The following is a 288,358-nucleotide window of genomic DNA, read 5'->3' as shown; positions in this document are numbered from 1 at the left end:
TAAATTTGCTTCATATACAGTCTAGTTTTGTACTAGATTTTTTTTTTTACTTTTATAGTGACTAATGTACTGGAATAACAAGATTTCTGTTTCAGGTCATATAATTAAAGCATCCTGGTCATAGCTACCTAATTTACTGAAGATGACCTGGTTGGGCAGCTGAAGCTCTGAGAAAACAGAAGTAAGCCAAACTGATAGCCTTCTATCACATAAATCGTATTCACGTTTTTCATCATGTCCAAAACCTTACAGTAAATCTATTCAACAGCCTAAACAGAGTGACAAGTGCTATAGGGTGAAAAAGGATCAGAGGATTTCCCAGTAAACACAACAGGAGAGGGTGTAACATACCCACCACAAGTGGGAGGAGACATGCCACCAACAGGAAGGCATGGAAAGATTTTGACACATCAACAGGCACTTCTTGCTATCACCAGGTTTTGGGATCCAGGTTGGAGTAGTTTCCTTGAATTTTGAATAGTTTGTTAAGCTCAAATTTCTTTTAGGTGAAACAAACACACTGTCCTAGACATCTAATCAAGGAATTACTGATAGTCCAGTTACCATGCTTTTAACATTTAGAGTCTAAGTTGTATAGCTAAAATGACATGCAGAAACCTCTTGTGTTCGGACCTTCCTTTGGTCTTCTATTCATACTTCCACAAACCCTCTGAGACTGAAAGCTGATGGCTTCAGTTTGGGTAATGGGAGAGAGGCTGCTATCATCTTTTCACCTATGCATCTTGGAAAGGGACATTGTAAAGGGAGGCAGGAGAACAGCCTATGAACCTATCTGCTACTAGGCATCACCTCTCAATAGCTAAGGATCAGCTGAAGAGTGGCTTAGTCAAATTTCCCCATAAACACCCTGAATTCTCCAGGTGGCAATTTCAGCACTGGCACATTGAGACTTGAGAAATTTCAGGAGGCCTGAGTGGGCAAAAATCATGTCCAGCCTCAGAGACAGTTTTGGAGGAATCAATGACTGTGTAAGGAGTAGCAGTTTTTTTGAGAGACCAGGTAGCATAACCCCTAACCTGATCTCAGGGAGCAACACGGGCCAGTGGCTGTGTCAGGGACTAGGAGCCAAGAGCAAAGGGCTTCTCCCCTGTCCTCCTCTGAAGCCCCAGGCTGCAGGCAGAAGGGCAGAATTGTGGGTGCAGACCCCATGGGAAGCTCCTCAAGGCCTCACACCCCAAGTGCCTCAGGGCGTGTCACCACAGGGAAGTCAAAATCTCCGGAGTGATGGTGGGTGTATTAAAAGTGAGAGAACAATGTTTTCCACTTTGCATCGGAAACACAGGGTGGACTTCTGCAACCTGTCATAAGAAAAAGGATAGCAAAGATAATAGAAGCTGTTACTGAGGGCAAGCAATTGATCAGTGGTTGAGGCTTGGAGACAATACAGATCCATCACTGTTAGACTTATGAACATGATGGAAGCACATTCATGACTGGTTTTGTCAGGCAGCACTTTGCTGTGCAGTTTCTGTGGAGCCAGGCACTGAAGGCATCAACACCTCAGGCAGTGGGACCTGGGCATGGTGCAGCTCCCAGGGCAAGTGGGGACAGCCCCTCACCAAAGTTCTCCCAGCTCCTGCTCATGCAGCTCTGCTACCTGATCCCTAACCCAGGGCAGCGCAACTGCACCATGTCAGAGCTTGCACAAGCACAGCCGTGAAAACCTGAAGGAGAGACAGATGGGAGGAAAGAGTCTGGAGCACTGGAGGTCCTGGTTGAGCTGATTAAGGAAGAATTCACATTATGAATATTTGTTCTAATTTTCTTGAACTACATCACATCAAATAGCACCAGCTCTGCATCTCTCCCATCTGTTATTTCTTTAATTACTACTGTGTGGTTTTCTTCTTTTGTTCCACACCCTTCTTTAGATGGAAATGGCAGACAGCTGGGGGCACAAACAATTTTTAAATTGTGTTAATATCCTATTATTTTACCTAATACCTATTAATAGGAAGCTATTAGTAATCTTATTTGAACCTTAGATAGTCTTTTTCTTGTTCCAAGCATGCAACTCACATCCATGAAGATGCAGAAGGCTTAAGTAGTTCTCAAAATTCATTCTGACCTTAGAAATTTTTCAGAATACTAGATCACAGCCAAGAAGAAAGCGTAAAATTGATTCCACTTAGAATATATTCTCTTTGGAAGAATGCTAAACATCTAAAGAAAACTGAGTAGGAATTGAACAGATTGGAAAGCGTTCTAAATAAATGAAGACCAGCAAGTAATCCAAGACATAGATGTTGCAACCCAAGTAGAAAGGAACAAAACTGAGCTTGTTAAAATATAACAGCGCGAAGTGCTTTATAGAGACAAGAAATCAGGAATTTTCTAGCAAATCTTGTGCCATCTTAACTTCTCATTGCTAAGATTCCACTGGTTTTATATCAGCTGCTAATGTTAGCTGTCAAAATTACAAGTTATGCTAACATATGCCCCAGCTGACCTTTTAGGGTGAAATTGATTCTCCATTCAAATATGCCAGAAGAAGCTATTCCACTGACTATTTTAAAAGCCTGATGTAAAATAATCAGAATAAAGACCTGACACTGTCAAGGCTGAAGACATCCTGATATTTACATCCTTGAGAAAGAATATTTTTCCCCTTGGTTATAACCATTTCATATGCTTTATCCATCCTAATAATAGCCCTGGCATCAATGGGACACCTGTGTGATTAGGAACACTACAATGTGTATTCAGCATCAAGAATGTATGAACTCTCAATAACTGCAGTATTCCTCCATAAATGTAAATGAAACTGTTTAGGAAATATTTTTTAGAGGATGTAAAGGGTCACTATCCACTGATATTGAAAAAAATTCCCCTGTGCCACTAGTAGTAGAAGATGTGAGTGAGGAACAAATTCTATAAATGGAAACAGAAAAGTTGGTAATTTTCAGGGTTTAAGTTTAAGCCAAGTAAAATACAATAAAATATCATATAATAGAAATGTATGTAAGTATAAACTATGACAAAATATAAAGTAATATGCAGTTATTAAAATTAATATAAAACTATGTATCTTAAAATAGACTCCTGTTTGTATGGGATTTTAAAAAATGGATTCTGGGTATTTTTTGAAACTTATTATAGCACTTATTTTTCAGGGGCAGCATTACAGTAAACTGTATTACATGGGAAATATTTTAAAATTCAATTCATAAATACTGTCTACCCATTTTGTATGTTGTGTAGCAATATGTAAATTGTAATCTTACACATTTAATGTTTAAGCCATAATCTTTAAGCTAAATCTCCAACTCTAAAGCCAGCAATACAGTAAATGTTTGAAACGCTTGTGAGACAATATGAACTAATTAACTGGCAGTTGTGAAAGAAAAACTTCTACCCACTCAGTCACCACACAGGTTTAATACTAACATCTAGTCTGAATAAAATTTGAAGGCAGTGATCATCCATGCATCATCCTTATGCCAAAGTCATTCCACAGAGACCCAGGCTCTGTTTCAGAACCAAATAAAGCATTCCAAACTTCTGGTTTTAACCTTCAGAAATAAACTGAACAGTGAAATCTATAAAACATAGGCTCTGTTTCAGAACCAGATTAAGCATTCCAAAATTCTGGCCTTGACCTTCAGAAATAATTTGATCTGTTGAGTCTATGAGACACAGACTCTGCTGTAAATATGTGGAGAGGCTGAAGAAGCAGTCAGGAGGAAAAAGAAGCTATTTTTAAGGAAGAGATTATTCATTTCCTTGTCATATATTTGTACTACTCTTAACTTTCTCAATTCATCCTTTATGTTGAAGAAAGGGCCAGCCACCTTTATCTGTTAAATACTTTAATGTCTTAAAATATATGTTATTTACATAATTCACGTAACATTTTCCTTCAATTCAAATGTTGTAGCAATAAGCTTTTATCTTCAATTAATAAATACATCAATAAAATTGTGATATCTATGAAACATTTTTAAGTGTGAGAAAGATATCTGCTGTTTTTCCAATCTCATTTTCTTCAAAAAATGAATAGATTCATATTAATATTTATAGAGTAACAATTTAAGAAATATTACTTAGTAGAATGTCTCAAGCTGCCAAAGTAATACAACTGTTGTATGTCTGACTATTTGAGATAGAAGAGCTGATAAAAATAATGTGACTCACATTAAGTGAATAAAACTGAAGAAACAGACTGATTCTGTGAGGTAGGAGTGCCTGCACAAGTTCTCAAATGTACAAAGTTAAATGAAATTTCACTTGGCCCTATACTTGGAAGTTCCAGGAGAGGGCTCCAAATTGGACTGCTGAGAAAAACAAACTGAACCAAAATATTTTGCCAGGGTTTATTGTCATTTCCATATTCTGTGTGATAGGATGAATTCACATTTCAAAGTAACTTGTTGATCTCAGTACTATTTTGTTTAGCTTTGTTGTTTACAAACGTTGGTACACTCTGGAAATACCTAACTTGCTGCCGCTTCTATGGTCTTCATCTGCTTGCAAACCAGTACCTGATTAGCCAGTTTAAGTCGAGTTAGATATCAACATATTTCTTAACAATGTATTTAGGAAAACGTTTATTTATTTAATAAAACAAGTACCTTAGAATCTATGTTTTGCTTTTTTCCAATTTTGTTTATTTGGGAGTATTTGTTTTCAATAACAAAATTGAAAGTGTGTTTTGCCTTACAAAAAAAGAAAGGAGTTCAGTGAATAAGATGCCTTTCAGTTATCTATTAGAATGTAATTTCTAGCTTTTAAATGCCTAAGAACACCTAATTGTTAAAGGTGAGTGGTGCATTCCATTATAACAGTGGTTATTAGCCCATGATTTCATCATAAATTGAAAACGCAGGCATCAGGTTTAATCTGTGCTATGAGTCAGTAGGGCTTAGATCAATATCCATGTTTCAGCCAGCTGGAAAACAACTGCCCTGTTATACCTGCAGTGGTGTGTTAAGAACTTACCTGTGCCCCAGAAATCTGACTGATATGATCAACAGGATAAACAGGTTTTTTAGTGCAAGTCTCTAAAGACAATTTCACCACAGCTTCAAAAAATTTGATACAGCAGGAAGAGATAGCAACCGAGGGTATGTTCTCTAGTACATGCCAGTGACAGCAGTTTGGGAGGTTCTGTTCTAATGCACACACTGAGGGAAAGTTTGAGGATGTTGCTGTATCATGTCACTGTAGGAGGACAGAGTAAACAACTGTGTTTGCATGTTAGTATAGGAATTAAATCAAAAATTGGTTGGACAAAAATCAAAATTGCTGTTAATGGTATTAGAACATACCTTTAGTCATAGTTTTTTTTAAAAAAGGAATGTAATAAACAATGGATGTGACAAAATTTATATATCTGTGGCCAAATAACTGAAGAGGGAACTACGTATCACATTCTCATGGAATCACAGAATCAAAGACTGGTTAGAAGTAGAAAGGTCCTTAAAGACCATCTAGTTCCAACCCCCTTGCCATGGCAGGGACAGGTTTCACTAGACCAGGTTGCTCAGAGCTTCATCCAATCTGGCCTTGAACGCTTCCAGGGACTGGGCATCCACAGCTTCTCTGGGCAACCTGTGCCAGGGCCTCAGCACCCTCACAATAAAGAATTTTTTCCTAATATCTGATCTAAAACGATTCTATTCTAAGCCTATTTCAGTAGGCCATTCCTCCTTGTCCTATCATGCTCCTGTAAAAAGTTCCTCTCCATCTTTCTTGTGGGCTCCCTTCAGGTACCAAAGGCTGCAACTAGGTCATCCAGAAACCTTCTCTTCTGGAAACTGAACAATCCCAGTTCTCTCAGCCTTTCCTCTTAGGAGATGTGCTCCCTCCCTCTGATCACCTTGGTGTCCCTCATCTGGACTCACTCCAACAGCTCCAGCTTCCTCTGCTGGGAGTCCAGAGCTGGAGGCAGGTCTGCAGGTGGGGTCTCACCAGAGCAGGGCAGAGGGGCAGAATTCCCTCCCTCCCCTGCTGCCCATGGGGCTTTGGATGCAGCCACATAAAAAAAAACCCCACTTTTATTAGGACATAAAGGAATGAAATTTATTCTTTCTTCTTCCTCAGTATTTAAAGCAATATACACAGTAGATGTAAGTTCCAATAATGTCCTGCTTCAGCAAGCATTGCCCCTCATCTGTGGAACATCAGGGTCTGCTAGACACAGTGATAATTTGTTTTATGGTAATTCTTTTATAACTGTGTTTCATAATTGGTGTCTACAATGAATTCAGTCATATATTTTTCTGTCCTAATGGAAACTTACCTTAATGCTAAAAGTTCAGAATTATTCATTGTTGATTTGGGGTTTGGGTTTGGGGTGGTTTTTTGTGAGGGATGTGAATTATGTTTCAACTGGCTATAAGAATGCCACTTTAAAATTCATTATGTCTAGAATTTGAAATCAGTAGTATGACTGAAATCTCTTGCGTAACAGAATACCTTCAAAATTCCTATATTCATCTTGTTCAAATGAAACTCATAGGTCTTCATGCTCAGCTGCATTTTGGGAGAGCACAGAGGAACTCTTTCTCAGGAAACACAAAGGAATTCCTTGACAAGAAAGAATGTTTTTCTTCTAAATTATGTCTTTCTAGCATTATCTCTTTCTGACAAGGTTTCATTCATCGGGTTAACTGTGCCTCTGTGACAGGATTCATGCTGCAGAAAAAGCAGACATCCACCGCTGCTCATAATTCTTGAAATGGATGATCTGATTGGCTACTGCAAACACAGAGAAGAAGCTGTGAGACTCTGAGTCACCTCCGCTGCAGTTGATTTTACAGTCATTTATATATATTGAACTAGCCCATTTGTTTGCCCAGGGTTGGGCCATTACTGTAAATAAACTATTGCACTGTCTGTTTGGGCACTGCATGAATATTTCAAAAGGTGTGTTTGTGCTTGTTAACAGATATGGAAAAGCAGAAACTGGTTCTTTAGCTATCATTGCACAGTGTTCTAAAAGCTTAAACCAGTGATACATCAGTCAGGGACTCATTGGGCAAGTCCACAACACCTGTTTTCCCTCTAGCTTCTCCTACCTCTCATTTCTTCTTCCAGAGCTTGGCAGAATCTTTATCTCTGTAGATGCAGTAAATCAACTTTTAATAGCTGATAAAAGGTTAAATGCAGGAAAAGAAGAGTTGATCAGCACACTGTCCATGACTGCTTTATCAAAGCAAAGTCTTCAAAGGGCAGGCTGGCTGCAGTTTTTGCTGCCAAGAAGGAAGTTGAGATGTCAAGCATGGCAACTATTTAATGAGCACCAGATCCTCCATCAGCAGCAGACGTGGCATCATGACCCACACCTGCTTACTGGCCTGACTCTTCAAGGCTTTTCATCTCTGCACTGCCAGTTCCCTGACTCTGTACTCTTCTAATCTTTGCATCAGTAAAGTTTTGAGCTCAATCTTGTTAACGCTTGCTAACGCATACAGAAATATTGATTTTATTCCTTCTGTTGGATTCTCTTTTTAAGTGTGTACAAGCAATAATGTCAGTAAAATATTGTAGATAACAAACCTTATGTTTTTACTTGAATAAAAATTACTCTTTTTAACCAATACTAAAAAACAATCATTACAAATTTCTACAAAGTCTTCAACAGTGTTTTTTAAACACTATTCTTGCCTCTGTCTTTGGATTTCCCAAATTAGGAATAGTGCTGCATTTAGCTTAATTTCTTCCTTTGCACCAGTATTGGGTCAGCTAAATATTTAACCACAAGGAAGTAATTTTCTCCTATTTCAACATTCCATGTCTGCTGTGAGAAATCTCTTCAGGTTTCACTTGGCTTGAAACTGGAGGTGAGATGGAGTAGTTTTGTTCCAAATTAGTCAGTGCAATTTCACAAGAGTTCCTTGGGCAGCCGCCAGAAGTGGAGAATGTAAATATGAAAAGATCAATGCCACTGCTTGAAACGTTTTTTTTTAGAACTAAGATATTATGTTTATGACCAGTTAAAAAAATCCTGAAGATTTAAAGTCAGTAAACAATAGTAAAGCTAGAGTAAATCAATGGAGTATGTCAATGTCACTATCTTAATTTATATGGCTTGACTCTCTGGCTAATGGCATCTTCAAGACAGATAATAAGCTGACTCAAATTCAAAACAGGAGAAACTTCGTGTAGATGTATAATTTACATATTTTATGTATTCTTTTAGAATGAATTGGGGTTGCTGGACTGTTGCTACATAATTTTTTAGTGAGTTTAAGTTACTTATACTCTGAGTTCAAAAAACAGACTTTGTTTGTTTTACCAAGAATTCATCATTAGCAAAGATAAGGTTCTAAACAAACACACGTGGAAGTCTGAGTTTGGCTAAGTTTCTGAAATAATTTATGCTTTGGATCCTAAAGCAGATCAGTTAAAGCTCATGTTCAGGTCCAGTGTGCTTTAAGCATTATGTTCACTTAATAGAATTAAAAGATTACCTATAAAAATACTGCCTTTGGGGAAGATTCCTGTTCAATTTGAAAGTTCCCAGGACAGGCATTATAATGATACCAGCAATAGTTTTCTCCTCAGTACCCATGCAATATATTTATTAAAACACTTTTCTGCTACTCCATGGCAAATTAAACCTGTAGAAAGTTTTGTTCAGATGTTTGATATAGACTGTTCAGCAAAACAAATATTTTACATTTATTATTGCCCATTATTTCGTTTGATATTTTGCATCCATTATTGTAATTCTTTCAATTGACAGGTGTTACTTCACTACTAACATGTATTTTGCAAACATATAAACATCTGATATCAAGTGCCCTGGGGGCAAGGAAAACCTTGCTTTTTTATGTTGGCACTTGCATCGAGGGAAATTAATTTTCTGAGTGTAATACTGTCTATTCACAAACAGAATTTCTACACTCAGTCATTTCAGTAGCAAATGAGGAAAAGTATGAAAAAATGGAAAACATAAATACTAGAAGTTATAAAAGTTTCCCAGATTTCACAACTTAGAATCTTCCACCCACCTGTTATTTTTTCTTCTTTCTATTTTTTCTTCTTTCTTTTCTATCTTTCTAAGATATCAATGTTTTGTTAAGCAGTAGTTCATTTAGAAGCCTTTATTTCCATCATAAATTACTTCTTGTTGCTGGCATTTAATTCACTGGAAGATAGGTTACTTTTTGGATAAAAGGAAACTGTAAATGATGTATTGCTAAATTGCTTGCACATTAAACAGTATTTCAGTCCAGAACTAGGCAACTATATTCTTGCACTTCATTTTGTTTCTCCAAATACACCACCGTCCTGTATGTCTGCGCTGCATGGACTAAAGCAAATTCCCTATCTTTTCTATAAAATCCTCTCTGCTCCCATTCCAAGCTATGTTGTCATTCTTACTTTCATCCAAAACTGCAAGGTAAAGGTCATTTATTCATCTTCTATCCTTATGTTTATGTGTCTATTGACTCTGGTCAGAAGGAACTGTTGTTAACAAGATCATTTTGTGGCCTGTCAGATTGTCATCTTTATTTGAACAACTACACTTGATTCTTCTTCTCTTCATGACCAAATGGAAAAAAGATTCCTTTTTAATATAATTAATATTTTTAAAGTAGATAAATGGTGTATATTCCTTCTATCTTAAGAAAAGTAGGACATCAGTAAATTTTGTAAGCAATTTGTGAAGTTTCTAAAACAATGCCTATGCATTTTTCTCAGTCCTCACATAACTAAATGGTAGAATTCGGTAACAGAGTAAAAAAAGGGGCTAGAATAGTCTGCTTAAAGAGATACAGAGAATTCTGTTTGCATTCCATATGTCTAGATTTGAGATCTCAGAAGACTGCAAATATCACACTTTGAATATTGGTGAGCTAATAAAAAATGTACCAAGTAGAACACACTGTAATACTAGGTTTATATTTACAATATTCTTTCTTGGAAAACAACAAAAATTGATTTGCTAAGAGTACTACTCATTGAAAAAAGGAATGTCTGTTGTTAACATGAATTTCATTATTTTAGGACTGAAGTGTAAAATATATTTACATACAGATTAATGTTAATTCTATTCTTCCTTTTATGTGAATGAACTCCTGCAAATAGAAGCAGAAGAAGAGGTCCCACAGATACCAGTAGAATGTACCAAAACCAGGGCCATTTTTAAGAGAATAGTAAGGTGAATATTTCAGAATATACACCTTGCAGTATTGTAACAGAAGCTAACTTAATATTTATGAATCTCAAAGAAATAAATACTTTAATTTTTAGACTTAAATAACAATTTTTCAAATTTAAGATAAAATTAGAGAGAGCAGTGAATCAAGTATGAAATGATGGGCATGGTAGTGAAGAAGCTGCAGCTACAATGATCTATTGTAGGAATCCAGCTCTTAGAGGGAGTAATTCAATAACTGAAGCACTAAGAATCACTCATTCCTTCAGAACATGATATTATAAAGAGACAGACTTTAATGCTAGGAATAAATTCTAAGTGATACATTTAGACAATGCAAATATAATACTGGAAAGGTCTGTGTACATTGCAGTTTGACCTTCTGCAGAGTTCAGGAACTGTTTGTCTGCCTTGTAAAGATCAGCATATGGGAGGGTGGTATCACACGTAGAAAAACGACCTCTTCTTTCTCTAGACATCTTTCCCACCTGCCTATCTACTTGAAATCTTCCACTTTATTCATTTGATTGCAATGTGATGAAGTCAGGCTGGAGATCTCTAGCCACACACTTGCTCTAGTTTCCTGCCTGGGTGCCTTGATCTGTGTAAGGAAGTAAAGTCTCGTATCACAGTCATTTACATCTATCTGTTGGCTATTTAGTAGTCATCATGAGATTTTAGTGTCCTAGCTAATCCTGGGAGAATATGCTCCTTTTCCAAGAGCACTGGCAAAGCATATTAGTAGGCAGTTACACCTTCAGTATTCCACAAGACTCCATCTTGTAATTCTTATTATTCTTATTTAATAAATTAAATAACAATTTAATTTGTTAAAAGCCATTTGGACAGACATTTTGATACTCTTGGGTGATAATGTTCAGCTCTACATCGTTATGTATCAGCTTTTTCCCCTCAGCATTGTCTAGCAAAAACTAATGCTTGGAGACCTCAGTCCAGACAGGTGGTGAGTAAATGAGCTGAATCACGGCAGAAGCAGCATCCTCTTACTGAGGAAGAATACACACAAGATGTTTTTCATCTTTGTATTTGACTCTTGTCACATAGAAAAATTATTTGCAGGTAGCTGCCACAGATGGGAATATACAGTGAAAAAAGATGCTTTTTGCCTTACTTTAGGAAAAAAAATTCACTGAAGTTGTCAATGTCATCATTATCTAAGGTAAAAATTAAAGACCCAGATGATACATGCAGCATGCAACAAATATGTAAGAACAATTAGCTTTTTTTATCATATGATTGTTCACATCACTTGTTCTGGATTTGTCATTAAAACAGAGATAGTAACAACCAATGCTTTGGCCATTTTTGAACAGTGAAGAGTGACAAGGATTTCTCTTTTTTCCACTCTGCACTCCCATCACTCAATGAGCAGGCTGGGAGAGGGCAAGAGACTGGGAGGGGACACAGCCAGGATAGCTGATGCCAGGTGGCCAAAAGGATGTTTAATGCCCCATTAATGTCAGGCTCACCAACAAACACTGGAGGTAGAAGAAAGAAGGGGATGGTTTTGACTTCCAGGGTGTCCATCACTCAAAGACTGGCAATGAGCATCCGTCTGCTTGTGGGAGGTGGCAAGGGTTTGCCATTCTGTCACGCCTTTTTTATCTTTCTCTTCCCTTCACCTCTCAGATAACTTTTATCTTGATCCATCTAGTTTTCTTGCTTTTGTTCTTCCTATTCCCTTTCCTGTCTCACTAGGCAAGAGAAGGAGGGAGTGAGTAGCTGTGTGGCTGCCTGTCTTCTGGCTGAGGTTAAACCACCACGTCAAGAAAAATTTGGGAGCTTTTTGTGAAGTAAAAAGAACAGGTCACATTACTTTTCTGGTATTACTTTTAGCAGTTAGTCTTTCTTCTTTGCTTTAGTTTCAATCCAGATTTCTTTCAGATTCTAGGGAAGAAAAAAAGAAAAATCCCTAATAGAAATTCGCTTTTTAGGACAAAATTTATTTAAAGATATCTTAGCAAAAATGAGTATTTGTTACAACAACAAAAAAATTAATTACAGTTTTATATTTCCATTAAAAGAGTTTTGGTAGGAAAACGTAGCTAGTTGTCGATTCACTACTGACTTCAATGGGGACTTTTTTTTTACTTCATGACTGCTTTGCATTCTATTAATTTTTCCTTTTCATACTATTAATGTTCGGTCTATCAGTATGCATATGCTTTAAAGTAGAAAACAAAAAGATGACTTAAAATGATAGCGCAAATAGGAAAAGTTTTTGTTAAATTGAGTGTTTGTATTTTATACTGAAATGATCAATTATAGTGCATAATCCATGCCAATTTCATTTTTCTTATTGCTTATTTTATGCCATAGGCTATATTATATAAGATTTCATAATACTTACAGAACATTATCTTAGCATTTGATAAAATCACATTCTGCATTGTCTACCAAGAACGTTTGTGTCAGCCATCATTTGACCTTCAAATTTCCTGCTTTTGTTCCACAAGGTACTGTGTGGACCAGGACATGAACGGGATCAGTAATGAACATTATTTACTGTCTTTATTGACTATGTTTGTAAAGTTAGAATGACAAAAGGAACACGATTGTAAAATGGGAGGGAATGATCTTTTCCTATTGAATACTAACAGATTATCACTTCCAGAAGATTGAAGTGACTTACTCTTCAATATAGTATCTCATTGTCTGCAGATGCAGAACAAATGTGATCCACTCTTCCGTGAGGGAGATCTTTTGTCTTACAGGAAACAATACTATTGTTCTGGCATCATCCAAAATTCATTGTTTCCTGACTTATTGTCAGCAAGCTACTACATTAGTCCACAATTTTTATTTTGTTTTGCATTTTGTTTAATACTATACCTTTAGATGTGTGTTACCTAATGCTTAATTTAGAAATATATCACACTTAATATATTTCTGCTATTATCTAAAAACCTCTAAGAAGTTTTCAGGGTGTCCTCAGATTATTTTTGTACATAGAGAATATTTGCTATTTTAAACCTAATTTTTCCTCTATGTGACCTCCTCTAAATATGAATGCCACTAAAACAAGGCTGACACATTGGTCTTGACACATCAGTTTTCTTTGGTAAAATTTAAAGGTGTACCCCACACTTAAATTTTTCAGAGGTTGCCCAGTTTGGTAATACCAAACCCTGATAGAGGAAACATGAGGGAATAATGAAACTGGTCTCTTGCAAATATACTTGTAGCACAGCACAAACTTCCTGCACCCCACTAACAGCACAGTATCCCATTTTCAGGTCATACGAAACAAATTCAGAGATTCTCAGCATCATTAAAGTGAAACCTGGAAGTGCAAAGAATACCCCATTTGTGGAAGCCAAAGACAGCTTAGAGAGTCTCTTCTTGCTCTCGCTAACAAGCAGGTTTAGTTATGAGTAGGAAAGGAAGGAAGTTCTGTACATTTGTACATGGAGACTCCTCTAAATTGAGGGTTCCTTTTTCAGCACCAAAAATACTGGGAAAAAAATTGGTCATTCTCAAATACAATGTATTTCAGTTTTCTTCTAACTTACTGAAAATACTCTGTGCTCTTTTTGTTTTTAATTATATGTAACAGAGCTGGAATCTAGACTTTCTAGTACACAGGGTAACTGTGTGAGAATGCGAGAATCTTACATACTGGAAGAAATTTGGAGGAAAAAAAAGGATGACATTTCGAAGGAGCTACAAATCCTGTAGTGCCAAATCTACTAGCCTGTGTGTAGGCTGAAATTGGCAGCTGCACAAATGCAGAATGTGAGCCAATCATGTGGGTAAGAGTTTCTTAGAACCCCATGTGAGTTCATAGTGGTTTGCAAAGCTGACCACGTGAATCATGCAATATAATTAAAAAAAAAAAGAACACAGGTTCAACAGAAAGGAACAGAAGATTTCAGAACAATAAATGATGTTTTCTTTGTATACTGCAGTAGCGAGGTATTTGGGTATTCACAGTGTATTTTTGCACCATGCTTCAGCGTACGTATGGATCAATAAGGATGAGAGATACAGAGATGTTCAGAGGCCAAGACAGTGTGATCTACAGGGGAAGCTTGAGCAGGAAAAGAAAAATGAAGGGGGATAAAATTTGTAAAGGCTCTTCTTAAAAGGAAATGGAAAAACTGTTCTACCTGTCCAAGCTGGATAGCACATTTGCTGCAGGGAAGATTTGGGTTAAACAGTGGGATAAATGGGTCAACAATGATTATTGTAAGGAACCAGAACAGATTTGCTGGTAGTGTTGTAGTGTTCCCATCACTGGAGGTCCTTCAGACTAAGTTAAACAATTAGTTAGACATATTGAAGGTATAATTAACATGATTTGAGCACAGAGTTAGATCAGGTGACATGCTACTCAAGGTGAGTACAAAGTTTTATGGTTCTATGAAAGGATGACTAATTTTTAATGAAAAATACTGCTTGGAATTAAAAATTGAAGGGTTTACAAAGAAACTTTCAGAACAAGTAAACCTCACATCTTCATAATTTTACACTTGATACACTGATCATCATTTCATGACTATTTTCAACCATTTTAGGCATGAGATTTTTCTTTTCAGCATAGACAAAGGAAGGCAAAACTATTCAGTATGGCTGCATATTTGATCCTGAATTCAAAAAACCTACTGAAAAATATATTCTTTCCTTCCCCATGGTGACTGTAGTACCACTAGGCAGATACTCCAGGTATTAAGTTTTCATTATTCAGTTTCCATTTACACAATTTAGATATTGAGACTAACATGTAAATTTAGAGTAGAATATCCATATTCTAGGAACGAAAGGAACACTGGGTGTTCAGATCCATTTCAGCAGTCTAATGGTCTAACAGAACCTGCTTTAAAATTCCTGGAGGTAAGATGGGATAATACAATATGTTTTGAAGTGTAGGGACCTGATTAGAAAATCACCCATTGACATTCTCTGTATTATAATGACATATAACCATCTATGTAGGAAGCGTTTATGCAGTTCAGTGAAAACAAAGACCTGAAATAGTCTTCGAATTAGCTGTTGTGTGTTTCATGGAATTTCAGGTCATATGTTTACATTGTGCTGGTTCTTTTTCCAGAGAAGGAAAACCAAGAAGAGCAGTGATTTTCACAAAGATGGAGTGGTCCACAGAATTTCAGAAAGGAGAGGCCTTGTGCCTTATGGAGCCTTGTGAAAGAGACATAAAGTGTGTTGATCTTGGCAGAGAAGTAGGATCTGACCAGAGGAAATATGAAAATGTCGCTCCCCCTTGCCCCTGCCCTGTACTCTTGGCTGAATTAATGTTTTTACTGATTTTCTTTGGAAAGTTGCTGGTGTTAGCAAAATGTTGATAGGGCTCAGAGGGACTATATATTGACCCCATCCCACAACATTCCCCCAGGATTTTTTAAAAGAATGAACATAATGCAGGGCTTGTCTGTTCTACTACTGCTCTGGAATAACAGGCACATTTTTAAAGGGATTTCCTGGAAACAGCTAGGGGATGATACCTTATTGATTAAAGAAGGACCGACAAGATTAAAAAGATGGAAATGCATAGACAAAGAGGGTCACAAATCTGCCCCCAGAAGGGCCAGGCTTTCTATACTCCTCTTGCAATTATTCCATAGGTAATCTTCCATATGATATTCTTCCATAGATTTAGTATCGAAAAAAATACTCTACTCTAGGATAAGGTATCTCTGAGTCTCATAGGCTCCCAGACACTCCTTAAAGGAAGTATACATTATTTGACTACCCATTCTTTTGCTAGGTACCTTATTATTGCAGGAATATATCTAAAATCATAGACAATAAAAGCATCAGGGAGGAATTTTGACAATGTGATGACACAGTGGGACATACATTCTATTTTGGGATGTCTGTGAATCACATATGGAAGGTAAATTTCATTACGTACTAGAAATGTTTTGAATAATTTCATGATGACAATTAGGTAGCACTGCAAATTGCAGTCGTCAAACCATGCCACAGAGGAGATGACCAATCTGACATGAAACTTTCTGAGGAAAAAATTTACCAAATTAATTCTGATATGAAATTGTACTTCAAAGAGCACTAGAAATTCCAGTTAATAGCAAAGACAAGAAGTGCCACTGAATATTGAATCTATGTCTCTGTAAGCTTTGTGTTATCACAGTGATGCCAACACCAAGCAGCCTTTCCATAATTTTTCTTTTAACTTAAAATTGTCAAAGACTAAACTTAGTTTCATAAAATTAATTGTTTCCTGGTTTAATTTGACCATAATATATATTACAAACTGGTTTTTTTTTTTCCGAAGATTTCTTAAATTATGGTTTTAAAGTAACATTTTTCAGTTGTAGAACTGAATTAGACTTTGAGCCATAACAAAATGGCATGCACATAGTGGTAGAGAAATGGCAAGAAAAGAAGGTGCACAAAAAAATTTGGTGCAAAATTATACAAGATGTGACAAAGAACGTGGTTGATCGTTTTTGCATTTTCTTTAAGTGCCACAAGATGGCATCAATTAGTTTTCAATGGACAGAGACTCAGCTAAGTAATTACTTTTGTAGTCCGCAGGTTTGGGAAGAGCATTAAAAGGGGTAAGCTGTATGGTTTTTTTCTAATAAAATGCAAAAGCTTTCAAAATACATTCTATATTTAACAATGTAATAGGAAGAAAATTATTAGTTAAACAAAATATTTGCAGAGCTCTGTAAGTAAACTGTTTCTAAAAATGTGAGCAGAGAAACCTGATGTTGGAATTTATCAGACTTATACTGCTTCAAGCATATGTACTGCCCTAACAGATAAGTTGCTGGATATGGCTAAACATTCAAAGGAAACTGTGGAGCAGAAAGTATTGTCATAACATAGCATTCTGCTCCACAGAAAGTTCATCACAATTTTCAAAAAGTAGCTTCAGCTAAGGAGTTTGAATTTGGTTCCAGATTTTCTAAAGCTGTGTATTTGGACTCTGAATTTTATACTAAAAAAAAGTTTCTCTGGTTTAACTTCAGTGTGGTTTTCCTTCACAATTTCTTTAAATGGGTCTTTTTTATTGGGTCTCAAAGACCAGGAGCAATAGATATAAAGGAAAGCTTTTGAGAGTAACATCTGTCACAATGGTAATTTCTCTGAAGGATATATTAGCAAAGCAAGAATCTTGCTGTAAGCATGTGAGTAAGAAATAGCAAGAAAACAGTTGAGGAAGAGGGAAGTAAATGCAAATGAAGAAAGGAGGAGTGAAAGGAGTCTTGGAGTAACAGAAACTATTTCAGTTGATTTAAATAATTGTATTGATATTTCAGAGTTTATCCAAACCTTGGGACTTGGGATTTCCCCCCTCATAACACCCAAATTATACTTTCCAAACTGTTGCAAAATGTTTCCAGGAACTGACCATCCATGGCAGGTCATTACTCAGCCTACAAAGATATAACAGAGACAGAGAAGCTATCATCTGTAACTGAGAAGCAAGACGCAGAATCATTGCTCGCATTCTAAAAGGGAAACCCTCTAGAAATATCTGTATAAACTTTAAGGAGCATATTTTTGGGGTATGGGAAGGATTGTTATTGCTAATAAATCAGGTACATGAAAGCAGACACCTGATGCCTGTTTTCAGAACAGTCTATGCCATCTCATTAATACCTGTTACAATTGCTAGGGCTTTTACAATGACATCATACTGGGATGCTCTGCTTCTCCTTATCTGTGTGGGAAAGTGACTCTGGCCTTTTCATCCTGTCAACTGCATTAATGAAAACTGAGCATATCTCATATAATAGTCAGTATTCCTTTGATGGTATAGAAGTGAAAGGAGTTCTTGGACTCTTACCAGGTATCTGAGAGATCTTAATTGTCTTACGTCTTCTTAGACAAAACGAGGAATTATCAAGAATTGCACCATGCTTCTTTTAGATGTTTTTACTGTTTACAGATATAATTTTTCATAATCATTATCATCATCATTGTTGTTGTTGTAATTGATGTAGTTCTTGTTGTTATTGCAAAAATTATTCTATACCTTTGCTTAATCTCAGGTTATGCCTCAGACAGCATTAATGACTGCAAGCTGGCTCCAGTTTGAGAAGCCTGTAGTTCTGAAATCCAGCACCACCCCTTGCATTGGATATTACAGATTAAACACAGGAGAGACTTCAAATAACAGATCTATCTGCTGCACAGTATCTCAGTAGAAGCCCTCAAAATCAGTATGCTAGATAAGAGGATAAAATAGCTCATGCTGCAAAAAGGGAGTATTTATGGCTGATTCTTTGGTTATCTACTGAGGAAAAAAAGGCTCAGCATGAGAAGCAGGAGAAAAGAACTAAACCCAGGAGACAGACAGAAGATTCAGAAGGCTTTTGATGCCAGTGACTAACATAACTGTGTTGTTTTCAGTCGAACTAATGGACATATCTTCTATATATAGACAACCTTATATACAAAATGAAAACACAGAATTACATTTATTTACTGAGTATTCAAGCACTTAAAAGTATCTCTGCATGAGTAAGAAAATTTATCTCTTAAAAATATTTATCTTTGCAAATGTAATTGCAGCATTTCACCACTAGAATTTATGTTCCTTTCAGCAAGTAACAAGGGATTCTAAGCAAGAAACAGAGACAGAAAAAGAGATGGAAATCGATGGCTGATGATGTCCTGGATTCATCCGGGAGAGAGCTAATTTCTTGTTAGTATCTGGTTGCGTGCTGTGTTTGGGATTCAATATGAGAATAATGTTAATTACACACGGATGTTTTGGCTGTTGCTAAGTAGCACTAAGGACTTGTCCATGTCTCATTCTCTGCCAGTGAGGAGCTGCACATGAAGCCAGCAGGGAGGATAGGCAGGACAGGTAACCTGAACTGGCCAAAGGGATATTCCAATCATAAAATATCGTGCCCAGTATACAAACTGGGGGAGTTACCCAGACAGGGGTCATGTAAGGATTTAAAGAGCAGAGTTCCCTGTCTCAAAAGGCCACAAAAGACACTTTCCATAAGATAAGCCACCACAGCAGGAACTTGAGATAAGGAATTTGCAAGAATAAGGTGCTAATTCCAGGTGTGGCAGAGGTGAGGTCTGGTTAGCACATCCTGGTTAATGCATCCAGACAAAAATTCCCACTGTGGCAAGTTGTGGGAAAGGGAGCAACTGCTCATATATCTATCACCACAAGTTATAGGAACAGCATGTACCACTACCCTGTAGATAACCAGAGCATGCACTGTATAAGGTGGAACCCACAGAAGAACAACTCTAGGACTCCCCAACACCAAGAAGCCTGGGATGAAGAGGGACCAACAGGATGCAGCTGGATCCACAGCTGATTATCTTTTGCTGATCTCTCTCTCTCTCTCTCTCTCTTCCCTGCACCAGTCTTTTCTATATTTTCTATCTCTCTACCTCAAATTTGCTGTTAGTTAAGTCAGTAATACAGACTTCAGCACATGGTCTCATTTGCACCTTAATTCAGGTAGAGCCATCTTTTACTAATCCATTCATAACACACTGATGGAGATTCAGAGGTAGGCTGGACATCAGCCAGAGGGTGATGTGCAATTGTATTGTGCATTGCTTGGGGTTTTTTTAAATTATCATTACTATTACATTTTACTTAGTTTCAATTTTTAAACCATTCTTATCTCAACTTACATGTTTTCTTTTGATTTTCCTTCCATTTCACTGTGTGCTTCTAAGCTGCCAGCTGGGCTTATACCACAACAGACATTTATACCTAATTTTTGAATGGAAAACATCTCCTTGACCTGTGCAACTATTCTGAAATAAATCAGTGTTAAAGATTGTGTAAATGATATTTCTCTTTGGAAATATTTTTCCTTGATCTTGAATGGAAACACATTGTATAACTAGCATTAGATTTAGAACAAGTAGAATTATTTCTATTACAAATAAAGCTATTTTTGACTAGTGGGTCAGACCAAATCATGTAGTTACTTAGATCATGTGATCTCCCATACCACCAAATCTGCAATAATTATTGTGTTAGCTGGTTTAACATGACATGACTGTCAGTTTCAGTCCCAGTGGAAACACAAAAGCTAATTGTATGTCTTTTATCAGATACTTGGCAGAATGCAATGCTTTTGTTCTGTATAGGTGAGTGAGATTGAGAGATTGCTATTCTGGCAAAATATGCTGTACTATCTAAAGTAGTATGAAAATGAAAAACAAGTACAAAACATAGTCACTCTATTTGGACAACCAATTCAGTTCCTCTCAGTTGGATTTTGTTCTTGTCGTTGTGAAGTTGGCAAAAGTATTTCCAGTGCTTTAAGTAAAACAAGAATTGGATCCACCATGATAGTGAAGTGTGACACAGATAGTGGTTTTGATGTACAGAGGCTGCTGCCTTGAATTACAGGGTCACTCATGCAGTTCAGCTTGAAAATGGGACAGATACAACATTTACCTTTGGAGTCCATGCAATATTTTAATTAAGGGATAATGTAATTATCATACATTTCTGTCCCAGGATAACAGTCTCCTGCTGCTGGATGAAAGCCAAGAAAGCCAGACAGTTAATGCACATCAACACTGAGATGCAAATGTTTCCAAAGAGTGGACATTTGTCCTTGGGATATAATTTCATTTCGACTGTTTCTGTGGGAGAAGGTGGTTAAAAAATGAAATAAATCATTGAACAGGGATACATCACAGTGACAATTTTTTACTGCTAACCAGACTATGCCTAGAAGAAGGAAACTCATACTATTGGTTGCAAAGAGAGGCTTCTCTACTTAAAATAGAAGTAAAAGCTTTGGATACTTGACCTGAAGATATCCTGAATGCTGCCTTTCTTTGCCAAAGATTTTGTCATTTTCCTAGTGTTATCAGCTCTGATCTTCAGCTTTGCAGCATAGCTGCATACAGCTTCTCCCCATCTGCTTTAACTGTTTCAAATTATTCACATGCATCTGCTTTATTATTTATGGAGGTCCAATGCTTAAGAGGCTTCAACGTAAATACGGACCCAATTGTGTTATAGATACATCCTAGTAAGATTTCAGAGTCTGTTCTCTATGGAATTTAACAGTTTGCTAAGTATTTGTGTGTTTCCATATGATTTACAAATGTTTGTATTGCAATGTCTCTACTGAAACAAATATCTTCATTTTATTCGTAGATAAGCCTGGTATTCAAGAATCTGGGTGTTAGTTATAGATAATATTACTAAATCATCTTGTCTGAATAATAAAGTTTTACAACTGCCATAAAAGAAAACAATAGAGAAGACAACAAATAGCTCTTTGTAGGCATACAAAGAACTGGGACAAAGAAGCCAGAAGTAGATTGGTCTGCTGATCTGTTCCTACCAATCAATTTTTTCTCCTAAAGTATATGAATTAAAAATGGGTATCAACCTCTCTAAAGTTTTCTACAAAAATCACTGAGTCTTCATATTTTCTGTAAATGTCAGTAACAATATCCTGGCATTAAGCAATCCTTTAAAAGGACTGAAACAGAAAGACTTTGACATGGCTGTAAGGGAAACACACGCTGTCTCACTGAGAAAAAATTTCCTGACCAGAGGGTTTGCAAGACTGTGGAACAATCTCCCTATTAAAAAGATGTTGCATTATTTACCTTAGATGTTGCCAATTAAACTGAACAGATCTCTGATAAAAATGTGAAAATCTATGTGAAGCTAGCTTTTTGGAAAAAGTGCTTGTCATCTGGTTATGAATTCCATGTGAATTCTTCAGTCTGTGATGGGCCCAGGTTCACATCTTTAGTGTGTAAGACTTATCAATCACAATTTTAAGGGTAAAGGTAGATCTTATAACCTGAAAATGGGACTTTCCTGATTTTTACCCACTTGCATGTTATTAACTGTTCCTACTGCCAGAAATTCATGTGTAACACGAGTAAAACTTCATTTTGAAATTTTTACTTCAAATAAAGGGATGCTTATTAATGCATGCCATTCAATTTGAAAGTACTGAAACTGTTTCTAATAGCTTTCAAAATACTTTTGCAGCCTTCTTCTTCTAGAAGTCTTATAAATTAAGAAAATGTCAGTATTTGGAATGAAAAAAAATAACTTGAGGTATTTTTTTTTCTCTTCTTATTGATGATCACCTTAAAAGACACATTTCCAGGAACCTCACTAACCTTGATTTTTCACTTGCACTCTGACCTTTTCCATCATACTGACAGTACGAAAGCCCTTTAAAATGGAAGTAACCCAGTGGCTCAAGAGGTTCTTAATATAAATGAAAATCAGGTTCACTGAGTACAAAGGAAGTTGAGGAAAATTAACCCTGTAGTTAAACATATTCTCCTGAAATAAATGCTAATTACATAAGGGAGAGAAAGTAAAAATGGGACCCTGAATCTCAATGCACAGGAAGTCAAACATGAACACAGGAAAGGTATCGCTGCAACACACACATTACTCTAAAACAGACAAGGAGTCCCCCGCCTCCTGCCTACATCTATTGATTTTACAGCTGCAGACTTTTTTTCTTTTAGTTCCATACATTATATGGTGATTTTTTCATTTCAGAGAAGATCAAAATCTTGTTCTGAATCACGTGTGAAAGAACTTGGACTACCATCCTAAGAGTATTCAACTCATAGAGGCATTAAATGCATTTCTGACTGCACTGCTCACAAAGTTTTTGCTATACCAGACAAAATAACCAAGGAAATTCATAGTAAATTCAGGATGACACTTCTTTTTTCTTTCCAGTCAGAAAAAGTCAGAAAAAATTGAACCATAAAACAAGCAGCAAGTTATTATTTGTCTCTGTGTTCACTGACTTTTGGGGTAAAAATACAGTTCAGGATTAAGAAGAATGTATCATGAACTTTGTCAAGAGACTAAAGATTAATCAACAAATGTCCAAGAAAGATCAGTGTGAAAACAAACAAAAATTTCAATAATTTCTTAAGGAACTGTTACAGTCAGGCAGACTACTCTATTTGTTGCAAATAAATTGGTTGTCTTACATCTGAATTTGAATTGTCCTTTTTACTTTAGCTGATATGCTTCAAATATCAGAAGGAAGAAATACTAGGCAGTAATTAAAACATTATCAATGACTGTTGCAGAAACTAGGAATACTACAGAACTCAGTAACCTTGACCTAAGGCAAAACCATCAGTATTTATTATCATGCTTGATTTGTTATGTTTTTTTGTTTTTTTCTTTTGTAAGAGCATGAGAATATAACATCGACCTCTATAACGTCCCTGGAAACTGACATAAAAGCCTCACTGAACTATGGTTTGACAAATCTTGGCTTTTCAGATAAGTGGAAATTATTCGTGGAAGTTTGATTTCTGCTATGTATTTTAGCTCCTTACATTCAAATATACATGGTTATCTAGGGCAATAGCAAAGACATTCAGAAAGGTCTACTTAGGAAATTTTGCCAACCATTTAAAAAAGTATACCTACAATATATTCCTAGCAATAGCATTCTGTATATCTGGAAGAGCCTTGAACTCTACTTTCTGCTTGTGAAAAGAAATCATAAAAAGAATTCTTCTGAAGGCATATGGTATGCATTTTCTAACAGGCAACATATTTTATTACTAATTTGTTTTTATTGTCTCCTTGGTGAAATTAAGTATGTAATAAGCTACTCACTATCTGCCAGGAGTTACGTAAATCATCCTTGCTCTTTAAAAGGAAATTTGGCTGTATGAAAATAATAATTTAGTAAAACAAGATCTGTAATAAAAGGACTGTTTCAGTATTACAGTCTGCCCATCTTATAGAAATACCACCTGTATTAAAATGCCTTAGGGTATATTACCGTGTCCCACAGCCGTAGGTAGAAGAGAACATCCAGCAGGCAGGAATTGTGCAGCAAGATTGATTGATTTACTTAATTATTTTACAAACTCTTTTATAGACTTTTTTCTTCATAGTCTAATTGGGCAAGGATCAGCCACCCCTTGGGGGTGGTTGGCTACAATCCTAAAACATCCATGGTCAAAATATTTTTCTACTGTACTATAAACAAGACTTTTCAAGGTTGCAGGTATTTGGTTGTTTACAGAACTCTGCTGCCTCTTCTGTGAGAGAGAAAAGTCTCTCACGGACTTAGAAAATAGCAAGAAAATCCTTGCTAGCAGCATTTTTGTATCCACACCACCTGTATGTCCACTTGTAACAGACAGATAACTTAAGGTTAATAAGCAGTTTAAAGAAAAATACCAGCTTAATCACCTGAAAGATCCCTGATCCAACAGGTGTTTGAAAAAGTAATGCAACGTAAGAAAAAATATTAGGTGATATGGTGTTTTGAGGGAGTTTGTAAATCCTTACTGCAAGACCTGGTTGATACTAAAGAACTGGTTCTCTCACCAAGGAGAGACCAGCAAACTAAGTTCATCAATTGAGCAATGAGGTGTCAGTGGTGATCTTGAAAATAAGGCTCTGTGCTATGCAATACATTTATTGATGTGATACTTAAATGCACATTTGTGTAAGAACACACCCTTTTGATTCTATATCTTTACTGTCAACTCTATGATACTTACTGCTCACTGAACTGGAAAGAAAACCTCTCTCAGTAATTCAGGAATGAGAAGATTGTATTTCACTTCCAGTTTGAATCAAGCGGACTACAAAATGAAGTCATTTACAAGACTGTAATTGTCCCATCAGTGACAGATGAGAGTAGTGATCTGAGTCTTTCTGCTTTCAAGCTCATTAGAGAGGATTTAACACAGTGAATGACAGCACACTCATTAAGAAACAGGTGTTTGGAAGATTTAATCCGAATGAGGAGAGTTTGCAACCATTAACATTTTTGTAGGAAATGCAGCAACCCAAATCCCCACATGAACCTTAGATTGAGATTTGCTCTCTCTGCTGGGTTATTAATGAATATGTGAGGCTGGTGCAAATGAGTCATGCAGAGCTGCAGCAGATTTCTGTTTTCTTAAGTGTCTCATTACAGTATGTGTCAATATGGCAATGTTACAACTGCTGGGCACATTGAGACACAACTAGACATTAACATCTGAATTTCAGCAGTAATTTTTAAAGCCCTAAATGTTAATCAGTGTTTTCCACACAGAAATTAAAGAGAATCTGAAAAACATGTTTTATTGTAGCATAAAATGTTTCTTTATGTGAAACTCAGTATCTAGAAGACAATTGTTCAAACAGAACCATGTCCTTTATTTCAGTATCTCCAGGATAAATAGTAAAAAATTAGGTTTTGATTGCCTACAAAACACTCACTTTACTCAAACTGAATTTTCTTTGAGATGCCTGTATTTTCAGAAAGGATGGTATTTTGTTCATACAATTTATAAAAATGTTAGATAGTCTTTTCAACATAAAATAAAACTGACACACAACTCTTTCAGAGAAATATTTCTCTGAGAAGTGGACTGTACTGTAGAAAACATAAGGAATGAAATATGTAACACCTACCTGTATCAGGAAGGTTAAACCACAGAATTTTCTTAAAATGTCAATGTTATGCAAACCAGAGTCATTGAGAGTCTCCTGCACTGAGGAATCTTACATGATATTTTACATCAAGAGCCTTTTTTTTTTTCTAGAGGATAGATTAGGCTGTGACTAATTTTACAAATATCAAGTGGAAAAATAATTTTGTTATTCCTGCTGGAACAATAGTCTGTCTCTTACCACATGCATTTAGTATCTCTTCTTAATCCACTTTAGAACCATGAGAATCTCAAGGGATCAAGAAATGACTCTCTCTGATTCTTTTTAATATATACATAGCTGTGTTTTATAGATTTTTCTCATAAAGCATATTAGGATAAAATTACATATAAAACATTAGTTAGCATTCTTTGTGGAAGCATGACAATATTGCAAAAAGAATCAGGAAATTAGAGGAAATCCTAAATACTAACAGTTTACTTGTCAGTTCAACATGCATATTTGAAAGCACTGGAACTATAACTGAAAACACAAGAATTCAAATGTAAAGAATGGTTAAAGTGTGTCAGTTTTAATATTTGAAAACTATGGTTCCACAAGAAATGGAGGAAAAATTTTTCCATACATTTATTATTTATTAAGATCAATTTATTGAATGCTGCAAGTAAAACTAATAACTAACTGAGAATTATTGCATTTTAAATTCTCTTTCCAGTATAGTTATTTTTTACGATAGATCTAAGGAAAAGAAAGATACTATGACTTTAAATTAATTTATGTTGAGCACAGTGGGTACCAGAGTCAATTCTTGTTGCCATGACAACAGACACTGAAAATTTAAACATCCAGTGACAGGCTGAACTCCCTGTAAAGAAGCTACTCTGCATTAAAATTATATACCAGTGAAACATTAAACAGATCTCCATGCAACCTATTTATATTAAGCAGAAAGCTTGAGTATAGCTTTTAAAGAATATAAATTTTCAGATACTAAGTTTATTATTTCAGTTTATATTTCTCTAAGATTTAAAGAGCAACCTGAAGACCAGTAAGTAAAAAGATGAAGTAGCCGATTAAGACAGACTCTTGAAAAAAGATACCTTTTTATTTCTTTTTAGGAATGCAATTGCATTATCTTTCTGTCATATATATTTGATTAATTTGCCTCTGCAAAATATATCATCTCATACACAAAATGAATCCTGTATATACAGTAGGTTGTCCTTTGCATATTCATTACAAGCAAGCATTTGAAAGCCTCATAATGCATAAGTATTTCTCAGAAGGTTCTTTAACAACTTACAGAATTACTGACTTCGAGAATAAATATGTTATGCTTGTACTCAGTAATTTTTGTGCAAACCAGCGTCATGTATTCTAAATGCAGAAGAATTTGTTGCACCTGTGCAGAAAGTTTCAAGTCATAGACATAAGCCAAGAGGGAAAAGCATTTTATTGTCTACCAGTTAAACTATCCAATAAAAGGATACAGAAGATGTAGGCAAGAAGTGAAACCACCACGATGATTTTTACTCTGAATAATCACCATTTGACACTACGTGGAGCGGCAAATACTGCTTTAGATCTGGTGGGCAGAATTCCGCCCACAACAACACACCTTTAATGGCTTTGATGGCTGTCCTTTAAAAGAATCACATTCTGAAAAAGTTGTATCAATTTTTGAAAAACAAGTAATTGGCAATAATTCTAACCTAAGAGGATTTAATTAGACATTCCTACTTCATGGTGTATGTAGTGGTTTGGCCCAAAATACTCATTACTGTTTAATTTATACATTAACAACATGAAAACAATACCAAGACTTATTAATTTTAATTTCCTTCTTAGTATTCCTCAAATTGCTCTCTTTGGTTCCTGACACTCTCAGTCTTCTACCATCTGTGAAGACTGCACAGGAAATTTGGACCATTGAAAAATCCATCCTGGAGAATTCCAAACATTTACAAGAATAAAGATATTACCTTTCTCAATATCAGCTTGTTTATATGTTCGCGAATGAACCCCTTGCATACCACCTTAGTCATTGCTGAAGCGCAACATCTGGATGAACAGTGGCACTCACTGTAGGCCTCCAGTGCACTACCAGGCTCTGCAACCTCTTTCCACCCATCCATCCCCCCTCCTCAGGCTTTGTCCAGTTGTGCTCACGCCAGCTCTGACATAGCACAGTCGTGTGCCCAAGTTGCTGGGAGCACAACTGCAGGGCAGGAGCTGGGAGAAGCCCCACGGGACACTGTCCCTGCTTCTCCTGGGAGCTGCACCGTGTTCTGGATAAAGCCTCTGGCTTGAGCTATCCTGCAAGTATCCTTGTGCCTGGTCATGCATGTCCCTGCACCCAGCTGTGACCCACCCAGGACCTGCCTCATTATCCTTGTTGTAGTCGTCCTGCTGGGTGTCCCTGGCTGCTGTCACTGCTCCCTGATGTCCCGTGTCCCACAGCACTGGGGGGCTGCACCCTATCTTCCTGCCCGCTCCACTGCCACCCCCAGCCCCAGCATCACCCTCTTGGTGCTTCTTCATATCCTGCTAACTGAACTGCTGATCTGAGCTTTTACTGTGAAAGTCTTACCTTGTTTAAAGCAGGAAACACTGTTGTTTATTTACGTAGGATTCTGTTGCAGCGTACGGAAGAAATGAAACATGAACAAAAACATAGCACAGCTACTAGATGTGGTTACCCAGCTACAGCTTGCACATGCCAGAACATGCTTAGCCCAGGTGCCTTCCTAATGCCCATGAAGGACTCCAGGTGCTGTGCCCAGTAACAGCACAACTGTTACTGTGCTGTTCATGCCACCACAATGACAAACCCAGAGTAATCTGCCTTCCCAGCCATAATGGAGATTTGGAGCTTGCAACTTCTCTCACTTAGCGGTCAAATTTTTGTTTACCTTCTTCCCTGGACAATGTGGACAACATTTTTGAGGCAAGGCCTTTTCTGTTACCTTACCATGATACTGTGATATGGTGCTAATCATAGTAGTAATCAGTAGTAATCAGTCCCTACTTATGCATCAAGGACGAGTGAGTAACTGACTAAATCTTTTCAGGGCTTTCAGAAGACAGAGCTTAAAGAGAGTTTTCACACAGAGAAGCATTATGTGTTTGTGGTGACCTTTTGTGAATGCATTGAAAAGATGAGAAAATGGGAACATTTTGCCAGCAAAACAGGGCAGCTCTGTGCAGAAGCCAAAAGTAAGGCAGCAAATTGCCTGGAGTAGGAAAACATCTGGCATCCTTCAGTGCTGCTTCTGAAGGGGAGGTCAAGACTGGTGGAGTACTCCTGGGGATATGAGAGGGAAAGCAGAGCATCCCTTCTCAGACACAGATCGTCTAATTGTGTTCTAGGAAATAGACCAGGAACAGCAGTGAAAATAAACTAATTTTCCACCATTCTACTCACCAGTTCCTTCTTTGGCTTCTGTCTTTCTTGCATGACAACTGTAGATGAGCTCTGTCCACTCTGACCCATCTCCAGGAATAAAATGCTGTCTTTGGTACCACTGAAGAGCCTCCAGAAGATAAGGGGGGCAGAGGCTGTCAGTCCTGAGACTGAAATGGGGTCCTGGGCTGAGGACAGGTGACAAGAGCTTCAGGGGGGGCCAGGCAGGGACAGTCAGGGCTTTCAGTGCCCGTGGCATAAGTGACTCACACAACCTGTTATTCCAGAGGAAAATGTGCAGCCACTAAACATTGCTGTTACCTTCTTGCAAGAAAAAGCAAGGTTGTTCAATGAATTTTACATCAATTTTTGCTTATATTTAAATATAATTGTATTTAATTATAAATTAAATATTCTTGAGGAAAATTTGTGTCATTCAAGTTGTAATGTCCTCAGCAAAAAATATCCTGCTGCTCCTTCTCTAGAGGTACAACAGCTGACAAATATGAAGGATTGTTTTCATACAGGTCATGACTGAAATTTCTTTCAGGATTTACTGTGCCAAAAACTTAGTCTTCCAATGCTTTCTGGTTTTTAATTACACTACAAACATTGCTATATAACTCTCTTAATAGTAGTGGATTCAATTTTCTCTAGCAAGCTCACATTTTTCTGTGTCTTGAAAAAAAGTTTGCTAAGTCAATAAATTGACATAGAAGCTCTTCTTTCTCTTTCAGTTTATGAACAAGACTGCCTTTTGCCATGAGAATAACTTATGACATGAAATATCTCATAATAACATTAGATGGCATACAAAGAACAGCAGGGATGAGTTTTAATTAAGATAAGTCTTCTCTTACAATAAGTTCATTAACTTTTAAGACTTCAAGAGACTTTGGGGCCCTTCTGGCTGTTTTAATCACCAAATTTTTGGTCTACTTCCTGTTCCAGTTCTTCTGGCTCTGCTGAGTAAACCACAAAGTTTATATTAATAAAATTGGTGTGGGATGGGGGGTGGAGTTAGTGAAGAATTTAATATTCTTCAGCATAAATCATCCCAAACACATGAAGTCAAATCATCATAAAATTAGCTCCATTACTTTTAAGTGGAACACATCTTCTGACATCCGAAAAGAGTTTCATATTTTCTGCTGTATACCAAAGAAACCAATCCATGGGATGACTACGAGATGAAACAGCTTTGGTGATTCATCCTAGCTCAAGAATGAGCATGTACAAACATAATAAAAAAAAGTATTTACTCAGTACAGATTTGGAGATCTACTTTACAGCAACAAAAGTATAGCACTCAAGGCAGGCCTGCATCGAATAATAATAGCAGTGCCTATTTTTCCGCTTTCCTATGATTGAAAGTAATGTTCATTATTTATGAATTGCTTCTTTTCTACAGAAATGCAGACATTTCAGGGACATACCTGTAATTGAAATGTCTCTTGCAATATTTTGAGAAGTAAAAGCATTTTCAGTTGAATGAAAAGCAAACAGTGAAAAAGATTGCAATAGAGGTAGAATACATAAAGATATTTTCATAATATTTTTTCTTTTTTTTAAATAGATGGCATGTTTTTAATAGATGGCATGAACATAAAGTGAGGTATTTTCTCTAAATTAAATGTAAACTACAGTAAGGAGGATTTTTGAGAACTCAATTTTTATGGACAAAGATCAGTGTATTTCTTTATTTTACAGTTTTGCCTGATGCTATCCTGGCAATACTGCAGATGCCTAAAGAAGAATCTGAGACAGATTTCAGAAATTCTTTTATTAAGACATGGAAGAGGGCATCAAAAATTCTCTGTCAAATTTTGTGATCCTTGTACTAAAATACCTCATCAGTAGACTTCCTTTGTAGTTACATCTTATACTATGTACAGTGCTGCACTTTGACCCACGACTAAGAGCAAGTGCCTAATATAATAACATTTCTTAATCAGCCAGAAAACTTGCAATTAACCCAAGAATGACACTCCCTGCCCCACTTTTCCCAAGGTTTTATCCACTGCATCTGATGCACTCACAGTACCTGCAGCTTTTATTTTTCTAGGATATTGTTAAAACCAGCTAGTGGCATAGCCTGTTGTCACAGGATAATTGAAAGTACTTCTGAGCAGTGTTTGTTGGCTATCAAGGTGCTGATGTCTAAGTGCAGCGACTGATGGCATTACAATGTTCAGTTGAATTTTTGGATCACTAAGATGAAGCATGTATGTCATTGGTGAAATGAGCATTTAGTATAGGGAACCATGTAAAACTTAATACTCATGCTGTTGATCTAGCTTCCAAAATGACAAAAACACATTACCAGAACTTTATAACATGTTCTTGTCATTTTGTAAGCTTGCCTCTTTGTGAAAATTTGGGGGCCTTCTGATTTTCTAAAGTGTATTTCTCTTCTACTATAAATTTTGATTGGGTGCTAAGCTTGAAATAAATGGCATGAACAGATCAGCAGATATTAAATTAAATGAATAAGCAGTTCTAGTCGAACCTCATAAAATTCCTGACTTGTCCAATATGCATTTGACAATGCATGTTCATCCACTGCATTCCTCAACTTAGGCATGCAGGTATGTACTACAGAGCAGGCAGAAAAACAGTGTCCAACAGTGAGCTAAACCAACATCTATTACTTTATCAAAGAGTGACAGCATTTCAGATACAGATCTTGAAGTTCTCCTCTAAAGTGACATAGCATTATAAATGTCACTAGCATAACAAGTTTGACAACTTAAATTAGTTTATATAGAGGTAATGAGCTCCAGAGGAAAGAGTTTGGGCTGATACACTAGAGAAGTATACTGTACACTAGATAAGTATACTTAATAAAGCCAAAAGTGTCTTTGATGGTGGGGACATCGCAAGCATATTTAAAAGACATTAAGGCTTCTACCATTTGAGCTAATATGATATAGTACCATAAGAGGCTTAAGGTCCTTTTTATAGATTGAGCAGGATTTGTATTTTGAAGATGTAGTCAAGAATTTTGTGCATGAGATAGAAAATATGATATGCAAGTTTTGCATATGCAAGAGTGAGTGAATTAAACAGGACTGAGACTAGAAGGCTTCCATAATCACTGTCAATTTATTGTGACTGCATTAAATACCAACTTTATCATCTGGATTTTTTTGGTTTTTACTTGTCAGAATGGAAGGAGACACTAGCTGAAGCTACCCTCAGCATGTCATGAGTAATGGGAAGGCAGTAATTTGGAGCTGCCCACATTTTAGCTGGTCAAAAGAAGAATTAAGCAGAAAACAAGGTCTGGAATGTGAATTTTTTCATTTTTCTTCCATAGAGAGGGAAAAAATAGTGAAGGCATTCTCCTAGCTAAGGGAAAAATTTTTAAATAGCTTACCTAGAAAGCTTGAGGTGATTAAATTAAAAACAAGCTGCAAACACCATGGTAGCCTTTAGCAAGTTATATGTATTAATGCTAATTTGGATAGATCTCTAGAAGCTTCAGCTACAATTAGACATTAGAATCCAAATTCCACTGGTAGGTTCAGATCTTTTCAGATACATGTCAGAAAGACAATGTTGAGTTTGAAAACAGGAATACAAAATGCTTAAAGAAATGTGGTGGTGAAGGTAGGTACAGGCATAGAAGTCTCAAAGACTTTTTCTCATATTAGACATTCCAGTGATACCCCACAATGTATATCATCCTTGTATTGATGAACCACCTCTCCAGGCTACAAGACAATTCACTTTCCATACTGTATTTTCAACAAGGAGCTGAGGTGTTCAGTTCAGTAGAGTTAGACGTGAATAAGGTTTTAAGCTGAAGCGTAATGTCCTGGCTCAGGGCCAGATTGTGTTAGGGTTCATATTCAGAGATACAAATCTGATGAGTACTTCTCAGAAGGAATCAACTAAAAAAATTTTGAAATAATGGAAACCTCACATTATCTGCCAGTTCTGCTGCATGGTATTCCTACACTCATAACAGCACAGAGATTAAAAGCTCAGGGACAGTGCTTTGGCTTCAACTCAGCAAAACACACCAAGAACATGCTGCTTAACCCTGGCCTGATTCTGGAAATGACGTTGTGATGAAACCACCTCATTGGCTCCTCTCTCAGTCAGCCAAAATATTGCCTTGTTTTACCGAGGTTTTAGATTATGAATTACAAATAATTACCATAACAATTCATGCCATAATATTGACTGCATGTATAATATGTTTAAGAACACCTTATAAGAAAGAAAACTGAAAGAAATGTATACAGTAGAGAGCTTGTATTTTAGCTTGTAGTATAACACTGATGCCATTTTCAAAAATGCTTTGGTTTATCCCAGACTTCCTTTACAGCATATAATGGGTATTTACATTTTCTCTGCATTTGCAGCTACCATTTCACAAGAATGGATGGCACTCATGCTGTCAGATTTAAAGACTCAGCTGGATGAGAGAAAATAACAGCCCTTTGCGCCAGGAATAATCTTAGTGTATTAATGATGTGGAAATGTTAGACTAAGATCTGGAATGCATTTTTCAGTTCCTAACTTACTCAAAAACCAAAAAATGTTATAATTAATGTTTAAATTAGCTCATTATCTATTTGTGTCTTTAGTCTTGAAGATTTGTCCTTGACTGAATTTTAGTTTTACACACTGTTTAAAAGCTAGGGGTCTTGATTTACTCTTCAAGTAGTATAGAGTATTCTTAAGTTTATCCCACAAAAGGGATGAAGTATTTTTGTGTTTCACAGATGCAGTAGTGGCATAGTCTCAAGCATCACTTCTATGGAAAGTAAACAGAAAAAAAAAAATAACAGTCAGGGGACAAGAGTAAATTATATTCTCTACCACAAGAAAAAGCACTTGTGATAGCTGCATGGCGCTTTCCTCAAAGTAATACAAAGAAAAATGCTCTTGTAGTATAATTGAAAAAAAAGTATTTAAAATACATAGAAATTTAAATTTGGACTTCCATATAGAACAAATTATACTGAAAATGGAAGATTAAACACAAAGTAAAGAATTTTCATGGAAGGGAGCTGTGCTGGTTAGGAAGTGGGCAATTTAATCTCTCCAGAAGCCTGAAATTCCAGCATGAATTAATTTGCTTCATGCAGAGCCCTGCTGTTTTCTCTTCTTTCCTCAATCACTGTTTACTACATAAAGTCAACACTCCACCTATCTTCTTTGATTGTTTAATTTTAACAGGATTTTCTTTTCATGGTGCTATTCCTAGAAACAAGCGTTATTCTGCATGTAATATATAAATATATTACTTTAGCCCACAAGATCACTAAGACTATTTCAAGTTTGAAACAATATTATTCCAATATTTTATTTCCTGCAAATCATTTAATGGAATTTTAATAAGGTGTCCAAGCCATAATCCAACATTACTTTTGCAACAACTCACACTTTCTTCAGTGGATGCCTTGGATTTCTAATGAATAAATTAACTCCTAAAGAAAAACAGGCTGATCATCTCATCTCAGCAAGATTAACCTTCACTAAGCTAGTAGGGCTAATTTTAGGATGTGAATGAAGAAAACCAATAGGACCACATCATGTTTATTGGACAGAACCACAGAGAGATGACTAGAAGTCTTTGGAAAGGCTTCAGAAATGTTTGGAGAATACAAATCACTAGGGAAAAGTGATTACAAGATTATAAGCACCCAGAGACTCAGAGGTATTGGACTGTATATTCAAAATACAATAATGTTACTGTTTTGGACCACTTAAAGGAAGATCTATAAGAACAGACTATATTTTGTCAGTATAGTGACCTTTTCTACTAAACCTAAGTAGCCCAAACATGCTTACATGCAGATTTAATTATTTTAACAACTGAGCTAAGTATAGAAGCATATGTATAAACCACAATGAATTCTCAACAAATAAAGTGATAAATTACTTATGATAAATCATAAATTTAAACTAATTAATAGGTCTAGTATACTAATTATTATACTGGGTTTCATAAACAAAAATTTACTTTAAAAACTGCTGTAATGGCAGCAGTTTACGTATCAGCCCACACAGTACCACAGAATTTATTGTGTTCCTGAAACAGTAGAAGTGAGCCCTCTATATACAGAATTTTATCCTATATTACTGAAAGATGCTTGGAAATTCCCCCTTTTTGTCACTAAATAGCTTAATACAGCCCAGACTGTGGAAAGGCTGGTCATCAAACTGGTCAGATAGAAATTTGTCATCATAATGTGAGGATAATTTTTCATATAAGTCATATCTCAGAGATTTTTATGACTGCCTGGAGAGTTTGGGTATCTTTTTCTAGACCACTAGATGTAAAATTATGGTTGTCCTTATTGTACTAACTTAAATGGCATCTGACAAAATTTCCACTACCTAAAGTAGGTGTCAGTCAGTCCTGCTATTTGTAAGGTCAGAGAAAAAATATTGTGTTGGACCTTCTTAACCCCCATTTCCCCCTCACCTGTAATAGAAAAGGACCTGCTAACAAGCATTCATTTCCCTGCCTTGCAGTCTGAAATCAAGAGTTTGGAGGTGGGAGATGCTGACAATATGGGAGGTAGAGGGAAAACCACCTTCATGAACAACCAGGAAAATTGTATTAGGAACCCCCAAAAACGAAGTCATATTTCTAGCTCCAAAAATCCCTCCTCCTAATTCCTTGCAAGAGAGAGAGAGAAAACAGCAGGAAGTTTCTTGACTTATCTGATGGTCTTGGAGCTAGATAAATTTAACATGTTCAGCTAAGTCACATGGACTAGGATGTAAGTGGGTAACTTCAAATTCTGCATTTTGCTGCCTCTCAGGTAACAAATGTTCCCTTGAGAGCAACACATTGCTCATGCATTTACAGCAATCTCTGGGCTCTAGCAAAGGTTGGATTTATTATAAAGGATGACACTGATCAGAGAATTATCCTGGTGGTTTTATACATTGTCACTGAACATTACAAAAAATTTGGCCTGAAGCACTGTAGATGTGATTTGTAAGTGAATGGTAAGGTATTTTCAGACTAACTTATATGTAAAGGACAATGACTGCAGGAATAGAAGTGGAGTACAACCATTGTGGTATGTTCTGCTGTGGTATCTTATCATATTTTTCGTTTATTCCCCGAAGAGAAGCAGCAATTTCTGAGGTGAATGGGGACAAGAGATAAAACCAATATTGCCACAAAAAGGCCAGCTGTACCCTGAGGTGCATTAAGCACAATCTAGCTGACTGGTCAAAACCCATTGTCCCACTACACCCACTGCTGATGTGTCCTCACCTCAAACATTGTGTAGAGTTTTCCTCTCCACAATGTAACAAGGAGATAAAAATATCAGAACGTGTCCAAAGGAGGGCAACAAAGGTGGTGAAAGGACTACAAGGCATGCCTTTTGAAGAGCAGCTGAGAATATTAGGTTTCTTCTGCTTAAAAGAGTCTGAGGGGTGACCTCATTTCTATTTATACCTTCCTCACGAGTGGAAAGGAGATGACGATCTCTTCTCTGATGTCCAGTGAAAGAACCCATGGCAATGACTTAAAACTGCAGCAGGAGAAGTTCAGATTGAGGATTAGGAAAAGGTTCTTTACTGAGGGATTGATCAAGCCATTGAGCAAGATTCCCAGGAAAATAGTCATGGCCCCGAGCCAAGTGCTCAAGACATCTTTGGACAGCAGTTTAAATTTTAGTTTCTCTGTGTGAAGTCAGGAGTTCCATGCTCCTCACAAATCCCTTCCAACTCAGGTTATTCTGTTGTTTATGACTCTAAGAACTCTCCCACTTCTCAAAGAAAACAAAGATCCATGTAAGTGCCTGTGTTCCCACCACTGTAAGCAAACAACTTTGTTGCTTTCCAACATTTTTCCATGTGCATAAGTAGGACCAGTCATGCCAATAAAGACAATATCACAGTGAGTATACAAAAACACCCTACAACTTCAGTGATTGTAGTGAAAGCTCATTCCTGCTAAATGAAACACCTTTTTCTATACTTGGTGCAGTATAGAGGTATTTAGTATAATAGATATTAATATTTTAAATATTTTGCTGGTTTAGATGCTTGTGGAATAGAGTTTATTTTCTTTACAGTGCCTAGCGTAGGGCTCTGGTTTGTGTTTGTGCTGAAAACAGTGCTGATAATACAGAGATGTTTTAGTTACTGTTGAGCAACACTTGCATAATATGAAGACCATTTCTGCTTCTCACCCCACCCCACCAGTAAGCAGGCTGGGGGGGCAAAAGGAATTGGGAGAAAAACAGACAGGACAGCTGACACTGACCAAAAGGATATCCCAGACCATACAGAGTCATGCTCAGTACACGAAGACAGAGGAAGAGGAAGTAAAAGGGGACCATTTGGACTGATGGCGTTTGTCTTCTGTCAGTGTTACCCATGATGGAGCCCTTCCTTCTTTGGGCTAGCTGAACACCTGCCTGCCCCTGGGAAGGGGTGAATGAATTCATTTCCCTCATTTATTTGTTGGTGTGGCTTCTGCTTTACCTCTTAAACCATCTGTATATCAACCCATGAGTTTTTTTACTTTCACTTTTCTGATTCTCTCCCCAGTCCTGCATGTGGGGGAGTGAGCGAGTGGTTGCCTGGGGCTTAGTTGTCACCTGGGATTAAAGCACAATAAATATTCTTCTATTTGAGAGAAAAAAAAAATTAACTAGCTCCTTGGACAGGTTTTGATTCCCTGCAAAGTTTATTCTGAACTTCAAAATGCTTTTCCAGCAAAAAACCTATAGCAATTAGGATGGATGTCTCTGCATAACACATAAAACAAGGCTGATGAATCAAATGCCCACTCTGAAGCTATGACATTGGCCCAGAAGAATTCCTGTTCTCTCATCACCTTGTCTGTTGCACTCTTAGTATAAAAAGGGAAGGAAATAATTTGTGTGGCAACAATTTGCAGCTGCTGAAAGACATAGAGTGGGCACTCAGAAAGGATGGACAAATTCCTATAACTTATTTATCTCTGTTTGAAAAGGAGGCCTTATAGAAGAAACATGTAATGTTTCTAACTGATTGTACAGAGCAGGAGGGCATCTTCTTGCCATCTGCTGCATTTCTAAGTCAAGAGCCCTTGAGGGTATCACTAGTGCAACAGCAAGCTAGACTGCTATTAATCAAGAACAGCATGAGAAGAAATTACTTTTCACAGGTTGGTCATATGCAATCAATTCTGCAGCATCAGAATGTGAGACCTTACCTCACAACACCTTCAGTATTTTTCCAGAGAGCTTGTAGTTGCATAACTGCTCTTCTGTGTGCTTTGCAAAAGAGGAATGTGGCAGTTATGTCTCAACAGGAGATCAATGCTAAGGCCAGGGGAAAAGATGAAAGAGCACATCAGAAAGTACTTCCTCTTTTGCACTGGAATTGATGGGGAAAGGGCAGGAAGAATGAGTTTAAGTGATGCAACTGCCAGAAACTTTTCAACCGTTCCTTCATGAAATAACTGAACTTTCAAATATACTTGTCTTGGGTAAAACAGAAGCCAAGTTGCATTGTTTCTCAAGAGTGGACCTGATCAAAAGAGGGAAAGAGAACATCATGATTTTAATCCAACATGTTGCCAGGACAAACAGTTTAATGACATTCATTTGCATTGTCTGTGAAATGGACATAAATAATACTTATCTTCCAAATCCATTGAGGTATATGAAAGTATCTCTCTGAAAATCTTTTATAAAACATCATACTTCAACAGCATTTGCTTATTAGCGTGAAATTGGCTCTCAAACTGTTCTTGGCTTTTGCATGAATTTGGTTTTGTGCCAAAGAAACATATGTTTTTCTTCTGTTTAATTTATCTTTGTCTATCTACTTTAAGTCTTGCTCTTCTGGATGGTGTTTCAGCCAGGAGCTTCATGAAAATACATATGTTTTTTATTTACTGTCTGTATTACAGTTAGCTGTGCAAACTGAATGTTATGTCAGTGTGAAATTTGGCACTCAGTGTGGAAGAATGCTATGCATTTGTCTTCTCTTATTTAGTGTAGATGCTGTCTTTCTCCTTACAATTCTATTGTGTTAAAGCATAAACATAATCGATAGAAAGAAGTTTAAAGAAAAATGCAGTCAACGTTTTAGTTTTTAGTTCTGTGTAAAGTAGCATGTGCTTTTATCTATCCTACCTTTAGTTACCTTTCCATCAAGCTTCAGGAGTATGATACGTTAAGGAAATAAGAAACTTCTGCAAGCTGACCTGGCTCTCTTGAGCAAGGCATAGGGACAAAGACATTTCAAATATTGGGTTTGCACATAGGTCTGCACTATTTAAAGTTTAATTTATTCTATCAAAAGAAAATGCTACCCAGGGCAAGACTCAGCCAGAGCTGGATGAGCACTTACATGAATACATCCTGTTTAATAGCTTGGCAGGCTCCTGGCATGTATTTCTGATGGAAGCTAGAAGAGTGTAAAAGAGACTCATTTATGTATTTTGCCTAACTTGGGGACTGTTTCCAATTAATATACTAGATTTTTGAGCCCATCTGTTTCGCAAAAATTCATCAAATTGGGTCCAGAACTGATGTTTGAAAATTTTGCTCAGCCCTCTTTAACATTTTTAATAGAGCAAAAACTCTATCACTAGAGTTTTTATAGACTACCCATGCTACTGTATTTCCTGAGTCAGCAGCCATGCTCAGGAAAACGATTTTGAAATTATCATTTAAAGACTATAAAACTACACAAAACCACTTTAGAGTAATACATTTGTAAGCAAGGACAGAATTGTCCTTATCTAAGTAATTAAACTCTTAGCAGATTAGGTATCTAATACAATATACACAGTTTATGAAGGAGATCTGCTGTGCTAAAAAAAGATAGGGATGTCAAAAATTTATCCAGTGTATTATATATGCATAGCACTCAAATTCAAGTGTGTTTGGAATAATGAGATTACAGATTTAATTAAAATAATAAATTCTTAGTACATAGCCCTGCAAAACCACTTAGGCATTGAATTTGCCTTAGAATTCTGTGTAACAACCAGTTTGCTGCATAAAAAGATCCACATTGAGTTTTAAAGATAGGAAGAATATTATTTTAATTTGTAAAATGAATTATGAAATCAATGGGTTTTCCCATTTCTAATTTAAATTTTAAGAAGTGATTATACTCTAAATGTTATATCATAATTTATATTCTGTAGTGCACTAAGGGGAGAAGGTAATGAGGTTAGCTGAAGCTGATATTACACATGATCTTCCAGTTGTCTTGCAAATGCATGCCAAAACATCCTATGGATGATTTATGCTCAATGTTTCCCTAGGCTTGGAAAGGATTAGCAGCTGTGCTAGCCTGCTAGTGGTTTTCATCTCCTGAAAAGTATCCATTAAGTATTACATTTAAATGCTCATTTATTTCATTTGCTGGCCTGGGGAAGAATTCATTTGTGGTCGCAGTTACCACTGTGTCAGAGGGCAGCACAGTTCTCAGCACAGTTCTCCTTAGTAGTGTAGCCAGCCTTTTTTGTCAGGTGTGGATATAATGTAATAATTTTTTTTTTTTAACCACCAGAAAACTGTTGCAAATAAAATAATTTATAACCATGTTTTAAAAGATATCTCATTAATCATAGTGTATAAACTTGAATTTCTCAAAACACAAAAAGTCTTACAATATTTTGATAGCTTTAAAATCTGGAGCACGCAGGAGTGTGCTGAAGTGTGTTTGGGGAGGTAGATGCATTTCAGCTGCCATCACGTTTTCCTCGAACAGCTGCCTAGTCTGTATGTTTTTACCTTGGATAAGGTAAACCATCAAAACTTGTATCATTCCGAAGAAGAAATCCTAATTATATGAGGAAAACAGTTTAAATTATGTCACAAACTCTTCCTTTCTAAGCTTTCACCTTCCAGTAAAAAACCATTTCATTCAGATTGACCTACATTGTTACTGCATGAGTGTGTACCCTCAACACAGCAAGAATACTTGCATCAATGTCTGTGACTCAGTACATAAAGCACTCTCCACTAAATTTTCCTACACCTAGCCATTTTCTTTTCTTTTGGCGGGTAGAAAAATGGAGAACAGATAACAGGTGAGATAAGCATCATATTTCTTCTAGGGTGGCAAAAAGAGCTGTCTGTTGCTAGACACACATTTCAGCTCAAGGGAAGTAAACTGCCCAGCCGAAGCTTCAGGACTCCAAACTGTTCAGTGGAGCTGACTGAGAAAGCTATAAACTTGCTGCTACAAATCACCATGCAGATGAATTATCAGTTATGAGGGGGAAAAGAACCAAACCCCTCAACTTTCCTTTATCCAGGATACTCTGTCTTTCAGGAAAAACAAAACAAGAAAACCCCCACAAACAAAAAACCAAACCAAAACAAACCCCAAACAAACAAAAAAGAATGTTTTAACCAAGCTTGTGCATCACACCTTTGATCACCATTAGGCAAACAGATATGAAAATCAATTATCTGCCTCTATGCTTCATAAATAATCTCATCCTAATTAGAGATTGAATACACAAGGACAAGGAAATGTGCAATAAAAATGTACCAATTGACCTTCTTTGAATCTCTATGTTCGCATGTGGCTGGCTACCTGATTATTTACCTTCAGATAAACTTTGGGAATGTTGATTTTAATCTTTGTGAAACACACACATAATTTGGAGAGAAGAAATTACTGTCAAAGTGGTTAATGCTATCAAGACCTGCACAGGATTTGAACCAAGTTTGATTGCTTGTTTTTTTGAGCCAGATATTGGCAAAGATGCTGATCGTATGTATTTTTTAACTTCCAAGTAACAAAAATGCTCTCCAAAACTGAAAATATCAAAACCAAATCTCTTCCTGAAACTGCATATCCCCCTAAGCAGAGATCTCTTCTTACCAGGTATCTTTGTAATAATATCTGTTGGGTGAAATTATCAATCAAATGTCACTGAAACTCTACTCATTTGCACTTAGTAATTTTCCTGCTTCATTGGTTCCTGATCCCTCCATAAGCTGAGTGATTTTCTGTTTCAAATATTAGATGCTTATATTTGCACTATTGGTTTTTTTAAGTGCTAGGAAGAAGAAACAAGAGCACAGCTCTTTTGTACTTGCAGATTTACCTCAAGAAATCCACTGTGATTTCTGCTGCAGACTGCAGGTCCATTGCTGCTGGGACTGCTGTGATTTATCCTCCTATACAGGGAGCTTTTTCAGAAGCTGTAGGTGTTACAGAATGTATTTAGAGGGGGGAGAAGAATCCTGTGTCTAAGGAGAAAACTTTTATTCCTGAAGGACGTAGCTGGCTGCCAGTCTTCCATTTGTCTAATCTTCTTACATAGTCTATTCCCTGTAACTACTCTGTCTCAGCTTCCTTTATTTGATGTGACAGCCGTAATGGGATTGGAGTAGTAAATGCATGCTATCAGTGCTTAAGGAATTTTTTATCCTATTATCATCATATTTATCAATCTAAATGTGATGCCGGATATATTTGTCTTCCTAGGCAGATAACACTAGCACAGCAGCACAAATGTCACCCCCTCTGCCTCCAGGGACAGTCCTGTAGTACAGATTTGGCATTTTAAAAATTTGCTTCATATGGCTCAGTGAGTTCAAACCTGAAGCAGTAGCTTGGGTAACAACTGGGTTACATACAGCAGCAGTTTGATATTTCCACATTGAACTGAAAGAAAAAACAGCTCTTTTTCTCTGCCTCTTGCTACAAAGATGATTGTATGAACTAAACTAGACAGGTTTGTTGAGTGCAGACTGTGGGAGAAAAGAGCTTCTCTTCCCTTAGGGAACAAGAAAGGAAAATTAGAAAAGCAAATGGAAGACAGAGGAACAATTCTGTGACTTTGGAAAGAAGTTATTTTCAAAAGTTTCCTGATTTCAAACAAGAAAAATAATAATTTTTTTCTCCCTCATGCCCATTTTGATTTATGGGGTTTTTTTGGTTGTGTGGTCGGTTTGGTTTTGGGAAGTTATTTTGAGGGTTTGGTGGGGGAGGGGAGTTGTTTGCTTTCCTTTGATTTTTTTTCTTTTTTGTGGGGTAGGTGTGTTTGGCTAGGCAGGGTTTTGGGGGTTTTTCATAAAATCATCCACCCAATATTCTGAATTAATAAAAATTGCTGACCTGTGCATTGACAGTGCTATTCACAAAGCTCTGTTTCTAGTATTCCAATTTAATTATATACCTGGAAGATGCAGGACAAGTCTTGCTGGAGGAGTAAAATTCCTTCTCATGGTCACACAGACATTTTTTAGTAGAGCTAGAAATGGAAAGTTGAGTGCCTTTACCACAACACATTTCCTTCCCTAAACATATTACCTAAGTGCACCACATTACAAATTGCTGCATTGGTCATCAAGAGAAAAAGCATTTCAGAGATTGTGAATGTTTAATTTCTACAGAAGTGAAACCATCATCAGATTCCACACACTTTCATTAGTTCTGCCTTACAGTGTGGCTCATTCTTGTGGCTTCTCCCCTAAAAAGACACAAATCCACTCACACTGTTGTGTGAGCAAGCCTGGGCTGATAGTTTGTTAGGCCATTTTGGCGTATGGATGTGGGTCCCTGGTTTGGGCACCACCAAAGACCAGCACAGCCTTGCAGCAACATTTGTTCCAAACTCCACAAAACCAAAAAAACACCCAGTCGTTCTACAGATCCCCACTTTTCTCCCTTACTTCCACCTCAGTGTATAGCAATATTTTTTTATTCTACTATACCTAGTTTAACTAACTGAAGTTCTGTTTTTTATTATATAAATATTGACACTTTAGATCACTTTTCCTGGGCAGAAGAAAAGCTGTGATGATAAGCCACCAGTGAGGTCTTAGCTTCCATGTAATGGCTTTCATTCCAACACAGAAGCATTTATCAGCAGAATGTGTGCTGGAAAACAAAGTTCTGTGGAGGGCAGCCAGAACTCAGCATTGTCTGCACTGACCTGCCAGAGGGTGCCAGGAATAGCAAACAAAAGCAGTTGTTTCCAGACCAGCTGAGCTGCTGAGGGTTGTTTTCCATTATTTCTTTTAAAATATTCATTTCATTCCAATAGAAATGTGACTATGGTGTCTGGCTGATGCAGTATTATTATTTAATTTTTCATTATTTCTTTGAAAACACTTGGTAGAATACTTGAATATATCAGCAGGACACTGACAGCAATTTTATTTGCAATGCTCATTGTCTTTTCCTCCTTTTTCCTCTGTCTCAGCTCTTTAAATTCAATCCTCTGTTTCCTCTGGTAGAGTGGTTGACTTTTTCTATACTTCTTAGAGCCACCCAGATGGTGTTTTGGGCTTTCTCCTAGAAAAGATCTCATTCAGGAGTGAGTGGCTTAACAGGTCTTTATCTGTGTTACCTCATGAAAAAGACAGAAAAGCCAGATCAAATAACCCAGTTGGGCACTGCTCTTCAAGAGTCTTCAAGCTTTGCAATTTTGTCTCATTCCTTCAGATAATAATGTAACAAATCTGATAGTACATGTGCGTACACATCTGTCCATGTACACACACACACACGTGTGCCTGTCCCCATGCCTTTTCACCTGTGAATGCAATTTTAGCCTTCCTTTTATTCTACCGAGGCACAAACTCCTCTAGCCAGCTGTCATATTGCTTGCTCAGATGGAAAGTGCAGCTGAGTGAATTGTATAACAGTACATCTGACTTTTTTATTTTTTTCTGATTACTATATAAATTATGGACTACAGGTATCAACATCACATTTTCTAAGTTTTTTCCAGTATACTGGAAAATATATTTCTATATATTTTCTGGAGTATTTTCTACTATACTGTAGTGTTTTCTACCTGTGGCATAAGAGCTAGATTTCACATTTAAAATTCATACATTGGAAGAAGGTTATCAACAGAATTTTTATTAATCTGTATTTTGTAAGACCTGGTGATACTCAGTTAGCATCCAAAGATAAATTGTGCCTTAACATTAGGAGTCAGCTGTTGGCCTCCTGTTCTTACCGTAAAGGGGAAAAAAACCCCTGTTTCCCATGTAGCTTTCAGGTACAACAAACTCCTATATATTTGATAAGGACTTACAAAAATGAAGCACCAATGGAAGAGAATGTTTCCCATGCTAGTAATAACATAAAAAGTACAAAATAAACAGCTAGCCCGCCGCCAAATAAAGGGGTTTATTCTTTATACTGGGGCATAACTTGTCTTTAATAAGACATGGCTGTGAGATAGCATTTTTTGCAAGGTCAGGGAATAAGATACTGGATTCAATACCAGAATATTATGCAAGTAATTTTCCTGTATTTAACAAACATTATCTGGTGACAGAAACTGGTTCAACAGGAGTTAATTTTTTGCATTTACATGACATCTGAAGAACTGCAGCAGCAGATGAATACTTGAAGGGCTGCGAGCATACATGCCTATTTCAGTTCATCCTCCTGCAATTAGGTCTCTGAGATGAGACTGCAGAAGAAAGAGGTGGGAAAGAAATGCAAGAAAAGGAAGTAAACAAAAGAAACAGGTCATAGTAGAATATATTGATAAATTTCTGCACCTCCTTCTTAGGAGGCTTATTCAGCATCCTGAATCATGTAATTAATACACAATTATGTAACAATTTTAGTAACCCGACTGTTCTGCTGCTGTAGTCAAAGTAGTAGGACAGAGCTGGATGTCTAAAGGAGACCTCCATCTTTTATCTCGTGAGCTACCAGTTAATACCATTCAAGACAGCCACACTGGCACACACCAGCAAGAGCCATGCAGACAGTGTGAACCCATTCTGGTAATGACTGGCACAGCACAAGAAGATGGAGTAGATGTGACTGTGGAAAGATGAGGAGAGAGAAAGGGAGTGAGAGAAGTGAGCAAGGCTGAAAGCTAACACAAAAACCAGTCTTGTTAATTTTGGCCTGGTGTTTTGGTTTATCCATGTGTGTCTATGTGAGATGCCTCCACACAGAACCAATCTAGGACTGTAATAGAAGTATCAAATATGTTTCTTTTCCAGCATCCATCTTGAGTGATTTTTGGTATGGGTCTTTGTGACTGGAGTAAGTGGATGACCAAAATATCCAGTCAAATATGTCATCTTTTGTCAATCCAAAGATATGGCCTTCAGATACTTGCCTGGATAGTCTAAACCAAAGACATTCTGGAGGTGGGTGAAGCTCACATTTACCAGAGTATGTTTAAACCCATTACTGAATTCTTCATATTCCTGCTTACTTTTATCACCTCAATGAAATCTATTTGGTTTTAAATATGTTTGCTTTCTGTGTATGCAGAAGAGTTGATCATCTCTCTTATAATTTCTCCTGGTAATGTTACAGCTTCAGAAGAAAACTATCTATATTGTGTAAGTTGCCGGTCATGAAAAATTAATAATTGTCACATTGTTTTTTTCCCCTGCTGTTCTGAATCTGAACAGAACAACCAGAAAGTGAATCAAGTACTGGATAGACACAAACCAGCTTAGTGTTCCTAAGTCATTTCCCCTTCCATTTCGGTAGACCATCAAGGCATCACAACAAAATATTGATAATGCAATTGTGACAATAACATTAAAATGAGAACATAATAATAGCAAGTGTGAATGCAGACATGAAAAATCTAGCCATTTACTGGGACATGTGCTTTCCCTCATGAGTCCTTCACCTATGCCTCCAAATGCCTTTAAAATGGATGGGCTGGTTAGCTCTCTACTCTGTACCACACCTCCAGGAGGACTGTCAGACCAGCTGCAAATCTGTTGTGATTGCAGAGAGATGGGGCCTATGCCTGCAGCAGACCTCTTCACCCATGAATCCAAACATCTGCTCCTTTCTTATGCAAAGTCAGCACTAAGATTCTTAATTTTTCATTGTGTGAGTATCCTGCTCCCAAAAACTTCTTCTCCATCACTACCAGCCTAATGTCATAAACACTTGATCTCGCATACCCTATCACTTAATATGATGAGTACCAGCATAACCACTTATAAAAGGGCCAGGGGTTGGCACATCCAGTAATGGGCCGATGCTGATGCTGCGCAGATGGTGGATAACTACTTACACTGAGTAACTAGGAACTCTGAATTAAAATTCAGATTTGCTTTTTTTGATCTGCAGCCAATCATACTCACGTTCAGATACTTGACAGGAATTTTATCACATTCAAAGTAGTGTAGAAGGTTTTGAAGTTAAATTTTTCTCCATTATTTTTGATATTTTCCCCCTTCTTACCTCCTGTTTTTATTAAGGTACCCAAGACTCCCCCAAAATGAAATAAATCACTCTTAAGTTAATTCATACTGTTATGTTTTGCTTTTATTTCAAACAATTAAAATAATGATATTTGTTTCTCTAGTTTCAAAAACCCTAAACCAAATCCCAAAGCAGGAGAAAAAGACAACTACTCCTTTGCTTATTTCCTCACTTGCAACCTCTTAGGCTAACAGAATAATTTCATCAAGGTAGCATGCTTTGTCTGCATTAAGTGGATTTAAGCTTTGAAGAAGCAATTATCCAAGCTGTACATATGTATTTCACTCTCTGTCATTACTTGTAAACCAATCTCAGGCTTGAACTGATCTTCTCCATGTTCCTCTGTAAGGAGAGACACAAAGTAAGTGTTTAACAATGCTGCCGGTGTTAGAGTATTTCCTTCTTATAAACTGTCCAGTATCAATTTGAAGTGGCCCAGTGGTTTCTTTAATCCCTTGATTAAGTGTTTCCAGGATAACATTTCAAAAGCTAGCAAAAGTCATGTCATTAATATACAGGTACATGGGTTGTGCACTCACTGTTCTCACTCCAGCCCACCATGAAAAGCAGGTAGCCTCATGAATAAGCAGATGCATGCAAAATATTTTGTTCCACAGGAACTGATTGCTCTTCTCCTGCACATTGATTTTAGTGCTGTAAAAGTCTCAGACATCCATTCTGAAATACTCTGAGAGCATCTGAGAGCTGCAATAGGCAACATCCCTTTTCAAAAGCAAAAACTTTTGCTTACTGAAAACTATTCCTTCAGTTGTATGTATGAACCTAGGAAATTTTTAAAAAGAAATATCAGATTCAGTGTTAAAATTTAAACAAGCTATGACAACGTATTTTGTACTCATCATACAGAATTGTCTTACACAAATGACAGAGACCGCACAGGTATTCGGCTGACACAATCTGGTACACATATTGCACAAGGAGGCAGGGCAGAAAAAAGAAAGCATTATTAGTACCTTGGGAAAATATATTCCTGCTCGTTCTTAAATCCCTCTTGATGGTAAATATGATAGAAGAGATTCAGACTTATGTCTGTGTTTTTCCTAGAACTTCATGTAAGTGTTTTTGACCTGCGGATATCTTGGTTGTCCTGCAAAGAAATTCACAGTGATTGTAAACAGAGCTTGGAAAGAACAAAGCAAGGATCTACCAAATCTAATCATTCTAGATAAGAATCGATGCATCTTAGGAGGTAATCATAAAGTACAGAGTACCTCATCTTTTATGCCTTTGTTAGAAAAATAAGACAAATTTTCTCTGAGTTTAAATGACAAACCAAACACTAAGATATGAAAAAGTTAACATATAAATGGCATGAACAGGAGAACACATGCTGAGTAAACAAGAGGAACAAGTTGCTTTAGACACTGAATTTTCACTGATTCACATGCTTGTGAAAGAGGCTTATTTTCTTCACTTACTCATTTTAAAATGGAGTAAAATTGATCAAATTTTTCTCTTCTCTGTTAAGAAGTTTCTTTTGAACTAAAGTGAACATGTAAGAGTTTTCAATTAAAAAAAAAATCTGCTGCAAAATCTCTGAATCCCTAAGTCCTCTCCCTGAACACAGCTATTGTTCAACTTCAAAAATTGCTTGTGTTTAATTCCAGATTCTATATACTATATTTCTGGGATTGTTCTTAAAAAGGACATGCTTTATTTTCTTCTTCATCAGCCATTTTTTGCCTATTGGGACCTCAGTGTCTCAGAGGTTTCTGGGACTGTCTGCCACTGAGAAGCAAAAACCGGAATATTTCTTGCAGAATGACATTGTCAAACACATCCTGCCAAATTTCGTGCTGGTCACCAGCTTTATGTTTTGAAAGTGGCATTGTGTTGAGTGGTTTTAGAAATATGTTTTCATTTTGCAAGTGATTAATTTAATGTGTAAGTTCTACGTTTTTGCTGTGTTTTCTGTATTTTGATATGGGATTTCTAAAATATGCCAGATTTGCTTTTCACATATTGTAAAGCTGAGTTCTAATTTTTGTTTCTGTACCATACAGCAGGTTCCTTTATAAATCATGTGTTGAAATACAGGAAATATTTAACTGCATTAGAGTTTAGTAGAGTGGGCAGTATTTAATACAGTCTTACAGCCCCCTATGTGACTTCACTGAAACAACTTTTACTACATCTACAAGAAGATTCCTATGATTCACAGCTTGCATCATATTTCTGCAATGTCCTCCAGGTTCTGTGCAGGGTTATAACATACCAAAATACAGCAACAGTTAGAAGAGTGTAAGAAAAGCAGCTTTTAAGGATTCAGATTCTCTTTCTAGTCATCGGGCTTTTTCAAAGAAAATGTCTATCCTGATACAGCAGTCCAAAAATCACATGTTTAGGACAGATGTTTGAATATTTGAGAATAGGAGAAGAATAAAAGTCTTTGTGTCTGCCCACATCCTACATAACACTCAGGTTGAGAGAATTCTGAACCTGTATGAAGGGTCCTGGAAGTGAATTGTGAATCATAGAGCTGGAAGTTAGAAATTTGTCAGTTTCCAGTTGACCAGGACCTTCCCAGATGTCCAAGATGATCAAAATATCAGTAAGAAAGGCCTCACAATGACACCAGCCAGATCTCTGGGCCAGTGTTATTTCTGGCTATTGCTATTTTGCTATTAACACACATGAAAAACACTTTTTACTGTCCCCCACAGTTCTTGTCCACTTCAGCTCCAATAGACTTTCAGACACACAGATCTTCTCCCTACAGTGGTGACCAGTTATCTCTGTATGCCTCCCATGTCACATGATCTTTCCTCCACTGGCCATATGTTGCAGTGGGGATACTGCAACATACATATACCAAACCAGGAGTCCCGTGGAAAGGAAATATATATGGACAGACAGATTCTTGATAGCTGTTTCAGAGAGATGTTTATTTCTCCAGCCGCATGGCCGGAGCTCTGCCGAGGAACTGTCACAGTCACGGGACCAAGGGTCCTTCTGCCCGCGCAGGGAACACAAACCAACCAATGGGAACGAGGCTGAGCAGGGGCAGGGAAACCCCGTGTCTGTGCCCTCAGGGCCCCTCTCCCAGGGCTACACGGCCCCAACAGCCATGCACTTTGGTTTTTTCACCTTAGTTCCAGAAGGTGCCTGCTCAGCCAAGCTGGCCTTTTGCCTCACCTGCTTGACTTCTAACATTTCAGAATTGCTTGTTCCTGTGTGCTTGGGAAGCTTGAAAAGTGACTGGCACTGATGGACCCCAGTACCTTCTAAAGCATATTCTCAGGGATCTCACTAATTCCCTGAGAAGTCTGCTCTCCTCTTGTCAGGGTTGGCATTTTGCTGGCACTTTTTCTCCTGTCATCCAAGATTTTGAACGTGATTGCTTCATGGTTACTGTATCCAAGATGGCCACCAGCCACTACTTCACTCACTAGAACCTCTCTGTTAAAAAGCAACAAACCAAGAAGGGCACTTTTCATAGTTGCCTCCTTTAGTACCTGTACCATGAATCATAGAATCATACAATGCTTAGGATTGGAAGACACCTTAAAGATCATGTCATTCCAATCCTCCTGCCATGGGCAGGGACATCTTCCACTTCGCCAGGTGGCTCAAAGACCCATCCAGCCTGGCCTTGAACACTTCTATGGGTGATACATCCACAGCTTCTTTGGCCAACCTGTGGTAGCGCCTCACCACCCCCAAAGTAAAGAATTTCTTCCTGATATCTAATTTAAACCAATTATCTTTCAGGTTAAAGGCATCCTATCACTATATGCCCATGCAAAAAGTCCCTCTACCAGCTTTCTTGTAGGCCCCCATTGGGTACTAGAAGGCTGTTATCAGGACTCCCTGGAGTCTTCTCTTCTCCAGGCTGAACAATGCCAATTCTCTAAGCATTTCCTCACAGGAAAGGTGCTCCATCCCTGTAATCATCTACATGACCCTCCTCTGGACTCATTCTAACAGGTCTATGTCCTTCCAGTTAAGTTATAACACAAGTGTTTTAGGGGTGTTCTGGACCTGTTTGTACTACCTGTGTGTTATATCTGGCAAGATGGATTGTTCCATAAGGGCAAGGGTGGCTGAATTAGGTGTCTCTTAGTTCCTTAAAAAACAATTCATCAGTACTGTCATCCTGGCTCAATGGTCCATAGCAGACTCCCATGGTGATGGACTGTTTGCTTGTCCCTTCATCTTTATCCAGAGGCTCTCAACTGGGCCACTGCCACATGTGAGCTCCACACATTCCAGTCCTTCCGTTAAACACAATGCCACCCTACCACCATCACCACCATTGCCTCTTCTGCTTATCCCTCCTGAAGAGCCTATAACCTTCCAACAAGGCACTTCAGTCAGAGGACTCATCCCACCACTGATGTATCTCACGGACTCATGCTGCACATGTTGTTGTAGAAACACTGCAGATGTATCTCATTGCAGCCAACACCCCATGGAGAAGACTGAACATAGTCCCTCAACCCTTCATGTGCCTCCCCACTATTTATTAGTGGCAAGCCTCCTCTTTTTCCTTTCCCCATTCCAGTCTAGTTTAAAGTTCTGTTGATAAGCCCTTGTAACTCCTGTGCAAAAACCCTTTTTCCCCTCTGAGAAAGGTGCTTTCCATCAGGTGTCAGCAGGCCTGGCATTGTATAGATCATACCAAGACTAAAAACCCCAAAATTCTGCCAGTGACACCAGCCTTGGAGTAGCCTGTTAAACTATTGGGTCTCCCCATTCCTTTCAATATTCTTTGCTGCTGTTGAAAGCCATGAAGAAAACACTACCTGTGATCCTGATTCTTCAGCCAATCACCCCAAGGCCCTAAGATCCCTTTCCATTGCCCAACATTGCCATGGAAATACTGGAAGTGCAGTAAGTTAAATAAATAGCAGGGGTATGACGAAGGTGATACTGGATTCTCATTTCAACAAAGAAAAACCACAGCTCTGTCTGGAGTCATAACACAAAGTGGAGTTGTTACAAATAATTTCACAAGCCTTCGAGTCTGCCTCTGAAAACTCATTCAATACTACCCTCGTTTCCACATATGCCAGTGAAATGAGCTGGTTCTGGAAAATTTCTGCAAATTTAGCACTTGAGGAAAATGCTGATCAGTTTAATTTGTTGTAACTGAGTACAAGCCCCCTCTTCCCTTTCTTTTTAACTGCTCTTCCTGTTCTTTAACTCACAAGAGTGTCAAGTCAGAGATTAATTCCAACTCCAGCTAGTCCTATCAATGTCAATCTTAATGGCATCTCAGCCATACAGGGGTTCAGCTCATGTTTCAGCCTTGTGATAGCCTGAGTTTTGATACAGTTAATACATGCTAGACATAGTTTTTTTAAGAAATTAGTGTTCCAGTCTCATCTTCATTCTCTCCTCTCCCTCTTTCCCCCCCAAAATTGCAGCAGTCTGGATTGGAAATAAAAACAAATAAAGAATGTGAAACATTAGCAAGAAATGGGGCCACATACTTCATTTATGTTCATGAGGAATTATTGTACATGCTTAAGAGATGATTATTTGAACATTGAAATTATTAGTTATTGCAGTGTGGGGGTTTTTTTTCTGACAGTAGATCCCTCACTGTGGTGCAAGAAGCAGAGCTGATTTTGGGGGCCAGTGTCATGATGTTTCCTCCCCCTATCCTAATAGAAGCATTTTGGAACACTGGAAATAGGAATGGGAGTAATTCGAAGGAATAGTGAATTGATACAGTCCATAGTACATTGATAAAGTCCATAGTACCCAAACAGCTATAGATGCACCATATCCTCCAGGTTCAAACATTTTCTTATTTTTGGCAACTTGTTCAGAGATTACTGTAGAGAAACTGAGAAAGTTCTACACTTTACCCACCAGTCTTGCCCCAAACTGTATCTATTTCTTCTGTAGAAGAATGGTTTGCATTTTGACTGAAAATTATGTGGGTTTTTTTGCTATCTTGAGGAAAAGTTCATACTCTTCCTCTTCAGGGTTTTGTTTAAGCTCTTAGAAACCTTTTTATAAAGGAAGTAAATGAACGTGCACAAAGAACACTGCAAAGCTGTGTGTCCTGCAGAGACTTAAGCTCTTATTTATTGCTTCTCAACTCTGGTCTCCTGAAAAAAAACCCAACAAAAATTATTAGTTACATGTGTTTATAAGAACCCTTTAAAGCCAACACCTTAGTGTGAGTGAGGATGCAATTGCAACCAAATGACACAGTTTTATTATTTCCTAGCAGAAAACGACTATTGCATATACACTGAACAGCAACTGAATCTGGCCTCTGATGTTCCAGAAGATGCTTCTGATACACATAAGGTTCTTGGCACTGACTGATGAGCATTATACAATGCAAATTGGAAATGAGAGGATACATTGTAAAAAAAACCAAACCAGAGAACATTAATTAACATACACACCTTTTTTTTTTACCTACTATTAGTATTGTAGCAGTAAATAAGGTGCTAAAAATAATTGCCTAGCACAAAAATCTATGTGACATTAATCTACTATAAAATAATTTTGACCTTTAACAAGGTCTACCATATTGTGTTATTTTAAGTAAATGAATCCGATGAATCGAAGTAGGAGAAAATATATCCAGTCAGAAGTATCCTAGTTTACACTATAATTAACCCCAATGCTACTCTCACCAGCTACTGCTCAGAAATTCGGAATGTACTGAGATTCTATCTGGATCCTAGACAAACCTTGTGAATTTCTGGAAACAGAACTACTGGAGAGGGTGTGCATCAAAAAGTGCCATTTCAAGTATATGTCATTATCAAGACAGACATGTGGGGAATTAAATAGTATTTCCTTAATTAAACAGAAAAAAAAGGAGTAGATTATAAAGCAGAAGTCAGAGAAGAAGGAAAGATGAGACTCGGAAAACTAAATTTAGAATGGCTTCTTTAATTTGGCTTGAAGTGCTGGTAACACTGCAAGGGGAATAATATAGCTGTGATTCTATGCAGCAATATGTTATTTTTAGGTCATTCTAGCTGTGAATAAAGCAAGAACCTCTGGGGAGACTTTTCTTTTGTACTGCTGGCCTCCTGCTAAAATATCTTTTTGTTCAGATGTGATGGCATGGGCTTTCTGCTTCCCCTGTAATAGTTCATCTGGCTCTCTCAGAAGATGATTCATTTTAAATATGGATATGGGAATAGATATGGTTCTTACATCATCCCAGGGAAAAAGAAAGTAGCTGGAGCCTGAGCCAAAAACTGTCCTGTAAGTAGACAATTAAAAATATTCTAGGTCATAAAAAGGAAATATCAGTCTTATTTCTGATGTTACAGCACTTTAATGAAAACACATTGTATCTATAACCAGCATAATGTCCATCTGTATTCTCCTTAAATCTTTTTCACAAGTAGGAGTTGATGATCTAATTTATTCCTAGCTGAGGAAGGTTTAATTTAATTCAATTTTTCAAACAAATTTTTCCTATTATTATTATTACTATTATTATTATTATTATTATTATTAAAATGAAGGGGTAGCTGTAAGGTTAATTTAGCAGTTTCATCCATAGCTGTAATTTCAAGGGATGGCTGAATCAGTTTGGACAGGACAGGACTGAATACAAGGGTAGAAAATGAAGATGTTATATTTACCTGACATGGAACTCTATGGGCAAATAACACATCTCTAAAAAATACCAAAACAGCAAGTAAGATGCCCTGGGACAAAGATACTGTGAGATTTAAAAGATACAAGAAATATGGATGCTACCAGTAGTCTTAGAGCTGCATGACCTTTGGAAAGCCATTTGACCTCTCATTTCCATAGTTTGCCGTCTCCTTCTGCATGAGATTTTGTTCCTTCTGTTTAAAGTAACAGATTCCTGATACTCTATGAGCACTAAGTGGTTAGTTCTCTAACATATAATGAAATGCAACGAAAAGAAAAAAAAAGCTTAAAGATGACTCCATGGGCTACAAAAGAGTAAAGATGTCAAGTAACGTTTTTACTATGGTTCTGCCTATATTCAAAGCAAATCCTCGTCCTTTTCTCTGCTGTAATGGCAAAAAACTTCCTCTGCCCCACACAGCTTGCATGAGTAATGTAAAAGAAAAATCCTCAGCCATACATGATTGCACCATTGTCTAGGTGAAAGCGCATTATTAGGGACGACAGTTACATACATTGTTTGACAAAAAGGAAGTTTTTTGATGCCAATTTATGAAGCCTGCAGATAGATTTTCACATCGTGTTTTAACAAGATATCTCTTTTTTGAGACAGTGAAATCTACTATTGCCATATTTTGTTGGCCTCCTAGCTAGTTTTAGAGTTAATGCTCCATCTACACACAGTAGTACAATTTATTCTCTGGATGTATATTTTGCTTGCTACACCTGTCTGCATTCAAATTTGCAGGTTGTTAGGAAAAGCCTTCAACCCTAGCAGGACTGAGACAGCCATATAGGGTTTTTTAAGCTTTTCTTTAGGTAAAACTTAGTCTCACACACACACCCACACCCACACACACACACACCCCACCCATCCACACAGATATACAATGAGATGCAGAGCATCAGAAACTTCTCCGTGGAAAGACTTGTCCACCTGATTTTCTATGTCCAACAGAAGAAATAACCGTTATTCTGGAAGACCCTCAACATGCTGACATTGTCCCATCGGGATCTAAACCATGAAAAAACTAGCTTTCTCACATCCATTGCACTTAAAAGAATGGTTTTTAGGATTCTTTCTTATCTTAGGTAATTTATTTTGTAATAGGTTGAGATGAAGCAAAGAGAGAAAGAAAGAGATAAAAATATGTGTGATCTCCCTAGAACATTTTTCTCCTCTTCTGGAAGCAGTTCTGCAAGTCTAAATCCCCAGGGTAGGATCCAGGCTTGCAGTGCCTTGCCTTGCCCCATCCCCTGCGACTAGGCAGGGTCACCACCCTGGCCATATCTCCCAAGGCTGTCAGTGACACCTTTTCCTCAGCCTCCTTCTGGGGTGACACGGCTCTGCACTGCATCATCAGCCACATCAGGGACACTGCACTACAGTGTTACACATTTATGTGCATCGGGTGGAGAAAAACAAAACAGCACCAACTTCACAACCTTGAGAATAAACTCATGACATGCCTACCAGCTGACAATGAATTCTCCATTTCATTTCTGTCCTGTTATCACTCCTACCTATTTCTCATTCCTTTTATCAAAACTTCACTTGTCTTTTGTGGTTTGCGTCAATACATTTCCCATTCCTCTTATCAAAACTTCACTTCCATTCTCTGTTTCGTGTCCTTTACTTCCCCTTCTTTCTTCCCTTTTGAGTGATCTGTGCTTTGTTCCTAACAGCATGTGGTTAAGCCTGATCCCTGGAAGCAATGTACTAGTGTGAGTCTCTCTGACAGTTTCCAAAAAGGAAGAAAGATGCCTGATTACTCGATGGGGAGATATTTGCAATGCTCTTGAGGGAAAACTTTCTCATTTTGGCCAAAAGCTCTAGCTTGGTTGCCATCACAACCTTCTCCAAGAGAAAGTCTATTGGAACAATTAATTTGCTCTTCAATATTAAACTTCAGGGTGGTTTCAATGACAAGGTTGAATTTAGCTCACAATCACAGAGATAAAGAGGGTCTGATGTGCATTTGGTTTTCACAAGTATGCCATCAATGTAACAGAGACATAATTACCTAAGAAATGTTTGCAACAGAAGACACATCTCTATATTACTAAATTCATGTTCCCACTATAAAAGTCTCTTAGACAAGTAGGAAATAAAACAGAATTAAATTTTTACATAACTGGAAGTTCCATGTAGTAAATTATGTTATCTAATTACTGAACTGCTGCCTAATCTATTAAATGAACCAAAATCCTACATGAGAAGAACTATTAGGTAGTTTATATACTCCAAGGCAAATAGCCTTGTGATTGTATCATTAAATTTGAGAACACATTGCTCTTTGAATTGCTGTTAACAGAGTATTTATTAAGTTGCACTATAAATTTCCAAAGCATCAAGAATCACATTACTATGCCAGAGTCAATTTTAATCTCATCCTCATGTTCTCTTCTGCCTTGCATCAACAGGAAGCCCATGGCACACATATCAACAGCACAGACCAGTGACATCACTGTTGCTTCTGATTTGCTAAAGTCTCCTGAGCTGGTAATTGCATGCTATTATAATATCTAAGATACAAAATACATCACTGGTATAAGTAGCTATGGAAGAATTCTGTTGTTTTGTGTCAGCATGCCTAACCACATCTAGAAACAAGCTAAGAGCACTCACAGAGGTAGGAACAAAACATAGCTTTCTTATCAGCTTTCCCTGGAAAACCTGGCACAATGTAAATCAGGTAACCCTCTTCCCTCAGTTTTAACTGAGAAAAAACCCCAGGATTTGTACAAGCACTTGGCATAGGGTATCTTTGGGAATACTAAAATCTCTGAATTTTCTAGATATGTCTAAAAATTTTTCAAAAAATTGTGAAAATCACTATTGTTGATTGCAAAATTAGCATGCACTAATTTCAGCTAAACTCCCTTTGCTGAAGTGGAGGCCAAATGTAACAGTAACCCTCCCATCTGGATCAGGTGCAGGAACCTACTCTATCAAGCATCAGAGGTATACACAGGATCCCTGTTTCCTGGACTGTTATTAAACAAATTCAGATAGCCTGCTTTTAGAAACATGGAATGTGATATTCACTATGTCCTAGCCGAGGTCAAAAATGTGTAAAAAGGCTGTCTTAAGTTCCTCATTTTCTATCTCCTATGACTGAAAAAGACAAAAAATGAAAACATGCATCTAGTAATTCATATAATATTTAGGCTCCCATGCTGCAGTTCTATCCCAATATAAAATAGAGCAGTGTTCTTCCAGCCTCTGAGATATTTTTAAAATTAAAATTGAAATAAATGGAACATGTTTTAATATTGTGTGTTGGTATACTCTCAAGCAAAAGAAGTTAATTAATAATGAGTTAATTTGTATTACAGCCGTGGAAATTTACCAAAAAGTTGTTTCTTCCTAAATCACTTACTTTGAAGGAAGATGGCATTCTGATATTCTGATCATTGCTAGATGTAGGTAAGAGAAGATAAATATATGCCTTTCAAAAACAAATGCCCAAGGTTCCTAACAAATATACACACTCCAGCACAACCACTGTGAAATGAAAATCACTACAAAAGTACAAAAGCTTTTGTACCGTTATTCATCCGATGAAGCCCTGCAGAGGAGGAGTTATTTCTTGGCTAACAGAGCTGTTTATTTCTCTGAAACTGGCAGAGCCCCAAGTGCAGAAACATTCATAATTCTCAAGTCACATAGTTCATACTCCTAACTAGTTTGAATTCTAGTCTTGCTCATTAAATATATTGCTTTAATCAAGGCAGAGTATTTTCTAAAATGTCCAGTGAATCTAATCAAAGAAACTTTTGACCATGTTCATTCCAACGATTTGGTCTTCTTTTGAACTCTTCTCTTTTCTAGCAAACTTGGCCTTCCCTCCCTCCCTTACCTGCCACCCCACCCCCCCCCCAAAAAAAAAAAAGAGAAAGCTATTAGATAACCATTTAATGATTTCTAACCATGCAAACTAAATTGGAAATTGAAGTCCTTTTTGTGCAGTGGTATTTATCACTAATGTTGCTTTCATACTTTAGCTAATAGGGACAAACTTCAGAGCCTTTAGAACAAGCTCGGGGTAAGGTAGAAGGGAGATGCAGATTTGCTGTAGCTCATTTCTTTCCCCTAATAAAAGCTACTGTCCATTTCTGTCCCTGTCACTTGCAACCAAGAAATTATTTCAGTTTTTTCTCCTTTCAGGTCAAGGCTCTGAGGTCCTACACTGGAAGAACACTCTTGTTTGTCTTGAAAAGTCATATGGTTTTGAGATTTATCACCTTTTATGACATTTTTCTAGGGACTTCATCACATAATTAAACCTTTTCTCTAATCCTAACTTTTCTTTGCTGTATGTTTCTTCAACAATCCACACAGTCTGAAACAGTCTGAAATTGCTCCCCAATTTTTGATCCAGGAACTTAGCTGTACACACAACTTTCCATACATTATCTTTGTTTTTATTTAAGACTATCCACCAGTGGTACCTGTGGCACTTCAGACAGGTCTCCAGGCTAGGTGATCACAGGGGAGCCTTGGGATGCACCACAAGTCTCCCCAGTAGGTCATCTGGATGTTGCTGTTCTGCACAATTATGGATAAGACTATTTATTCAAGGAATAGCTTGCTATTTCTTTGTTTCCCCTTCAGTGAAAAGAATCCAGTATAATGAAAAGAAAGCTACATTTTCATTTGCCTAGGCCTCTGTCAGCTGCTGCTTGAAGCATTCAGATTTTATATTTTTCTTTTCTTTGTCTATGGCAGATCAAAGCATCCTCCAATAGATTGTGATGCACATCTGTTAAGATCAGTGGACTTATGCCAGCTTTAATCTGGTGAGGATTATCCTAAATCACTCCAGTTTTCTTTATTGGTTTTAGGGGTTCATGAACTTCAGAGTATTAAAGAATAATATTTGAACACTATTTACTAATGAAACTATTGTTTATAATCTTCAGAAGTATTTAAATGGAAGAGTATTCATTTAAAATACCATGATCCCCACTCAGTGGCAGTGTAATGGAACAGGTGGCTTTCTGGGCTGTTTCACTTCATGATTCTACATGACTAAAGGTTTCATAACCAGGACATTAAGATTTTACTGAGAAATTACTGTACCTGTTAATGATTTTGTTATCTTTATACTAGCTTGTGTCAAATAGGCTGTACTGACAGTTATGCGTACTGAATAGTTGTGTCTGTACAGTATGTATAACATCAGGATTATCTGCTGAGTATTACAATTAAAAATTAAAAAAAAAGAAAAGAACAGTTTAAAAAGATATCTAGAACCTGATGGATTTTCTTTCATTGACTGTGATCATTCCGTGATATCAGATGCATGCTTGAAGAAATCTGCCCACCTGATTTCCAGAGAAGTTAAAAATTATAATTTAAATTCAATGTAGAACAGCAATATAACCACATAGATTCACACAGAATTTTTAAATAGGATTCTGGAATTAAATTCTCCACTGTGGGTCATACTTATGGAGACATAGCAAAAGCTGAGTGAGGTTGGGCACATGTATTTTAGGTATGTTGTTAACCTTACAAGTTGGATCCAAGGCCTGTAATACTGAGTCCCCTTGCCTCAAAAATGTGTGCTTTCAGGGCAGTTTATTTCAGCTGAGTGGAGCAAACCTTGTGGATACTCACAGGAGTCAGAGCTGGCCTCAGTCACATTTCCACTCCTTCTGAACCTTAGGGAAACCCGGCTATTTATCCTGGAGGCTTATTAGTCTATTAATGCTATTCATAATAGAATAATAGAATCACTGAATGGGTTGGGAAAGACATTAAAGACCATCTAGTTCCAATCCCCCTGCCAAGGGCAGGGACTACTTTCTCTGTACTAGGTGGCTCAAAGCCCCTTTAGGCCTGGGTTTGAATACTTCCAGGGATGGGGCATCCACAACATCACAATTTAATTAGTTAAGTAAAAGAGTTTTCAAATTACATTATGAATGGACCTGTCTATGGGATATGAACAAATATGAGATATTCCACTTCTCTTTAACAAGAGAAGGCTTACCATGTTACAGAAGTAACTTCCATGGAGAAGCAATGCCATTGAAATGAGAAATTTGTAACAACTTTTAATTTCATAAAAGCAAATACAACAACATTTTTTTCAAAAATAGATAGAAGCTAGTACTTCAGCTTCAGCAGTACTTCAGTACTGTCAGCATTAATACAGTCTGGGAGACAAAGACATGGGAGACAAAGATATAACTGGACAGTTACGTGCAAAATCATCGCTATTCATTTGCATTCATAGTGTTGTAAGCAGTTATATTTTCAAAAACTCTTTCTCTATTCTAAGAGTCTTTACCAAGGAAAGCTTGCGGGCAGAAATAAGTCTGACTTCCAACATGGCATGCAAAATGCTTTTGGGTTTTCAGGGAGTGAGACCAGGCTTACTTCATATCTTTGTATTGTATGGAGAGAACTATTTATTTCACCTTGAGGAAAACCTGTTATAATAAAAGAAAAAGCCTAGACCCAAGTTATTCTGGAATTTTTCTCTTCCAGAACTCTAGTGCAAAAATGACTAACCAGTCATTAGGAACCATTTAGAAGTCTTCAAATATATTTTCAGAGTAATTGAGGAAATGTTAAAGCATTTCTCAGTTTTCATAGCGTTTCATCTGGTTTTGGCTTGTTTGTGTTTGTTGTGGTTTTTGGGTTTTGTTTTTAGAAACCAATGAGCTGCTTCAAAAAATTAGCATTTGCCTTCTTATTCACTGAAGCCTGCACATTGTATACCAAGGGCGACGCTTTTCTTGCAGCACTTCTCTTTCATTTCTTACATGAAGGCTATAGTAAATAGTCACACTAATCCACATTTATGACTAGAATAACCTTCTACACTGTTATTTCCCACTGATCTCTCCACTATGGTTTAAATTAAGAGTTTAATGGGAGCATGTCTGAATTATGCAACCCCACCCCTACTGTTAATAGATTTTAATGGAAATGTAGCTACTCTGTTTTATGATCTATAGTATAAAGTTCACAAAGAGACAGACTGTTAGTATTCTGTCCCTCTAACACCCCAAACAAAAGGCCCGCTACTAGAAACCGTGGTTTAATAAAACTAATATCTTCTGGCCTGAAACTGTATCTGTGGTGTGAAGGAAAATTCAAGTAAGGAAGATTGGCTGACTACAACTTGTACAAAGGCAATATTTCACATCTTTAGAACAAGACCTATCAGTTAAGTGCAGCACTACACTTAGGGGAATTACAAACTGAGGTTCAGGGTTAGCCTCCTGGGCTCCATGTGGGAAAACAGCTAGATGTCCTAAAAAACCTTAAGTGAAAGAGTGAACTGGAACACGTTCACGTTGAATATGAAATTCACTAAATTTGAGCTATAGGAAACATTAGAGCTCGAGGAAAGGAGGAAAGGAAGACAGGAATCTTGAACCTTTCAAAGGTTGATGTGCTAGAATAAGGGTGAAAGACGCATGTACACACTTAAGGATAAAGAGACTGGTGGTATCTTCTCAAAAGAATGGTGGTCTTTTTCTTTCTTCCTTTCTTTCCTTTCTTTCCTTTCTTTCCTTTCTTTCTTTCCCTTCTCTTCCTTTTCTTCTTTTTGTTCTGGTTTGGCCCAATTTAGAAATATATCCTCTGAGAGAAAGCAGGTTATAACCATCCCTCCCCCATCAGGTTCGGGAAAAAAGAAATTTTCCTTGGACGAAAGTGAAAGAGATAAAAACTACTTAACACACACATGGGAAAAGGATAATAATGCTAAATAATAAAACCCCTCGCTCTGCCGAGAGAAACCTGGGAAAATTTCAGAGTTCTTCCGTAGATCTCTCTCTCCCCCTCCTTGGAGCTGGGACGGGGTGGTGGGCCCACCGCCAGGGCCAAGGCCTTGGTGGAAAGTCCTCCCAGTGTATTCTGATGTTGAAACAGTGCAGCAGAGGAACAAAAGAAAATAACAAAGTCCCAGGAAAACAAAAGTTCAACTCTCCATTTCTCTCCAGAGAAAGAAAAAGGAGCTGAAAAACTGGCCGAAAGCAAAAGCTGGGCGCTTTCCCCACTCTCGCTCCACTGCCACAGCTGAACACAGAGCCGTCGCTATCTCTGTGTCCTTGAAAACATGAAAACAAACTGCTTAGAAAGTTCCCTCGGTATTGTCTCTCCCCCCTCTCAGGCTCAGTTTAAAGGCACAGAAAGGCAAAAAATTAATTTCTGGGCATGGGGCAGCGATAGGGGACACACATAACAAGGTCACCCCAAGACACTTTTTCTTTCTTTTCTTTCTTTCTTTTTCCTTCCTTTCCTTCTTTTCTTTAATTAAGGGACCATGACAAAAACGTCTGTCTCAAAAATACATGCTATAGGTTGCCATTTTCAGTGTAAAACAACTTTCCAAGTGATCTCCTACCTGCATATAATCACTATAGCATCACTTGAGCACAGAGAAGCTTCAGACATACCATACTTTGATAAGAAGACAGACACTGATGCTACCTAAGTGTTTTACTGAACCTCTACTTTACGATCAGCTCCTGAATGTAAGAAAAATAGTATAGTAGCAGTATTCTTCCACATGCATTTTTTCTCCCTCCACTACTTGCTTCTGTAAGATCCAACCAATCTGCTTAAGCACAAATATTTCTTCTACTGATCTACTTGCACCATTCTTCTAACTTTGCACTCAAGGCTATTGTCGTTGCTCTATCTTCTCTACTGTTTTCTGTGGGGCATCTGAACAAGTATCACTGTACCTGCTACATCCAGAGCAACCCAGAACCATCTCAGACTCACCTGTCATTGCACTTTCCAATACATCAATAGAAACACCATACAATCTGCAAAAGAGGATTGACTCGGCTGCATCTAGGTTTCTTCTAAAACAATTCATGACATGGAAGTGATCGAATAAGACTACATCAAGTATTTCTCACCAACTTTTGAAAAAAGGCAAAGTTACAAGAATTGCTGTTAGTTATTCTGATGGCCCAGGCAATTATAGCTTGTAATCAGAAGTCTACCTATATTTGCACAATTGTGATTCCTGATTGAACTTTACGTCCATAATAAGCAGCTGCCATGATGGAAGTCTTTAAAGCTCTCCTGCATGAAATTGACTGGAGATGTGTTTTTATCTGAATGAAAGCAAATACCATTTTGACACAGACTGAGTAATTTAGTACAAGTATTTATACTAACACCTGCTATGAATGCACAGAGTATTTTCATATAAAAGCACTGCTGGAATATCCTGACATTTGCGTCATTCATTCACTTTCAGGAATTTGCAACAAATGCCGAAGGTAATTCAAGTAATTGGAATAGTGCTGTACTTCAAATGTTAATTACATTTGGAGAGATGTTACAACTCTTCATTGCCATGTGATTATTCTCCTAGAATACAGCAGATTTTTTATCGGCCAATGAAGAATTGCATATAATTTTTGACTTATAAACTATCAGAATGTAGGTTGGTAGAAAATTTTACAAAAAAGGAAACCTTGCTATTTTCAAGAGGACTAGAAAAAAACCAAGGGGGCAAATATTGAAATCTACTAGACAAGGATAGGTATCTCACAAGGGAGATATCTTGATTTCATTTCAGTAGAATAGAACAAATACAACAAATAAGAAAAATACAAACCCTGATTTTTTTAAAAAACTATCCTGCATTTTTGACCATGACAGGCATTAAAAGAACTAACTGCATTTTTGCTAATATTTAGTCCAGTGTTTCCACAGGAAAATAGGCAGTTTGTAATCAGGTTTAAGTTTACATTAGAGATAAAAAAGGATTGGAGTATGGTGTTAAATCTATTTGTTTACATATTAGAGGAATCCAGATACATAATATGAACGAGTGCATCTGCCATAAGGTTAGAAATTGGATGAAAAACAACCTAGTTGGCTCTAGCAGTCTTACATTCAATTATTTCAGAATAATGTACCAAGGAAAAAATTTTGTCTTGTGTCTGCTCTGCTGTGGGATCAAAAGAAAGGATTCCATTTCTGGAAACCTGAGTCCACTGACTGTGGGGGATTGGTTACGTGAAAAGGGACATATAGATTCGGGATATACAGATTCTTTGCAGCTTACTGATCTGAGAAGCTGGCTACGTGAGAACGGGCACATAGACCCTTGCAGTTAGCTGAGCAAGGTCTCATAAGACAATGCACCACACATCCTGTGTAACAACTGAAGTTACAGAATATTACATGTATCTTGTTCAGTAACTGAACCACCATTGAGTCTTATTGCTGAACTATGGGTTTATTTGCAGAGCCAGCAAGGTTAGGTTTTGGCAGTATAACAATAGACATCTGTGGTTAGAAGGCCAGGGAAAAAGGCAGAACTGCTGACCACGAAAGGGGGTCTAAGGAGGGGTTTAGAATCAGCTTAATCGACGTGAACCACTTAGAATGCGCCTTTACGAATATGCATGAGCCTATTATTGTTAGTATGTAAGGAGCTCTGGTACAATCAATAAATTGGATTCCTGCTGATCACTCTTATTGAGCGTCTGGGTTTCCCCTCTATTGCGACAACTGACCAGAGAAATAAGCATATCACGCATGAGGGAATCTCACATAGGTTCATGTCTTGCTTATCTTTCTTCATACAAGCCAGAAGAAATTTAGTTTTGGTGGCACAGTGTTGGACTTCATATCCCTGATATATTCCAAATTCACTCAGTGGCTTGCTGTCCTTTTCCATAGGTGATAATTTTTAAGAGAGAATTACCTCTGCAAATACCTAACATATACCTAAAGGACATCTGCCAGATCTCAGCACTTTCTCCTGTTGTTTTCTTAACCTGGTTGGAGGAACTTCCAGAGGGAATCTTTTGGCACGTAAATAGCAGTAAGATATAAGGAAGTAAACTGGAAAAAGAGTAAATACATGACAAGAGAGAGAAAGATGTGTTGCTGTTTTAAGATTTTAATGCATTTCTAAGGCTTTCCATAGAGAGGATTAATTAAATCTGTCTGAAAAAAATGGTTGGATACCTTTCTTCAGAGACCACAAGCAATGCATGGACTCCTTTGTTAGATGTCAGAGTGAAAGTGGATGTCTGAACCAGCTGCGGTCTTTTCAAGAAAGAGCAATTTGCACATCATCTCCAAACATTCCTTGTTGGTGGGATCCTGTCTCCTTCTTTCTGGAAGAAGGACCGAGTTTGTGATCTCTCCTTTCTGGCATAATACCTAGTGTCTCTTTTGTTCTCTAATGGACAAGTAAATCCTGGGTTAATGAGGAGTAATGAAAATATGTTAACTAAGTCTTCAAATAATCAAATCATAGAATCAGGAGACCATAGAATGACAGAGTGGTTTGTATTGGACAGGACACTAAATACCATCTAGTTCCAATTCCTTCACCATGGGCAGGGACATATTCCACTAGACCAGGTTGCTCAGAGCCCCATCCAGCCTGGCCTTGAACACTTCCAGGGATGGGGAACCCCCTGCTTCTCTGGGCAACTACTTCCAGTGCCCCATCACCTTTTTACAGTAAAGTTCTTCCTTATGCCCAATCTATACCTATGCTCTTACAGTTTAAAACAATTGTCCTGCCACAGCAGGCCTTCACAAAAAGACCTTTCTTTGTCTCTAATTTAGAGAATATTGTGAAGGGTCATATCCAAGGATTTAGGGTACCTCAGGTACACACATCAGTATCTCTTATCTTGTCCACTTACATAGCTCCTCCATTATTAAAGGCCACTGGAGTAGTCCAGTACATTCTGCTCTTGGTAAAGCCATGATGTCTGTCTCTAATCACCTCCCTATATTCCATTCACTTCAACAACACTTACAGGAGTATCTGTTCCTTATCTTACTGGGTAATGAAGTGAAGACGACTGGTCAGTATTCCCCACTATTCCTCCTTTTTACCCTTTTTAGAAATGGGAGTATTATTCCCTTTTCTTCAGTCACTGGGTGCTTCACCTCTCTGCCATGACTTTTCAAATACAATGGGGAGCAGCTTAGTAATTATATCTTCCAGGTTCCTCAGGACCCTGGGATTCAATTTTTCTTCTCATAGACTTGTATATATTCAGATTCCTTAGGTGGTCTCTAACTTGACCTTCTCTTAAGATGGGACTTTGTTCATCCAGTCCTTGTCTTGAGGTTCAGGGACTTGAAAATGTAAGAATAACAGCCTGTGAAAAATAAGAAAAAAGAGTACATCAGCCTTCTCTTTTCAGGATACATATACCTGGACCCACTGCCTGTGCATTTCCTTCTTACACTTTATTTTGACTAGGAGGTCCTCACTCAGCCATGCTTCTATCCTTTCTTTGTTGCCTCATTTCTTACACATAGCATTTTAGTTTCAAGAAAAACATTAGTTTCCATCTCTGTTCTGCTCCTGTATCCCTGAGGGCAATTTTGCAGGGGGTCTCTTCCACTAATTCCATGAAGAACCGAAGCCTTGCTCTTCTAAAATTCAGGGTCTTATTGACTGATAGTTTGATAAAAAGTGCAGTATTATGGTGAGTTTGGCAGATTGTTAAATTTGTTCTATATCCACAACTGGGTAGCTTTATTTTTAGTCTTAGAGAAACGAAGACTTCAGCAGATTCTGTGGGACATGGTAGAAAATGGGGGCAAAATTTACACTGCTTTTGCAAAGCTCAGTTAGTATTTAAACATTCAGTAATAAACCTAAAATATTACGTAAGTATTAAATAGATCAGTTTCATTTCTTTCACTATCTCTCTTACCAGTGCCATAACTTCATTCTTTTACATTAATTTTGAATGCGTGATTGATTTTACTGAATGAAGCAATGTGAGAGCTGGCTTCTATCCCACATCCCACCACTGCTTGATATGGCACACAGTCTTGCTCACGTTATATATTTGTGCCTGAGTAATCTCCCTCAATGCTCATTTGAGGCTACGTCCTTGTCCAAAATATTAAATTTTGTGATATCTTGCACTGTGTCTAATAATTAGCTTTTAAGGAACCCACTATGAGTTATCCCATGACAAATTGAGTTACCTGGATTTTCAAAAGGTGTGGATGCATGATTCAACCCATTAAAAAATGCTTTAAGCATGGTATAACACTGGCAAGTTTACTGTAGATAAATCCCAGCTAAATGTTGACAGTTTTTCAAGCGCTTATTTTTCAGTGTTTGTTTTCTACACTTTAAAATAAGATCTGCTTATTTATATACAGCTGCCACAGCATGATTTCCTCTGGCTTGAAGAATTATCTGTTCATGTGATTCAGAATGCAGTTACCTTTAAAAACCAATGTTAGCATAGAATAAATGGATTCTAAAAGTTAAACAACTGTTGTTTGTTCAGTAGACTTTGTTAGCAGATTTTGCCTTGTTCTAGGCAAACAATCAGTTATATGTATAGTCAATTAGGCACATGTATGCAAAGGACAATTTGACTTCACTACTCTTCTCTATCTTCTTACATCTCCTATTATGGCTATTCTTCTTTCAAGGTTTTGTAACAAAGAACAACCTGATTTCCCTTCTTTTCATTGTGCCTGTGGTTCATTTTCTAAAATCTGTGAATATTTTGTAGTTTAATCTTGAACGGGAAAAGTGAAAGTACATCTTAAATGCATAAAATTTAACATCAGCACAACCCTCCAGAGCAAAAAGGACTACTCATAGACTTTCTTAAAACATTTTCATTTACTGGTACCTCTGTTTCTGTAAAAAAGTTATTTTGCAGTAAGAGAGATTAGCCTTTTGGAGTGATGTATCTCACTAGAGACCATATCTGCAGCTTAGTCATTAGGTCTTTCAGCAAAACATGTCAGAATTTAGTAGTGAGCTGGGATCTACTCTCAGTCACCGCTTAATACAATTAAATATGAACAATGAATGCAAATCCACTGTTTTCCTACACTAAATTCTTAGGAGACAATCTAAGGATGGAATGTAAGTTCTAATTCTACTCTACTTAAAACTTTTTTGGGAAGTCTTTTGTTATTACCACAGACATCTGACATCTTTTTTCTCAGAACAAACAAGCAAACAAATAAAAGGTAAGTACAGGAAAAATCCCAACCCTTCAGAGAGACCTATCTAGCTATCCCAGAGGCAAAAGGGCAAGAGCAAGATTATTTAAAGACACACAAAAAGCCATAGGAGAAATAGACACAATTTCCCAAGGACAGTTACTTGAGTTGTCACATTTGAATTAAAGACAACTGGATTACCTGCATTGAGGCACAAGTGATCACTCATACATAGGTTCAGCCATGTCAGATTTCTCTTACACTTGAAGGATAGTGTGTATCTAGGATAGCAGCGCACAAATAGATGAGATAGACACAACAATAAACATCTTCTGTTCTGAAACAATGAGAAACCACTTTCAGTGGTACACAATATATGCCTTCACTCTAGATAATGTTATGAATAATTTTTCTTCAAAACATTGACATAAATTACTGTTTTATTCATTAAGTACTGTCCTACCAGAGGTGGAGATGAACATTCTTCACACATAGGAAAGGCATTACATAAACTGCAGTGGCCCAAAAGCTTACCTCATCTGCAGTCTGCAGAGACAATCTACTGCACAAGAGTTGAAGTTGAAGCTAGTTGAAGCTAGCTTTTTGGTAAAATTAAGCCTCCAATATAAAGGTATTTGTTTTGTATAGTTTTGCTTTATACCGACATTCTACATGTTACAAGTTATACATGTTGGTTAATGTATACCTTAACAACAGCTGTGTTACATGTCTTTATAATATATATCCTTTTCACCGGGACCCTTTTTTAAATTGAAATTTGTCTTGGTGAGTGTTAGGAAAAAACGTGGGAAATAGTGATGAATGGAAGTGCAGCCTGAAGGAAATCATGGGCTGATTTCTATCCTCAAAAGAGCTCTTCAAAGGCTTTCATTCTTTTTGCTGCCAGCATGCTGCTCCATTTGCAAAGTAAAATCTCCCTGCAGCTCTCTAGTGTGTGATGCAGTCTGTAATTTTACATATGCAAGAGAATAAAGAGAAAGTTTGTATCTTGTTTTTCCTAAGAAAAAAAACCAACCAAAAATTTAACCAAAAAACCAAGGTAAAAGGAAATTAAGTATCTGTAGCAAAAATAGAGTAAATTGTGCTCAAAGCAAAGAGCTCAGAGCCTGGAATCAATTTACCTATCTAAAATACTTCATCAAGATATATGATACTGACCTTCATGATTTAATATTTATTATTGTTGCTTGCCAGTAACAATATTATTGTGTTAGGGAAGTATAAATAAGAAGACTGTATGACTCAAAAAGTTTTTGCACAAATTGAAACAGTATTTTCTCACAGATCTATAAATGGCAGGCAGTGATGGTCCAGCATGGTTCAGGCACGGATAATGAAAAATTTCAAGATAAATTTGCCACAATGCAAGAGCTTAGGACACTAATTTAAGTTTATTCCTGTATAGAAGGAAGCCCAAGTACTTAATCATGAGATTACAACCACAAACCAAACATATCTTTTTATTTAACTTTCATGTCAAAGGTCTAAAATCAATTGCTTTAGAGTGTACCTAATCTCAAAACTCTTCAAGTCCTTGCTAAATTTGGACCTAATGCAAATGAAAAGATTTGAAGCTAAAGAAACCCCCACAGTTTTATTTCCCACGAAAAACTATAATAAAAGTAGATATCCAGTCAAGCAAGATGAGAAATAATTTCTCAACTCAGTGAAGTCAGTCTTACGGGAAGTCCAGTATTTTACAGGATGTGGGGTTTACTTTGTTTATTTCTCAGTACTTCACACTAAGAGGTAACAGCATAAGTCACAGAATAAAGTCTAAAAGTTATTTTGTTTTTCTGTGTTAGAAACTTTCAAATTCAAAGGACAGGATACTCTAAGTCAAGTCTCAGATTTCAGAAGGAGGCAAAAATTAAACATCACATTTTAATGCACTCATTTTTATTGCCTTTGTGAAGCAATATGAAAACAGGACTCGAAGTAATAATGCAGTATGAGTAAATCAAGGAAAATTCAGTAGAATTATATAGACAGTCATTAAACATTAAGTCTAAGGTAGACTGCCTTAAGTTAACCATAAAGAAAACCAGGACATTTGACAGGTTCTACTCAAATTAATGACTTTGATACAAAGGTAGTCAGAAAAAGCTGAGATTTTAATATATTTTCTCTAATTTTGAAAAAAAGGCTTTTAAAATTCAGAAAGGAAACTTTAAAGACTATCCTCATAGTAGGCCCCAAGTTCAGTCTCTTTGCCAGTTTCTTTTCAAAGAGTTGATAATGTATCTTTTCAATGCTTTTCTCTTTTTCCCCCCCCCCCCCCCAAATACTTTGATTCCTTTCATTACAACCTGTAAGCCAGAAATTCTGCACTTAGAAAATGGGCTGAATTTGTAGGCCCTTGCATTGTCATAAAATAAGACCTTCCAATTCAGGAAACATTCACATCCTAAAGACTATATTGAGGTCCTCCAAATCCTTGTCCATGCTTTCTTTTGAAAAGATTGCTTTGAGAACATATTAATCTACACCAATTAAAGAATTTGCATAAGAGCAGCTAGCATGGGAAACTTCTAGAATAGGACTTAGCCCCCTGTGACAAACTGCAAAGTTGCACCCTTTGGTAATGTCACATAGAGCTTAAGGTGGGGGCAAGCCTTTGGGTTGGCCCTGCCTCGGCAACAGGTGTTGATCAGTTTGTTATTTCACAAAAGCACCGTGTGCTTTGTTCAGGGCAAATCCTGGAATCCTTAGACCAGGCCTTTGCACTTAGAGTGTTCATTTTCATGATTGAGATCAATAAGGAAGGGAAGTCTGGCAGAAACTTTGATGATGGTTTGTTATGACAAAGAGCTCTACAAAAAAAAGCTGGTGTGACTCTGCAAATCAGTTGGAGCCAATAAGTCACCATTTCTGTTCAAAGAGCTTAATATTTCTTGTCATCAAAGAATGAAAGCGCCTTTGGGACACATTAATCACTAATTTCTTGCTATGTCCTATAGCCCCATCATGGCAAATTTTCACATTCTGAAGAAGAAGGACCAGGCAACTAAGACCAAGCCAGAACTCCACTGATGTGCTTTAATTTATTAGTGTTAATAAGCTTTCAAAAATTAATTCGTGATGCATTTTCCATTTTATAAGAAAAATGCTTCATCTTGATAACACATCTACCCTTTTTAGAAATACTGAAACACCCATCAAAGACCCACTTACCCAGACTTGTTGTCATAAAGAAGTCAGTGGCTCTACTCAAAAAAAAGTATTATTTTAATCTGAAGGTGGCAGAATTATATTTTACCATATGAATTTTTTATATTTTTAAGGAGGAATAAGACAGTCCTGTTTGATAAACGAATACTTCATCACAAAGTCCCTGAAAAACAATACAGATTTGGGTCCTAATTTTTCCATTTTACCTATGCAGATAAATCTCTTGAAGGTCTCCTGCACAAACCTGTTCAGCAAGAGATGCTGATCAGGGTTCCCATGCGGTGGGTATATGTGGCTGACATACAGCTCATTGTAACATATGCCCAAGCTTCAAGTCCCTGTTTTATGTTATGAATTCCACTGAAAATATCGTCTCATTCAAGTACGCTGGAGCTCTAGACAAGTTTACAACCACAATCACGTTCGCCTTAGATTCTTCGTTACCAGGATCTGCCTTGTGCCATCCCCAGCACCCATCCCTCGGAGGATACCATACCGTGGCTCCCTTCTATCCTGAGCTGGTGTTACACCCTACACCCGGAAAAGGGCCTGCAGAGCTTTCCCCTCAATTCGCTGACCACCGCTTGCGACCCCGCAACCACAGCCTTTCCCCTCCCAGCACGAAGGGGCTTCACCCCCCGGGACTGATTGCACAGGGACCCGCCCATTCCTGCCCGAGGCCAGTCAGAGGGGCACGGGGCGCTTTGTTCCCTCCCCGCTGGGCTCTCACGGCTCGGACCCCTCCAAGCAGACCCCGAGCCCGCTCCCTGCGGACCCCAGCCCCTTCTCTGCGGACTCCAGACCCTCCCCTGTGGACCCCAGGCCCTTCACTGCGGACACCGAACCCTTCCCTGAGGACTCCAAGTCTTCCCCTGCGGACCCCAGCCCCTTCCCTGTGGCCGCCGCTCAGCTGGGCCCGGCTCCCGGCCTGGCCCGGCCCGGCCGGGCGCGGAGCACAGCAAGCTCGGACAGCGCCTCCCGGCGGCGCGGCCCCGCGCGCCTGCCGGGCCGACGTGAGCGCCGCCGCGTCCCCCGCGCCGGGCGGGGCGGAGAGGGGCGGGGCGCGGGGGGGGGCGGTCTCGGGGCGGGGCAGGAAGGGGGTCGCGGCGATAGACCCTTGTGTCGGTGTCGCCGCCGGCAGCCGGAGGGTAGGTCGGCGGGGAGTCGGCGGTGCGGCGCACCCTCCTCCCGTGAGTTCCACTTGCGCCGCGTTCGCCCGGGCTCGGGGACTGCGGGCAGGGGAGGAGCGGGAGCAGGAGCACGGGTACTTTGAGTTGCGGTGATTCCCCCGAGCCCCGCGATGGTGCCGGTGCCGGTCCCGCGCCCCGGCCCGACTCCCGCCCGGCCGCGCTCGGCGCTGCCCCTGCCTGGGCACACGTGCGGCGGCGGCGCCGCTCCCCTGCGCGCTGCCCGAGGCGCGGCGCCTCCCGCTGATGCCTCGGGGCGGGTTCCCGGACGCCCGGGGGCCGCTTAGCACCGCCGGGGGCCGCGGCCGTGTGGGTGCTGGGACCGGCTCTTGCCCTGCGGGCTGCGGACTGCGGCGGCTGCGGCGCTGGGAGGCGGGGGTAGCCCCATCCCGCCCGCTCCGTCCCTGGCTGAGCACTGCCGCCGCCGCCCGAGGGGGTGGATGCGGCGGAGCCTCTGCTCCTCCCGCCGGGACTTTGTGTCCTGTGCGAGGCCGACGGGAGGGACGAGTTTCCCCGGGACTGCCGGGGCACGGCGCGCTCCCTGCCCGCCAAAGTTTCCCGCGGCGCCTCCAGCCCGAGCCCCGGCGGACAGCGAACGGGGCCGTCCCGGGGCTGGTGCCTTCCGCCCGTCATGGGGTCCGGCTTAAAGGGCCGGGCGGCATGCCGGCGGCGGGAAGATGGCTGAAGGCGGAGAGCCAGAGCCCCTCCGGACTTTGGCACTGCCCCGCTGGCGCCGTCATTTCTTCACCTCTGGGTGTCCAGCCATGGGAAGCGGTCAAGTGCTGACATTTTGTTAGTTTCGACTTCCAGCTGTTTTGAGTTGGGTATGGTTCCCAATAGTCTCTGGGAGTGGCTTTTAAAAAAAATTTTGTTTGTTTGGTTGGGGTTTTTTTTGGTGTTTTTGTTCGGTTGGTTGTTTTGTTTTGTTTTTTTTGTTTTGTTTGGGTTTTTGTTGGTTTGGCTTTGTTGGTTTTCTTTGCCTTCACTGCTCATTCTGTTCCTTTAAAACTCACGTGTTACTTTCAGGCATTACTTTCAGAATATGTATGCTTTGTGTATCAGTCTCTTATAAATTGCTTTGCGCATGTTTTTGAACGTGCCAGATAACTATCCACTTGCCAGAGCGTGGCTGTGAGAACTATTGGAAGGGGTGAGTTCCAAAGCTCTTCAGCAATGGTAAAGCCACGGTCAGTTCTCGGACTGACTTGTGGACTGCGAACACGGAGGTGCCGTCGTTGGTAGGTTTTACCATAGACTGTTTTCACATCACCTGTTGTAGGCTTGCAGATGAGTGTTCTTATAGATTGGAGTAAAAAAAAAAGAGACAAATCACTTGCATTAATTAGAATTTTTAAGCTACTTATTAAAGAAAAAGTGTTTGGCATGGAAATGGAAGTCGTCTTACAAGACAACAGGCATTTTTAATATCACAAGTCTCTTTATGATATGTCACTTGATACAAATCAGGTGTTTTCCTTTTCAATTTGGGGTAGTCATTCTCTGTCTTTGCTGGGGTTCTCACATTAAAAACATCAGTAACAAATATATAGCTTTCAGAAAATTACAGTTTAATACCAAAATTTTAACTGAACTTAATTTTTTGAAGTACTTATGTGTTAGATTCCTATTTATATTTCTCTTCTTTGCTGCAGATCTGAAATCACATGTCTGTCTTGTACTGTAAATCTGAAATTAGGAGCTAGTTTTCAGAAATAACTTCTCTGGAAGACTGAAGCATATTTGCTGATTGCACACATTAAAAATGGAAAGTGGGTTGAATTTAGTCCTTACATACTCCGCTAGCTTCTTTGACGTGGTGATCTCACCACTGGGACAGGTGAAAATGAGAGATCTACGAGGTAATGGCTAGTAAGTAGCCAAAAGCAGATACTTCCTTAGATATATGGAGGCAGAGGTCTGCACAAGTGTGTGTGCGCAAGCAGGCTCAAAAATAATCTCAGAGATCCAATCCAAAACACAAACCCACCATTTTGATGCTTTATCTGCTTCCTTGTCAAGTGAGAGAATCTCAGGGCTACCAAGTGTCAAGTAATACAAGATAGGATTGATCTGCTTGTTGTGGAAGTTAGTTTCCCTGCATGTTGCTGATACCACGAAATGGTCAGAGAGGGTGTTTTTTTCATGATTCCTTAGAGGTGAATCCAAAGGAACTGTGTTGTAAAATGCATGCATATTGAATAGAAACTTGCTCTTACCATACTGCTTCCATATGATGTGTAGTAATGGCTCAGAAGGTGCCCAGAGATCGGGATTTGTTCCGAAGTGCTCATTTTATAGATTGACAGAAGTGTTCGTATTGAATACTCAAAAATTATGTCATGCACATTGCAATTAAGACTTAAAAATATACTTTAAAGGAATTTTGTAATTTGCCAGGTTTCCATTTAATCCTTAATTGTATCTGACCATTGCTTGTGATATTCAAGATGAATAAATCTCTGGAGATGCTTATAGTAATACTACCCAAAGTTATAATTAGTACAGAGTTTTGAAATATATCACAAATGAAGCCAAACAAGCTAGACAAAGTATTTATATATATATATATATATATATATATATATATATATGTGTGTGTGTGTATACTTCAAAACTATTACTGACAATTAGGATTAAGTACTTAAAAGAGTAGTTTATACCATATCTACCATATTCTGTATGGTAGCAATAGGCTATACCATGTTAGTTGTCTTAGTTGTCTTGTGTCTTGAGGACAAGATCTAGTGCTGGCTGATCTGAGCAATCTAGCAAATTGTTGCTAGACTGGTTTACCAGGCTGGTCTAGAATGACAATATGTATAGTCAAAATATTCTGAATGATTTTAAAGAGGTCTCTACTTAAGGCATCCAAGTTCAGTCTAATGTTAAAGTGGCAAAAAGAAACACTGGACATTCTCTGACTAGTGAGAAATGTTTTCTTCATGCTACAGAGCTTGGGTCAATCAAATGAGCTCAGGGTGTGAGTGCAGGGTGTTTTTCAAGGCACAACCAAGTATTTTTCTCTTTTTTTCTCTCTCTTTTTTTCTCTCTCTTTTTTCCTCTCCCCTCCCCTCTTTTTTCTCCACCTCCTTTCTCTTTTTTGTCCTCTTCTTCCTCTCTCCTTTTTACCTTTTTTTTTTCTTTTTCCCTCTCTCTTTCTTTCCACATCACCTTTTTGATCGCCTTCCCCCTCCTTTATTGCCTTCCCCCACTTCTGTCGCCTCCTCCCCTTCTCCCCTTTTCACCCTTCCCCCCCCTCTGTTTTGCTTTTCCTCACCACTTTTCACCTTTCCCCCCCTCCCCTTTTTCTTTCTCCTCCTTTTTGTTTTTTATCTCCTCCGGAAGGCAGTCAGGACATAAAAAATTGAAATGCATAGGGCAGCAGAAAGACAGTGAGAATTTAAAACATACTCCTTAATGAATCCCCTTCATTTCTCTGTGATAAGTGAAGGACTCTTATTTCATTTCCTGTCAATTTTACCTGTACTCAAATTCAGTTTCTTCCAATGGGCCAGGGTAAGGAGGAGAGGGTGTCATTTATGTATTGTTCAAGGATATTGAATCAACTAAAAGCATTTTCCTGCAGAAAGATGTAAAAGTTTTTCTTGAAAAGTATTTTGATTCAATAGATCTCAGATTTTATGGGTTACTTTATAATTTATGTTAAATATATCAACGTGAATTTATATTAAAAGTATCTGGGAATGAAAGTGTGGACCACTTGTATATAAATAGTGTAGTATATATGGGAAGCAAAATTCATGGTTAGTGCTGTTTTTTGAAGCACTGTTTTTCAGGTATATATCTAAAATTTTGGGCTTTATTATTACAGCTGTTGAGAAACATAAGTTGGATAGAGATTCTCTTTCATATCTAAGTGAGAATGTGAATGAAATTGAACACTAGCCTCTAAAAGGATATGCATATATTGTATATGAAGAGATGCAAGAAGAAAGCAAGCTTTTCCAATTTATTTAATAGGTGGAGGTCAGGCAGTGTGTTTCTAATGAAGACACTTAGCAGTCATTAGTTGGAAGAGCTCTGTTGCAGTAGTACTCCAATCCCTGTGTGCTCTTGCTGTGCATTTTAGAGGAAGGGGTTTTGTTGTTTTCCCCCCACCCATCAATGTATTCTGTTATTGTCAATGAAAGTACTCAGCAGAACCCACTGTTTTATGCAAAGAACAAAGTGTGTTTTGCTGAAATTGAAAGGCAGTAAATGATAACTTAGGCTATTCCTGCTGCAGTGGTGAAGTTCCTGCATTTTATGCAACAGATGTCACTTGGTGAGTGCTCTGCTTTAAGATACCAAGGCTCTGCAATAGCCAGACAGGGTGTGTTACCATATGAGGTGAGTGTTTAAAGTGCAGCAGCTCAATGGATCACTAACATGACTTCTGTTTTTGAACAAATTAATTTTCATAAACTTGTATTTGAAATCTCATAGATTTTTTTCATCCTTTCATACTCTTGCTTTTGCAGTGCTACATTTAGGAGGACCGGGACAGATTGCTGTCTCAGTATGAGTACTTGGCAGTGACAAGGGAGAAAGGGATGCTGGCTACCAAGTCCTCACTGTGTCTTTTGGTTCATTCTTGACTGGTAATGATGTTGTGTGATCTTTGCTGCATTTATCTTCCATTTGGACAAAGAATGCTGAAGGTGATGTTGACTCATATTTGCTGATCCATTAATGTGGCATGGTCTCATACTCCGCTGCTGCCTCCCAGTTCCATTCCACAGTTACCAATATTCTTTCTTGGATGTTATGGCTCCACTTGGTTGTCTCAGTCCTATTTCTAGTGTTTTAGTTGGTGATCTTGTACATTCATGGCCCTAGTGTACTAATACAAGTACTTTACTGTAGAAATCCCTACAAAACAAGGGTTTCTCAAAAGTTTGTTGTAAAATCATCTATCTCTGTGTCAGAGTCCCTAGTGTGTAGGGTTAATCAAGACTTCACTTGTTTTTTATTTTGCTTATCTTTCTTCTGACACTCCCATTGTATGTTGCAAGTGGCCTACTTGCTTTCTGAGTCTTTTGTGTTGTGTATGCCTCAGGTCTTCATACTGTAACAAAAAAGAGATTATTAGTCTTTCATAGTTGGGAACAAAAAGGAATTATGAGGAAATGTTTATATTGAACTTAAGGTTTGTGATTTTTTTTTTTTTTTTAAAGGACAGGACTAGATTAACACTAGAGGACCACTTCAAAACTATAGAAGATTTATTTTGCTTTTATCCCTTCCACCCACATATAAAAATGGGGGGTTTTTTGTTAGTTGTACATTTGCTTTCTGTTGCAGACCTCTAAGTAATGTCCTTTGATCCATAGGATAAAACAATTACTCATCTTAAAAATTAGGACCCATAGCATGCCCTTTCTGGCTTGTTTCAAAAATGTCAGTATAATTTTAACTCTAAATTATTCAGAGTCTTCGTGTATACTCATTGTTCTTGTTTAGTATCATTCAGTAGCTTAATTCTTAGTTTGTTCTCTGTATATACTTCTATTTATTTCTAGAGAACAGTTATGTTTACTTTCAGACTTCATGTTGTTGGGCTGAACAGTCCAGATTGTCTTTGTTTCATTACATACTGGGAAAACTAAGAGCTTATTGGATTCAGCTTGGAAAGGAAAAGGCTGAGTGTGACCCCATTGCAGGCTACAACTTCCTCAAGGGAAGAAGTGGAGAGGATGGTGCAAATCTGCTCTCTGTGGGGAACAGTGACAGAACACAGGGATGAAGCTGAATCGGAGGAAGTTCAGATATGCAGATGTAAGGCTATATTTATGAAACAGTTAATGAAATTATAACTTTTAATCTTGTTTCAGTTGTCTTTGTTTAACCATTTTTTTTCACATCTTCTATTCCACTTTCCTCAAATTTAATAATCCCCCATGTTGTAGTATGGATGAAAAAATAGTTAACCCCCCACCCCTGGCCAGCTCTACTGCATTTTCTTTTGTCTTGGGTAATGATATTTTGTTTCATCGAAGAAAGATGGTATAATTAGCTAAGATAATGTAAGTTCATACACAATTTTTTCTGCCACTCTGTTTCTAATTTCTCTCTGTTTCTAATTACTTTTTACTTCAAAATCTATTCCTTTTCTCTTTGATTCAGTTTTAATAAAACACCTTTATTGAAACTAAAGTGAATTAATGTACTTGTAAGTAGCAGTAGGTCCAAGGTACATTTCTAAACTACAGGATGATGGTCAGCCTTGAAGGCTTAGAAGGCTGTCTGATATTTCACTTCCCACAGTAAGTTTCTGTGGTCTACAGACTGTAACATTGACAAGTTACTGAATATTGGTGATGAAGTCTTCCAGTTGAAGGTTGAGGTGTTGTTTTGCTGTGAAGAAATAAGAGGAGTGCAAACAGAGACTAGAAGAGAATGCAAGGAGAAGTAGGTGAACTGGGGAGGAGGGGAAGGGTTGCATTGAAGGTCAGTCTGCAGGAGCGAGCCAATGAGTAGAGAAATGTGGTGTCTGTAGATACTATTGGGACTGTGACCTGGTAGGGATGCACAACCAGGAGAGGGAGAAACTCTCTGAACTCTGGGGATGGCCTGACAAGGATCTGGGTAAGGGGAAGAAAACTGGAATAAGGGATGGGCTTATATGAACTAGTGACTGAAAAAACTGAAGTGAAAGACTGTAAGGTTGAAAATCAGGCTAACGTGAAGTGAGATGGAAGAAAGAAGGACAGACTGAATGGAATGGGTCATACAACTAACCTGTGTCACAGTAAATTTATTACTTCTCATGTCTTCAACAGATATTTAAAAGTTTACATTAATAATTATTGAGAATAGTTGAATACTTGTTCTGTGAGATTCATTAACATGCATTCATATTCCAGCATAATTGGTATACAATTATGCTTATCTTCTTCATCCGCATCTTTTCAGGAAGCCATAGCTTTGTCTTTTAGAAGCACATACCCACCTATCATTTGTGATTGCTCCCTGTACCCCTTCCCAGCTGAGTTAACTCTTTGTGAAACTGCACCTTTACATCTGTTCAGGTACTGAAGGTGGTTGTACTCCAGTGTTTTATCAGTAATAACAGTGCTTACGGCTTTGTGACTGTTCCAGAGTCAGTGATTTTTTTTTGCTTTACAAGTCAGCTTCCTTTAATAGATTTCTCCCTGAATCTTGTTTGTGTGCTGTAAAGCAGAAGTGAAGAAAAGGGACTTGAAAACTGATCAAGTCAGCCTTGCCTGCTTGCAGCAGTCCACCTGAAGGGGGGAGGAAGCTAGTGTTTTGTTCTAAATCACACCCCTGTTGCAGATTTCTATGCCATATTCTTTAGTTTTCTATGGATTATTTATATTCAGATTGGTTAAGTTCAGTTGGTTTTAATTCCTTTTGCAGGCCTGTTGTACCCTGACCTCAAATTGAGATGGATTTTATGGTACTAAGAATCCCAATCTCATTATGGAAGAGATTAATGATTTATGATGGATTTTAAAGCATCCTTTTTATCCTGACTTGAAATACTTTTTGCTTTCTGCTTGTTTACTGTTGTCTGTATTGAGACAGTGTTAATGTATTTTAATCACTATTTTAAGAATGTTAATTTACTGTAGTCCTTTCAGAAGAACTTGCTGTAGTACCTGGTTTGGGAGAACCTAGCTGTTCCTATAAAAGCTGTTCATATATAACATAGTTTTTATTACATATGAGAGTTACCAGAATGCTAATTAAACAGTGATTTCCAGTTTTGTTTCTTTCTGGCAAAAAAAAAAGTGTTTGCTGATATTTTTTTTTGTCTTTTCTTTGACTGTCTCACCCAGCTTTCTCCCTGTGAGATTAATATAGGATCACAGAGTAGTTGAGGTGGCAGGGAACCTTTGGAGATGATGTAGTGTAACTCCACCCTCAGTTAAGTAGGACCAGCTATATCAGGTTGTGTATGACTCTGTTCACTCAGGTTTTGAGTAGTTCCATGGATGGAGACTCCACAGCTTCTCTTGGCAGCCTTTTCCCATGTTTGACCCCTCTTGTAATAAGCAAGTATATTCTTTTGTGCATGTAGAATTTCTTCTGATTCAGTTTATCCCTGTTGACTCTTTTCAGTCACTGCTGAGGAAAATTTGACATGCTTTCATCCCATGCTGATCAATTTTATTTACGTGTCTTGATTAGGTTTCACCTCATCCTAAGCAGGCCTTCTCTTCAGGCTGTAAACAGTCCCACTTCTCCTCATATGACAGATGCTGTAGGTCCCTCAATCAGCTGTGTATCCTGTGTTTGGTCTTGGGCTGTATGTCCGTGTCTTTCTTACACAAGGTCGGACTCCACCTTGTGTGGTGTCTACCTGCTGCTACATGGTAAGGGTCCAGCTCTGGAAATGGCTTGAGGCTGTTTTTGCTGACAGCTTTGCACACCCCAAAATGTGTTTCTTTAGGATGTGATCTCAAAATCTGAAGTAGGCTTAAATTGTTAGTAAGCTGAAGTAAGATGTAGTGATTTATGTGACATTACATTACAATTCCCATAAGAAATTTTCTATATAATTTTCTCAGGAAGGACAATTACCTTTCATATTTTCCATAAGTCACAAGCTTCACAGCTTGGTAGTTCCACTGTGGGGAACTGCAAGGAGTTCTTTTAAAACAGATGGTCTAGGATAAAATTAAGTCAAGCAAGATAGTATTGTATCTGAGAACCGTTTATTGGTAACAAAAAAAGAGGGAATTGCCCTACTAAAGGGGACTAGAAAAGACAGAAAAGGAGGAAGGAAGATGGAAAAGAATGGGGGGGGGGGGGGAAGAGAGAGGGGAGACACAGAGAAGAAGCGGGCATTGCCACCAGAAGGTGGGGGAGTGCGGTCCATGTCCAGGTGGCAGGGGGTGTGTGCGCGCTGCCTGCCGGGTGCCTGCGCAGCTCTCGGGAGGCACGGCTCCACAGGCACAGCTCCCGCCGCGACGGGCGGCCGGACACCAGGTGAGGGGGTGCGCGCTCTGGCAGGAGGCGCAGAACCCTGTACGGGACTGGATCGGCGAAGCAAGGTTAGAGGCAGGCAGGAACGCAGGGACAAAGCGGGCAGGGCGTCGGACAGGAACACAGGGAGGCAGGACAGGCGGCGGCTGGGACAGGCGAAGAGGTAGGGCAGGACACAGGCTACACACAGGGCTCCGAGGTCAGCCGGTCTCCAGCCAAGCGCCCAGTGAGTGGGAGGGAGAGTAAAGGCCAGCGAGAGCAGAAAAGCCATAAAGCAGGCTGGAGCCAGGGCAAAAAAGGACAAGGACAGGCTAGAGCCAGGGTAGAAGCAAACCTCAAGCCTGGGCAAAAAGACAAGACCAAAAAGCCCCAACTTAAAAAGCCTCAACTCAAAAAGCCTGACCCTGAGCCCTAGAGCTTGTGACTCAGTTACTTTTATGCCCCCTGGCTCCTCCCAAAGTCTGCCTGCTAACAGGAGACCATTGGCCCAGTCCAACGTTCCGCTGCAGTCCATTGGTGGAGACATTTTTCCGTCTGACTGGAGAGCCTCTCTGGAGGATACAGTGTCCTTGGTGGTCTCTTGTTGACTGCTTGTCCCATATGAGATATGAAATGATTGCCAGGCAAAGTCTCCCCAGAGACAAGGCTTTTCCCCATCTTCTCCTAGTTGCCTCCTGCAGGTGGCACATGTGCAGCCCCTCCGCCACGTGCCTCTGACAAACAGTGTTGAGACAGAATCAAAATCAAACTTCCTCTTCACATAGTGGCAGTGAGTTATTATGGTCATTCTTTCATGGATTGGAATTAATCTTATTAACTCTAGCATACCAAAGGTGTTTCAACGTTTTAGTATGTATGAAAGAAAGTTAGTAACTCCCACTGAGTATTACTTTGCTCTGTACGAGTAGTACAATAGCAAGGGCAAGGTAAAGCAAACTCTTCAAGGGTCGTCAGAGCATGGAGATCTTCCCCCACACACCCATTTTCAAGGCTCCCTTTGCTGTCATCCTTGGATGTTGATCAGCTCTAAAAACTGGCCTTTTAGTTCCCACTGAAGTGTCCTTTGTGCCCAAAACTGTGCTGGGCGGGTGTGACGGGGCACCACTGTCACTCCCAGGTTGCCAGTGGATGTTGCTGCAGGTTAAATATAACTGTGAGAATTCCCAGAGAGAATGCCACATCTGCTCTCTGTTGAAGGAATGGGAAGCATAATTTTTGCAAAATACATGTTGCAGAACATATTAAGGAATATTGGCAAAGTGTACTGAAATTAAGGATGGAGTTTCTGGCACCTGGGGTGGTGTCTTGGCAGGGATCACTGTAAACAAGATTGTCCTTCCAGTACCAAGATGCACCCCACTCTTCTGTCTCAGACAGTGTCTCGGTTTTGAAAGACAGGTGTCTGCTAAGGAAGGCAGAGGCCCCCCTTGAAGTGGCAGATATAACCCCTTTTCCCTCCAAGTTATTATATTTTGAAATCAAGAGCCTTTAGGCGAAGATGTGGGAAATAGGAATAACAGTTCTTTACTATATATATATATGTATATAACCAGTCAAACAAACAACAACAACTCTGGCAGTAACAGCAATCACAAACCCAGTGCCAGCCTTCTCGGCTGTCAGGCCCTTTCCCCTCGGGTGCAGTTCCGCTCGCAGCCGGCAGGGGCGCTGGCGGCTCCCGGTGAGCAGGGCAGGTGCGATGGTTCCCCCGCGGCTGCAGGGGGCGCTCCGGGGCGAGCTCGGGAAACCCGCGGCTCTGGTGCCCTGGGGTCCCGGGAAGGATGGAACAAAGGCTTCACAAACCCCTGGGCAGCTGATCCCGGACTCTCAGGAACAGCAGGCTGGAACGGCAGGGACGGACGCAAATCCCGGGTGGCAGGCGAGATGTATCCAGATGGGAGAACCCCACGGAGGCCCAGGCAGGCAGGGCGAGCAGGGCTACAGCGTAGCGAAAGCTCGAAGCAGCAGCGGGGCAGGACAGCCACAGCTCGGTCTCCAGCAGGGCAGGGAAAGCGGCTTTTGGGGTCCCGGCGTTGTTTCCAGCAGGAAGAAAGAACGGCCAAAAAGAAAGAAGCAGCAGCTCCTTTCTCTGCAGCTTCTCTCTCCGGACGCTCAGAGCGAACTGCCCCCACACCCAGGTGTAGACAAAGGAGTAGCCAGGCCCGCCCCACTCCCCTTTTTGTCTTTCTTAAGTACAGCTATTTGTCCCCTAGCAACATGCATATGGGAGAAAATTCCTTTAACAGGAAAAAAACTAAGACTAAACTAAAACCCCAACAGACAGGAACCTGGTGTCTGTTGCTGTGTGGTGATGACCTGACAATAGTCTGTAAGTGCTGTAACCTTGGACTCATGCCCTGCTAATTCAGAATTATTAATGCACTGTTGGCCAAATCCACCAAAGGGCAGGTAGGTGGAAGAATTCACAACTGGTTTTTGGTAAGCCTTTTAGTATGCTTTACTAAGGTTGATGGGGATATGTGATAAACTCATGTTACCTGGTGACCACCATCCCACAACTGCACCATTTCTCCTGGAAATGACAACCCTTACATGATTTAATGCAAGTGAGAATACCTACCCATTGGTTTAAAAAGTGAAGGCCTTTCATAATGACCTCGTTGGCAGGGGAGGTAGGCAATCACAGTCAGGTGATCTGCCATCACCAGTATTTACTGCAAACCCTGGCCTTTTGGAAGTGGCCCAGTATAGTGTCTGTCAGGTGTGGCCTGGGGCCACCTAGTGCTCTGTCTTTCCCTAGGGCTGTTGTGGCAGTTTTTCTTGCTTCTGTTATTTGCAGGTATTCTTAAAAGGCATCCAGTCATCTGCTTGTCATTTCCTAGAGTATGGTGTGAAACCTTTGTATACTGCCCAAGCGTCAGAAAAAAGACTTCTTAAGCTGATCATTCTTCCAGCACCATACATACAGCCATTAATTTAACATACGGCTTGCTCCTCCCTTTCCTTGATGGGTTAGGAAGGTTTGCTCAGCCATTTCAAAGGATGTTGCTTTCCATTTCTTGATGTCCAATCAGTGAAACATCCATTCTCCTCTTGGGTTTATTGCTCATACTGTGGGAACTGCTGTGCCAAAAGTAGAGGCACGCTGTTGTTACCTAGGACAATTTGTCCTGTTTTCTCCTCTTTTCTCTTTGTTTTGGCTGGGAGATGTAAGTGTAGAAATGCACCATTTCCACTTGACTTTTTTTTTCTTATTATATTGTATAATGATCTTCATAGCTGGGCCAAACATGGTATAAATTGCCTCTGAAACCATCATATACCAACAATTTTCTGTGTTTCTACTTTGCGTTTCTGCTATATAAAGTATCATTTGTTCAGCTGATTTGAGCATCATTCTGTGACGTGCCTGCCAAATTATCCTTCCAAATTTTGCTCCTGTGGCAGTTCTCTGAATTTTCTTGGAGTTCATTTCCTAGCCATTATTTTGCATTGCCTCAGTGGCGTTGCTCAGTGCTTCTCCCTCCTCTTGTTCTGTGATGTAGATAACATCATCTCCCTAACAGAGTGATTTGCAGCTTGGGGAAGTACTGATGTCTTCCAAATACCGGGCTACCAGCCCATGGCAAACTGTGGATCTGTGCAGATACTTCGGTGGCAGTACTGTGGGAGTATATTGCTGAACCTGACACGAGTGTGTGGATTTCTGCTGTGGCTCATTAGCAGCTGGAAATCCAGAGAAATCCTTCACTGCATCCCATCCCACAGCTTTGGATACAGCTCACTGGATCAGAGTGACAACAATTGGGCACTTCATCTCTGTGTGGCATGGCCTTGTTTAGCAATCAGTAACCAGCTGTCATTCTCTGGGAGCAGTCAGGCATCCTTACTGTCCAGATGGGGCTGCTGAAGTGAAGAATGGGCTTTCTGAATGACTCCAGCCTCTGACAGCTGTAATGATCTGGATGATCTTTACGTTGCCTCTGGCTAGCCTGTACCATTTTAATGCAATCCATTTTGAGGAAGTTTCCAAATCAGCAGGAACTGTAACAACTTTCCCTGCAGTGATAGCATGAACCCCAGAAGAATATTTGCCCCCCTGTTGTCTTGAAAGCTTGCCATCAAGTCATACCTAGTATTCATGTACTTAAGCTACCTGCACTTTGTCAGAAAAGACAAGTAGGAACCCAACTGTAAGAGCAAAGAGGTATAACAAGTTTCTGCCTTCTCCCCCTCCCTGTCTCTCCAAGTGACTAATTTTAATTAGTTTATTTTTTAGTTATAGGGATGGGACCCTGTGAAATACAGTGGCCTCAGGCCTATAACCATCAGAACCATTACCCAGTGACAGATGTGAATGCTCCAGTGTACTGCCAACACAATATAAGATTTGTTAACTTTCTGGGACATCTCAGCCACCCATTACACCTTGGTGGGGACGACCCAGATCTAGTTAATTGATACAGGGTTTGTATGTGAGCTACCAAATTGGAGTAGGGAATGGTCCTCTTATACCAGGAGTGCTCTTTTCCCACTGAATAGGGAAGCAGTAGGTATACCCAGTCTGTCCACTGTCCTGATTTGTTTTTGTGGTCTATATTTATCTTTTCTTTGTTTATTTTTTTCATAAATAAAGGATGGTTTCCTGTCAATTTTGTATTTTGGGATTCCAGACTGGAGTAAAACTTAAAATATTTCCTTTTGTGTAACTGTTTTCTGTTGCTGAGGATACATCTACAAGTGTGTTCACAATGTATCTTCCTCTGACAAGAAGTAGGGGATGTATCTTTCATGATACCCAGCTGCATGCAGCGCATGTTGGTATGGGGCACACTGGCAGATAATTTTGCAGCAGTGGCCTGTACTGAGAAGTTTGATACCTGCTTTTTCCTCCCATGGGATACCGAGTGCACATTGCTTCTTTTTAACTGCATTTATCTGGTGTGATCTGTTTCATCTTCAGAAGAAATAGTAAAATTAAACAAAGTAAATAGCTACCAGATCTTCTGCTTTGCTTGTGGCAAAGGAAGAAAAAAAATACTCATACATGCCTTTAGACATCCATTGCTGTTTTTATGTGGTCTTCAAAAGACATCTCTAATTTGGACTTTGGTATTCTAACAGTATCCTGTGTCTGATACTTGGCCTTTTATTCCTAAGGATGTGTGAGGATGATGCAGATAGACAATTCAATCCTACATTATCTATATTACAAGATCGATTTTTGTGCTTTTGTTTTGTCATAATACATATCAGTGGAAATTGTGGGCATGTGTAGCGAATTGGTGATCAATTCAGTCCTTCCACTTGCCTTAGCTGGCTTTTGAATCTAATCAGACTGGAAACAAAATTACGTACGTAGTCTTTTTATTTTATTTTTTGGTAGGCATTGAAGTTAGCAATGTGTTAGAGAATTGGTAATGTTTTTTTGGCCACCTACAAAAGTCTTACCAACTTGTTGCATATACTTCTACTGTTGTGATAGCCTTGTGGGTCTTGTGTGTGCACTGTAGTAATTATTTGTTTTGACACTGTTGTGTTTCTTTACCATCTTTTTGCTTGCTGGAAAATGTATTTCATAGTTAGCTAATGTAGCAAGAAGTTGTCTGTTCAGTTGATTACTTGTGACTATTACTTGCAGTAGTTGCTGGATCAGAAGTTAGTTGTAAGCATGAAGCAGTTTGTTTTGGAAAACTTGCTTTGATCTGGCATGGTTTCTCTCAAGTGTCTGTGCTTAGTCTCACACCACAACTTGATCATGGGAGAGAATCTTTGATCTGTGGAAATGTTTGTTTCTTGGGTCTTCCCCAAGTGGCTTTTACTAAGGTTTGTCCCTATCCTGTTCTTGCTGCTTAGGAGTAAATACTGAGCTTCTAGCACCAGTTCTTTCACCTTTACACAATGAAGTAGTAGAAAACTTGCTAGTATTCTCAGTGAATTCATTATATGAATGTTTTATTCTGTTTTGGAACCTTGAGCTTCAGAAATGACTAAAACATTAAACTTTTTTTGTTACTTTCCCTTAAGTGTCTCAATATAAATAAATTGTAACTAATCTTTGGTTATAATCTCATATTTTCAAAGACCGTTTCATTGTACTGCTGTTGATATAGAACTTGTAACACTTCAAGATGAGCCCGTAATTGTGCAGTTAGAGTGCACTGTAGTTGGGAGATCTGGTGGCATGTTATGAACAGGTATGTCATCCAGATTGTGTGAACTTTTCTGTAAGTTAACATGGGATTTAAATGAGTATGAGGGCTTTAAATTAAGCATGTCCCTTGAGAACTGTGTCACTCGTTCTCTAAGTTCTGTTTAAAATGTATTTTACTACAGTAGTTAAACCTTCTCAAAGGTTTACTATCCAAAGGTTATTCTATTCAAAGATTTAAGTTTTTGTTTGCTACTTTTTTTCATATTTCAGAATGGTTGCCTCACTAGCTAGTTTTGCTGTTGTCTTTGTCACGTGTTTTCCTGTCCCACTCACACTTCTTAGTTTGATTTGTTTTTCAAATGGTCTTGCTATCCATCCAGAACTCTGCCTAGGCAGGAAATGAATCTAACAGGGATGGAATAGTATCTCTCTTCTGTTTAGGGAAGTCAAGTTTCACTGAAGTACTTCCTTTATTGCCATTTCTGATACTTCAATTGCATAAAATGAAACTTGGAAAAAAATACATTACCAGTGTGAGAACAGCAGCACTGGTCTTAGAGCTCTTAGATAAAGTGGAATAAAACCTGAGCGTAATGCAGCAATAGTAACAAAGTGCTCTGGAGCCAATATTGTTGCTTAGATAATTTTGAAAATCTGCACTGCGGCTTTTCCAATTACCATATCACACCCCCAGAGAGAGGAGTGATTGCATGGGGATAGTACCTCAATGTGAACTTCCAGTGTTTTGTAGTATCTACTGTTAGAGCCTAACAATGAATTAAGAGCAGCTGACCTTGGCCAAGCATGTTCCCTTGATTTGATTTTTGGAAGACGTAACACCTAGGGCCTTAGCGTGCAAGAAAGGATTGATGATTTAATTAATGTCAAACCTATCTATATTTATTTGTATAAATGCAGTTTCCTGTCTTCTTCAGGTAATTTGCAGGTTTTGCTGCTACAAATTGTGTTCTCAATACTTAGTTACTCTATTCTCTGTACACTAATCTCTTTTATTGAGAGATCCACTATCCATTTAGAGGATGTTTGTACACGATACATTTACAAAGTAGACTGTAAATTATAATCTTGTTAGATATAAGTGCTTTTTGAAGAGTTTGTATTCACTGAAATACAATATGAAAGTTTCTTAGGGTGCATGTTTCTTGGTATGTTGGCAGTTTTGAGTAGAAGATACCATCTGTAGTTACTACAGTTTGTTGGTAATCTTGACAAATATGTGAGCTAGAAAAAGGGGTAGCTGTGGATTAAAGCCCCATTTGTCACTGTTATTTATTGTCTTTATGGCCCCAGATCCCCATCCTCTGTGTTGGCTCTTACTTAGGCTTTTACTCTATTATTCTTGTTCTGTCTCTCTGTTTAACCAGTATCAATTTTTTTATTTCTTAAACCAATTGCATTTCAATGTAGACTATATTTTTCTCAAAGTTGTTCCCATTAATTTCTCTCTTCCTTACTCTGGTCAGGCAGTCTCCAACTTGAAATTTGTGCATTTCTTCTCTATAATAGCAAAGAAGCTAAGGCAGGAAACTAAAGGAAAGACAACTTCATTGCTTTTATTCCAGATAACTGGCTCTATAACCTGACCTTGTCTAAACCATTTGTGTCTGTGAGGGGAAGGAGTGCTCTTTTGACAATACTGCCCACAAGTATTAGAATGTTAGCGTTGTTACCTTTGGTGCTTGTAGTCTTCTTGATTCCTTTTATTTTTTCAGTCAGTCACATTATTAATACTTTCTTACTAACAAATAATATTACTGGAGGATAATCTTACGTGTTTCCCATATTTCTGAAAGTGTTTTGGTTTTCCTCCTTTTTTATTTTATTTCTACCTTTCATTTTTTGGATTTTTAAAAAGGTAACTCTTACCTTCCTTAGTTATGTCTTCAAACCATTAATTCAAAATAGTTGTTTACCTGTTATTGGCTTTTCTGAATTGGTCGAGTTTTCTCTATGTTTTGTATTTCTGTTTTTTAATAGTTCATTAGTTTTGTTGCTCCCTTTACATTTTATTTATTTCTGTTGTGTGGTATATTTTTTCTTGAGAAATGAGTTGGGGAAATCAATATAGAGTTATTGTTTCACTGAATTCAGATGGCCGCTGTTGAAAACTGCAACTGAAATTTTGAATTTATGTTACCAGATTTTTTCAGGAACAAATATTTCCAAAGAATGGAATTTATTTTCTAATAGTATGTGATAGTCATTCTGTTGGTCAGTGCTAAGTACCTGTATGTTCACAAGAGGGCTTTGTCTTCTTATAGTTATTGTGGTTATCGTTAAGCACTAAATCTTTTCTTTGGATGATGTTCAAATCATGAAGATCTGCAACTGTGTCTTGTTTTGTCTTTTCACCCCTGTCAAGACAACTTGACCTACATAAAACCCGCAGTAGTTTGCTTGGGAAGAGTTTCTGGGTTATAGTATGTGTGTCTACATTATTTGAATATATAATCTCTTTTCAATTATAATAGTGTATATTCAGTTATTAGTAATGAACTGATACTTAGACCAGATGCCTTTTGAGGTAAGATCTTTGTCAAGCATCGTATCTGGTTATTACTTTTATTTGAAGTTGTGGGTGTTGGGTTTTTTGTGTTTGTTTTTTAATGAATGGGTAGTAGTTGTCAAGGGCAGCAATTATCACTTGCTGACCATGTTCTGCACTGCAAGCTGAAATTTCAGTTGAGGCTAGATTGGCATAGTCATATCTAAAAACGACTTGCCTTGTTTCACAGCTGCATTACTACTTTGGTGAAATCAGAGTCTGAATAGTTGTGTCAATCACTTACTCTAAATATGGCCTGTTTATTTTTAAATCTCTGTGGAATATGGTGTGGGTTGGCCTTGGCTGGCCTTGCCAGATCCCCACTCAGCTGCTCTTTCACTCTGCCTCCTCGATGAGCTTAGAAAGTAGAGATGGAGTGGCTCAGGGTAAGGACTGGGAGATCACTCATCAGTTACCATCATAAGCAAAGAGATCGACTTGAGGAAAATTAATTTGATTTATTGCCAATTGAAAATACAGTAGAATGGGCTCCCAGTGGGCTGCAGCTTCCTTCAGGGCATCTCTAGCTGCTCTGCCATGGGGTCTTTCACGGGTTGCAAGGTTGGTATCTGCTTCAATGTGGGGCTTTTCAGGGGCTGCAGGCCCTGCTGCCTGAAGCACCTCCTCCTCTCTTCACTGTCTCTGGTGTCTGCAGGGTTGTCCCTCGCTTGTGGTTTTCACACTCTGCCCTGCAACATTTTCACATTTCGTAAGTGTACTTCTCCAGGGGTACCACCCTCCTGACTCAGGGGCTCAGTCCCCTGCTCTGGTCATGTGGTACCACGTGTTTTTGGCACATTCTCTTGTCACAGAAGCCACCCTGCAGGCACCTCTCTGCTAGTACTTGGGCATGTAAATGAAATAAAACTATCAATGAAAAATCAAAACATGATGTTTAAGATAATATGAATAATTCTGGGGACGTTTGTTGTGTGTGTATAGTCCTATGGGATGAATGACATAGACCTAGTTAATGTTTTCTCATTGTGTTAGCACATACATCTCTTCCAGTTCAAGATACCTAGTGACAGGTAAAATAACTATTAGTTTTCTTTAGAGAATCACAGAGCAGTCAGGGTTGGCAGGGATCTCTGGAGGTCACTGTGTACACCCACCTTGCTCAAGCAGGACCACCTAAAGCAGGTTGCCCAGGACCATGTTCAGATGGATTTCGAAAATCTCTGAAGTTAGACTCTTCACAACCTCACTGGGCTCCTACTCACCCTTCACAGATGATTCCCTCAGTCCTTGAGCACTTCTCGCAGTTGCCATGATTGATGAAAGGTTATGAAGAGTAGCGTTCATGGGTGAATCTCATCAGGACCCATGGACTTAAGTATGTTCAGCTGGCTTAAGTATTCCCTGGCATGATCAAGGGTATGTCTTCCTTGCTCTAGACTTCCCCTGGGATGTGATAGCATCATGACATTGAGCATGACATTTCCTGTAATTTTCTATATATATAGAAATATATACATAGAAATATATATGTTTTCTGTATATATAAGAAGACCAAAAGATCATTTCAAGTCAGGTTCCTTATATGCCTCTGCATGATATAAGGTAGTTAATGCAGTAATTCCATGGAGTTTGTTTATTTCAGTGGTGGTCATTGCTGCTATTGACAGTTTCAGGTCCTGCTCTGGGTTAGCTTTTGTCTAGTACGTGAGAGAACAGCTGCAGTCAGCTGTCTGCCTTGAAGCACTGTTTTCTGTGTCAGTCTAGTGTTGATATATAAGCAAAGAATATGCTTTTAATGAAATTGTGATATTTCAGCCAAGGATTATAACTGTGTGTAGGTTGTGTTACTGTATTTAAAAAACAGCTAATGCACTAGAGGGATCTTTTAATAGATTTACGTGCAGATAAGCACAAAGGTGATTTGTTTGAAGATCAGTTAAAGTCCTGCTTCTCTTAGCTTCTAGCTCTTTCTAATATACTATAAAGAAAATATCTTCTCTGCTTCCATTTACTTTTTGTTTTCTGCAAACTGACAAAGCAAGCTCCATTTAAATAAAAAATCCCCATCAAAAACAATTTTCTATATGTTTTTTACTCTGGCAAGAATTTAGTAATTTCCCTTCTTTATACTTACGTAGGTTTATTAAGCATAGGGCAAAGAAATCAGTAACAAAACTGTGATGCAGTGGCATTGGTTCTGTTTTTTATATCTATGCTTTCTTGTTTATATCTGAAACCTTATTTGAGAATATACTACAGCTTTATATATTGCTCTTGATTGTTTTGCAGAGATCGTTATAACTTTTAAGGTATAACCATAACTTCCACTTTGCTATCCATGGTACAAGTCCTTTGTTTTAATTGAGTAAACAAGCATGTCTGTTGTCTTGTAATAAATTTGGCCATTTTGAGTCATCTTCAAATAAAAATAAACCTTCCACCGTAAACTGTATTTGCTCACCTGTAGGACCAGAATAAAAAAACAACCAGGAGTGTAGGTTGCTCTTTTCGCTGTGAAGTCTGTCTCAGCTGAGCTAAATTAGTAAACGTGTCTTGCCTTGCTCAGCTTTCCTTCCAGTTGTTCTGCAAGGCATTCACTTGTTCTAATTAAATATTAAGGGTTCCTTGATCAAAACTGACCTTTTATATTTCTGTGTAGAGGCTAGAGAGGAGCTGCTGGAAGACATAGAAGTAACACACTTAATCGGTACAACACCCAGTGTGGAGATGTGCTAGTTGTGAAACTGTAAATCACTTCAGAATGAAAACTAGGTCCAATATTCTAATCCTTTTTATGTGCCCCTCTGTCAGATGTTTTGTGGTTACAGGAGAGAGATAGAAGCCACGTGTCAAATTCTCTTGTTTTATTTTTTTCATTTAGGGGTTGCTTGTCTGGAAAGGTAACTCACAAAAGACCACTGTCCCAAACTTCATCTTAACAGTAGTAGAGTTTGAGGCTGGGATCATGAATGGCAAGTAATTTACTGTTGTGCCATAAGCAGGCTGAGGTATTTTCGTAACTCATTTTGCTATAAAAAAAGGCTAGAGGCATCTGAAAAGGAAAGAGGAATCTGGGGTGATTATGAAAAAGCCCTACTTCAGATAAATTTCTGATTGCAGAATTAGTTAGGTATGGACATGTCACTGAGACCTCTCTGAGATTTGAAGGCAATGTAAACTGAGCATGCTCCTTGGAATAAAAGTGTTAAAGTTACTGCAGGACAGTGGAGTGGAATGAGGAGTTTTGAAGTATGGGTATTTGGTTCTCTGAGGCATTTAGCTGACCTTTGGTGCACTTTTAGTCAGCCTTCAAACCAGCAGAGCAGTGAAGAAATGGTGGCAGTTAATGACTGAAGGCCAACCCCATTTTAGGGCAAAGCAGGAAATTTTCCTGTCAGATTTTTATAAAAAGCTCTGTTATCATTCCATTTGCAGAACTACAGAAGGCTTTTGGTCATTGAACATTCATATTGTTAAGGGCGTGGAAGAAGGTTAGTATTTGTTTCCTTTTCAGTGTCTCTGTGAGGAATAGTTGGACAGAGCATGACTAAAACTTTTAGATGATGGAAAGTTGGGATTTTGATATTTTTGCTTGAAATATAGAAATTAAAAATGAAATGAGGTTTCAACAGTAGAGACAGCAGTCTTGGCAAGTACCTCATTTTTTGCTCTCAAATCTCTACTGTTCCACCCCTACAAACATGAGAGGGTATCTCATATTTGCACTTATAAATGCCTTTTGTGTGCACTGAGAGTCCCTTTAAAAAAATGTATCAGAGCTATGAGAAGTCTTGTTTTCTACAAAAAAACCTGCTTGTGTGTTTCAGGGATCCATCATGTTACAAGGATTAATTGCAGGTGGGTATTGGGGTTCAGTCTTATGTGTAGACCTTAATCTCCAGAGTTGTACTTGAACTGTAGAAAATACCTACAGAGAAATTAGATTTTTCCAAATGTGAGCATATCAATATGAGTACCTAGGTGCAATTTGTAAATATATGACACTGTTTCTATTTTAGAAGTAAAGTCCTCTCTCTTTCTGGTGCTCATTTTTTGTAGTTTATCCCTCTGTTTTACATGAAGCAAATTTGCCCAGGCAGGAAATGTTCTTTCAAGAAGGCTAATTAAAGGGATGCATAGACTTAGAAAAATAGGATGTATTCCAGGCCTTTAAGGGGAAAAGGTTTGTGTCGCTGAGACAAACAGGGTCTCAGCCTATTGAGAACACAGTTGTGCTGCTGCTTTTGTCCCCATCCCCTGCCTTTCCTTGAAGAGATTGATGATGGTGCTGGTCATTCCAGAAGTTTTTGCACAGTGGTCCTCTCCTCCAGCATTGCAATATCAGAAAACATGTTTATTGTGAAGATATGTGCAGGAATAAACAATGTCTGTAAAAAGGAAGTGTGGTAGCATTCTGCTATTAACACTATTTCTGGGAAAGCCGCCTAAGACTGCCCAGCCCAAATGTTTGAAGTAGAACTGGTGCTGAGTAAGAGCCAGATTTGCAGAAATTTGATAGTGGAACCACATGAAGTAATTAAAATTCTTTGCTGTATACAGTTTCTGTATATTTGTGTTTATTTATAATACACATCTCTGTGTTATTTATGTGTGTTTTCTCCATGATACGACCAAGTTCAGGATCCAGTGCTACAGAGTAAGGAATTGCTGCTGGAGATTGCCTCCTTTTTGCCACTGATGTTGCTTGTAATAAGAACTGTAGCTCTGTTTTGGCAACATGTCACTGTAAAAAATTAGAGAAATCTCTCTCGTTTAGTTGCAAGTGTATGTGTATGAAATAAAACAGAATGAGTCTCCTAATTCAAAATATTTTCTAATTTAACTTGGTATTTGTTATCCCTTACATACTAACAGTATGGGTTTCTATGTGTAATACCAATTTAGTATTTCCTGTTTTGACGAATAATAATCTAATTATTTTATAATTGTTATTTTCAGCCGTATTTTAACCATGAGGTAAATGTTCATTGCTGTGTAAGCTGGTACCTCTTACAGCTTGTCCTACACCTACCTGTTTAGCAGGTAGACAGTTATTGACTTAAACGGCATATGCGCAGATTTCAATATAGAGGGGAGATTTTATAGAAACTTATAGGATTGTTTAATGGTTTTGTTTAGAAGGACCTTAAGGATAGTCTTGTTAGAACTCCTGCGCAATGGGCAGGGACACATGCTACTGGGCCAAGTTGCTCAGAGCCTCATCCAACTTGGCCTGGAACACTTCCAGGGACTAGGCGTCCACATGTTCTCTGGACAACCTGTGCCAGTGCCTTACCACTCTCATATCTTATCTAAACATTTTTCTTCATCTCATCTAAACATACTCTGTTTCAATTCGAAGCCATTTCCCTTGTACTAACAGTACATGTCCTTCTAAAAAATCCCTTTCCTAGATTTTTTGTAAACCCCTGTTAGGTACAGGAAGATGCTGTAAGGTCTCCCTGTAGCCTTTCCTGCTCCAGACTGAACAGCTCAGACTGAATTTCCTCAGCCTGGCCTCAGAGGAGAGATGTTCCAGCCCTCAGATTACTTTCTTGGGTAGAGGAAGAAATTTGTGGAAGAGTGCCAGGAAATAGATTAAAATCTCTCTTAGTAAAAGCAGGACTTCAGAATATGCTGTTGTGATTGCTTGAGCTACTCTTTGATTCTTTCTATTGCTGTAGAAATGAGAATCTTGAATGATTGTGAAGTGTTAGTGTAATAGTTGTAGGAGTTTAGGCATAAGAGGAAACCATTACATGTGGCCTCAAAAATGATGTCAAGATGGTTCTTCTACATACCATTGCATCATTATTTGCAGTCCTATTCCGTGCTGACATCCTAAGCTTGTGCCTGTTTATAGACATTCAAAAATATTGTGACTGCTTATTGTGGTTTCCTTTTTTTTTTTTTGCCCTCTTGAAACCAAACTTTATTCAGCTCAAAGAAATACTAAGAAGGATGAAAAAGTGCCATTTGGTATTTTTAATCCGCCTCTGATACCCGTCTCCCTACTTTATATCTAGCCTAAATTGGTTGTTTTTCTGTAGCAATTGCAAGAGGGATGTTTTATATACAAACCCTGAGAGTGCTAGCATTCCATACTAAATTAAGTTACTGTTCAAGGACTGGACGATGTAGCCTTTTATTTAGTTTTTAACGCAGTCAAGTGAGTTAACTATAGGTGAAGAGGAAGTTGTGGAATTGACCCAGAGAAACACTTTTACATGAGATTCTAGTTGGAAAAACCTGAGACATTTAGCTGCTAAATCAAGACAACTGAGGGATTTATTTGATTTATTATTACATCCTCTGAGAGGATGGATGTAATTTAGTAGATCTGCAGGTACTGTCTGATCTTCCCTTTCCCAAAACAGGAAGGAGATTGTGGGAAAGATATTTTGCATAAGTATCATTTTAAAAGCTCAATGTGTCATCTAGCAATTTAAAATTGTGTTTTCATTTTCATCCTTTGTAACTGTATTTTCAACTCAATAGTCAGAAGTTTAGTGCTTTAATTTTAGAACAAGCTTTTCTATTTGGCTTCAGGCTAATGTGGTTTTTTTCTTCTTTTTCCTTTTTTAAGCTATTAACTTGGAAATTAATTTGAGATGGTAAGCACCTTTACCTCTCTCATACCTTGGATTTAGAAGAAGTTTCACTGTTCATACTGCTGTGGCTCTTTTGACTTTTGGGCTTCCTAAAAGGAGCTGCCATGCTTGTAACATTAGTCTCTGAAGATGGAGTTGGAGGGAACAGAGAGGGTACAGTCTTCTGTTTTTGTTGAGCTACTGTGTTCAGCTGCTGTTTTTCTCTGTATTTATGCATGGGTGAGCGTTGTTAGTGTCCGCTGGAGACATAATACTGGTCTCAACAGAGGATCAACATAAGAAGCTTCTTGTTACGGCTTTCTGCATTGCTGCAGTTAGTGGGAGCTTAACTGAGTTGTAACTTGTGATAAAGGCAACTCTCTAGCTGTTTTTTACTTCTATTCTCTCTCTACCTTTTCCCCTAAAGTGTGCATAGCATTATATACATAAAAATACTGGGGTGGAGGACAGTACCCTTGGTTCCTTAGATCAAATGGTTTTGAAACCATGTGTGTGCAGAAAATTTCCAATGAAAAGCAGCATGTGTGTGAAGCATCTAAGGGAATTTGCACTTGTGTTTGAAAAGGGGGCCATGAAATGTGCTTTTTTAAAATAGGAGTGCAAAATTTGGTCTGTAAGACCAGATGACATCTAGCTGTGAAAGTGGTTGGCCCAGTAACGTTCTTAACCCACGCATTTCATGATGAGGACTTCCAACCTAACTGTGAAAAGCGTAACTTCTTCACAGGAGTTTGATTGACATTAAAATTGAAACAGTGGCATTGATTAAACAACCTGTTTATGGTGGCCCTTCTAGATACTCCAAACTGGGAGAATCCCAACTAACTGTGTAATTCTGATTGGATTGTTAGTCACGTGGTTATTCTTCAGTTTTGAGAAAACAAGTAAATATCTGCTGAACTATTTGTACGTAAAATGGAGAGATAGTAGTCCAGTTTTCTGGAAAACAGCCAAAATCATCTTATTCAGCTATCTTTGGGCCATATCATGTCACTGCTGGTAATATTTCCCAGAGTCTTGTCCTTGGTAAGTGGTCTACTGGCTAATAGTCATTGAAGTTGAAAGAGACAGGATACCAGGATAAATACCTTGTTTCGCAGCATGTCAGTTTATATTATACCTGAGCTTTAGTATTAGCTGGACTTCGGGTTTTGTTGTGAACACTGTTTTACCCTCTGGTGCAGAAGAACGCTCTACACTTAAAACTGTGCTGTGACTTGAAGAAGGTAATATCCCAATGTGATGGTATCAATGCATAGAGAAAACAGAAATGCTTATAAAATTGCTACCTGACAGTATTGTTTCTTGACCTGTGACTCCTGACAAATCTTGTAGATGTCAGAAGATTTCAGTAACAGATTCAAGCTATGACACTTGTCATTTAAAAAGTCACATCACAATTAACAGAATCAGGATTCAGTGGAGGTTTTTTTTCTGCGCAGTATCTCACTGCCTCTGTGACAGCCTTCATTTCTTTCTGAGCAAATGGAAACCTAGTAGCACGAGCCGCAGGAAGTTGTTGAAGCAATTAAAGGCTTCTCTCTCAGCACATTGCATGGTTACCATAGTATCCTTTGCCTCCACGTCTTTACTGATGATGTCAGTATGCATACAGGGGCTGTTCAGAGCGTCTACATGAAGATGATTCAGCCCTCACTAAAGATCTCTCCATACATTCTGTTATCCAGTGTTATTTTAGTAATTCATGAGACTGGAAGGTAAGTGTCTTTTGCTTCGTATTGAGTAATTTTTATGTATCCTCACACTGAAGTTTCAGTGTTTTTTTGTTCTTATTCCCTGTTGTTCACTAAATGCATAAAGTATGTTTTAGATGAACCACTTGCGCATAGCTTGGTGTAATTTAAATGTAATGACAAACTCTAGGTAATTTTCATAAATATAAAAAACAAAAATATAAAACCCAAAAATCCCTGAAGTAAAAAACCTGACTTATTCAATAGTTAGAAGGTTTTTACCAATTTAAATTTGCAGAGCTTTATTTTTAATCATAAGAAGATCATCCAAATAATGTAATGGGAGTACTACCGAAGAGAAAAATGTTCACTTTAAAAAAAAATTATTATTAAAACAAAACCCCCCCATCCCCCACATTAAAAAAGGGCTTTGGTGTTGCAGGAAATTCTACATTAAGGTGGTATGTATTGTACAAGTCCACCAGTGTACCTCTATTTCTTCCCCCCCCTCATGCATATCCAGTATGCAAATAACTTTTCTTAACCTCTGCCTGTTTTCTGCTTTTTGACCATAACATCTCTTGGCTTATTTACACACTTAAGTCTGCTTTGGGAAAAGGGGTCCTCTCTTGGCATTTCTTAAGCAAAATGCTTATTATGCACTGACTGATGAGACACTTAGTTTTTAGTGCTATTAATTGCAACAGATGTGGTGCATTAGAAGAATAGGAAAGATAGTCTAGTGACAATACTGTGCCTTTTGAGTATCTTTAATTCCTTGTGGACTGAGGATTTTTTGCTTTCTAGTATAAAGATGTATGTGCTCTTTTTTTCTCTCTCTTGACTGCCTAGCTATTAGTTTGGACATTAATATGGAAAAGAGTAGTATTTTAGATAAACTGAAGAAACCAACACCCCTTCCGATTCTGATACCTATTAACTTTGATATTTGACACTTAAAAAAATAAAGTCTGTTTATGTATTTAATGCAAGTTTGAATTGGTCACAGTGTCCTCCTTTATGGCTCTAAGAATGGTGCATCTTTTCTGTTTTAGCACAGGAGGTTAGACTAGGGGTTTTTTGTACATTCTTTTTTGTTTGGTTTGTTTTTCATTCAATGTTTTTTGTTTGGTTGGTTTTCAGTTTGGCATGTTAGACATAACCAGCCAGTATGTAATATGTGTGTTTCTTTAGTGAATGTGTGTCTAATGATGTAGTAGTAGTTTGTAGATGGGAGCTTCTTTTTCATGTTTATTAATGGATTTGATTTGTTTTTCCTCCCACCAGGTCTTCTGACTCTATGCTCAGATTTCACATTCAAACAGTTCATTACAGAAACAGGGTTTCTGTTTGTTTTTCCACTATAATCCTGTTAGGTCATTTATAAGGATGCATGTTTGGGTGCACTCTTGAGATCTTCCATTGCAGTGGTGTCATTAATCATTGCTGTGTTTTCTCCATTCTGAGCAGAAAACAAGCAGGATTACAGGAGAATTGAGGGGAAAGGATGAAGACTACTTTAAAGAAAGAAACATGCTTTTTTCAAATAGTACTGTAATAGTGACCTACAGAAGGACATCACAGAGTGAGTTTCAAAAAGATGAAGATGAAGAGAGAGATAATTACCTTAAATATGGGCTGAAGGAGAAGTTCTTGAAGGAAAAAAAAAGACTTGAACAGGGTAAATTGGGATTTCTTTCAGTTTATATTATCTAACGAGAACAGATCAGAACATCATCTAAGGTAAAGCTAAGAATTTTTGAGGATGTTAAGTCAATTCAATGCTGAAAAGAGTAGTCTTTCTCTAATTAATTAATTAATCTAATTAATTGCCCTGCAGAGCATTAGCTCTGAGCATATTCTGCTGTATCAACTTAGCCATTAGTACAACTGTACCCTAAAATCGTGGTGGGTTTTTTCTGGAATTTAAAATCTCTCTGTTCAAATACAACTGTGAGAAAAAATAGCTGGTTGGCACATGAGAATCTGTGGACAGTTTCTGAATATATTCCCTGATATTTGGGGAAGTTACTATTCAGATAGAAATTCTGGATACATTTTTGACCTTGTTTGAACAAGGAAATTGAGTTCAAGACCTGACACTAGGAATGTGCTGGCTTTAAATTATTATGCCCTCCTCCTCTACCTTCCTCCTTGCCCCATGGCTGGTCATGTGTACAGTTTTGTACATAATATGTATGTAAAACATATGTTTTGTATGCATGGTGGGGATATATGCTTAACCTCTCCATGGTTGGATGTGGGGACCTGGAACTGAGACCACCTTGCCTTTCTCAGTCTGCATGATATGGCCAGATTTTCTTCCAACACAAAGCTTTAAGCAATTTTACATAGTTATATCTTTAAAGCACGGAGCTTGTCTTTGTTTGCGCAGAAGTTAATTGTAATGTCTTTCAGAATCAGTAAAGTTTACTCAATTGTGTCCTATCTCTTCTGACATTATTTGTACGCATGCATGTGGAATGGGGGATGAAGGCTCTGTGGTTTGCTTGGTATTTCAGTTAATAGGAGAAAAGATGTACCCTAATCTTGCTAGGATTTGCTTACAGAAAAGTACCTAATAATTTTGTTCTGTCAAAATGTAATTAATTACCTGTAGATAAGCATTCATATATTTCTGTAAGATTGGATAATTTAATCAGGACTATTAAAAATGTAGAAAAATCCATAAGCAACTATGCAACAGCTGTGTCTTTTTTGTCTTTTCTTTCCCCCTGCATTATTCCAAAAATCATGCTTCAGCTGTGCACTAGATAGAGTTTCCCCTCTGTGGCTGTATGAAAATGAAGAACAATCTGCATAATTTTTTTGTAACTGTTTTTATTTTCCTAAGTGCTTTTCTTTTGTCTGGAACCATGTGCACATGTTTGTCTAAATCTGTGTAATAATGATAATTAAAACAGGCAGAACGGGTAGTTAGAAAGAACTGACATTCTCCTGAATGGATTTTTAAAGTTCAAGGCTTTTATAAATATTTCCATTCTGTATTGACTGGTAACTAGCGTATTGATTTCCAAAATTATATTCTCCTGTTCTAAAATTATTGTCTTCAGGTGTTGGGAATATTGTCATATACTGTGAATATGATCATTTTGTAATGATGGGTGGCTTAGATATTCTTCAAGGGGAAAAAAACTATAAAGGTAAATATACAACAAAAATAATGGTGTGCTAAGAAAAACATTTTACCATTCTCTAGAGCTTGTGTTATTCTGAATTTGCTGGTTTGTCTCTGCCATATTTATGTACAACACCTAATTCTGGAGAATTTTTTAAAAAGCAAGAGAATATCTTGACAGTATTCAGTGTCAGGAAGGTCAAGTGGGGGAAATAGGACTTCGGTGATATTTTTTTCCTTAGAATTTCATTTTGAGCTTCTTCATTTGTACATGCAAACATGTATAGAGGTTCTGTTCTGTTTTTCAGTCATCCTATTCCATATCCTCCAAGTCGTTGTATTGTTATGTGGGTTTTTTTTCCCTGAATATAGGTCAAAATTTTGAAACCACATGATTGTTTTGCCTTCTTGTTTTCAATCTTTTTAACCTAAGAATAGAAGCAATGTTGTGCATCTAGAAGAGGCATTAATTTATGGTTCAGTGGTGTTGTTCCTAAGTTATGTCATGTGTTACCTCAGAGAGGTTGTAGGTAGGGGTTTGTCTTGTTGGTTTGGGTTTTTTTTTAACAGAGCTATTTTTATATTATTTTATATGCAATAGAATGAGTATAAAAGCAAATTATTTCAGTTGGAGGTGCTGCTGAAATCTTGGCTGAAAAAAAATTATATTTACTTCAGTGAAAGCTGAACATTATAATTGGTGTGAGTCTTATTTTCACTTTTCTGGATGTAGATCTGTAAGCTCTTTATGGTGGGAAAGGGTGGGAGTCAAAAGGGAACTTTTAAGTCTTAGAACTAAGCAGTCTATCTGGATTTCTACAGAAATTAAAGTCTTGGATCTTTCTGGAAGGTTTCCATGTATGACTTCCACTACTTGCTGAGACAGTCTAGTAGTGTTTGTCTTGTTTTAGAGTTGAGTGGTAAAGCTAGGCTGGTGAATCTTGTTACTAGATGATATGTAAGGAGTGTCTTATGAACTTGTGAAGAGGGGTCAGAGTGCTACAAGAAAGCAGAACTTTACAACCGCTGTGCTACTTCTAGGGTGGGTTTTTTTTGTTTGTTTGTTTGCTTGTTTCTTCTTTAACTAAAAAATTAACATAATTTGAAGGTAGTAGTTGATTCCATACTGCTTTTTTAGAGAAATGCCTTTAGAGAAGTGGTATGTGTATTTAAAGGTAAGAAAGGAGCAAGTTCTTCAGAAAAGCACTGTAGAACTGCAGTGTTGCCACATTCTGGTGTTTAAAGGAGTCTACGTAGTCCATTAGAAGGAATGTCACAGTACAAATTTCCTTGAGGTATTCCTAGAAAAGCTAGATTAAATCTGAACCACTTCGAAGTACTCCACTAAGTATGCCATCCCTCCCTTTCTTGAAGAAACCAACCTGGAAACGGGAATGCCTCAGGGGTCCCCCTGGCTGACCGCTCTTGAGTTTAGCCTCACTGCCAGCTCACGTAATCACTGCTGGATGTGGTAACTGTTTAGTGAATGACCAGACTAGTGTGGAGTGCTTTTGCTTAGCCTTTTCGCCCATCCTGTGCCATGCAGCTGAATTCACAAAATAATCCTGGAACAATTAATCAGTTTGTCTGAGTATGAGTCAGTGCAGATTTGCAAAACTGCTAAAAATAGTAGCTGTTTCCTCTTCTAAATTGATTGGATTCTTAAGGAACAATGGCTTTACAAGGGAGATAGAAGGCTGATGCAGTTCCTTTTTTTGTGTGAAAGTCATCTGCCATCCTCAAAGGAAAACAGAGGAACCCAAACATACATGGAACCAAGCATGCCATCAATTCTACTAAAGACAAAAGGGAGAAAGACACTTGGTCCCTAACTTGTGATTTCAGGAAATCTTGGAAAGAGGACTGTCTGTTTTCATATGTTTGTCTCAAATAGCAAATTAGGCACATCCTGGGACATGAAAGAGGTAAGGCCATCATGTTTGGGGCAGTAAAAGAATTGGATCCTGTTTCTTTCATCCTAACAAGGTGATACTTGGCAATTTCTTTCATTTAGGAAAGACCTGAGCTTGTTTTAATGCAATTTTTTTTTTTCAGTTCAGGCTTGAAAAAGAAAAACCATAAAGCAATTAGGTTCTTGAGAGATAATGAGGCTTTATAAATATATTCTCCTTCAATTAGAGTAAGTATGAAAGTGTATGTTGTATCTTACTTGTTGGTTACAGAAGCTCACCCATTAATAGAGGTTACCTTGTAAGAACTACAAGTGGTAAGTATTGTATTTCTGTTTGTCTGTAACTAAAATGAGATACTGTAATAGGGAGATGTTCCACCTGACAGTCAACTCCAGGGTAAGATTTTTGAATTGTCCTATTTAATTGTGGTGTGTACTTTCTCTGGTGAGCTTTACTGAAGGCAGCAAGGGGACTTTGCAAGAACTGGTATGATGATTTGTTGCAAGCAGTGCTCTGGTATGAGTGAGCAGGATTTTAGCTCTTGGCTTGGTTACATGAGGCCTTGCATGAACTTGTGCTTTGGTTCCCAATCTGTAGTTAATCAGCTACTGCCTTGTATCATGGAAGCTCTAGGAATAGAATTCCATGGAAGCACTTGTGAATTAGTCTCTTATTATATATTTAAATTATATACAGGACACACATGATACCCACATTCATAGAGAAGTACATAAAGAGTTAGTTTTTGTATGTGTTTCATACTCTTCATCCTTGGTGTTCTTTAGGAATGATTTTCTAGTATCAGTTTTTTCTTAGTTTTATTTATGTGTCAGAGCTCTGTAATATGTGTGCTTTACTCTTCAGGTGGGATTGAATGTTGTGCAGGTCTTTGTTATGTTTAACAGATGTAGGTTACATCTTTTATCTTTCACTGTTTCATGAAGTTTTTGTGGGACAAGAGAGTATGAGATTCTTCATTGTTAACATAGCCTTAAAAGCTTTATTGGTGAATTTTGGAGAAGAATGCTTCAAAAAGGTAGATAAATACCCAACTATAATAGTATTTTTTGTACTGGAGTGTAAACTCTAGGCTTGTATTTTTATTTTATGAGTGAATGAGAGTTCATTTAAGAAGACATTTTCAACATCTACTTCTACAGAAAACTATTTTTTTCAGGAAGCTGTTAAGCTTTATCAATATTTCAGTATTTTAACCATTTCCTCTGCAAGCAGTGCACTATGACTACCATGGGTAACCTCCTTTAGTTAAAAGAGTTTTTATCTTTTAATGTTACATAATTGTGGAGCCTTTGGAGGTATAGTGGATGGTTTTGCTGTAGTAATTAAAACACAGGTGAAGCTTGTAGGTGAAGCATATCTGAGTGGCAGTCAGTATTACTTGGTGCTGAGCGTGAGCTAATTATAACCAACCAACCAACAAAAAAACCTCTTCAGTGAATTCAGCTAGGTGCTAGAAGGATGAAGATATGTCTGTTGTCTTGGGGGTACCGTACACAGCCAAGCATTTCATTGTTGTAGGGGATGTTCAACAGGGGATAGGAAAAAAATATATGATCTCTCCCTTTTAATACAAATAGTTATAGCTATCAGTGAAATGCATTTTTGAGAATGTTCTAGTGAGATTGTTTTGAACAAGAAAACAAATTGACCTTTTCTGATTACATGTTAAAAGTCATTTCTGCATCTCGTGTATAAATAGACAAACTTTTGTGTTTAGCTGGCAGATTTGCATTATAAACCTACTTTTTTTCAAAAGCAAGTTGTCAGATTTTAATTTGTTGATTTCTTTTATGGGCACTATTATTTATATTCCGATTCTTAGTTTGTGCAACATTATGACTGACAAAACTGGAGATAGGGCTGCCACTGAATACCTGGTTTCCCACGATATTTGGTAATGGATCTTTAGGATTACTTTGTTGTTTAAAACCAATCAGTGCTTAGCAGGAAAGCAAGCTTCAGATATATGCTCCATCTATTCCAAGCAGCATCTTGGAAGGGCAGTTGTAATTGATGTCTTTTTGCTTAACTGTCTTAAACTGGATGGTAGGAGAGCACATGATGGCAGAGAGTACAAATAGGCTTCAGTGTCAATCTGTTTTCTGCAGTGCATCAGCAGTAGCTGCTGAAGCCCCCTGGAAACCGGTCAGGCATTCTGTTTGGTACTGTCAGTGTCATAATGAAGGAGAGCAGTACTGGCTTCTGTTCACGTAGTGCTAAATATAGCTCGTTTTAACACAGCTCTATTTTTTGGTGGTGTTCATCATTTTTTTGTCCTTCTCCAAAGGCAGCACAATGATGATCAAATTCAGTCAGCCCTCTCTGATTTCTAAATAACTTAAAGAGAGTGAAAATGTTTATCTTTGCAGTTTAATGCCAAATCAGACTTAATTCTCTTTAGCCAAAGTACAGTGCCAAGACTGCTAAATGATAGCGCTGTTTTGTCATCTGATACAAAACACCCGTGAAAGTACAGGATAAGTAATGAGAGGTTATATAGAATTGCCTGTTTTGAGAAATGGATGAATAGGAAAATTTGAACATATGAGGAAAGCAAGAAACTGTGTTAGAATAAATTCTACCTGTTTTTACTTAAAAATGCTCTGTTCCTGTCTTCCCTTTAAAAACCTTAATGGTAATTTCATATAAAGTATTAAAATCTGTTAAAACTATTTGACAACAAATTTGAGATGTCTAGTCATGAGGTTTTGGGAAAAGTTCTCATGTAGTGAGCATGTGACAAGGAAATGAAGATCACCTTCCATCTATCAGTTATGTTAACACATGAAGAGTTCATGCATCTAAACAGCATTAGGGTTTTTTTCTGTACCACTTTTATGTGTCCTCCATGCTCTTCCTCTGCACAGTCATTCTCCTTCATTTCTGTAAAGTTAACCTGTGTGTGGAGCTGTCTCTTTATTTGAGTGCCTTTAAAAGGATCATGGAGCCAGAGTGAGGAATAAAGGAGTCTGTGGCATCTCTGAGCCATCTGGTAATAGTGACACTGGTGCCCACTGCTTCAAAATTGCTTCTTTCTACTTGCTCCAGATAGTTTGCTGTCCTTCAATCAGGTTGCCTGTAGGAAACAAAAGCTATGTGGACACATCATGAGATTTTGTTATGTATTTTGTACAGTTACACTGCTTATAAATAAAGCCCTTATCTATGATTGAAATCCCATGCAACTGTATTGCAACTGTGCAGCTCAGGTTCCTGGTAGCTTGACACAGCTGGTCTTGTGCTTGGGGAATTTGTGTGCTTGCTGCTGTGAAGTTAAAAAGCTGCTACTTCTGTTGCTTCAGGTTGCTTATGTAGAGAAGGCAAGCAGTGCATACAGCCCTAAGCTGGGAGTTAAACTTCTAGGTGTGCTATGATGTCTCTCTGTGACTACTTGAAAGCAGGTTATAGTCAGGTGCGTGTCAGGCTTTTCTCCCAAGTAACAAATGATGGGACAAGGGGAAATGATCTAATGAAGTGTGTGGTTAATTTCTATATGTGGGATCTTTACCCATGATACACCACACCATTTCTTCCGTGAAGGCTTTAGCTAGAAATGGCATTTATTCACTATATTCCTGCTCTTTGTTTTCCTCACAAACATTGTGACTTAAAGTAAATCATTACATAGCCATACAAAGGTGATTGCAAAAATGTGTTATCAAAGGACCCTTGAAGTGCTTACTAGGCTGCCATGAGTAGCTGTTAGGAAAGCTGTTTCCTCAGCTTTGAGGAAAGAAAATTGACATTGAGTTTTCAAGCCTTATTTTCAGAAGAACTCATATATCTTAAAATCAAAACTCTTACTTTTAGAGTATTTTTGCAAACTGTTGGCTGACAGTTTGCAATGTCCTAATCACTGGATTCGAAGTGCAGTTTAGACTATGGAGCTTCAGTGGTGAAGTTTCCCCCCCACCATATCCCAGTTTCCAACCTCACCTCTAGTAACTTCCCCTCTGGTATCTCTGGCACGTATTTGTATTTCGTCATCACAGAGCAATTCCCGCTTTCTTTTTCTTACCTTAAAACATCCAAAATTTAAGTTTGCTGTGGCATTAGTGAGTCCTTTATTCAGAAGACAAGAATGCTGACCCTCTGTCCTCACATTGCTGTGCCTGCCGCCCTCTTCAGCAGGCATGTTGCCAGCAAGCGTTGGCACTTCTATGGATTGCCATACCGGATTGTGTCTTGATACAAAGACAGATGTTGCTACAAAAAATTTTGCTGAGCAGATAATTTGAAAGGCAGTCTGAAAGCCAGGTTTGTCATCTGGTTTTTTTTGTGACAGTAAGTTTTTATGGGTTTTGCTTAAAAACTAGAAGAAATAATTCTGCTTATGATGCAATTTATAAAATATAACATGTTTACAGAGGCTACTCAAACCCCACCAAAAGTGTGCTGAGTAACAGTCGTATTGATATTATCCCTTCTTGCTGCTGAAGTCTGATTCAAAAGTTAGAAGTCTACTTCTAGAGGATAAAGGAAGACAGAAATCCCAACATTTGAGTCACTGAGGCTGTCACCTTTGATAAGAGCAAACAGCCATGTTTGGAAAAGAGCTGTACTTCACCAGGCCTACAGCCCTATCTTGTAAAAGAGTTTGAAGATACCCCTTGAATAAAAAAAGGGAAGGGAAGCATAGGATGTGATTTGAACCTGAGAAGAAGACAAATTTCTTCTTGCTGGTGTGGAGGTTCTCCTATGTAAGTTGTACCCTTGTTTCTAACACTTAAAATGTCTTGATTGCAGCTGAAAAATGCCATGCCAATTACACTGTTTAATACAGAATTACTGTCCTTTGGTCACCTGGCTTCTGTCTTTGACTTTAGCCTTGATCTTTGCCTCACTATGCCATGTCCTTTAGTACGTTGATTTCAAGCCTGAATTGCTGGAAGGCAGTTAAGGTGAAAATGATGGAATTATGGTGTGTTTGTGGAACTTACACGCTTAATCTGAAAGTGTTAGGGGAGGTAAGCGCTGTGCTCCAAGGTGAGTTTGGAGTATGTATTATGTTTCTTGCCAAGGGATCACACCCTAATGCTTCCATACACACCTAAGAGTATCAGAAATGGAAGTAATGTGTAATACTAAACTCTTTCTCCCCTTTCCATCATGGTTGGATTTTTTAGAACTCCTTTGTTGTAGTACTGCCTTATTTTTATTTTACGTTGATTTGTACTGTTAACTAGTGAAATAACTTGTCTCATACTAAACTGTCAGTGTAATCCATTGGAAAAACAAGTGTTTCCCCATTTGAGATAGTAATAGCGTTAAAAATATGTAACTGTTCTCAACAACTGAAGTAGGTACTGACTTTCTGACGGTGTGTTTAGTCTGCTGATAGCTGACCTGCTTCTTTATTATCATAAACTGGGCAAATTTTGTTGTACAAAATTCTTTTCATATTTTACACCAAAATGCATTTTAAAGTGCTTTCTTTCTGTATTTTATCAATGGCTAAGGAGGACTTATAATGTGACAATGAAACATTTATGTGAATGAAAAAATACTTATCTTTGGATTTTTTTTTGCTTTAGTCTCAGATGTCTTCCTGATTGCTTTCAACTACTGCATTTCTGGAATCGTTTGGGATTCAGTGTTTGGGACTCAGCTTGAATAATTTATTACGTCTTGCTGCAGACACATTTTTACTTATAACTTAAGCTAAGTCTGTGTAATGTTTTGCGTAGCATTTCAAACTGAGCATTTTTGGAAAATTCTCTACTGATCTTTTTTCTTTTCCTGCAAAAATGCATGTTCTTGACCCAGAAAGAAGAAAATTCAGGAAAAGGTATTTATAGAATAAAAAAAAAAAATTTACAGAGTAGTAGACTCCATCCAGAAGTCCTATTCAGAATATTGTTTACTATTTCTATATAGCATGTGAATGACTTCTGTATTTTTCTCTCCTCAGCCCACACCCCTCACTTCTTGGTAGCTTTCACCTTATGTCAGAAAAATCAGTTTTTTTGAGTGGGGAACTGGGAATGGGAGATTTGGGACTTCTTGCTAAAAAACAGATGATGTCATCTAGGAGGAGCTAAAATGCTACTTTGACAAGTTATTGCATGACTGTAGGTGAGTGGGTGTTGCATTTGGAAAAACTTCTAATAAGCACTGTAATACATAAGAAATCTTTTAATCAACTGTTCTTACATTATCAAAAAAAGTCACTGGTGTACCCTTAGTGTGTTAATTTAATGGTGTACCATTAGTGTGTTAATTTAAAAATGTTTCCTTTTACTAGTCTAAAACTTCACTTTTACAGGTTTATAAAGTTCAATAATGTGAAAGTTTTGTAGTTGAACTAGACAAAATATGAACATGTAAAATGAGTTTCTTCACAAATCTGATTCTGGACGGACAGTCTCTTATCTCTAGTTTGTAGATGTTTCATGCTACTGCATTAAGGAGAAACATTAAAATGTATTCTTAATTAAGAATTACAATTTTGTACAAATTTTTGATAGCAAAGTAGTTTTCTTAGCTTGTAATTGAACTAGTGTCAAAATAGTTTATGGGAACTTGATTGTTAAAATAAAAACAAGCAAAAGAGTGTATGTTATACTAAAAATAAAAATCATTGCCACATTTTCTTGCAAACACACCTGTGTGCTTATGAGTTGGTGATTAGGTAGTTTTGCTCATAACCAGGTTTCCAATTCATATGCTCATGGGTGAATCTTTTCATGAATGTTGCAGCTGAGTTCATGAGATTAGACTTGCACTCATGTGAACAAATATCTCTGCTGATAGGCTGTATTTTTAAGAGTATTCATTATTCAGTATGATGATTGCCTTGGAGAATCTGGCATAAAAGAATTGTGACCTTTTCTGAAACTTGGCTTGCTGGTATTTTGCAATCAGCTTGGATTTGCTTCTGCATGCTATTTAGTTTGAATAGCTGGCTGTTGGTTTTCCGTACTTCCTTAACCAGATAAATGAAAATCTTGCTCCAAAACTTTATCTTATCTATGAATAAGAAATATTTGTGTCAAGCATCGTATTTTTTTTGTATGTCAAATGTATGAGCCCATGGGCTTGCAGTAACTATGATATCCTTTCATAGATTGTGATAATGACTTTATTTTTTTAAAAGGCACCCCATTGCCCTTAATCTTGATAAGATTTGTTCCTGTCCTCTTTTGACATGCTCAGAAACATGGTGGATCTTACTGCTTCTTCTGTAGAAGAAGTGCTTGATTTGTTCCCTATATTCTATTTTGGCTAGGAATTCATGTACTGGTCGAGTACTAAAGCTTTTTATTACTACGTACAGCATTTGTTGGAGTAGCAAAATAATGTGTCACTGGGTACAATAAACAGTTTTTAAAATCCGGGACTCAAGGTGGGTATTTTGGTTGGTTTTTTTTCTTTAATCATTGCTGTTATTGCAAGAATCACAGAATATTAGGTTGGAACCTTAAGGATTATCTGATCCAGCTTTCCTGGCAAAAGCATGGTCCAGTCAAGATCACCAGCACCTTCTCTGGATGGATCTTAAACGAGCCCAGCATTGGGAAATCCACCACATTCCAGGGGTGATTATTTCAAGGGCTGATTGTTCTCATTATGAAAAATGTTCCTTTGATGTCCAACAGAATCTTCCCAGGAGTAATTTATACCCATTACCCCTTGTCTTTTCCTTGTGATTCCTTGTGAAAGGTAGTCTCTTTCTTTGTAGTCCCCAATGATACTCCCACAAACATTCTTCTTTCAAGGCTGAACAAGCCTGGTCCCTGTTTGCCAACCCTGGTCCCTGCAGTTGCTTCCCGGGGCTGTTTCAATCCCCTGCAGATGCTCCTGCATTTCCCCTGGCCCCCTGCATGCCCCACCCTGCTGGGTGAGCACTGTGCCAGGTATTGTGAGGGTTTCCCTTTGTCTCCTGTTCCAGCAAAGGCCAATCTTTGAAAAAACACCTCATTCTCTTTCTCTGTTGGATGTCAGTTTGTGGTTTATCTGGTTGTATTAAGTTGTTATTGTTAAATAAGTAGTTGACTATTGTTAAACAAAATAGCAGAAAAATCGTTAGAAGGTCCTGTAAGTATAGGTTTCTCTCTTTACTACTTGTATTCTATATTTGCTTAGTGCTAAAGGAGTGTCGTGTATGTCCAGTCAGAAGAGTGGGCTGTTCTGGAGGAAGGTGGAATAGACAAATGAAGGTGCATCACAAAAATTCACTGCAGCCTGTAAACTGCTTTGTTTAGGTTGCTTTTAGCTCTGTTCCATAACATGTACTCTTAAGTAGAGTATTAGGGGAAAAGTGGTAGGGTTTTTGAGCTGACCTGTAGTTAAAATGGTCTTTGAAATTGTGATGTTCAGTTTGTTGCTGTTGTCTGTGAAACTGTCCCATCCCTTCCTCCAAAAGTGAGTTAATTCCCAATAAATTCTGTATTTTCAAGGACTTCCTGGCTCACTTTCCTCTTTCATAGGAGGTGTTACTTAAAAAACACTTCCTAGAGAAGTGTACTGCCAGGCTGGCATGCACAAGGTGCTTAACAAGAGACAAGTCACCAAGGAAAACAGCCTTTTTATTGCTGGCTTTTAAGCTAATCAAAATAATCACTTGACAGATGGAATAGCATAGGAAGGAGATTGCATTCTGAAGCAAAAGGCAAAACACATAAAATAATTACTTAATAATTTTTTTGTTTTCCAGATTTAAAAAAAAGTGATTAAACTTGGCATTTAAATATGTACCTACATATTTACCATTGTTGTATTGGTGGGGGGGTGGGGTAACTCACTTGCAACACCAATATAGAGTCTCTAGGAGTTGGCATAAGCAATAAGACAAATACTGAGTCAAACAACACTGAGTCCTTTGCCAGCTGGGATTAAAACACAACAAAATTGAAGAGATTTCATTACAACTCTTGAATTGTCTTCCATTTCATTCCCTGTAATGGCATTCAAGAGTCCAGACATCAGTAGGATTCACAGGTACTCAAGTTAGGAAAAGTAAACAAATTTTTTTCTGTTTCCTAATGGAAGTTTCTGATACATCTTAAATTTCCTTTTAATTTTCAGTGAGCAGTGGTTATACATTGAAAGCTGAAAAATACAGATAGGGTTCTAGCATGTTCCAGTTTCTCTTGCCAGGTGTCTGCAGATCTCAGCAAGGCAACCTCTGTAGTAAAATGCAGAGCTTAAATTCTTTGCTTTCTGATACACAGGCTCAGAAATCATTAAACCAGACTTCTTAGTTCTGTTCAAATGATGTATTGCAGAAATTCTTTTCAGATGAATTCAACAAATTAGCTAAGTACAAGCTAAGTCTTAAGATTCTTCCTCAACCTGAAATCATGGCCATTATGCAAGAGTCAGAAAACATAAAGCCTGAGGATTTTGTAGAGTGGTTTTGGAAGGGCAGTATGCTGATTAATCTTATACCCACATCTGTCAGAGTTTTGTGGAAAACAGTAATAAATCAGTATCAAGTGAAGACATTGCTTCCTGTATTATGAGTCTCATCCATTCTGTGCAAGATTCTATTTAAAACCCCAGAAGAGCCTTACTGGACACAAATAATTGTAAAAATGGCAAATAAACTCTGTATGTATATATGTGTGTCTATGTGTATATATATATACACATAAAATGTTATATCCCAAGTAAGATGTAGGAGCTACTTGCCTGAAAAGATGTGGGTGGAGTGTGCTGGTCTGGTAAGAATGAGAACAGATGATCTTCCAAATCTTTCTGACCTCATCTGGCAGCTCCATACAAGATGCATGTTTTTTATGTAGCTTTAAATTATATTATAAAGATCGAAACCAAATCAAGCTGACATGAAATCTGGTTCTACCCAGTTCTGAGGAATGTTTGTTTACAGCAAAACTTCTAAAAACTTTCTTGTTAGTTTCTTCTTGTTTCATTGCTTTTACTAATGGAATGAACTTTTGTGTGTGTGTGTGTATATAAAAACTGAATTGTAAGTATGTGAAATCTATTTAGTTTTCAACATTGTTGAATGGGAATGCACAGTCCTGTGTGTGTGTGATGTGGTTTTGTTCTTTCCACTTGCTGCAGTTCTTTACTCTCAAAGGTCATCTGTGTACAGTTGTCTGTCACACAACAAGATCTTGTTTTTAAACGTTTATACATTAAGATTTGAAATTACTCATAATTTTTGATGGTTCATAATTTAAATGAATTAATGTGTGGCTGTGAACAGATTTGTCATAAATTTTTTTTTCTTTATTTTTGCTTGAAGGAAACTAGTACTGTTTTAAAGTTTGGAGTACTTGACAAAATCTTCCACAGTTCTGTCTAATTGGTGTCAGATCTTTAAGAGGCAAAGTATATATTTAATTTCTGGCACTTCTAAGGATTTCCTCTTGTAGCATGAAAGATTTCCTTCAGTAGTAGCGTCACTTTCCTCCTTTTGTGTTCAAAGGTATCTGATTTCTCTTCATATCATTCAAGGATAGGTCTGCTTTTAAACTGTGCTGTGAGTAATGCTGACAGTAATGTACTTCCTTTAGCTGAGGCAATCTAAAATTAAGATAACTTTAAATTTTTGAAATTACTGAACACACTCTCGGAGAGAGAAAATGTGTATGACTCATGGCTGTTGACAATTTTTTTTTCTTTTTTTTTTTTTTTTAAATGCCAGGCAAGATTTTCAGAATGAATAAAGCCTAGTGTTACTGAGAAATGGGAGTAACCAGTATGTCAGTAAGCTTTTAAAATTGCACTTGCCATTGATCTCACAAGTATGCGAAAACTAATTGCTTAAATAGTCTGACTGCTTTAATAGTTTTTGTTTTGCTGAGGGAGAATTACTGTAGATTTTACATACATTTTCCTGTCTCTCATACATACTTTTGACTGAACAATTAAAGGAAGTAAAAGAAATGTGAAATAAAGATGTTCTTCCTCATAAGTCAAACACTGATGTTGCATGAGAGAAAATAAACAATAGAATTACTGAAAAATCTTGGATTTAAAGATTTTTCTGCCCCTGCAGTTTGTTGAAAAGGGGGGTTAAACATCATTTGAATCACCTATGTTTTGAAAACAAGTATTTATATATAAATACAATTTAAAACATTTTTTTTTTTAATTCCAGTATCTAGAAGGAATAAGCTGTCTTGCCCAATCTTGCATAGTTATAATTTCATATACCTTTCTTCTACAGAAAAAAGAATTTGGGGATTGAGTCTTAAAATTTAGAGATTGGGATGGGTATCCTACTATTTTTCATGTATCGTCTTTCCAGTCCTAGTGGCCTATAGCTGAATAGCATTTTCCAGGGAAGAATGCTTCGTTCACTTTACTCTGGAAATGAACAAGGTTGAGAATCCTCCTTCATACTCCAAGAACACATTTCTAGAAGGAAATCTTATCAGGAGGCTGGGCTGGATGTTGTAGAGAGCAGGAAACATGCTCACAGTAGTTTAGATGGTTATTTGTTTTCTCGTTTCCCACAGCTGATGCAGGTTATTTGTTTTCCCCTTCATGCTTATTTCTCTTGACTTGTTTTGTGTTACGGAGGTAGCAAATAAACAAAACTAGTTGTGGTTTAAGGCTAGTAGGCATGTCAGCACCACATAGATCCTCTCTCACTGGCCTCCAGTGGGTCATACAAGACAGTCACAAGAAAATTAGAGAGCTCATGGGCTGAGGTAAAGACAGGGACAGCAAAGGCTGCATGGACAATCAAAGCAAAATAATGCATTCATATCCTTCTTCCCATCAGCAGGTGTTCAGTCACCTGTAAGAAGTAGGGTTCCTTCACATGTAGTGGTTTCTTGGGAAGACAAATGGCATCACTCCAAATGTCCCCACAGTCCTCCTTTATGTGGTATGGGTTATCTTTTTGGTCAGTTAGGGTCAGCTGTCCTGACTGTGTCCCTCCCAACCTTCTCACTGGTACAGTGGTGTTAGAAGCAAGGAGGGCCTTGGCTCTGTGTAACCACAGCTCAGCAACAGCTAAAACATCCATGTGTTTTCAATGCTGATTTGCTCACAAATCCAAAGCGTAAGTCCATGTAAGCTACTCAGAAGAAAATGTGCACCATCCAAGCCAAAATTGTTACACTACCCCCACAAACCCACACCTCATCCCCATACTGTTCATATCATGCTCTGGTCCAGTGTTATCCAATACATCCTCGCTGTCCTCACCACCTACATACCTCCTCCTGTCTTTTGATGTATACACAGATCCTTCATGTATGGACCACCCTTGTAAAATGCCCACAAATGTTCACTGAGTTCATTCAGTCCATGACTTGGAGCTCAATCTCTTCTGGTGATTGCTTAGGATAGAGAGGTGGTGTGTTGTGGGGAGTTACTGGGCCCCAAAGCCAGCTCAGGTCAGGTCACCGTGGCACTTGTGCTGCCTTGTGTGCAGCTTGTCCGCCGCTGGTTCAGGTAGGTCCTTTTATAGGAATTCCTTTAACATAAAAAGAAATCATGGGTTACAACAAATTAAAGGTATTTCCATTAAGTCTCCAACCCTTGTCTCTTTTGTCCAGGCCATAGGATCTAACATTGTGATGGACTACTCCCCTTTTCCCTGCTCCCATGCGAGGTACCTCCTGTGGGATGCAATCCTTCAAGAACTGATAAAATGTGAGTCCTCTCCTCAGGATATAGTCTTTCCAGATGAGGCTTCTCCAGTGTGAGCCCCCTGCAGGGCCACTGCTCCTAATGGGTGTCGTGAATTGGTGATTTCGATCACTTAATGAATTACTGTCAAATGGTTTTAGCAAAAGTGTTATTAATAAGATGTTGTAAAACTGTGACTTAACAGTTTGGTGCCCAAGTTCACTCTACTACTGTGTGGCCCAGTCATTGGAACAATGATTCAAAATTACCAGGCTCAAATCAAAGTTACCATTCCACCAGGGCTGTATGCTCTACCAGTCACTTAACAAAGACCTACCTTTGGTAAAATGGTAATATGCTTCAAGGAGCAACCTTGAGAAGCCACCCAGCTCCAGGGGAGATCACTGCCATGCAGCCACGCTGCCTGGCAGGGAGAGCTCAAAGGCAGCTCACTTAGGGTATCATATTTATGTGGCTTGCTCATAGTCAAATTGTATACAATGGGAAAAGTGTGCATGAGACTCCTTGTGCCTATAACTTCCTTTGTTCCTTGACAAATTATCCTTGGAAAAGCCACTTGCTATTCATTTTTTAATCGCATGATTGGTGTTCCAAGCTCATGAGCATGGATGCTCACTGGGTCACTCTGCTCCTTTGTGGGTTTTCAGAGGACAGATAAAACTGGAGTTCTTGGCACATTAATGGCTCAGATCTTTATCTTCTCTGGAACCTGTACTATTTGGCTAAGGGGACATGTGCATCTGTTAGAATGGGTACCCATCTACAGGCCACCGCATCTGCCAGGAGCCGACTCTGGTGTGAGGTCTTCATAGGCTAATGCCTCCTTTAGAGCACATTCTCCTGCTGCAGTGTGGAGTCCCTTCTCCTGACTTCTGCTATGGGGTTGGACGTTTTGTACATAGCAATGGAGCGTAGTATGTTCTCAGCATTTCTTTCTTCATCAGTTTTTATTTCTGGTTTTCTTAACCTTATTCTTCCTTTCCAGTGTGCTTAGTTTTTCTTCCATTTTCTCCTGTGAACTCCTGGTTTCCCGTGTGTATTGGTGTCTTCTAGCAAAGAAACTTGTGCTTCTTCCTGATTATCCATTTATGTCCTAAAATATACTATTACTGTACTCCACCTGTATTTAGGCACTTCGTAGAAAAACCTAGTGCTAGTATAATCACAGGCAATTGTGTTGTACTTACCTTTATACTTTTTAAAAATTCCGCATAATATTAAGACTTGTTCTGCTGAAATACTGTTCTGTTTCATTGTGTTCAGTTACCTTAGTATTAGCATTGTTGTATTTTGTGAAAGTCTGTATTTCTAGAGGTGCTGGATTGCTAGCATTATTTTGATGTTTACAGAATTCTTTCTTTTAATTTTATGGATACTAGTTTTGAAAACAATGCATTTAACTAGTAAAAAGTGCATCATAAAAAGGTCTATAATAGTTGAGGATTCATTCATCTGCTTTTAGCATGGATCTTATGTTGCTCAATTGTTAACGAATACTAAACTGAATTAGATTCATTGACTTGGTTTTCATCATCCACTCTCCTCGTTGTCTTTTCCCTTAATTAAGAGATGATGTTATCTGTGCCATTTGGAGTGAGGAAAGACTACAACATTACTTTTGTAATGAACTGTAACAAACTCCTGTTGACTTACTTTCATTAATTGAAGTTGCTTGTAACTTCTATGAAGTTTAATGCTATAAATTTTATGCTGAAATTAATGCTGAAAATTTAATGCTGTAAATCTCAGTTTAACTACATGACTTAGACTGGATATACAGGATGATGTTCCAGATTTATACCTGGAATTACTTAAAAAAGACATACAATTCAAGGGTTTAAAAAAAAGTTCTTAATTTTTCTTATTTTTCTTTCTGGTAGCCATACATTTGTTATTTAAATAAGGCTTCTTGAGATGGGTTTTTGCAGGGGGGATGTCTGGATTTGGGAGGTGTTGTCTTGAATAGTATTTGGATTGACAGGTCATTCTAGCATCCTACTGAGCAAATAGAAACTGTGGAACTAATCACTCCAGCATTCTCATAAGAATGTTACACTGAGCCAGGAACCACCATTTGCGGAACAACAGGCATAAAGGTGCATTACAACTGCCTGGCCAAGGGGAGCTAGAAGCTTGCTAGCATTAGCAGTGTTCCAGCACCTGCTGCTGTCCTGACCCCTAGCAACACACTGCTGTTTCTCTATTTTTTTTTTCCAGTGCTTAGCTTCATCTAGTACCTTTCTGAGCTGCTCCAACTCATTAATCTGACAAAAAAACCTAGCCTGTCCCTGCAGTGGGAAGTTCAAGAAGCCTTTGGACAATGCTCTCAGGCCCATGGTGTGACTCTTAGGGCTGTACTGTCCATGGCTAGGAGTTGGACTCAGTGAGCCTTGTGGGTCCCTTTCCAGCTCAGAATATTCTATTTTTTATGTCTTGCCAATTAAACAGAGTAGGATACTGAGGAATGAGATAACATTTACAACCAACTTCCCTCAGGCTCAGCTTCACTCTCAACTCTTCTGTCTCATCCACCTGATCTGTGCAGGGGGGTGGGGAATGGAAGTTGCAGTCAGTTCATAATGCTTTCTTCCTTCTCCAGAGTGGGGTTTCTCCTGTGGGAGACAGTCCTCCATGAGCTGTTTCAAAATGGGTTCTCTTCATAGGTTTGGTTCTTTGGGAACAGGCTGCTCTAATGTAGATCCCCTGTGCGCTACAGCTCCTGCCAGGAGCCTTCTCCAGCATGGACTTCTTGGGAACTGCAGCTTCCTGGGTACATCTGCCTGCTCTGGCATGGACTCTGTAGGCTGGAGCACCTCCTTCCCCTCCTTCCTCAATGGCTTTGGGGTCTGCAGGGTTGTTTCTCTCAGTTATTCTCACCCTCCCAGCTTCTGTGCAGTGTTCTGTACCGTTTCCTAAATACCTTATAGCAGAGGCATCACCAGCATGGCTGAGGGGCTCAGCTTTGGGCAGCAGCAGTTCCATTTTGGAGCTGACTGGAACTGGCTCTGTCTGACACAGGGGCAGCTTCTGGTGTCTCTCACAGAGCCCTGCAGCTGAGCCCACTGCAGTTTAATGTCCTTCTTAGTGAAGGAACATGCAATGAATTTAATTCATAGTTCATATGTGATGCGTAATTGAAGTATTTGAAATGATCTCTCATGTGCTTTATCCTTGGAGGCTAGTTCTAACTCTATGAAACATTCTCCCTTTAATATTTTCTGGTTTTGCATAACAAAGGGAAAACAGAGGGCATTTCACTGAACTTTTATTCTTATTACATTGTGCTACTGATTGTGATCTGGATATTAAATGAAAGCAGAGGCATCTTACATGTTTTCCCTTTTGAGCAAGAAATTAGTACCATCCAGCTTGTTCATTTTTTCATTACATGAAATTAGCAGTTTGCTAAGATGTTGTCTTTCTATAAAAAGTGTTGATCTTTCTTGACAAGAGAATTTTGCCTGTTTTGATACCTGGTCAAAGCAGAAGCATTAGAAGGTGATTTATTGTGAATAAAATGCTTTTCAAATGCTATTAAAATGCGGAGTGGGAGAGCCAACACATGCTGTCTTGTCTTCAGACTTCTGAAAAATATCTGACTCTCAAGACAAGAAAGGGGGTGTTTCAAGTAGTTTCAGGTTGTAAAAGTGAATTTCTGCTTGAAGTCTCCTAATGTTTTACTAATGCAAGCACAATTGTATTAATATGAACAGGAAATAATTTTTTTTGGTGGTTTGCTTACATATTTCTGTTCTATCAAACCAAGTACAAATCCTTGTTTGTAAACAAGTTTATACCAAATAGTTGATGGTATGGTGATGGAGAAAATGAGCAAAAAATCTTACCTTGAACTGTATATCATGTTATGAAAAATCTTAGAATTCAGAAATTGATGAAAGTTTCCAGAATTTCCAAGAACATTAATTTTATTTTCATCTGAAACACTCTAGCAAGTGCCTCTAGATTATGTAGTATTAAAATTCCTTCTTTTTCAGGTATTTCCTTGTCTCACACCTGAGTGTGCATTGTGTTGAGGAGTGGTATTTGTTGTATCTACTTTAGGAAAGGGAGGAAAATGTGACTAAGAAGGTAGTCCTAGGACAGCTTTACTTGTTGGCAAATAACCAAGTCTTAAGCAAAGGCTGCTCAATAAGGTCACATTGTGAAAGAGTAGCTAAATCTTTACTGCATCTTTTTTTTTCTTACACATTTTCTTCTGTTTGCACTGAGTTCTCACATGGTGTTAAAAATTAACAATTCTAGAAGCTTATCTGACAAGATCAAGTCTGCCTAAACTTTTAAATTTGTCCCGTTTGTCCTAATCTGGGAGATGCTGAGGGTGACAGCTGTATGCAGAGGTTGGTGACAGCAATTCTGACACCTTGAGTTGTGGGGTTTTATGCTTCCTTGGTTCTTCTGTGTTTTCTCATGCATTTCCTGAGGCTGACAAAAAAATCTGAGGCTGGTTTTAGTTTCTATATATTCTATAAATTTTTGCCCAGTCCCCCTGGAAATAATGTCCTTGTTTTTTCTTTGCATAAACATATATAATAATCTGTTTCCTTGCATCCTTCTGTTTGTGATTTCCATAACTACTATTGCTGTTTGAGTTGCCTACTAAATACAGTTGAATGCTTCCTTTATTGTTTAATGAATAGGGTTTCCTTATGGCCACAGGGTTTATGATATTCTCTCTTAATAGCAGTTAGGAAACTGCAAGTTGTGTCATGAACATGTTGGTCTCCAAAAGAGAAACATGTAAATGACAGTTCTTCATCCTCCATTTCTTTGCTGTATAAAACTTCAAATAATTTAAAAAAAAAATCTGTCTTGTGGGTAAAACTTACCGTACTTACTGAATTGACAGAGCACTTGAAAGATTTTGCTTTATTATTTTTCTTGGTACAGATAGTCTATCCTAAGATAGTAAGTAGAACTTGCTTCCGCAGTAGGAAACCCATAAAAATGCTTCACAGGTCATCAGAATCTCTCAAAATAAGCTTAGATTCTGGTATTGAACTTTTTTTATATCTTGTGTTGCTCTTACAAATAAATTTTAATTACCACTTTATAGTTCTAATTGAATGGGAAAGAAATACACATTGTCTAATTTCAATATATTTGGAAAACATTCGAAAAGTATCTCCTGTTAGAATGAATCCAGTTTCACTGTGGTAATGCATACAAGAAAATTCAAATCACAGTCCTTTATTTAATGTATTAATATTGTTTTAATGTATTAATATTGTTCTTCCTGTGATGGCCTGGGCAATAGGTTTCTTTATGAAATATTTCTTTTAAAAATAGGCATCATACTTACTCTCAACAGAACAAATTTTGGAGAAGGTTCATAAAAACAACATTAAGAGCAATCATATTTCTCTTTTTTTATTATTCCTTCGGTATTCATGTCTGAATTTTTTTTGGTAGCACAAGATAGGAGTTTGCACAATATAAATTAAACCAAGAGGCAAGCTATATTTGAAAAGTTACCATTTTCATTTTTAAAAGAGTATGTTTAATACTACACCAAATCCAGTATGGGTTGCTGCCCAAGCCAGGGGATCCTTTACAGCCCCAGCTGTATGCTCACACCTTTTCTTTTGTGATAGAAGGCCAGCAGTTGCCTGTTGGCACATTGACCAATTGATCTGATGGAAAATTAATACACTGCTGAGGTGGGCAGGGAGGAGGGCATCATCTTCCTGAAGAAATGGAGAGCAAGAGAAGGAAAATAGAAGGCAATTAGAATGGATGATTGGAGGTTCTTTTCCACAGGGCAGTTTTGCACTGCAGAGGGTTGTTGTGACCCAAGGGCAGGACCCAGCACTTGGCCTTGTTGAACGTTGTCCAACTGGCCTCAGCCTATTGATTCAGCCTGTCCATACCCTTCCTGCCCTCCAGGTCAACACTTCCACCCAGCTTGGTGTCATCTACTTAGGGGGCACTTGATCCCCTGGCCCAGATCACTGATAAAGATGTTTAATGAGTTTGCACTTGGCTTCATCCTCTTTGCAACCTCCCTTCATGTATTTCTATACCTTGATGAGATCTCCCTGAGACTTCTCTTCTCAGGGCTGAAAGGTCCCAGCTCTCTCAGCCCGTCCTGGTAGGAGAGATACTCCAGTGTCTTCAGCATCTTCCTGGTGCTTGCTTGCACTCTCTCCGGTCTGTCTATGTCTCCCTCACACTGGAGAGCCCAGCACTGGACACAGCACTCCTTGTGTGGCTTCACCAGCACCAAGTAGAGGGGAAGGATCACCTCTATGACCTCCTTGCCGTGCTTGGACTCATGCCGCTAAAGGTTAGTCCTTCTGGTGGGTTGGCATTGTCTAAACACCAGGCACCCATCCAAAACCATTCAGTCACTCCCTCTGAGCTGGACAGGGGAGAGAAAATATAATGAGAGTCTCATGGGTCAAGATAAAGACATTTCTCTGGCCTGTCGAGTTCCTTCTAGATAGCAGCACAACGCTTTGGTGTATCAGTCACTTGTCCCAGTCCAGTATCATCTGCATTGTGCATCTCCTCCCAACCCCTAGATATGTTTTGTGAGATATTTTTCATTAATGTTGAGGATCAAGAGGTTGTCTAATTTGATGACTTCTTGTCAAATATGTTTTTCTATGAATCTGTGTCCTAGGTGGCTGCGTTTAGTGCATTAACTAATCCCTAAGCTGATCCCACAACATATTGATTATCCTGTGTTATTAGAAGCAAAGTGTTCCAACTTGGAGGCCTAGCTGCAGTTCATTTCTTGAACTGGCTGTTGTTTGCATACCCAGTTGTTGTCTAAGCTTAAAATTTTGCCTAAAACAAAATGTGAACTTGACTCTAGCTGAAGACAGAATGCAAGGAATCCTTGCTCATTTCCATGACTTCAGTGCATAACAAAAACAGATTCAAGTATGAGAAATTACCATCTGTGATAGACTTGGACATTAATTGCCATGAATTTTAATCATCTTTTCATTTCTCTTTCTTTGAAGGTAATGATGGTTGAGGGTGTGGTTTCTGCTTCTGGCTTGTTCTCTTGGTACTGTATATGAAATGTTCTAGTCACTAAACAGAAAATAAGAAAATACTATAATGTGCTTTATAAACTTGTGGTTAATACAGAGCTTTCTTTTTATGTAGCTGATTTTTGGAAATTAATTGCTAGTCTTTTAAAAGACAGTTCTAATTTGTTTAATGTCACATTGATATATTGTTACTCTGTTTTGCATTCTATTTTGAATTCCAATGTCTTGCCTGCCTCTCCTCCCCTGCCTCTCCTCCCCTGCCCCATTCAGTCTTTGTGCTAGTTCCTTTTGACTGTTTTTGTTTTTCTTTACTCTCTTGTTTTTTGCTTTGTTTGGGTGGAGCATGTGGGATAAAATAACGTGCTTGCATTGCCCAATCTGATTTTCATCTCCCTTTCTCTCACTGTAGTCTTTGTCATTAATTATGTCTTTTTACTTTATTACTTCTGTTCCCTTGGGATCTCTTACCCCAAACTGAAAGCATAACAGTGGTATCTAGATGTCCACATAATGAACCTAAGTAATTATGTAATCTTATTACTGAAGCTCTCATCCTCACTGTTTTCCCTCATCTCATATTTTTCTGTGTTGCATCGTATCTAACATTACATTGGAATAACTTCAGGATAGTGCTTTTTTTTTCTTTTTCTTCTCCTTTCCTTCCAGATGTAAAATTTCATTGTGCAGGGATCTAATCTGAAGTACTGGGCACATTAAACTTCATATTTCATATTCATCCAGCTGATAAACCTTAAAAAGCACTTGGTGATGAAATTGGACCATTTTTAAGGAGAATATACAGATATGTATTTATCTCACTAAAGCTTTAATTTCTTTGCTTTTTCAGACTATTCCAGATTATTGCTTTACCCCTGCCTCCTGTGGTCAGCATTCTAAAAGCCACAAATCGTCACATATTCTCTTAACATTAAGATGTGTTCTGGTGATTTTTGCTATTACCATGCTTAACTTGTAGTGAGGATTAAAAGCTGCTATAACAAAGCCCTTGTATTTCAGATGAGGAGGGACTGCTGAGCTGTTCCTTTCCTTTATTTCTTTTATATTAAATACATCTCCTTTTTTAAACTGTATACCATGTAGATGTTTGTAATAGACTTGATGTAACAGATCTCAGACTTAGTGAAGCCTGCATAAGCTAAGCATTTGTTCTTATTTCTAGTTATTGGAAAATATCTTTTCATATTAAAAAGAAAAATTAGAATGTTGTAGTTCTGTGTATGTTACAACTCATTGTATTCTTCCTGCCCCTGTTCTTCAGATTTCCTGCTTGTCAAGTGTATTTGCACTATGATATGGCAAAAAAAGACACAATTTCTTGGGTAGTACAATAAAAGAAGGGTAGTAGAACTTCTGGTCAGGTGGTTTACAAAGACACTGAACAGTCACTGTTGTGTAGCTATTCCTTAAAGAATGAAAGTAATGAAGCCTTATGTTATTGTAGTTGTCTTAACTTATGTGAAGCATGTCACGCTTGTCTTTTCTGTTTGTTTGTTTTTAAGTGATTTTTGGTCTCCATCACTGCACAGTCCTTTATATGTGTTGCAGATTTGTATAGTTCACTAGTGAAAACAGTTTAGATCACAGAAGTGGTGACATGAAAATTTACATTAAAAAAGGAATTAAGCTTGTATCATTGCTTGCATGAATGGTTGTGGACAGCCTTGGTGTATTTTTGGCAAGCTGAAAAGTAATATGTGTTCATTTTTAGTTGTTTGTGACTAAATCTTTTATGCCATCCTTCAGTGAATAAAATTTGCAAGTTTAGTGTTGATTAACATAATCAGATCTTGCGAATAGTTCAATGCAAATCTAGTGTAGCTGTTTAACTACAGGCAGTGACTGTGTAGCCAGTATGGCTTCTTAGTTTATGCTTAAGCACTTTTGATTTATAAGAAGCCTTTTTGCTATGTGTGCCCTGAAATGGGAGTGATTTTTTACGAAATATATGGATTTTCATTGGTTTCATGTCAGAATCCTTATTTTCTATTTCATCCTTATAAAAGTATTTTGACTATGTCTTCCAGTAGCTGGAAGATACTTTAATTTGGGTGGTTTTTTCTTGTTAGTATTTTTACTAATCCAGAATATTTATACTAATTTAGAAGAATTACTACATAAGACAGTTAAAAGATTTTGATTATAACTGGAAACTTTCCTTCCACCAAAACTGTAATTCTCAAAAAATAAAAGAATACTAATGTATATGTCTTTGCTAAGACATGGTGTGATTTTCTAGCGTATTTAATAAAGAATGCTAAAATTTTGGAATTAAATACCATGCCAACTAAAATGGGGAAGTAAGAACAGTTGAAGTTAAACAGGAGGGAGACTGATAGTTTATGCTGACATACTCTCAGTGTATGAAAGGATAGAAAACTACTCGACTAATGTAGGGCAGTGTGATGTCAACAGTTCTGGTTACTGTATTTCCAAAACAAAAATTAAAGTATCTCTTTCCTGAAATGGATATAAAACGTAGCTTAAGTACATAAGAAACAGATACCATAATGACATAATGATTTATTACAGGTTGAATTAAAAGTAAAATTTTCTCCCAGTCTGCAATATGTGCAGAAACATTTGGTGATAGTTAATAAAATTTGCAAACCTTGATTCTTGCTATGTCATTGTTGGCTTTTTTCTTTTTTCCTGCTTGCAGAACACATTATACTGGTGTTTGCATATGTGAAGTACTCCATACTTTGCATTTTACATATGGAGTAGGTTTTTGTATTTCTTCGCATAATGTAAAATATGTTTGAGAGTACATTTTGTATATCACAATGGAATGTGTCTGTTTCTGATGCTGTATGCAGGGAAGGGCAGGAAAAGGATGAATCAACAGAACCAATGCAATCTTTATGGGGTTGGGCTAATGGTAATGAAAGAACTTATTAATGTATTAAAATGCCTCAACAGGGATTTGCTGAGAACTAATGCTCTAATGTGTTAGTCATCCTAAAGCTCCTTCTATTTTTACAGGTTCTGAAGGATGTCTGATGCTGGTTTCTGTGATGCCACTTGAAGTCTCCAGCACTCTGGATTTATAAGTAACGTGCAGATTTAACTGCACAACCTGGGCAGAAAGCATCAGGAGTGCTACTCCTTTTCAGCTCTTTAAGTAGACAGAAGTACAGTATCATCTATCTGCAAGGGAAGATTCTTCAATAGCTTTTCATAGCTAATAATAAAGGCAACATAGTATCATCCACCTTCCTGATTTACAGTGCATCGCCTTCCAAGACAGATGGTCTGTCAGAAGCTGGAGGATGCCTGCAGAGTACATAATAATGAAGTAGTGAAATGATACTGCTGCTACTGCCACGTAATTGCCAGGATCACAGCTGATAGAACTGCACTGCCCTTTTTCTGCTCACTTAATCAGACCAGAGACAGCAGGGTGGACATGGCTGGCTTCGTTAACAACCTGCTAATACTGCTTCTTCTGTTTCAAAACATCTGTTTGGGTTTCAGAAGCCCACTTTCAGTCTTCAAGAGGTGGGTTATGCAGGAAAATATTAATGTGTTGAATGCATGCAGTCACAATATTACAAAAGTATGAAAAAGCATGTCCGGATAAAAATGTATTATGGTATTTGGTTTTGGTCATTGCTCTGCATTTTCTTTCTGCACTTTGAAATGGCACTCTTGTCATACTGAAGACAGTAACTCATGTTTTATCCACAGGGTTGCTCATTAAAGGTGAGTTTAGGATGATAAAATGGCGATTAATAAAACTTTTAGTTACAGCTGTATTTGTAAATCTATTTCAGATGCTAGAGTTAGCTTGCAGGGTAAGATGATGTTTTAACAAGAAAACAACAACTAAGCTGAACAGTCCTGAGAATTTAGCTGTGGTTTGAATTCAAAATTGCATAGGTAAACTTTAATGTAGTGCGGACAAGAGAAGTAGCCTCAGCTCCTGAAAAAAGGATTTTACTGTTGTTGAGGTTTGGGTACCGTGTCACTTTTGTATACAGGAATATACGTAGTCAAAACTTGTATCAGTGTTGCACCAATGTTTCTCACGTCTTACCATTCAGTTCTTTACAGTAATCTACATTACTCTTAAAATTCGTTTATATGTTGCATTCAATACAGAATGTCATATTTGTTGATGTTGCAAAGTTAACTGTTTTACTTTGCTGCTTGTAGTAGCATACAAGTTGCTATAAATGCCATAGTATTTGAAGCAAAAGTTGCCCCTTTGCATGTAATTTAATTTAATCTGTATAGAATTATAAATCAGGCACATAGTCTCAAAAAAACCCTCCAAAACTGTTGTGAATTATTAATAGTACTTGACATATTGTAGTGAACTAATTCTCTATCTGTACATCCATGTGCCTCAGACAATTATTAAGATGAAATAGTAGGTTACGTTTTCAGTTAATATTTTCCAAACTAGTCATCTGATTGCTCAGATCAGGAAATACTTCAGAAAGATGTTTTCCTCAGCTCATGAAGGAGTGAAGTTTTCAGATCACCCCTGGAACTAGGCAGCATTGTCAAACTTCTTTACTAGTTCTGTAGACTCTTACTTTAAGAAAGACATAACAAAAATCAATACTTTGGAAAAAATCTTTCTTCCTTCTTTTTAAGATACAAAGATACTACCACATCTCTTTCCAGTGAATGCCTTGGAAGTGACCAGCCGGTGATTTCTTTTGGTCTGTCAGATTTTGCACTGGACATTCGCATGCCTGGGGTGACACCTAAGCAGGTGAGAGAATTGCAGGTTTTGCCACTTTCTCTTCTTTTAATAATCTAGGAAAACAAAGCCTTCCCTACAATGTCACTCAAATAAAATGAACAAAAAAATCAGGGTAACTTTTATAGATATATATCTATGTTCAGAGAAAAGTAGGCAACAAAGAAGTAACCTCAAATGAGAGAAAAATCTTTTCATTGAATTAATTTCATTTGTAAAATGATGGTTTCATAAACTGAATTGTTGAAGTTCTATAATGTGAAATATTTCTATCTGTGCTAGTAAGACATGGAGTTGCAGTTTACACCAAATCTCAGATGATGCATCAGTGAATCTAATTACATTAAACTGTACGTTGCTGCAACTTTGGCAAGCTGACAGAAAACAACCAAAAAGCACTTTAAAAGGCATAGTACTTCTGACCTCGTATTTTTACCTCTCAAAATACTCCATGAAAGCTACTATAAACAAGTTATGATGGTGTACTATTTAAGTTATGAAATTACCTTACTCTCTAAGGTATGAATTTATGATGGTATACTCTTTAAAGATTATATTCTACTGAGCCAAGTGAGTAAAAGTGAAGACAGTTAAGATTTTTCAACTTAGCATTAGCATTTTTAAGATTCACATAAAAGTATTGAGATTCCACTGTCATTTTCACATCTAATTTCATTAAGCAAGATAAAAAATGATTTTTTTTTTTCTTTTTGCAGTAAGCCGTTGCAGGGAATTATATATATCATTAAGAGGTCTACATCTCTTCTAGAGGGCTACATGTGCTTGAAAAGAGCAGTATGTTGTGCTGCAGTAGTTGATGACTCATTGTTGCAGATAGCACTCTCAAAGGAGTGAAGGGAAAATGAGGTTTTCAAGTTATTGGGGTAAACCCCTCTGGAACGTGTAATTTAAAGCAAGAGGTGTTGTTTCAGCAAGTGCAAAACAGAAATATGGTTTCTACTTTCTAGAAAGATCTTCTTTGTCTGCAGCAAAATATTAAACTTCTCTGTCAGAAAGAGTGAAAAGTGCTCTCAGTTCATCCAGGTGCACATTTATAATTCTGTGTTACTGATTTTACCTGAGAAGCCATCAGTTGAACAGCTAGGAAACCTATGAAGAGATCAGTCGGTTCAGATTCCTATTAAAAAAAAACTTCATTGTGTATTGTGTTGTCAAGGCTGGGGGAAAGGTTGCCAAAAACTCTGCATTTTTAAAATGAGTTACTGGGCATGTTGAAGGAGTGGGAGGGCCAGGATTTGTCTTGCATTTAATAACTGTGATTGCTCTATGGGTGCATGAGTGGCAACCAACCCCTTACATGACTTAGGAGTAGTCTACCTATACCTAGTTGTGCATTCTTTTGGCACAGGTACCACACATGAACATTCATTGGAAACTGTTTAATTTCTACTACAGTGTGAAGCATTACTGCCATTGGCTTTCAAAGTTTTAGTATGAGGTCCTAAATTAGGTTGTGCTTTTTTTTTTAAAAAAGAAATCTTCTTCTGAACCCAGGTTAAATAGAAAACATAGAATATTTCCTTCTTTATTTCTAAATGGCTTTAATATGTTCACTCTGTAAATGCGTGTAACGACCGTACCCAAAGTCATTCACATCAATTTTATCAGTTAACCTCCGTTCACCCTTCCCATCTTCTAGCAAAAAGACCAAAAATGTTTTCTTATCTGCAAATCACTGCTCTGTGTAATCACATATTGTTATCAGCGTTGTACCTGTCCTTTGTTCTCAGTTGCATTTAATTGTTTACACCTATTCACAGTGTCTTCTTTTAAATTAAGTTTGAAGTTATTCATAGCAGGAGTTTTATCTTAATCTATTTAGATGTCCTTATGAAAGTGAAAGTCCTGTCAGATTTTGAGTTCATGGGTGTAGTGAAATTCCAGTACACGATACATTTCCTTTCTTAAACAGCCTTAGAAGTTGGGGGAAAAAAAGGCTTAAGAAAAAAGAGGTTTAAAATAGTTAATAGTGTACCTATCAACCTAGTAGCCACTTTGATGACTGTATAGCCTGATCTCTGTTACATGTAAATAAATTGTGGCAATGAATTTATTTCTTATTGTAGTAAACGAATCATACATTGTCTTTGCCCATATATCTCAGTAAAGTAGGTGATGTTTTTTCTATATGGTCCTATTGTGTATATTCATTTGTTCGGTATTCCCACATTCATCTTCAGAAAGTGTAGGGAATTTTAATACTATGTTTCTATTCTTTAATTCTAAATTCTCCCAATTTAAAGGTAATTTCTGTTCTCTTTTCTTTTAACAGTCAGATACCTACCTCTGCATGTCAATACCGCTGCCAGTGGATGATGAAGCCTATGTAGGTGAGTATTGGTTAGCTTTTTTCTCTTTGACTCATATTAACTTAATCTTTGGACGTTAGAGTTTCCAAAATGCATTTGTCATGGCTAATGCATAAACAAACTAGATGGAGCTGCTTAGAGTCAAGATAACACTGTATCTGAGGAGATTCATGAGTAATAGCAGTTAAGGAGCTACATGCAGATGCCTCTGTCAGTCAGCACCAGAGAGTCCCATTTGGTGCTGAGTATTGGCTTTCTGTCTTTGGCTGGATACTTAATTCTGCACTGCTGAGCAGACTATTTACCTGCTGGTACAGGCTGTAAATCCTGTGCACTTACAGTCAGTGTTGGCTGCAGAAGGATTTTACTTGGAGGAGAAACCAAACCCTCTCCTATTTTTTGGGGTTTTTTATGACATGGCATCAATAAGATGGTGGACAAGTAGAAGGAAATACTGTAGTACCTTACAAATGCTGTCATCATATAGATCAGCAGAAGAACACCATCTGTTCAGAAAATCTTTGCGGTACTTAACAATTTTATTGTGCCTTGCCATGAACATACAGTTGTTCAGAGAGAGAGAAGGCTTATTAGTTTGGCTGAAGATAGTTTAGCTATCAGAACATGCTATAAACAGTATAAAAGGAAACAGTCTTTTTCTTCCTTTACACTTTCGTTGCATTTTAGGATATGTGCACTTTATAAAAGCGTGGTGGGACTCACATGTAGTTTTGATGTAGTGCATTATGAGAGTGTTGTTCCATTTGGATTTTCTTGTGGAAATCCCTCAGAAGGTAGAATATTGTGTTTTGATTTTCATGTTGTATTACAGTAACTAAGAAAAATGAGTAAATTTTTTTCCAGTGCTTTCTCTATAGATCGGTTTTGTAAAGAGGTGAGAATCTGATCTCACATTTTGTTTGTGAGTATCATCCCAGAAGTAAAAATGAACGTAGAAGGGAGTGAGTGTTCACTCTCAAATAAACTACTCTTCTACAACTCTACAGACTCTTCTACTTTTGTTGATTCATAGAAAGACAGTACTACTAACTTCCTGTTCAAGCAGCTTTTATTTAGTGTTTCACCGAGTTGAAAATTTCCACAGTTTAATTCATTATTAGGTTGCTGCATGTCTCGTTCTGTTGTTTGTGTTGAAGGAACATAAACTTCTTTTGATGGTGTGTATGCTTAAAAGGATCTACTGAAAGAATTTGCTTAAAAGTTGTGCAAAGTCTCAAGGCAAGTCATGTAATGCAACCCATTTTATTTTTTTCTGAAGACCTAAAAGTGATGTAAACTAAAAGTTTATATGTTCTTCACATGATTTTTACAGGATTTGGTCACCTTTCCAGTAAATGCTGTTCTTGAATACCTGTCATTACCAAGCAGAATCAGGTCTCTGAATGGAGAAACCATTCTAGTCGTCATGTAGAGCTTTGAAGAGCAGGAGGAGCTGGATGAGCAATTTATAAAAAAACCCATCTTGTTGTGTGAACTAAAGTGTTCCCATGATAGATAGCATTCCTTACAAACTCATATTTTTGTATTCTTTAAAAGTAAATTATTGGATTTTTTCCTCTTTTTTCACTTCCACACAAAATGAATAGGCAAATGGACAGTCTGAAGCATGTGATCGTTCCATTTTGCTTCAGTAAAATCATTGGAAAGTGTTCCTCATGGAAAAGACTCAGATTGGAGTCTTCATAATCAGCAGAAGTTACCTGATCATTAGAAAGAGTAGACTCAATTATATCCAGTTGTAGAGAGCAGAAAGAATGTAGAATGACCTACCTTATAAAATATCTGGATGGAAAATTAAATCTTTTCAAGAAAGAGGTTTTTACAATAGACATCATCACCTAAGAAATTAGCTGCTTGGTGAAGTTTTTCCTTAACTGCTTTGGATATTGTTAAGTGTTGTGAACATACATGTATTTTGTGTTGCTTAAATAAGCACAGAAGATTGACACACAGAGTATTTATTCTTTTTCAAAGGATAGAGTCTGTATTTTTATGGTTTAAGTAGAATCTGCCTTCATTGCATTCCCAATAAAAGGTGTAATTAAGTTGCCTTAAAACATACTGTTTCACTTTGTGACAAAAACAATGGAAGACTAGCATATGAATTGTCACTGGGTTGCTGTTGATGATGTGTTGGGAAGACAGTGTGTGTTCTGAAGAGCTTTTACATGAGGATGTATGAATACACATAACTGAAACAATAAACTGGGTTCCTGAGACAGTTTGTTGGTAAAGCTACATGTTCTGCCTCAGTTCAGTTTATTTGCTATAAATGCCTTGTGTTTTGTTTCCTTTTGTGGTTTAGAAGTACATTTTTATGACCAAGTGTCTTCATGGTTTCACCAAGACTTGCTAATTCATTCCTTTTTTTTTACTTTGCTTTGCTATTTTTACTGTTGTTTCTTCCCACCTCCAAGACATTGCAGAAGAGGAGGCTCTGTTATGGAACCCACAGCAAGATATTTTTGTTGCATATTGGTGAAATATAAGAAGAATATAAGAAATAGAAGAATATTGGAAGAGAGCGCTTCATTTTTAGTGTTATATGAGGGCAGTACTACATTTGTTAATAAGTAGAAAATTTTTCTGTAACATTTTTTCATTATTTTTATTAAATTTGTATTTAAGGACTTCGAATTCAGACTTCAATTTTGCTATTTCCTAAAGGAAACCGGTAAACATTCATGATTGCACAGGGACAGTGGGTATAACTTTGTACTTCAGAGCTGGTGAGATACTGTACCAGAATTCACAAACTTGTTTGGAGTCAATTCTCAGACATTATCAGAGGAGGGAATCGATCAAACTTACTTAATGAAATTTCTCCAGCTAGCAGGAGAATTAGAGCAGGTTTTGCCCTACGGGTCTTTTTCAGGCATGCATCTGTATATTTTGGCAGATGCTGTTTTCTGTATTATGTTCTTTAGTGGAGGGGTCAGACTGTCAAGGCTGAGATTTCTGTTTCAACCAGTTGTTGTTTCTCTGTCCCAAAGGGCTGTACATACTGACAAATCGGGTTAGGGAGAGTGGTTTTTTGTGAGGTGGATTGGTATACATATGGTTTATGTTAGGAACATGCCTTTTGCTCGTGTGAAGTGAAATGGCTGTCAGATTAGTATGTAAAACATTATTACTGAGTCAGATTAATATGTGATTTTTCAAGAAAGTATTGCTCCAGTTACATTTTTAAAACATACCATTGTGGTTTTCTTCTTCTGCATCACGATTGATTAATGTTTATGAATAAGTAGCCAAACCAGAAACTCAGTTGAGTCTTTAATGGTGCAGGCATTGATAAAAATCGATTTTTCATTACTAAGCTGAAGAGATAGCTAAAGGGTGCTCTACAGACACTCATAAAAATTGAGTCTGACAGTAGGCCACTCAGCCAAAAAACTTGACTGAATTTGACTGTCATCTTCACCTGCTTGCATTCATTCACATGGGCGACCAGTAAATAAATGTCTTTTTCTTACTGACTCACAATAAGTCCCTATCTGTCTGATTGTGCTGTAGAAATGAAATTAAGCCTTCTACGTTCAGCAACACAGACTGACGTAGATGGTTTATTACTCTTCATCCGTAAATGACTCTGAGAAGCTCTAGGTTTGTTACTCTGTTATGGCATGTATAAACATTCCTGTTGCCAAGCAATGATGTCTTCACTGTACTGGAGGCTTCTAATGTCTCCCTAGTTTGCCGCTCTCCAGACACTGAATTCTTGATAAATTTCTTTAAAGTTAATTCTGTGATAGAGAGGACACTAATATTAAAAAAAAAAACCAAACTATCAACTTTATTTAATTGAATTGTTATTTGTTAAGATTAACTTCTTAGAAGTTGTTTTTTTAAATACATAGCTTAAGTACACACAGTTAAGCTTAAACTGGTGTCATGTTCTGTTCATTCCGGTTTTTCTTTGAGTTGGTAGTTCTGAGTAGTACTTGATCAAGAAATTAAGTCAGACTTCAATTTTTAGTATGTGTATGAAAACTGCCACTGTTATTTTAGTAGTCATTTGTATCACTTCTGCATGCATTAAATAAATTAACTATTGAGTAATCTTCTGTTCATTAGTGTAAAATGTGGAGGCTGTGAACTAGGAAAATACGACTTTTGTTTAATATTTCTTAAGCCTTTGGTGGTGACAGTTCCCAGCACAGGAAGGACATGGGCCTGTTGCAGCAAGTCCAGAGGAGGGACACAAAGATGACCAGAAGGATGGAGCATCTCTGCTATGGGGAAAGACTGAGAAAGTTGGAATTGTTCAGGAGAAGAGAAAGCTTCTGGGTGACCTTCCAGTACCTGAAGGGAGCCCACAGGAAAGATGGGGAGAGACTTTTTACAGGAGCATGGAGTGACAAGACAAGGGGGAAAGGAAAGACAGTAGGTCTATTAGCTATTAGAAGAAAATTCTTTACTATGAGGGTGCTGAGGCCCTGGCACAGGTTGCCCAGAGGAGCTGTGGTTGCCCCATCCTTGGAAGTGTTCCAGGCCTAGTGGAAGATGTCCTAGTGGAAAACCAGGCCTAGTGGAAGATGTCCCTGCCACGGCAGGAGGGTTGAAACAAGATTATCTTTAAGGTCTCTTCAAACTCTGGCCACCTTCTCATTCTGTGACAGGTACTGCATTTGTCTTGAATGCCACATTAATCTCTACGGCTTTTTCAGCACAGGATTTTTTAGATGTTTGTTTGTTTCTTTAAACCTTGTCTTTGGAAAGTTATATGCCTGGGTGTGCTGGTACGAAAATAGCTGGACTGGAACCATACTGTAACCACCTGTACAAAGCTCTCTTAAGCTCATAGGCTAGGCTGACTGTAAGGTTTTTCCGTGCTTCCTTAAGCAATGATGAGGCATGTCAGCTAAAATAGTGTATTCCAGAAATCTGATTTTGCTTTGTTAGCTCTGGTGCATTATTTTCTCTTAGTAAGAAAAGCATTTAGTAAGGTATTTGTGGTAAGTTGTGTAATAGTGCTTAAAGGTCGTGTCCGTGCTCTAGGATATCATTGTAATAGGCACTACATGGAGGGAATAAAAGACTTCCTGAAACACTCATTAGAATAACTACTCACAATGGGACAGTGGTAGAGAAATAAAAAGAAATACTGAGACAGTATTAAGCAGCAGGACAGGTGGTGGCTTTAGCAGCTAACAGGCCTAACTTTCAATTTTACCTTTATTGAAGGCTGTCTTTATAGGTGGTACTTAGAGTACGTTTTTTACAGGTACTAATTTTGACCATAAAGTTAATGAAGTTTCACGTGTGAACTTCTTATAAACCCCTTCAGAAATTTAATCTCTCACTTAAATTGATAAGAGCAGCTTAAAACACCCAAAACACCTGAAAACTAAGGTAGGAATTCCACACAGAGCAACATGTTGCCTCTGCCATGCAAGCATAAACCGTAATTTTACTACTAATTGTTACTGATAAAAACATCAAAACAGAAATTGTCTCCATAACACAGATTAGGTTTTTATCTATGAAATGAGTAGAATTTGCTTATAGCAAAATAAAGATGTTAGGTGGTCTCTAGACTTCGTTCATGCTTGCAACTTTTGTACTTCTGAATTCATATATATCATTCAAAGTACCTTCCCAGTGCATGTGGGTACATCTCTTATTTCCCGGATCAAGCCCTCAGCTGTGGCATGCTCATTTTCTTACAGTCTGAACACGTGCCTTGTATCTTCAACCTAAAACTTGACTTGTGTGCCTTAACTTTTGGCTGGTTTTCCTTATTTTCCACATCATATCTCAGCTCCAGAAATTGGGTAGGAAGCTATTTGATTTATTTTCCCCCATGAAACTGGGACAATAACCCACATCATCATTCATTTCAGGAAACCTGCCACAGCTCTGTGTTAAAATACTGACTTCCGAGTGCAAGTAATGCCGTAAACGTCAGGAGCAGAACAGTGTTTCACTGGTTTGTAGCTTCACCATCTCCCCATGTTAATAGCTAGAAGACAGTTACATGGAGGCTCCTCACTGTCTGTGTACATGTAAGGGCAGGAGTAATTTGTCTTCAGAACTTCTTCTGTAGTATAAGGTGAAAAACCATTGCATTCCCTGCATCTGACTTATTTTTAGTAATAAAAGAATGTAGCTTGCTTTATTTTTAGAAATACCTTTTTTATACATTTATGGTCAATATTACTCCCATGGTGTTGGTAAACTTTTTACTATGCTAAACAGGATCACAAGTACTTGAGAAACCAAACCAGTGTTTTATATGTGGCATAGGATAAAGAACAGACATTTGAGAGGTGAATATTCACATCTAAGTTTCTAATCGGGAGAAATTTTGGGCAATGACATCATGCTGACTTTAAACAAATCTTGTTTTCCGTTCCAAAGGGTTTGACGTATTAGTTAGACTCAGTCATAATCCCTTCTTGAAACTGTTGTCCCAAGAAAGATGCAGAAAAAATGTAAGCCAGGTAGAATACTGGGAGAAGATACTACTAATGCCTAAGATTTAGTTGCTCTTAACTGTAACTTTCTGCTTGTTTGTTTTTTTTATGAAGTACAAAAGAAGTTGAGTATTATCAAATCACAAGTGCAGATTTCAAAGGTAGATTGCAGTTAGACTGGTGACAGTAAGACGTTGTGGTTTGGGATACACTGATATATTACCTAAGTATCAAATTTAACTTTTGTGGGCAATACAGTGGTTTTAATTGGGAACTTAGAGTTTCTTTTTCTTAATAAATGAGGTACAGTGTTTTAGCGTAGAAGGAGGGCCGTTGAATGAAAATTTAAGGAAAGAGTGTAAGTGGAATGCAGAAGGCAAATCAATGGGTGGGGATGTACTTGCCATATTTTGTAGTATTACAGGGGAAAAATGGAACAAGATGATCTTGGTTATGTAACCTACGGTGAGATTATGGATAGCTTACTTGTTTTGCCATATTTTTTTTCAGTTGACTTTAAGCCTCATGCCAGCATGGACACAGTCCATCACATGTTACTCTTTGGGTGTAATGAACCTTCGTCTGCCGAAAATTACTGGTAAGAGCTGCTTCTTGCTTTTGTTATCAACCAGCTCTTTTTCGGTGTTAGTTGCTTCCATATAAACCTTTTCTGGTGTCAGAATTTCTTGGAAAAGTAGGAAAATTTGGAATGAAGAAGAAATGTATAACAATCTAGTCTTTCCACACTTAAAGTGCTCTGGTTTTTGTTTTTTTTTAACTATCTCCTCTGTTTTCTTCATGACTAATTGACTGTCTTCAAGGAGGAGGCAGGAGCTATAGTAAACAGTGTGTCATTGAATACCAAAAAATCTCATCTTCATCTATAGTTGGCTGCTTTTCTCTGTATGAAGTCATGTAACAGATGTTCAGAATCAAGCTGAGCAAAGGATAAGCTGAAGAAGCTTATCCAGGGGCTTGGTAGTTGACTTGCCCTTCAAAATGACTAAGCAGTGAGAGCAGAGGGAAACACCCAATGCCACTAAAATAGGTCTGTGGAGGCAAAATGAAGAGAATATGAAGGTGGGTGAGGGTTAATCATCTGTTCAGTAATTTTGCAAATTTTCTGTAGGTTTTCATGAGAGAGCAGATGAGGTATTTTTGCTGATGCTGCAAAGGTTATATGAATTATTCTGAACTGTAGAACAATTTTTATATAGGTGGTCTAATAGAGTTGTGTAATCATAATTTATCTTTTAAGTATTTACCAAAAAGGTAACTAAACCTGGAATTTAGAACTAATAGTATAGTATAATATATTTTCAGGAAAAATACCCCGAAACATTTTGAATGCGTATTTTGGGGAGATGATTTGTTTAATGCTTTAAACATACACAACAAATTTTCCTCAGAAGTTTTATCTCCTGTTTACCCGTCAACCAACAGTTCTAATGTTGAAAATGTTGTAATCTTGCACAGTCGTGCAAGAAAAGTAGATGCTTAAGAAGGTCAGACCAAAGTAAAACGGAAAGCATAGAATTTCTATTCTGTTCTATTAATTTCTTTTCCCAGTAGACTGCTTTTCTGTGTTCTTTTTATTGTATCTTATATGATAGAATACACTTGAATACTTTAATGTTAACAATACACCAACATAAAACTTCTCCATTCTGGCCTTTTAAAAACAGGTGAGTGTCCTATTTAAAACTGAGTAGATTGTACTTGTGCTGTTTTCATATTTCTGGAAGTAGTTTTATTAGAGCGTTGGAATAATTTGTACATGATAAAACTATGTTGTTACAGATTGATCAGGAGCTTGTGTTGAGATGAAGTTATGAGACAATGCCCGAGTCACATCTAACTGATGTTCTGAGTTTGTAGAAGAGAGGGATCCAAAGCCAAAACCCTAAGTTCTTCAAAACTGAATCAGACTCAAATCCCTGTTTTGAGTCTAGGGTTCAGGTAGTTTGAGCTCCCTGGCTGTACCTTCACTCCTCCCAGCAGGAAGAAGACTCACCAATGGCAGCCTGTGCCATGTGGCAGCTAATGTTGCTTTTGTTCTTGATTGCTGTAGTTAACACCTACCTGTCAAATGACAAAATACTTAGTTGTGCTGGATTGAGCTTGGCTGGACACCAGATTCCCACCAAGCTGCTCTATCCCCCCACTCCTCATCAGGATGGAAAAAAACTCGTGAGTCAAAATAAAGGTAGTTTAATAAAGCAAAAGCAAAGGTTCTGCAGAGGCAGAGGAGAACAAAGTATTTTGTTCTCTACTTCCCATGACCAAGCCGCTTTCCAGGAAGCAGGACTTCAGCACAAGTAATGGCTGCTCTGGAAGACAAATGTAATAAATAACAAATATGTATTTCTCCTCCTTTCTCCTCTCTTCTACCTTTTATTGTTGAGTGGATATAATATGGTATGGAACATCCCTTTGGTCAGTTTGGGTCAGCTGGCCTGGCTGTGGCCTCTACTAAGACCTTTCCCAAACACTGGTGTGTTATCAACACCTTTCTAGCTCCTCATGCAAAGCCCAGAGCCCAGCACCATGAGGGTTGCTGTGGGGAAAATTAACTCCATCTTAGCCAGACCCAATACAATAGTGTTGTGTTTAAATCTACTATTTCCAATTTTTCATATGCAGGTTTTGATGAGATCTTGCCTTTTTTTTAATGTGTAGTTTCTGAGGTTTTGTGTTTGCTTTGCATTCTCAAAATGAAAGCTCTTCATTCAGCGTCTCATCATTTCACATCCCTGGTTTTGCAGCAGTTTGCAGCTTTTTATCTTGCTCTGCCCACAGTTATTTGCAGGCTAGAAAGATGATCACGTGTTTTCTACATAAAATAGACTAAAGAGTGCTAGAGAGTTCTAACCTGATTTTGTTAAAGTAATTCTGATGACTGTATGTTACTGGTTTTTATTGTTGTTCATTTTGTTTGATTATTTGCTGTTCCTTTTGTTACCTGAAGGCTCACAAGTGATGACTTCTCTTGCTCTTCCATCTAGTAGGGAAAGAATGGTTGTTTGAGCAGGCTGCTGTAAGGCTTCTTTAGCAAGGATCCTTACTTTTTACGTGGTCAACATCTTTACAGAGCCAGCTTTTATTAGATTAAGGTACGCCACATAGATCTTTTTGTCTCTTAGTTTCTTTTTCAAAGTTCTGGCAATATTAGTTACATATGCTTTTGCAAGTCAAGAGCTACTTCTCTTACCGTCATGATGTGGATTAGTTTTATTATGGAAAAATAGGCTGTTAGGAACATTCAGAATGCAAGGTCAAAATTAGTTTTCCTGAGGTGTGATGTTTCATTCAGGCCAGTTTTGAGTGAGGAGGAATGAGAAGCATCCAGATGACTCTGTTGGGGTTAGCTGCCCTTTCGCCATAGCAGCACTAAGCCAAAATCTGTGATGCCCATCTGGCCTGCTGCCCTTTATAATTTGACACTATTCCTGCAAATGTCCCTGGCCTTCATAAAGGCTGTCAAATTGTATGGAAGCTGTGCTGGTTTCATCTTTCACTGCAATGTGGTAGAATTTTTATCTGAACAAATCCTAAATGTTATTCTCTCTTCTTGAAATACACAGGCCTTTCCACAGGAAAAAAAAAAAAATTGGTTTCCCAGGGCTCATTGCCTCAGGTGTTGCTCAGTGCACTAAAAAAATGGTGTAGCTGCTTCCATTCCTTGATCACAATTAATCTAAAACCAGTTCAGCCGCAATGACAAGTTTTGCCTGAGCTGACAAACTGTGTTGAAATTGAAATAACATGCCTGAACTGATTGATCGAAAGTTAAGATTCTCTGTAGATAATCAGGAATGCACTTGAATGCTTTAAAAGAAAATGTTGAATTATTCAGAATTTGTGGGTCTCCTGGCAAGACAGGTCTTGTGCTGTGTCAAACCTAACACTGAAATAAACTCTCATGAATGAGCTGATTCATAGACAGAGCCTGTATTTTGAGATCAGGCATGGCAACTTTAAATAGTTATCTAACACAAATGGATGTATAAGTACAGGTCATAGATGACAACCCAGTAATGCTTCTATCAGACTAGCTGTTTCTGTTGGCAGGAAAGAATGGTTCTGGAAGCCCTTGACATCAATAGCTCAGTAGAGGTTGCAAAAGATGTCATGACTGGTTCAGTGAAGGACTTCTATTTCGTTGCATGGGGGAAAGTGGGGACAGCAGAAAGAATTGTATTTTTGGGTGTAGTTTCTTACCATTGCCACTGCCCTAGAATGGTCTGCAACATTCAAGAGATAAAAATGATGATTTGTCTTACTCAGTCACCTCAATTACCCTTTTTTTAAAGCCTTAGTTAGTGCTGAGGAGTACAGTATAATAGAGAAAGAAATAAAAGAAGTTATTTTTTACCATAACCAATGCAAATATTCTGAAGGGATAGCCAAATAGTGGTCTTGCTGACATAGTGAAATATTTTACTTTCAGTCTAGGTAATCAGTCAAAACCCCAGTGCCATTAATGAAAACAGTTTTTGAACTGACCCAAGATTGGGGAGAATGTCTTTGGGAAGTCCAGGAGAGTTTGCAAAAACCGCAAAGATCCAAGAAGTAGTCAGTAAGCTCTCCCCTACCCGCCTCAATCCCAAATTTTGAGTCAAAATCAGTTTTTAGAACAAGATTGAGTAATATGCAGCTGTAATCCATTTTTAAGGTACTCTGTGTCGCTCATTCTGTTTAGAATCTCATTTTTGTATGTAAAGAAGCTATGACTTTCAGTGATTTTTTGTTTGTTAAATTTTTACGTTTTAGTAGCTCCCTGCATTTCAATCTGTTTATCTTATCTCTTCTTTGCAATCTCCTCTAGGTTTGTTTTTTCCTGAAAACTTGATGTTTCAAGATTATAATTGATGGCTAAATGCGAGAGTTGACCATTTTTTAAACAAAATGAAAGAGCAGTGTCTGTATTTCATCTTTGTCCCCTGCTGTCTTCCCCCTCCATTCTGGTAGCATCTCAGGAAGACAGTTTGAAAACAACCTGCACAGGTTTTTTCCTAATTAATGTGTTCTTAGAAATACTGTGGTATAAATGAAGACTGTCTGGCCCAAAGTGTGGTGGTAAAGCTGTGACTGTGCTTAAAGTTCCTTCTGGCATTCCTCCTAAACAATCTCTTCAACACATTTCCAAATCGTGCAGCTCAATACCGGGTTAGATCTCTGAAGTCTCTTGAGTTTTTTGTATAGTAGCAGTGGGAAGCTGCATAGTTTTCAGCTGCAGCTGCATCTATCAAAACATATCACTTACTCTGAGGTAAGTTTTGATTGTCCTTTGGGATGTGGGTGTGTTTGAAGGGGAAGGTGACCAAACTGTTAGTTATGAAGGTCTAGAAATACATGTTGTGAGTATAACTACTATAAAAGAAGTGGTGTATTCCCTTTTCTCTTGATGCTTTCATGATTATAGCAAAGCTTTCATGAAATAAATACAGTAGCTACGCTGCAATAAGGCTCACTGGGATCAAAGAAGTACATAATGTCCTGCTGAGGTGGTTTGATATACGTGCCAGAAGAGCTGGTTATCTCTGAGAGATACCTGGAAATCATCATCATCATTTGCACATATGGCTCAGCCATCCGTAACAGGAACATGATTGAGCCTTCATCTGCTAGATGTCCTGGTCTTTTATGCTCTTCCTCACACTGTGTGGCACTCTGTTTTCCCCAGAATTTCAGGTGACTGAAACCATGCCTTACATATACAAAGGTTTTCCCAGGTGTCTTTTTACAAGCAGTGATAAACAGAGCAGGGGATGTACCATTTTGGTTTAGAATGAAATACTGGCATTGGTGCCAACCTTCATCACATCTGGTTTGGGTCAGTTGATGTAGTCTGAATAGTTTCAGGGTGAGGCTTTCTAAAAGTCTTACTGTGTATGCTGCACCTGTGGAATGACTTCTACACTCTGTGCTCAGGGCCGTGGATGGTTTGCCTTTGGAAGAAAGTACAAATACACCCTGTAAATAAACCTCTTCCCTAATTCAGGATCAGGAGGGAGAAGTGTATTCTAGGTGGGTGTTTGGAAAGCTCCTTAGGCTCCCTTGTTTGATTATCCATGTATATGGTCATGCAGCCTACACCCACATATGTGCCTTCTTGGATGTGGTCAAGGTACATTGTGCTGTCTGTATACTGTGTCTGGCCTTTTACAGATTTGGTAGTGTCTCTGCCTCAGGTTTACCAGTTCTTGCAGATTTAAGATGTCTAAAATTTATCAGTCTTCAGGAGTCTTTCATTCTTCACCCTCAGTGTCACGTACAAGGTGCTAGCCGCAGAGGCTAGGGACGACTCAGGCTCTCAGTTACTGTAAATATTTGTGGCCTGTTACTTGGCAAACTCTTCTTTTTTCTTTTTGTTTTCCCTTGGGTTTTTGGTTTGTATTTTTTTGGTTAGTTTGTTCGGGATTTTTTTGGTGATTGTTTCTTTTTTGTGTGTGTGCGTGTATGTGTGTGATTTTTCTATTTTGAAAAACAAGAAATCGTGCAGTGGAATAAAAATTAACATAAAGCAATGAGTTTAAATTAAGTACAGGGAAGAGCGTGAGTGCCTCCTATCTGTGGGTTCATATACAGCCTCCTGTCACTTTTTGGGATGATTTTAAAATGAATTTTAAATAACCAATTTTATGCTGAAGCTTTGATGTCTTGTGGGGTTTTTTTCTGCTTTGTGCCTGAGTCATGTCCCTCTTTGTAAATGTGGCAGCCACTGTCATTTTGTATCACTTGAGTCAATAATGCTAGAAATTTTCATACAGTTCATTACCATAAAAGGTTCCTTCATTTTTCCCATCACTGGTTAATAGGCTGACAGATCCCATCAGAGCTGTCCAACACTGCCTTAAGGCGAAGGGAGGAAAAAAAAGGTGGAACATCTACCAATATCTCTGAAAGCACTCTGTATTAAAAGAGCTGTGTTTAATCAGCATACATTCAAAAACATCTTCATAGATCTTAAAATGAGTGGTTTTGCATGTAACTCACCTGCTGGTTTCTGATTTCAAAATTTTAAAAGTAATATTCCCTTTTCTTTCTTCATACTTTTAGGGACTGTGATGAAGGAACATGCAAAGATAAATCGAATATTTTGTATGCTTGGGCAAGAAATGCTCCACCCACCAGGCTGCCCAAAGGTATTGGCCCTTTAATATTGAGTTCTTGTGTGCAGGGGCAGGGGAAAAAGGAGGACATGGAAGTAAGCACCTGTCATATCTGGAAACATCCTGTAATATTTTCATTATGTCTAACTGATAGCAACTGTATAAACATCAACCTCATTAACTATGAAATGTATTATGCTAGCTAATATACTTGCGGGTTTTTGTCATTCTGTTTGCTATACCATTTTGGGTTTCTGTAGGGGTAAAAAAGGCTGAGGGAGAGATAACTATCATAATATAATGTTTATTATTATATAGCATTAATCTTGCATTTCCTACTACGTGTTACTAGAAGGTTACCACTTATGTATCTTTCAGTAGCATACAAACTACATGAAAATATTTTTGCTTGTTTGGGAAGGCACAGACAACTTCAATCTAAACATTGAATTTTTTCTGTTTAAAGTATACATTGGCAATTTAATGAGTTTTTCATTTTTTGATGCTTTGATGCAGTTGAGCAACATGCTTGTATACTCATTTTCTTGCATGATAGACAACTCTGCTGAATTAAATCAAAACAGGGAGAAGTGCTTCTTTGTAATAACCACTAAGGGTCTTAGAAATATCTACCATCTGTATAGCCTCAATCTGAAAATATCTTGAATTTTGAGTGTTTTTTCTTTCATCTTTTGCTGCCCATTTTCAAAGCCAGGAACCAATATCATGAAAATGTTTTGGTTTTTTTTAATAATCCATTTACGCACTTAACAACATGAATATTACTTGATTTGGTTATCAGAATGTAAAGTTTAAAAAAATTGTTAAAATGGAGGATTCTTTAAAAGTTTTGTACTTGGAGGATTCTGTGGAAGTTTTGCTGTTAAACCCCAGCTAGTAATGCTTTCCTTGTTGGTAAGCTGTGCAAAAATACAAGGTTTGTAGGGAGTATTCACAAAGATGCCTCATTTGTGCACAGAGGCTGCAGTCCCATTTGTAAGTTGGCTTTGCCTGTTACTGTGGGATTCTCTGACCAAATACAAAGCAATTGCTTTCTCTGCTTCTTTTAAAAAGTGTTCATTGTAGAATTGCTTTAGAGAAATCCCTTTCTGATAACTGGAATTTCATTATTTCAAATTATTTCAAGCTTCTCTATTGTGTTTTGTGCCCGTGCTTGCTTCTCTCATCAAGTAACATAGCTGCATAATTTCCTCAAGATTTTTTCTGCATGTAATATTTATTTAAATCTAAAAATATTTTACTGCGGATCTTTTTTTCTTATCAGTCTCAATGTCTTCTTAGTAAGTTAGTGTTAATTAGTTTGTATCACGCAGAGTTTGTATGAGAAATGAAAGTTCCACCAAATCTTACATGGATGACAAAACTTCATTTTTATTTAAATTTTTATAAAAATTTTTATAAAATCTGTATTAATGTTCTTTGATTGAGAGGGTTCTCTTCATAAAGCAGATATGTATTATTAATTAAGTTATGGTTATTTAACTTAATTAATTAAGCTTCTTGATCTGTTTGGGATCATGGGCTGGTGGTTTTCCTGGGTTTCAGGACAAAGTCCACTTCAGTGGTGTCTGAAATTTTCAACCCCTTCACTCTTAGCCATTAAAGTGATTCGTATTTTTTTATGTGGTCAGTGATGGTGAATTATCTTGCATTTTATTGTTCCTGAAAACAATACATTTTACTTCTTTTAGGTGTTGGATTCAGAGTTGGAGGAGAAACGGGTAGCAGATACTTTGTTCTCCAGGTACACTACGGAGACGTTAGTGCATTTAGAGGTATGCATTTTGGAAATTTGCTCTGTAAGTTGTATCAGCTACAGCATCAAAAATATTTACCTCTAGAAAATAATTTTTCTGTTAGTGCCATTTGCAAAGATCAGTGGGCATATTTGTAATACAATTTGTATATTAGCTTGACTTTATAAACTTGATTTATCACTATAAATATTTGAAAGGTGAACACCTTTTTTTTCTCCTCAAGAAATGTGGAGCAAATGATTTAAAGTAATCAAGAAGCAGATTAATAATTTTAAGTTTGGGGGAGAAAGTTGAGGTTTCCATATATCATTCAGCATTTTCTTTAATCAAGTTGAAACAAAGAGGTGTGAACACACTTAACCTGTCATTTTACTTGAACAGATTATATTTACTGGCCAATCTGTCATGGTATTTGTGTTTGGAAAAAATGTAATTCATGGAGACAATGTATTTTTTGTTTATTTGTTTGGCTTGGTTTTTTGGTTTTTTTTAAAGATGAAACACTCATTTCAAGCATAGCAATATGCTTATACTTGTCATTGAATGTTTCACAGAAGCACATAATGGTTGAGGTTGAAACAAACCTTTGGAAGTGATCTGGTCCATTCCCTCCCTGCTCAAGCAGGGCCACGTGCAGCCTGTTGTCCAGGCCCATGTCCAGGTATATTCAAGGGTAGAAACACCATAGGGCACCATCTGCCAGTGCTCAGTCACCCACACAGTGAAAAAGTTTCCTGATGTTCAGCGAGAGCCTCCCATGTTCCAGCGTGTGCCCATCACCTCTGGTCCTATCACTGAGCACCACTGAGAAGAGCCTGGCTCCCTGTTCTTTGCACATTCCCTCCTGATCCTTCTCTTCTTTAGGCTGACGAGTGCCAGCTCTCCCAGCCTTTTCTCATAGGAGAGATGCTCCAGTCTCTTCATAATCTTTGTGGCCCTTTGCTGGACACTGTCCATGTTTTTCTCACACTGGGGAGCCCAGCACTGGACACAGAACTCCAGGTGTGGCCTCATCAGTGCTGAGCAGAGGGGCAGGATCCCCTTTACTGACCTGCTGGCCCTGCTTTGGCTGATGCAGCACAAACCACCATCTGCCTTCTTTGCAGCAAGGGCACACAGCCAGCTCACACTCAGCCTGAGGACCCCCAGGTCCTTTGGTGACAAGCTGCTTCCTAGCTTTTTGTTGCCTAGGGTTGTACCTTCCCACATGCACAGGTCTTCCAAGGCAACTTGGCACTTCCCCTTGCTCTTCATGAGGTTCCTGTCAGCCCCTGTCTCCAGCCGGTCCAGGTCCCTCTGGATGGCAGCACAACAGTCTGGTGCATCACACACTTCCCCCAGTTTGGTGTCATCTGCAATTGCTGAGGGTGCACCTGCCCCATCATCCAGGTCATTAGTGAGGATGTTGAACAGGACTGGAGCTCAAGTATTGATTCCTGGGCTATACTGCTAGTTGCCATCCTCCAACTAGAAAATCATTCAGCTGGTGTTCAGTCCACCTCAGTGCTCATCCAGACCATATAATGAGCTGGGATTTGGGAAATTTGAATTTCATTAATTCACATTGACATATTGGTGGTGATTTTTGGGGATTATTTAATTAATTAATTTATTTGTTTATATTTCATGTTGTACTTTGTTCTTTAAAGCGCCTTGTTCAGACATCTTTTGAGGTGCATGTATTCTTGCTTTTACTCTGTAAATCGCATCCTGTGTGGAGGTTTTGGGTTACGGCCTCTATGGTCATCAAGAGCAAGAAATGTGTGGATTGTCATTCCCATGGAATTCATCCATCATACATTACTGCTGTGGGATTTAAACAAGAATGTGAAGATCCTTGTGGCCTAAGTGATAATGAAAATGTTGTGCTTGAAAGAAGAGAAAGCTGAAAAAGAACAAAAAAATTAAGGGAGGAATATGCATTACAACAGTAGGTCAAGCTATGCCTGTGGCCTCTCTTGTCCTTCTGTGGTATCATGATAAATGATCCACAGACTCTACTTGGTTTAGAATGGAGAAGTTACCAGGTAGGTGCAGCTTCCCAATGCCATGCAGCCTCTCTTCTGTGCATCTCTGGCAAGGTTTGGGCAATACTTAGCTAGAATTTTAAGCAGCACTGTCTGAAGCAGAAGGTATGGTTTCTGCCATGACATGAAGATATAATATGGCTTAATGGCAGTATTGGTAGAGGATGAGGAAGGAATAAACTGAGGGTGCCACCACTGTTTGAGAGCATATTTGCAAATGTGCACAACTGAAATTGAAAGAATTGATTTTCATGAGGAGTTCAGATGGACCCTTACAACCCTTGGGATTCTTTGCCTGCTAAAATCCTGAGTAATTAAAGTAGCAAACCTCTAAAGAGACCATATTCATTGACAGCCTGCTCTTCATTATTGCTTGGGGACATTGAGAGTTCTCACTGTTTGAGAGTTCTCACTGTTCATTTTCACTCTTAAGTATAATATATGAGTATATAGTTATTAAAAAAAGAAACAAATGAGCTCAGTAACCGTCATTGCACACTAGTTGAGAATGTCTTTGGAAATTTTTATTAACGACTTGTTAGTCAAAGCTTCTATTCAACCCAGTTGCATACACAGAGAAACTGCAGTGAAAGAAATTATCACCTGAAATTAAAATATCGTTTTACACCCCCAGCAGACCCTCTGCAGTAGACTTCCTTATTTTTTGCCTGGAATATATGTGCAGGACTTAGAAATGCCATAGATATGAGCCTGCAAAATTACGAAGTTTAAGAAGTGTGGACTGATAGAATTATGATGTAGGAGTGTGTCATGAGTGTCCACCAGTGTCATGAGTGTGACAGAATGCCCTCCCATTTTTCAGTGCTTTTTGCTTGGTAGTCTGTGATTGTATTTTTAAAGTAAAAAATCTCTCTTTTCTGCCATTTGTGAGAAAAAGTGTTTTTAATATCTCCTACCTGTGAAAATTCCAGTAGAGAAAAATGTAATGTAAATCTAATAAAATGTCCTAAACCTTCACAGTAGTGTTCAAAGATATTCAATGCATAATCTTCAACTAGTTTCACAAGTATTTTTAAATTTCAGGAATAACCTAAAGGTATTTTTCTTGTAGTGAGATGTCTGTTGATAACCACGGCTCATCAAAGCATAAGAATACAGTCATTGAAGTTTGTGTGTAAGCACATGCAGTTGTTGCAATTTAGAACAGAAGATAAATGATGAAATATGCTCAGTTAACTTGTCATTCTTTCATTAGTACATCAAAGATTCCAAATTGTTCAGAGTTCTGACTTACAAGAAATTGCAAATATAAAATATTTGACTTGCTGTAGTAAGATATTTATGTATTAGCACCCAAATCTATTTCCTATCAATTCTGGGGGGAAAAAATGCCATAGTTAAAATCATCAACTCTCATGTTCAACTCTTTCTAAAAAGAATATTTTTCATTTCATTAACCAGGTAGTAAATGAATTCACTTTCCATCCCTTCTTACCTATAATCCTGAGCTAAGAATGCATATGTAGATACACACTTTCTGCTAAGATAAGAAAATAAAACTTACTGTACCTTGTCTAAAGTAAACATATTAAAATTTAGCTGGAGAACCAAAAATACATTCTACAAAAAAATGTGTAAAGAGCCATCTTAGAAAAATATTCATTTCCCTATTTCATTTTCTTTGCGTTTTATATTGTAAAAGCAAAAATTATTGTGGAGGTATGTCTAATAATGGATACAGTTATGTAACAATTAAAAAGTTGTCAGAAATTTGTCTGCCTTTTTATATATTCATAAGTGTTTATAGTTCAGATTCAAATTAAAGTCAATCTAGCCATCTTTAGGTCTGTAAAGGGACCCAGTCAGCTTTGAACTTAGGCTGTAGTGATACGCAGTGCAGTTGTCGCCGTGGTCTTGTTTTATTCTTCTATGTAAGCACCTTTGAATCTGAATTTTAAAAAACGTGTTTTTTTTTCTAATCCCTAGAATGTTTTTTTTCCTTCACTTTGTGTAACAAAGACTAACGTTGTTTCTAATCTGCCATATTATTCTCTTACTCCTTTCCAGCATATCTAAGAATATAATTGCTATCCTCAAGAATCAGTGTTTAAAAGTTATCAGTGATAGGTCTTTTAGCTGTTCTGTATGGAAGGTTTTCACATTTTGTCATTTGTATATGTGCAACTGTTGCATTGTTTGAAGCAATTTATAATTTTTTGTCAATATTTTTAGAGCAAATTTATGGGGAATTCTTGGATCTCTGTTCAGCTTTGTTTTTTTTTTCATTCCCTTTCCTGTTCTCTCTCTTTTGTCGCACAGTGAACAATATTGCATTCTCAGCTTCTTCTTTTAATCCCCACCTTTTCACTGATTTATTTCTCCTTGCTATCACTCCCTGCAAGAATTATGTTACCCACATTGCATATAATAACATAGATGGACCTGCTTTTCTGAGTGAGGTGTAGGGTTCTTAGTTTTGTCTTAGGGTGTGTTTTTTTTGGTTGGGGAGAGTAACTAGTTTTGGCCACCAAGCTAGTAGATCTTAAAAAGCTGTTTTTCCTCATAAGCATGTGAATTGTATGTTGTCATTTGAACATTATTCTAGACATTAGATTCAATGGCCTTCTCTTTGATACTCTCTTGAATCTGCTAGTGTCTTGAATAAAGTTAGTTTTACATATTCACAGAGATTCATGGCTATGATATAATATTATTTTAGCAAATCGGTCATCTCTGACCTTTATGAGGTCTTCATATCTTAAAAAATTTATATTGAACCAGGATCAACAATTGTTTGCCTCCTTTCTTTTTGGAAAGTAAGTTCTGAAAATGTCACTGGGGAGTCTGTGTTTGCATTTTGTTTTTCACAGATTGAAAAAAGGTAGAATTTTACTGAATTGATATTGGATGAGTGGATAGATCAGCAAGTGCAAACACCTTGACTTACATGAGAAAAAAAAATTAAGGTAGTTTCATGTATCAAATATTAGATACCAATATTGAATGCAATATACTGAACTTGTCTCATGCTTCACTGGGACCTCAAGTTCATTTTTGTGCTGCATGTCTTTGCTTTTTAAATATAACTTGTAGAAAGTTACTTCCCCATGGGCATTAGCTTTGGAATTGCCTTTCTCAGAGGTTGTGCTTACCTTTGAGGCTACTTATTTTGAATGAAGCAAAGCCAATTCTGAGCCTGTGTATGGAGATTCAGGTACAAATCAAGTGCTGACTTTGAAATAACAAGGGGTTTGGAGCTTCATAAAATTTGCCATTCTGTTACAGTGAAAGCTTATAAGTATTCTAGTCACATATGAGTACTACGCTGTTCCTATGAAATACTAGAAGTAGAGCAATGAAGAAGCTGAATAAATAGTTTGAGCAGAGTGCTCAATAATTTATAACATGCTCAGAGCGCAAAGAAAATAGGTTTTGAAGAGTGTTTGTTTTTATGAATAAAAAACCATGCAATTTTAAGCATCTAGGAAGTCCTAGAAGTCTCAATGTCTGTGGCAGATTGTCATGCATGTAATTAAAGAGTTCAGGACTGTAGATCAGGATAGACAGATTAGCAGAAAGTCTGTCTGACTTGCTTCAGAAATTCTTAGCAAAATCAGCTTACAGAAGGAGAGTGTTTCTCTTTAGGATAATTTGCCTTCATGTCAGGTGTATTTAATTTGAAAAACTGTTGAGTATTTCTGATATTTGAGATATTTCTTCTAGAAAACATTATAAACAGGAGTAGCATAGGTGATTCTTTTTAACTAATTTAAACATTTATTGCCAGTTAAACTTGGAATGGTCATTCCAATGTTGTCATGCACAATTTTTAAAAATTAAATACTTAAAATATGAAGCCGGTTTAACATGCACCATTGGCTTTGTTTGACATGGGTAAATAAAAGCAGGGAATATTTAATATGATTGTGTTATATTTGCACAGAACACAAAAGACATACACGAGCATAACTTCAGTATTTATTTCAGTTGGAAACTCTGCATAGACAATTTGCTTTCATTTGAACCTACTTTCTGAAGTATATAAAAATGCATTTTCCAGTCTTTGTCATATGGCAAATAGTAGCTAGTAGCTTCTTTGTCCCAGAGCAGTGCTTATTTACTGAATAGCTGAAACAAGGAAATCAAAGTAGTTAGATAAGCTGGACAAGCTTAGGTCAGATAGTGAAGCTTGAAGAGAATTTGCAAAAGGGAAGTGGCATGATCTCACTGTGGTCAGCGTTCTTGGGTGAAGTGTTTCGAGCTTTGAGTGTTTCAGAGAGGTGAACTGAAGGAAGAAGAAGCAGGGAAACATCAGTTCCAGCATCCCTCTGTAGTTGTTAGAAAAACATTTACTTCAGTTATGGCTAAATGTATCTACAAACAGAATTATAAAGCACTGTAGGAATTTCTGAAAGGTTTAGACTAATGTATCCGTCCATTTTTTCACTCTTAACACAGCACTGCAGATCAGATACTTGTGCCAGAAGTTCATTTATGCTTCCCGTGATACTGATTTAGATGGTTGCCTTATATAGTAGCAATTAGAAGTTTCCAGCTATCTTCAGTTCATTTTTAAATTGCTCTATTTAGATGAAAATGCTGATTAAAATTTTTTCTGTGCTCTGAAAATTCTGATTGTTTCAAAATACTTTAATATTGCCAAACTGAAATGTGTTGGAATTTTTTTCCTTCCTCCTATGGTGCTACTCTTAAAGAGACACTGTGACGTAAGGACTAAATTTTTCAAATATGAAATTACTTTGATGGTTTGGGGATGATTTGCAGCAGTGTTCAAAAGATAGAATAGGGATGTTTTCAAATAAAATTCCAAAACTGAGAGACTTAATATCACTGATTGCATTTTAAATTTTATAATTTTATTTCTTTAAGTAATAATATTCTGAAAGGAAGCAAGCGTTTTCCAATTTCCATTGAAATTGATGTAGTGCAGAGTTCTAACTATACTAAACTTATAAAAAACTGAGTTCTGCAGCATCACCTGTGTTATATAAATAACAAAAATTTAGTTTGAAATTAGGAGGGTGGAGCAAAAGACACTTTACAAAGACCTTTGTAGCAAACACTGAGGTATTGAGATTGTGAGTGAAGCTGCCTGCTGGGAGAGGATGAACAGTATATAGGTATCTTGAACTTTTTCTAAAACCATTGACAAATAGTTGAATTTCATTTTCTCTTGAATATTTTCTTACCATTCCCCTTCTTTTTTCCTAATAGCTTATTCTTTTTGGCACTTCTGGATTCTTGATTTGGCCATTTGGAAGAAACATTTATTTCCTGTAATTGAAAACTAGTGCATGATCTGGAATGGTACTTACTCAATGCAAGTACATTTGTAGGTAGTCTTGATGAAAGAGCTACTGTTCTTATTTTTCTTTTCTGTGTACAATGAAGACTTCCCTTTTCTGTCACTATTTTTAAAGGTACAACTGTTGTATACTGATTCAGATTTTTAAATCCAAAAGTATTTATTGGGATGCACAGAGCTGGAGTAACTAAGAATTTGTAGATGCCATGATGATGAGCATTATGAGAACCCAGTGAAATTGTGTTAGCAACTATTTCACTTGAATAACACATACATTAGTTTACAGATCTACATTGTGAACATACTGAAAACAAATTTTAGCAAATTCTACTATCAGTAATGGTGAAAAGCAAACTGATTATTATCCCTTAATAGTGAGATGTGGTGTGACGGAAATAGCTAGCATCTGAAAAACTGAACTGGTAGTTTTTACTCTGTCAAGTTTCCCTGTGTTGTCCCACTCTGCTCATTGTCCTTTATTCTGTTCAAATGTACTACTTTTTCAGTTTGGAATCTGGCTATTGATGGGAGGAAAAACTCTCAGAAGTTACCACTTGTCACCAGATCCATAGCTACTCTGCTCTCATTCTTACCTGAAACATACACTGTTGGAGGATATTTTTTTAGAATGTTCTGCTTACTTGCTTTGGAGTTAGATCCATCTTCTAGCTACAGCTATTATTGCTATAAACCATAAGAAAAAGAAACTTGCTTAAAAAGGAACAAAGATTGAACTCCCAGATGACCAACTATAATTGAGTAACTATCAAGACAACTGGGTCATTAAATTAAAATGTCAAACACATCAGCTAATGATGATACGGTACACTGACAAATGAATCATCTATTTTTACTTGCCTTCTAGCATATCCAATTTTAAGCAGAATTGCTGTCTGTATTGGTATATCAAGTTCACCTGATGACTTTTATTACAAGGATTTCTGGCAGCTGCATTATTAGTGGCTAAAATCATTGCTTTTCATAAATCTTTCATTTTTCTAACTTTGATCAAAATATAAATTTGTTTGAAACAAAACTACTTTTTCTGCTAGTGTAAACATGATACTGTTTCATTTCCCAGATACTAGTTCATAGAGATCTACATTTTCTAATACAGCAGTTTTCATCCACCAAAGTTTTTTTTCTGTATTAGGATTGCTACATATGCAGTACTGAGGTGTTCAAGTTTGAGCAAATTTGAGTAGTATTTTCACAGTATAGCAGTTTTACTGCACACATTAAGATTAAAACATGTTCTGTCTTCTGGTATTTTTTACACACCAGAAAAATCTTATTTATATGTAGTAATTTGCAGGGTTTCAGTTGCTAACGATTAAACTGTTTCACAATTTGTACAGATAAACACAAGGACTGCTCTGGTGTAACTTTACATCTGACACACCAAAAGTGAGTATTTTTAGAATTGCTTACCTATATTTTTTTTCATTGGAACATAAAGTGTGGATTCCTTTGAAACCATATGAAATAAAAATAATACATACTTCACAATATTAAGAATTTCGAAGTCGTGTCATCTGTTGGCAAAAATTTTCATTTCTGCTAAGAAACTGGACATAACTGTGCTATGAGTACCGAGTTAATCCAGTTTAAGAGCTTCATATTTAGAAGTCTGGGATGAGAACAGCAATTACACAGATGATAGCTTTGTCCTATTTCCCATACTTTGCAGAGAATGCTTTAGAAAAGGTAGCAAAAAAGGGAGGGAGAGGGGAACTGCTGTGAAACAGCTTCTTTTTCAGTACATCTGTTTCAGATGTAATCCCATGTTTAGAAATTAGTGGTGTCAAATGGTATTGCATATTGAGTCACTTGCAGTTGTGTTTTACAGACTTGTTTACCAGAGCTTGGGTTTTGCATTGCAGGCAGCCTTTGATTGCTGGAATGTATCTTATGATGTCTGTGAACACGGTCATACCACCAGGCGAGAAAGGTGAGTCATCATTTTACGAAGTGATTGTATAATTTCAGCATCTGATCTATATTTATTGCTTATTGTGTAAGAAAATTTGGCAGAGGCTTGATGATATGTAGATGGACAAACTAATTATTTGAGTGATTGAACAAATGATGGAAAAAATAGTTATGTTTAAGATTGTATCCTATTTCCCTATGACTACATCAGTAAAGGCAATCAATGCTGTATAAACACAATATTGTACAACTAATAATGACTATTTCTTTAATTTATTTTCATCTTAATATTTTACAAAAAATGCCCTACCTATTTTCTAATTCCTCCTCTCCCCTCTAAAAAGCCATAAACTGTTTTGCACTCTGCTTCATCTGTATTTGTCATTCATGATATTTGTGATCTACTAAGACTTCAGTTTTACAAAATTAATTTCTACCAGTAAGGAGCTGCTATTTAAGAATTTTATTCCTGTGTTCCTAGTAGGTTAAAAGGTCAAAATGCTGGAAAAAAATGGTAATAGGAAGTTTCTGAACAGTTTTTTTTCAGAATCCTGAATTCTATGTGAAACTCAGCTTGGAACTCCCAATATCCTTTATTCCAGTTAGCATAGACTGTTCTGTTTAAGGAAGTTGAACACTGACTTTACTCTGCTATACCAAAATTTTAAAGTAGATAACCAAGAACACCATTTGTCCCATTCACAGCTAGCTGCCTAAATAGGATGAGGTGGTTGACTGCTCAGCTCACTCCAATTGTTTAGTGAATTCAGCAACTTGAAACATTCTTAAATTTGAATTGAAATGAAAAGTATTTTGCTCTCCAACATGAAAACATACCAAATTAATCCCCCACTGCCTCCAAGCATATTAGATCAGTGTAGGAATTTAATTTTACAACTGGGAGGGTGAGGGAAAAGGGCAAACAGTTCTGTGGTTGCTGATAACTGCGTTCTTATGTTCAGTCAAATTTACAGCCCTTAAGTGGAGCGTGAAATTTGTTAAAACAGGAAATGTGGAGATATCTCTCAGAAAGGCATTGGGATTTTTCTGTAGGCTCTTCCTTAGGTGCTAACACAAGTACTACCCTGTAAACTTTGTTCAGCACTTCTCTGACAAAGTCTCTCGTCTAACCCTAAATTAGGTCTGGGCCTTTATAATCAAGACTTCATTGTAAATTGTATCAGTTTAAAATTATACCAGTTTATTTTAATTTTCCCCTGAGTAGACCATTTACCATAGTTGTGTTTATGTTAAGCATCCCTCAACATAGTCTGTAAGTAAATGTATTACTGTATTTTGTTAAATAGCAGTATTGTTTATCAGAAGAAGTTCTTCTGGCTTTCAGCCAGAAAGATTTTATATGTATGGCAGCTGAGTAAGTAATTTTCAAGTAACCTGCACTATATTTTATTAGTTTTTCTTTGCAGATGTCTTGAGATGGACACTGCAGAAGTATAAGATATTATCTATTATCTTTTGAAATCATCTGTTGTCCAGTATAGGTATACTTTTTGTAAACCATGCTGAATGAAGTACAGTAATTCAGCTTTTCTCTGTTTGATAAATGATCTGTTTGTCATTGTTTATTTTCACAGTGGTTGATGCAGACATTGCCTGCCATTACAAAAGGTCTCCAATGCACCTTTTTGCCTACAGAGTTCATACACACAGACTAGGTAAGAGTAATATAGGAATATCAAATACTTAACAGAAAAATGTTGGCACTGCAATGTATTTTTTTAAGTACATCTCACTTCTCATGCATATTGATATCTTATAGGTAAAGTAGTGAGTGGATACAGAGTGAGAAACGGTCAATGGACATTGATTGGTAGACAGAGCCCGCAACTACCACAGGTTGGTTGGATTCTTTCTTTTAGTTCAGAATGTAAATTTTAATTATCTTTGTTTCAAACTGAGAAGCTGAATTGGAAATCACATGTCCACAGATTTACATCATGGTATTTCCACTGGTTATGTGCTGTTGTGCTCCTGGAAATGAATATTGCTAAGTATTACCACAGTTACATTATGATGCAAAAGTCATTTCAGAGATATAGCACTGTCTTTCTCATCAGTGTCTATTGACACAGAGAACATGAAGCACTTTCACTGATTGTAGTGAATCATCCTTTCTTTCAGGCATTCTATCCCGTGGAATATCCAGTAGATGTTAGCTATAATGATATCCTAGCAGCCAGATGTGTGTTCACTGGGGAAGGCAGAACTACAGAGACACATATAGGGTAAATTTTATTTATTTGCTCCATTTCCTAACTGTTTTTTCTGGGGTATTTGTTATATGTAGAAATGTTTTTGTTTCATGTCTTCTTCCAAGGTAATTCTAAGAAACAATTTCTATCAGAATGTTTTGTTACGCTGTCTGGTCTCCTTAAGATTTAACTCTACACAATGTTCATTGATGTTACTTACATGAATATTCACTTTGCTGAAGTGTTCAGAACACTTCTGAAGTGAAGCTAGGCTGCCAAACAACTTACTCAGATGTTGGGCTGATCTGTTCCTACAGAAGGATTCAGAATATCAATTCTAGAAAATATATTTTTTAGTATATTGACATTATTAACTGTTTAAAGTGAAATAATAAGGCTTCACAATTGTCTCTGTTATTTCAGAAAGAAAATTTATAGAAGCTTATAAAATTCTGATATTTTGACCTGTGGCAAAATCTAGCCTTAAAAAATCTGGACTAATACTGCAATTACCTTTTTTCAGTGTAAAAATATACAGGCTTTTATAAAAAAACAATCAAACCAGAAATGACTATAATAATAAATAGGAAAATCTGAACTGTGTTAATCACTGATGCTATTCAGCTGCAGGTGACAGACACAGCCCTGTAAGATCAAGAGGACAAATATAGCTATAAAAATAGATATAATATTCATACTCTTTTAGCTGGCTCTGGTTCTCTGAACTGTAATTTAATGCATATGTGGAGATACAAAGATGACCTGTGGAAATCTCATCGTTCTGGGAGTGTGTGCTGCAGCATTCCAAGGAAAGAGATTTTTATGCACTGAGTACCCTAAGATTGCATCTCAGTAGAGGGGTAAGGATTCAACATGGATTTATCACCTTCCACTGGACAGTTAAAATAGTGATGAGTAACAGCTGGAAAATATTTTTCGTTTCAATTCAAATTGAATTTTGAGTTGAGAAGAAGTTTTTACAAATATAATGACATTAAAAACATAAAACTTTAATTCAACTGCTGACCTTTATTCAGAAGTTCAAAAAGTTTGTCATGTTTCTTTAACTTTCCCCAAAGTAGTTTCTATTTGTTGAATAATCCTTACGGTTTAAGAAACAGTCTTAGGACAATTATGGTATTTTCTTTCAATGTACAAGTGTGCTTTCAGTGGGGAAACTCTCAGTCCTTTTCATTACAGTATTATTATTATGATAATACGGTGTTATAATTATGATAATTATTTTACTCTTTTTATTCAGTTATTATTATTTATTTGCACTATAATATATGAATGTGCATTGTATTAATCTTGCCATATTGTTTATTAGTATTGTCATTATTATTTTTAGTATTACTATTATTTATTTATTACTATATAGTATTATTATATTTTATCACAAGTTTTGCTTTGCTTTTGGGGAAGGCAGGAGTGGGGGCAGTGAGCAACAGTACTTAACTGCCACCTGAAATTAAATCACCACAAATACTTAAACTCAGTAGTGTGTCAGGTGAACCACAGCTTGTATAGTTTCCACATCCCGTTTTCTACTGGAGTCTTAAAGAGGAAGCAATTTCAGTGATGGATATTGGAGGTCCAACAGTGAAGTTAATGCTTTCTAAAAGCTTAAGCAGAACTTGCCCAGTCAGAGTCTCATTTTTGTGGTCTCCAAAGGATGCTAAAACTTCCAGCTCATGGAAAAATAACCAGTTCCCCTTTTGAAACAGTCTCTTCTCCCATGTTTCCCTCTCTCCCCTCTGGCTTGTGTCATTGTTGTTTCTATGGTGAATAAATGAATGCTGCAGGATGCTGCTGGAAAAGTCAGCACTGATGTCTTTTGCAAACAGCTAATAGACCACCTCTGTATTTTTTTAATGAGTGTAGGCTCACTGTTTAATTGTGAAAGCTAATTAAAAAATCTTGGTGTAAACCCCTGTATTTTATGAACATTTCTTTTAAAGTCCTAGCTTATTCATTGTCAGGATTGTAGCTCTAAACAGAAGATAGTAACCTAGAGGAAGGTTCCTCTTCTAGAGGAAGAAACAGACCACAGTTGTAAAGAGGCCATATATACTCTGCTTTACAAAGTAATATTTTTCAGAAGAAAAACTTTCTTGTGCCAGCTGTTTTTTCTGTTGAAGACAAGATTATGTAGCAGTACAGAAGAGCCACTTCTGTTTCAAGTACATGCACAACATTTATCAAAGAGCTGAATTTTGCTGGTGTTTTATCATTCCCCTTGCACTCATGTTTTTGTTACAGAAGCTTACAAACAAGTTATTCTCAAGATAACAGTGCTATGTTCTCTTTAAGACATACTTATGGTATCTAGATATGTAATGAAAATAGTTTTGCAGTATTAGAACCCATGTGATTGGGCAATAAATGAATGTACTTGATGGGGAAAGGGGGAAGATTTGTCATAAAAAATAGCCGCTGAATGAAACATGTATGTTATTTGCAACAATTTCAAATTACACTTGTCCAAGATTTGCAGAGAAGTAAGTGAATAGTAATGTAATGAATGATATAGCTCTGTCATATTTCATCAGAACATGTGCACAGTTGATAACACAATGAGAACTGTGTGGAGTATGCTGGAGAAAAGAGAAGGCAGAGCAGTTTAAATAGGTGATGCAGTTTTCTATAAAAACAAAACCAAATTGCTAGGAATTTCTGAGGTATGTGGGGATTTTGTGCACACTCATTTTCTCCAGTATAAACCAAAAGAAATTTCTGATACTCACTGCAACGCAGGTATTGCTTGTTTTAGTTTGGGACATGTAAATATTTGATTGCAGTGTTCTAGTATCCTGTTAAACAAGTTGGATGAATTAAATGAGCTACCCAGCTCATTATTTTCTAAGTGCCACATCTTTTCTGTATTGTGTAGGGGTACTGCCAATGATGAAATGTGCAACTTTTACATTATGTACTATATGGAAGCCAAGCATGCTGTCTCATATATGACCTGCACACAGAACGCAAACCCTGAAATGTTCAGAAATATTCCAAACGAGGCAAATATTCCTATTCCAGTCAAGTCTGATGTGCTGAAGATGATGCACGGACATCATGAAGGTGAAATATACTTGTAATCCATTTTATTCATGTTATGCTCACTGATGTATTTCTCTGTGTTGTTTTGATATACAAAATTTTCCTGAAGAGGTAATACAGTTCTGCATAAAATTCAAATTGCTAATTAATGAACCATCATGGGATTCCACTGTTGGTTTTGGTGGAAGTGTCTGCCATAGTATTTTGTCTGTTTCTTTCTCATGTTGTCTTCCAATTTCTAACATATTTTTACAGCTATGTGACCTATGTGGCCTAAGGATTGGTGTCTTTTTCTATGCCAAACTTGATATTAGCAGTTTCTTAATGTTTACCTTATCTTCTGTCTATTTCCTACAAAATTGTATCGTAACATTTCCCTAGTTTTCTAGATCCCACTGCCTTGTTATGGAAGGTATCAAATGTTTACATTGAACAGTAGTAGGCATATAAGTTGCAGCCGCAGTATTATCCAGAAGTAATCTTACTGTATGTCTGTGTATTATTTCTATGTACATTTTTTATTTCTATGTTTATTTTTACTTCTATCTTCTAATACAAATCTTAATTTTTTTATTCCAGTTGTTTAGTGCTGCATTGTTTGGTACAACTACTATTTGTGTATAAAAATACTAAATGTTCCTTTCCGAAGGGCGTTTTTCCACAGTAGGGAGATACTCAATTCCATTCACATGCAAAGGCTAACATCATATCCTAAATCCATTTTTCAGAAACCAAGGATAGTGATACAAGTTATTTGCTGCAGCAGGCCAAAAAAGAAGAGGCGGAGATTTTGGATCAGGGTATGTACTTGTTTATTTCTATGTCAAGTAAAGGACTCACTAATGTAAAATACTGATAAATTATATCCTGGTTTTTAATGAGTTATGAAGTTTTTAATCTGTTTATCTTTAATTGATGCAATTTGCAATGTTCTCTAAAGCTATTAGGGTTGCATGCTATATAACAAATAATAAAAAGAATTAGTTTACCACTGATCTCTAGCCTTTTGGGTAAAATTTATTAGTGCATTTTAATCTTATAAGGTTTTCCTGTTCTTTGTTTAATTAGCTAACAAAGGTTTTGATTTATTTGTATGTGCATGTATTCTCTATCTAACTATTTGGTATTAACTCTTCATTGATTTCTCAGTTTGTATTACTATGTGTATATTACGGAATAATGTTCTTATGCCTCAATATTTGCTGTGCATGCAGCAAGTTGAGTGCAGCTGTTTAATCTTGTATTTTTTTTCACTGTATTTGTGTATATGTGCACATATGCATTAGAACTCAGACAGGAATGTGTGTAGTACTTCGCTGGAGAAGAAAAATCTATGACTGCTATAAAGATTTTAGAAATACTCAGAATATTACTTACATTTCAGAAATATCTTAGACTCTACTTTAAAGTTTGTGTGAGTCATATACTGTTTGATAAATATTGCCTCAGTATCAGGATTTTTCTAGAGACTAAGGGGAAGACCTCATCAGCTACAGTTTCATACATTTTTCATTGAAGAATGTTGAGGTTCAGAGACTAAATTAAAGCAAATCTCCTTTTGACTTTAAGAAGAGCGTATGTTGGCCAGTGTTTAGAATTTTTGATAACATCTCACAAAGAGGATAGATTTTATATGTACTCTGCCATTTTTTAGAGTTAACTCAAATAATTAAGTTTTAGTTACATAAAACTAGTTTCTAGAGTGTGAAACTATCTTGAATGAAAGAACTTTGAACTATTACAAATAATATTTACAATGGCATATCTGATATTTATTTTAGTCCATTCAGGGTGTATTTTTTAAGACAGAAAAGCAATTCAAATTTTTTAATCCTGTTTCAGAGCAGAACAAGCTATCTGCTTACAAATTTACATCAAAATTCATGCTGACAATCTGCTTTACCCTTATGTTACCTTATTGGTAACATTGGTGCATTAGCATTTGGTCAAGGTTCTTGTTATGTGTATGTTTTATTGAATTCAATAGTGTTTGAAAAGAAGTGTTGAAAAAGGTCCTGCTGTTAAAATCCTTTTCATTTGTCTTTGAAATGTATTTTGAAGATATTTCTGCAATGCAGTCTGGTTTGCTGAGACTGCTATTTAGTGTACATCCTCATCTAACCTGTTTCTATGGAAACACACAGAATTGTTTTGTTCATTTGAAATTACTTGGGTTCATGATGTGAAATACTACAACTTGGCAGTTGCTGTGAATTTCATTTTGTGTTCTTAATTGTTAGCTTAAGATAAATTCTCCCATCATTTACAGGAACCTGTCTTCAATTTTATATTGATACAGCTCTAACTTTAGTTGAATTATGTCTGAGTAAGCAAAAAAAGCAGCAGGAAAAACTAGATCAGGTTTGGTTTTATTTTTTTTTCCGAAGAGGGAAAGTTGAGTGGCTGGCTTAGAAAGTGGGTTTTGGTTCTGCAAGTGCTCCCCAGATATACTGGGGAAATCTGGAGCTGAAATGGTCTGCTAAAATGTGCCTGTAAAAATTAACATAGAAACTGGAGTCCAGTTTTGTGGGGCAAATCAGTTTTAAGCACATTTTGCCAATTTGTCCATTTCCTCAAGTAACTTAAGTGAGTTTGCCAATATCAACAAAATTTGAACAAGACCTTCGTGTCAGGAAAATTCTACAGTTTGGAGGGAGGGAGCAGTGGACCCTACACAGAAGCACATGCATACCTTCACAGAGGCTGAGGTCTTCATACAAATACATTCTTTCACAGAGGTAAAAGAGATAAGTCTTTCCATTTATGGTCTGGTATGACATATTCTGTATGATAACCTTACCTACAAAACACAGAGACACCAAAACTGAGTCTTCGATTAGTTCTGTTGCACCTGAGCTGTTGCTCAGTAAATTCAGCCTTTCATTTTCTCTGAAGAAAGCACATCAACAATTTTCCAATAACTCTGTGTTTTATCTTGCACGGGTTTCTTTCTCTGTGATTTATTATGTTTTAGCAGCTTATTTTCCCCTCCTTAGTTTCAGGCAACTGAAATAAACACTGTTACTTCACTAAAACTGAAATAGTTGTTAAGTTGTTGTGCTGCCATGGAGGTACTTACTAACCTGGAGGTTAGAGACATGGTCAAAGACACAATTTTTATGTCAATACTCCTAAATCTAAGGATTTGCCTCAAAAGGGGAAAACAAAAAAGTCTGCCATGTGAAAGTATCTGCTTACAAATAATGTGTATATCATGTTTGCCTGAGCATAGAGGTACCTCCTGTCACACACAGGACGTTTCTTATATTGGTACATCCAGGTGTTACTATTGCTTTTACACTAAATTTTCAATTTCATCATCTTCACTCATCAGAGGCACATTAATAAACAATGCAGATATATTGAAATAAGCTGTAACCATCACAAAGTGAACCAGCACTCTGCATGAAGACAAAGCCAAATCACTGCTGTGTTAAAATTTAACTGAACTTATCTTGATGAAACTGACCTCATTATATTGTTTCTGAAACAGCAGTGTCACTATTTGGTGAAGATAAACTGTTCATAAGAAGTGAATTATTGTAGGAAATGAAATTGATTTAGAGATTTGGTGTATAGGAAAGTTTCCTGTTGCTGCTGAAGCATCACGTCCCTAGTATAACAAATATTATGTATGTTTATTTTTTGTTCATCATAGAAGTTTGATTAAATTGTACTCAATAGATACAGTAGAGCAAAAAACATTTGTTAGCATTCATTATCTCTGCCATATGTCTTTACCTGTTGAAAAAACACCTAAATGTGTTTCATTCTGCTTGTTCATCACTTTCCTGTGGCATAGTACAGTGTAATGTAGTTCAGGTTTGTTTTGGTATGCAAACAGTAAAGCAGCCTTTACTATTGAGAAAGTTTGCTGATGGTGTACCTGAAATCTTTAGAAACTCATGCATATAAGCAATAGCAGGAGTAGTTTCCTAAAAATAAGGAAAGAGAGGTGATGGTTAATCAGATGTATTTAATGTTTTGACTGGCTTATTTGATTTGAAATCTCATTTTGTGTATATTAGGAATAATCATAAACTGAAGCAGAAGGGGCAAAATGTCTACTACTAAAATTAATACAATTATTTGATTATATTTATATTACTACAATATGTATTTCATATATTAAACATAATTATGTTTAAATGGTTTAAAGCAAAATTCAAGGTTGGCTTGAGCTGAAAATTCACTAGCAGCATATAAACCAAAAATCAGATTTTGGGTTTTGTTTTAGAAGGGCATATGTGTACACATGTGTACGTCACTTACACGCATATGGGAGAGAAAAGAGTTGAGATTGTCATTGTACTTCTGGTATTACGTTTTCCATGACACTTACAAAAGTACAGTTTTCTTCTGTCTGGCTTAGGGAATTTAGGAGTTAGTACCAAAAAAGTAACATACATTTTGCTTCTGATGATGGAATGTGAAGTGAGTCAAAGTTGCAGTTGCTCTCAGCACTGGTGTTGGTACTGCCAATACCATGGGATTTTTTCCTGTATCCCTCATTATTTCATTGTTGCCATGAGACTAATTTATTCAAGGAGTTCAAATGGGAAAGTTCAATATCAATGAACTTAAGATCTTTCTTTTGCAATGCCCCAGACAGATTCATGTGAGGTCCCTTTTTCACAGCTGAATGTGTTAAGTGAAATCCCATTAAACCTCCTACATTTAAAATAATACTGCAGTTTTAGTCAAGCATTCAGGTGTTAGCTTCTATAAAGCTGAACTTTACTTTTGCAGTCATTAGAATTGCTGTCCTAGTGGTGAGATAGGTTGCGCAGAAAACACTTCATTGCACTTCTACCTTCTTGTTTTAGAGATTAGAATAGGTATAGTGAACTAGTAAACAACACAAAGAAAATAATATAAGTCCATAGTCTAAGGCAATTTGATGCTCTCTGATTACAGTGTGTTTTTCCCTGGACTCTTACGAGAGTTGCAGAGTGATTCTAGGTAGCTGGGTAGTCTAATGTCGTGATCTGTTTTCCCAATCTTTGAGGATATACAAAGCAAAGAACTGAAGCTAAGTCTGCATATACACAGCTCCTGCTGAAACTGACTGGAAATGTGGCTTGAATGGAAGGTGTGGAATATGGTACAATGTACCCTGTAAATTCACACTCTGAGATGTTTCTAGGTGGACATCCAAAATGAATGGATGCTAAATGATGATTCTGTCAGTAATTACGGACCTTAATTTCACAGTACAGGCTGAAGTACTTTAATGCAAGCATGTGTTTCATAAACAGAGATGATGGAATAAAAATTTTAGAAGTCTTTCTGTTCGGTTAAAATACTTGTTCAGGAGTTCTTGGAGAGGGAATCTTTGAGTAAGGTTAAATATGCATATATTTTGATGGCCCATTGATTGTAGGAGGAAGTTTTTTTGTAAGAAAATTTAATATAATAATCTGTACAAAATGGGGTCTGAATAAAGGTTACACATAAATCTGCTATTTATTACCTGTTGGATGCCTACCCCATCTTTTAATTATTTTCAGTTGCATAGTATATTTGCATATGACTGCACACACACCCACCCGCACACAGAGATAAGTATTTTGCACCAGGTATTTGTTAAACATCTGGAAATATTTTGCATAGTTGTAGCTCAGTCTGTGAGTTGGGAAAATAATGTCTGTGTGGAGTTGCATATTTTCTGTGAAGTTCTGCATTTCTAAGAAAGGCTTGTTACAATAAAAATGTATTGAATGAGGTCTTTCTGCATCTGGAATAGATATCCCTTGATTGATATAAATGAAGGGAGATACAGCTCCTCCACTCTCTGCCAATCTCTCTTTTGTTTCCTTAAGGGAAAAAAAAAATCAGGGAGGGAGAAATGTGAAGGGAGGCCTGCAATATCTTGTGGGACCGATGTTGAAAGGCAGAGGAAAGGAGAATCTGCATGCAGGCAGGTCTTTAGTTTTTCAATAGTGTGTTTTTGTGATAATATTACATAGCAAAGCCATGGAAGCAGTATCAACCAGTAAGACGGTGTATTTTTATGCCAGCATGGGTTAAATGTCTTTCTAAAATATATTTGTTATAATCTACCCTTGCTAGTTTGTATATGGCTGTTAGAGGAGTTCAGTTTGGTAGGTGGTTAAACATTCTTAGGAGAGGTTTGAAACAAAAGACAAATTCGTGTTCCAGTATTGATGTGGGATGCATAGAATGAAGTGTTTGAGACGCTTTTAGATTAAGACCAGATGTACAAGAAAATCTTTAGATGTTTTCAGGCTTTGACTGTATGTTTAGGGCTCAGAGATTATATGAGGTCCCTTAAATAGAATACAAAAGATAAGTGACTGAATTAAACCTTTGAAGAAAATGCTACTAAAAGATACTAAGAGTGATATATACTGCTAGGGAATTATAATTAGGGAGATTCAGAATACCAGAGGATTTGCTTGCTCTCTCAACAGTGAATGATCTTGCTCAAATTTGTAAATAAAAGATGAGACTTCGATTTGGTTAGGATAAGGTTATTCATATTCTTTACAAAAGCATCTTCAGCACAGTAAAGAAAGGAGCATCAGATCTAAACAAAAAACAAAAGAGGCAATTGGTATAATTGTATATCTAAGCAGGGAAAGAGTACAACAAGCTTGGAAAGAAGCCATTTTAAATTGAATGTTTCAGTCTTTACTGTCTGACCCTTGATTTATGTTCTCTGGCTCTTAAAATTATAGAGGGACATTTCCCGGGTGTTTCCTAAAGGCTGCTTGTCAATGAACAACTACAAAAACTTGTTATAATATCATTAATGTGTCTGAAGAAATTGAAAGTGTAGTACATCGTATTAGTACAGGAAGAGTTCAGAGAAATAAGGTCTTATCACAGATCTAAAACAAACCAAAATTATTACTATTGTTGTTGTTATTGTCATTATTATTATTATTATTATTATTGGCAGAACATTTTCCTTTTTTATAATTTTGCTGTCTTTTTTAAAATAAAGCATGATGATGCTTAAAAAAATAAATTGAAGACAGTGCAACTCCTCTGTAATAAACATATTCTCATTTATGTAATTTTGTGAGACTAAATGTATTTCAAAGTATATACTGCATGAAATAGAAATTTGAGGTGGCACCCTATGCCAGAATTCAAGTATCTGTAGTATATCCAAATGAGCACAGTGAAATATAAAACCATTGTGTTTACTGCTAGTCATCTAGAAGCAGCTAATAGATATATTTTATTGTAACAAAATGACTGGTTCTTGTCAGGAAATTATTACTGGTCAGGAAGGAAAGAAAAGAACACGGCAGTTGGATAGCTGCAAGCAGCCTTGGTTTTGGGTATCAGGTTTTGATTTGTTGTCAAGGAACACATGTTTATAACAAAATCTAATATTCAGTGAAGATTCTTCATCTTCCTTCATACTTTCACACTTTCCATTTACAAACTCGTATAATCTAATGATATTTTAAAAACTATGCTTGGGCTCTGAAAACATTTCTACATTAAAATATTTTGACAGAAAGAGAAAGGATGATTGAAAAACAAAGAAAATGCATTCACATTGTGGTGGTAGTAAAAGCCCATCTTAGGGACATGCAGACATAGAAGAAAAAAGAGCAAATTTTTTTTTTAACCTTTTCTTCCATCCATCTTTTAGCTCTGTAAGCTGCTTAGAAATGCCTTGAGAGCAGATGCAATTCTTGGTTCTTCAAAGACGTCAGTTTGCCTATGCTGTAAGTGCACATCACTTTAGGGCAGTGAGGGTGGTAAGAAGCTCTAGAGCAGCTCAGCTGTTTTCATTTCTTCATATCTATGCCTCCCAGCCCCTCAAATCCCTTCAAAAAGAAAACAGCCTTACTTAATACCTTTTGGTTCTCAGGAATCTTTCCAAGACTTTCATCAAAGCAGCAGATTCAGTCATGACTTGCGTGAAAAATTATACCAGACTAGAAGACATTTTGAAAGATTTTTGCCTATTTTGTCAAACTCTGTTAAATATCACTTGAAACGGGCATTAGATTTTGTTCACTTATGTAATGTCATGTCTTGCCTTTCTCCCATTCTTTTATACCATCAGTGTTACCTTATATATCTCTTAGAATCTCTTAGTAGCTTCATCCAGAAGCCAAAGAAAGCAAAGAAAATTAAACTTTGAATTTTATTTTAAAAAACTATATTTGGGAGGCATTTACTCAGGATCACACAGTCTCGCAAGTGATACTTGCAGATGCTTCCATATCTTTATCAGGAACAGGAGTTCTGCTGAAGTAAGTCATAGTTTGACCCATATCATTTGAGCATGATTTCAGTACGTAGGAAGGGGCAGAACCCCTGACCACTTTTGCCAGCTAACCCACTAAACAGAAGCAAATCCTGCTAAGACAGAAACATGCAGTCTCAGAATACACTCCATTTGATTCAGAGATAATTGGGAAGCCCAATGTCAACTGTGAAAATGTGTTTCTTGGTCCTGTTATGATAGGACCAAGACATGAGTTTGGAAGGAAGAACATGAAGTCTAAAATGCCAGTTTCAGACTGGGGAGGCTCTCTGAACCATCACAGTGACACTGTACAGACATTATGACAAAAATAATAGATTCTGGACATGAAAATTCTCACACCACCAAGATGCCTTGTCTATTTTTCTAAAATGTAGTAAAATGAGATTTCACCTATGTATCTTAACAGGTACACACTCAGGCTCTCTGGACAGGCTTACCATGGCTGAACTTCAGATCCATCTAGCTTGATCCTGCAGTACCTTGGCTAGATACTTCATCTAAACTGGAAATTCGTGCTTCCAACAGCACTGTGGTGTGCTGCTGAAGGACCACGGACAGCGACTGCACACGGCAAATAGGGGAACTTGGGCTCTAGTGCTGGAAAAAAAGTACCTAGTTTTAGAAATACAATCAGAGAATATCTAGAGTTAGAAGAAACCCATAAAGGATTGTTAAGACCAACTCCTTGCTCCTCACAGGACTACCTAAAACTAAAGCACATGACTGAAAACATTACATATGTAAACTGCTTCATCAACCTTAATCTGACCTTTTATTAAATCAGATGAAGTTCAACTCATGTTTTGCAATGAAATTGCCTATGTTATGATTTTGTTTGTATGACTGTATTCCAAAACATTGTTCTGTAAAAGAGTTTTGATAGTGTAGAACCACCATCGGAAGTTTAAACTTACTGGAGTATGCTTGTGCATTGTTTCATTCTGGACATGTTGGTCTTGACAGCTATCACTTCTTCCAGAAAGAATAAACTGCAGGTGTTTCTAGCCAATTATCTTTTCCATAGAGGGAACTGTGCTGATAACTTGCACATAAGAAATACAAGTATGTTCTCTGAAAGTTACCTAATCAGTCAGCTTCCCAGAGATTGCACTGCTAGGCTTCAATTTTTTCAGTAAGATCAAGTTGCTGATTCACCCATATCTTTGTCTAGTCATATTCAGGCATTCTAAAGGCTGTCTCATCACAAACAAGACCAAGCAATGTTCCTTTACCACTGAGTATGTTCAGGCTTCAACTGTTCCAGCTGGTACAAGGCCACTGTAAAGCAGCAACACAAGATCATGCTTTGATGTTTGCTGGATATTGCTTTGCACAGAGCAGCTTTTACTCAGAACCAACATGACTGCTTTTTGCTGGTTATCTCTAGAAAATTCTGAACTATTTCTTAAAATTACACTGCTTACAAATTATTGGAATCTGCCTGGGCATCACAAACAAAGCTCAAAAAAGTTAGATGCACATTCAATGTGTGGAATTTAGGGTGGGGTTGCAAACACTGGGTAATCAGGAAACTTAAATTCCTAACTTTCATGTCTTCTGTGTCTTGTAAATACCCTGTGTTCTGTCAAGATGCCAGGACATTGACAGGAGACTTCAGCCTAGTGTTTGTGCCAGAAGTATGGAGATACTGGTCACATTTGTAGATTTCATGGATATTTTTTGAACTTTGTGGCAATTCCACATTCATTTTCTCAAACACGTCCACTTAAGGAAAGGATGCCAGTTTCAGGGCAGCTGCACTTCTGACCACGTCTGTTCTCTGATGCACACCCTTTTCCATTCATTCAGACAGTTCCTAAATATTTTTAACTGCTGTGATTACAAAAAACACCTGCTTAATGAAAACTCTAACAGGACAAGCTCAGCTTGGAAAATATCTCATCTATACCCATGGGATAGTGGCTATAGTACTCAAACTGCCTTACTCTATATTCCAGTGTTCGAAGGTTCCTCATATATCTTATGGTTGTTGGCTCAGTTCTAGGAGAAAACCAAAATTGGTCACCTTATTAGACTTGAATCCGCGATTAACAGTTTCCATAAAGACCACTGGAGTTTTCTATTAAAGCATCCTGTCCTAAAAATTATTCCCTGGACTTTGCTTGTTTTTAAGTTGAATTCTCCTGCTCTCTTTTCTTCTTAAACCCTATCTTGTAACAGTTTCTTTTGAAGAAGCTAGTATCAGATAGGTAATCTAAAGAACTTTTTTGTCTTTTTAAAATTTTTTTAATAAACAAGCAGTATCTATTTTAAAGACTGGGTTAATTATTCTGTGACAACACTTGCACACCAGAGATAGAATACAGTGCTTTTGGCTGGAGCACGAAGCTGTCAAACTTCTTCACTCAAATAGAATGGTCATATAAGCTGTTAAGAGTTCTGAAACCTTTGTAAAAACTATAATATGTTGTTGTCCTTTTGCAGCCAACAATTACAAGTCAGTTCATTAGAGAGTTGATACAGAACTAGGAGAGAGTGAACTGTGCAAGGATCACTAAACTTGCTTTAAAAAGGCTTGCAGTTTAAAATAGCATCAGATTGTTTGTTTAGGGAGACTTCTCACAGTTACATTAAGGAGAACACTGCTTTTACCACTCAGACCTCTCATTGGAAATGATTGCATATAGGAGAGGTAGTTGGCTCTTTTCATCTATAGGTCTCCGGCCACAGATAAAACCAAAACATTTGCTTTGTATGACATTCATTTAATTTTTAAAATGTTGAGGAAGAAAAAGGCCATGGTAGAGTATTTTAATACCAAATGTTTCCTAAGTAAAGGAAATTTCAGCTGTGTTTCTGCTTCAGCACCAGTTATTTGTTGCTTTAAGTAGAGACTATTGAACCTGATTAATTTAATTAAAAACCCTTCTCAGTATAAATATGGTTTGTGTCCAAAACTCCTTTGATATCCTTTCAAAATATTTGGATTTGTTTTGAATCAGTACTTGGACTCGTTAAATGACAATATTAAGATCATGGAGTGCTCTAGTTTTACCAATTGCATGTGAAGCAAATAATTAATATTTGTTACATAGCTTAATGATTTTCTCTCTTCTCTAATTTGCTTTGTTAATTTCATTGAAATTCGCCCTGTTACTTCAGTAATTATTTTCTGACAGAATATGTTATCTGGCATATTTCATTTCCAAGGGCAAGGAATGCAATTCTAGTCAAAATCATTGAACAGGGACTGTTTAATAACATGACAGATCCTCTTAGGATCATTTTCAAAAGACTTAATTTCGTCTGTCCCAGGCTGCAAATGATGATTTCTGGTTCTGAATGGGTTTTTTGAGGTTTGATTTTTTGTTTGTTGTGGGGGTGGGGTGGTTGTTTCCTTGTTTATTTCTTTGGTTTGTGTGGTGGAAGCTTCGTTACTTATTGTTTCACTTTTCTAAAAGACATCCTATATAGCCTGTCATAAAATAATATAATTTTTTAATTACAAGTGATTCGTGTTTGAAATAGAAGGATACCTACTTGCAGTAACTCTTAAAGCACATTGAATGCCTCTTTCCATTCAAATGATGTAGGGGTATTTAATAGGACTGATAATAGTTTCAGGCAGCCGAGATACTTGGTTAGTAAATTCTAATTTAATTTTTTTTTTTTTTTTTTGAGCTATTGTTTTGGAACATACTGAAATGTTTGTTGATGCCTAAGAAAGTTACAGTGATAACTGCATTGCTAGTAAGCACATTGAGAAGTTAGTTTTCCCTTCACTACCAGATGATATCATGACTAAGGAGTGTTACTGTTCAGAATGAAAGAAGGGGCAGAACCCAGACTGAATAAATAAAAGCAAGTTTAATGGATCGTGTCTTTTTTCTACAGTGGGTGCAATGGAATCTGTTTGCAGATGGGAAATTCGGTTTTCTTACAGCTTAAGCTACTTATACAATGACAGACTTCACAGAAATATGTTTTGAAAAGTATCATGTTGTCTATTATTGTCTTTGTAAGTGAAAAATTTGATAAAACTATAGAATTTTCCCCTCTTTGTTTTGTGAAAATATGAAAACTCTGCAGTAGCCTGGCAAATCCAGATAATTCCATCATAAATACTCTTTTATTGAAATGTGCACACTTTTTCCTTTCCCTTTTGCTTTCATTTTCCCTTTCCCTTTTTCTCTTGTTCTTTGATCCCAAGAACATCTCTTCAGAGGTGATGACTTTTGATGCCAGGGTGTCAGGTAAAAGTGAGTATCTATATGTAATTTAAAGTCAGTAGCGATTAGACTTCATCTTACTAGAAACCTGGCTTGTTCAGTTCCTAAGAACTGAAACAGTTCCTCTTTGCTATTTTTGCCAATAACTGAATAACTTTGTTACATTATACTTTGCTGAAGCCATCTAAAGCTTGATCTGTTGTAACTATTTGGTTTTTTTCTCCTTTCCTCTTATCTTTTCTCTTTCCTGTACAGGTGATTTCTATTCACTCCTTTCTAAGCTGCTAGGAGAAAGGGAAGATGTTGTGCGTGTGCATAAGCAAAACCCTACAAAAAAGGCAGAATCAGATCTTGTAGCAGAGATTGCTAATGTAGTCCAAAAGAAGGATCTTGCCAGAGACATCACAAATCATGATGAAAGGGACAATACTATTCTTGTCAGAGACAGAATTCAGAAGTTTCACAGACTAGAGTCTACCTTGAGGCCACCAGAGAACAGATATTTCTCTTTACAACAGTCTAAGCATGGTGAGGGAAGCTGGGAAAAAGAACATAAAGGAGGTAGGTTAGGGGTTAATTTTATACAATGAAATGCAATGTAAGAGCTGTGATCCACATTAGCAAAATCTGAAGGGAATTTCAATTGAGGCTTGGAAGTATTTTACATTACATTCTTCCTAATTACTGAAATGTTCTCCTTCTGATTTAGAAGTATTTCACTGGGGTTCTTTCCCCCTCCATGTGTGAAGAAAGAATGTGTACTGATGGCACAACACCAGTACTTTTTGAATAATATGGTATTTTTTTCTACTCTTAAGACTCTTCCTTAACGATTTTATATCAGTTATGCTAAAACAAGGTACACACAGGATATGGTAGTCTCAGGAAGTAAAGACAAGTAACTACTATAAAATGGTCACTGGAACAATCAATACATTTTATGAGTTTGCTGATTACTTTGACCTGTTGGATACACAATTTTATAAAATTTATTGCTGTAATTTTATCAGATATTTTTTCTCTCATTCAGAAAGAGTGGTAGGTAATCCTGAAAAATTCTTCAGAAGTAAAATTTTCTGTGTATTGATTTCAAATTGGGCTTGACTCTCCAAATATTCTGGTACAGGCTGTTTTATTGTTCAAGAAATACAGTTTATTCCCTTCAGGTTTCTATGACAGAGAAACCATGGAATTATTCTCTTTGTTTTACTTGCATTTTGGTCTCTGTGATATTGACTGTGCTTAGCCTTACTTGCTAATGTGGAAAGCCAGATAATGCAGCATGTGATGGGTATCTCATAAAAGAAGGTGATATGTATGCATGGAAGCCATCTGTACGCATAAGGTGTAACCACACACATGCCAGCTTTTATGTTGCAACCACCCAGACTGATGTTTCCAAGTACTTTTGTATACAAATATATATCATCCATCATCCATTTGATTTTTATTTCTGTTCATAATGTTAACATGTATTGTCTCTGCTTATATGCAATTCTATTACAGTGTTCAAGCTCAGCAAAATCCTGGGTTTGTATTTAAAAGAAAACCAAAGATGAGGACTCTCCAATGTTACATTGTGCGATCCACTTAAATAAGAGCCTGTCAAATTATTGGCATAGGGGCAAAAATCCAGGTGGAATGTTACTATGTGCCTGACAAATGTGTAAATCATAAACAATTCCATAAACCTCACTGGAATGAAATATTCAGGAAAACAATGTGGATAGCATTTTTGCAAAAGAAGTTTGTTCAGTTTAGACTAATAACATGTGGTGTGTACAAGGCAAAGAAGAAAATTCCTTTCTGTTTTCGCTGATCCAGAGGAGATAATGTCAATGAGATGAATAAAGGCTTAGTTTTGACATACCTTATAGCATGAGTTCCAGCTACAGAGAGCATTTGCTCAGCTCTGTCAGTAGCAAATGTCAGTAATTCATTTGGGGGGAATTTGTTGGTGGAGGACTAATGAATAAATGAACTTTCAAATGACACAATTTTGACATATAGAAAAAAAAAATCTGACATTTTCTTAATTAGCATTTTTTTATCTTTGTAATACCTCTAACTACAGAATTCCTGACCTGCAGAAGCTGTCAGTACCATCTTTTGGCAAAAGAACTTCTGTAGCAATAAGATTTTAAGCATATATGTAGTTTCTTTTTAGGGAAGTATTCAGATATTTAAGAAAAAAATCTTCCATAAGAGAATTTTCCTCTTCAGGGGAAGAGGTAAAGTTGTGTTGATTTAATAAAAAATTTGCACCTTTTGTAAAAACCTTTACTGCATTGAATTGAAAAAATTCTCCATTTTCTTAGTACAAGACTCTGCTGTTAAATTAACTTCATTAAACTGTTTAAAGATTACCAGAATTAAAGTAGTTTAATATTTTTAGTCTTGTAAATATTCCAATTTTTAACATGTAATTGGCCTGAAATAACAAGTGGCTAATACAGTAAGTAAAGTTATTATAAATGTTTAAACTTTATACTATTGCTCTTCCTGCACTGTTGTTAGCTTGTTAACCTAGACTGGTCACTAATTTGTCAGGTCATTTAACATCACTGCAACTAGTACAATTACACCTTCTAAATAAGGCAAAGAGTGTAATTTTCCAATTTTAAAAACTCCTTTGTGCAGTGCTTAATTAAATTTGTCAAGATTGATGGCTGGGATTAAATGCAACATCACTTAAAGTTTGCAAAGTTAAAAGCTAGAACAATCTTCCAGGGAATTCTGGACAGTAAATTGCAATTGTGTCAATAAATAAGGCTTTCATCTTTCACTTGTTTAGAGACTTAATTGCGTGTTCTAAATCTAGGTAATTCTTTCTTTTTTTCTTTTTTTTTTAATGAAAGGAACATCTCTAAGTTGAAAGGTAGAAGATCTGGTACTGAGTTTAGAGATCTCATTTAAAACAAAACTGGTGATCTTGTTTTTTCTAAGTAATTATAAATTTCTTCTATGGGGAAAGTAATTTTCATTAGTTTTGTATGAAACTGTTCCATGGGCCACTTATTCTTGTAGACTTTCAGAATGGACTTGCAAAGGAAAAAGAAAATATAATACTAATTAACCAATTCTGGGAAAAGGTGATAAAATCTAAAGATTGTATTGAGGCTGGAGCTCCTAAATTAGATTGTATTTCACTGAACATTCATTTTATTATTTTGATCTATTGGAAATCTTTTATTCCTTTAAGCATAAACATTTTCTGTTTTATAGTGTGTGCCTTTGGAGAGACTAAATAGAGGCCAAAATTTAGTGTTCGCATGTTTAGCCCTTTATTTTTTCTAGCTTTTTTTTGAAAAGTCTCAGAGGCCAAGGGGCTCTGTAACATGAAACATAGACAAGCTTTCTGGAGTTTAGCATAAAGTGATATGATATGAGCAAGTGAGGAAGCAGACACTGAATTTCCGTCCTTTCATTCCTTCCAAAACCCAAACATCTGTGAATATACCTGCCACTGTACCTACTGTGATCAACTCAACTGTACAGAAGTATGAATATGTATAGTTTTTGGGGGTTTTTTAACAGCTTTTCCTTTAATTTGCAGCTTTTGTTCACCTAAAATTTCTACAGAGCAGAATTTCTTGTTTTAGAACTTTCGGATTACTGTCCTGGATTCGCTACAGTTGCTGATAGCTTTTAGGCTTCTTTTAGGTTTTTCACCTACTCTAGCTATGATATCTCAGTCTAAACAGGTGAAACATCTCCTAGTGTGCAGTAGGTTTTCAGCACTGGTTTTGTATTTCCCTTGCCTAGGTTGTAGAGAATGTTATTACCTCCACTGTATACCTGTTGTTACCCCTTAGACTACATCTCTTCCAAGTGAAATGCAAAGGGAGGGTATTATCAGGACAGATGGGTTGCACAGGTCACTTAAAGATTTACATTGTTTCCCAGTAATTTTTCCTTTCACTGGAAGATCACTTCCAGGTGAAGGTGAACCCTCTCAGACTCCTTGGATGTTGTGTGCTAAGATCTGTGATCTGCCTTGTTTCAAAGCAGGATGCCCTGGCACTTTATGAATTTGGATATTTGTTTCACCTGCCTAGATGATACCCCAGTGATTGGTGTTTAGGATTATAGCAGAACTCACAAACTTTGGGTGAACTGAAAGTTGCAAAGCAAAGCATGATGTTATCAAACACAATATTAGTGAAGTGGTTCCAGCTTCACGTAACTTCAAAGAAATTGCTTCTTATTTGCCATCGGTTTGGTTATATGTGCCTACATGCAAATTTGCATTGTAGAAATACCTGAATTACGCTTAACAAATCAATTTCTGAAAGGAAGCAGTGGTGGATTTCCTAATATGTAGAACAAATTTTATAATTTTTCTTTTTTTTTTTTTAAATTTTATCAGAATTAGTGAGATTTCTTTTGCCATTACATTTTTTATTTTTGATACTCTAGTTCATTAGTCTGTTAATATACTGCCAGAGCTACACAAGAGCAACCTCTTCCAAGCAGTATTTATGCAGGTGATCTGTGAGAAATTAATCCTTGCAGTCAACTCTCTGCAACTTTTCAAATATTGACCAGTTTGTGCCTTTTATCCTTGTCAGTCTGCTTTTACATAAAAGAGAGATTTAAGAGATCATATTTTTTTTTATCTTTTTAATATTAATCTTTGGGCTGAAACTAAATTTCTCTCCCTTAGTTGAGTTTTACAGTTTAAGTCAAGTACAAGAAGTATTCTTTTCTTAGTGTTAAAAGCTTTATAGAAGAAAAAACATTATTCACCTGCCACGTATTTCATGTAGTGATTCATGGTATTTGTTATGCATTTTTTAATAAAACACTGATAGTTAATATTTAAGTTTGCCTGCTGGTTTAAATGGTAGTTGTAATCTTTCAGTGTAGAAAGTACTCTACAGAACTCCTAAAACTTCTAGAGTCTGTGTACATGTATCCTTATAAGAAGGAGAAAATAATGGAATCGAAAGCAGTTTTGACATTTCTGTAATCTGTATGTAGCAGGATGCCAGTGCTTGTGCATGCTTTACTATGTTAAAACTATGCTTGGAATTAAATCTCGATGCACTGAATGGAAATACTGCATGTAAGAAAATGTCCATGTAATTCCCAGTAGTCAGTACCAAATGCCAGTTAACCATATTTGGAAAAAAATCATGCTACATGATTATCTGGGTTTTTTGTCTGTTTATTTCTTTGGTCAGATTTCCACATAGAAGAGGCTGTGGAGTGGCCTGGGTTAGACCTCAAACTAGGCCAAGTCTCTGGGTTGGCTCTGGACCCTGAAAATAACCTAGTTGTCTTCCACAGAGGTGATCATCTTTGGGATGAAAAGTAAGTAGAGACTCTTGCCAAATGGAGAGTTAGAATGTTGAATTCCTGTGGTCTGTTTATATACCTTCTCAAAGAAAAACAGATTGAAGTTCTCTTTCCATTTAAAAATTCAGTTCTTTGGCTGAAAGTGCCTTTCCGAGACTCAGAGTAGAAATGGTGACTGACAATTCAAGATGATGAGTTACTAGGTCTTCAGACAGTAAGAATGTGTCTCCGGAGGAAAAGAACATAGTTTGTTGGGACCTTAAACTGTATGACCACATTAGTATGAGATTAATTATCCCTACCTCTCCATGTCTTTTATCAGGAATAATTAGCCTGGGTGAATAATGTTTTAGTATGGTATACTACAATTAGTACTTGGGTTTAAGACATGCAAAGCTATCTCCAGTATGTCTTCATTCTTCTTTGTGTTTATGTACACTGAACAAAATGGGATTATTATAAAGTACTCTCTCAAAACAAGCTTTGTCCTACTCATTTGATAAAATTAGCTACATTTAGCATCACTCAAACCAAAAAATACGTGAACTTTAGAATGGTAGTCCTTCTAGTGTTTGTAAAGTGATATATTCAAAGGCATATTATCTCAAGAACAGAACATTCCAGTGAAGAGTACTGTCTCTATTTTTACAGGATTCTTATGTCTTTGATCTTCAAAATTGTATATGTGTTTATATGGATACTTTTGAAATTATAACAGAATATTGGGAGGAAATTGTACAAGCCTGTAACATGTTATGTGGTACCTTTTTTAAGTACACCTTTTTTTTTAATTTCTCCTTTTCTTTTCCTTGTTTTTAAGCATGTGTTCTCCATATATATAGCTATAAGACTAAAGGATAGGGTTGTTTTCAAATCCTGATGAATTCATTTTAAGATAGTGTCTGAAAAACAGAACAGTATTCTGAACATTATAATAACAAATTATGCTTAGAATAGTGTTTTATGAAAGAAAGTAAGTTGTTTAGGTTTTAAGCTAAATAACATAATGCAGCAGATAAAGCAATCATTTATTTCTCATGCGGTATTCTCATAGGTCAGTGATCTTTCCAGCTCAAGTGTATATAAATATAGACTATAAAATTTGAAAGGATGGTGCATTATGCAACTTGTATTACTCAGACTTCAAGTATTCTGTAAAAGCTGGTGCTGAATTGAGTTTTTTTTGTCCTCCTACTCAGGAACATAAGTGCTGTTCTTTGTGTTGTTGAATAAAGAATTGTAAAAATATTTGAAAATAGGCTGGTCCTTCTGAAATACGTATTTTTGAGTCTCTGGCAATTGGAGTGTACCAACAATCCAGAGCACAAAACTTGAGTTTGAGATCCAGCAGTATTGGGAAAGCCTACAGATTTTAAACAAAACAAAAAAAAATGAACATTCCCTAAAAGAGCAAGTGTGCATGATGAATCAACCATGTTGAGAGACAGATAGAACTTCATTATGCTGTGGCTGCAGAAGAAGATTGGAGTTGTGATATGTGTCTGGAAATCCACATATGTACCAGCAGTTCTCAGTAATGCTACAAGTGGCCTTCCATAAAGATAACTACATATTAAATCCTAATTCTTGAGGGGTTTTGTTCCCAAATTTTAATATTTTTTTCTTCTTCTTCTGGAGCATAGTTAATGTATAGGAAACCTAGTGTTGGTAGGGACCCTTATGTCAGCTGAACTAGAACTCTGTAGGCCTTTTCTGTAGAGTATGGTGATTTTAAAATAGATTTTGAAAACATGCCTGTTGTTAAGCTGTTGTTCCATATCTTGTGGCACAGAGAAGAGGCACACAGAAAGGTGCTCACTCAGTTAGCCTTCCCTTTTTATCTTTGGGTACATACATAGGCATATGAAAAATTTGGGGTTGTGATGAAAAAGGAAGGAGTAATGGGTGTTGTCATTTTTTCAAGAAAAAAAATGGTATTTGGAAGGGGTTTATATGCCAATTGTATGGGGGAGGCGTAAGAAGTTACCAGACTTTTAAGTTAACTTTTATCATTAGCTGCAAATACACAGTTCATTGAGTATAATATTCCTTACCAAATTGTAAACATGATAAATCAATAGCCTGAAAGCCCAGAATTTATTTTCTGTTTCAATGGTTCACCAGCTTAGTATAGAAGCAAATTAAACAAAAATTATCTGTGCTGTTAGGCTATGCACAAATGTTTCCAATGCATTATTAACATATGCCACAAAAGCTGGATCCTCATTTGGCTAAATACAGCTGGTTGAATGATCTATGCTGTTGCAAAAGGTAATTTCAGTCTACTTTAGAACACAAAACTTACGCAGTGACAAGCCTTATAATACAGTAGCAACTTCGCAGTGGCTGTAGCATTCCTTCAGTGTATGATTTAAAAAAAAAAAAATCCTCCTTATAAGTAAGGGTCTTCTACAACATTGTCTCTTCAGTTTCAGAACAGTCTTTGCTACAAGCAGCATTTGTTGTGTAGAATGAAAGAAATTATAACTATTCAGCTGGCTAAGCAGTGAATCAGTTGGAAGTAATTTTGCATTTTGTGATGAAAAATGTATACTATTCATCCAATTTGTAAAGAACTTACTAGAGAATATAAGTTACTTTCTTGTTACTGTATTCTTAACAAGGTAGGCAGGCTGAGCACACAATGACAATGATGATGGATTTTGATCAAGAACAGACCTCAGGGTTGTGCTTTCAGGGATTATGAGATCAGGTGGTCTGTCTAAATTTAATATGTAGCCCACCAGAAGGATATTAGATTTAGCAAGAAATTGTTTGCATTAGTGTGAAGTGGCCAGATGAGAAGTAGAAACATAACTCTGGAATTAACTGGAGTTTGAAATTAGAAGTAGTGAGATATGCAGCAGATTTTATTTGCCCTTCAGTATCAGAGTGCAGAACCTATCAGAAAACCATGTTTTAGAGCAGTACGACTACCGTGTTTAGTTGTTCTATTTGTGTGGTTTTGGCCTTGCTTGCTTTTAAGCTAGAAGTAGTCAACATTGTTTGTGTTCTCATTTATCACTTACAACAAAGGAACATTGCCTGGAAATTAATCTCAGACACTGGGAAGAAAAGCGTGACTGTGATTTTGTAGCATTCTAGTCATCCTCCTAGAAAAGAAGTTTGACAGGGAGAAGATGATTGGAAGATCACTCCCATAAACTCAAGTTCACTAGAATTTGTTTGAGTACCATACAATCTCTTATTTACACTGAAAGCAGTTAGTTCCCAGAAGAGTTGGGCATAGTCAGAAATACTTAGGAGTCTGGACAGCACTGTTACTAACAACCAAAATCCTAACAAGGAAAGCCAATAATTATTTTAAGTAGTCTGGACAGTCAGTTATGCAGAGATACAATCATGTTTTCTGTGGGGGTTGTTTTGTACAATATCTACCACCACTCAGATTCTTTTCTGTGATTATTTGTATAGATTTTCTGCGATTATTTTCTGCGATTATCTATGTAGATTAAAAATAAGATTAGTTCAGTCTGTCCATTGTTGATGCTCCAGTTGTGGTCATCCATAGCTAGAGCAAGCCCTTACAAGTATTAGACTCCTTTTAAAATAAAACTGTTTAAAATGAAGAGAACTTGTCATGGCAGATTACTGTCATGAATGGTAATAACAGCACCTCCTGAATCATCGCCAAACAAGAAGATATAACACCAGTGTAGGCCTTTGTGTTTCATTACCATTTATCTAGTGTCTCCCTATCCATGATGGCAGAAATCTGGAGAGAGTTTTAGTAGCTATCACCTTTTGCTCAACCATTCATAGTGAAAAGGATTATTTTCCATCAGAAATTATTTCTACCAGAAATTAAATAGTTACAGATAGTATAATATGCAATGGCAGTATCTAAATACTATTTTTTAATCATCACCTATGCAGAAACTTAAACACATTCTGTTATAGATTTTTCTGGTTATATATGAAGCCAATATTGCTTTTCCACATTAAAAATTCTAGACATGTAAATATTTAATGCTATGGAGATGTGAGACTGCTAGAACTGCACAATATATAGTTTTAATAGCTTTATTCATAGCCGCCTTTGTGACTACAAAATATATTCTTGTTTACCAAGTAGCATCAGTCACGGCTGGATTTCTCTTGGGATTAACAAATGGATTAAAAATACAAGGTGGGAGCAGGGAGTGAGTCTTGTATTCATGCATCTTTCATCCACATCAAACACCATGCTCTAACATTTAGCCTGAAATGTTATTCAAAATATTTTGCTCTGTTTATCTGCAGCAAAAGCTGAACATAAATTTAACAGGTTAGAGTAATAGTGAACTTCTCTGTAAGGATACAGACAACTATTTTTCTTATTTTTTGGAAGCACATGATAATTTCATGCCTAGTAAATGTCCTCTGGAAAGTTTATCCTGGTTCTTAATGTCTGAAATAGAGACATGTTCAAATGTGTTTCATCAAGATATTCCATGTATCTTGAAAATTGAGTATAATTTTGTAGGAGTAGGAGGAACGCACATAATATCCTATAGTCTTCTGTAAGCACACTCTGAAAAGGATAAGAAGCATAAGACCTGAATCTTGTAGTAGTAAGCTCTAGCAAGATATTGAACTGCATATGAAAAAAGAAAAAGCAGAAGACACACAAACATGCACAGACTGCCTTAGATGGTACAAAGTATTCCTAGTCTTACTGGCAGGTGTGCTCTGGTGATTACCTATATTTTTTCTTAGGCTACGTTGTTGAATTTCTCATTTCTGGGTTGCCATAGCAAAGAAATGATTAAAAAAAGAAAAAGTTTTGAAAGGGGTTTTTACTTACTTGCTTTAGGACTATCTTAATTGTTGCTGTGTTGATTTGGTGCTCCTTCAGTTTGGAAGTCATAACCTCAGTAGAAAATGCAGACATACAACACTATTGACTCTTACAATCATACAGTGATGTAATAAGGTTTATATTTAAAGAAAAAAGAACCCAATAACTCCACACTGGAATTTAACTACTGAACTTGGCTTTAAGTTTATTGTTCATCAGTAGAACCTTCTAATGCTTTCTATTCCACTCTTTTTGTACAGTTCTTTTGACAGCAAATTTGTTTATCAGCAAAGAGGACTTGGACCAATTGAACAGAATACAATTCTTGTCCTGAATCCAAGTAATGCAAAACTGCTTCATTCCACAGGCAAAAGTCTGTAAGTTGGGTTTTTTCACTCTTAGTAACTGATTTAGTACTTCCATATATTTTATGCCAAAGAGTCCTTAAACTCATTTTCATATGTTTTATGTTACATTTGTACATTTATATACAGTTGTGTAAGTGTAGCCTCTGATTATCTTAAAGTAAATAAATAAATACAAAATCAACAAATAATAAAATTAATTTGCCATCTCTACCACCTCTGCTTCTAACATTTCATACAAGTGCATCTACCAGCCAGATTAACAGAAATGCAGAGCTTGTGAATATTGTACATTGTCCTTAGAGATGCTAAGGTACCCTGAGTGAGATATCTGAGATCAACTGAATTTCAGAATTGAGACACTCTTGTCATGAAAATTCTAAGCTGTAAAGCTGTATTTTTCATTAAATGCTACACGTAGTTAGTATGTACAGCATTTGGTTTTGATCTGTAGGTAAAAAATGAAAGCTTCACATCTATATCATTCTTTCAGAAAAATGTTTTTAACTTAATTCTTCTATATTTGTGCTTGCAGATTTTATTTACCACATGGTTTGAGTGTAGATAAAAATGGTAACTACTGGGTCACTGATGTAGCTCTTCATCAGGTATGTTTCTGAAGCTTTAGTACCAGGACCTTAATATTTTGCTAAAAAATATTTTTATTTTCCTAGAGATTTGACATAAATTGCTTATCTAGGCCTGTTAAGAATAACATTAAGAATATGCCTACAGAAACTGACCCCTGTGCACTTCATGGAGTATAGTTGTGTTGAGTAATTTACTACAAGGACATAGCATGTAGAAATAATAGAATCATAGGGTGGTCTGAGTTGGAAGGGACCTTATAGATTATCTTGTTCCAATTGCCCTGCCATGGGCAAGGGACACCTTCCACTAGGCCAGGTTGCTCAGAGCTCCATCAAACGTGGCCTGGAGCACTTTCAGAGATAGGGCAGACACAGCTTCTCTGGGCAACCTCACCAGTGGCATCACCAACCTCGTGGTAAAGAACTTCCTCCTAATATCTAATCTAAACCTCCTCCCTTTCAGTGTAAAGCCATTCCCCCTTGTCCTATCATGACATGCACCTGTAAAAAGTCCCTCTCCATCCTTCTTGTGAGCTCCCTTTAGGTACTGGAAGGCCAGAACTAGGTCACCCAGAAGCCTTCTCTTCTCCAGGCTGAACAATCCCAGTTCTCTCAGCCTTTCCTCATAGCAGAGGAGCTCCATCCCTCTGATCACCTTGATGTCCAAGACACTAGACTTGCTCCAACAGCTCCATGTCCTCTGGGATCCCAGAGCTGGAGGCAGCTCTGCAGGTGGGGTCTCACCAGAGTGGGACAGAGGGGCAGAATTCCCTCCCTCCCCTGCTGCCCACTGGGCTTTGGATGCAGCCCAGGACATGGTTGACCCTCTGGCTGTGAGCACACATTGCCAGGTCATGTTGAGCTTCTCACCAACAAACATCTTCTCCTCAGGACTGCTCTCAATCCCTTCTCCTCCCAGCCTGTATTTATGCTCAGGTTTGCCCCAACCCAGGTGCAAAAGCTTGCACTTGGCCTTGTTGAACTTCACAAGGTTCTCATGGAGCCCCTTCCTCAAGCCTGTCAAGATCCCTTTGCAATTTTTTGCTATGTCTTCTGCTTATTGATGCATTTAAGTCTAAACAATGAAACTAAATTGTTTGCTTTGTAATGACTGGAAATTGGTATTTTAAGCAGAAGTTCCCTAGAATCAGCACTATTGAAAAACCAATAATACATATTATGGTCAATATATTAGGATTATGTTTGGTGTATAAATGTCTTTTATACACAGTGATAGGAGTTTTTCCCTAGGCCATCTAGGTCTTAGGTTTCACCTTCTGTAACTGAAACATCTTTTCTTTTCCTTTTGACTGAAAAAAAGGTTTTCAAACTAGGAGCCAGCGACAAAGAGCCATTACTGATCTTAGGAGTGGCTTTGCAACCAGGCAGTGACAAAAATCATTTCTGTCAACCAACTGATGTTGCTGTGGATCCAATCACTGGCAGCATTTATGTCTCTGATGGCTACTGCAACAGTCGGATTATTCAGTTCTCTCCAAATGGACTGTACATGATGCAGTGGGGAGAAGGTACAGTCAGAGCTCTTGGTACTTTACCCATACTGCTGTTATAATGAACTGATCATGAACCACAAAATTCCCACTGTTACTATTAATTTTTTTAAATGAATTTCTATTACAGAAATACCTTCCAGGTCCTACATGAATTTCAGCCTCGTCATGGCATCCAAATTTTCTTTCGGCTTTTTCTACAGCTACTTGTAGTAGTTCTATATTTACTAAAAATAAAAAGCGGGGGGTTTGTCATCTTGCTTTTAGAATAAATATTGGTGTGTCCTGTTTTATCAAGAAAATATTCTGACTTTCATAAAGCCAGATTTTTGCTTAAACGTGTAACAAAGTAATCATTTTTTGCCAGATTTATGCCATGATTTCATCTATTTTAAGTTTTATGAATAATTATAGTTCTGCCTGACTCAGATTTATGTATCCCATTAAACTGTGCTGAATATTCTCAGGAAATTGCAAGTTCTTAAATTTGGGATTTATAAAGAAAACACAATATGCTGCCATGAGTTTTCTACCTAAATGCTAGGAGAAAGCAAGCTGACCGTAGTCTTTTCCCAGTGTTACATGGTTATGTGGCATGCTGCTGTTTCTAAATAAAACTGATAGTTTCAGTGTGTACTTTAACACAAACCTGGGGGTTTTTTTATTTCAGAGACTTCTCTAGGCAGAGCCAGGCCCGGACAGTTTCGTATTCCTCACAGCTTAGCCCTGATCTCTGACTTAAGTCAGCTGTGTGTTGCAGACAGAGAAAATGGTCGAATTCAGTGCTTCAGGTTAGAGACTGGGGAGTTCACAAAAGAGATCAAGCACAAAGCTTTTGGAAGAGAGTTGTTTGCAGTTTCATATGTTCCAGGTAATCTTTTTTCTTGTTCTGCAGATTTCAAGTAGTTGCTTTGTGCCAGGATGTCTGTGTTATTTCATGAAGAGTGCTATGGTGCTATCCTAGGACAAATATTAATTGTCTTCCTGAGTAGTCCTGATGCAATGGAAAATTTGAGAACTACTTGTTTTCCTACTTGTGGATGAGGGAAGCTTGCATCTAATCTCTGCTTCTAAGAAGTGACTGATTACACTCCCCAAATGTAATGTCAGGAAGTAGACAATCTTGCAGCTTCTTGGTGACTGCACAGTTAATCAGCTAATAATGAATTATTATTAATAATAACATTTCTAAGTATTCATTTTGAACTCCATTGAAGAGAGCAAAATTAAGACCAAATGATCAAGAAAGGTTTTTGGTTTCATAAAACAAAAGAACTGAAAGCAAACAGTTAGAAAACATTGTGGTTTTTAATATCATAGTCTGTTTAACAATTACTGTATTAAGTTTTGGGATTAGATTTTTAATACTGATACTGAAGGTAAGGTAAATGTTAAGAACTGGATGAGGAATTTTGGCATGTTGGGCTCCTGACTCCTTAATACAAAATTTAATATCATGTTTCTCTCTTTTGCATCTGCTAAGAATGTAAAAAAGTGCTGTGCTGGATGAGATACTTGATATCTCTCTGACAGTGGAAGCAAAAGAGGCATTCTGAGAGTGTGTGTAAGCCTGAATGCGTTTTGTAGTCGTTCCTCTCCTATTCACCATGCATCCACAAACCCTTTATTTAGCAGTGTTAGGAGGTAGCCTCTGATCTCTTCTTCATAGGATCTTTCTACAGACCTATTGCCCATAAATTTTCCTAATCCCATTTTGAAGTGACTCGTATTGTCTGGTTCATTGGCCTTCCACAGTTACAGTTTCCAGAAGTTCATTATCCACTTCATTTTTTTTTTTTTTTAATGTAAAGTTTTATTGAGTGCTTCTCAGTCCCAGAATTTTGGGAGCTGAATAACAGTTCCACACTCCCCCAGTCTGGTGCCTGTTCATCTTGCCTTATCCTCTTCAAGCCGTTTAATTGCTTCAGCCCCATGAGTATTGTATTTGCCTTTGTCTTCCAGCATCTTTAGCTTCATTGGAACGTTTTTGAGATGCAGAGAGTAAAAGAGCACTCAGTAGTCAATATGTGTGCATGCTAAGTTTTTGCATAGTGCAGAACTGTTCCCTCCATTCCTAACTCTCCTCATGATGCCAGACATTCTATTGAAATTTTGCCTGACGCTATCCATGGAGGCAGAGATTTTGGGAATCTTTCAGTGATGGCTTAGAAATGTTTCTCCTGAGCTGTAGCTGCCAGTTCCGAGTTCAAACATCACATAAGCATGATCTAGATTATTTTTTAGAAGAAGCATCACTTTACATTTTTCTTTGCAGAAGCTCTTCTGCCATCTGTTTAACAACTCACTTATTCTTATAAAAAGTCTTTCTGTACTTCCTCAGTATCATCAAGCTTTTGACTTCTCCACAGAAGTCAGTTATCTTCCTCAGACTGCTAGATGTCATTGTTCACCCCATTTTTCAGTCATTGATGAAAACTATTGAATAAAATTTCTGACTCTGATCACTTCAAGATGGCACTATTCAGACTTCTCTGTCCTGAAGAATTACAATCTCTGCCCATAAGTTTTTCTCTTTGCTTCCTGTTCATTAATGGATCTTTCATTCAGCCCCATGTTAACTCACATTCAGTGACCTCTGTTGCAATACCTTGTCAAGGGTTTACTGAAAGTGCAAGTATGTCTATAGAATCTGCTTACTTGTGTGCTCTTTTTTCCTGTTCAGAGCTGAGGCACAACCCTTAGAGAAGCCATACCAACTTGTTCTGACAGACCACATTTACCCATGTCTTATTCTTCATTATGGATTCTACCATCTTACTGGAGATGGAAGCCAGAATTGGTAATGTGTGTTCGCAGGCACCCTTTTGAGTCCTTGTAGGTGGGCCCTACTTCGGCATTCTGCTAGTCTTCTGGAGAAGTGGCTGTTTGCCGTGCTGGGTTGCTTAATATGACCTGAGGTCTGTGATTTCACATTTGGTTTCCTTCTGAATTTGAGTGAATGCCATCTAAACCTCATAAATTTTTAACCTCCAACTTGTCTTACACCTTGTGCTTCCAGTTGAGCTGTCTCCTCTGACCTCTTTACTAGGAAAAAAAAAAAAGAGTTAGAATCTTCCCAACATAATAAACAGAAAAAACTGAAAAAAATCCATTTCTTTGCCATGGGCCTCTAATCCCTGAGTTCCCCTTTAACATCTTTTCCTTTTATGGTCCCACTTACTCCTTAGCTGACTTTCTACTTTTGATGCATTGAAAGAACTTTCTGCTATCAGGTCAACCATCCTTAGCAAAGCATTCTTCAGATTAATTTTTTAACACCTTCACATTCCTTTTACATTTAAACAAATTGTAAAATACTGCCTTGCTGGTTCTTTTCATTTGAACTAAGTGTGCACCTCTTAAATGACAAAGTTTCAGCTGCTACACCTCACTTGATTTTCCTCTTCTAGTTTTGTTTCTTGTTGAGTTATCTTTCTGTCTCTCTGTCTCTCAGCCTTTTTTCATCTAAACTATTACAGTTTATCTTCACTGCAGTTTGCTATGTGTGTGTTCTTACAGCAAATCTAATGTTGTTGTAGGTGGTCTCCTCTTTGCAGTTAATGGAATGCCTTATCCTGGAGAGGCAGAATCAGTGCAAGGATTTGTGATGAACTTCTCTACTGGAGAAATAATTGATACTTTCATTCCACTTAGAAAGGTAGAGTATTATATGCATAGAGTGCCTGTTGCATATAATTATGTATATGAGAACATTGGTAACATTCTACTTCTCCAACTTCCATAAGACTATTGCAGGAAATAAGATATTTTATAATGTAAGGTATTCAAAAGGAATTCTTTATAGTATTAAATAAAGACACTAGAATTTTGGGTCTTAGCTTCTACATGTGGTACACATTTGAAAATTATACTAACCTCTAGATGATTCCTACAGATAATATCTTCAGCCAGGCAGTACTTTATTACTGCCAGTACAATTATTAAAAGTTAATTTAAGAGAATTGTGAAGGAATTGAAATATTCATATATTTAGATGCTAGTAAAGTGTGAAAAAATAGAGCTTATTCCTAAGCATAAATAATACGCAACTGTGTGGTTACATCCCTCTTTACAGAATACTAGTGTGTAAGTTAAGGCTAAATGTCCTACATGCAGTATAGTACATAAAAAAAATGAGGGTTTTTTAACAGCTTCCATATATTGTGTTGGACTAAAGAATGAATGCTAATATTCCCACTTCATACCACATATACTCTTTATTTGCCATCCAATTTTAAATTATATTGAGTTATTTTTTCTGAATATAGCAAATAGCTGTGTTGCATATGAACTTAAACTAAATATGTGGGCTTCAAACCAAGATTCTTTATTTTTGAAAATATATATTTCACAGGATAAAATGGAGTGTAATAATAGGAATAGAAATATTATTAATACATTTGTAGCATTAATACATGGAATAATCTCTATGTTGTTATCCCTGGAGAAGGCAAACATTCAGTAGAAATGGAATCACTCTCCTTTCGCACATTAGACTTTCACACCAACACCTGCTGCATTTTCCAGTCTAAAGAAGGACTGAATATGACCAGGCTCAAGTTAGGGGTTAAGGAGGCCTCATGAAGGCATAGAGATTTAAGGGTAATCTGTGACTGCTTATCTTCACAGAGCTTTGAGATGCCACATGATATTGTTGCATCAGAAGATAGAACAGTATTTGTTGGAGATGTTCATGCCAAAGCAGTGTGGAAGTTTGCATCTGCAGAAAGTATGTTCTTTTTGTTCTTTATGTCCTAACTTCACATTTTGTATCTTCAGGTCAGTACCACTTATCTGGTACCCTTGGCCAAGAGCCTGGTGGCATAATGACAGTGATGTAAGTGCACTACAAGCTTCATCTGCAGCAGTTGTGTGCTGCTGCTCAGTTTTCATTAAAAGACCATTATTCAGCATTGCTGTGTGCTCAGTCAAAGAAGAGTCCTGGGCACATGAGTTTGTCACAGAAGGAATCAAAATGCATTTGCCTTACACATCATTGTCACTAAAACACTTAAACAAAAGTGTTACTCTAGTATTTTAGTAATTTCAGTGTATCATTTGCTGAGAACTCAACTGCTTCCTGTAAGGCTATAATGTAGAAAACTCCCAGGGGATGAAGTAGAAACACAAGTCAACTTAAAAATTATATTCATTTCATTGGGAGCATTTATCACTAGAAAATTAATCTAGTATAATTTGAAGTCCTATTTCCATACAGAGGAAACACTTGCCAGTTTTAATCTAGTAACCCCCAAAGCAAGCAGCTTCACTTCAGGGAGTGATTAGTCAGACATCAATTTAGTAGGATTCAGAGAGAGCTTACATGTTTTACAGGAATAAAAATATAATCCACTGCTGCATTATATGGGATAAAAAAATGTATGACGGAGATAAAGCCTTAGGGTTCAGGATGTTAGTCATCCAGTTAGAGTCCACTGCTATAAATGACTAAGCTAGTTATTCCTTATTTGTCTCTTCATAATTCATGGATTTTCCTTTGGGGCATTTGGTATCAGCTGCTCTTAATAACAGGAGACTGGACCACATAAACTGTAATTCTAATTGGATATGTTTTTATCTGCATCTAGTAAACTGAACATGACCAATTCTCAGCTTTTATTCAAAGAAACATGAGAATAAAAAAGTAATGGAATTTTTACAGGTTAGATGAGGGAGTCCTTGTATAAAATTTTCTTTTTATTTTTTGCTGAAGTATAAAAGAGCAGTAGCTAAGAAACCCTGATTCAGCCAGCCTTTAAATCACTATGATTTTGATTATAATAAACAGTTTTACTTTTGTGGGAATCCATGAACCTTTAGGCATACCCATAAAATCTTTCTGTTTCATAAAAGTTGATTGTTGCAAGCACCCTTCATGAATCAAGCTCTTTCTTTTTTTCTATGGCCTTGTGAGCTATTGAATAGTTTATATTGACTCTCCATGGTGAAGTTCAGGTATTGATGGGAATGTTTACTGTAGGATTGTACTGTACATTTGAGAAAGCTAGCAGGAAAATGTCACTAGTGCCTTTCTGAAATCAGTTGTCCTGAAGAATGATTTTGTTTTACAGAAATGGAACATCGGTCAGTTAAAAAGGCTGGTATTGAGGTACAGGAAACAAAAGGTTAGTCTGATTCATAATGAAAATGAAGGGATCAGTATGTTCACGTAGACTAGTGCAGCTTCTGCCAAGCTGAAGGGAAAAAATGCTGACTAGTTTGTTTGGTTTTTTTGAGTTGCTATAGGAAGCACTAGAAAAAAACTTGTAACACTGTTACCTGGTAGATGCTATTTCACAGTCAACCTAAACATTTCATTTTCAGTGATGACAAGTGCTTCACTGTCACAGAAACTAAGATAAAAATTTAACTAGTAGGTTACTTCCATTCTACCATCTGATATGGTCCAGATTGGTATCTGTGGCAGCTCCCATAGATGCAGAAATAGTTCTGAAATACAGCTGTGATAGTTACTCCCCACCATCCTTTCTCCACAACCCTCCACCACCAAAAAAATGGTTATTTGAAATGGCAATTGGTTTATATTCCTGTGTCTTTCAGTACATAGCCTTGTCAGTCACACCATATGGCAAGAAATACCATTTTTTTGTATTTACATTTCTTTCCATAGATTTACTACACTTCTAATTTAATTGATCTGCATGAAAATGGAAAAAAAGAAAAAAGAAAATGAAAGCATGTAGGAACAATATAAGGAGATAGTACACACAGGAGATTGAAAGTGGTAAAATATCAATTAAGGTAGATGAAAAGTAATTTTTCTATTATGCAGCTCATTTCACTTTCAGAAAAACAGTACCAGATTATGGTATTATTTATAAAGGCATGTAAAATGTTCAGATGTTCGTAACTGGTTTTCTTTGGTTAAATTCAGAGGTTATGCAGTTTGCTTCAGCCATGTATATGTAGACAGAGAAAAGTCAAAAAAATCTCAACTGCCAATTGAAAGCATATAGAGTGAGAAAGGCTAACATTATGAAACAGTGAAATCCTTACTGCCATCACTGTTATCCTTTTATTTTATCTCTGTTGGTACATCAGCCTGCCTGAAGCACTCAAAAAGGAAGTGTTGAAATTACAGCATGCTGTATATCTAGGGATATGTAAATGCATTTTGGCTTTCTTTAGCTGACTCTTCTAATGTCCTAGAGAAAAAATGCAATAGTAACACCAGGGTAAGAAAAGTTTTAAGTAACAATGTCTAAAACTGGTTAGAGTAGATAGACTGAAATTAACATCTTTCAATTCCACTGGGAGAAAAGAGCCAATGGACTTTGTGTCGTCTGCTTAATAAATGGGCAGGAGTGGCCTGCAATCTCACAGCCTTCTGGTGACAGACTGTTACTAGTGCTTGTACTGCTATGACATGGGGAAAGAATATATGGAGAACTATAGCTTTGCCCAGAGGGAAAGATGATGGAGGAAAATTTTCCTTAGCAGTAACTACTACTTGAACAGACAGCTGTTTTCATTGTGTCATTGTTATCCTTGTACTTGTGAAGACAATGATATTGTTATCATTTTATTAGTGTTGAGTGTTGACTGAACCATTTGCTGTTCCTTCAGAATAGAACATCATTTTAATTTTGATACAGAATCAAAACAGAGTTGATTCAGAGTGTTTGTGATGCAGCTACTTGTTAAGACATGCTGTTCAGTCTGACTTCAAAATATATAGCTAGACAGTTTTACTTAGTAAAAGTTATCACGAAGCATATGCAACATCATAAAGGTTTTCCCTGAAATAGTTTTTCTCCTTGTCGGCATAGAGTTAACAAATTAGTCAGGAATGACTGGAGGCTGTTTTCAAAAGCTCTCCAGATTTGTAGAGCCAAAATTCCTTCATGAAGTATAACAGTTCTGAAAATTTAACCCTTTGTCACAGTTTTATTAGAAAGATCTTTAAAATTTTCCTTTTTGTTTATGATAATATGACGTATACTGGCTTTCTGTATTTCTTGCGGAAGTGTTTCTGTCATAACGAGATATTTAATTGATACTACAACACATGCTTATTTGGAAAGATGGATCATTGGGGTAATTTCCTGTATTTTAAATAGTAGGTACTTTTTAGGACAAAACTCTGTTTGACACAACTCCTTTCCCCATTTGAGAAAAGGGGAAGGTATCATTCAGACTTTCTCTGCCTTATATTTGGGATAACCTCAGCAAGAGCCAAAAATGTCTCCATAAGAGTTTGTCTTCTGTTTCCTTGTTACAAAGCACTGAAGGTATCCTAGCTTGTTGTTTCCTGTAACACCTTGTTTTGTGTTGCTCGATGCATATGGATTACATACAGAAATTGTTTTCTTTTTAAAGAATCAGAGACAATTGTAGAAGCCAGATTGAAAAACAAGCCAGAATCGACAGACCCTCTAAAGAATACGGATAAACACTTGGTCCAGGAGGCCAGCAGCACTGGAGTTTCCTTTGTTCTTATTACAACTCTTCTTATTATCCCTGTTGTTGTCCTTCTGGCAATTTTAGTATTTATTCGGTGGAGGAAGACAACTGTCTATGGAGGTAACTGTGAGTAACTGTTCTAGAGAACAGGCTTTTCTTATTCTAGTTCCAAGTATCACTGAACACTGAGGGGTGAGGGTATGACAAGATCAGCTCCCTGTGCCTTTGCCCTCCTGAACAGTTGCAGTGCTGCTGCATGCAAACTAAGGATCAGCAAGGACACAGCACCTGCAGCCCCCTGAGCCTTTAATATTGCATCTCAAACTAGCATCTCTTCAGAACACGTATCAAAAACTTTAATTGGTGTCAAGGCAAAAATTGTTACCTCAAAAATTAATAGAATATATTAATGTTGTATTGTCTAGAATTCAGAAATTTTTATACTGCAAGCATAGTTTGATTTTCTGGTATGGGATCTTTAAATTGCTGAGAACAAAAGACTCCATGGGTATTCTAGAGATACAAGCAAAATCAAAGCAGATACTATTACAAGAGATTATATATTATTGTTTTACCTGGTCAGTTCTGTGAGTCAGACATGCTTCCAAAATGCACCTTCATCAATTGCTCTGAAAGCTTTAATAGGTACTTAGAAGTTATGTAAATTGGTTCTAAATTTGTATTGTATAGTAGCATTATTTTTCATAAATTGGCAGACTGCGATAGACATTTGATCACTAGACTTGTTATTTTGTATCATGGAATTGTTTTATCAAGATACTTACATCCAGAGAAGAAAATCTATATGAAGTAGACAACACAGTTCTGCCACTGGTCAGGACCTACTGTGACAGAGTAGGCCATTCAGCAATCTAATACAGCTGTGCGACTGAATTGGATATATTTTATTTGAAGATTTCAACATACAGCTTCCTGACTCTTTGTATTCAAAAGTGTTAGCACATCAAATGTGCTAGATAGCATATCAAATATGCTAACACTCTAGACTACAGCAGTACTGCCATAAATGGCTTCTTAGAGCTGCTGATTGGTTTGTTGAATGTCTGTGCTTTTTATCAGAAAATGCAGGTAATTATTTGATCATAGAACATTGGGGGTTTAGCTTATTTTTGAAATTTACTTTATTTTTCAGCTGATGGGGAACACAAACTTGATTCTAGTTCAGGCAGAATTTTAGGCAGACTTAGAGGTAAGTAGTCATCGAAGATATTTTCAAACACAGTAACTGGAGGCTTTTTTTCTGTATTCTTGTTGAATAACAGATTTGATGGAACTTTCTCAGAGGAGGGATTGGGGGCAAAGATCAGGGGTTTTTGAAAACGTCTTTTAAAACAACTTTCATCTGTCATTATCTGCCCACTAAAGAGTATGAGTCACTACCAGTGGGAGAGCAGCAGCTATGAGTTATTGTGAATCTGATGAATGAAATGAAGCACTTTGAAACTAGGAGCAAATGGGTAGGAACACCAGTAAACTGTGTAGATTTAACGAAATAATGGATGCTAAAAAAGCATAGTCTGAAACTTCTCCTTCAAAGATGAATTTCCTTCTTTTTTCCTAATACATACACTCAACTTATGTGGCTCCTGCGCTCAATCTTTAAAAACAGTTTCTGGACGAACACTTTAAATAATCACCATTATACTGTTTAATTAGTAGATAGATTTTTATTCCCCCCTTAGAGATAAAGCAAACCTTACAAAAATCCTTTCCTTTCCACAGGGAAAGGCAGTGGTGGAATTAACCTTGGGAACTTCTTTGCAAGTCACAAAGGCTACAGCCGAAAAGGGTTTGACCGGCTGAGCACTGAAGGAAGTGATCAAGAAAAAGATGAAGATGATGGCACAGATTCTGAGGAAGAGTGTTCAGCATCTCCACTCCCACCAGCACCTTCATCATCCTGAAACCAACCTTTGAGTTCTCCATTATACGGTTCAACCCAAAATGTCAGATTCTTTTTCCCTTAAGCACGTTTAAGACTTCGTGTATTTAATTGTAAACTGTTCTAGTCTGTGTGGGGCTGTACACTGGTTCCTTTAATTTTTGTTTGGTTTTAGTTACGCTTTTTAAGTGGAGGAGTGTATGGAAATTCCAGATCAGTGCTGTTGGTTTTTATGTGAACATCTTAATAAAGCAAAGTCTTCTAATTGCAGGACTGATTTAAAGCAGTAGTATTTATCATCAAATATGGGGATCTTGTAAATAAGTCTTACTATCTGCTTCATCAAAATATATTTTCCATAATTATTCAGTTGCCAATTTCTGTTTTGTGCCTTTCCTCTTCAATATCCTTAACCTGTTGCAGTACAGAGAATATACAGTGCCACAAGAAAATGAAGCTGCTAAGTCGTCTTCTATTTTTTTAGATCACTAACATGATATTGCATTGAAGGAAAGAAAAAAGCCTCTATTTAATTTTTTTCTTCTTCCTACCTTGATGTGTTTCTGGAATGTCTTATTTTTAGATGGTATCACTGTTAGAACACTATTTTCAGAACCTGAATGTAATTTGTGTAATAAAGTATTCGCAGAGCATTGGCTGTCGGAGTGTACTTTGGAATTTTTGCTTGCATTTTTTTGTATACAACTTTTGTAAAAGTTACATGGGCCAGTTAATACAGTAAAAATTTTAATGTGTTCTACCAGCAGAGAAAGAAATGCTATTTTGTATGGAAGCTGGAAAAATATTTTGCTATGTCACAAGGTTGTTTGGGGTTTTTTTTTAAGTCTAATAATCTGCATACATGTACAAAGTCAACCTTGAACATCTAAAGAGGAATTTTTCTTGTAAACAAAACTGCAAGGTGTTTCCTTAATAAAACACATGGTCACAGCTAAGAGGAAACCTGTGTCTCAAATTAAATATGCAAATTAGTCAGGATAGGCATCTAATACTACCTGATTGGAAGTACTGATTTTCATTTTTTCTCCACAATTCCTTTTTCATTCATACAACAGGAACCCTCAGTTCTGTAATGAGCTCTCGTATTTAAAAGCAGACTTACGGAAGTCCTGCTGGATAATTACCCTCTCTGTATGAGTCATCTGGAGTGTGAATCATTGTGTAACATCATCATGACTAATCAGTCCAGTTTGATGATCAGAGCATAATTAATGTCCTTTTTAAACTGCTATTATAAGCAGAGTGTACACAGCTGTAATTGCCACAGGGTTTTATGAAACAGTTTTCATTTTCGTCATTGCAGGTGTTGTAATAGGCTGCTGCTGGCATTGAGGTCGGAAAATAGGCTTTAGGCTCCTTGTGGTGGTTTTGCAAGATGGTTTATGGGGGAATAAGGGTAATGATAGTGGAGCACAAGGTAAGATTTCTTCCCCCAGTGAGATTTTATAAATCCCCTTTTTCTGGAAAAAGAAAAAAAAAAAAAACCAAAAAACCCCAAACTTAAAATCCTTTGCGAGCTAGTTTCTTTTGTCACATACGGCAAAATCTCCAGGATAGCCATCTGAAACACTGGAGTACAGGCAGTTTTGTGTGAAATATATTTAGTGCATACTCTTAAGTTGCTCTCTCTCATGCAAATTTTTGTTTTCCTAATGTTACAAGGAAAACAGCCTGTTTCTTTCTCACTTTTGAAAGCAAGGCAGTATTATTTTTAGCTGTGGCCTTGATCCTCTTATATATGAATAAAAACAAACCAGTTAGTTGGGAAGAATCTTCTGAAGCTGTCTATAAAAACGCTAAATCACTAGTTTACAGGAAGTTTCCAGTGACAGCAATTAAGAAAGCTGTGGTGACACTGCTGTCATAGGTGGTGTATATACCATCAGTTCTAAAAGATGACAGGCTTTTCTCAAAAGCAATCAATAAGGGTGTGTTTTTCTAACATTTGGTTAGCTCACTTTGTGTCCAAATAATGTTGGGTGTTCTCTGCTTCCATTAGCAGAGCTCAGTGGAAGTAATATGCAGCTTCCCTCTTTGTCCTTTCCTTTATTTGAGCTGTTATCTCCAATTCTAGATGATGTTTTGTTGAGAGGGAATCAGCTAAACAATTTAATTGCAAGTACAGGCTAAAACAGATTATTTGAGCTTTACTCATAATCTCAGCTCTCTGGAATTCAGACACTGGTCTCTACAATAATCCTGGGCTGCCTAAAGAGAAGCAGGATGAGGGAGCAGATTCTGCCCCTCCACTCTGCTCTGGTAAGACCCCACCTGCAGTGCTGCATTCAGCTCTGGGGTCCCCAAAATAAGAAGAACGTGGACCTGTTGGAGAGGGTCCAGAGGAGGCCACAAAGATGATCAGAGGGCTGAAGTACCTCTCTTGTGAAGATGGTGAGTGAGTTGGAGTTGCTTGGGCTGGACAAGAGAAGGCTCCCCAAAGATCACATTTTGGCCTTTCAGTACTTAAAGTGGGTTTATAAGAAAGACTGAAACTTTTTACTAAGGACTGTAGTGACAGGACAAGGGGGCAATGATTTTAAACTGAAAGAGGGAGATTTAGATTGGATATTAGGGAGAAACTCTTTATTCTGAGCATGGTGAGGCACTGGCACAGGTTGCTCAAAGAAGCTGTGGATGCCCCGTCCCTGGAAGTGTTCAAGGCCAGGTTGGATGGAGCTCTGAGCAACCTGGTCCAATGGAAAGTGTCTATGCCCACGGCAGAGAGGTTGGATTAGGTGATCTTTAAGGTCACTTTCAACCCAAGCCATTCTGTCATTTTTAATAACTGCATAGACAGGCAACCAGCTACTTTCCAGCAGCAATCAAATTTCAGCACCTCAGGTTTTGTGCTCTAATTTTGTACAGATGCAATGGCAAAATTGGAACATCTGAACCTGCATGAAGGCACTGAATGTTCTTTATCTCTTACTAAAGCTGCATCTTATGAAAACAATGTACCAGAGACTTCATAGTGCAATAGAAAATTAACGTAAAAAGGAAGACACAAGCTTTATGAATCATAGTTCTCATTTTAATAAGCCATCAGACCATCCTCCATCCTAACAGGCTCTATGTGCTAATATTTATTGTATTAAATGCTGAATTCTAGTTATTCAGTCTAAGCTGGTGGAGTTAGAGAGCATGTTTAAATTCGTTTTCAGTAGTTATTCCAAATAAGATTATGCTTTAATGAACAACATGTAATTGCACATTTTAAAAGACATGGTACTACCTTCCATATGTTGTTGATTAATCTTTTAAGCCTTTTTAAGAAGTAAGAATCTTGGCTATTGTAGGGGCTGAATATTTTCATTTAAACCAGGCTGACCAAGTAGCTACACACCTTTCCCTCTGGTTGTACTGTACTAAGCATCTGCCTGTTTTAAATAGTCTGACCCATGGGATGTCCTTCAGAATGATGGGAAGGTGGCTGTGATCCACTGGCAAGTGGTGTCGGGTAATTCTTGGCACCTTGTTGTGAATCTGCTCTAAGTGAGGGCAGACTGGGACAACTGCAAGGTGCCATAAGGAGGATGCACTGACCTGTAACACACAGGTTGCCACCCACGTCACCTGAAGGTGTCCCAATTAACTGAAATTACAATCCAAATTAAGCAGCTGTCCTTGCTACCAAGTATCATTAGGTATAAATTGATTCCTTGGGAAGCATCTTGATTAAGTTGTTTTCTAATCAAGCAGTGCACTGTAGAATTAATGAGGATTTATAGATCAATGTGGTAAATTGCAAAAGCTTCTTCCTTGCCAAAGTTATATTTATCTAAGTTTTATGAGAGTCTTTAGGTCAGCAATGTCTGTCACAGTACAATGGATTAGGATTAAGCATGTGTCATGCTACAGAGAAGCAGCTTTGGTGATTTTTAGCTTGCCATTCAAATACCTGTGGAAACTTGTTTGAAAGACTACGTATGTATTAGCAGTAAAAGTTGTGTGGAACATCACTGCTGAGCAATGTAAAAGCACCTTTATTATTTAATTATTTAACTGCACTTTAGGACATACTTTAAAATTTTAAAGACTATGTCATTATATAGTTCAGAGTTTGTGTGGATTCATGTAGTGTAAAAAACCAGTAAAAAACCCCAAAACCAGAACCAAATATTCAAGTCAATTAAAATTAAGAGCTGAAATTAAGTCACTGTATTTTCTATGTAAAACACATGCTAGTGAACACTAGAGTTTTAGCACCCTGATTTGCCTTTACCTTTTGGGGTTTTTTTAATTCTTAAATGTGAAAATATTTTTTTCTTATGTGAATTATCAAAACTTGTTAGTAAAATTTACACTGTAACTGCTCTTTAGGCTCTTCTCCAATAATGGTTAAAAAATTAGATTCATCTGTACAGCTAAGCATTACCGGCAGAAGAGAAGAGGGGAGCTGACAGTGTAGAAGAGGATTTAAAATCTACAGTGATAGCTACTTATCCAAGCAAAACTTGCAAACTTCTTGCTATTTCTGGACATGGTGGCTGAAAAACCTAAAAGAACATCCAGCTGGCATTGTTAGCACATATTTGGAGAGATACTGCATGGCAGTCAATCTGGAAGCTGCACTAGATTTTTTTAAGTACTACAGGTCATGAAGGCACTTTTATTTTACTGTTTCTTTATCTCCATTCCACTTACGTTTCTTATTAACGAGTTGCATGTGAGGCATGACATTCTGTGAGTGAAGCTCTGTCTGATTTCACTGTACAGCTTTTTAGAAAACATATGGATGATGTATGGGCAATCTTATTCTAGGGCACTGTGCCAAAGTACTGGTTTAAAGATGCAGTGAAGTAATTTTTTTCCTTAGAAAAGAGTGGTAACAGTTCAGCAAACTAGGAAAATTATTAATTACAGACTACATCTCTTTTTCTGAGACCTATGAGAAACCTAAATCTTCTACTCTTTTTAATTATAAGTGAAGAATATTTTCAGAATGGAGATTAGGCAACAGCCATAAGAGGCTAAAGTTGGTGCTATTTATCGTTTAGGGTTTCAGGGCAGAACCCTACCCTGGCCACTGCAATCCTTAGTGCTCTGAATACCCTCTCCCCCGTGTTTGTTACTGCTTCCTTCAGCCATGACACATCCTAAAACTGCTGCTCAAGAGAAAATTACTTGCTGGAAAATAGACTGAATCCCGCAATTCTGCCATGTTTCCTCGGGTCTGCTCTCAGGTCACACACACTGTGCCACACATAAGGAAGTGGAAGGCATGGCCTTTTTCCAGACACTTGCCTGCGAGACCCTGCTCACAGCAACCAAAGTGTAACGAGTACTGAAAGGTGCCTAGGAAGGTGTAAAGCTGTACTGGAAGTTTACCACAGTTGGCAGCTGTGATATAAAACCGCCTAATGCACAAGCAGAGAATTTTTGTACTCTGGCTCCCATGACAGGTCGGTCACACAGCGGATCATATTTCTCTCGGAAATGTATTCATGCTCCCGTAATTATCGACAATTCGATGTGAAAATTGCCGAAAATTCTGCTGCGAACGTAGTTTCGGAAAGACATCCTCGGGAGGGCAGGGTGGACAGCAGTTCCGGCGCGCCCCGCGGACCCCGCGGGCGGCGGCTCCTGCGGGTCCAGGCTGCCACCCTGCGACCGACGCTCCAACACAGATCCCAAACGTCTCCCTCTGGAGACGAACACACGAAAGCTAAGACTAAAAAATATTGTTTGCCGGTATTACACCGTAACTATGCGCTCTGCTTTCCTTCTTCTTGGTCATTAATCTATGGGAGTGATGGATGATGTTTCTGACTACGGTAAAGACTCAGAATCAATCTGGTGGGGAAGCACATGTTTTATTTACTGCATGTCACTGAGATGCTGCACAAAACATAGAACTCATTTTCTTAAGGGCTTTTCTATTGGGGCTTTCATCACTCTGTCTGCCAGCTTTCTGAAGAGTAATGAGTATTTTTTGCAGTTTGTCTGGAATCTGACATGGTGCTACTCTCTACAGAAGGGGAAGTGAGGCATAAGGAGATTAAAGGCATCAATTGCCAAAAATAATCAACTAATTTTAGGTACTGAATTTGTGAAATCTGATTTATTCCCTTTTAACCCACTTACTCAGATATCACTTTACGTAGTTAAGGCACCTATTCTTGTCACCAGCTGCAGAGCTGAATGCTCCAGCTCTGCTGACGAGTTTTGAGATGCTTTGCAAGCACCCAGAAAAGGGCTCATCCACGTGAGTAATGAGTTGTACATGGAAATACAGAATTATAGAAAGTTGTGTCCAAGTGATCTGCTAATCACTGCACTAGCAATCTGTAGCAGGGCAGCACTGCCTGATGAAGGGGAAATGGTGTATTTCCTGTAACATTTATTGTTTATTGGCACACCTGCTTCTGCTATCAGTGCAGCAAAGTTGCTGCAGATCCCTTCATCTATGTACAAGTTGAAAGGAGAATTGACTAGGGAATGCAGCTCTCAGGATTATCTGCTCCTGAATCAAAAGTTTTAAAGTTCAGTTTTCTGTCTGGTTACTTCTACCTGGAAGAGCCTTCCTCTTCAAATTAAAGCTTTTTGTGTACTGCTTTTCATTCCAAATTTCTACATAGTTTGGTTACCAAGGTATAAACAGCAGACCAACAGGTCTTCTAAGAGGTGCAGAAGAGTATAGTACCCATTTCTTGAAGACACTGCTAAATCTTGCTTACCCTTGTGTCAGTTTTGGTCTTCTAATCTAGGTGTCTGGTGGGGTTTTTTTTCCAGTTTCCAGTGACTGTTTTTCTTGTCAATAGTTTGAAAACCCTGTATTTTATTTCAGTGAACCTCCCCTATGCACATAAGGCCACATTTCAGTGCACTGGTAAGTCACTAATGAGCCTGCTGGTCAATACAGTAGATTAAAATTACCAGGAAGCCTGAAAGACCAGCAATATGTTTAATGTACACAGTATGGTAAATGTTTCTGTGTTTTCCCCATTCCTCTCTCACTGTAGCATTTTCTTTCTCTTCAGTGTAGCTCTAACAACTCTACAACACTTGCATTACTCCAGAACTGCCCCAGAAAACAGCTCTGCTGTACTGTGCACAAGTCAGGAACTGATCACTTCAAGTAAAAAAAAAAACTAAGAGAGGCTGATTCTTTTTTTCAGCTACCAAAGCAGAAATGAGTCTTACAAATAATGCCTTATTCTCCAGTTTTACTCCTGACACTAGTATTTTCTTTAAAGGCATGATATGCAAAAATAAGTATTTATTCCATGTGTGCGCACACACAGTATATTCAGAAAGACTCTTTCTGAAGCAGTCTTGGTGGAGAAAAACTGTATCTGTAGGACTGCATTTTCAGAAGACACAAAAAAGTTTGAGTATTAATTATTTCTCATTTGAAGTTTAAGACAGGATTCTGTAATGGTGCTGAGCTCTTTTCTCACACAGATCCATCCCGTGATATCACAGACATACTGTACCATACATATGAATTTCTGTATGAGGTAGGTACCTAAGCAGCCTTGACAACCACATCTAATTGCCAAAACTTAACTGAAAATTCTTAATAAATAGTACATTCCTCCACCTCTGTTATAAGTCACGTGACAGTCAAGAGTAGAGATGAGAGGGAACACACACATTCAGAGAGCAAGATAAGCAAATTTTCCAGAGCATCACCCAGAAGTTGCTGAATTGCTCAATTCAGTTTTCTGCTGGTTTTCTTCATCTTCATGTCAATCCCCTATTAAAAAAAAAAAAAAAAGGAACTGACTTGCACTCATCAGTTTTCCACATGAAAAAATTCTGGTGCAGCTGCCTTTGAGATACAGTCTTCTCAGCAGGAAGTCCAGACCAGTAACAACTTACTCAAGGAAATCAGAGAGTAAGTTAATACCAGTGCTTCACCCTTCATAGCCCACTGTCCATGGAAAATCTCTCAACGTGCACAGGCTCAGTGAAGAGGCAACTGTAATGGAGAACCAGATGAAAAAAGCACAAATGAATATTAAATTCTCTTAAGATTTTTTCACATCCCTGAAATATTAAAACTGCCTACTCCAGCCGACTTTTGATGAACAGGGAACAGCTGAAGCCCTCATTGTTTCATGCACAGAACACTACACATATTTGATTTTGTAAGTTTTATTGTTTTGTGAGATCTTAAATGGATTAGACTAAATTAGATTAAATTAAAAGTTGTGTAAGTCAGAGGCTGCAGCTTCCCAGAAAGAATAGAAAACTGTTATATAACAGAAAAAGGAAGACATAAGCTTCTCTGTAGTGGAGGGAAAATTTACACCAAGTTGCTTAGGTTAAATTCATCTCACAGTGCACATTAGAAATGACTCATCTAAGGGTTAAATGGAAAAGGTCATTACAGTGAAATGATGCATTGTGTCCTGAGAGGATAACAGTAAGGCATGGATGGCCACATCGGCATTCTACCAACAAAATCTGAAATTTGAATATATGATCAGAATATGTGCTTTTGCTAGTGCTTTTTCTTAACACCCAGACAAATGAACCAGTAGCTACCTGCAGCACTCTTAGATTCATAAAGCAGTAAAGTGGGTTGGGATAAGGAAGCTGGAGCTATTACATTTTTTTTTTCAGTCTGTCACAGTAGTTCCAAACTGCTTGGCAATGAAATGTGACAGAAGACTATGCTTAAGTCTCCTCTGTCTTGGTCTGACAGGTCCAACAAGGTGAAGGCCATTTCTCTGGCTTTGTTGTGTTTGGTTCGATGCAGTGATCTTCTCTCAGCTCAGACTCATGTTTACCATCTGCTGATTCTTGGTCTTTGCAGACTGCAAGTGGAATCTGTACAGCAGACATGACATCTCTTTTGTAGGCATTTATTTCCCCTTCAGCAACACAGTCTGGCTGGCTTGAATTATTAGATCTTTCAGATAAGCCAATATAGTCATGGTCAACTACTGCACCTTGTAGAAAGTAACGGTTGTCTGTAAAAGGAAAGTAGCCATTAGTTCAGATCCCTGAAGCCATACTCAAAATGTTAGTGAGGTGCTAACTTACTTTTCAAAACAATTTCCGAAAGAGAACAAGAGTGTTTAAGTGACAGCAGACTGATAATGTGAATTTCCCAGGTTCACTGAGCATCAAATGTTTGGCATCTCATTACATCCACAAAATAATATTTGCAATGATCCACATTTAGAACTTTTCTTAGCTAAGTCAATGACTAGCTTAATGTCTATCATAGTCACCTACTGAACCAACAGCTTGAATAAATGGACATGAAGATTCTTTCATTTTGTGCATGCACACAGACAAATGTGGTTTCTTCATGCTCTCACTGGGAAATCTTAATCCAACATACAACAGGCTTTCTTAAACCGTAAAAAGTTTAAAAAGTAAGTAAAATAAGTAAGTAAAAAAAAAAACCAAAATCTATCCCAGCCAAGACCAAGACAGTCACTTCCTGAAAAAGGGAATTCTGTGTTTACACACTACTTCTGCAATATTCAGCAGTAAAGACACTAGGCTCTAATACTACAAAGACAACTACTTTTAACTTTTTATACAGTGACACAATTTACCAAAGTTATTGTAATAGCTGTACATTATCTACATGCTTCATATGTGTGACTCTCTCTTCATGCATCAGCAATTTAATGAGGAACCAGAAGGCACAGAGTGATTGTCCAAAAAAAGTAGCCGCCTCATGATGTGACATGAAATCAAGATCTTAGTTATGAAATCCGTAACTGACAACTGACATAAATATTTCGGCTTCTTAAACAAAATTCCAGAATTAGTTTCAGCATTGCAAATCTCTCAGCTTTAAGAGGTGATGGAAGAAATTACCATCTCTGTGTAGTTTATATAATATTTACAAGAACCAAAGCTTGACCACATGTGCCAATAGTGTGGGAACTGTTCTGCTCTTCAAGAACTCTGAAGTAAAAAGCAGCCTGTTCTGTGACAGAAGTCTTGCGCACACCATGCATTTAATTTTCCTCAAAATGCGACAGTATGAGCAGAAAAGAAACAGCTGCCACTGTTTGATTTGCAAAAGGACACGCTAAATATGTAAGACCAAGAGTGGAAGTTGGTTACCCAAATCTTGGGGAATTTCTAGCCATCCTACTGCAGAGCATGACAATTTTATTTGCTCTGGTAAGAAAAACACTGACTTCTTCAATTTGAAATAAACTATTCCAAAATCAGTTCTCTGCTGTAGTCTTCCTATTTTAAGGCTTTAGAAGACACTCCAATGTTGTAAAAAAGAGACAGTTTCCATCGCACAAGCAAAATTAATGTGAATCCAGCCTACACCAAAACAAAAACAACAGTCAGAAAATGCTCCTTGAACACAGTTCAGCTTGCTTATACTTCTAGCATGTTCCTATACTTCTAGCATGTTCCTATACTTCTAGCATGTTCCTATACTTCTATCAGCCAGCACAAATAGAGCCAAACCAGTGATTTGAAGCAACTTTAATAGAGGCTACTTTCAAAAAGACTTTAAACATGATTCACGAGCTCTCCTCCATGCTCTGCATAGTTTCATGTCACTCACGCTCCCTGTTCTCCTTACTGAAGACTACAGATATTACATTATTGCGTGTGCTAATGTAACTCCCACTGGAGAATGAATGATACTTGTTCATTCCAATAACCTAACAACACAACAGAGAAGTTTAAAAAACAAAACAAAAAACCCAACTTTTTTTACATATATAAAAACACAAATTTAAAAAATACTATATACCTTTTTCACTGGACCCTCTTATGTATGGCTTGAGGTGAGACATCTTGATGGGTCTTTTCAGCCTGGATCCTGTGGAATCTCTTAATATTGCACAGCCATTTTCTGTGATGTAATCTATAATACAAGGACCAATCCATTCCGACTGGAAACGACCATCTTTCCACCAGTTTTTTCTTTGCCTGAGGACTTCATGGCCAACTTTAAGTCGAAGGGTATTTAATTGTTTTGACTTCCTTTTGACTGTGATTTTGGTTCTGATTTTTTGTTCATCTGAAGTTTTTTTATCTGCCTACAGAAAGATACATATAAATTACTTTTTTTTCCAAAAGTAATAATGCATTTTTGTAGCATTGGTTAATAGTGCTTAAGCATGACATTGAGTAGTTTTGGATGTGTGTAGTTCGTAGTTATGTGGGACTGAAGAGTGATGAAGAAATTGATTTTATCTTGATAAATCACCAGTCCATAGGCAATAGCTTTCAACTTATCTTTTCTGCCCTCTAAGTCAGACATAGTAAACTTCTGACAATAGGTCTCTTTTAACATTACTCCCTCCAAATACATATGAGATGTGTTACACTGAAATGAAAGGATCACAGGGGAAGGAACACAAACTAAAAACCACCACTCAAACCCCCACATGATTTTATAAGGTTAGTTGTACTTTATGCCTCAGACCTTTCCACCTTTATCTTTGGTCCTCTTACTAGTAAAATTCAAATATATAACATTTACCTGGCAATCTGAGGTGTTCTCTTCCTCCAGTGCTTGACCGAATTTTTTAGTTGCTTCAAATATTTTGGCAAAAATACTGTATTTTCCTTCCACACATATATTCATAGACTCAACAGCATGTGGGTTACGGTTGAACATTTGGAAATATGGGGTGTTTTGATCTGGCTCCTATTTAAATGGGGACCAAAAGCAAGCAAATTTAGCATACAGCTTTGCAGACATTTTGGAGGATTTCAGTCAAAAGAAGACCCTTGACATACCAAATTTGTCAAATTGAAAGCATAGGCTATAGCAGACAAATGTTCATCCCAATCATTTGGATGGTCGATGCAGTACTTGTTAAGGAAAGTTTTGATTGTCTTGGACATTCTTTCATTTACATCATCTGTCTGAGGATAAGACAATACAATTTGTTTCATTCCAAACAGCGCAAACAGTTCTTCATTTATCTTCAAAAGAAGAAGAACACAATTAGTGAACATTTCCCCTGTTCTGTATCCCATTTCAAGTAAAAAAACCCTCAGTTTTCCACCCTTTTTGTTGATATGGTGGTGACTGGAAAAAGTCTTGCATACATATCGGCACAAAACACACCAGGACTGAGAATGAGAGCTAAAGGAGTAAGTAGGGCTTAGGAGCCGGTGACTGATGGTTCCTAACCACCTTTTTGCCACTTAACTCGATCTGTCATTACCTCCACATCGCAGTCTGATGACTTCTTGATCTCTGAGAGGGACAAAGTGTGGCAAGTCCTTCATAATCACTATAAACCAATGTCAAAAAGACCCTTAGCTATTACTATACTGAGCAATATGGATGAAGAAGATACAGCTGGCTGCAGCATGTAAATTTATGCCAGTTCAAGTGGGTGACAAAACCTGTACTGTAACTGCCAGGAAATAATTTTACTTTGTTCTTTTAACAAAGAATAGAGCCCTGGGAAACATTGCATAGCATTATAATTGCAAATAATTGGTTTGACTTTTTTTGTATGTGCTAACTTCTTTACTTTTTCAATTAAAGAAAAAAAATACTAGAGTCTCTCTCAAAAATAATCGAAAATTCAAATCCAATATAAGGGAAAATGCATTTCTTCCTTGAGGGGAAAAAACAACCAAAAAAAAGAGATTAACCAGCCATGTAAATACTTACCTGACAAACAAGCTCCTTCCCTTGATCAAAAGGCATCTTTTGAGGTGGCCCATATAAGAAGAACACATTTATGATTGCCTTAGCAATTTCAGCTGCTGAAGTGTCATGCAGTGGTAAGATAACAGTCCATCTTGTAAACAAATCTGTCATAATTATGATGTATTTGTGACTTTTGTTGGTAACGTTGAAAGGTCCCATTAGGTCTATAGTGACTGCTGTCCATGGGTCCTCTGCTTTGATAGGGTGTGTTTTCGGCACTGTGGTGGTTGTGTTCTTTGCCACCTGGCAATGCTGGCAAGCATACACCTGGAGAAGACATCAGGGAAGACGTTAACAATAAAAAGTGATGGTGAGGTTTAAGACAACTGTCAGAATCACAGATCTCCACTATTTCTCTGTGAATCAGGTCAAACCAGGCAATGCAAAACAAATTTATCACCTTTCTTACAATTTTTTACCCTTAGATTTTTCAGACCCAGCATAAAACCAAAATAAAACCAAACAATACTGAAGGCCAGGATAGGGACATGCAAAAGAACTCATAGCTGAATTCTCTCCATTCTGAAAGCACTGTGCTCTTTCAAGTCCACAGTACAAATTTTAAAATCCATTACTATCTGTAAATACCAAAGGAAGCAGGAAGCAGCTGGGAATGAGAGGAAGTCCTAATCATTCTCCTTTTGGCTTATCTATGTATGCTGTGGCTGAAAAACCATGTATCACAATCTTCCATGCATAACAGCTTAATCTACAGGACAGAGCCCCTTTGTCCAATCTAAATTGAAAGGAAAGACTCACATTCAGTTCACATAACAGTTGCACATGAACTCAAAGTATTCAGGTGATACAGTAAGCTGATAGCAACAGTAATTTGGCTTTAAAGGATGTTTACATATAGCTTCCTGAAGGATCAAATTCTGCCAGGGGCTCCTGCCCCTGTATCTTTGGGTGAAGGAGAAGGAGCTTTCCCAAGCTTTGATTTGTTTAACTATTTCCTGAACATGCCTAATTGTAAAGCAGAGACACCATTTTCATGTTCTTATCTGCTGGCAGCTACTCTGGCCACATATCCTTGTGATGGCATGTTGCATCCTAAAAAAGATATGTGAGAGTCCTTGCACAAGAAATCTCTCAGGGACCGGATGTGCCCTGCCTACCAAAAGAGATTATGGTTCCCCACTACAGCATAGTGGTGTGCAAGTCAGTAGTAAAAGGGTAAAAAGTAGTAAAAGGGTAAAAAGTAGTAAAAGGGTAAAAAGTAGTAAAAGGGTAAAAAGTAGTAAAAGGGTAAAAAAACACCATGCATTGCCAAGATAACCAGTTGTAGTGTGATTGCAAGCTCACATTTCCTCCTCATGAAACAGCCTGGATACTTGCTGTATCAAAGTTCATAGGATTACGGAACACTTGCAACAGACTACATAAAGTATCCTGTAGCTATGAGGCCATACCCACTGCTTGACATCATTTGTTACAGAGGTCCAGTAGTAATTAGACTCCACTAAAGTCAGTGTCCTTGATATACCATGATGAGTGCCAGCAGCATTTTTGTGGCATTTCTCGAGGACATTTTTCTTCTCTTCATCTGAAACAATTACCAGGCGCATTTGTTTTCTGTCTTTTCCAACATAGAACAACTTGTTTTCTGAAAGAAGTACCAGCAAATTATAAGCAAGTGCTTTGTCTTCTGTTTAGTTTACTAAACTACTCAGCATGACTCAGAACAGAATTTATTATAGTAAGTTCACTTTGGTGTAAACATACCTTATTGTTTACAAACATTTCAATTATGTCCTCCAAAGAGCCATTAGTTCAGCCATGTTTATTAACTCCTCTGGACATGAGAAGTTACAAGGGCAAGTCAGAATGCAAACAGCATTCCCACAGGAAGTCTGACTGAAACACAAATCAACACTGGGGTTCAAAAGGAGTGTTGAGACTGTTGTTTGTGAAGCTGTTGGGTGCCTGCCAGCAACCTGACACTGATGGTCATAGATTTAACTCCTCCCTGCCTTCTCTCTACACAAAATTGGCAGTTTTGATGGAACTGAGACAGCACAGCAGACTACAAAGGCTCATACATCTCCAGGGCTGCAATAAAGTTGGGAACAGCCTGGAGGCTCTCAGGTGACTGATGGCAAAGTTGTCCTTGCACTTCTGTCCAGCCATCCCCTAGACTGGATGGAGCATTCCTCGTCTCCAGCTGCAGATCTATTTCCCTTTCTGTAATACTTTCAATTACGGATTGCAGTGACTACATATTTCTCCAGTATATAAAACAAGGTTTGGCTTTTATATAGATAAATAAACCTGTCCTGGAATGGACTAAAGCAGATTGAGCTTCCATTTCTACAACCATCCTGTTATATATTAACCAGGGATTTGCAGAGCATTTGTCTCATAGAGAATGTCTATTAAAATCACAGAATGCAGATCTTGCAGAGCAAGATCTCACTTTTTTTTCCCCTATTAGCAAATCTTCATCTTAGTATCTATTTTTGGCATAATTTGAGAGAAAATTTTTTACCTTTGAAAACAAAGTTTTTGGCAGCTCTCCTGATTCCACTTCTTTCACTTGATAATGTTGTGGGATGATATTCCCCTGTTCGCTTGTAGTATGCAATCTGCTTCAGATGGAGCCCACCACTTTTTCCACTACGAACCATTGCCAATCTGAACAAAATGCACAGTATTAGATAAATTGTCAGAGAAGCACATTTTCAAGTTTTTACTGATTTCTTTGTAGCTCAGAGGCATCCTGGTTATGCAGCTTCTAAGAAGAGGTTACACCATCCACTGTACACATCCACCATCAATTTTAGCAACAAGAAACACTGCTTGAAACACTAATTTTGTTCTAAGCAGAGTTGGTTTTCTCAAACTTTTAAAATTTCCACACATTGGAAGCTCCTACTATACTCATTGGACAGGGGAAAGAAATAGGATCAGAGAGAAAGAAATTGTTCTTCTCATTTTTGGGTACCTCTCAAATTCAGTTGTGCTAGAGATTGTCCAAAGATCCACTTTAGTTGAGAAAAACCCACATAAGCAAATAGGAAAAAAACAACTTCCCAAAGAGAAACAAATGGAAATTAATTTTTTTCACTAATTAATCTGACAATTAGATTTTGAAATTCCAAACCAGACGTTGCATGCAAGGTAACAATTCATTCCTTGACACAGGTTGACTTCCCTGATCACATTAATAAGCAATAATATAATTAGTAAAATAGGCCATTGATACAGAATATGTTTGAGTTTAGCAAGAATAGCATCAAAATAATTACATAATAATGAAAATAGAAATATTCACAGGCAGGATTACTGATGCAGGCTCTACATGATTTGAGTGGTTTGTTTTTTTCCCAAATCTGTTCCGGCAGCATAGATGAAACAGCAGTTTAATCCTGCTCTCGTCGATGTCTGCAAGAGCAGGATCAAGCTTGGGGTCTGCCATGTCATAATTTCATAGTGAATGCTGGTTATCCACAGCATTAAGTAAATTTCTTCCTTATCCTGCCGTTGTTCCAATGCCAGACTGTGACAATACATGCCTGCTAAAAAGAGTAACTAGTTTGTCTGCTGTGTGTGCTAAGTGACTTATAATTATGGGAAAGTGACAGTATCCAGTGAGTATGGAATGTGCATCATCTCATTATGTGCTGATGCTATTTGAAAACAAATTGTGTAGGACAAGATGTCTATTTTTCAATTTACAGATCCTCACCTACCTTTACTACGCTGGTTGTGGGAAGGACATAAAGAGCTCTTATGAGTGATTATGCCAGCTTTCATTTCATCCTTTCCTCCCAGAAAAGAAACTGCTGTATGTTATTTTTGGAACCTGCACCCTGAGCTAAGCACTGCTATTATCAATGGCAAATGCATTCCAGGAACTTCCCATTCAAAATGCGACGAGACTTTTGCCACACTGAATATGTCATTTTTGTACAACCTAGAGCTGGTTTTCAAAACCAGCCAAGTCTCTTGTCATACAACATTAGTTTTAAAGTAAAATTTTCATACCTGAGGGAACTAGCACAGATGTACTCTTCAACACCACGATCCTGCCTGTGAAGGAAGAGGGTGTTTCAGAACAGGGAAAGAAGGAGCCAGAACACAGGACTGTTCTCACACAGCAGTTTCCTGTAAATTTACATCTGACAGCACATGCTAAACCAACACACCGAGCTGGTAAATTGGATAACTAACAGCAGAAAAAAAGGTGTGGCTACCATGAAATAAATTCATGTTTCTGTTGTTTAAAATAAGTCAATTAACTAGTATTACTGAGACTAAAACAGCACTGGTGAAGGGCAATTAAAATCTCCCATCTGCCAGGGGTACACATTCAAGTTTTACTCAGAGGTTTCCTGAAGGCCAGTCCTGTACTTAAGTTACCTAAAGTCAAAACTAGCCAGGTATGACCTGTTCCTTAACCACAGGGATGATGGACTCCTTTGGCTTGACAGACTTTTACACATGGGAGGAAAAGATGTTACAGAACAATCTTTATTCTTCCAGTACATTTGAAACTTTCCTGAAACAGCAAATATTCTCCATGGAGCCCAAAATTGCCCATTTTAATAAAATGAGGTTGCACAGCAACAAGATACTTGTAAACAGGACCACAGCATACACTTCAGCTAAGCAGACGCCCTATCCACATTCCTGCAATGGCAGTTTCTGTTGTAAAAGTTTTGAAGAGCTTAGGTAATGAAGCCAATGAAGAAAGAATGCACTATGTAGCACCCACACACATTAATTTAGTAGGATCCTGATCCAGCAAACTGTTATGTGCTTCAGCAGTCTGATGGACTGCTGCCTAATGTGAGCTTCCTTCCTGGGTATTTAGTTTCTTGTGTCCCTACTAATCTTTTCTCCCACTACCTAATTTACTTTGTTTGGCCTAGTCCTAAAAAAAGCCAAACAAGACAGCTCTGAAAAGAACAATTTATAAAATCTTCTGGTTTTCTTATTTATTCAGATAATTCCTACGTTATGTCTGTCAATACTCATAATGCATCTGGTAGTCTAAAAATCAAAGCCATAACATCAGCTATCCATTTTTTAGTACCTTTGAAGCTGGAAAAATATACACTAGGAGGTATTTTGGCAAAGAGAATGAAACTTCCATATAACCAGAGGTCTTTTGGCTTTAGTGGCTTAGCCAAGACAGCCACACCTGCTAACACTTAGCTGCTTCATTCTTTAATGCCCATTTCTCCTACATACAAACACAATCCTCACAGGAAAACTATTATTTTAGTCCAGCTTTTGATCAATTCCCCTACCTCTGGCTGCAGTTCCTACAAGAAGCAGGAGTTGCCTGTGGAGCCCTGAATCACAGTCACAGAATGGTTTGGGTTGGAACGGACTTTAAAGATCATCAACTTCCAAACCACTGCCATGGCCAGTGACACCTTCCACTAGACCAGGTTTCTCAGAGCCCCAAACCCACTTGGGATCAAACACTTCCAGCGATAGGACAGCCACAGCTTCCCTGGGCAACCTGTGTCAGGGCCTCACCACCCCTCAGTGAAGAATTTTTTCCTAATATCTGACCTAAAATTGCCCTTTCTTTGAATCCATTCCCCCTTGCCCTATCAGTACGTGCCCATGTAAGAAGTCCCTCTCCAGCTCTCTTGTAGGCTGTCTCCAGTACACAGCTTAAAAACATCACTTTTCTAACCAAGGTGCTTCCAAAAACATGTAAATCAGACCGATGGACTCGCCTACATCCCTCCCTGGCTTTGCAAGCGTGACAGAGGGCTGGGGCGGGCGCCTATGAGGCCGAGTGGGTAGGCACGCGAAACCGCGTCTTGCCGCCCGCGGTAGCTTCAGCCGCCATCCAGAATTCCCAGCAGGGATTCCTCTCGGGAAGGCGCCTCCGCATCCTCCCTCCCGCCCACAGCACTACACACCCCAGCATGCACCGCGCCTGCGCAGGGCATGCCGGAAGCGGCCGTCGAGAGTGACCGTCCCCGGGGCCTCGCACGGCCGAGCCCCGCGCATGCGCAAGGCGACGCCGACGCGACGTTTTTGCTGCCCGCCGCCGCCCCACACCGCCCCCTCGGCTAGGCGGGCACAGCTGGGCACAGCCACCGTGCTGCAGGCACGTACCTGCTCCGGCAGAGGTACCGGCAAGGCCCGTTCCGGGGCCGTCGCTGCTGTCGGTCCCGCCGGGAAGCGCCGGCCCTGGCGGCGCCCCGAGACTTTTGTGGTGCCCCCGGAAGTGGCGGTAGGGAGGCGAGGGGGCGGGGAAGCGGCGGCACCGCCTCCTGAGGACAGCGCGGGGCCGCCGCGGGCAGGTGAGGTGTCCGCTCCTTCCTTCCCTTCCTGCCTTTCCCTCCTTCCCATTTCCTGGCCCAGCCAGGACGCGGGTAGGCAGCACGGCGGCTGAGGCGAGCGAGAGTTCCCGTGAGAAGCGGTGTCGCGGTGGGCGGGCAGCGCGGGCGGTGCGGTGGGCACCGGCCCCGGCCCCGGAGCGCGGGAGCCCCGCTGGTCCCCCGCCTGTCCTCGGGCACGCCCGAGGCTGCTGCGGCGCGCGGCCCGTGTGCGCGGTCAGCGCTTTGTCTTTGGATCGTTCTGCTCTCGGACAGGGTTTCGCTGAAGCAGCGGTGGTGCCGCACACCGGGCGGGTGTGTGGGGTTGCAGCGTGCGGTGCTGTCAGTGTCAAGTGAAGCATTTTGGTACAGATGTACACGGGGTGGAAGGTGGCGTGTGCCTAAACGGGGGTGGGAAGGGAGGTGATAGAGCATCTCTTGGAGCTCTGCGTTTGGAACACTGTTAACGTCCCGAAAACTGATGATAAATTCAGTATAATATAAGTTGGAGCAAGGGAGATTGCTATCTGTAATTAAAATAGGGGGGAGGAAAAGCAGCAGCAGCCCCAAAGCTGAGAATTGATTACATGTCAGGAGCAGAGATGAGAGAGATGTATAGACGGCATGTCCTGTGTAACATTTATCTTTGTTTTTGTGGTGTTTTCCAGAACATGGGAACTTTACAGAGTATTTGTTAGCTTTGAAAATGCTGGGGGTTTGGCACTTCTGTTGTTCACCTGTGGCAGTTGGCTGCAGTTAGCCACAAGCAGGAAGATTGGGGGTGATCAGTGTCATAACCACAAGGAAATAAGTAGTTTTCTTTCTCATGCAAACTACTTCTAACTGGGGTACCCTTCACAGCTGTTAGTAACAGTGTTTCTGCATTGTTGTATCTGTCTTTTTAAGTGCTGTTTCCCTGTATCTGTTTAAGCTTACATCTTTTTTGCATCCCTTCTGTATCATCTTTGTACTCTGAGTAATAAGTCAAGCTTGTTTTTTTCCTTGGAGTATCAAAATTCATACTGAATCCATATTTGTCTTAGTGAACAAGGTTTGATCAATCAGTAACAAAATTATTCTTGCTACGTAAAACTTTTTTGTGGTATATTGTGATGTAATATGCCTCTTGTGGTTCAATATGTGAGAAATTCAAATTTTTATACTGGTTGGCTTGTCTTGGTTGTCTGTTTCTTTCTAAGGAAGAAAGTTTCCCCTTCTGGCAGTTGTGGTTAGAACAGATCAGGCCTCCAGAGACTGAGCCAAATGAACTTGAGTGCAGATTTTTTTTTGCAAAACCTCTCATCGTTACAAAATTGAATTAAAGTTTTTTGTGAGAATCTGGAGAAGCTGTTTTGACATCTGTGAGTGGGATCTTTAAAATTTTGGAAGCCAGCCTTCCTGAAACATTCAAACTTGTCTCAAATATAAATGACTTTATGTGATGTGTTTGACAGAGTTTGATTTAGAAAGGAACTTGGAGATTAATGAATGTGAAGGTTATCTATTCTGTGGCTGTGCAGGAGACAAAACACATGCCAGATGTCAGTTTGTGTAGTTTACCACTTTAAAATAATACTGCCTTTCTGTCTGGAAGGTAAGAGAATGATATTTACCAGATGGGTTTTTCTAGACTTCTAAGGCTGTTTTAACACTTCTGTTAAAGGATAGTAAGAGTTTATTTTGCAGTTTCAACCAGAAAGTTGAAGTAAGCCTGTGACACTGCAGTATTTGGAGATAAAACTCAAGAGTTTTACATGTGCTGAAAAGTCACTCTTCTGCTGGGGAACTATTAGGGAAAAATAAGTTCTGCAAGCAAAGAACTTGGTCAGGGTAAGACCCATTGAAAAGTTATTTCACTTTAGGTTTGGTAATTCAAAATTGCTGGAAATACTTTGCCTAACTAACTATATAATTACTGGGAGAGAAAGCAGACATGGGGAAATCAGCCAAGTAATTACTCTTGGAAAATTGTAACAGTTGTGCTTTAAGACTAGAAGTCTTATTCATCAAGAACCTAGAAGGCATGTATTTCCTTGCTGCAAAGCTGGCCTCTTAACAGACTCCTGGCGTACATGGCACGGCACAACTCTTCTTAGTCTGTCCCCGAAGATACTGTAGTACAGAGGATCAGGCTGAATATTACTTTTGGTACAAACATCCATTGTTCTTAGAAAATAATAAGGGTCCCCAGAAGAAGATTTAGGCAACTGAAGCTTGTTAGCTAGCCTAGATATACAGAATTTTGAGAAATGTTAGGTACTCCTGTAAGTAACATTGAGCAGAGTTGTTTCCAGTAGGAAATGCCAGTAAAGTGGGTATTTCTGGATTCCTGATGCTTGAGAGTGGGTGTTTGCAAGTGTCTCATTGGTAAGATTTGGCAGACTAAGGACCTGTCTTGTGCTTAGAATGCTGATCAGCAAGCCCTCTCCTGTAAAAAGCAATCCAGAGGCCACGTTAAAAACAACATCAATAGCAAAAACACAAAAAAGCAAACAAACAAGCAAACCCAACAAAAAAACCAGCAAAACCCCACGTGGCGGTGCATGAGGAAAGTGAAGTTGGATTATGGTAGCCTAGTGGTTAGAACAGTTGAATGAAACAGGACAAATTCTGTCTCTGTTCTCTTCTGTCTCGGAGGTTTCAACTCCCTGTTTTCTGTTTGTCAGAAGTGTGTCCTAACCACCTAGGTCCTAACCACCTAGGTTTTAGGTGTCCACACCTAAAAGTGTGTGGGTGAAAGCATCTGCATGTATACATTACTGCTGAAGATGGAGTGTGAGTAACAGTGCAGTAGTTTTTTTTTTTTCCCCAGAAAACACATTCATTGGCCACCAGGTGCTTACTAAGCAACATCTTGGAGCAGATTCACCTGGGGCACTTGGAAAATAAGGTGATGGGTGACAGCCAGTGTGACTTCACTAAGGTAAATTTGACAAATTTGGCCTTCTGTGAGCACCTTCCAGTAACTAAAGGGAGACTGACTACAAGAAAGCTGGAGAGGGACTATTTACAAAGGCCTATAGTGACAGGACCAGGGGGAATGACTTCAGGATGAAGAAAGAGAGATTTAGATTAAATATTATGTAGAAATTCTTTACTGAGAGGGTGGTGAGGCACTGGCACAGGTTATGCAGAGAAGTGGATGCCCTATCCCTGGATGTCTTCAAGGCCAGGTTGGATCAAGCTTGGAGCAGTTTGGTCTAGTGGAAGGTTCCCTGCCCATGGCAGGGATTTGGAACTGGATGATCTTTGCGGTCCCTTCAAACCCAAACCATTTTATGCTTCCTTACTATACAATGACACATTTTTTACATAACTTTTCTAATATATGAATTTATGTGTCCATATAGAACCACTTGAACACTGAATATGATCCCCTCAGTAAAACAAGGCTCCAGCCTGGAACAGCATTCCTGTCCATGTGTCTTCTCCATGGGCCACACCTCCTGCCAGGTGCTCCAGCACAGACTCTCTGTGGGCTACATCTTCTTTCAGGGTACATCCACCTGCTCCAGCATGGGCTTCCCTGTGGGCTGCAGGTGGATGTCTGCTCCACTGTGGACCTCCATGGGCCTGCACGGGCACAGCCTGCTTTACTGTGGTGGGCTGTAGGGGAATCGCTGAGTGCCTGGAGCACTTCCTACATGTCCTTTCTGAATCACTTTGGCATCTGCAGGGTTGTTTCTCTCAGTTATTCTCACCCTCCCAGCTTCTGTGCAGTGTTCTGTACCGTTTCCTAAATACCTTATAGCAGAGGCATCACCAGCATGGCTGAGGGGCTCAGCTTTGGGCAGCAGCAGTTCCATCTTGGAGCTGACAGGAACTGGCTCTGTCTGACACAGGGGCAGCTTCTGGTGTCTCTCATAGAAGCCACCCCTGCAGCCCACTCACCGCCAAAGCCTTACCGTGTAAACCAAATGCAGGCACTTACCTGGCAAGGAAGACTCCTTTTATTCTTAAGAAGGGTTTTTCAGGTTTCAGTACAATGAAACTGAAAAGTGGATAGTCTCTTTTGAAATGGGAACTGCTGTTAATTTTTTTGATGGAGTAATGCATAAACTACTACATAGTAATGCTTCTGGAACATTGTAAAAAATATTTGCAATGTTCCCACAGACAGAAAGAAATTAACATGTTCACCATTGTCATTTGCAGAGATTATGGCGTTTCATGTGGCAGTCTGAGAGCTGTGCTTGGCTTGTAGGCAGAATCAGTGTCTGGCTAAAAGCAATAAATAAAGGCTACTTTTCATCTTCTCTTCTGGGAGATTCTTGTCATGATTAGGGAATGTGTTAGCATATTGTGAAATCTGGATCTCAATGTTTGACGCAAGATCGGAGCAGGTGACTTAGGTCTAGTAAAGCTGTGTGATGTAGACTTTATAATAATCTTTTTCCTTTGTTACCCCTTTTTAGCCTATTTCTTGTCTGTTATTTTGTACATCAATGGAGTTCCTGCTTAATCTTACTGCAAAGAGCTGAGTTGCTGAAGGTGATGATAAACTTCTTAAGACTGTTGAAGTTTGTATTTGATAAAGAGAGCCAAAGGTCTTTCTCAGCTTCGTGTAGTATACTTGGACCTTACAAATTCCAGTACTTATCTGAAACCCTTGAATTTTCTGTGATTATTGTTTGATTTGTTTCTTTGTGGGTTTTTCTTTGTTGGGGTTTGGTTGGTTTGTTTGTTTAGGTTGTTTGGGTTTGAGGTTTTAGTACTGTGTAAAAATAATATCAGGCAGTAACTATAACATTCTTTGTGGTTAAGAGATACTGGGATAGAGCGGCTCAACACATTTATTTAGATTTAGTCCATCTCAGTAACGTGCTGACAGCTACTGCTCAGCGTCTCACAGGATGTGTGATGGAACAGAACAACATCTGCATGTAAATGTTATTTTTTTTATTATTGATTACATGACACAGTAGAAATTTTGTGTTTAAATTCTGTCCAGTTTTAAATTGGCGAGAATATGTATCTCTTGCTGTGTAAGGTACAGCAACAAACAAGTCATGTATGGTTTACTGACAGCGTTGTCTTCAGCAGCTTCTGGTTTTGGCATCCTTTCCCTCTTTTTCTGCATTTTGACTGTCCTGTCTCTTCTCTCTTCCTGGTCATTTGTCAGACCTGAAGAAATGCTATTCTCAAGTATGGGCTCCTGTTAGTAGTTCTAAAGTATCACATTTAAGTTTGAAGTATTATCAACTTTTTTTGAATCATCTGTAGAAAGGTAGAAAGGTGTCACACATGCATGGAGAGCACTTGGGATTGCAGTACTTGGTGCTCTCAGCTATCAGATTCCATTGGTCTTGTCTTCTTCCAGTCTGTCCTCTGCTTCCATGTTGTTTCCTCCTCATACTGTCTTGCATCACCAGCAACCCAACAAACTGGCTGTCTGATGGTTTCTTACACTGTAAATCATATTGCAGAATTGGAATTTTAAAAAGGGTAAAATGCCTCAGCAGGAGTCAGGCAAACATTTTTGCTGCTAAATGTACTGTTAATGAAAATATTAGCCATAATGGTTCTAGCAGGGCAGGAAGATAGTGAAAACCTTTTGTCCAACCAACTCACTTGAGACTGTCTGAAAAATTGCTATTAACATTATTTGGGTTTTAGTGAAATAATTTAAATTGCTGGAAGCTAATAAGGGATACAGTTGGAATATGCCTACAGCGGTAAAAACTTAAATTTTAAAAGGAGCAATATGGGGGTAGAGCGCAGGGCAGTGGTCTGTTTTGTTACTATTATGTATATATATGTGCAGAATCATGTAACAGATGAGCACTACTTATGATTCTTTGTTATTTGTTTGATAAATTCCACAATGTAAATGTCACTGTTTTGATAAAATGGCATTTTAAGAAGTTGTTTTCCTGAGTGGTTGGTAATTTAGAGACGTTTTGTAACTAATGCATGATGTCTTTTTTTCTTGAGATAACAGATACGAAGCACTTTTACTACAGTTTTGTTCCATTACTTCCCATTAGTGTGGAGTATAGAAAGTATATATTTATTCTTCTGATGGCTACAGAGGCACAGAAGAAAATTTGGTAAAGTGCTTCTGTTTGTACAGGAGTTGTATATGTTCTTATTAGTATTCAAAATGTGAGTGTTAAAACTTTGAGCCCTTTTTTCATGACTGTTCAGACCACTGCTGCTGTGTTGAACTGATTTGTTGCCTACAGTTACTCGAATACTAATCTTTATGCTCTAAGTAAATATGGAAACACTGGGGCTGGATCCCTGAGCTGCTGAAACATGTGGAATGAGGACAGAAAAACTGGGGATGTATCTGTTAACACAGTGAGGACTAGGTTTTGGCTTATTCTTTCAGAATATGCTTTGGAATTCCTTTGGAATATTCTTGTAAAAATGGAGAAATATTCTGTTAGAAGAAAAATCTGTAGAGCACCACTGGAGTAAACACGGAACTTGTAATGCAGGGCACAGGCTATCAAAATCTCTGATTTTACGTATTTAGAATGTTGTTTTATCCTTTTTTGGGGTTTTTATTTTTGGGGGGTTTTTTTGCACTTTTGGCCAAGACATATCATGTTGTCGACAGGCCACACATTTGATTGAAAGCCTTTTTAAGAACACCAGTACATTTCTCCCGGAAAGTGAAGATTTTTTTAAATTTATAAGCTGTGAAAGAGAAGCCTTGTGTAACAGGTGAGGTCTAAACAGAACATAGTCTAGTTAATTTTACCTGGAGAGGTCATTGCACAGTAGGAGGTGGTTGATGTTCTCTATGTTCTCTTTGGAATTAGGTCAGTGCATATTTCAACACAAAGCTTCGGGTTTTGTCTTGCTTACAGTGCAGTCGTTCATGGCTGAGATGAGTACATAATTTTCTAACATTCACTATCTACTGAGGCTTATGCTAATGCACCAAGTACAAGAAGATATACCATTAAGTATCTCTGCCCCTTATATTGCTGCTGCTGCTGATCACTTCTTAGTAAGAAAAATGATACTGGGAAGACTTACATGCTCAAGGGGCAACAAGATGGAATTCTGCATAGGGCACCGTGTACTGGAAGCTTCTCCGATCAGCACCGATAGTACTTCTGAAGCAGGAAGACAGCTCCATCTTACTGCTCTGCCATTTATTAGTTCTCCTTGGCATACAGCTAGAGAACCATGTGTTTACTTAAGCGTGCTCTTACTGTATTTTTGATGTCAGATAACTATAAATGGTGTTTGGGAGACTTGTGTAAGTTGTTCACTGTAGTTGCAGTCACTTAGTATTTCTCTTCGCTTGTCTCTTTTCTTGGTTTATTTTTATTTCACATACCACAAGAAAGAAGGGGATATCTCCATTTTTATTGTAGCATTTGGGGGGAAAGAATTTTAATTCTCATCTCTGAAAGCATGAAGTCTAAAAAATAGATAATTTATTAAATATATCCTGACACAAATATATGGTAATGACTGTAGCTTACAGCATCTGCCATCAGGGAGATAAGCTGGCAACCATCAGCAGTCAGAATGCCAGTTTATATGCAATTCAGTGAGTTCATGCAGTAGTTTATAAGCCTGAAAAATGTCAGTATCCTTTTTTGATCTGTTGCCTTTGGTGTTACTTTTACAAACTGTATGAAGACTCTGGGGCCTAGTGACAGTAGCATGGAGTGGCAGTCTAGTAATTCATTTGCCTTCAAGCGGATGAACAATGTTAATCTTGGATGAAATACCGTTAATTCCAAGCAAACTATGTGGCTGTTCAAAGTCTGTTTTCCACAAAGGAAGCCCCACTGCACTATGCTTGCCACTCATAACACCAGCAGTCTCCTGATTCTTGAATGAGGAAGGTAGCAGAACAATGAGTTTTCAGATAGGTTTGTTGGGGAAGTAAGTGTGTCACATTATATCTTTGTGTCATTTGTAGACAAATACATTGCTCTTTCCCTTCAGTCTATTTCCCTTCAGTCAGACATCCCCATGAAATACCCAGTCATCAATTGTACATAAACTTCGTAACTTCTGCTGCTCTCACGAAGTGTACTACAGGAATAGGTAGGAGAGAGAAGACCTAAAAATCTTGTTTTAAGACCTTCCACATACTTGTTTCAAGTTGTTGTTCTTCCTTCTTCATGAGAAAATCTTAAGTTTTAAAAAGCTATTAAGAAACTGGTTTCCAATGTACAGATTTGGAAGGTGATCCAAGAGGATCTTCATTTTTAGGCTTTATCAGAGGTTTTTGGGGTTGTCTTTTTTGGTTTTGATACCTTTACAGAATTCTGTGCTAGTTGCCAGTACATGTTGGCAATAACCTCTGCCTTTCTGAAGCTTGCTAGAAACAGGATTTGGAAAGCTCTTTCTTTACCATGTCATAAACAGGGTTAATTTACCTCAACACCCAATTTCTAATTCTTGTGACAGTCAGATGAATTAGGTGTTTGAAATTTCATCTTGTTCTTATTGCTTGAAGGGCAAACAACTACAGTTTCACCTTCTAAGGGAAAATAATTTTTTGTAGCAGAATTGAAGGACAACAGATACATAGCAAATAGGCTTAAGAAATAAATCTTTTTAATCCTCTTCTGTCAGCCCAGGATCCTTATGCTCAGACCTCAGTTTCAGCTTCTGGATCTGATGTTTCTGTACTGTTGACCCACATCTAGCCTCTGAATTAGGGCAGATTCTTTCTGGGCAACTTTTGCTTTGTTTACCATCCCCATTCACAGGAAGCTGAATGGTTGTCCACCACTGGGAATTTACTATTGCTTCACTTAGTTCATAGGACAGCCAGAGTCATTTTGACTGATATTTAAAAACAAATTCAGTTCTGCTGAGACATCACTGTTGAATGGCACTTGCGTAATGACCTGACAAATAAACAACCTAACACGTTGGATCAGATGAGCTCCTAAACAAGTAACTGCTTGTTAATTTTCTAAGTAGTAGTGATGCATTTTAATTAGTCTTAGAAAGCCATCTACATCTCACAGCATCAGTTAAGTAGTTAAAACAACAGATGCCTGATATGTGGGTCTGTTTCTGTGTACAAGTTATTTTGCCAATATTTTATTTTCACATGACAGGTGAAAAGGGCGCAATATATGTTCACTTCACTGCTACATTAGTGGTTAGAAGTACTTTTGTCAGAAGGCAGTGCTAGTGTCCATCTCTGTAATTTTTAATTTTTCAGAGTGAAAATAAGGCAACACTTTGTTGCAAGCTGTTGCATACATTCTGTTTTCATAGAAAAGATTCACTTGAGTTTTAAGACTGGGGTTTTTTTTAGTAGTCCTAATGGTGGCTTTATATTTCATTAGCTCTACTGTCTGCTTGCCATTGCCACTTGATCACAAAACTTCTGTGGAAAAAAAACAGCTGATGACATGGATAGTGAGTTAAATATTGTAAATATTTGAGAATATTTTTGTTGTATTTTTTATGTAAAATATATACTCTCCACTTTAGCGTTTTTACCTTAGGAAAAAAATGCATTTGCCAGCTTTTACTTCTGCGCGTTATATTATCTGTTTCTAGAATTTATACATCAGTAGTTTGATAATAATTTTGAAACTATTCCCGATGCTCTAAACATACCTCTAAAAGTGTAGACTGTGTGTGATGCGCACTGTTTTATTTGTGATGCTTTGCTCAGAGATACGTAAATGTTCGAACACTTTTTCTGAATGAGAAGAGTTTATTTTATCTCCCCTTATCAAGTGTGTCGTTTTTTTTTTTTTTGTCTATTTCTTGTAGGTTAAAACGTCATACTGTCTCAGGGAAGCACCAGCATATTGTTTCTTGGAGCAGCAACTCTAATCATTAATGAGCAGATGATAACCAGTTAAACAGTGCCTGGTAAACAACGCAATCACAGTGGCAACACTGCTCAAGCAACATCAAAGAGGAAGGGACTTTAGTGTTCCCGAGTCAGCGGGAAACATGCCCAGAATCTCAGCTGCAAGAGTGCCTGTAATTTTTACATAGATTTCTGTAGGTCTTGTAACCATGTCTGTTAATGTGACAGAGAATGATCCTCCCAGATTCTTTGTTGGTGGAGAAGATGGAGAAGGATTATTGGATTCAGCCAGATCTACAGATTATGAACACTTCTATGACCATGGGGAAGAAGAGGAGGAAGAGTATGACTCTGTAAGTACTGTAGGGACACTTGTTTACTATTCTTTGTTCTCGAGTGTTATTTTTGATTATTTCCAAAATTTTTTTCAAAAATGGTTTCTAAAAAATATTTTAAAAAAGTATTTTTCAGTATTTCATTATTTTTAAAAAATGGCATTAGCTCATGTAAGTCTCATACTGAAATGGTGTTCTAAATTGAGAAATTGTTCTTACTCAGATAATGATCTGTCAGTAATGTCTGGAAAAGAAACCTGAAAATTAAGTATACCTTGAAATAGATATGCTTGATTTTAGAGCGTTTCAGGGCAAATTAGGTTGATGTGCATGCTTTGCAGACTTGATTTGGATTCTGGGAACGAACTTGATGGTGTCATAAGCCTCTGTTTTATTTATTTGGACAGTTGGAAGCAAAAAATTATTGAGAATTTTTCTTTTGTGTGCTTCAGTTAACTTCTGGGGTGGTTTTTTTTTGTTGTTCTTCCTTGTCTTGGTATATTGAAAGTGCAAACTAAGTTAATCTTAAATTATACCTTACTTTATTATCTTTATAAAGTGTTCTGAATTGTGTTTTAGCATTGTGCTCACCAATTTTCCGTTTGCTTAAGACAAACTCTTAATTTTATTATGCATGAGTCATCATATAATTTTTTTAATTGTTCATTGCTCTTTTTGCAACATTTCACTTTATGGAATAGATTGAATTTTCACTAATTGTATGTCTAAAAGTTTAAATGCTAGGCAGCGTTGCTAAAGCACTTCCCATGATTAGAAGTAACTTGGAAATGCAGAGTAGCAGTCCAAAATTAGCAGCTCAAGTAGCTCAATTCAGTTAATCTATTTTAGCAAGGGAAGGTAGCTGGCTATATTTTCAAAAAGCAGTAAGTTGAATTAAAGTATTGCTCTGTGGGCAATCTTTCTTTAAAGAGCAAAGTAGGTTGGCAGTTGCCTTTAGAAGTACCACTGGCAGAAAGAAATTAGTGAAAGTTTAACATGAAAGTAAATACAGAGTATACAAAAAAAGCAAAACTGTTTATGCACTAAATAGGTCAGAAATCTAAAATAGTAGTTTCTTGTTTTCTAGTTTTCCTTTTCATAATTCACTTGTAATATTAGGTGACTGTTAATTAGACATCAAAAAAAATGACATAATTGAAAAATCAGTTATTAGTTAATGTCAGAATAAGCCCTAAGTATGATTTTGTTCAGGTTCAACACTTCTGACTTAGCCTTTGATCATGTCTATTTGTTCCTGGTAACAACACTTACAAAAAGTAATAGAGCTATTAAACAGTTTCAGTCTTGAGGCATTTTTTGTGAGGATGCTGTGTGATATGCTGTTATGCTGCATTTTGTTATCTGCTAGCAATTTACTTGATTAAAAACTAAATTAAAGGTAGCATGTGAATTTTAAGAGAAAATACCTGCTGTAGTATTGTGCTGCTAAAACCCTGTTGTGTTTTGAGAACACACAATAATTACTATTCCCTTCCCCCGTGCCTCTTTTCCAGCCACCAGAAAGACAAATTGCAGTTGGGATTTGTTCAATGGCTAAGAAATCAAAGTCCAAACCAATGAAAGAAATTCTTGAACGCCTCTCCATGTTTAAGTATATAACTGTGGTGATATTTGAAGAGGATGTTATTTTGAATGAGCCAGTAGAAAACTGGCCTTTATGTGACTGTCTCATTTCTTTTCACTCTAAAGGTAAATCTTCTAATAATACCATAAATACTTGTGACATCTAAATTATTTAAGCTCTTTGAAAGTCCTTTTAGGTTTTTTGTCTTGCAGTTTTATTGGATTTTCCTAGGAAGTGATTCATTTGTCTTCTTTAATATAATACAACTGACTTTTAAAATGCGAGTTTTTTAAATGATACTGTTTACATTGCTTGAGAAGGTCCTCTCTGACATGGTTCAAAAATAGCTGTTCCACTGGTAAATACTTCTGAAGCCAGTGGAAATAGTGATCTAATACAAAGGTTCCAAACTATTTAATGGTAACGTGTCTTGTAATTTTAATTTGTTTGTCTTAATAAACAGGGTTTCCTCTGGACAAAGCAGTAGCCTATGCAAAACTCAGGAATCCATTCGTAATCAATGACTTGAATATGCAGTACCACATACAGGACAGGTAAATAACATTAATCACCTTTTAAAGCAACCCGTTTTTGTCAGAGACTATAAAAATTTGTTGTTACTGCAGAGCAACAGTTCCGGTGTATTGTCCCTACCCATGGTGGAGGGTTTGGAATTAGATAATTTTTAACATCTCTTCTAGTTCAAACGATCCTATGATTCCATGATTGTACAGTAGTTTAAATAAAATTACGGTGAATGTTACACTTTATTAATGTATGCATCGTTTTCTGGGATGTGTCTTTAGGGGTGGTTTTGGGTTTTTTTGCTGCTTTTACATTATGTGTCTGAAAATTTACCAAGTTAGAAGTTCGGTGATGCATTTTTCTAAAGCTTAGCAAATAAAAAAGTTTAAACTCTTAACATACATATAGGATAGCATGTATAGCAGCTGTGCAAGCTCCTATAATTGTAGAATTCATTTGATTTACAGTATTTTTTCCTGTAAAGATGATACTTAACAGAAGTTGTTTGTACTCAAAGGTCATGTGGTTACTGAAAGTGAATTTTCCTTTGGCGCTGAGGTCATGCATAGCAAACATTAATAAAACTACTAATAGTGAGCAAAATACATAAACACTGGAGCCTTCTGAACAGTGAGCAGACTTACTATTTTGGATGCCTTCAGTTACTGTTCTGTATAAATTTTACCATGAACAGTTGAAAATCTCCTTAAACAAGACAATTGTTTTGTGTAAGTGTCTGTTGCACTGCCAGAAAGGAAAGGACTGGCATTGCAAAGTGTGTTTTTACTGATGTTGAAGAGATCACTGCAAAGGTATAGCTGTGTCAGTGACCTTTAAAGCTGTCAGTAGACTCTTTAGTAAGAAGAGTATTATATATGTAACCTTATCCTGTGTGATTTGAAAAAAAAATTATGTTTATTTTTCTCCTCCTTTACTCATGGACTATAAACTGCAAATATCAGCAGGATTTGCTGGCTCATTGTGCAATATTTGTTCTTTTCTTCTAGAAGAGAAGTCTATGGTATTCTTAAAGCTGAAGGCATTTTACTTCCTCGCTATGCAGTTCTGAACCGTGATCCAAACAATCCCCAAGGTAAAAAGAACAGAGATAAACTATCAACCATTAGCATCTCTGTGTTTCCCCTGCGGAACAGTATGTACATAGTGGAAAGCTAAATTTTACTGCCTAGACAATTCATTTTTCGAGTTTGATTTCTTCACCAGCATTTAAAGTGGTGTTGTGGATTGACCCCTATGGCTGTGGGGGGCCATATGTGAAAAAGAAAAGAGGTTCAGGCTGTGTAAGCACTGTTCAGCATTAAGAAAAACATCAAGACTTTTTTGTCACAAGTTCAAAACATAGCATCATACCAGCTCCTGTGAAGAAAATTAACTCTATCCCAGCAGGCAGTAGAAGTCTGCAACTGAGAAATATAATTTTGACACCATACATCTTACAGACATCATAGAACAACTAGAATATGTGGGCCTCCTTACCTGAACTGAGATTCTAATATGTCATCGAAGAGAGCAGCATTCAGGATGTTATATTAACCACAATTATTAGTAATTTTCCTTAGGAAGGTAATATTGACAGAAACAAGTTAGGCTATTGAATACCTTCCCTTCTGAGTATAAGCAGAAGAATATAAGAATAGATTTCCAATGTATATTGGAAATCTATACTAGATATATCTGCAGATAATGTACTATGAATATAAATTGGAATTAATTTTTTGTGTGACTGGAAACAATCTGAACTTTTTCTACTAAAATAAAGACTTTAAGCAACAGCAAGAGATTGCAATGACAGGTCAAGGGAATTTTTCATTAAAACGTCTGTGTGATCTAGGGAAAAAAGGACACATTTCTGCTTCAAAAGTGAAATAAAAGCTGCTACTTGCAGTTAACCAGTATTGAATACCAGATTCCTGATTGCTGATACCAGAGGACCTAATCTTACGTGCAGGGTGCGTGAATCACACAGCGTGAGACAGTTCTAACCCTGTGGAAGGTGCTGTGGCGTCTGGCACCATACCACGTGTACTTCTCACCTGCCAGCTCCCTGATATTTCAGAGAGAGGCACTGAAAAAAGAAGACAAACAGTGCTTCCGTCTCTTCAAAACATTTCCAAAATATCCCACATTATGCAGGTTATGCACCTGCAGGAGACAATTTCTTGTCTGACACTGAGGGAATCAACAGAAATTCCAGAACACAGTATTTAAATAACATAATCAGAGATGGTTCATCAAACATATACTGCATGTAATCATCAGTTGTTGTGCAGTCAGTAACAAATCGGAGAAACAAAGATGTAATACAATATTATTATTTCAACCTGCAACATTAATGCAGATCTCTTAATAATTGCATGCCATTAGTATACCATTACAGCTCTATTCTTTGCGCTGTTTCTTCAGAATGCAACTTGATTGAAGGAGAAGATCATGTGGAAGTAAATGGAGAAATTTTCCAGAAGCCCTTTGTAGAAAAGCCAGTTAGTGCTGAGGACCACAATGTTTATATTTATTATCCAACATCTGCTGGGGGTGGAAGCCAGAGGCTCTTTCGAAAGGTGAGGTTATGGTACTAAAGCTATTGAAAAGCTGTAGGTGTTTAACAGGATTGCAGAGTAATTCTGTCATGTCCTGCTTGCTGAGGAATAGTGGCAGATCAGAGAATTAATTTCAGGAGAACATGTAGATGAATGAAGACCTATGTTTCTTGCAGTAGATTGTTAACTACTGCAGATTCTTAGCATACACTATGAATGTACTTTTAGAATCTTACAAAAATCTTTTGGCAGTGGTCAAAAGCTTGCTTCATTTGATACAGGAAGTGTTTTGTCAGTAAAAGTGTGTTATTTTAGGTTGTTTTAAAGTTTCACTAGCAGTACCCTATGAGTTTTTTAATGGAAAAATATGTCTTCCAGATTGGCAGCAGAAGCAGTGTTTATTCTCCTGAAAGCAGTGTGAGAAAAACAGGCTCTTATATTTATGAGGAATTCATGCCTACAGATGGAACTGATGTGAAGGTATGACAACTACACGTTCTTATTTATATTTAGAACAATCAAGTACTCAAAGAGCTTGTCAGTTTTAAAGGTAATAGTGTATCTTTATCAAGGATTAATTTTAACTGAGTTTTAATACAGTTCATAAGTAAAGAATGCAATTCTGATTCTAGCTAAACATAGTACTTGTAATATAGAGTGGCTGTGGTTGCATTGTTAGAATCAAGCGCTGGAGGCTTGCTACCCAATATATTGTCTTTCTGGTTTTTGTATTGTATTAGTGCCAGAACATCATCTTCTTTCCTATGCTGACAGATGCTGCCTAGATATTTTATCTGAAGGTTAAAGGTCACAAAGAAATCTAACCAAAATAGATCTTAGTATGCTAATGAATAAGCAAAGGTTACTTGCTAAAATTTTATGAAGTCAAAGAAAATAACCTTCATGGACCTTATCTGCAATAATTTTCACTCTTTTGTTCACTTAAGTTCTTAACAGAAGTAAAGATTAGGTACCATAAGAGAATGCTAAAACAGAGCAATAACAAAGTACGTGTTAAGCCAACCATGTGTGAAGATAACTTTCTTTCCCTTTGTCTTCATTCTGGCTATTTTAAGCCCATTTCAAAACATGTGAAACCAATGTTCTACAATATGTAAGAGATCACCATATTTAGACAAAAAGGTGCAGGGGTAGAGAGTGTGAGGTCTAATCCAAAAAGGCGTTTTATTAATTGCAGTCAGCTTCTTGGTATCTCTTGGTGGCATATGAGGAGAATAATCTTTTCATGTTCTCAGAAAAATGCCGTGGTGTACTGTTCTGAAGGTTATTCTGTGCAACACTTTGCAATAGGTTAATTTGTGTTTACAGATGATTGTATAAGAGCTTTACAAACTTCCCAAGAGGTTTCTTGAAACATGAAGAAATGCAAATAGCTTGAGGGGTAGGGACTATTTTGACTAGCTGTAGTGTAGTCATCAAGGGCAGTGGGCTTTTAACACCCCAAATAAATAATGGATTTTTTAACAAGACTATCAGCTTTATATTAGGCGGTTTCACTGAACTCACCCTCTTGCCTGAATTCAGTTAATTGGCAGTACTGACAGTCATCTGCTTTACTTGAATACTTTTTTTATTAATGCTTGGAGTTTATTTTTTAATTAAAGAAACTGTGGCCTATTTTTAAGAGCTGCTGACAAATCTCATTTAGCATATGCCCCAAACTCTTCAGTGAGCATCAAAATTGCAGTAGAGAGATAACAAAATTGTTCTCTCAAGCTCCTACCTTGTCATCTTAAAGCTGGGCAGATCTTTGCTTTGTTTAGTCCTGTCTAAAATGTAACCATACTTTTTAAATTAAGAGAATGACTTAGTTCTGCAGCCAGATTCCATAATAAGTAAACTGAAATAATTCTCAAACTAACCTGTTCTCCAGGTTTTGCAGATGTTTTGGAGAAGAAAACATTTACATCACTGTACCATCATAACTGAGTAATTAATTTTTATTCATTGAGTTTTTTAATGAGTGATTTTCTTGTTTTATCCTAGGCTGTCAGTAAATGGTATGTGTTCTCTGAAGGCAGAGAATGCCACTGAGGAAGATGCTTTAGCGTGACCTTTTCAATGACAAAAGCAGCTAGTATCTCTTGATGATGTCACGTTTGAGTTATATGCATGCATTTTGCAAATTTATGCAACATAATTTAATTACACTTAATCAAGAGGTCCTGTTTTTCAATACAGGTGTACACAGTAGGTCCAGACTATGCTCATGCTGAGGCCCGGAAGTCTCCAGCTCTGGATGGCAAAGTAGAACGAGATAGTGAAGGAAAAGAAGTGAGATATCCAGTCATCCTGAATGCAAGAGAGAAGTTAATTGCTTGGAAAGTATGCCTTGCCTTTAAGGTAAGCTGATTGCTTTCCTATCTGATCAAACATTTAGTGTTAGTTAATTGTTTGTTACATGAAACTTCCACAGAGTTTTAGTGCATAAGCCAGCAGTGGTAATTGCTGCAGAACTCCTAAGAAGGTGAAAAGTTAAGCTTCCATGTCCACGTCTTTTTTTAATCAAGAAGGAGTCTTCCTTTAATGTATTGAAAAGTTCTGAAAAGTTCCTTGTGTTGCATTAGTTTCCTGAATTTATGTGTTGCTATCGTGCTTTGCCAGCCCACAGTGTATCTATTCTATGTATAGTATTTTCACACATTTTGGTAATAGTTTCTAAGTTGGCAAAACACAGTTTCAGTAAAATTTTTTAACTTTTTTTACCTAGTATTTACATTGGGTACAAATTAATTGTTCATTTGGTACTGACATGATTAGGTACTTATTTGAATAATTTGATATTAATTTGATAGTTTCAATTTTTGTATAATTTTAAGGTTGCTGTATCGTTGTAAGGATTCCTTTGTTCAAAACTTAATTCAGTCTCTTACCCTCCTTTCACTTGTTTTATAAAAAGGCTTTCAGTCTGTCTCCTTACCCATGTGTCACTGTGATCTCATTCTGGAGCCTTTATCGGCAAAATGGGCTTTGAGATTTTAAAAAGTAATCAGATGAAATAGCTTCTAGTAGCCTCTACTAATGATGTCAATAGTATCTTGTTAAATACTATCATGTATATCAAAATGTCATACTATGTCAAAACTATGTTGTCAAATTTTGACAAAAATGGTTTTTCAATTTTTTTGTAATTTCTTGCCTGCCATCCTTAAAAACTGTATGTAGCAGCAAACCTGTGTCAGAAAGGGGAATTTGTAGGCCCATTGTTGCTGTAAATCTTGAAGTTTGTGCTCATGTGAACCTGACCTTCAATACTAATACTGCTAGGGGTATGCAGGAAAGTTAAAAACAGGAAGATGTTTGCATGATACGGGTGAACCTAACCTGGAACTGACAAAAGATACTAAGCGTAAAATGTGTCATGTTTTTTTCATGTTTTCAGATGAATAACCTGGTAAAATAGAAAGTTTGTTTAGAATAGGCAGTCCTAAATCACTTGAACTTTTATTCCTAAAAACAGCAAACAGTTTGTGGCTTTGATTTGCTACGTGCTAATGGACAGTCCTATGTCTGTGATGTGAATGGCTTCAGTTTCGTGAAAAACTCCATGAAATACTATGATGATTGTGCTAAGATACTGGGGTAAGAGTTTTCTGATTTATTTCAGATTTGCTTATTAACTCCATTGTATATTACTATAGTTTAGGTACTACAGATTTCTTATTACTATTAATTATTAATTATTTATTAAAAATTAAATATCACATTAAAAGTCATTAAAATAAACCATAAAAAAAATATAATTAAAGAGAATCCTAAGTCAATAAATAAATTCTAACTAAACTCCTTATTCCTGAAATCATCCCAAACATCTGAGTGTTTAAAAGTGCTTAAAGCTAACTGAATAAGTATTTTGAAAGCAAGATTTAAGTTCTTAAAGTTAGCTGAGATCTTTTCAAGTCGTGAAGCACTGCTGGATGGTTGTGATTGCTGCTGTTTAATGTGTCCAAATTACTGTATATTGTCCTTGATCTGAAGCTGGAGTATACTTGTATATTTGTCAGTTTCATACTTGTAAAACCAAACTGAAATAGAATCAAGGTGTCTTCTATCATACCATCTTTTCTCTGCCACTAGAGGCAAAAAAAGGTATAACAAGGGATCATACAGAAGTGGGTATAGAACTCTATGCCAAGGAAGTGTTGTCCTCAAAGTAGGCTGACCCCATTGTGACTGGCTTTACAGCAAGATTGCACTAATGATGAGATACAGCATGATCTAATTGTCTGAAATCTTACATGAAAGATTTTGCGAGTTTTTTCAAGACTTTTAGCAATTATGTTTTGGCTTTCTCTACCTTAAGATGGACTTTTTTTTCCCTCTGTGTTACTGCTTCTTATGTAGGTATTAATCTGAAGTTCATTGTATTTTGATGAAATATTTGTGAACCAGAACATTAGATGTACCAACCTTCTTGAGGTGGAGACTGTGTTGTCGTTTTATAGTTAAGATGAGAGGCTGTACTTCTTCTTCCAGTTTTATCACAGAAACTTTTGAGAAACTACTGGTGAAAGACAGCAGTTACTCTTTGATGAGAATGGCTTGGTGATTATTAAGCACTTATAGTTAGGCCTAAGGAATCCAATTGTCTGCATATATAAATGAACAAGACTAATTCATATCCAAGGAACTGTTTCAGGAAGTGGAGTTGAAAAGCTGAAGTTCATTACAAACACAGGGCCAGTAGTCTAATGTCCCTGTAGCAGTTGTAATAGCTTTAAATTTTTAAGTGGTCTTTATTATGCAATTAAAAGAAAAATATGTATCTAGACATTTGTGGCTGCTAGTACTCTAAAACTACATTAATAAAAATGCATATATATAATCTGTTTGGTTTGCCATTTGTGTATGTTTTATAAGCTGTGCTTTAAACTTCCTTGATTTGTTTTTTTAACCCATTTTTTAGAAATATTATAATGAGAGAACTTGCTCCCCAATTTCAAATACCATGGTCAATTCCTTTAGAAGCTGAAGACATTCCTATTGTGCCAACCACTTCTGGAACAATGTAAGAAAATAGTAGCTACATCTGAATTGTACAAACTCCCAATGTAACTTTTGTGTGAATCTTTTTTTCTCTTTACAAGGTGTGCCCACTTTGGCCTATGAGTGCTTGTTTTGTGTGCTGAAAACAAGGAAGGAATCACAATTGCTATGCCAGCAGTCAGAGTTTTTCACCCTTAGTCAAGCTGAGTATAGAACAGCAGATTTTCAAGTGTAGCATCTTTTATGCATAGCTTCCACTGCTAATCGTTGTTCCAGCACCAATTTAATATGCGCTTCTAATAAACATGCTCTCTCATTTAATGATCCTCAAAATCTTTGTTTTAAAAACCACTTAAAATAGGTATTCTGTAGTGACCTAAGTCTTAAAATCAGTATTTATATTTCATACCTTATATTATTTTCAGTTAATCTTCTATTCTTGCATATGTTTCCATCACTTCTGTAGTTATGTCAGATGACTACAACTTTGTCAATTCTCTATGGTTAGTTTAATAGTAAATAAAAGACCCATGTATACAGACTTGTGAAATACAACTCTTGAAATTTCAGGATGGAGCTTAGATGTGTTATAGCTGTAATACGCCATGGGGATCGAACACCAAAGCAAAAAATGAAAATGGAAGTAAAACATCAGAGGTAAGTGGAATCTTTATTAAAATTATTTTCCATATTTTAGAGTATAGGGTTTTGGGGGCTAAGCAAGCAGTGAATTGACCAGGAATTGCACAATTGCAAGTTGCTTTTTGTTTTGTTTTCTTCTAAATCCAACAGTTTTAGATATTGGACTAAATTACAAGTATGCACCACTCTTTCTAACAGGACTGTCCACTTACTTGTGTAGATTTCCTTCAACACATGCTGTGCTTTGTGAACAGTCCTGTTTGATCTTATGGAAAATGCATTTGTGTCTATAAATGTCTTTATTAAAAATAATGTAGCAGAGAATATTTCTGGTTGTCCATTAGACCATGACTTCTGCCTTCTGCGTTTTATCATAACTATTCTTGTATGCAATGTCATAGTACTTTTGCTATTTATTTTTGTCAAAGTTCAATGACTCTGAATTTATGGTAGCTACCATCTTTATGTTAGCATTCATAAGACGACTTACATAATTGACCTGGAACTACGTGCAGTTTCAGTAAAAAACGAATTATTTATTTTGGGGACACGCTGAAGAACTGTAGGACTGCTCACTTGGTATTTTTGGTCCCTACTTTTGTTCAGGATCGTTCTTGAAGATTAAGAATTGACATAGCTGCATATTCAAATATTATAGCATTCAAATAAATAGAGTATATTTTTTTTAATACTTAAGAAGTCAGTAAGAGAACATTTTCAGCGCTCTTATTTTCCTAATGTGTTGGGAGACTTTCTGGGGAGATGGGATTTGAATAAAACTTGGTTTGACCTCTGTAGTGCAGGTTTTAACCAGACTTTCAAATAATGTAAAGGTGCTAATATTAGATCACTTTAAGAGCCTCCTGCTCAAGTAGTAATAATTTAATTCATTAATTGAATTTTCTAATCACTTCTCTTTCTGTTAAAGATTTTTTGATCTCTTTGAAAAATGTGATGGATATAAATCTGGAAAACTGAAACTGAAAAAACCGAAACAGCTTCAGGCAAGTTTGTCTTTATTTTTTTACTATAATGTTCTGTAAGTAGAAATCTATTTATTTAATTAAATCCTATGTTTCCTTCCTTTAGGAAGTGCTTGATATAGCAAGGCAGCTCCTTGTAGAACTTGGGCAAAACAATGATTCTGAAATTGAAGAAAGTAAAGCAAAACTTGAACAGCTAAAGACTGTGTTAGAAATGTAAGTGTCTAATTTTCAGGCTTTGTAGCAATGAAGTTATATCTGCTGTTTTGACCTGTTTCACCAGTTACTACATGGATTGCAATGTTACCAAATATGTAATAATATAATAATTCAAGCACAAAGTTTTTGAAGAGAAGGGATGTCATGTTTGAAATGGGCCATCACTGCTTTTTTTCTCCTTGACTTTTTAATTTAACTTATTGCTGTGTCTAGTGTCTCAGTATAGTTTCAACAAGAGAAAGTTACCTTCATTGATAGCAAATTTTGTCTTCTTGCATGTTTTTAAAATGAAAATATTTGTAATCAGAGTCTGCTTCTTGCAGTGTGACATAATGAAGTCCAGTAGAGCCAGTAAGAACTTTAACCATGGGTACTTGTCTACTTACAGCAAACTTTAAGGATTGAAAATAAATAAGTCTTTGTATACTTAGCCTGAAATATTTAGTAATTCAAAAAAACTTCAAAAACGCAACCAAACAAAGAAAACAACAGAAAAAAAATAAGGCTTCAAGGTTTGTTAAAGATCACACAGAATCACAGGATTAACCAGGTTGGAAAAGACCTTTGAGATCATCAAGTCCAGCCTATGGCCTAACACCTCCTCATCAATGGAGCCATGTCCAGCCTTTTTTTAAACACGTCCAGGGACGGTGACTCCACCACCTCCCTGGACAGACGATTCCAGCACACAATCACTCTTTCAGTGAAGAATTTTTTTCTGATGTCTAACCTAAACTACCCCTGGCACAGCTTAAGGCTGTGTCCTCTCGTTCTGTCAGTGGTTGCCTGGGAGAAGAGACCGATCCCCACCTGGCTACAATCGCCTGTCAGGCAGTTGTAGAGAGTGATAAGGTCACCCCTGAGCCTCCTTTTCTCCAGGCTAAACAACCCCAGCTCCCTCAGTTGTTCTTCATAGGGCTTGTGTTCCAAGCCCTAGAATGTGAAATGGTAATAGGAATTCGTAATTAAAAAAATATCAGGGAACAGACAATTATTATTGAAATTTATGATAGTTGTTTTAAATACTGAGTTTTGCTTGAGAACTTAATGGGCTATAAAACCAGTAGCCATCTACACTGTGAGACCAGTTTCTGGATGCTGATAGCCACTGTAGTTTTGGATCTGAATAGATAAATTACTTAGGCCATGTGCCATACTGCTTGTTGTTGTTTTAGGAGGGTTCCAGTTTTATGTTCAGTGTTGTAAAAAGTAGAATTAGATAGTATTTTAAGATGTTTCATTGTAGCATAGTTGTTATTTCTGCTAATTCTGTGCTTCTTGAGTTAATGTTTATTCTAAGCACTGCTTCAATAAATGGTGATCAAATGCACAAATCATTGACCAACAAGAGATTTATTACATCCTATTACAGGATTTTAGCAGTTTTGGAGGAAAATATTTCAAATGTGTCTTTCCCTCTTCCCCTCTTTTTTTCCTGTTCCCACTTAAGGTATGGGCATTTTTCAGGCATAAATCGCAAAGTTCAGTTAACATATCTTCCTCATGGCTGCCCTAAGACTTCTAGCGAAGAGGAAGGTATTGTATTACTTTTGTACCTTATCACTTAATATGATGTCTATATAAATAGTCATGGACTAGTAGTATAACATGTCTTGATGTTAAGAAGAAGGACTATTTTGTTTTTCAAGAAGGTATTGTTAGCAGATATTCACAGTATCTTAATCTGAATTGTACACCTAAAAACTCTGTAGTAAATTTTTCTTCTAACCCTCCTCTTTTGCAACAGAAAAGTAACATTAAAGAAACTTCAGTGATTCATCGAAGTGGTGTTTTGAGCCAGTATAAGAAAATCTCACAGAACAATTACTATCTTTAGAACATTTATAAACTGTAGGGTATTTAGCATCCAATTTGTTTTAATTTTTCTGTCTTGATTTATTTTTTGCTTTGGATTCATGCTAAATATTTTTCACTTATATTCTCTTCATAGTTTAACTACTTCAGTTTTCTCTGTTTAAAGTGCTCATTTAGTTCACCAGGTCAATATTTCCTTAATGTTAGAATGCTATGAAAGATACATAATGTTGAAGAGATCCTTTGATGAAGCTTTTCATAGACCAAATATTTCTTGTTCATTTGGAAAAAAAAATTAACAATAGATTTCACTCCTAAGCTCCTCTCTTTGTGTACAATTAGATAATAGAAGAAATGAGCCATCCCTGCTTCTGGTTCTAAAATGGGGAGGAGAATTGACCCCTGCAGGCAGGGTTCAAGCAGAGGAGCTTGGAAGAGCTTTCAGGTGTATGTATCCAGGCGGACAAGGTAAAAAGAAAATTACAATAACAATTTTCAAAAAAATCAATTGAGTGTCATAAATCAATCAAGTGCAAGATGAGAGCAAAATGTTTGTTTGATAGGAGATTATGCTGGATTTCCTGGATGTGGTTTACTTAGATTACATAGCACTTACCGACATGATCTCAAAATCTACGCTTCTGATGAGGGACGAGTTCAGATGACTGCAGCAGCTTTTGCAAAGGTACAATGTGAAATGGTATTTTCAGTTCTAAAATTCTGGTATTCTTAAGTTCATTTTTTCTTTTGAAGTCTGGGAGAGATTTACAGTTTATTAGAAAAAGGTATTTTCAGAGTAGTTCAGTGTGAAAAAGTATCCAGTTAATGTGCCAAGCACTTGAAGTTGTTTGAGCAGATGAAGACAGTTTTTAATTAAACAGCCCTGTCTGAGGCACTTTTGTCCTGCAAGGCTCTTCTCCATAAGATTCCATGAACAAGCTAAACTCTGCTCACTTGAAGTCCAGGGCTCTAATGCAATTATTTGTCTTGTTCACTTCTCCACAGATCTGTTAGAACATCAGATTTCAATTACCAAGACTGCCACCTACCTTTACTTTCCTGACACGTCTGAGTAACAGGTCCAGGGCAATGCCTGTGCTTAATAGTTCATCAGGAACCTGTGTCAAAGAATTATCCTAGGTGTTTCCCAGAAATCTTGATTGCTTGTCCCCTTCAATATTGCCATGGAGGTATCCAGGGCCAAGAGTACCCATGGAAACAAGGCCTGCAGTTAGGCGGCTTTCTCTGCCTCTATTAAGGTTTCATCCATTTCCCCTCTTAATTTGGATGGTCTGTAGCTGAGGCCTACCGTGATACTGCCCTGTTTACCTGGCTTCCAAAAGGTCCCATATCTAGTTGTAGCAAAAGTCAATTTGTGTGAACTATTCTACCGTATTTCTGTAATTGGAATTAACTTAAAGCTCTTCAAGTCTTCAGACTGCCTGTTTCTCCTGTTTGTTTCTATGCTGCATGTGTTTGTACAGAAATATTTCAGCTATCTGACCTGCTTTTCCTTGGTCAGCAGCTTTGAAAAGGCACCACACCATTTCCTTCATTATTCCAGAGCCCTTCCATTGCCAGAAAAGTCAAAAAGTTTCCAACCTTCTTCCTTTTGGAATTCTCTATTCACCTCTTGTTCAAGGCCTGTGATTGTCCTGTGACTCACATGGCTTGGGCTTTTGCCTCTGTAGAGTCTCTGTAAGACCCTGTGTATCTCCTGTTTATCCTGCCAGATGCTATTTGGTTTGTTAGCTCCTCTCTGGTAACACAAATCCTTGAGCAAAGCATGTCACCCACAAATCAGGCAGCTGTTGCTTCCAGCTTCAGGGAGAAGGCACCTGCACTCCCCAAAGTCCAAGACTTGAACAGCTGGTGCTGGGGAGCATTCTCTGTGACATGTCACCATCACTCTTTACCATCTGTATCAACCCTGCACACTAGCAGTGTTTAGGGGGCCATTTCTCTCTAAATACATGCATTATGCCTCTGTTTATCTAACCCATAGCCAAGTGATACGATCTTGAATTTAAATTAGTGTTTTGGGTGGTGGTTTTTTTTTTAAGATCTTCATATTTTCATTTTTATCTATTTGCCTGAGTAATTGTATTGTTTGCTTCAGGGACTACTGGCCTTAGAGGGAGAGCTGACTCCTATTCTTGTCCAGATGGTAAAAAGTGCTAATATGAATGGTCTGTTGGACAGTGACAGTGATTCTTTAAGCAGCTGTCAACATCGTGTTAAAGCAAGGCTCCATGAAATTCTCCAGAGAGACAGAGAATTTACTGCTGATGACTATGATAAGGTTAGCATATGATTAATTTCCCATTAAATAAAATAAATATTTATGAAAATTCCTGTGCAAAAGTAATGAGCAGTAAGTTTATGTATCTGTTTTGCAAAATCCTTTGGGTGCTTGCAAATAGTTTGAGCTGCAAAGGTGGCTGTACCAATTGTGGCTGTAGATACTTTGTCCTGCGATTTGGGTAATCAGAATAGCTACAAACTTTGAAGGAGGACTAGACAGGGATCTCGTTTGTAACTCTTCTTCACTGTTCCATTAAAAATATTTGAATTATTCAAGAAATGATGTTATATTGTTTACATTTTACTTTGACAGTGTGTGGTGTAACAAAATGTTTGCCTACCTACTGCAGTTGTTTCAGTAGTTAATCTGCTGTAGGGTCTTTTTTTTTGACTTAGATACTGAAAACCAGTAGAATACTTCTAATCAGTGAAATGAAATATCTCATTAACATGCTGAATTAGCACATAGTAATATAGTTTATGTTGACTTGGTACAGAACAGTCATTTTTCCTGGTTTTAAATGTACTGTTTGTTATAGTTAAGAAACTTCTTTCTCTTTCAATTGGCCTTACTCTGTCTCATATAACAACTAAATACAAGTCCTCAGATGAGGTTTAAGCTTAAACTGCTATTTTTCAAAAAGTATTGAGAGCAAATTAATGAAGAATAATATACCTGGCATGTATATACTCTGTGTAGATTCATTTAAATAGGTAAAGTATCATGCAAACCACTGCTAGCAGTGGATTCAACAGTAATTGGAAAATGCAAGGATTTATTGATGTTTGTTGTATTGATATAATCAGGTTTGAAATGTGGCTGGAACCAATAGATTGCTCTTCAGTCACTGAAAGTTACCCTTGGCATTATTAAGCAATAAAAACTTCGTTTATTTGTGGAGGCTTTTAAATTTACTTGTGATTTGGGAAAATTGTATGGGATTTATTCCTGTGTCTCCTTCCCTATTATGTATAAATAAATCGATTTCTTGATTTACTTCATGATACTAGGAAGATAGGAACTGCTTACTGTTAGGTAGAAAGCAGAAGTTTTCCATATCCAAATTACTCTATCCATTTCAGGATACTGAGGAAAGTGCAAATAATTGTGTGTTTTGTGTACAAATTGCTGTTTAATATCACTGATCACTTTGGATTCTGTAGACTTTTCTGAACAAAATGAGGCTAAGCCTCACACATACATTGATTCTATTGTTTTAGTGACAGTCACCTTCATGGTGATAGTTTGTAGTTTTTACCATTTCTATAATTAATTAAGTTCTGAAGAACATCTCATATGTTGTTGGTATATGTGCATTTAAAGGCTTTCTTTTTGTGTTTGTGTCCTGCAGTCCTGTAGAAACAAAACCCTAGGACAGGAACAGGCAGACTTTTTTTAAGGTATCAGTTACTATTGCAGATCTGGTTGTTCCTGTAGAGCAAAAAATACTTTGTGAGGCGTGTAGCCTAATGACAACAGTTCTAACAGAATTTTTTGTAAGTTTTTGAATTCAGAAGTTACTTGAAGTTATGGAAGCTTGCTAAGTATATACAAAGTTTTAAACATCTTTCCAATTTTCCTGTCTTGGAATAACAGAAATGGTTTTATGAATTCTTGTAGTTACTCACATTTACTGTATTGAATTAATTGCCCTATGAAATTCTTACTGCCTTTGAATCTCTAGTAAATGGTACTACTGTTTGATGTATTAACGCCTCAAAGGTAATAGATAATTGATAAATTAGTAAAAATATTCATTCATAAGCAACCTGCTTGAGTGCTTTTTCCCCAATACTTGGAATCTTTGACATGTTCCATCTTATCTCACCAGGTCTTTCAAATATAGTTCTTATTCAGTTAATTCTGTGTTTATCTCAAATTGCAGCTTACTCCATCTGGAAGCATCTCACTGATAAAATCAATGCAGGTTATTAAAAATCCTGTAAAGACATGTGACAAGGTCTATTACTTGATCCAGAGCTTGACTTCTCAGATCAGGCAGAGAATGGAAGACCCGAAGTCTGCAGGTACTGAAACATTTTTATACTTGTATTTAGTTTCTCTAGTTAACATATATGAAAGAGAATTGTAACATAACTTTTCTTCACTAACCTCACTTTTAGCAGAACATTAGTCAATCAATAATGAATTAAGGATTTTCACAGTCTGATTTCATAGCACAGTTTTAAAATAAAAAGGAGGAACGTGGTTATATTGCAAGTAAGGGCTCTGTGGTGGTCAGAAATTCCAATGTTTGCAGAAATTCTTGTCTTAGTTACTTGAAACTTAGCATTCCACAAAAGTAATAGGAACAGTTGGGGTACTAAGGCTAAGTTATATAGGTACATCTTATGTTTAAGGGCCAGTGGTGCATTTCTGCAGCAGTGTTTTTGACCATCATAGTGGAGCCATGTAGTTGTGATGCTTTCAGCACTAAAATTAACCTTATGCCCAGCTGTCCCTTCTTTGTAATGGTAATGCAGTTAACTTATTTTGATCCCTCTATAATTCAGTTGTTACGTCTATGTAATTAAAATGTCCTTTTGTTACTTGAATGGCCTTAATTACTTATAAGAGATGTGTGTTTATCCAGATATTCAGCTCTATCACAGTGAAACTCTAGAACTGATGTTGCGCAGGTGGGCCAAGTTGGAAAAAGACTTCAAAACAAAAAATGGAAGATATGATATTAGCAAGATTCCTGATATTTATGACTGTATAAAATATGATGTACAACACAATGGATCCTTAAAATTAGAAAACACAATGGAATTATATAGGCTTTCAAAAGCTTTAGCTGACATTGTGATTCCTCAGGTAAGCGTTTTCAGTTATTAAATAGAAGAAAGTGTAGAATAAATGCTTTTTAAAATTTTTGTGAAAATGTGTACTCTGTATTTTCTTTTGAAGCTCCCACATTTTGCAATAATAGAAGCCTTTGACATTATCTCTTATTTTTCAGTAGCAAGTTGACTGGGATTTTTTAAGAAAAATTTGATTCATAATTAATTAAGCTGTTTTCAGGGTGAATTCTTCTAGAAATTTAAAGTGTGAACATGCCTCCTTCCTTTACAGCAGTGTATTAAAATAAAATGGTTCATCTCCACCATTCATCATAGATTTAACTGTAGCCTTTGTGAATAACTCTGTTTTCTGACATTGCTTTTAATTTTGTTTCTCCTGCTTATAGACATTTTTGGGCTCTTTGCAACTGACACTGTTAATCCTAATCTATGTAATTTAACTTATTTTAAACAATTTTAATTTAAAAAGACCTTTCTATTTTTTCAAAATGCTAACACTCCATGATATGAATGTAGACATTAAATTCCATATAATTTCAGGCCAGAAGCGGACAAGTTAAACTTACATGCTCTGCAGGCTGTTAAACGTGGGTTAGCTCCAAAATCTTCTAGGTGGCAGAACATGAAATTGTTTTGTGATAACAGGACAGAATGAACAGACTAAAGCTTTCCCCAAGTGTCCTGGCAGTTACAGAGCACTGTTGTAACAGACATCTTTACCCGTATGGCGTGCAGCATTTGAAGGAAGTTCTTCCTCTCCCCATCTCTCAAGCTTCTTGACAAGGAGGACAAAAGTAGTAATGATGCTTACAATGCATTGTGTTTTGTGGGTCTGTTAAGCTGAAATTTTGAAGAGAAAGTTAGAGGAGAGCAGGTAAAAATGAGGACACATACTAAAAGAAGATAAACAAAGAAAACTTGATAGCCTACATAATGCAAAGGAAGAGTGCTTATGTTGCTCTCTAGGGTAACAAGAAGATTCATTCTAACTGTGAGAGCACTTTCGTAGCATGTGCAGCGCAGAACATGAAGCTCCTGGAAGAAATATTTTAAAATATTGATGATATTATAAAATCTAATATAATCAATAATTTCCCAGTTGTACATAAATACCATTTGTATTATTATTTGATGTAAATAGAAGATCTTCTCTGGGGTGGTTTACCCCAAACTAAGACAGACATTCCAAGTATGTCTCTTTATTGACTGTTAAAGGAAAAAAAAAAGCTTTGTGGGGGCAGGATAGGAGATTGAGATGGTGACAAGAAGGGGGAATGACTCTGTAGATGTTTTGGTTAAGAAAAAGAGCTTTATCATACCATAAGGTAAATCCACTTCTTTGGTTTAACTAGTGAATGAAGAACTGTTTCTCTGTATAAAATCAACCAGCAAAAAGGCAAACTGCTTGTTAGTTGAAGCTCCATCAGTAATCATATGTAGTAAAAACGTTAAACAAAATGGTTTGCAGCCGGAGCAAACTAATATGCTTTACTATAGAAGTTTTGAAATAGGAGGTATTTTAATCTTTAACTGAGTTTTAAAAGTCAATTTGTTTTTACACAGGAATACGGTATTTCAAAAGCTGAGAAATTGGAGATTGCCAAAGGTTACTGCACTCCTCTGGTCAGAAAAATTCGTTCTGACCTTCAGAGAACTCAAGATGATGACACTGTAAATAAGCTTCACCCTCTGTAAGCCAGTTACATCTTTACATGGTTACATTAATTCCCATAAAAATTAGAGATATTCTATAGCTTTCATAGTTGAAGTATCTTTTTAGCTCATAGAAATTAGAAAGTGTAATTTATTCATTTATTTTAAATGAATAAATTTTATTTTAAAAATAGGGACACATCTTATCATGGTCTAAGAACATTTTTCTTTATTTTAAGCTACTCCAGGGGTGTTATGTCCCCAGAACGCCATGTTCGTACCCGGCTGTATTTCACCAGTGAGAGTCATGTCCACTCCCTGTTATCCACCCTTCGCTATGGTGCCTTATGTGATGTGAGTTTCTCTGTTGAAGTTCTGATATTGTGAGAGGAACCTGAATCTTCCTATGACTGTATCAATTGAAAGCTTAAGTGTCTTTGAAATTTATCATATTTTTTCAAACATTTGATTTCCTATTACTTATGCAGAAACATATTGCAAATTGCACATTAATTAGCATGCTGATTTCCATCAAGGTAGTGGCTGTGTTCCATTGGCTCCCTATTTCCACAAATAGATGTGGAAAGGCCACATACCTTTTTTTTGTCTTCTATTGTCACCAATAATTCTTCCAACTTCTACTCTCAAGTTGTCATTCAGGGTTCTCTTGAATTTACTTTTGCACTGGCTTATTATTTTTCACCATTGAAATATTGTCAGGACATCCCTACCTAATTTCAAGGCTGCTCATAGAGTACAAAGTTCCTCCTGTACAATGAATTTTATTCTTAGTTTCCTGTACTGTTATAGAATACTACAAAGGTGGTGCATTATTCTCCATCTGGTTGTCTTTAACACTGGAAAAGACAAGGTCTCCAGATTCAGAAATTACTTAAACTGAGCTCTTGGAGATGATATATGCAGCACCACAAACCTGTCTGCTTGTAAGATGCAACTTGACTAAAGACTACTTTTCAAATTGCTGTATTGACATAATTTGTTTCTGGTAATGGATGACTAAACTCAGTGATGACAAAAGCATTTTTAAACCTCTGTGACATGCTACAGCAGGTACACTCCAAGTTTTAGTCTGATAAACTTTTAATTTTTCTTTAAGGTGGATTACTAAATGCTTTCTTTCCTACAGCATGAAAAAGCGACTATTCATTTAAGTAGTTTGGGATGTGATGGTTGTATCTCTTCTATATACTAGCAAGCTTCATTTACTCTGTTTGACTGATACATTTGTTATTGTGATATCTAAAAACATTTTTCACAATATACTAGCTGAAATGAATTTATTGCAAAATTAGCAGTTCTTATCAGGAGAATTGAAAACAGTGCCTCTGTCCACATATCATCATTGGCAAAAAACCATGAAAGACACACTGAAATAAATTATGAAAATTCTGCTCTTTTCAGTCATTTGATGACCAATTTTAAGTCACTCATGGAGGTTCATAATTGGTTTTTTTGGTTTTGCAATTTCCATAGCTATTATGAGCTTTGCACTTCTGCTATGAAAATCTATGTAAATGGCGGAAAAGTGAAATCATCAGTCTTCTAAAAGAAAATAACTGAGTTTTATTTGTTGATTTTTTTTTTTCTCCATAAGGAATCAAAAGATGAACAATGGAAACGAGCTATGGATTACTTAAATGTGGTCAATGAACTCAATTACATGACACAGATTGTTATCATGCTTTATGAGGATCCAAACAAGGTATTTAAAATGGATAAATATCTTCAGAAACTAGTGGTGCTGAGCTATGTATTAAAGTATAAGCCTATTTAATTATTTTACTTCAGGAACTTTCTTCGGAAGAACGTTTTCATGTAGAGCTGCACTTCAGTCCAGGAGCTAAAGGCTGTGAGGAAGATAAAAATTTACCATCTGGATATGGATACCGACCTGCCTCCAGAGAGGTAATTAATTATGCTTTTCTATAAAGCAAAACTTAGGTTTTTTTGGATATGGACAACCTAAAATAAACACTGTAAAATCGTTAGATAAAAAATACAAGTGTGATTTTTTTTTTGGTAAAAAAACGTGCAGTAAAAGATAAGTAGTCCCAATATTTTTCATTTGGAATGGGGACTGAAATAAGGACACAGATAATTTGGATGTTCTAAGGCTTTGCCAGAATGTTTACTAGAAATACAAAATACTCTAAGAGAAGTGATATCAGCATCAGAGTGTCACATGAATAATACTCTGGCAGCTGGAAGATATATTTAAGAAAGTAGTTTGGCATGTTTATGAATGCAGATTGTTGAGGAAGGATTCGTATTTTCCAAGATGTATGGTCAGGTCCATGGAGTTGCCACTGCTTTTTGAGAAAGGGAGCAGAGCAAAGCTTGGCTGGAATTCTTCTACATAGAAGAAGATAGAAGAAACACATGTAGATTATTAAAGTCTAGAGCAGTTAGTTCAGTAATATGTTATGACAGCTGGTGAGGGGTCAGTAGCTCTGACTGAGGAAGAGGGGACCGGTCTGGAGAGATGGTCCCAAAAGATAACATCTTCCCGAAGCCCGGTGTCTTCCCTCAGCTGCAGGCTAGGAGGGCCCGTGCAGAAGCTGTCAGCTCTTCAGTGATTGTCAGCTCGTGATTTCAGCTCAGCTCTGCAGGGCAGCCTCCAGGCCAGACCAGGGAGAGAGAGAGACAAGAGGCCCCTGTAGCTGTTCCGCACGAGGTAGCTTTATTAGTTCGGCGAAGGGGAGCCAGGGACGAGCATCTCTCTGCCCTCGCAGGGGCAGGGGGCTAGCTCTTATACAGGGGGTGGGTGTCAGAGGGTAAAGGCCAATGGGCTACAAAGGATCTGCATAGGGTCTCCCAGAGGATTCTGGGTTTGTCTTCTCCTTGCCGTAACTGAAAAGTGGTTGGCTTTCCCGGGGAGTTCTGCTGGGAGATTGAGCAATCTCCTTATCTCAGCAGGCATCCCTTCAGGGCAGTGGCTGGGCATACCCTACAATATGTGATTTGCATCTTGTATTTTTAAAATCAGCTTGCTTTATCTTTATGCAGAATATTTATTTGAGAGCCACTTTCGTCTACATGTGTGAAGGTGTGCAGACAAATTAAGAATGAATTATGTATTTCCTGTAGAATGAAGGCTCAAAGAAAACCTCTCAGAGAACTGATAGTGATGAGGAGGCACATGCTCCTAAAAGAGATGAAACGGATCGATCAATAGTGATGTTCAAGCCAATGGTATCAGACCCAATTCACATACACAGAAAGTCACCCCTTCCAAGATCCAGGAAGATTGGTTCTGTTGAAGTAAGTGTTTGTGTTCCAGATAATTTCTGTCAAAGACATTAACTTTTGCTTGCTTTTAAGAAAACAAAACCAAATATACTTCTGCTTTTGATTACACAGAACCAGCATGATACCTGTCACAAAAGTTTTGCCCTTACTCAGTGGGAAATCCTCCATGGCAGTAATTTCTCTGAAGGGCTATTTTTTAAAATTATTACTATTCTGTGATAAGACTTCCTTCTTTTTTTTCAAGCCATTTTAGAAAAGTTGATATTTGAAAATGAAGACTCTTTCAGTCTAAACCTACATCTACAAACTAACATACATTGCTTTTCTATTCATCCTTACGAAACAGCTACTACTGGGAATTGAGCGAACTTTCAGGGTGATTGTGCTGAAAGGGAACAGAGGGATTAGGGTGGTAGGGGAGGTGCAGGAAATGAGACATCTTCTGCTGTATTTGCTTTCACGTGGAGTTAAAGTGACTCCACTTGTCAAGCTTTTGAAGGTAAGAAGATAAAGTGGAAGCTTTTTTTTTTAAGTGGACTGGGGTTTGTGTTTCATGAATTCTGTAGATAACATCTTGAACAATCTAGTTTGCTGTCTTGAAAGCCATGACATCTAGGTGTGCTTCACAGATATGGCTTAATGTCACAGAGGTGGGGGGATGCACAGCTATCACTGATACCATTGGGATGGTTGAGTGGAAAATTTCAGATGGTGCATAGTGGCACTTCTGTGATATTAATGCTAGAAGCAGACTAACAGCTTCTCATTGCCTCATTTTCAGTTGCTTAAAACCATCAGAAATGAAGATTCACACCAAAAGCTTTTTCTTTCATATTTGTGTTGGGAATGAGTTGTCTGTATGCAGTAAAAGTATTACAGATTTGCAAACCACTTTGTTATTGGCAGTATGGAGAGAAAAAGATGCATGATTCCCTTCTGTAAGGATATCTGTATAACTTCACATGACTTCCATAAATTAACAGACATAATAAATGTTAATGTCTTACATTTTCTATTTCCAACTTTTTTCATAAACAAATGCTCACAACATCAATATTTTTGATTTTTAAAAGCTGTTTCCACTATGATCATGCAAACTCCCCTCCTAGCTATGAGTTCACTTATTCTCAACTTAATAGTCTATTACTTCAGACTTTCAACCATTTTCATAAATTATATGCAAGTTAACTTTCACAAGATATCAGGAGCACAAATTGCCAAATTTTGACTGTGCAGATAATATATGTTTAAATGGAATGTGTTTCAGCATTCAGAGCTTGCTTATTTGCTGGAAGGAAGTAGATGATTTAGAGAAAACTTACACTATAAACCATTTTTTTCTTACAAGTAAAATAGGAAGTTTCATCTGGCCTACTGAAATCTGCAAAACTAGTATTTGGAATATTTAAACTAAACGGCATTTTGGAGCAATTCAAAAAAAGTCACTGCAACTTAAACTGCAACTGCCTTGAACTTTTTTTTTTCTTTTTTTAAAATTTTTTTTCTTTTCCTTTTTTTTTCTTTTTTTTTTCTTTTTTTTCCTTTTATTTTCTTGGGTTTTTTTTCCTCCTGTAAGGCGATTCTCTTTTCACCTACGTCCATTAATTAGAAAGGACACTGTCAGGTGTGAGACTATATGGAAGTTTTAATCTGGGTTATAGTCAGCAATATTTACAGAAGGACTGCAACTGTGACTGAGTCATGAAAAGAAAAAAAAAGCTGAGTTATAGTAGTAAAACAAGAATGTAAAGCTCATTGACATTGGAAAGGAAACTCTGTATTACAAAAAATGTTAATTGCTAATGATACATAATGATGGAGACATTGTGGGGGTGCTTAGCCTGACACTGTCCTCCCTTGAAGTCCTGATAAGGTGTCCAGGATCACATAATTTTTAGGACATTTTTAAGTTTGGAAAACTACTACCAGTTAGGTTGGTGCTACTACCAGTGAGTCAACTGTAAAGTCTCAAGGGCAATTTTAAAAACAAGAAGCTTTCAGATAAGCTTATAGACTAGAAATGGAAACTATTAAGTAGTAAATAGGAAAGTTTAATGTACTTAGGAGGGGAAAACTATTAAACAGTATGTCAAGGGTAACAAAAGTTGTTTCCAACATGTAAAAAATTCTTAAAATTATGAATCAATTATTGATAACAAATAATTTTCTCTCATATCTAATATTAGTCTACCAGAAATTTGGTTGAAGTGTTGTAGTAAAAGATACAGTTGGATGAAAAGATAAAAGTGAAACTTAAAACTTTATAATATTGTATTATTATTCTTCTCTCTTCACTGTTTAATAGTTTTAAAAGTAATATATAAAAGGGTGCAAGCAGATTGGGTTTTTTTCTTTTCTGTTCATTTGGCTCTGTTGAATCTAACTTTGCATGCTTTGCTGTTTTTTACCCCCTTTCTCACTTCCAGGAAGAGAGCCCCCTGAGTGTGTCTAGCCCAGAGTGTATTGGTACCTGGCTGCATTACACCAGTGGTGTGGGTACTGGGCGTCGAAGACGCAGATCAGGGGAACAAATCACTTCTTCCCCTGTCTCCCCTAAATCACTGGCTTTCACATCCAGTATTTTTGGCTCATGGCAACAGGTTTTTAAACTTTACTTCATTAAACATTTTATGCATTCCAAGCAACAACTGTCTTTAAGGACATCTAATCCCTTTGTATGGATTATATTTCGAGCAATACCTCCACTTCTTAAAATTACTGCCAAGAATGTTTGGGGGAAAAAGAGCAAGTGCATGTTTTTCCACTGAGTGTTTTACACGTTTTCATAAAAATTTGGTTTCTTTATAGGAATTGCAAATGTTACCACAGTAAAAAAGACTTAGTGTACTGCCTAATGAAAGAGAATTATGCTTTGGTTTAGTTGTCCTTTAAGACTTTAAAACCAGCATTGCTTAATTTGGTGGTAGGTAAATTAAAAAAAAAAAATTAATTGCAACCAATGCCATTTAAAATAATTTATCTGGTACTTCATGTCGCTATTCAAAACTTGTTTTGCATATATCATATTTTCAGTGGCCTGGTATTAACTATTGCAGGGAAAAAACTCCAGCACTAATAATTCTTGCCATCTGTATCCGGAAGTGTCTGAAACTCCCAACACAGTACATCATCCATTGACTTGTACAATATTTTGAAGATTGTTCCTTGTAATGGGGGGTGAGGGGAAAGCAGGAAAAAAAAGAAATAGTGAATGTTTTGGAAGTACCAGTGAAGATCTAAAGCTATTCAGAATGGCAAGATATTGTTTACATGTAGGACAATGGATGGTGTTCTGTAACCATATCCTTTTTCTTTGAAAATTTTCATAATTTATTATGGAAAATTCTAAAACTATTTACATTTGGAGAAGTTTATATCAGCAAAGGCTGTGAGCATCTGAAGATTATATTGATTGAGCCTGTGCATGGTCAGTGATCGTATGGTGTCCTCAATAGCTTGTCTGTCTTTCCTTCCCTCCCCTCCTTTTTTCACTACAGGCGCAGTTTAGGAAAATACATTTGATAAAATGAAATAAAATGTCTCAAATGTCTCATATCAGTCTTGGTCTGTGTCCTCTCTCATTCTGAATGCTTGCTTTGCACCACTTCATTGCAAGGAACTCATATGTGAAATGGACTCCCTTCAGAAGGGGATATTGCATGATCTTTCATGTTTCCTTTACATATTTTTACTAACACTTATCATACAGCTTATTAACACCTGTGTCTGAAACAGGCTGCTGTATCAAATTAAATGGATGTTTCATGCTGCTGTTCTACTTCCCCTTATTTTTCTGTTTCTTATATCCAGGTCCTATCAGAAAGCAATAGTAACTTACGAACACCAAGAACTATTCTGGAACAAAAGCAGAGTGGTCTAGGTATGTGCCTACAGTTGAAAATTTGTTTGATGTTACCAGCTTTTCATCTGCCTGCTGTTCTCAGTGGTTGCATATTCTTCGAACAGCTTTTTTATTAACAGGATCCAATAATACTTGTTATCAATAACATATTCTGAGTATCTGCCTACAGACCGGACAATTTTTTTGCAGGAAAATTTTAAAATAAATTATAACTGAAAAGAGAAAATTGTTTGAGACTGTTCGTACTACTGATTCTGTAATGCTCACAACAGGTACATAGGATTGTTTTTAACATAAAGTAAATTTTTAAGATAATGTAATTTCTGATTGAGCTTTTGGATTTTGCAAGAATCTTTTGGATTAAAATGGCCTGCTCTGGAAACAGTTAAAACACTTTTCTTGAAAATTTCTGTTTCCTACTGTGGGCAATTGATGAAAGTGAAGATATTTTTCCAAGGGGAGGGGGATGAGGAACAAACATACAGTTTCTTGATAGTATCAAGGGTTTTGCACATATTCCCTCTCCTAAAATTAATTTCTTCTTTTCAGCATTAGAATGAATCATATTATCAAAGGCTTCTTTCAGATTTTCTTAATTCAAATGGTGCTTTTCTGTTGCTTTATTAAACAGGCATACATATGACTCACATGCAAAAAAATGAAATCATGCACTACTGTAAATCAATATTGCTTTTTTTTTCTGTGTGTCTTTTTGTGGGAAAAATTAAGTGCAAAAAAATGCATAACCTGTATGCATAAACTTAGAAGTAGCTTTTCCTTTATTTGCAAAGATACGTATTTTTTGTATGTTTAATCTTTCTGTGATACTTTTCTTCCCATTATATTTTTCCCATAGTAAAATGCATACATCAGGTGCTCTTGTTTATTGAAGTCCTGGTTTTTATTATGTGCTTGCTAAAGTTAAATGAATTTTCTTTTGTGTGACACAATATGGCTTGTGGAATTTCATGTATTTTGGTGTAGATTAAGGTATTTGGTGTGAAAGGCTTTTGCCACAGACCAGGCACCAATTTATTTTGGCTGTGAGTGGTCACATGTGCTAGTAATGTTTTCCCTCACTGGATTGTTATAAGTAATGAAAGGAAGTATTGCTGGTTTTCAAAAAAAATATGCTGCTACTTATCTAAAAGGTAATAGATAAGTTCTGAGTAAAAAGCGCTTCTCCTTTCAACTAGTACTAAAATGTAGAGGAAAAAAATTGCAACTTTTTTTCCATTATGTTCATTGTTGTATGTAAGTTTCATTAATGGTTGACGATTACATAAGTTATTTTTATATTTTTGTCTGTGGCTTTCAGTGATTCGTTTAAACTCCCATTCTAGTGGCAGGAATGCATGAGTTGTAACAAAGTACTGTCACTTGCATGGAGCTGTGCAAAAGTCTTCTCAGGAAGGGAAGTCGAGTTAAACTTGATGAAACTTTTAGGTATTGTCAGTTTGTAATGTCAGTAATGGTAACTGAAATATGAATAGAGTATTTCCAATTTGGTTAAGATTTTATTGGGGTTAGAAGTATTTCCACATACTAAGTCTGTGGAACTTCATGAGTACTTTATAGCCTGTCATCTCAAAGGTTGATTTGGATGAAAGCAATTAGCAGTATTTTTCCAGTTTATATTTGTGTCAGGAATACAGATTTTCAAAGACACAACTTTAACATCATCATCATCAATCATCATCGTCGTCATCATCTTCTTAATTTTGTTTTGTTGTTTTGTTTATGTTTGCATTGATGCTAACTGGTAACTTTTTTTTACCAAAAGTGAAAACAGGACAAGAACTCATTTTGTTAAAGCCAATCCTCTTTTTGCACATACAGCAGAGTGTGCTGTTTCATGAGTAGAAGCACAATAAATTATGATAGTTTCAGCCTACAAGTCCCACTCTGACATTACAAGCATATTGTGAACCTGTCCAAGGCACTGCCAAAAGCTGCCTTTTGTGTGGTAAGAGCCATGTGCTTGCATGCTGCATGCATCCCCAATGTGAATGGACGAACACCTGGTTGTTGTATGTATTTTCTCTAACTCCCATCAGGGTCTCACTGTGCGGGCCTGTTTAGCACCTCAGTGCTCGGGGGTTCTTCAAGTGCACCTAACCTACAGGATTATGCTCGTACTCATCGTAAAAAGCTGACTTCTTCTGGCTTCATAGATGGTATGTGCACACTCTCGCACATGCACGCACAACCCATGTGCCACATTGAACTTCTAAAGATTTTAATGGAATCCTAGAATCTTTGGCCTTAGTATTAATTTTATGAGTTTCTATTGCTTCTTTATTGCCCATAGCTTGCCTATGTTTAACTTAATAGCATAGTTAATTCTTACTTGTCTTGAATTGACTACCAGATCACTTGTAATGTGCGCCAGGAGATTCTAGCAAGTGCATTTTTTAAGTAAACTGAAAGTTTTGTTTTTAAATTCTTAAATCATTTTAATCTCTAGTTTTTATCACTGCTAATTGATCTTGAAATTAAATAAATTATTTGGAGCATATACAAGGAATGAAATGATAAAGTAATAAGTTAAATACTGATGGTGAAAATTTTAGGATTCCTGACCTTTTTATTTGGTGGGGTTTGGATTACAAAGGAGCAGGAGATTCTCAGTTGTGGATAGTCTGGGATAGTGAAGAAACTCTCTCACTAGATTTCAGAACGTAAAGATACCAAAGCACACCTTTATAACTCTGAGGTGAAACAGTATTCATGCTGTTTTCCCCCTGACTTCACTACTCAGTGTTTGAGTCTAACCTGAATAACCTTGTATGCCAGAATCACCAGCTCATTCTGCTTGTTTTCATAAACTTCATTACACGTCTTGTAGTTTACCAACAATCCGAATTTTCTTCTTTTAACATCTGTTTAGATTTTAGTCTTTTTCCTTGGTCCCTTCTGCATGACACTCACTTCTAATACCTTCTCATCTTTTCTTTTTTCCTTTCTTCTTCCTTTCCTATTTTAAAATCTCCCTCTTTTGGTAGCTGTTACAAATTTCAGGTACCTGTTTTTCTCTTTCTCAGACACCACACGCGGTTCTGCTGTTAAAAGGTTTTCTATCTCATTTGCTCGACACCCAACCAATGGTACGTTTTGCTTTTATTTTAAAAACAAAATCGAAAACAAAAGGTTCCTTGCTTCATCCCTTTTATTTTTATTTCAAATACGGGGTGTACAGTATCATCCAGCTGTCTGTTGTTCCTAACTTCAAGCACAATTCCAAATATATTTGTAATCATTAGATACCCTAAATCCTTTCTTTACCATTCATTAGAATAAATACATCAAAATTCATTCCTTAGAAAAATCTGTGGAAAAAAAAAAAAATAAGTGCTACTGTTAATCATGATCTCTTTAATAAATTATTCTCCACAAGTTCTTATGTGATCAGACTGTATGGTACAAGATACAGACAATGAAATCTGATCTTATTAGACATACACTTCTTGATAGCTGCTGCTTCTTCTTTGTCTTTCTCCTGCTGAACTGATTTTCTGAGCCTGCCCATTCTAAAATAAATCACTGAATTGACAGCTGGAGTTATCTTCTTGAAGTGATGCTAAATTACAAAAACTAAAGCAGAAGCTAAATTGCTATATTTTTCATGGGACAAAAATTTATTTTACCTTATACTTCTCTGTTCATCAGATGTGCAAATTACTTAAATATTGCACTAAAAATCACAGCAAGAGAGCTGTGACTTCTTGAGCAGCATTGACCTCTTGAACTTCAAGAGTGAGAGTTAACTGTCTTCAGTTTGCAAAAATTCTCGTTTAACACACGGGACAGAGGTATGTCTTTTTCTTCCTCAGCAAAATATTTTACACCTCCCTTTCTACATGATTAAATTGGCCCCAGATATATCCTGTTCATGAAAAGTAGACTCACTCTTCAGCACCCATCGGACCTGAATGTAGCTTTTCCAGATTTCTTAACTGCAGTTTTAAAATGTGCATGACTGCTGGCTGAGTTCAGTGATAGTGATACTGAAATCGCAGTGGAAATCATCAGTATTTTCATGTTAGATTAAAAATATATTTGCTTAGAAAGAAAGTTTCAAAAAAAAGTCTCGAGTTTTTGTTTGGCTTTGCTTAGAAGCAGTCTTCTGTTACATTCATTTTAAACCCATAGTGACTTTTTTGCACTGCAGTGCTTCTTGAAAGAAAACTGTAGTAAGGCTGAATTTATACCATTAAGACTGTGGTTGATCTAAAAGGCCAAATCTAGTGTCCTATTTCAAATGGAAAAGTCAGGAGTACATTTTTTTTTATGTTAAGACTCAAACCAAACAAAATTTCCTAAACATACAAGGTCAGAAAGTAAGAACTGCATTTGAGAATCTGTGGTTAATATGATTACTTTCTGTTCCATTTAGTCACTTTTTGTGACTCCATTCTTTAAGAAAAAGATCTAAATAGCTTTTTTTGATCACACTGGTTGTTCTGATTCATTTAATGCAGCAGTTTTACCACACATCTTCAACAAGACCAATGCATGCAGTACGAGCTCCTGTGAACCCTAAGTATATTGCAGGTTTCCAAGGGTTCTCTACTAACATAACTCCATACTGATGTTGTTTCGTCTGTCCTCTGGACTATCACTTTGATTATCCTTGTCCCTTTCACTCTGTTTTTTTCTTACTTTTATGTTGTTATCCCACCCTCTTAACTCATTTCAGACTACCCCCCCCATCTTTAGTTCAAGGAACATGGTGAAACAAGTATCTTCTGAAAATGCTATACCTTATTTTCTGGGCCTCTGCAGAACACCCACACCTCTTTAGGTGCTGGTCCATTTCCTCTGTGGAATTTCTAGGCTCCAGTGGTATGTCTCTACAGCTTTTGAATCTTAAGACAGCAGGGTGGCTTTTTGAGATGCTGCGTTAACCCTTTCATTGTCTTGCCTTTTGATGCTTTAAGAACAAATACAGCCAAAGATCAAAGGCTGTTAGTGTACAGGAAATTGCCTTCTTAAAGGGATACTGTCGGGCTTCTTCATCATAAAATTTCAAATTTATTTCTCATAACATCATACAATACTTATAAGAAAATGTTCAAATAAAACCCTACATGCAGATTTCCAGATTATGGTTTAAGCCATATCCCTTAGACATAAAGATACTACAATGACTTTATGGGATATGATTAGCGGACAGCAGAATTGTCAAAAGTCAACAAAAAATTTGGAGGGGAAATTCCTAAACCAATAAAATTTTATTTCTTCTCTTTTTTTTTTAAGGGGCATGAGTGCATTTTGGAATTCCTTTCTGGTTCTCTATAACATGGACTATAACAATAATAGTTACAAAAAAGTTAACCTGACATTGTCCCACTTCATTAATTGCAAAATCAGAAAAACATTCTCATTCAAGTGATAGTTACTTTTCTGTCAGGGTAAAGAGAAATCTTACGTTTTACTGTAATGCAACGAAAGGGTTTGCGCTTTACATGCATGCATATAGTTATTTAGGGTATTAATATCTATGCCAAGCATCTTAGTGCTTACACTGAAAGTTAGCTACTGACCTTATAGGGGAGTAGAAATTAACAGTATGGTGCTGTTTCTTTTGTATACAAACCCCAAGTTTTCATGAAATGCCACATTTTGTTTATAATCTAAGTGAAGCTGACATAAGTACACTTCAGTTGGTTGAATATTTGTAGCAATGGTCCCTGAAACTTGAGTATGGCCAAGGTGGATCTGAATATAAGTATAGACATTTAGGGGTTGAAATCTTGTTGAATTTCTTCCTTATGCAAAGTACTAATGGGGAGTGAATGGGCAACATTGGATATCACAGGAACATTGTTGCTTATTATTTTATGGAAAAGAACAGTTCACAGTCATAATGCTATCTCGAATGTACCTTGAACTGAAATTCTAAACATTATCTCATTCACTATTGCTTCTTCATGTAATTGTCTTAGCAGAAATTTACAGTATTGAATTGCAAAGTTTTAATGTTACAGCTGTATGTTGAAAACACTAATGGACATATTTTCCTCTTCTGAAATGCAATTGGATGAAAAGCTGTTTATTGAGTTACCACACTTTAGAGGACTGAAAATTATTTTTTAGCCAAGATGTTTAAATGCTTTTTAGTCTGTTAGTAATATGAATAAGCATGGTTAGTGTATGATCAATACTAACATAGAAAAGCATAGTCCAAAAAATTCTTAGATTTTTGGGTTGCTTTACTTACTTGTTCTAATATATGAAATTTCTAGTCTTTTAATACTGTTTTTAAATGCACAAAGGTAGGTGTATATCTGTCTCAGAAAGTAAAACCATGTAGCCTCAAGGTATAAAAATGCTAACAGTGGTTTTCCTTTGATATTAAAGGCAACAGTTTGTTTTCACAGAATACTGAAGATGATAGAACATGAATTCTGCAAATTTATTTCTTGGAAGATACAGCATTTTTAGCTCTTTTCTGCTAACAAAATAGCTATCCTACTTTCTTGCATGAATGAATTATCTATCTAGTCTTGTGCCAGGTATGAGAATGAGTAGGAGAAATTCTACCTTTTCCTGACTTTTTTTTTTTTTTTTTTAAAGTTATCTGCTAAGTTTGTCCTAAAGGGAAATTATCTTTTCATGAACTGATTTGGGAGTAGAGCACAGTTCTAATGTTTGAATAATTTATGTGTACCCATGTACTTCATGTGTACACGGGATTTGTATCCCATGGTATGTTACACAGTATCTTTAGCTTAGTATATGCTGGAAATTGGCTCACCTTGTTCGGACTCCTGTAATACTTAATTTCCATGATTTCAAGAGTCCTATGCCTGCACATGCTAATGTGCACTTTTTATCATGCATTAATGCAGTACCTTAAATCCTGTCTTATGTTTGGAAATCTCTTTTTTTTATTATTTTTTTCATTTAGGTTTTGAACTGTATTCCATGGTGCCTTCTATCTGCCCTTTGGAAACTCTACACAATTCCTTGTCTCTGAAGCAGGTGGATGAATTTCTTGCTTCTGTTGCTGCTCCATCAAGGGAAAATCTACAGGAGACATGTACTGGTTTTAGTTTGTAATTATGCTAATTTTAAATTCTTAACTATTGTCTAGTTAATCCTTGCAGTGTTTTGCAGTTAACAGGTAAACTGGGAATACTGCTTTTGAAGAAAATGAAAATGTACATAAACCATAATTTTACATTTTGCACTATCCTTTTGTGGGTATGGACACTTACAATTCATTGAAGTAATGTCTCTCTTGGCTGAGGTAGTAAATTAAGGATTTAATGAAATCATAGTCAGTTTATTGCCTTTATTATTACATTGACTTCTCTGTACTGTCTGCACCGTCAGCTGAATCACAGGTAATGCTTTTCAGGGAGCATGCAGTATTCCCAGCTTTATACTGTATTGTTGTACTGGCAGTTACTTCAGCAGAATAGTATTGCATTTACACGTAAAACTTTGTTATTTCCTGTTTCTTTCAATATTACTTAGGGTTTCACCTGTAGACTGCTTTTCTTATCTTTTTAGCAGTTTCTGCTGCATGTTTAGGTGATCTTGAAAAGAAATACAGCTAAGTTCTATCCATGTGCATGTGTCTGGGAAAATGATTTCCCATTGTGATTCTACTGCTGTGTCTTTGGAAATGGTTTCAGTTTAGGTCAGATTTACCACATATTAAGATGCTTATAATGTGTCAGGTGATTGAAAATCATTCTTACTAAGGAGGTGTTTAAAGACTCATGCTTTGATCAGAAAACTTGTACTTGCAAGTACTGATACAACAGTATTCTACCTGTTAGGACTTTTCCCTTTTTTCTGCTGCAGGATTTTTCCTTTTTTTCCCCCCTATTATTTTATACAGTTTAGATTTTAATCAGCAGCTTATTTGATAGGGTATGCCTCCTATATTTGAGAGGGAATATAAGCAATTTAAGAAAATTGATGTTACTGAAAAAGAGCTCAGTGAAACTTACAAGTATAGGAAAATTCTCAGCTATTTAAGATGCCTTTTTATACTGGTTAGGAAGTTTGTGTGTCTTCAAAATCCGTTCAGAATTGAGAGTATACAAGATGAAGAAATACTGAAAACCAAAATGTCATACTTCTAGAGTACGGTTGTCACCTCTCTACCAAGGAGTGGTTGGAAAATAGACCTGATACAGTTAAAGTTGTAGATGTTTAGCTCTCCTGCTTTCCTGTACTATTTGGAGGTTGTCTAGAGATTAATGCATTGTGTGCACTTTTCATAGACGTGTTGGACTCAAGGCCGATTCAGGTGCAATCTCCTATAACATATGCAATCTCACAGAACCTGTGAGAAATAGCACTAATGCTTTTGCCAATCTTCTGGCAAAGCACCTGTTACTGAAATTCTCTCTTAACAGCATGAACTTACTATGTTGCTTTCTGAGGTAAAAAAGAGATTTTTAGAATTGTCTTTCATGTTGTGAAGTTTCGACACTAGAGTTGAAAATCAGTAGGTGAGCAGCCAGTTGTATGAATGTGGTATCTATTTTGCTGGATGGATACACAGTCCTGTGGTTACAGTTTTTGACATCTGGCTCTGGTGAGAATATTTTTATTAATAATGATTCTTTTTTTCACCACCATTTCAGCTTCTCCAACTTACCTGATGCCCCTTTCAGGAAGAAAAATTTCTTTAAATACATTTACCCCTGCAAAAATTCAACCAACTCCACTTGAAACTTTGCCTGAAAGGCTAGCTGTAGAGAAACTAACATTATGTAAGTAATTCTGTCAAAGGCAAAATGACTAACTTGATTATTTCCAACAGCATAATTCTTCTTACATATTACATGACTTCATAGGGCAGCTATTAACATTCCACACATAAGTGGAATAATTTTGTGGGTCAGTGAGAACTCAATAGCATTGCACAAATACCTTTAGCAGTAAAACTGTGTTAATAGTTACTTTTTCTATCCTCTGAATTGTTCCATTTTCTGTGGCTTGAAGTTCATGAGCTTTTTCTTTGAAGTATGACAGCTATCTCCAAGTAAGACAAAGTAAATTCACTTATTTAAGTGGCAGAATTGCTAAGATGTTTTCTGAACACCTAATGTAGAGCTCTGTGACCCTGTTCAGACTAAAGCTGCCAATAACAAGATGATGCATTCAATCATTAGAATATTCAGTCTGAACTGCTGGCTAGCTACACTGTCTGCTTTTGGATGGTTGTACTGTTTAGAGACCAAATTTCACTTGGATTTCAGATTTCATTAGATAGTGTAGCTTATTTGTTTCTGTCCTAGGTAACATGCATTTTTCTTGCCTTTGGTGCTTTTTAGCATGGATATTAAGTGTAAAACCTAGTACTTCTTTTCTCTCTATTTGTACAGCTACCCTTGGATCTCCTGTTAATGTATCTAATATTAAACCGCCTCTTGAAGAGGCCTCACAAGATGCAGAACTTCGTGGTGAAACTCTTTCTGAGGAGAAATGATCAGACAAAACTGGAAACAACTTCCTAAACAGTTCTTTGGTGTGAATTCAAGCAAATTACTGAGCTTTCAAAAGCCATTCATGTCTGCAATTCATAGTGCACTTAAGAATCTTTAGTTTATACATGGTTAACCAGTGTGCACAGTATTTAGGTCAAGTGTCTTTTCTCATTTCCTAAAACATTTCAGGAAATATACTACTTATCAGTTTGATGAACTGCACAGCTTTTAATGGAAAAGCTGCACATGAACTTTTTCTGTGTCTTCAAATATCTACTGTAAACCTGTACAAAAAGAAAATGGTATGTGTTACAGTGGCTCTGTTGATGTCACTGTTATGAAGGCATTGTCTGTTGTCATCACAAACTTCTATTTTCAGGAATTTATAATCTTCCTGTGAATTTCTTCTGTGTGCTGAACCATAACACTTATCTTGACTTGTTTTTAATTTAACTACATTTCCAAAGAGATCTCTTTTCCTTGGTTTGGAGATAAGCAGATGTTTTCTGCATTTTAATTATTTTATATCATATATGCTGCAATAATTAGGCATGATGGAGTGATTTCATGTATCAGCACTTTTGACTACTCTTTTTTTTTTTCTGTGTTTACATCAGACCTGTAACATTCAACTCTACCTTCTCTTTTATTGTTCGGTATACATGTTTGTATACGGGTACCTGTATATCATCCAGCAGATAAAACTGTCTTTTATATGTTTTTATCAAAACCTTCTTACGTTTACTAAAAAAGACAGTTTTATTTTCTTTGCCATATGTTTCTACAATAAGGTGATATTAAAAAGCACGTTTTGTAGAAGGAGAAATGGTTACAGCTGGTCTGCTAGTAGGTTTAGTCTAAAAATTGTAAATATTCCATCTATGCTTTATTATCATCCTTTCAGCAAAGAGAGAGACTGTGGACCACCAGAACTCAGTGCATACTGTTGCAAAATACTCAGGATTCGTCATGGCCTGGGAATTTTCATACCTCCCTCCTTCCAGTCTAGGTGGTTGACAGCAGCTCTCAAAAAAACAAACAAAAAAAACAAACAAACAAAAAAACCAACCAAAAAACCAAACAAACAACAAAAAAAGGCAAAAAACCCCCAAAATAAAAACAAACAAAAAAACCACAAAAAAAAAAAGGAAAAAACCATTTTATAAGAGATGTAAGAAGCATTTGTAAATTGGTGGAACATGGAGTTATGGGGTTATTTAGAATAATCATCCAGTCTAAGCAATTATTTTAATTTTCTTCTGTAGCATGAAAAATTACTGGGTTATAAGTATCCCAGATGTATGAAAATATAGACCACTTCTTCAAATGTCTGAGTAGTAAGAATGGACTTCATAAGTGCAAGTTAGGTAATTCCTTTCATGTTTAAGCTGCAGAAGACATAGCTTACAAGTAAGATGTTTAGGTAGGGCTCTTACTCATCTCCAGAGCCAGTGCAACTATAGTTACATTCACTTTGCCACAGGGTCTTTTTTCAGTGTTTACCATATATGAAATGGCTTCAGCAGACTATTTCTAACAATGCTGGTTAAATACCAAAATCTGAAGGGTTTCACAGCTATATACTTCAAGGATTTCATTTCCTGTAGTGTAATTGTGTTATTGATAATGTTGGTCTTGCATACAACTGAATGTACGCTTGTTTACCATTTAAAAAAAAAAAAAAACAACTGTAGAAATTTAAGTATATTTATCATTCCAGTCAACCAAAGCTGTGGCATAACTTTTTTTATGTGCTCCTAAATAAAATCAAGGTCACTGGCAACTTCTCTCTATTGTGTTTTCTTTTAAAAGCACTGTGAAGTGTAGTGAGTAGTTGATGAAGTAATCTCAATGGAAAACAATTTACGTATCAGCCATTAATTTACAAATAAGCCAGAATTTCTCTTGCTGTTAAGGATGTGGCATAAAAGAAATGACAATATCACTTTATACTGAAGTCACTCCTCAAAAAGATAAGTGGCAGTCACTCTCCGCAGTGCCTTGTTGTGTTCCAGAATGGTAATGTCAAATACAGAACCACTGTGAGTGCTCTTCTACTTCCTAGCGAGACTTGACAATAGGACACAACATGGACTGCACAGTTTTGAACCTATTTTTAATTCAGTTTCTTTATGCAATAGCACTGTCTCTCACAAACTTTTTGAACTGTACATCCTATTCCAACCAGATTTGACAGAGGTCAGAGAACATGGTTACAGAAAATCAGTGGTCAAATATGAGTGTAACTCCCAAAATACTATCACCCTGCAATGTAGTTTAAGTAATTATTTAGCTTAGCATTTCTTCAAAAATGAAGCATCATTACAAAACAGACCAAACCAAAAAAATGTGTGTGAAAACTCCTAAAATTAATTTAAATACTGTTTTATGTTGTATGATTCTTTATTTTAATAAATAAATTTCAGTTATGTAATTATCCAAGCACATAGAAGTTGTTAAGGGAAAGCAGATGTGCTTCCACAGTTCAGTTTTGTAGAAAACCATATAATCAAGCCTAGGGACATATGCATACAAGAAATAATTATACATATTATTATATAATAGTATATCAAAAATAATGATCATACATTGAACAATATCAGCAGAAACAGTTCAAAGGATGATGGCAGAAGAGATGTAACAAAGATTTTTAAAACACATTTCAGTGCAATAGACAAGTGGCAGAATGTATGGATTTAAGACTACTTTCTGTCATCTAACATAGATGGAAGCATAATATTCCTTTATATTTCCTGTATTTTTTCTTTATCAGTTAACAGCAATTTTATTTTTGACAGACTCATGAGTAACTTTATAACGAAAAAATAGCAAAAACTTTGCAAAAAGTCAAGTCTACAAGAAGCAGTGTAAGAAAAGAAGTGTACTTTCTATTAGTAGTTCATGTTTCTTTTATTTTTCTTTCTAAATAATCGTTTTCATTTTGCATGCTTTTGTGAGGAGGACAAATTTCATTGAGTATTTTTACATACTAATTTTTTTATTCCCTCACTTAGCCTTAAAAACAACCATCTTGTGCTCTGAAATACAGAACTGGTGTAACACCAAAGCAGTCCAGAGTATTACTGTGGAAAACAGATGTTGAATAAAAAAACAGGCTAAATATTTTATGTATAAAGAGAATGTGTGAGTGTGTGAATGGCATCAAATGTGGGCCTAGGAGGAGGAGAATGTACTAAATACAGAGAACATCCATATCATAAAAGGTAGAAGCTAGTGTAAAAAAGACCTTACAGGAAGCTTAAATTCTACCTTGATAGAAAAACAGTTCTAAAGTGAACTTGCTTAAAAAAAAAAAAAATAGACTGGATTAAAAAGTTGTCACTGTGCCACACAATGTATGAATGCAGTATATAGAAATAGACTTCTAATCCAGAGTTCAAAAAATGAGAATTTACAGATCTCCATCCTGTTCAGTCAAAGAGAGAAAAGTCACTGACGAGGGAAGACAACGTAATTGGGTGACATGCTTCTTTGGTCTGGGTACACCTGTTTTACTAAATATCCTATTTCATCTCTCCAGAAGAAGGAATAACTGTTCCTTTATTTAATAAGATTATTTGTTGCATACAAATAATACTAACACAAGTACTAAAACGTGAATCTTTTAAAATCTGAGTATAAGTCCGTTCAGACTTCCTGTCTTACTTGTCTTCAGACTCTTGATAGCTTCTTCATTTCCCTTTTGGATGACGGCTCGGAATATATTTAGACTTTAAAATTACATGTAAAGCTTCCATAAATTATTTTAAAAGGCTGCTCTGGAAAGTATTTTGAACTTTATGAATTTAAACTAAGAGACTCTAGACATTTTTAAAGAGCAGTTGCACAGAACATGTGAAGTTGCAAATACTGAAAAGTAGAAAGGAAAACAAAGGAAAAAACCCAAAAGAATTCAAAAGACTGAAATGACATTGTATTTGAAATAGAAAAAGCAAAAACCTGGAGATTCTTGCCTTTTTTTGCTTCAGTATTATTTATGAGTAAGTAAATACAGGCTAAAACTGTGTGCAGCTCTGGCCCGCAAAAATTAAGAATGATGCCAAGGCACCTGAAGACATCCAGAGGAAGACAACCAAGCAGGCAGAAGAGCTGGGAGGTCTGTTCTGCAAGGAGTGGTGGGGTTTGATTAGTTTAGAGAGAAGGAGGCTGAGGGGCAACATCATTGCTCTGTTCCGCTCCCAGAGGAGGGGAAGTGGTGCTGAGCTCTTCTCCCTGCAATTCAGCAACAGGGGGTGTGGGAATGGTTCAAAGCTGCATCAGGGGAGGTTCTGACTGGACATTAGGAAGCTTTTTTTTTTTCTGAGAGGGTGGTCAAACCCTGGCACAGGCTTTCTAGAGAGGTGGTTGATACCCTGAGCCTGTCGGTGCCTTAAAAACGGGCATCTGGATAAAGTCCTTCATAACGGGCTTTAAATTTGGGCAGCCCTGAAATGGTCAAGCAGTTAAACTACGGTGATCATTGTAGGTCCCTTCCAATTGAACTATTCTATTCTATTCTATTCTATTCTATTCTATTCTATTCTATTCTTAATTGCCATACATTTTAGCCTCAACATAGGCTATGCATTCAACCCAAAAGCAGTTAGGTTAAACAAGGATCATAGGAACACACGGTAACTCAGGATGGAAAGGGCCTCAGGAGGACTGTTATCCTATGTCTTGCTCAAATCAGGGTCATTTGTGAGACCAGACTAGGTCACTTAATCTGCCTTGGGCTTGAGAGCCTTGAAGGATGGAGACTGCACCAACTCTGTGAGCAACCAGGTCCAGGCATAGACGTCCTCATCACTTCTCTTGCTCCTAAACAATGTACAGTTTTGACTTTGATAAACTTCCTTAGGTTCAGTTAACAGACCTACAGCAACACTGGCAAGTATTTTCTTTGCCTCTTCCTATACACGTGCACACTAAGTGCAGATTTTATTAAAGACTAGTCCAAAACTTCACTTCCTTTTCCCAGTAACTTTTAGATCTCATGGTGTAGGACAGAGTGTCTTACTATGTTAAATCATTTTGTTCATTGCTTTCAGCTGCTCTGAATCAGAGCTGGTACTAACTGAAGATCTGCAAAATGCAGAAAGCTCTAAACCCACCACTTTTTTCATATTTCCTGTGTTTGTGTCCATCGGACAAAATTCAGCCTTGCTTAAACAGCCATTATTCCAGCTGAAATCAGAGTAATTAGGCAAAAAAGTGAATTTGGCCCAATAAGTAAATCAAGGGATGCTTTTCACACTTACTAAAATTATTTTTTAACTTGTTATATAAAAAAAATTAAGATGGGATTTTATTAAATGATGTTCTTAAGAAATTTTCTTTAGGTTTTAAGTAGATTTTCACTGTAATGTTTTTAACTTAGCCAAATACTCCTTTAAGATATGACTAAATGACTTTTGAGTTTGGATGGCAAAAGTTGCAAGTTATATGGCAATAGGTAATACTTCTTTCTTTGTCTCTTAATATAAAAATATTCCTTTTTTTTTCTCCAGTATACTGTTATTCTGCCACATCAGCCATACCCTCAGAGCTGCTTTTCTCTTCCCTGCCCCTTCTCAAATTCCTTGTTTTTTATCCTGAATGTGGCTATGGATTTCCAGCAAAAATCAGATTTTCAAAGTAATGGCTACAATTCTTCATAAGGGAAAGGAAAGTGAGTATTTAATAAAAATGTTTGTCTGACTAAGCTTTGGAATTAAATCCATTTACAGAGAACCAAAGAAACACACTGAGTAAATATTCTCTAAATTGTTCAGCTTTCAGCTGAGCAATTTAAGAACTTCACTAATGCTGAAAACACCATAGCAGTTTCCAATGTACAAATATGGAATATAGGAATAGCGAGAGAAATAAGCCTTTTATAAAAGCACTCTAAGGATAATAAATCAGGAAGAGCTTGAAGAGAAGAATAGAAATTAAGCCGTTTTCTGTGTATTTTATCTTTAATATTGTGTTTACTTATAAATTGTTTTGTATTCTCATTCTAACTGACTGTCATTGATGTGGGAAGCTACTGATGAGCACAGACACTCTGAGATGTCGGTGCTTCATGTTCTGGCTAGGATGATGCAGAGAAAATGGCTTGTAATGGTCTCTTTTGTTCTGTGTTATGGCAGACATAAAAAGTTAATCAGATCTTACCTGGGAAAACAAAGCCCGAGTTTTCTAAAGTATCTTCATTTTCCATATAAAATCTTGGATGGCTGGATAAACATAGCAAAAAACCAATGAAATACAGTAGTTTATCTTGGGAAAATCTTAACAGCATGATTGCATTGAAAATGCAAAACTTTGTAAATGATGGGGATTTAGGAAATGGTAGGTTCATTTTCAACTATTTGGTATGGAATTTGAGTACTAGCTTTAGGAGAAGTTTTCAGGATCTGCCTTTCTTTTTCTGCCTAGGAATTTAAAAGTTTTGCACCATGTTAATTCTGTCAGTGTGATAAATGTTAGTTAATTTTACAGCTAATTAAATACTAAAACATCTGGAGGGAGGAGGGGAGCACATGATGGGACAGGACTGCTAATCTGTAAAACATGTTTTCTTTTAAACATTTATGTAGTCAGAACACATTTATGATCATCCCCAAGCATTTACGATCATCCCCTGTTGTCTCCTAAAGTCTGTAACTACTGCTGCCTGCCCTCTGCTCCTTGGAACTCCATTTCAGAGTCTGACTGAAAATGCAGTTGACAGGAAGAGCAGAAGTTGTTGGGAGGATGTTCATTGGGAGAAAGCTGTGATACACTAACTCACAAGATCTTACAGCAAGCCTCATTTATACCTCAGGACAACATAGGAAGATGGGATTTCCCACTCAAGCTTGTATTACAGGTGTCAACATGAAGCAAAGGGGTTTGTGTACTGTCAGCAACATGGAGCATCATAATGCCCCTGAATTACACTACAGGTTCCTTTTCTTAGACTACTGGTTGACCAGATACATTCCCCATGTTGTGCTAAATTTATTAATTTAGTTCTTAGAACACTTCTGTGATCTTGCAAACTGTTATAAATGAATTCTGGGATGTGGTTTTCGCATTCAATAAAGAATTAATCGGTGGGAGGGAAGGAATTGATTATAATTAGGATGGCTTGTTAATGGACTTGGTTGTTTGCTCATTAATAACTGCAGGGATTCAACGTTTCAAGATACCCAAGACATCAATTAGCCAATCCCAAAGACTTTGGTGGGTGGAGCAGTGGGCGGTCTAAGGGCGGGGCTTTGGGTATAAAATGTATAACGCTAGGGTGTGGGTGTGCGTTTGGTCGTGTCTGTGTGTTCAGCGCTGTGTTTTGTTTTGTGCTAGGCAGACTGCTGCAGAGGTTTCCAATCGTATATGTTTCAGTTAATTGGTTCAGTGTTTAATAAATGTATTAAATCATCAAGATTGTGACCCGTGTTTTTCACACAAACCCAATGACTTTTAAGGACTTGCAGAGCCTGTAATTAAAATTCCTTGTAAAACTTAGCGTTTTGTTTCTTTGTTGTTTGTTCTAGCTGAGAATTTCCAAGAAACACCCATTCCAGAAGCATTTGGGAGCACAGTGGTTAGACTGGGTGCGTATGGAATACCGACATCCTTTGACGCAATTCGAGACCAGTTCATGTGCAACTTTCTTGGCATGACCATTGGGACTAAAGGGAGAACAGAACGTGGCCTTTGTATTGGGGTCATCCATGTCTTCCTAATGAGAGTAATAAACTTCAGCTGCGTGTTCAAGAGCGTGTCCTTAAAGACCCAGCTTCAGAAACAAAACCTAGCTTAAGAGCTGTGTGGTAGAGCTGGAAAAAGAGGACTACGACATCACACTTTTTCTTCCTCTTCCCTTTAACTTGCAGAAGCCAAGTTATGCAATTGTTTGCTAGGTTCGCTGCAGTAATAGCATCTTTGCTTAATCGGCAAAATGCAATAGAGAAATGATCTAATTGGTTATTGGCAAAACCCATTACTAAAGGTTTGTTATCTAGTCAGCATTCAAACTTTGTAGGCAGTGTGGAAATACCACGGAGGTGGGTGATATTCCCGTGATGAGAAAGTCACCAAGAGATGGTGACTTGATCCATTCTTACAGCTGTGTACGACGGGAAATTGCACGGGGGGACTAACGTTTATTAAGCCAGGCTCGGGACAGGTGGGTTTGGTGGAAGACACCGAGGCTCAGGTCGGGGAGGGAGGCGGAGCTCGGAACGGCCGGGATGCACCGAACGGAGCCATCGCCGCGCTCCGCCCTCAGCCCGGCGCCAAGCGGGCCCGGGGAACCGGAGCGCCTTGCACGCCGCCCCTGGCAGCCGCTGCCGCGCGGGCCGCACCGGGCCGCACCGGGCCGCAGGTAGGAGCGGGCGGGAATGAAGCCCCGGCCTCGAGGCCTCTGGCCCTGCCGTCAGCTCCCGGAGTGGGATGGGCCCAGGGAGGGACCGTGGGGCGGGAGCCGTGCGGGGTAGGCGGTGGGGCCTGGGGAGCCGCAGGGTGCGGACCTGGCCTCCCGCGAGCGGCGGTGCCTGTGCCCGCTCGCAGCGGCCGCGGGGCCCGCGGGCTGAGGGGCCGGGCGGGCCGTGCCCGGGCAGCGCTAGGTCCCGTGCTGTGAGCGGCGGCCCCGCGCTCCTGCAGGCCCCGGCTCCCGCCCTGCGGCCCCGGGTGCGGAGGGGCTGAGCCGGTAGGGAGGAGCAAGGCAGGAGCTGCCCGGCAGCCGTGGAAGGAGACCAGGATGCTGGTGGCGATCGCCGTGTGTGCCGGAAAGCCAGGGAATTGCCATGCAGGGCCTGGAGCCTGCGCTGAGCTGCTGCTGTGCGCTCTCCGTGGCACCCGACGGGTGACAGTGTAAGCGGTGGAAAAGCCCAGAATTTACCTGTTACCACCTGTATCTAGTATTAGTGTCTATATGTATTTAGTATGCATAACTATCTCCTCAGTCGCAGCTTAAAGCCACTGGCAGCCCCATACTTTCAGGCAAGTGATAAACTTGAATATGACCTTATTATTGATTCTGGCAGTAAGAACGTGCACTAGTGCACAGCCTTCTGTGGGTAACTTTATATTTCTTTGTAATAAATTTTGCTTAGTGAAGACTAGATGGAAACTCAGAGTTTTGTCTAAATATTCAGGGTTTGGCCTGTGATGCTCACTGACTGCCGTTGTGCTCTCAAAGGTGCATTAACGTGTTACTTCACAGAGTATGAAACTTGCTAAGCTGCATTAGTTTATTAGCAGGCATGTTTTGCCAGGTCTGTCTGTGCACATTTACTGGGAGAGTATCTCTGAGCAGTATCAGTGCTGTTTTGAGTGGTCTGCAGAATGCAGGAAAACAATCTCAGATTTTAATTCTCTGTATATATTATTTATGTGCTGTTTTATATAGGGATTTTGCCTAGCATAAATGTATTATCTATTATAAAGAAAACAGAAAATGATGAACACTAACAAATGTTTCTTATAAACATGTCTTTGTTACTGTGTTCTCTAGAGTGGGCCAGGATGTCATACGTGTGTGCATACATAGCTGCATGCAGAAATGAATCGATGTCAGAAAGCTGCTCCTCCCACCACCCTCCTGTTCTGGGTGTATTTTGAACCATATTCCATCTGGCTGGGTGTGCTTGCTTCAGTTGGTTTTTTTCCCCGTTGAGGAAGAGTATTTGTTAGGATAATGAAGATGGAGGAGGGGGGTTCTCTCAGTGGCTTTGAAGCACAGGGAAATGAGGCAGTAGCAGTGCAATTGCTGAAATTAAGCTCTTGAGTAAGAGTACTGACATTATAGTGTGGCTTTCTATACAATCTCTTCTCTGACCAGCCTTATGTTGCTGGCTTGGCCACTGGGCATATATAATCATATGCAAATGTGGTATGTTATGGCAAAGTCAGATGAGTCACAACGTTCTAAGTGTTCCGGAAGGAAGACTTCTGTTTGCACTAGTTGTAAGTGTAATAGAAATTTACTGTAACTGCATGTACTGTTGGGCTTTTATTAATTATTATTCCATACTTTTCAGTCCACTTGTTTTTAAGCAGCATGTAAGTAAGAGAAGGAGCATTTGAGAAGCAGGCAGACAGCAAAACTTTAAAGCCTTTACATACATTACTCTAGTGAGCTTGAGAAAGTGACCTTCAGCAATGTGGATAGTATAAGTGAATGTGAAGCCTTTCCACCAAATATCTAAATATTTGCTGCAGATCGTAGCAAGTTAGGATGAAGAACTAGTGACTTACAGTGCTTCGGTTAAAAAAAATGAAAAAACTAAATTGCATTGATTAAACATATTTTTCATAATATCTGTGAGTAGGTCTGTTTTTAAAGTATCTTTCTTTGAATAGCTGTTTGTAGTCACAGGCTGAATATAGTATGATTTAGGCTGATAATTTCAAAATAATGTCTCCAGAGCGGCACTGTCAGACTTGTAAGTATAGAATATTACCCAACATGAATTTCTTCTCTAACACAAAAACAGTGGAGACCCGTAGTCCCACTTTGGTTTTTAAAGAAAAGAAATCAGTATTTATTTGGTGAAACCTGAAATACTTAAACCACTCTGCTTTTGCTTGTTGGTTTCTACCTCTTATTTTTAAAAGGCAGCTTAGTTTTTTGTTGACAAGTCAGGTTGTTGGGTGTCTTCCCACGTGGGCTAACATGAAAATTAGAAGAACTTCAGAAATGAAACTTAGATTTTAGTTGATGAAAAGATGGAAGATCAAAAAGTAAAAATGCATAGCTGCATACAGAAATAAGGGAAACATTCTTTTACTTACTAATCCAAAAAAGAATAAAAATTACTTGTTTTACAATATGTATCAACTTCTTTACATGTATCTCACTGTTTCATTTTTTTATGAGTCAGGATGGTAAACAACCACCTTATGCTCTCCAGGAGCATCATTTTACTGACCAAGTGAAGAGGAATTGTTTGTCTGTGATTCAGTCCAGCAAGGGAGTCGCATTGTGGAAGACTAAATATTTCAGAGAAGTTACTGTCTGTTAAACACTTCCATCTAGTATTGCTTGTCAGAGAGATGTTAAGAGTTAAATGGCCTTCTTTCCCACTATTTTCTTTCGCTTTTCCTGCTTGCTACATCTGCTTATACAAAATTCATTAGTCTGGTCAGACTCTTGGCATTCCATCTGTCTCTTTTCTTTGTAAATTGTATGCTCTGTCATGCTGATCTGGTCTGAGCTAGTCACTTGTGTTGCTAGTTGTGGTTCCTCAGTAGTGCACTTCTGACTGTCTTCAATTTTAAAAGGTGGTTTTCTGGATCATAATAGTTTTCTGTTTAAAATTGCATTAATAACAAGAATTTTAAGAATGGTTACTGCAACTTGAAGTAGGAACGTATTGGTAGAAATTGATGTACTCATCTTTTTAAAAAGAACATTTTGTCAATCCTAGTTTTATGTAAGCCATGTGGTATTATTGCCTGGTACACTGAGTAGCTGAATGGCTTAATAATTTACCTGTTGACAAGAACACCACCACCCTTCCCCCCCCGCCCCCCCATACACAGACCCTTTACTAGTTATTTTGTAGGCTGTTGTTTTACATTACATTCTGAAGTTAACTGCAGTAGCTTTTATTAATTCAGTAATGTAAATTCATCTATTTTCTTAAGGCTTGTAGTGTGGGATATGCCCAGCCACTGCCCGGGAGGGATGTCTGCTGAGATAAGAGATTTTGCAATTGCCCAGCAGGACTCCCTGGAAAGGACTTTTGAGTCATGGTGAGGAAAAGCAGACCCACAATCCTTTGGGAGACCCTATGCAGATCGTTCTGTAACCCACTGGTCTATCCCAGACCCTCTGTAATCCATTGGTCCCCTTGCTGATCCCCTGTATCCCTAAAGAAGATCAGCTTGCCTCTGTAGAGGAGAGAGCTCGTCCCTGGCCTTCCCTTCACCAGAGGGAACCCACAATAAAGCTACCTTTGTGCGGAACCAGCCACACGGGTCCTCTCGTCTCTCTCTCCGGTCTGGTTTGGCCTAGAGGCAGCCCTGCAGAGCTGAGCTGGAATCACGAGCTGATATCACTAAAGAGCTGACAGCCTCTGCAAGGGCTCCTCTGCCAGCAGCTGAGAGGAAGACACCGGACCCCGGGCAGGCGATTCCTTTCGGGACCATCTCCCCGGACCGGTCACCTCTTCCTGGGTCACAGCCTCGGACCCCCCCACCAGCTGTAATAACTGGCACCCGAACAGCCTTGGATCCTGGAACCTGGACCTGGCCCGAGCTGCGTCTTGATCGCCAAGACAGAACCAGCCGTTCGTGTGCTGCTCCTCTGAAGACAGACCTACGTTTTAGCAGGCCTTTCGGACGGGAACAGTTCGAGTCCCTCATCTCCCACCTAGGACAAAGTCCCTGAGGATCGAACTGCCAGACCATCCCCTCAGCAGACCTTTCCAGGAGCCAGCCCCACCAGAAAACGGGATTTGTAAGTTTAAACTTGGGGCTCTGCTCTCCTCTTGCGCGCATTTTAAGTTACTTTGGGTTTTTTTTCTCTCTTTTTTTCTGCTGAGGGAGGAGCTAAAATGGGACATAGGCAAGCTAAACCCAGCCTTTCCCAATCTGAGAGAGACCTATACCCCTTTCTCCTGACTCTTCTCTTAAAATCTGACTTTAAATTCTGTAAGGGTGTTCTTTCTAAGAAAAATCTTAAATCTTTCAGTAATTGGATATCTCTAAATTTCCCTGAAGCTAACACCGATTCTGTTCTTTCTGATCCGTTCTGGGACAGTGTGGGAAACAAACTGTATTCCTCTCAAGCCTCGGGAAACCTCTCAGTTTCAAAATTCTTTCGTTTATTTCATTTACTGGTGAAAACGTGTCATGCGAAAACCCCCCCTCAGCCGAACCCCTTCTCTGCCCTTCCCCCCTTCTACCCCCCCTCTCCGCCTCCGGCAATGGCCAGCCAGAGCGCGGACCCAGCCAGCTGCCCCAGCCCTGGCCCGGCAGGGGTGCCGGCCCCCCCACTTCCCTTCCCCGATCCCCTGTTCCCGGCGGTCCTCCTGTGTCCGGCCCCCCCTGCTCGCCCCCCCGGTTCCGCTGTCACCCCCCAGGCAGCGCACGCGGGATCCATCCCAGACTCATCCCCCCTCCCCGGCGTGGATGCCTCTGAGCCGCCCCCAGCCCCGTCTCCCTGCGCCCCTGGTATCCCGCAACCCTCCCCGCACGACACCACCCTTCCCCCTCTCGCACCGGCCCGCGGTGCCTCCGACCCCCTCCACCCACCGCGTCCCACACCGCCGCGTCCCAGTCTCCTGCCGCGTCCCTGCTCCATGCGGTCCTGCCTCCCCCACACCCCAGCGCGGCAGCCCCGTCCCAGCGAGCCGCCCCGCCGCCGCTGCCCCCCTCCGCACCCACGGAGCAAGCATGGTACAACACGGGACCGGTCCCGCAGAGCTCCGTGCACACATCGTGGGGCACGGAACAAGCGTCACGTCCCCCGCCAGCATCTGCCCCTCTCGCCGCTGGCGGAACGCAGCTATCCGCAGCACCGCCTCAGGCTATCGCCCATAGAATGGAATCTCCCTCCCCCCTTCCCCCACCGCAAATGGCCCTGACACCCTGGCAGGCGCCGGCACACCCGCTCTCCCCCCTGCCAGCTGCTTCTTGCGCAATCCCTGCTGATGTTCCCCCTCTCCCTGCACCCCCCCCTCCCCCTACTCCGGGTTCTTGCGCAATCCCCATTCCCGCCGCTGCTGTGCTAGAGCCTACTGCCCCCCCACACCCTCCTATCTCCCACCCCGACTCCACATGGAATTGCAAAACCGGAACTACCTGTAACCCGACCCCCCAAACGACCTCCTGCTGTACAACCTCTCCACCCACGTGCTGCCATAACAGGACCACTTCGCACCCCTCAAACAACCCCCGACCTCCCACCATTCCCGCCCTGGGTAAAGCAGAGCCGGCATTTCAAAAACGCCGCGCTACGCCCCCTGTGTCCCAGCCCTGCCCTGCCACAGCCTATCCATCCTGTTCAGATGACAGTAGCAGCAGCTCTGACTCTGAATCTGAAGATCGATGGGCACAGATATGCAGGGAAGCGAACCAAGAGGGGGATTGGGAGTTGGCTCAGAAAATTTCAGCTTTTCTAATCATTATAGGGAGAGGGAGGAGAGGTGGTCCATCTACAAAAACACGGGAACCTATCCCATACAAAGAAATCAAAGAGCTTAGCAAGGCAGCAAAAGACCATGGGAGAGGGTCACATTTCTTTAGAAACTTATTGGAAGCCACTTTCTCTGCCTATACATTAGTACCACATGATATTAAAAACATTATTAACTGCATCCTATCCCCTGCCAAATATATGTTATGGGAAAGGCATTGGAAAAGACACTTAAAAACACTGTCTGACACTTACGCTAAAGATGCAAATCAGACAGATTGGACAATAGAACAACTGGCTGGAGAAGGTGACCTCCAAAAACCCTTAGATCAAGCTACAACCTTACCTGAAGTAGCATTACAAGACATAGTTATTGCAGCTAAGACATCGCTGTTTCTTACCCCTGATGATTCTGTTCCTACACAATATTTCTGTAACATCAAACAGCCAGCAAATGAAAGCTTCATTCAGTTTGTTGATCGTTTGAAAGCTAGCTTAGAGAAACAGATAGAGAATCCGGATGGACGAAAAGAACTTTTGGGCAAACTTGCCATGGTAAATGCTAACGAACAATGTAAGAATATCTTGAGGACCCTACCCATGGACACAGAACCCACAATAGAACAAATGATAGAGACCTGTACTAGACACACATCCACAGAGAACACAATGACCCAAGCAGTTGTAAAAGGCATCACAGAGGAGTTTCCGGTGCATTTGCTGCAGCAGTCTCTAAGGAGAATGCCCGCTGTTTCTATTGTGGCGAACTTGGACACTTTATAAAAGACTGCCCACAAAGGTCACCCACCCAGGACCATCGTGCTGCCTACCAAAGGCACCAGAGACAGCAACAGCACCAGCAGCATCCAAAAATCTTCTATCGGAGCGTGGTGTCAAGGCCCCGCGCCCAGACAACAAATCAAAGGCCATGCTACCCCACCGCAGCTGTGAACTCCACATCGGACCACGGAGAGCAGACAGCTGGACCTCGCCCGGCACCATCATCCCAGGCGATCCCAGAACACATGAGAAGGATCCAACACACGGAGCGCTACCGATCGGAACGAGACGCCAACTGGTAACATCACTGCCAATTAACTTTGTTGACAAGCGTTTTTATCGTATTCCCACAGGAAAGTATGGACCACATGACGGCCCATGGGACATTCTTATCCTAAGCGATACCATCCATGGTCCAGAACAACTCTTTGTATTACCTGAGATACAAACAGTGCACCCTGGACAAGAGATTCTTGTCTAGCTTTGCTGCACGGACACACCTTTCTTTCTCCCACAGGGAACACCAATTGCTCAAGCTTTTTTACTTCCACAGAACCGCCCAGAACAGCTTCCCCTCAATCCTACAGCAATGTGGATAGAGACTGTGGGCTCAAACAAACCGACCATTGAGTGCAGCTTGTTCTGTAAAGGAGAGAGGGTTTACCGCCCAGGGATGCTGGACACCGGAGCAGACGTGACCATCATCGCCTGCTCCGAGTAGCCAGGGAATTGGGAACTGGAGCCAGTGGCAGGTATGATCTCCGGGATTGGTGGAGTTGCAGTATCCATGAGGAGCAAACGAAATGTTGTCATTGAAGGACCTGAGGGCAAGATAGCGACCACCCGACCATTCGTGGTAAGGGCCCCCATCACCTTATGGGGCAGAGACCTTCTATCCCAGTGGGGTGCCACTCTTACCATTCCCAGCCAGGATTTCTGACTGGGGCCGCTGAGAAACGCACGCTGCCATCTACCCCCCCGCTCACCTGGAAGACTGACAACCCAAAATGGACAAGGCAGTGGCCCCTTGATAAACTCAGCGCGCTGGAAGCCCTGGTGGAAGAGCAACTTGCCAAAGGTCATATCACTGAGACTACAAGTCCTTGGAATTCCCCTGTCTTTGTACTGAAAAAGCCCGGCATAAACAAATGGAGAGTACTCCATGACCTACGAGAGATCAATGAGGTCATTGAAGACATGGGCCCCCCCGGCCTACCATCACCATCAATGCTGCCCCGAGACTGGCTGCTGGCCATCATAGACATTAAAGACTGTTTCTTTAACATCCCGCTCCATCCCCAGGACGCACCACGGTTCGCCTTCTCCGTCCACTCTCTTAACAATGAAGCCCCACTCAGAAGATACCATTGGCTCGTCCTCCCACAAGGCATGAAGAACAGCCCGACCATCTGCCAGTGGTACGTTGCCCACATTCTATCCCCCATCAGGAGCCTGTTTCCAGAAGCAGTCATTTACCACTATGTGGATGACATACTAATCTGTGCATCAGAAAAAACTTATTTGGACAGAACTCTTAAAAAGACAGTTGAAGCCATAGAAGAAGCAGGGTTTGAGATTCGTGAAGACAAAATGCAGCACTCCAGCCCATGGACTTACCTCGGCCTCCAGATCCGTGAGAGAACCATCGTACCCCAGCAACTCTCCATCAAAAAGGACCCTAAAACCCTAAGGGACTTACACAGCCTGTGTGGATCCATAAATTGGATACGCCCTCTACTGGGAGTCACAAATGAAGACCTCGATCCCCTCTTCAACCTCCTCCACGGCAACAAAGACTTGGACTCTCCATGCGTCCTCACACCTGAAGCCCGAGATACCATCACTAAAGTTCATGAAGCCCTGTCTTCACGCCAAGCCCATCGCGTTGAACCCAGCCTGCCTCTTCAGTTTGCAGTTTTGGGTAAAGCTCCCCATTTCCATGGACTGATCTTCCAATGGGACCCTAAACTCAAGAGACCCTTTGCTGATACTTGAATGGGTCTTCACAAGCCATCAACCTACAAAGAGATTAACCACCTTCCAAGAAGTAATGGCTCATTTAATAAAAAAGGCCAGAACTCGTCTCCGCTCTCTTGCAGGGTGTGAGTTCACATGCATATACTTGCCATTGACTACTGAAGACCTGAGGCTGTTGCTCCGGACCAATGAGAGCCTCCAGTTAGCCCTAGATAGCTACACAGGCCAAATTTCTGTTCACATGCCAAAACATAGACTTTTCTACCGTGAAGCAGCTTTTAAATTGATTCCAAAATTAATCCAAAGTAGGAAACCTCTTAAAGCTCTGACCGTCTTTACTGATGGTTCGTCACATCGGTCTGTCATGACATGGAGACAGCCCAATACCCAGAAATGAGAATCTGATATCCAAATAGTAGAGGGATCTCCACAGATTGCTGAATTAGCAGCTGTTGTCAGAGCCTTTGAGAAGTTTAAAGATGAACCTTTTAATCTGGTCACAGATTCGGCTTACGTCGCTGGTATAGCTATGAGGGCTGAACATGCTTTTCTAAAGGAGGTCTCCAACCAAAAACTATACCAATTGGTTTCTACATTAATCCATTTAATCTCGCACAGAAAACAACCTTACTACATTATGCATGTGAGGTCACACACTGACCTCCCTCGTCCCATTGCTGAAGGCAACAGGAGAGCAGCTGCACTGGCCATGCCAGCAGAGACTGCAAACGTCCCTGACATCTTTGCCCAGGCAAAGTTGTCACATGCATTTTTTCACCAAAACATTCCTGCACTCGTCAGAATGTTCAAGCTTTCAAAAGATCAAGCAAAAGCTGTCATTGCAACGTGCCCGAACTGCCAGAACTACCAAATACCATCTATGGGTACCGGAGTCAACCCCCGTGGTCTGAACAGCTGCCAGTTGTGGCAAACTGATGTAACCCACTTCCCATCCTTTGGGAGATCCAAATATGTGCACATGTCAGTTGACACATTTTCTGGGGCAGTGTTTGCGTCAGCCCACGCAGAGGAAAGTGCCATCCACGTCATCAAGCATTTTCTCCTTGCCTTTGCCACCCTGGGAGTCCCTGAAGAAATCAAAACAGATAATGGGCCTGCCTACACCTCTCACAAGTTAAAAGATTTCTTCAACCAATGGGGAATAAAACACAAGACAGGCATACCTAGCAATCCCACAGGACAGTCCATCGTAGAAAGGACCCACCAAACCCTCAAAAGAGTCCTCAGCCAGCAACGGAGAGAAACAGAAATCTTGTCTCCTGTTGAAAGACTCTGTAAGGCTCTCTATGGCATTAACTTCCTAAATGGTACATCGTCAGAGCCTGACCCCCCAGTACTCCGCCACTTCTCAAATTCAACCCAAGCTAAGCTCACGGAGAAGCCAGCAGTGCTGGTGAAGGACCCTGAAACACACCAGGTCTCTGGGCCTTTCCAATTGATTACCTAGGGGAGAGGCTACGCCTGTGTCCAGCTACCATCTGGCCCGAAGTGGTTCCCAGGAAAAAGCATTAAACCATACTTAGGCCCTACAAACACTGCTACCACAAACACCAAGAACTCTCCTGAGACAAATATAGGACCTCCACAAAACCAGACCAGCTCGGCATGGAGACGAAAACGTCGCCAGATGCCCACCAACCAGGAAAAAGATCGTCCCACCACACGGCAGCAGGCGAAACAGAAAGCTGAGCAAGAAGCTACAGCAAAAAGTCAAGCCGTAGGCCAGACACAGCCTGGAAAAACTGATCCCTAGTTTATATGTTATCACCCCTTGTTACCCCAGAACATCCCCTTCCCTCAACCCTTGTCAAACTTCCCTAAACCCCAAAACCTCCCCTCTCACCACAAAGCTAACAAATCTTGCTTGTATTCCCTCTCAGAAGCCCCATCCCTGCCCAAAGATGAAATGTGTCTACATTGATGCTGTCCTCACCACAGCCTTGATGACCTAAAAGTAGTCAATGACCTTTCTGGACGATGGGGAATAACGGGATGGATTGCATCTTTGATTAAGGGAGCTCTGTGGGTATTCATTGTAATTATTACTGTGTTACTTATGTTCTCTTGCCTCCTACGTTGCTGCAGAAAGGCTGCTGGGAATGCTTTTTTAATAAATACAGAAGGGGGAGTTGTGGGATATGCCCAGCCACTGCCCGGGAGGGATGTCTGCTGAGATAAGAGATTTCGCAACTGCCCAGCAGGACTCCCTGGAAAGGACTTTTGAGTCATGGTGAGGAAAAGTAGACCCACAATCCTTTGGGAGACCCTATGCAGATCATTCTGTAACCCGTTGGTCTATCCCAGACCCTCTGTAATCCATTGGTCCCCTTGCTGATCCCCTGTATCCCTATAAAAGACCAATTCGCCTCTGTAGAGGAGAGAGCTCTCGTCCCTGGCCTTCCCTTCGCCGGAGGGAACCCACAATAAAGCTACCTTCGTGCGGAACCAGCCACACGGGTCCTCTTGTCTCTCTCTCCGGTCTGGTTTGGCCTAGAGGCAGCCCTGCAGAGCTGAGCTGGAATCACGAGCTGATATCACTAAAGAGCTGACAGCCTCTGCAAGGGCTCCTCTGCCAGCAGCTGAGAGGAAGACACCGGACCCCGGGCAGGCGATTCCTTTCGGGACCATCTCCCCGGACCGGTCACCTCTTCCTGGGTCACAGCCTCGGACCCCCCCACCAGCTGTAATATTGTAGGATTATAGTGTATGTCTTATGCATAATTTCATTTTCTTGCATGTAATTTAGAGGAAGTAAATCAGTGGTACACTTAGTTGTTACTCCATCTGAATGTTGTCTTACGTGGTGCAACAATTTCATATTGCCTCCATTCTCATCAGCTTAGAGTAGTATGGAATTTCTTGCTAGGAACAGCAAAAATTTATTCCCTTCAGACTGCAAGGAGAAAGATGTAGTCCTTATTTTTTACCCTTCACAAATAGACAATTGAAATAATTAAAAGCTTCACACATGCTGGGTGATTTCACTTACTCCTGATGTTTAACAGGTAAGCATTGCTGGAATTACAATCATTTTATCAATGTGACATATCTTTGTGATTCTTAACTAATAGTATTGCCTACAGGCTTGGCACCTAGGGGGAAAAATCAGTTCTTAAAAAGAAAATATTTTTACTGGATGGACAGAAATTCAATGCTTATCGAAAAGAAAAGGCATGTTGTCAAATCACTTCACATTTTAGCTGAGGCAATAAGTAACAACAGAAATGCGAAATTACAGAGAACCAGTTATTTTGTTAAGAGTAACTTACAGTGGTTCCAAGATAATGCAGACTTTCTACAAAGTATAGGAGTATCAAGGGAAACCTGTCTTCATCTTTCTTTGTCTTTAAATACTGAGTAATTAAAGTTCGTATTTTGTAAGTTGCATTTCTCTCCTCAGAAACACAGTAAATAATACATATTAAAGAAGTAGTAACATGATCGGGGAAAAAACTCAAACACACGATTTTGAGTGCAACGAGGCACATGGCGATAAGTCATTTCAACAGTAAATGATAGAGGATGCATATATTGTCATACCAGGTACTAATGTGTCATGCATGTCTATTTTTCATTTGTCCCGTGTTATGAAAAGGATATGAATGATATCTGACAACTTTGTGAAAGATTCAATAATCAGAAAGCCTTTATATTTGTGAAGTGTGGAAATTTTGATGGTTTTGCACTGAAAGAACTATCCCAAGAATATTAATGTATTCTTTGAGGTCATACAGTGATTTTTAGTAGTTAATGTAGTATTTATCTTCATTATTCCTCTGCTCTATGTTTGAGACAATTTTCTCAGTGTTAATCTGTATTGGATTGGGTCTGATTACTTTATATGGAGGGCCTGGTTTAAATATACAAAGAGAATTGATAGAATCTTGTAAAATCTCATTGAAGTGAATTCTGTTCTGGATGCCATTCTGGTGGGTATTGGTCAAATGAATTCTCTTGGTAACTGCTATTTTCAGTTATTTTCTGTATTTTTTTAATATGTGGACCGGTGGCAAAGGATATGCCATCTTGTTCCTAGTCTCCTTGCTTAGATTCAGTAATAATCTTTAATTACAAATTGCCTTGAATTGGCATCACTCTGTTGTCATTCTGTTTGACAGGCAAGAAGACAAGCTAGCTGTGATCTGAAGAAGTAATTTTTTTAAACTCAAGTACTGTTTTTTCCAGTATTATAATTGATGCTGGGAATTACTGATGAGCTTATACTTCTAAACAGCAGTGAACATAACGGAAGTTTTATAACCGTAGAAATGTCCTAAAAATACTGTCAAAAGGTTTAAGTATCTGTTCATAGGTGATGGTACCTACACTCACTGTGAATCTCAAATTATTTTCTATTTTCTTTCATAGAAGTCTTCTAGTTAATGTCCTTCTGTCTTTTTTATTTTTTTCCCAGATAAGGATATAAATCACATTGGAGCCGTATGCCGCTTGAATAACTGGCATTAAAAGTCTTGGGAAGGAACAGCTGAACACATACATGCTGAGTTGTTTTGGACCTTTGCTTATGGAGCTGGCCATTCATTCCTGTCACCAGCTAGTAGTGCTGTTCCCTTGAGCTTTTGATGTTTGTGGCACCAGCTTCTGATGCTGCCGTTGCTTTCGAATGTCTGACAGATTGGTTTTAATACTGTTCTTCACACTGCAGCACAGAATGGGAGTTCTGCAGTTTCAGGCTGAAGTACTAGGCTGGGGGTTGCTGGCTTGAAGGCTTTCTGCTGTGATTTTTCCTTTGTACTGGTTTGCAGTGAGGGTAATAATTCTGCAGTGAACTGCTGACTCCTTCCCTTCTGCATGGTTACTTTTCCAAGTTGATTGCTTTTGGTTACCAGAGCACGTACCTATGCTTCAAACAGAACTAAATTAATTTTTAAATCCGCCCCGGACTCAGCTTCAAGATTTGATTGATACGGGTGCTGATGTAATGATCATCTCCTTCTCTGCATGGCCTCCCTCATGGCCTTTAGCCCCGGTGGGATTGGCCATCGCAGGATTAGGAGGAACCACACAGAGCTATTTAAGCGAACGGCCTGTGGTGGTGAAGGATTCAGAGGGGCACACAGCTACAATTAGGCCTTATGTTAGTACCACTTCCCTTAACCTTTGGGGACGGGACGTGTTGGCAGCTTGGGGCGTACAGATTGGGACAAATTTTTAGCAGTGGTCACTGTGCGTAAGGGCGCACAGTATCCTACACTGCCTTTTCAGTGGTTGATTAACACACCAATCCGAGTCAGACTCTGCTCAGTTAGTTGAATTAAGGCCTGTTATTATGGCTTTTCAATGATTCTCTCAGGAACCTTTGAATTTGGTTACTGACTCTGCTTATGTAGCAGATATAACTCAACGCTTAGATTGTTCACTTCTGAAGGAGCTGAACAATGCAGCTCTGTTTTCACTGTTGCAAACCTTGTGGTCTGCAATTCAGGCTCGAGTGCATCCGTGTTACATTCTGCACATTCGAAGCCACACCAATTTACCAGGGTTTCTAACAGAAGGCAATGCCAGGGCTGACATGCTGGCCAACCCTGCGTGGGTAGGGCCTCAGCCTGACAAAATTGCACAAGCCAAGGCATCGCACGGTTTCTTCCATCAAAGTGCACATACCCTGCAGAAGCAGTTCCATTTAACGCCAACCGAGGTGCGCGACATTGTCAGCGCTTGTGCTGACTGTCACGGACTCGCTGCGCCTTTGCCAGCAGGGGTAAACGCCAGAGGGCTAAAAGCCTTGCAGATTTGGCAAACGGATGTAACTCACATCCCAGAATTTGGTCGGCTGAAATATGTGCACGTGTCTATTGACACTTTCTCCTCGGCTATGTGGGCTACTGCTCACACTGGAGAGAAGGGCCGTGATGTCATTGCCCATTGGAAATTGGCTTTCTCAGTCCTGGGCGTGCCAGCTTCTGTGAAAACCGATAATGGTCCTGCCTACGCCTCGGAGAAAACGCAGCAGTTTTTACACCTATGGGGTGTAGACCATACCTTTGGTATCCCACATTCTCCTACTGGCCAAGCCATTGTCGAACGCGCTCATGGTACCTTGAAGCGTGTTTTGGACAAACAGAAAAGGGGAATGCATGGAGAAACCCCACAGAGCCGACTAGCAAAAGCTTTGTATACAATTAATCACCTTACGGTACCACAAAATTCAAATAATCCTGTTATTCTGAATCATTTTCTCTCATTGCAGTCTGCAGGCGAGAGACAACTGCCCCGGGCAAAAGTCTGGGTGCGGAATTTGCTCACTAACCAGTGGGAAGGCCCGCATGAGCTTAACGTTTGGGGTCGTGGGTATGCTTGCGTTTCCACAGATACTGGGGTACAGTGGCTACCCCAGGGGTACGGCGTACTGGGGGTACGGTGTTCGCCCTGACCTACGGCACCAGAGGCAGAACAGGCAACCTCCAAATGATGACCAGAACGCCAACCATCCAAATGGTGACCAGAATGTAGATCATCAGCCCAATGACTCTTCTAATGATGACCAAGATGTCAACCATCAGGCGGATGGTTCTTCCACCAGCAGAGACTGAACTTTAAATTTCTTGTTATGGAGTCAGATAGTTAAAGCCTTAAGGACATATTTAGAATTAATAACTGATGTAGATTTCTATTTAGGATTAATAGTAGAGTTGTTATCTTATAAAACAAAAAGGGGGAATTGTAGGTACAAAAATGCTGTTAGCGAGGATTTTCTTGTTATTTTCTAAGTCCATGAGAGACTTTTCTCTCTCACAGAAGACGTAGCAGAGTTATGTAAACAACCAAGCCACCTGCAACCTTGGAAAGTCTTGTTTATGGTGTAGTAGGAAAATATTTTGACAATGGATGTTTTAGGATTTTAGCCAATCACCCCAAGGGGTGGCTGATCCTTTGTCTAATTAGACTATGAAGAAAAAAGTCTATAAAAGAGTTCGTAAAATAATTAAATCAATCAGTCTTGCTGCACAATTCCTGCCTGCTGGATCTTCTCCTCCTCCTCCTCCCTATGGCTGCGGGACACGGTGATATACCCTAGGGCCCAGGCCTGCGGTAATATCTAATTGCAGAAGATGGAATAAAGTATTTCCTTGTTTGTCTTTGCTACTTGGCCTGTGATGTTCTAAGCCTCAAAATGGCAGCAAGTAGTAGCTTTAAAAGTTTGCAAACTCTTGGAAGAACGTTTTAAGTCAGTCTTATTTGTGAAATATTATTGAGCTTTTGAATGTAGTTTAGGGTGACGTATAATGAATTTCAGAATTGTTTCTGCTTAACACTTAGATGCTAACATTCGTTCCTTTGAGTCTTGTTGCCTTTAAACACGACATAGCTCTGCTGAATTTTTTGGTGAACTATATTGACTACAGAGCTGTGAGCTGCAGTTTAGAGCAAAGGTGACAGTCTGACAATGAAGAAAGCATGGATTTGGAAACAAATGTGACCTTTCTGTTTTGTGAAGTAGCAGTGTCACTGAAATGGTCCATGTGATGCTGAAAATAGAAATGAGAAGAAGGCTTCCCAGTGTTCTAGCATCTACTGGTGTATACTTGCTGTGATGGTGACCATACGTTTCCATGTTAGAGGTGGTAATAGCTTGTAGTGAGCACTTGCGTCTGTAAAGGCACCAAATAATGTGTTTGGAATAGTTGTGAGGGAAGGGTAAAATAGTCTGTTTCCAAGAGAAATAGGAAAAAAACAAATAAATATTGCGTATTCTTAAGATGCTTATAAGAATCTAATGCTATATTCATTAAACACGGTATACTTTGTTAGAAATACATTAGAATCCTATTAGAATAAAAGAGTGTGTGTTTGGCTGATTGTGAATAAGTGATAGGTGAATTTTCTTGAGGAGTGGGTGACGATTGCTGATGACCTAATCAGACAGGTGTGGAACAGCCAGGATGCCATTCTTTGAATTTAAAGCAAGCTGTCTGCACATCTGGAAGATGGAAGCACTGCAGTACACTCAGGAGATCAGGTCTGGTCTGCGGTCATACCTGAACGAGGTGGTATCTGTTAGGCAGGTTTTTTGAAAGCTTTGTTTAATAAGATTATTGTCAATAGACAAATTATGCAGTAAATACAGGGGAAGGTGCTATGGATCTGCTAATGGATGTAGATGTTGCAAGAGGTGAGGGACTACAAGGAATCAAATGCACCAAAAGGCTGAAAAAATTATCTGGCGAGATGATCCACTTCTGTGTATGGTAGTATTCAAGTATGTTTTTAGCTATTAAGAATTATCAGTATCTTTATAGTATCTTTTATTAAAAAACCCACCCAAGATAATTTTGAAAGACAGATGTTGGTGATAGTTCTGTTATGTGACACCCTGCAGAGGTAAGACAAGGCTGAATAGGCAAGTATTGGTTATGACTTGTGGGTAATACAAAATTCCATTTTTGTGGTCCTCTCTGAGCACCTTGTGTTGCATTTTCTGACCAAGCTCTGTTTTATTTTTAGGAGCAAAGCTTTGTGTTTAAAATGGAAGTTGATGTGAATGGAGAGTCCAGAACTGCCCTCTCCAATTTCCCTGTGCCCCTTGCAGAGGTGAGTTGTGCAGGCAGGATGGAAGGAGAAAAGCCACGCTGTTCCAGCACCCCCTGCTCACCAATGCGGCGGACAGTCGCAGGATATCAGATCCTTCACATGGATTCTAACTACCTGGTTGGCTTCACAACTGGAGAGGAGCTGCTAAAATTAGCCCATAAGTGTACAGGAGGTGAAGAGAATAAAGGAGAATCTGGTCCGAACTTGGGCTCCAAACATCTTGATTCAGGACTTCCACGTTCCTCGCGCTTGTACAAAACTAGAAGTAGGTACTACCAGCCATATGAAATCCCAGCAGTAAATGGAAGGAGAAGGAGACGGATGCCCAGTTCAGGGGATAAATACAATAAAGCTTTACCATATGAACCTTACAAGGCATTTCATGGTCCCCTGCCTCTCTGTCTTTTGAAAGGTAAAAGGGCTCATTCCAAATCCCTGGACTACCTCAATTTAGACAAAATGAGCATTAAGGAACCTGCTGACACGGAAGTGCTACAATACCAGCTCCAACACCTTACTCTTAGAGGGGATCGTATGTTTGCAAGGAATAGTACATGAGCTATCATCTCAAATTTAGAAATGGTTTCTTACCTTCTCTCTGTTGCTGCAAAAATCCACTGTTGTACTGTGTACATGACTGTCCACATTGTAGGTGGTTGTATCAGCTCAGTGTTACCAGAAAGGAATTTATTTGAATACAGTCTTAGCAATGCAATGTGTTACAAATAATTGGAGAGAGAAATCTTTCCTGAGCAAGCAGCTTCTGATGCAGATTTGACTGCAGCTGGTGGACGTTTTTTTGGACACATTTTAACAAAAAAAAGCTTTTGATTTTTGGGATTTTGGTTTTTTTTTTTTTGGTACAGCTAGATCTAGTATTTACAGTATTTCAGCACTGAAAAATTGGTGATGTCTGCTTGGTTGTTGCTAATTTTGGCTTGATGTTAGAAACTGCTCTTGGATAAGTACTCAAGGAGGTTTTTTGGTTTTACTTTTTGTTTCTGTAATAAAATGTGGGATATGCCCAGCCACTGCCCTGGAGGGATGTCTGCTGAGATAAGAGATTTTGCAATCGCCCCGCAGGACTCCCTGGAAAGGACTTTTGAGTCATGGTGAGGAAAAGTAGACCCACAATCCTTTGGGAGACCCTATGCAGATCATTCTGTAACCCACTGGTCTATCCCAGACCCTCTGTAATCCATTGGTCCCCTTGCTGATCCCCTGTATCCCTATAAAAGAAGACCAGCTTGCCTCTGTAGAGGAGAGAGCTCTCGTCCCTGGCCTTCCCTTCGCCGGAGGGAACCCACAATAAAGCTACCTTTGTGCGGAACCAGCCACACGGGTCCTCTCGTCTCTCTCT

The 288,358-nt window shown here is 37.9% G+C and overlaps 4 protein-coding genes across 42 annotated transcripts; 3 read left to right on the top strand and 1 right to left on the bottom strand.

Annotated features, from left to right (window-relative positions):
* The first annotated feature begins 72,914 nt into the window (after positions 1-72,914).
* PAM (peptidylglycine alpha-amidating monooxygenase) lies at positions 72,915-196,504 on the top strand. 17 transcript variants are annotated; one of them, XM_048290505.1, is made up of 26 exons: positions 72,915-73,020; positions 126,591-127,106; positions 128,241-128,331; positions 130,613-130,670; positions 137,600-137,687; positions 144,152-144,237; positions 145,917-146,000; positions 154,655-154,703; positions 155,180-155,247; positions 156,824-156,904; positions 157,009-157,085; positions 157,371-157,474; positions 160,335-160,522; positions 161,230-161,301; positions 173,207-173,512; positions 178,138-178,267; positions 183,314-183,430; positions 183,954-184,026; positions 185,330-185,537; positions 186,190-186,390; positions 189,059-189,177; positions 190,149-190,248; positions 191,591-191,644; positions 193,860-194,069; positions 195,097-195,153; positions 195,687-196,504. In XM_048290505.1, exons 2-26 carry the CDS (start codon positions 127,015-127,017, stop codon positions 195,866-195,868), a joined length of 2,895 nt encoding a protein of 964 aa, XP_048146462.1. In that variant the 5' UTR covers positions 72,915-73,020; positions 126,591-127,014; the 3' UTR covers positions 195,869-196,504. The 17 variants fall into 17 exon arrangements, 16 of the variants coding, with proteins under 16 accessions (XP_048146462.1, XP_048146461.1, XP_048146454.1 ...); XM_048290504.1 differs by having other exon boundaries at positions 128,211-128,331; positions 193,860-194,063; XM_048290497.1 differs by having other exon boundaries at positions 128,211-128,331.
* Positions 196,505-201,661: 5,157 nt separating this feature from the next.
* On the bottom strand, positions 201,662-214,652 carry GIN1 (gypsy retrotransposon integrase 1). Of its 9 annotated transcripts, XR_007200780.1 has the most exons (10): positions 214,571-214,611; positions 212,474-212,518; positions 210,975-211,120; positions 209,899-210,092; positions 208,448-208,753; positions 207,556-207,744; positions 207,296-207,463; positions 206,561-206,849; positions 204,361-204,788; positions 201,662-203,791 (listed from the first exon to the last, which is right to left on the bottom strand). XR_007200780.1 is itself a non-coding variant. In XM_048290744.1 (9 exons), the coding sequence occupies exons 3-9, from the start codon at positions 211,111-211,113 to the stop codon at positions 204,493-204,495; spliced, it is 1,581 nt and encodes a 526-aa protein (XP_048146701.1). In that variant the 5' UTR covers positions 211,114-211,120; positions 212,474-212,518; positions 214,571-214,652; the 3' UTR covers positions 203,952-204,492. The 9 variants fall into 9 exon arrangements, 8 of the variants coding, with proteins under 8 accessions (XP_048146701.1, XP_048146697.1, XP_048146696.1 ...); XM_048290744.1 differs by lacking the exon at positions 201,662-203,791 and having other exon boundaries at positions 203,952-204,788; positions 214,571-214,652; XM_048290740.1 differs by lacking the exon at positions 201,662-203,791 and having other exon boundaries at positions 203,952-204,788; positions 207,556-207,684.
* Positions 214,653-214,671: 19 nt separating this feature from the next.
* PPIP5K2 (diphosphoinositol pentakisphosphate kinase 2) lies at positions 214,672-263,334 on the top strand. Of its 12 annotated transcripts, none has more exons than XM_048290725.1 (31): positions 214,672-214,758; positions 224,491-224,886; positions 226,383-226,578; positions 226,917-227,007; positions 227,986-228,071; positions 229,403-229,557; positions 229,915-230,016; positions 231,739-231,900; positions 233,018-233,139; positions 234,464-234,565; positions 235,114-235,200; positions 236,114-236,189; positions 236,275-236,384; positions 237,838-237,923; positions 238,545-238,670; positions 238,766-238,887; positions 240,322-240,504; positions 242,393-242,534; positions 243,101-243,324; positions 244,875-245,002; positions 245,204-245,318; positions 246,580-246,687; positions 246,774-246,890; positions 248,073-248,246; positions 250,661-250,834; positions 252,045-252,114; positions 254,154-254,273; positions 255,141-255,203; positions 259,010-259,141; positions 260,706-260,834; positions 261,450-263,334. In XM_048290725.1, the coding sequence occupies exons 2-31, from the start codon at positions 224,743-224,745 to the stop codon at positions 261,551-261,553; spliced, it is 3,750 nt and encodes a 1,249-aa protein (XP_048146682.1). In that variant the 5' UTR covers positions 214,672-214,758; positions 224,491-224,742; the 3' UTR covers positions 261,554-263,334. The 12 variants fall into 12 exon arrangements, 10 of the variants coding, with proteins under 10 accessions (XP_048146682.1, XP_048146684.1, XP_048146685.1 ...); XM_048290727.1 differs by having other exon boundaries at positions 259,010-259,157; XR_007200778.1 differs by lacking the exons at positions 260,706-260,834; positions 261,450-263,334 and adding an exon at positions 255,766-255,908 and having other exon boundaries at positions 259,010-259,095.
* Positions 263,335-269,736: 6,402 nt separating this feature from the next.
* MACIR (macrophage immunometabolism regulator) lies at positions 269,737-288,048 on the top strand. Of its 4 annotated transcripts, none has more exons than XM_048291003.1 (2): positions 269,737-269,895; positions 286,910-288,048. In XM_048291003.1, the coding sequence occupies exon 2, from the start codon at positions 286,933-286,935 to the stop codon at positions 287,554-287,556; it is 624 nt and encodes a 207-aa protein (XP_048146960.1). In that variant the 5' UTR covers positions 269,737-269,895; positions 286,910-286,932; the 3' UTR covers positions 287,557-288,048. The 4 variants fall into 4 exon arrangements, with proteins under 4 accessions (XP_048146960.1, XP_048146958.1, XP_048146956.1 ...); XM_048291001.1 differs by having other exon boundaries at positions 269,894-269,907; positions 286,912-288,048; XM_048290999.1 differs by lacking the exon at positions 269,737-269,895 and adding an exon at positions 273,719-273,987 and having other exon boundaries at positions 286,912-288,048.
* The last annotated feature ends 310 nt before the right edge of the window (positions 288,049-288,358 follow it).

Source organism: Corvus hawaiiensis, chromosome Z (assembly GCF_020740725.1).
Source record: "Corvus hawaiiensis isolate bCorHaw1 chromosome Z, bCorHaw1.pri.cur, whole genome shotgun sequence".
Classification (NCBI taxonomy): domain Eukaryota; kingdom Metazoa; phylum Chordata; class Aves; order Passeriformes; family Corvidae; genus Corvus; species Corvus hawaiiensis.
The sequence above is the reverse complement of the archived record's forward strand: the minus strand, read 5'-3'. Positions and strand labels throughout refer to the sequence as shown.

Excerpts from the sequence above, each read along its gene's own strand:
- MACIR (XM_048291003.1), top strand. The coding sequence starts at position 286,933 with ATGGAAGTTGATGTGAATGGAGAGTCCAGAACTGCCCTCTCCAATTTC.
- PAM (XM_048290497.1), top strand. The coding sequence starts at position 127,015 with ATGGCTGGCTTCGTTAACAACCTGCTAATACTGCTTCTTCTGTTTCAA. Across the intron at positions 127,107-128,210 it reads CCACTTTCAGTCTTCAAGAG|ATACAAAGATACTACCACAT; the intron begins GTGGGTTATGCA and ends CTTCTTTTTAAG. Across the intron at positions 146,001-154,654 it reads AGACGTTAGTGCATTTAGAG|ATAAACACAAGGACTGCTCT; the intron begins GTATGCATTTTG and ends CAATTTGTACAG.
- PPIP5K2 (XM_048290725.1), top strand. The coding sequence starts at position 224,743 with ATGTCTGTTAATGTGACAGAGAATGATCCTCCCAGATTCTTTGTTGGT. Across the intron at positions 227,008-227,985 it reads CAGTACCACATACAGGACAG|AAGAGAAGTCTATGGTATTC; the intron begins GTAAATAACATT and ends CTTTTCTTCTAG. Across the intron at positions 248,247-250,660 it reads GGAAGATTGGTTCTGTTGAA|GAAGAGAGCCCCCTGAGTGT; the intron begins GTAAGTGTTTGT and ends TCTCACTTCCAG.
- GIN1 (XM_048290744.1), bottom strand. The coding sequence starts at position 211,113 with ATGGTTCGTAGTGGAAAAAGTGGTGGGCTCCATCTGAAGCAGATTGCA. Across the intron at positions 207,464-207,555 it reads CTTTCAATTTGACAAATTTG|GAGCCAGATCAAAACACCCC; the intron begins GTATGTCAAGGG and ends CCATTTAAATAG. Across the intron at positions 206,850-207,295 it reads AGAACACCTCAGATTGCCAG|GCAGATAAAAAAACTTCAGA; the intron begins GTAAATGTTATA and ends ATCTTTCTGTAG.